This window comes from Corylus avellana, chromosome 3, assembly GCF_965113065.1.
Source record: "Corylus avellana chromosome 3, dhCorAvel1.hap1.2, whole genome shotgun sequence".
Lineage (NCBI taxonomy): Eukaryota > Viridiplantae > Streptophyta > Magnoliopsida > Fagales > Betulaceae > Corylus > Corylus avellana.
In genome coordinates, this window is record NC_142492.1 from 2,639,262 (window position 1) to 2,914,724 (window position 275,463).

Consider the following 275,463-nt stretch of genomic DNA (forward strand, 5'->3'; position numbering starts at 1 on the left):
TAGAATTTTCATCCAGCTTGGAAATGTTTAGTTCTGACGATTTTTTATCTGACATTTATTTTTCCTAAAATTGCAGACATAGGGATTAATCATGTTAATAACAAAGAAAAAAATTTCAGGATTGAATTCTTGAATTCTCGTATCTGTTTTAGTCAAGCCACTAAAACAGCCTCATTTTCAATCCTGTCCTAGGACATTAGTGGAATTTAGAACCACAGGAAGGAAGTCTCCAAAGCTTCCATATTTTCTGATCTCCGTAAGGAGAATTAGAGTCCTCTTAGAATCATTCTAAATATGATATAGCATTTAAAATTCCTAACGAATCAGAATTTAATAGTAATAATTTCAAATTCAATAGTGATTTTAAATGCTACATCAAATTTGGAAAGATTCTAGAGTGCTCTTTATATCATTACTCAGAAGATCATGTAACAACACAAAAGCACCATCACAGAATGAAAATAAAATAAGAGCCATCTCCATTTAGACAAATAATAGGTCCATACAACAGCAAGTATCTGGCAAATCCATATTGTATATAAGACAATCATCAATAGATCAAAAAGGCCCACCAACATCACCAGAATAGCAGTGCCTTAAACATACTCGATGTCATAAAAAGAGAGAAGGGGAAGAAAAATCGAAGGAAAAAAGAAACAAAAAAAAAAAGAAAAGAAAAAAAAAAAGAAAAGAAAAAGATAAAAGCTAAAGCTAAAGCAAACTCATACGGATCTCCACACCGTCATTCTACAGCCAATGAGCAAAATCGCAACATAAATGCGCTGAGAACAAAGTGACATCAGTCTTCAGGATTGAACCAGCTAAAAGATCACTGCACATAGCAAAAACAGAAATGTGAATTAGACCAAATAAGAAATAAAATAGAATATCCTAGCTTCAAAAGGCACCAACATTTATTTAATTTTTATGACAGGAAATCCCTTCAAGGGAGGGCCTCCTTAGACCCATCCCTGTTGAGTAAACCCCAGACATATGACCTTGCCTTTAAGAACTGTGTATCAAGTATTACACCAAACAAGTAATCATTCGAGCTAAACCTCACAAGCCATGCACCAACAATTATGTAGCAACAAATTATGTCAAAGGAACGTCCAATGCCATCTTGGACCTAGATGTCCTATTTTGTAGGTCAATGTCCAGGCTCATAAGGACAACAACTAGCAGCCAACTAGCTAATAAGAAAGATAACCAGGACAACTTGTGAGCAACCTGATTTCACACAGATAACCAGGCTGCCGAATCCCCACTACCAAAAATTAGCCTTCCGATGTCTGCCCTTTTTTCTTTCACCATTGAGAGAACATAGGAAAAGAGACACTGAAGCTGACAAAATTAGTTACCTGCTGTGGCTGTTGGTAAGCACCAGGCTGCTGGTAATTTCCATATCCGGGATAGCCTCCATAGTACATGCTAGGGTCTTGCGTAGGAGGTGCATATGTATATGGATCATATCCTTGTGGATACCCATAATATGCCCCAGATCCATTCCACTGGCTCTGATCTGGCTGAGTCTGAACCATTCAGACAGAAGAATTCTATTAATTCTCCAGATAGAGGAAAGCATACACAATAAAAGTCATTCAAAAATGTGGTTGCAACTAAAAACCTGTTTGTTTGAAGGACTACGGCCCCATGAAAGTCTAACACTTTGTCCTCCTAACTGAGTTCCATTCATTAAGGATAGAGCTTGCTCTGCACTGGCTCTGAAGTACCACAAACACAGATGATATTACAAATAAGGCTAGCCGGGAGAGACACAGAGAGAGAGAATAAAAAAACCAAATGGGCCGTTGAAACTTATATGTAGACTACTAGTGACATTTTACCTGCTAGCAAATTGAACAAAACCACAACGCTTGCCTAATGGTATTTTCACATGGATCAGCTCACCGAACTGGCCAAACACTTGTCTCAACAAGTCATCTGTTACATTTGCATCCAAACCCCCAACAAATATCTGCAGACAAGAGTGTCAAGCATCAATATCATATGGCAGGAAATAGATTATATCAAAATTAAAACAAACTACCCACTGTTGTATTATTTGGATCATTCTCCCCTTGGTTTCCTTGAGTATTCTGGTAAGGAGCTGCCAATGACAAATAAATGTGAACTAACCAACAAATAATAACACTAAAATAAAGGAGTTCTCAGGGAAATGCCCTGCAATGTGCAATATAAGCACCGAGGCAGGAAACTCAAAGATCGTGCCAATAACATCCATTCTGAACTGCACAATTCCAAATCAATTTAATAAAAGAAAAAAAAAAATCTTAACAGCTTTCTCCAATCAAAATGCGATTATAAGTAGTTTTCCCAAATACAATCAAATTGACACTAGTAACTTCAATTTTCTTCTACTATAAGATGTTGAATTCATGGATTTGTTTGATTTAAGACAATCAAGAGATATTACATTGTGGTTAATAAACACAACAGCACATCAACTAAAAAAGAAAAAGAATTATCACCAAGCAAGCATTTCAACAGAATGTATCATTGTAGCATTATTATTGATGATTTTAGAACCCTATTCATCCATGTGCTGGTGCTTTTAGAACCCTATCAATCCACGCACACACTACTAGGCTTCCTCGTAAATGTTCCTAAAACAGTTTCGGCAGCAAATTCACAACACAATCACATTGAAATTTGAATGCAATTATTTACTAATAAGCATCTCATAACAAACATTCCCCAAATGCACAGAAACTTGAACACAATTAAAATATACACAGATTCTGCATTAGAAGTTAAATAAATAAGTCAACCAACTTGATAAAAGTAAAATATAAAAATATATTTAAGATTCTAAGGCCCAATCACAAACCATGGAAGTGGAAATGTCTTACGTACAAAGTCAAGTTTTCCACCTTGCCTTGGTGCCTTTTGTGGTGTCTGAAGATCGTGAAACGGCTTTTGGAGATTAAATCTTTATTTTTTCAACACTTTACATCTTTGGATAGTTGCTTTTAATTCTCATATGGTGATTAGTTATCATGATTTTTTTGTTCTTTTTGCCCCTACTAGGTAGGTAGCTTTTGTATACTACTTGTGTACCTGGAGCGCCTTACGCTTATAATGATATTTTGATTACAAATAGAAAAAAAAAAATGTTTCCCACCAAAATGGAGACACCCAAACAAGCAATAGAAAAAAATAACAAGCGCTAAATAAATGAAAATTAAACATGGGAAAATCAAAGAAGTGCAGAGCAATAAGACACGGAAAGAATTTACAACAGGTTGTTTTAGCATTTAATGTTCAAAATTATGAATCATTAAGCTATTCAAGGCAGGTTTAATAAAATAGTTCATGAAAATGAACAAGGCACCTAGTTCTTAGCTGCTACATGTAGTTTAGTATCCAATTGAATGACCCAAAAAAAAAGGAGCAATGCTTATAGAAAAACTCTTGAAAGTAACAGCAGAACTATGCATGGGCCAGAAAATCTTGAAATAAATGGGATACAACCTTATGCAAAAAGCACATGGGAAGTGATTCAAACGGGTAGAAAATAACCAAAGATTCTCCATGATTCGCGCGAGCTAAAGAATAACGGAAAAGGAAATACACAAAACTTGGAAAAGGGAATGAATAACTTGACTGGCAACTCTTAAAATAAAAGGAATAGGAATCGCTTAATATATAAGGAGCTGGAAAAGTAATTCTGAATGTAGCATGACAAATGCCACAAAGGAAAGTACAAACTGTATGACATAAACAAAAGAACTGACCTAAAATGAGGCCACGCATTAAAGTGGAATCATTTCAGCTGAAATCAGTGGCAGGCCCCCCAAAAATGAGAGCCTCTCGGTGTCCTGCTTTAAGACAACATGAGTTTTATATAAGATTTCACATGTTTTAAGAGAATTTAAATGTGCCCAAGTTTATAAAGGTAATACTGGAACGAAATGACTGTAAGTTCCGCCAACCTTCAAATGAATAACCAAAAAACGTCAAATTGAGGAACACTGGTTTAAGAATTCACCTCAGAAAAAGTCAACAAACATTTAACTTACCATTTCAAACAATTCTAATATATATGGTAAGGGATCCCACAAAAAATAGGGCCAGAAACAGAGAAAAACAAACAAGAAGTTCAAGCAATAGCATTAATAAGGCAGAAACATTAGAAGTTCAAACTTTTGTGCATCAATCACAACAAAGCACAACTAGCAATACCAACAGCACATACCTTTCTGATATGGCTGCTGCACACCTACAGGTTTTTTGGTAGCAGCTGGCCCAATTCGCATGGGCCTTGTAGAACAATACTGGCCGTTCATTTCGTTCATTGAACGCACCTGTTCACTTTCATCCCCAAACCTCACAAAACCGTATCCCTTAGAACGTCCAGTGGTCCTGTCTGTGACAACTTTTGCACCCTTCACTGAAGTATATACAGTTTTAAATGTCTCTTGAAGCAAGTAATCAGTAACATCAGCAGCCAAATCTCCCACAAAAATTGTATAATCAGGACCGTCATCTTGGCGTCTCTCGCCAGCACCAAGTGTGGCCCAGTTCAGCCGAAAATTCTGCTCAGTGCTTGGCATCACTGTGCCGTTGAACGTTTGCAAAACCCTGTCTGCTGCAGCACGGCTTACAAACTCGATGAAACCATAACCATCAGATATACCTGTCTGCTTGTTGCGGATAACCTTAGCTGATATAACCTGAGAGAACCCAATAACAATGAGACCGAAGATACAAGAGGGTCATAAAAGGGAATCTCGAAATAGACTGGCGGAATAATTACATTAAATTTTACAAACCCCAAAATTCTAACAACTGTTTATTTCAAGTTTAGACCTTCCACAGAGAAAATATGTTAGAATAGGAAAAAAAAAAAATCAATTGGAATCTTAATGTTTTATTTTCCTTTGAGCTTCACTCCCCGTAATCCAAACAGTTCCACGAGGTTCAGTCAAAACAAAAAGGAAAGAATCCATTTTTCACAACCAAACAAAGAATTACCTAAATCCAAAAGCACGTATAGAATTGGTCTTGCCGAACCAAAATTTAAATCAAAAGAAATCCTACGGAATCAGTGCAGTACTAGCAACAATCCAATTCATTGCAAGAAAATCAAACATCAATCTTTGCAAGAAAATCTCAAATCTTTGGAAAATCTCAAATCTTTTCCACCACATACAAACAATAACCTTAAATCAGAACCAAACACGTAGACAACCACATGTTACGGTTTACCTCTCCAGTGTGAGAGAAGCACGTGAGGAGATAGTTCTCATCCATCCAGGGTAGCAAGTCCCCGATCCAGAGGGACCGGATCTCGTCGGACCCGGGGTTCTGCTGGGTCGGGTACTGCTGGGCCTGGGCCTGGGACAGCTGGGGCGGAGGCACGGTCGGCGGGGCCCAGCCAGCGGGGGGTGGGACCGGCTGCTGCTGCGGCGGCATCATCATCCACTGTTGCTGCTGCTGCTGCTGGTACTGCTGAGCCTGCTGATCGGACGGCATCTGCGCTGGCTGTTGCATCATGGTGATGAAGAATATTATTCAAATTCAAGAAACTAGGGTTTGATAGAGCTGTGTAAGAACCCTAGGGTTGGATTGGGGGAGAGAGCCGAATCCCTAACAGGGTAATGTGATAAAGAGGGATATTTCGGGCGTGGGGTGAGGGTTTTATATAGGGATGTGGGAAAGGTCGTGCTACGTGGGTCGAAGCTATTGGGCGGATTATGATAGGGCAGCTCAGTGTGTTGTTTTCAATTTTTATATATTGTTTATTTATAAATTAAATTATAACTTTTATGTTATTTTTAAGAAAAAAAAAATATTAAAAGTATTAAGAGGGTAAATATTTAGCTAGTGGAAATGATAAATAGTAATATGAGAATATTCTAATAATTTAATTTAAAAATAATACGTAAAGTTTTAAGGAATTTGTATGGTAGAATATGCCGTAAAATTTATTAAAAAAAAAATTATTAAATTGGTAAATGCATTGCTTGAAACAATTCCCAAATAATCGTTTTAGGTCGACAAAATAGCCCCGTAACTTCGGAAGAAGGGATTTAAGGTTGTGACAAATAATGTTTTGAAATTTCAAAAGTTATAAATAACTTATTGTGATATGCATATAACAAATAGCTTACTCCATACAAATTCCAACAATTTCTTTTTTCCCGACAAAATTAGTATAAAATTAAAAATTTATCTTAAAAAATTATATATAAAAAAAAATGTTTGGCTTGACTAGAATAATTATTTCATTGTCTATATTGCTGCATTATTTAAAATTTTTAAATATTGTGATATTATGTACATCATTAATTATTGTAAAATTTAATCTACTATGAACCCTTAAACGATTCATTTTCATTTTAAGTAAAATAAAAAAAATCGTACTCAATAGCTATAGGGTGTCATTCAACCACTTCGTAATCGGCCATGAGATGGTTTGACCACCCTGCGTCAACGATCCTACTTGACATCAGCCTTGATTTTGGTCCTTAATCGACTCAGCTAGGTCCAAAGAGGCGGGATTTGGCGGCGGGTGGTTTCAGCAATTGCCCTAACTTGGTATGTAAAACTCATGGTTGATGGTTCTATATATTGGACTGGGTCTACTGTTATGGTTGGGCCTGGGTTCATTCCTGGCCCAGAGTGAAGATTTAGACCAAAACAAATTGAAAAAAGAGAATTATAAAAATAAAAATAAAAAAGAAAAAGAAAAAGAGAAAAAGAGGGTTCTTGCACAACACAGAGCCAAAACCCTTGGTTGCTCTGTGCCCTTAAACCCCACTTCCCCACACTAACAAACACACACTAAGCAAAGGAACGAAGCTCGGCCTCCGACCAAGGTACCTATTCAATGCATTCGCCTCATTGATTTTTTTTTTTTTTTGTGTTGTTGCCTGTTTGGATGCCGAGAAAATTTTAGTCAAAGAAAAGAGAAAGAAAAAGAAACTGTGTCATGTTTGTTTGTTTATAGTTTTCTAAGCAACCAAACAGAACGTAAGGCTTAATTTATCTGAAGCGGCGGATGATTGTATATTGGCTGAAAGGAAACTATGTTAAGAAACGATTTATTTAATTTTTAACTGGAGTTGCATGAAATGGTTAGTAATTTGCTTTTCTTGGTGTTTTGTCTTTCAATTGCAGTTATGGTAGACGGTGATGATAAGAGTGAGGTTGAAGGAGAAGAGGTTCCAACGTTTGAAGTTAAAGTTACCCATGAAGCTAAACTTAGAGAACTATTGCATAAGGTCAATTCCATTGAGATAAAGTTATGTTCGGATGGTGTGAAGGAGTTCATTAAGTTACTGAAAGGTAACACTGGAGGTGAATTGCTCTATCTATATGTTAGGAGTTCTTCCAAGTTCTCTGAGCTACTAGATGCTTGGAAGCTTCGACGAGGGAAGCCCGGATTGTCATATGTGTTGTCATTGGTTTCTACTATTCTGGGCCATCCTTATGGGATGTATGATCCGAAGAATGTGGAGAGAATATCTATTAGCAGGGTCCTCGACAAGTTTGCAAAATTGCTCATTGAAGAATACATGGCAGATGTTTATAAGGAACTCAATAGTAAAGAAGTGAAGTGCCAAAAGGCTGCTCTTTTGCTAATGGCCTCAATTGTTCGACGAGGGTCGGGATTGGCTTCTGAGTTTGCAAAGAAATTTGACTTCAAACTCAAGGTGTTTTCCAAGCTCGCTGAATATAAAAAGAACCGAAATGAGAAGAGAATGAAGCGCTCATTAAGGAAGGCATTTGTTGGCTTTGCAATGTCATTTTTGGAGGTGGGGAGGCCTGGATTGTTGAGGTGGGTCCTGCAGCAGAAGGAAATGTATTCTGGTGTCTTTCGTGGGCTTGGGAATGATGATGACGAGACTGTTATTTATGTTTTGTGCACATTACGTGATAGGATTCTCGTGGAAGAGTCCTTGGTGCCTCCAGGTCTTAGAAGTGTTCTTTTTGGGAGTGTTACTCTAGAACAATTGGTTAGCGTTTCTGGTAGAGAGAATGGTGGGCCTGCTGCAGAGTTGTCATACCGTATGCTAGTCCTCGTTTGCACTGATCCTTGTAATGGTTTGATGCCAGATTTGGAGAGGCGCCCAAGTCCATTGAAGGGTAATCCAAAGCGACTTGTTGGACTCATGAAGAAGCTAAAAGCGACTGAGATTGGCTATCACAGAGACTTGCTTTTGGCTATTGTTAGTGGGAGTCCCTCTTTTGGTTCAGCATACATGGAAGACTTCCCTTACAACCTGGAAGATTTTGCATCACCAACCTGGTCAGTTTCTTTATACCACTGCACGTGCAATATGAACTATCATCATGTTGTTTATTATTTTTTCTATACTTGTGCCTTTTCATGGTGACTGAAGCATTTGCAGGTTTGCTACGGTTTCTCTGGCAGCAAACTTGGTTTCCTCAGTAGGCGCTGGCTGTCATTTTGGTTTCCTTGATTCTCAATGTCATCCCACTTCGTTTGATAATGAGGAAGTGCAGAGTATCTTGAAATGCTTGTTTCCCCGTCCATTCAGCCGGTCAGTAATCAATAAGGGGTTGCTTCACTCGGATTTTCTTGTGAAGCATGGAACTCTAAGGCTTCTTTTGGAGGCACTGAAGTTGCTGGACTCCTTCATTGGTGTTTTGAATCATAGTTCTTATTTGAGTGATCAAATGATGCAAGGCTGGGCATCTCTTAAGCAAGAAATTCAGAATGAAGTCCGAACTTCACTCCCTGATCCCCAAGTTTTACTGACTCTTCTTTCTTCTCTGACACGCCACTCCACTCGTGAGTCATGTTTGAAGAGAACAGCAGATTTGGAAAATTTTACTGAACGTAGCAGTAGTAATGTTAAAAAGTTGAAAATGAATTTTGAGAATGAGGACACAGATATCATTGTAAGTGGAATAAGTTCTGCTCCAGACATTGCTTCGCCTGCAGAAAGCGAAAGACCTGTTGCTTCACTTGCAGCAGATGAGACTGACGATGGTAAAGATCTTATGGGAGTCATTGCAGAAATTTGGGGTTTAGAGCTACACTCGGTGCATCTTATCACACTAAAGGATACAGAGATGTTCTTTCAAACTAAGCTGCTTGATGCTCTCAAAATTTATATTGTAAGTTTCGTTTCTCTGAATCTTGTTGCCTGATCCTTTACTTTTTTTTTATTCAATTTAAAAGTTTGTTTTGAGTTCTTTAATTCGATATCATATTAGCTTTTATTTGTCTTTAGTGGAAGCTCTCACCACTGAAGCCCTCACCCTGCAGCACCAGATGAATACCCTGTATTAGTTCTTTATATCATTTGTGACCAGGCTAGCAGAAAAATAAATGGGTCTGTGGGAGAAATCATCATGGGTCAACTGCAACTGTTGCTTTACTTTGCTTTAATTCTAAAGTTAATTGTAAAACTTTCCCCACTAACCATATCTTACAATGGTTTTTTAATTGTTCTTCTTGTGCAGCGGACAATACCTAATGTGTTGGAGGGATCATTTGAGTTCTTTATAAATCTCCTCACCAATCCTTTAGCATTACCAACCAACATGCAGTGCTGTCTCTTGTCTCTGCTAGTAGAGTACGTTGGATTCTCGCCAAGCAGAGAGATTCCCATTAGAACCCCTCCACTGATGTACAAGCATCTACAGCCATTCATTAACTTGTTGATTTTTTCTCCAACCAGTGACATAAAGGATCTGTCATATGGTTTGGCACAGGCAGCTATGTTTAGTACTGGTGCATTTGACAGAAACCTAGACGAAATTGGGGCATGGTTCTTATTTTTACCGGGTTATAACAGAGTAAAGATGCCTGCTACGGTCCTAGGGGTGGAACTGTTGCACAGCTTGTCTCAAGTTGTTATCTCATTTTTATGCGATGCCATATCTACTATCGGGAATAATTTATTCAAATATTGGGATATTGTCAAGCATTACATGTGCCATTTGAAAGGTGTTAAAGGTAATTGGTGATCACATGCTTCCTATATGTTTAATCACATTTTATAGTTATAAAAATGAAAAAAAGAAAAGAAAAAAAAAAGGTTATATGTGCATGCCTTGAGCTGAGTGTAGGTATCATGTGTTAATGGTCTTCCCATCTCTTGCTGCAATCATATGTAACTTTATGAATTACGAGGTGCTCAATATGGCTGTGGCATGATAATTTCAAATGATCAATTTTCTAAGGGAGCTTTTACCGGTACTTCTACTTCTAAAATGGAATACATAGAAAACAGTGTGGCAGGGTCGGAGTGGCAACTAGTCAATGTGAGGTTGACAGCCAATACACAAACCATTTTTTCCCACATCAATAGCCTTTTCTTTATTTCGCTTTCCTTTTTCTGTTGCTTCTCTTTTATAAATCCTGACTTTAAAAATATATTTGCCGGTAAGAAACTGTAAATTAGTATTAGATCACCCTCTCTCTCTCTCTCTCTCTCTCTCTCTCCCCTACTTAAAATTTAAATAGTTTGAACCCTAAATATATATATTTTTTGCAAGTAGAACCCTAAATATTGAATTCTATGATCAGAGTGCCCAAATAATTATCTTCTTCAGTTCTAATTAATATTTAAGTAGCCTCACCTAGATCATGTAGAATTTTTAAATTCTTTTTCATAAGATAATTTCTACTTAGTATAGGTTTTGTCCTTGATATTGTATTTATCTGCTGATTGCAAAAGTATGCTACTCATAGATGGCTTGATGCTAATTTTCTCTGAAAACCATTGGTGGTGAGTGGTTTTGATAAGGCCCGTGAGAGATTGTTTGTGTTTTATGTTTCATGGCCCTCTGAAAGTACTGTTCATTTTCCTTGATTTGGGATTGTATGTGGAAATCAAATGTTATTTGATCTGGCTTTCTGGTTTTTTAACATAATATTTGTTAATTTTGCCAATTACCAGTCTGAGGAGTTTTTCCCCCTCTTCCTTGATTAGGATAGTGCTCCACTTCATTTGTATCTATACCAAAAAAAGAAAAAAAAAAAAGAAAAAGAAAAAAAGAGCCTCTTCCTTGGTTAAATGTAATATTAATATAGTCATATATCTTTCACTTAAACCATACAGGAAGTCATTATTAGGCTTAGGTATGTTGTTAACTTTAATCATACTGTGGCCCAAAACTCATAACAGTTAAATTGGAAATGTTCTGCTTTTGAGAAATATTGTCCTGTGAACTTGTTGATCCTTTTACTTTCGCTGGCTACTTCGCCAATCAAATTGCTAGGTTGTTCTATCCTTTCCTTATGCTCAAAAAAGAAAAGCAAAAAGAAAAGAAATAAAGAAGAAAAGGAAGAAAAAGAAAGAGATATAAATTTGGTCATTAATTCAAGTTCTTCCTATCTTTTGCGAAATGAATGATCAATTGTGGCTATTTTTCCCTTTTTGATTTTTTACCTCATTGGTCTGGCAGATGTATCTCCTAGTTTCAGCCCTCTTGTCGTGTGTGTCTTGCAGAAGTGTCTAAGGTTGCTAACTTCTGAATCTGGAAGCTTTACATTGCCTGAGAAGTCAATCATATCATTATATGTATGCAATACACTAAAATATCTCTTGCAAACCCAGGTACACATCATGTCTTTTACCTTTGTAACTGCGTGCTGTTTCTACACAATCTAATGCTTGGACTGAATTCTGATAGGTAGATGCAGGATTGTTATCTTCTTTAGTTGAACTAGTCATGTCTGAGAAACTTGGTGACTGTTGCCGTGTTGATGATTCTGGAGATTTATTCTGTGAGTGGAGACCATTGACGAACTTATTGATCTTCTCACAGAGCATTTCACATCAACAAACTTCTTGCATTTTTTCTACAGATAAAATGGCTATGCCTGTTGACAGTTCTTTTGCAAGTATACTTGATGAAGTTAAAAGATTTGTAAGCAGTGGGGGTGGTGGAAATATAGCTGGCATAACCAAATCATTTTCTTCCTCAATTATTTGTACTTCGCCTGATGGGATATTGAAAAATTTTCCATCAGTCATGACCATTTCACGCAACCTTCTTGGAGTTCCTATGCCAATCTTATCATTGGTATTCTTTCTTGAACAAGGCCTTCTTACCAGTGTTTCTAAGTTATGGCCTGACATATTCTTTCCTGGTTTGGAAATGGCTCTATCTATTAGTCATTGTGAAGGCAAAGAAGATGATGCCAGTGAAAATGATTTTGGTGCAGGTGAATCTGCTGCTGCATTTACTTTCTTTTTGAAGCAGGCACCTTTCCATGTGCTCTTTCCTGCAATTATGAACATTGATGGTCCTTACTCATTGGAGCCCTTGAAAATACAAGACCTGCTTCTGACTAAATTATCTGACTCAACAGCTGATTGCCACCGTATTTCATATCTGCGACTTGTGCTATTTTGGATCCACCAGATACAGTCATCTTATAAAATTAAACCATTAGTCAAACTACAACAACTTGCTGAGATTTGCTTTAATCTCGTAGAGAACTTGTTAGCTCAACTATTGGTTTTGAAAACTGATTCTGATTGTTCCAAAAATTGTGTGGTTCCTTTGTCAAGACAAGATATTAAAGAAGTGGCTGAAGCCATATTCTGTCATCCTGCAGTGATAGCGTCATTATCCTGTCCTTTGGATTGTAAAGAAGACTTGGAAAATATAAACATGGTCAACAGTTTGGACATGTTGATTAGTTTATCCAGGCAGAGAATTCATAAATTGGATCATCATGTCTTAAATATACTGACAGGAACTTCTGAGTACTTGTTGGCTCTATGCAATGGTCAAGATTCTATACCCAAAATTAACAAAAATGCTAATAAGCAACTTGTGAGGGCTTTTAAAGCCCCCGTGCAGAGGCTTATTCTGGAAGCCAGGGAGAAGTTTGATCTGTGCATTCATACTAAAGATCTGATGCCCCTCCTCCCAACATTTTATGCTTTGCATGCTCTGATTCATTTTATATCCCCTTTTGAGCTTCTTGAATTAGTTCAATGGATGTTTAGTAGGGTTGACATGGAAAACGTCACAGTTTGGAAAAATTCCAAGATATGTGCTCTCTCTGTTGGATTTTGTATTGCTGCTGGTGCTTTCAAAACTGTGTCTAGTTATTTGGAGCAGCCAATTACAAGGAGAGTACCATACAATTTATTATGGGAAATAGAAGAAGACAATATCAATGTCGACATAATTGAGGAGGTCTACATTAAAGTGGTAAATTTTGCCATGCGTTTTGAATCAGATTTTGCAGATATATGCTTGCTGGAAGCTGTTAATACTGGTTACAGACAGAAATACAATGAACAGACTATATTTCATCCATTAAGTTTGGTATTGTCGAGGGTTTTATCAATCACTCCTGTGGAATTGCTTTCCCATTGCATTTACAGGACAAACAAGACGAAAGCTAAATTATTGTTTCTTCTTACTGAGAGAAGCTCCCTACATTTGTCAATCTTTGGGAACTTATTTTTGGATATCCTGAAGAAAGATTTTCCTCACAAGGACAATGTGATGGTGGAAAGATGTGGCCTTGCCCTTTCCGATGAGGCTTTCATGATGCTTCTGCCTGCTGCTATGTCATACCTGAAATCAATGTTTATGAAATTTGGAAATCAGTACCATAGGCATTTTGAAGACATATCTTCTTTATATTCAAGGATTCTTTTGAATGGTTTCCTTCACTGGAAGAGCTTTGTCTCTGGAAATATATTTGAGGAGGAATATGGCGAGTTCTTGCCATCATCTACCCAAGAACTTTTGAGTATTGTGGATGGCACTCTTCTTGGAAAATCTATTCATATGTTGCAGTTTCACTTTGCCTTCAGAGGAGTGTCAATGAAAATGAAGAAGCGATTGAAACTATTTGATAAAATTTTCCCACGTTCTAATGCACATGATGAGCTGTTAGACTGTGATGTTGGCGAGATGGATTCTCATTCACTTAACCAGTCATTAAACCATATAAATAGAGTTGTTGCTAAGATATCTTTTTGCAGGATTTTATTATTTATGGAAAATAATCAGATTATGCCTTTGCCAAAAGAAACAAAGGGGGACTTGAAGGAAGTTTCTTTAGAAAGAGGATCAAATTCAGAGTCATCAAGGATGCGGTTTATGAACATCTTGGTGAGTAGTTGGCAATGGATTACTAAGAAATTACCATTAATTTCTGATAGTTCTGCAAAGGAAAAGAGAATAGACAGTTCTACGCTCTACAAACACTTGGGAGTCTTCATTTTGAAAAGTATTTTTGAGTTAACTGCAGAGATGCATGATGGCCTTGTCCAATTGCAATCTGTTCCCTTTCTTGAGGAATTGATGAAGTCGGCTCTTCTATATAGATTTGAGGATCCCACAACTCTGAAAGCACTCCGAGGTATCCTAACTTTGCTGTCTGATGGAAAATTTTCACGTGTCCCATATATTCAGCTGCTGGTTGCCCACTCTCAGTTTGCCCCTACAATTCATTCAGTCTCCAAATCATCTGGATGTCCTCCTATTGGTGCATTTTCAAGGCCTATGTCCAGCATTCTGAGATCACTTATCCCTTCTACTAAACATAATGCAGTTAGTGGCAAAAGTGATGTGGAAACAGCTAAGCTGTATGTGAGACAGTTGGAAGTTATTAAATTACTCTGCGTACTCTTTCCAGTAAAGGCTCATCAAGCTGGTTTTGATTCTGGAAAAGATTTTGGCATAAATTTTAAAGAGTTGCACTTACTTCTATTGTCTTCTTATGGTGCAACACTCAGTGAAGTTGACTTGGAGATATATAGTCTGATGAACAAAATTGAGTCTGTGGATGGATCAGACATTGTGAATATTGCTGAAATGGATTACCAATGGGGAAGAGCTGCTTTAAAAGTCAGAAAAGAATGGGCTGTTGAGCAAGATATATCTTCGGGTATCATGACTGATACTGCAACAATTGAAGAGCGTCGGAAAAGTCGATTTAGAGAAAACCTTTCAATTGACCCCAAAATATGTGCATCAACAGTGCTATATTTTCCCTATGATGCAATTGCACGTGATGAACCATTGTCCTTGAACAAGGTTCAATCCGATTATAGCAGGGATATCCTTCAGGTATGGTTTAATTTCACTAGCGAATCCCATTTTGGTGAGCTGCAGGATCTGGGTGATCTTTGTTTTTACTTTTTAGTTTATTGTTATTATTTTTTACTTCTTCTGCAGTTGTCATAATTCTTACCTAATAGTGTAATTGATTCTTTTGCAGGCACATTCTCCTGTTGTTGAAAATATAGATCGTTATGATCCTGTTTTCATATTGCGCTTCTCAATTCATAATCTGTCGTTGGGCTATATTGAACCTGTGGAGTTTGCTGGTTTAGGCTTGCTTGCAGTTGCATTTGTTAGCATGTCTTCGTCAGATGACAGGATAAGAAAAATGAGTTACGAGACTCTTGGATTATTTAAGCATGCATTGGAGGTGATGCTGTGTTTAATTGCTTTCTTTTTTTTGTTACATAGTTTATGTGCATGTGCATGCATGTCTGTGTTAAAATTTTCATTATCTGCATTTTTCTTATGGACTTCTGCATGACCTCAAAAAGTAATCCTTTATATAGAGCAGATATCAGCAAACCTGGTCTGCTTAATGTTGTCAGTTTGGAGCATTGTAAGAGCACCACACCTGCACCCCAAAGCCCTACCGAAATAGGAAAGAAAAAGTAGATACAAAATTGAGTAGCTAAACTTGGTTTTGGTGCATATCAATTTTGTGCTTTTGTGGTCATGTTTTTATAACTGGTATGCTACCTCAGCCGGATGCTGGATATTTTTTCTTGATTAGATTCTATGCAATAAATGAAACCCTAAAAGTTCTGATATTTCATGATTGCTTGGGAAGTCAGGTTCCAGTGCCTCGTTTACATAGATGTGCAACAGGTTTTCTGAGTTGTTTATTTGCTAGTCTTACATGAAACTGGCTAATTACATTACATCCTCCTGTTTGTGGTGCATAGTTTTACTCTCTTAAATGAGTTTTTTTTTGGAAGTTATATTTTAACAAAAGTTCAAACCAATGTATACAGAAGTGTCAAAAGAGGAAGGATGTAATGCAACTCCGGCTTCTAATGAATTATGTGCAAAATGGTGTAGAAGAGCCATGGCAGAAAATCCCCTCTGTTATTGCTCTTTTTGCTGCAGAAGCATCTTTTGTGTTGTTGGATCCTTCGCATGATCACTATACCACCATAAGTAAGCTTTTGATGCAGTCTTCTAGGGTAAATATGAAGGTATATGTTTTATTTCAGTAATGTCATTTGTTGATTTATATTTATATTTGTTTATTTCTTTGCTGCTTTTTTATACTTATTCCTTGATCACATCTGCAGGGTGTACCATTTTTTCACAATTTTTTCTGGAGTAGCACTGTTAATTTTAAAGCAGAAAGGTTGTGGATACTTCGCCTACTGTATGCAGGGTTGAACTTAAATGATGATGCCCAAATATATATCAGAAACTCTATTATTGAGACAATACTGAGTTTTTATGTCTCTCCTCTTTCAGATAATGAATCAAAGGAACTGATTCTTCAGGTAATTTCTGGGCCTGTTATGGTGATTCCTGCCTTTTCTGTTGTATCACTTTGACTCACCATACTGCATTAGCTCCTTGCTATTCATTTTGAATAATCTGTTGAAAATTCTGGAAACTGCTCTCTTTGATCTCAACTTTCTAGCTCCCTTCAATAAAATTATACGGCTCATAAAGCATCTTGGAGTTTAAAGTTTTTTTTCCCCATCCGCATGCTGGGTTCAGATCAGCATGTAGAGACACATGGAGTTCATATGTGAAATTGGTTATGTGAAGTAAGATTTTGAAATGATATTTTTGAGGAAAGGTTTTCTTCGAAATGGAGTTACTTGTATTATTTTGGGAACAGAAATGTGACCATTTTCGAGTTCTTTCTGGTTCTCTCTTAGTTGAGATATGTGTCAAGCCCTTAGAAGAACTCTTCTGGAATCCAACGCCCCCGCTAAGTTTATTTTGCTTCTTTGATATCTTTTTATATTTTCTATTTCCTTCTAAGAGGAAAGTTTCTCCTTTGTGCCAGTTTTCTTCCCATATGCTTGTTACCCATAAAATATATATAAATAAAAAAGACCTAGTGAGTTCTAGTTGGAATGGAACCTTCTTACCTTATAAGAACAGGAAGAGGTCGTATGCTGAAAACTCGCTAGTTTTGTGTGTAACTCACTAAAAAAAAAGGAAACAAATTTTTGACCAACGTATGAGATGAAATTTGAACTCTTCACCAATGCCACCCCACAAAAAGTCCCACTGCAACTTCTCTATGCAATTGCAACATCAGCTGGGAGGTAAAAAAGACATGGAGTAAGTAGGGAAATTTGAATTGGATTTTAGTGGGCAATAATGAGTGTATGAAGTTGGGAATGTGCAAAGTTGAATTGGATTAAGAAAATTTGGTTGATGGTTGGACATCTGCAACAAAAACTAGTAACTGGCGTGTACGAGTTAGTTGGAGTGACTTTTTTGGGTTGTAAATGTTAGAAGGATTGGAGAAAACCAAAGAGAACATGGGTAGAGGCATTCAGAAGAGACCTTTCATGTATTATTCGATAAAAAATGGTTCTCAGATTGAATGGAATTACAAAATAGCCAAGCAGAGTCTCATGCTCTCTGTTTGTTTCCGAATTTTTAGTTGGTAAAAGAATCGTCTCAGCCCAAATTCTTGATACATAACTGAGGCAGTTACATCAAAGTTAGGTGTGAGCTTGATCATGTGTATTTTATAAACTAATGATTGATTTTTACTTATCAAAAAAAAGAAGAAGAAGAAATACATTAGATGTTTTAAATTTGTTTTGTTGAGATGCATCTGTAAAACGCCTTGTGCTATTGTTTTGAAACCTGGCCTTATTTGTTTAGCGTAATATAAGTCTTGCTTTTGAGTTTGCTTCTAGTAACTGATTGTAACTGCAGATAGTGAAGAAGTCTGTCAAATTGCATAAGATGGCTCGTTATCTAGCTGAACACTGTGGCCTCTTTTCATGGTTATCGTCTATTCTCTCATTCTCCAGTAGAAGGCTCTTCAAAGATGAAAAAAGTTTTTTTTTAATGCAATTGCTTGTGGTATTAGAGGTAAGTTGCTCATTTCCACTAGGTCCTAACAGTTTTCACTTAATTTTTTCTTATCTCTTGTTCTGCATAAGTTTTCACTCTATATTTGTGAATGGTAGTATTACCCATTTTTGCTGACAAAGAAGTGGCGTGCAAGGGTTGCTTAAGTAAACATAAAAGTTATTTTGCATTCTTCAGCTTAATGGTGCATTTAGCATGTTAGTGAAAAGACTGCTACTAAGATACATTGTAAGAAAATTCAAGTTTAGTAAGGAGACATTTAAGACTTGTTGAAACAAAATGGCTTGATTTGGTAATGTTATATTCTATTAAAACGGAAGGATTGCATGATCTAAATACTGATATTCTATTGTTATGATTAACCTGACAATGTCAACAATGTAGGTGCTAGGCTGTCGTTTTGGTAATCCCTACATGATGAACCTGGTGGGGATGCTAATATATGCTTTGGAGATGATCGATATTCTTTTACTAGAAAAAAAAAGGCCTTATGAAAGCCAAGTCAGTCCTACAGTAACTCTGTTTCCTAGAACATAGTTTGTAATTAGGCCTGACATAAAATTGTCCGCTTCTTTTTACACCGAATATTATGTGCATAAGCTGATCCCTTAATATATTTATTGCCTGTCTTCTGACTTTCCATCTGCTCTTAACCATTTCCCTATTTAATATTGGAAAATAGTGGGTTAGCATAACTTAATCACAGTACTACCAAGGCACCTTTGCATTTGTTCCATCTCATGATTTAAGATGTCTTATAAGTTCCTGTTTCCTCTATCTTAGACTCCCAGTCTGTTTTCTCTTTCTTTGGTGTGCATTTAAGACTATTAGCATATGTAATGTAGTGACGCTCTCTTGTGATAACTTTACTGTCCTAGATTGTTTGGCTGTACCTTATAGTGAAGAAAAAAGATCTTATTTTAATGCAACTTTTTACTGGTCTTAAGAGGTTGCACACGTTCAAGTCTTTTAGGGAAGTATAAATTTTGTAATGTAAGTTCACACAGCTAAGATACTTTGATATTCCTCATGTAACATCTACCCTTAATATTTACCCTCCTAATCATTTAAGCATATTTGTATAAACATGTTGTCCCTTAGGTAATACTTGAATGTTTCGTTTCCCTTTTCATTTTGCCCCACTTGAGGGGCATATGCACTAATTATGATCATCCAAGTTGCTCTTGACCAACTTTTTTTGTGCTTGTCCTTAGTGTGAGAATCTTGCCAATTCTCTGTATTTGTTAACATAGTATGCCTGCAAATGCATATATTAGCAATAGGTTAAATGTTCTCCATAAGCTAGTTTTTGTTTTGGAACAGTGAAGATTGTTGATTAAACTATGGCTAATGATCTTTGGCTCAAATGGCTATGCCTTACGTTTTTAATGATATTTTCGATTACTTATATATATAAAAAAAATATTATTATTATTTGGCTCAAATGGAAATTCCTTTCCCTAAAAGAATGGTGTTGAGGGTGAGGTTGTAGGGTCAAGATCCATTGGGTGTATGTGTAACTTGGTAATCAGAAAAAAATAAAAAATAAAAGAAAAAGCGGCAGTTTAGTTCTAGTTGATGATGTTTTCCAGGATATGGGATGAGTATGACAGGTTGAGGTATCTAGAAAAGCTATTTCGGCCCATATATAACTAAATTGATTAAACTGGAACTCTGTTAATGACCTTAAATTATAGCTCGGATAAAGCTGAGTTGAGCTTGGTTGTTTATGAACGCAGTTTCTGTACACCATCATCACACACACACACACAAAAACACTAGTGTCGATAATATGTTATCATGGATACAATCGTGCCTTTGCAGTTTTACTTAGAAATCCTAACAAATAAGCTAATAGTTGACAGATGATGTATGTGGTATTGCATGTCATGTCAAATGGCCTATCTCTGCTGTAACCTGTAGATGCTGGTTTCTTGCTTTGCGAAATTCCAAGGGTGTCAACTTGAACTCTTTTGAAGTCTGTTGTCATTATTTTTATCATCATCATCATCGATAATCATGAACATCATCTTTTCTGTTATTATTGTGACATATGATCTACTTACAGAATAATTGCAATATTTCCATGATCACGCCAAAGAGCACGCTATCTTAATGGCTTAATCAAAATACAATTATTCCTGCTTATTTAAGCTCGAGTGTAATCTTTGCTCTGTGAAAGAATAAAATGTCGGTAGTAAATGTCAATAGCAGTTTTATATTTCCCCTCTTCATTAACTTTTCTTGCTTGAATTTAGGTTGTCAATGATGTTATTTCATCTAGAAACATTACTGAATGGTTGCAAAAAGACGCCCTGGAGCAGCTTATGGAACTTTCTTCGCATCTGTACAAAATCTTCTTTGGTGATGCGACACTCATAAAGGAAAATGTGGCATTGGTTAATCCATTTCTGCAAATAATAATAGCAACATTGAAGATATCGCAGAAAAGGAAAATATACCAGCCACATTTTACTCTATCAGTTGAGGGTTTATATCAAATATATGAGGCTGTTAATGTATATAATTATGCCGGCTCTTGCCCTTGTGCAGAGGTTGCACTCAAAGCTGTACTTATGGGTACACCTCCAGTAGCTCTTTTCCACATGGTATTCCTCTCTCTCTCTCTCTCTGTGTTGTTGTGTGCATGCGTGCGCATGGGTAATTTGGTAGTAATTGTGATTTTGAATCAATAAGACAGTCAGTTTTGATCTATGCTTTTTTCGAATTTATTTGCTATTGGATACCTCATAATGAGTCCTGGATGCAGGACAACGTTGGTATCCTTAAAGCATGTTTGAGATTGTGTTTGAGAAGTAGAGTTTTTAAGTCGAAAAGCACTTTTTGGCAAAAGTTTCATTTTTAAGCTTTTGCTAAAAGTGCGGTTTGGCCATTTTTGAGCTTTTTGGACCCTTAAAAAGACTTTCAATTTTTTATACCAAATGGATACTTTTTTCTTCAAACGGCCTTTTTAATTGTTAAACGCATTTTTAAGCCCTTCAAATGCACACCTAAACAGGCCCTTAATATTAAGGAGCTATCTTGCTAAGAGGTGGTAAGCATCTGGTGGGAGAGGGGTTGGACAAGGTAAATGTGAGGTTTTAGTTGATAGAATGAGGAAGGATCTAACTTGTGTAGATATAAGTGGAGAAATGTTGGGAAAATAGATTAGCAGGTTTTAGTAATTGGAATCAACAGCTGTACTGTCCCTATGTTCCCTACTCATTCTTTGCTGGCTTTGGTTTCCAAAGTAGAAATTTTTTGTTCAGCCATCCTAGGGGTCCATCTGTTCTCATACATGTTGGACACTTAAGCTAATGCAAAGTGTAGCTGTCTTCCATTGGGGTTGTCTAGTTATCCTTACATACGCATTGCAGGCATACTTGAGTAACTTTTTTGGCATTTAAGTTGTTGAAGTGATCAATGTTCTCTTTTCACCTTTTAGGTCGGTTTTTTGTATTACTATGCCAAATCACTTTTCCCTTATGGTTTGACTACATATTGAAATTTTGTTTTGTTTTGGTGCGTTTTCACAGAATCAGGACAAGCTTTCAAGTTTTGTTATGTGGGCAATTTCCACTGCTTTGAAATCGGAGTCTGCACAAATGCTTCAGTTCAAAGAATCTCATCCTCGTATCACTATTTCTTTGGAGGAAGAGGTCTATGAGGATTCCTTGATATCAAAACTTTTATGTTGGCTAAGTGCTGCTGTAATTCTTGGGAAGCTTTCTTGGAAATCTAATGATTTGGGCCCTGAATTTTCAAATCGTTTAAAACTAGGAACTCTGCAATCTTTATTAGATCTTATTGGAAATCCATGTGGTGAAAGCATCCAAAACAGATTTGGCTGTGAGGATTTGTTGGCTTCTACAATTTTCTACCTCCAACAGCTTCTTGGCATCAATTGCAGAGTGCTCCCGTCAGTTATATCTGCACTTTGTCTCCTTTTCTGTGCCTCCAGTTTTGCAGGTAAGTTATTTTGATTAATTGTTGGTTCAGTTACTGTGTTGAGTTCTGGAGTTGCGGTTTTTGGAAATTTAGACCCTAGAAGATTCAATTTCTGTGTTTGACTAGCAATCTGGACCATCTGGACCTGGAATAAGGTCTTGGGTAGTCTAATTAGCTACTATAGCAGGGAAGCTTAGTGATTGGTGGGGAATGTTAACCTGATCCTACTGCAATAGTTTCATTGGACATCAATTCGGGCATGAAGCCCGTTTGGTTTGAATAGGGTCACCCGTATTGGAATTTCTTATGAATGAACTCATGCAGTGTGGTGTATGTTCTCTTTCTGGTCCCTTGGAGCCCCGTTGACCAATGTGCTAGAGAAAGGGAAGTATGGTCTAAGTTGCATGATAAATATTATCTACTGAATTTGTTTTTGGTGGCGAGGGAAACAAAAAGGTGAGCTACTTGGAATCAAGAGATTTCAGCATATGGGGATTCTATGCCATATATAAATGTTGCATGATACTAGTGTAAGCGATAAATTGAGAAATTTTAAAGATTGATGACATGGAGATTTCATGACTATCCTGTTGTTGTGAAGGGAACTGCCATAGAGGGAAAACTGAATAGGATGCTGGGATTGATGAAGTGGAGAATACTACTGGAGGATTTCAGTAAGTGATGGAGTCCTTAGGGCCGACTAATGTATATGGTGCAAATTGCTTGTTAGTCGAGAAACAATGTGTTCATATAGCATGTGCTGATTAAAAGAGAATGTCAAGATTGATTCTTTGTGAAACAATAAAAGAGTAGCACTATATAATTCTGAGATGAGGATTCCTTGTTATTAGGCTGCTCAAATTTCTGTGAAATTTGGGCAGCTTAATAACAGGGATCCCAATCTTATAATTGTGACAAATCAGAGGTGGAAAAGAAGAGAGAGTGAGCATAGATGGTTCAGTTATGGCAAGTGAGACAAAAGACTACAGTAATTAGGATTTCAAAGACTGAGGGAGTCCCCTTAGGGCGAACTAATCTATATGGTGCAAATTGCATGTCTGTTGAGAAACTTGTTGATAGCATGTGCTGATTGAGAGAGAATGTCAATATTGATTCTTGATGAAACAAGAAAAGAGCAGTACTATATAATCGTGACAAGTTAGAGGTGATATCATTTGAAGACAGAAGAGAGAGTGAGCTTAGATGGTTCCATTATGGCAAGTGACAGTAAGTAATGTCTTTTTGTTTGGCACTTCAAGGAGGATAAAGGAGGCTGAATAGAATCTGGATCCAAGCAAGCTGTGAGTGAAAAACAAATGATATTGTTTTAATAAACTCCTGGATTACTTGGTAACTGGTTATGGCGGGTGGGGTCAGTTATCCGTAGGAGTTTGATTAACGGTGAGGATTGTTGTACAGTATGCGTTTGCGACGTGCAATTAATCTGAGTAAAGTTCTCCTACGTTATCAAAAAATAAAAAATAAAGAAAGAAAACCCTGCTAGAAACAGCATATGCTTTCAAGTTTAATAGGTCTAGCCAATCCCTTGTAGCTGGAATGAGGCTTTGTTGAGTTGCGATTAAATGTTTACAGTAACATATACATTATGCCCAGTATTACTTGTTAATATGTTAAGAGTGGGCGATGGAGTGTGACAATTTGTTTTTGAGACTTATTTATTGGAACTATGTTGTCACAAATTAAGTCTACATGCAATGTTTTGATTACTGAGGTTTGATATTCATGTCTACTGAAGTTAGGCTTTGACTTTCTCTCCCAAAAATAGATTTAAAAATTTTGAACTGGGTGAGTTTGTCCAAATTAAATGTTTATACATAGATATCTTTATCTATTTGTTTGTCACTTTTGGGAAAGTATACTGAGTCTTAACTTCATATTTCTGTAGAATCCGGATCAGCTTTCTTCCATGGTAATGAGACTCTTGTGGCATCACTGTGCTCAAAGATACGTTGTCCTGCTGAAGCAAATCCTGCATGGAGATGGTAATCTATTGTGTCCTCCAGCCTTTTTCTTTTTCCCTTCTCAATTTTCTGTTGTGTGAAAAAAGATGTGGAACAGAAAGGAATTTGATAATTACAGCATAGGCAAACATGGTATTATGACCAAAGAAAAAAACATGGCATTTTACTGGTACTTGCTCATTGACCTGTATGACCTAAGGTGATTTTTTTTGGTTTATTTATTTATTTATTGACCTTTTGGTTAATGATCTGGTTTTGGGTTTCATACATCTCTATTTTGCCAATAAAAGGGAGATTGTTTTTGCTTGGTCGAATCAGATTTGATAATAGTTTTTTTAAAAAAGTTAATACGGGGCTTGTTCTCTGTACAGGTCATTTTACCAGCCATGGAAGGATCGTTCATTGGAACTCAGTGAGTTACAGAAGATGGATGAACAACAGGCTTGTCAAACTCTTTTAGTCATTTTTGCAAATGTGCTTAGAAAGAAATCACTAGATTTGCCGGTATTATCACCTCTAGATGTGGAGAGATGTGGCGTATATGAGTGGGAAAAAGGTATTATAGGGACTTGTAGTGCAAATTCCAACATTGATAAATGAACAGAGATTATGGGTTCAAATTTTGTCCGGAAAGGTAGTGTAAAGTATTAACTGAGTTCACTTGAACCCCATGATTCTTAATGTATTTGTGGATTGAAAATGGATAATGATTATTGGTCACAGCCATCCAAGGAGAAATACCGAAATCTTAATGCAGCCAGCATTCAAGCTTGTTTTTTCAGACTTCAGCGTTGTAGCGATTCTTATTGGACAGTTTTTCTCCAATTTTTTGAACCCAGTGTATTAAATTGATATTTGTCTTTAAAGCATGTGATTCTCACACACATTTTTAATAGGATTTCAATGGGGAGAATGTGAGAATCATGTGCTTGTGTGCATTATTAAAAATGCATGTGAAAATATTTGTTCCAAGGACAAATGTCAATTTAGTACACTAAACTTGAGGAATTCTTCAAATCTTCTTCAACGATCGGTCTTGACTTTTGCAATTTATTTAAAGATGTTTCAGTCTTTATGTGCTAATCGCAAGTGCAAACTATTAATATAATAAATTTTCAGACGGCTGGACCAGTAATGGGCCATCGCCTACAAAATAAGGAAAGACTATCAAGGTGATACCGGCCGGAAGGGGATCGACAAAGTAGTTTGCTTTATGAAGAAAACCAAATAGAGAGGAAAATAGAAAACACGCGTACGTCATTACCTGGATATGGGGACAATGAGGCATTTTTTATGGGAGAGGCTCATTGATACCAATAAGGTGTGATTTTACTTGATCGCATTAATGACCATTTGGGGATTGAAAAGGGTATATAGTTTTCACGTCGAAAAGGTTCTAAGAACTATTTGAATAAATTTCCTTACGAGGGTGATTGTGTAATATGATGGCCTGATTATTTTCCTTGCTATCCACTCCACATACTACATAGAATGCATGGAGTTGGAGAAGCTAGTGTGAATATGAAGAGACAAGATGATAGAAGGTGTTGTACTAAATGGAAGTAATCGAAGCAGCAGGACAAGAAAGGAAAAAGCACAAACAAGAACCCATGTTCCTGCTTTACTTGGTACGCATGCAATCCAAATGAGACATTTGAGCATCATATAAAATCAAACATGTCCTCCTTGGTGGGTGTGTCTAAAAGCAACCACCATATTTCTTATCTTTCAACATTTTAACAAATCTGAAAATGACTACAACTGTGTTACACAGTTTTGTTCTTAGTAGGATTTATTTTAGAGCTCTGCTATTTTTTCATCTTTCGTATATTTTTTAAAAAATTTAGGGGGATTATCTTTTGCCCCTATAAATTATAGCGCCTTGACACTTTCTCCCTCATAAACTATCAACTGTGATACTTAACCTAATCAAACTATCATTCTATGACAAAAAGTCTTCTTCCATTAGTTAAATAGATTAAAATTGACGGTCAATAGTCATGTGCAAGTCATATGCCATTTTAAATCTTTTTTCTTTTACTTTTGTCCTCATTTTAAATTATTTTCATGTGTTGAATTAGAGTTTAAGATGATATAAGTGTAATTTATAAATTTTATGAATATCTTTGTCGTATCATAGATATTTAAAGGAGAAAGTAAAATACCTTTTGATTTAGAATCCTTTTCACACCATTACCACGAATCCAACCTATCCCCCCTCCCTTCTTTTTTGCTTGATTTGATTGAGGGGAAAATAAAAAGGCTACCACTTTTTCATCATAGGACACTGAGCCAATATTGGTCGAATAGGAATTTACTTAACTTTGAGTAGGTTTTAAGAAAACTTAGAAGAGTCTGGATTGTTAAAGAATATAAAGAGGGATTTTGAGTTGTTTTGAGGATATATATAGATTCCATCAATTTTATTGTCTGAATTGTTATTCTAGTGCCAAATATAGCTTATCCTTTTGCTCATGCAAGTGAGCTTATCCGGGACTCTTTCAAATTGTTAAGCATGTAAGCTTCATAAGAGTTTTTTCACATTTGTTGTTGTTTAGATCCAAACAATTGTTTTGAAACCAAACAAAGTTTTTGATATCTCTCAATCAAAAAAAAAAAACAATTTGTGGAACTTATCGCGTCTATTACTAATAAATCTATATTTAATTTTATAATCATGTAAACAAACAGTATTCCTATCATTTCAGGAACAATTTAAAATTAAATCTAAATGTTAAAAAACTTTTAGTTCACGTAAGAACTAATATCGTTTCAAGTCGTTAAGAAATAGTTCAATCAGTTGGAGATTACGCCTTATAAAATAAAAGTCACTAATTCGAATCTCACTTCCTCCCTTGTATGGGACATGTTAAATATATATATATATATATATATATATATATATATATATATATATATATTGTTTCAGGGTTAAAATTTTTTTTAAAAAAAGCAACTACTGCTCTTGGGGGTTAAAATTCCCCCTTGAAAGATCTCAGCGGTCCTTCTAAACTACCGCAGATTACGGTAGTTTAGAAGGACCGTACCTAAGCCTCTCCCTTATCGAGACAGGCTATTGAAAACTGTGTTAATAAGACAGATTTCGACTAAAGTAAGAAAACCTTCCAATCCAAATGAGTTGGCATCGTCTGTGTTTATTGTTTAATGCCGCGTGTAAATACAAAAAAAAAAAAAAAAAGGGTACTGAAGAAGGGCTATTTGGTCATTTGACATCTCACACATACTGACATTCTCTGCTGAAGAAGATATGCTACAAAATCCAAAAACCCACTCAAATGTTTCTTCGGAGTTTTTCTCGTTCATTGATGGAGCTCAAGCTGATCGCGGCGGTAGCTTTCTTGCTACTCTCGGCGACAGTCGCCGCCGACTACGTCCGACCTCAGCCTCGCAAAACTTTGCATTTCCCGCTCAGCCACAATCCCTCGTCTCACCCCCAGCAGGTAACAGAGTTGTTACAATATTATGGTTATCTCACTGTTGTAGTAGTTTTTGTTGTTTAGCAGTTGTGATCAACTGTAACTTGTTGATAGACGTTGTGTTAATTTTGAATTCTTGTCTCCTCTATAAATAGTTAATCGAAGTGTGGGTATTTATCACAAGATATTGTGATAATAACAGAGTAAAGATTCTGATTTCAGTCACTTTTCTCTCTATTTTCGGTTGAGTATTTCACGTGTTGATCCAGATTACATGTTAGGGGTGTTAGAGGATTAATTAAATGATTAAATTTACTAAATCCTATCGGCTTAAGCTTTTGGGATATTGATTTAACAGAAGTGGTGAGGAGTAAATTATGAGAATTTTTGTTGTGATTAGTTATATAAAAGAATTGGGCTTGGAGAATTTGTTGAGGGGATAAACATTCAGAGAGTCTCCAAGTGAGTGAGGTCATGATATAGCGCGAATATTGACAATATGACTCTGATACCCATTGTTGGTCGATAAATAAGTAAGCCTTGTGGACATTATTTTAACCCAAAAGGTTAGTCATATGCGTTTGGTCCCAGTTATGTTATATCAACAAACTCTTTCTTATGATTAGCTGATATGAGACAGAAGCACTCGCACTTCACACTTATATATATATATATATATATAAGGGTGAGAAGTTTGGTTGCGTTTTTTTTCGACTGCAAAAACTATCCGGTCTTTCATAATTAAAATTTGCATGAATTTGGTAATCTTGTGGTATAATTCCTAGGGTTTCTGCCTAGTATGAACCCGTATTGGGTTGGCTTACTAGTTGGTGTATTTGTGGTATTCTTATAAATTGGATTGAAAATCATGAGAATGTGAATATCATTAAGCGGATAAGTGATCATTGTCGTGTTGTTATGAAATTGTTTTGATTTGAGTAGATGTACTAATATTTTGCACTGACACATGGGTTTTGAAAATTCTTTCTAGATGAATGATTTTGTGATCCGATGATTGTTTCATGAGACATTTGATTTTGTATATATGCTCTTTTCTGGCTTTCTTCATCCATCGTGCGCTATTGAATTTTAGCTTTGTTGACATTTAGTTTGAAGTACTTTTTCTGTGCAAATGCCTATGGTAGGTGCACATCTCTTTGGCTGGAGACAAGCACATGCGAGTGACATGGGTCACTGGTGATAAATCTTCTCCTTCAAGTGTTGAGTATGGGACATCACCTGGGAGATACAGTTCTGTAGCTCAGGGAGAAAGCACATCTTATAGTTATATATTCTATAGCTCAGGGAAGATACACCACACTGTCATTGGGCCTCTGGAACATAGCACGGTTTACTTTTACAGATGTGGAGGACAAGGTCCCGAGTTCCAGCTGAAGACCCCTCCAGCACAATTTCCGGTTACTTTTGCTGTGGCGGGGGATCTGGGTCAAACTGGCTGGACCAAAACAACACTAGATCACATTGATCAGTGCAACTATGATGTGCATCTGCTTCCTGGGGACCTTTCGTATGCTGATTATATGCAACACCGGTGGGACACGTTTGGTGAGCTGGTGCAGCCACTTGCAAGTGCGAGGCCATGGATGGTTACAGAAGGGAACCATGAAAAGGAGGTTATACCATTTTTAAAGGACGGGTTTGAATCCTATAATGCTAGATGGAAAATGCCTTTTGAGGAGAGTGGATCAAGTTCGAATCTTTATTATTCTTTTGAAGTTGCCGGTATTCATGTTATCATGCTTGGTTCATATACAGATTATGACGAGCAGTCAAATCAATACAGGTGGCTCGAGGTTAGTCATTTTTGTCCTCCTTTTTCAAAAGGAGTATATTTTGGTATTACATAACAACATTAACTCCCAAACAGTTGATTGTCAATATTCAATAGATGGATAAGGGCAAATAAATTTCAATAGAGATAAATGTTTGGGTTGAATGATCGAATAAGGGAAGGACCTTTTTGCTGTGAGTTTTATGATGTATGATTGTGATTTCATTTATATATCTTTTCATAATACATTTGTTCAGACATGCTAATTTGTTGCAGAAGATGCTCAATAATTGGCAAGTGCTGATTGTAGAGAGCACGCAGTGACTATTAAGATCCATGGCAGACCATCAATGGCAATGCTAAGCATATTGCATAAATCCATTAATAAAGAGACTGAATTCAATATTTCAATTGTTCAGCAGCCTTCGGAGTTTTAACCAAGGCGTTGTAAGGGAAATGCATAAGGATCTCCAATGTCATTAATATAATTCAAGTTTCGCAATATGAAATTGAAATTATTGATAATGAGAAAAATCATTGAAAGGTTCATACTCCTAACAATTCAAAATGTGTAGATAGATATTTATTGGCTCCTATGCCTTGTCTATCTACAACCAGCCTTATGCATTAGACAACTGCTGTAACTAGGTCCTGCTTTCTAAGACCTTTGGCAAACCTAGGTAATAAAATGATCAGCACCTGGATATGTTTCCTGGCTGCTAGGGTCCTTAAGCTATACTTAGACCTGTTGCAATATAAACATAGAAGTTGTACTGTTCGGTAGGAGCCCAAGGTATAAGCTTTTAGTGTGAGTGGCTGAAGCTTAATTTCTTTGGTTAATTATGAACTTCCCACCCCTAGATTTTAGGATTGACATTTGACGGCTTGATTTTCAGGTCATTGGGTTATTTTTGCATACACATACAATTTTAGAGACCTTGTCTGTTCCTTCTTTATCACCTTTTTCACTTGAATCTTTTCTCTGCAAAGTCAATGGTTCTTATGAAATGAAGGGAAGTTAGTTATAATGTGATCTCATGCATCTCTTGTTCCATAGAATGATCTTTCAAAGGTGGACCGGAAAAAGACACCTTGGCTGGTGGTGCTATTCCATGTGCCTTGGTATAACAGTAACAAGGCTCATCAAGCTGAAGGTGATGATATGATGGCTGCCATGGAACCCTTGCTTTATGCTGCCAGTGTGGATTTAGTACTTGCTGGGCATGTGCATGCTTATGAACGCTCGGTATGCCTGGATTGCTTTATCATTTCTTTATTACTTTCATTTTGGTGGCACTCAGATTTTAATTTGTTGTGGTCTGTTTGACAGAAACGCATCAATAATGGAAGATTTGATCCTTGTGGTGCTGTCCACATAACCATTGGTGATGGGGGAAACAACGAAGGTTTAGCTCACTGGTATCTCCTCACCTTAATAAACTTTCTGAAACTGGAAATTTATTTGCACGCTCACACACACCACACACACAAATGATTGACTTCTGATTTGCATAAAGAAACAATGCTGTAACTCACGTTTACATATTTTGGATGGAGTCAGGAATATGCTCTTTTTTTCTTCTCCATTCTCTTTCTCTCAGAAACTATAATCGGCTGCTAACTGAGTCTCATCTGAATATAGTAAACTCAAAATCGAAATCACTCTTTATTCTGTTTCATAAAGCGTAGTTCAGTGAAGGCTGTTTTTACGATTTGAACTTGTGTCTAAGGAGGTGTCTCCTTTTCTAATTGGTTGGTTTAAAATGAGCTACCACAGTAGCATGTTTCAGTTAGAGATTGTCAGATTTATAAGCTAAGATTTTCACTGTTCTTCCTATTGTGTTTACAAGTATGTATTTCCAATCTATGCAGTATATACAATATTGTAGAGGACACGTTCACAGAGTAGTTATCATAAGCCTGGTTGTGTTAGTATATTAATTTGTTTGTTTATTTAGTTTATGATTCGTTGGTAAGGGGCCTGATTTTCAACATTAAATTCTTGTAAATCGACAGGTATATAGACCCACAGCCTGAGTGGTCAGTCTTCCGTGAAGCAAGTTTTGGTCATGGGGAGCTTAAGATTGTGAATTCAACTCATGCCTTCTGGAGCTGGCATAGGAATGACGATGATGAGCCTATAAGGTCTGATCAGGTCTGGATATCATCGCTGGTGAGTTCGGGATGTGTTGCTGAGAAGAGACATGAGCAGAGAAAGATGCTTTTGGCACCTTAGAACTTGTCGTGTCCGTAGCGCATGCTTCAGTTCATAGGAGTGAGGTTTCTCTTGCTATGGAGTCCTCGTAAAAATCAGTGAATCTATTATTAGTTATGCGAGTCCAGTGGATGTCCCATGATGCGTGGAGACTGATGGAATTGAGCTCTCTTATGCTATTGTCTTTGATTTTTCTCATGTTTGTTTAAAGAGCTGGGAATGCTATAGCCAATAGCCTTATCTGTATTACCAGTGACTCGTTATGTTGTTTGCAAGTTGACTGCAATTTACAGCCCCGTCTTGTCTATTTTATAGATGTAAATTTCAAGCTTACTGTTATTGTAACCCATTATGTTTATTCTTTCCTCATGATTGCTTCGTGGTGTCTGCCTTCTAAAGATTGCATGTTTTATTATGGTTCATGTCCGAAGAACTTTGCGAGGTTGGCAGTTTTAGACTAACATTTCTTTTCAAGTTTTCAAGATACTTTGTATGGAGGTGATACATTAATTTGATTAATCATTATATATCCGACAGCAATCCTAAAACATGTAAGAGGAACTGAGATGGGATCATGGGATCGATCCAACAGTGTCATTTATGCATGGTACTGTGTGAACCAACGTTTCTTTTAGCAGCCTGCAGTTTGTTTGGAGAAGACAAAAAACTGCCCACAAGAGCTGACAGAAAATTAGTCCAACAAATTTTTGGGCCTCACTCAAGCATCAGTGCACTTGTAACTTCCTTTGATACATTAGACTACTCTTCTTGATCTCCCTGCCCCCTCCAAAGTATTATCTGCTCATCCTTGAACAAAATGGGGGCACAAGGTACCAGATCCTGAATTTATAAGAGAATGAAAACCACAACCATATAAGCTTGTAGTAGAAACCCAAAACTTTCTCCAAAGAGAAACCTAATTCAAGGATAAGAAGTATTACCCTTAATTTCACACCTATTCTTTTGCAATCGCTGGTACCAACATGGGTGCAGTCTAGTCTCACCACTTCTTCTGTCTTGAAGGCTTCCCTCACTCTCTCCACAACATTTACATACACACCATTCCGAGCTGCAGCAAATATATCATCCAATAAGAATTGAGATTAATAGAATCATGCCTCCATGCATTTTACCACTCATTTTTCAATCATTATTGCGAAAAGAAAGAAGAGCAATAACTCATCTTTAGTCTTCAATCATGAAGTTCACTTACTAAGTTTCATTAGTGGGGGAGAAGTCAGTCCTCTGTTTCTCATTTCCTTCGTTTCCTCAAATGTTAACCCCTCAGCAACATTCTTCACAAGCTTTGGATATATAGGTGCATAAGGCTTCCACAGCATTAGAGGAATAACCGGCCGATTCTTTGGATCATAGTTTCGACCCCGATATAAAACAAGGATGTTAATGTGCCGGTAGATAACCTTCCCACCAGATTTGTCCTACAGAGAAACTACTATCTACATCAGCTAATGATTTCTGAAAACCAAAAAAGGGAAAATACTTCATTAGGTATATGTGTACTGAATATAGTTGAAACCTCAAGGTGGAAGCAAATGTTATCCATATCAAGGGTTGGCACACCCAAACACTTGATCCTCACAGCTTCAGCCCTTCTCCAATGGTTGTGGATGTCATCCAACATGTTGTGAGTAACTCCCCCCTTCCCTTAACACAAAATAGAACCATTAATGTGCATTCATGCATTACTATCAAATATCAAAATTAAGCAATGTGCAATGTGATTACACTTGTCCCTGCTCTACAAAAAGCATATAATGTTCTCACAAGCTTTGCCATCTTGCAATTGATGATTGATAGATAAACAAAAACCCATGTAAGTTAACTTAGGAAGATGCAATGAATTAAGGAAACATTAAAGAATCCTTTTGCAGGTAGTACATTTCCCAACTTGCAGAGATGATAAAATTTGAATAAATTCAATTTAATAACCACATTTGTTTTATTCATATTCAATCAAAATCAAAGTAGATGATCATGAACTAACTCACATTCCCAAAGAAGACCCTTGTAGCAAACGGAACCAAAAAAAAACAAAAAACTCGAACCCATTTTTGCTTAGGGAGAGAAAAGTAGTAAAGTACCCAGATTGATTTGCCGAGAACAATCACTGTGCCGGAACCGTTCCACGAGCTCCGCTATCTCCACCTCGGAAAGCGGGTCCCCGAGAACCCGGTTCCTGTCCTGCGCGATACTTTCCGGGTCCACTTCCTGATGGGCCGGGGCGGAGGTCCCCGTCCATGCCCGGTCTATCCGGCCCGGACCGAACGGAGAGAACCTCGGAGGTTCTCGGAACCCGATGGGCTCGACGGACGGGTCGGTCTCGGAGTAAGAGTATCTGAAGTCGAAGGGAATGTCCGCCTTGAGAGGCCCGGTCCGGGTCGGGTCTTTCATGGGGCTGTTCTTGGTCTTCTTGGGTTTTGGGGGTTTGGAAGTGGGAGAAAATGGAGGGTCGTAAGGGTCAGTGGGTAGAGAGTGGGTTAGGAAACGAGAAAGAGAGGGAAATGGTGTGTTTAGGCGTAGGTTTAGGGTTAAGGTTAGAGCTGTTTGAGGTTTGTGAGTTGAGGGACGCCATGAGAGGAGCTTTCTTAGCATCGAAGGTTTTTGCTTGTTGGCACAGATTGAGCTGAGGATGGTGAGATGGGTCGAGCAGGCAACTAAACTCTCTGTACATATACATCAGAAAAAAACAAAAACCAAATACGCCACAAATACCTTGCGAAATTAGGAAGTTCGTTTTCAGAATTTGGGTTAAATGGGGGATATTATTAATCAATTTCAGATCACTCGTCTCTAATTGGCTCATATAATTTGTAAACATTTTTTTATTAGAAAATTAAAACCTTAAAGAGGCTAAGGCCACGTTTTAACTTTGATGTATTTATTTGTTTATGTAGATGAATTTATTGGATTTTTTTTTTTTTTTTATTCAAAGCGGGAGAGGGAGAAAAAGGGAATGAATTTATTGGACTAATATTATGTTGATTGGATATTGCGCTAAGAAGTCGGGTTGTATTTATTAATAATAGTTATGAATAATTGGATATATTGATTGTCCTGAACTAGTTGTGAATGTGCAAAATTTATATAATTTATGCTTTTAAGATATGAAATTGTGTTAATCAAGCCTTACCAAGTATTTGGATAAATTTAAACCATTTATATTAAACAAGTCGAAACGGGTTAAAATGGATCATGTTCTGGTCAACTCAACATGATTTATTTATTAAATAGATTGTGCGAGTCATATTGTGTCAACTTTTTTATTTAAATGAGTCGTGTTCGTGTTGACCTATATAATTATAAGTCTATGGTTCAACACAACATGAACCCAACTCATGAATCCTAATTATTACCCCGAGTTTATATGGTCAAAATTTGAATAACGACAAATACCTAAGCTAATACAATATATTTCTTCTTCTTTTTTTGGATTATATATCTTTTTTGCCCATGTGTTTTGCATTTTTATCAAACTGCCCTTGGTTTTTCAAAAGTGATAGAAACGATCTTTGTTCTTGCAATATTTTCATTTTACTCCGTTCGTCCATATTTTGTTTAACAAGTTAACGGATTTATGTTCTACTTGTTTAGATCATAAGACCAATATAAATACTGTCATATGTCTATTCTTACCACATCATCATATCACTTTAAAAGAAAAAGAGTTACAAGAAAATAAAAAAACCAAGAGGGAGTCGGCTCTCCAACAAACCCAAATGAAAATATAATGCCAAAATTAAGAATATTAAATAAGAAATTGGCAAAAAATAGCCTGATCCTCTGTATCTTAGACAAACTACAGAAAAGTTGCACAATACGGTTTCTGAAGCAGACCAAGAAGCCAACTTGCTTGAAAGCAACAACCACCACCAAGAAGAAGCTGTTGAAAGAGAGACATCGTCGTTTTGCGATTAAAAGTTGTCGAAGAGGAGGAATGAACTTCGGTTACAAAAGTCTCCGCAATAAAATAAAACCATAGCGGGATAGAGAGACTATAACCTACAAAACAAAGTACCAACAACAGAAAAACAAACAACATAACAGAAACTAAAATTCAAAAACCAGTAACATTAGAGGCGAGGGGGCAGCGACAAGGCAGTACGTGAGGCTCATGCGTGGTGGCAGAAGGATGAGCGGAGACGATATCCAGTGCCTCTCCACCGTGCTGCTCGATGGCAAACTCATAAAAGTTAGTTGAGTGGAATTTGCAGTTTTCTTTTGTTATCTTGTAATTCTGTTAGGTACCAGAATAAATGATTGTGTGATCCTTCCATAAGTAGAGTTGAGTGAGAATAGGAGAGGTCATTGAGTATATTCATCAAACAATTGTCATGTAGTTTTTGTCTCCCGCACTCAGTGGAGCATATTTTATATCAATTTCACCATTGTCTTTGTGGGTTTCCATCAATAAACCAGAAACGAGTTCTACAAGAAATTCATCAAAAACAATATCCCAAATTTCAAGAATTATCAAAAGCTATGGTCAATCACAGGTAGGCTATGATATATACTTCAATTTTACTTTCACTGGTATACAAGATGCTGTTAAAACTGTATAAATGAACCGAATATAAGCATGACTTTGCTCAAACTGAAGAGGCTGCGCTCAAACTGAAGAGACTTTGCTCAACCTTTCATCTTTACAGCGCCTCTGGTCTTCAACCATGGACTCGAAAACATCCAAGAGATTATCTAGCCCCTCGGGTTCGTCCCCTAGAGCCTTCAGGGCATAGACAATGCTCTCTATAGTGGACAAACATCCAGGTTTTGGCTGCGATCTCACTTCACTAAACAAGCTCATCTTCTTCAAATCCAACTTCAAATGCGGCAAAAGCTTCAACCAGGGATTTTCATTATACATTCTCGTTGCCTTTGCCCACGTACCATCCAAGACAATCAAATTTGTCACCTTAAAACCAAGAGCATCAAGCCCATCAACACCAATCGCACAATCAGATGGAAATAGAAGTACTGATCCGGGAGGAATCCCAAGTTCGAACTCTTCATACTCTTCTTCCAACTCCATTCTCTCACTCATCTGCCGCCTTTGCAACTTTTTTACAGAAAACCCTTTTCCCAGAGCTTCACGAGCTGAAGGAGAAGCTAGAATCTTATCAAATTTTGGCTTCTGCAAATGGGATTCTGCTTCTGCCATCCAAATATGACAAAGAGAGCTAATGACACCATATTTTCCAATGGTTGCAGTAATAACCGGCGCTTCATGACTTCCTCGGACAGCTCCAACTGGATCAACATCTAACTGAGAAAGTTCACTCTCACTGGCATCATTCAATGTTGAAGCAGTAGCTGAAACCATGCGTGTATTAGGTTGTCTAACTAAGTCTCTATTTTCACGTGGGCTCTCTAAAGCAAACATACCCTTTTCAGGAATGCAATCTTCAACAGATAATCCATCTTCTGGCTCTACATCACTCACAGATAACCCTGATTTTGGTACAAAATGAACACTTTCCTCATGGTTCTGAGTACTTTGCTTGCCACTAGTGTTAACCAAGGTAGTATTTTTCTCACTTGGGCACTTCGCAAACAGCCCAAGTTCCAAAGTTCCCATATTTTCTCTCCCTGAACCGACCCCATCACTATGCTCAAAAACCAGCTTCTGGGTTTCCCCATTTTCCACAGCTTGATCAAAATCCAAACCATCTAAATCATTACCCATTTCAGTATTTGATTCCTGCAACCAAATAACAAACCGGGATTCAAAATGAACATCGGAAACCGTTGCTACAGTAAGATTCTTGAGGCCTAGCCTAGCAATCCTAGCAGAATTCAGTGGGTGCTTTGTCTCAAAACTATGCTGAAGGATGGTCACCCTCACCGAATTCTCAAGACCTGGAGTCCGGATCCGACTGCAGAGGCAGATCCGGGCGGGTTTGGAACATGACGGGCAAACGGGTCTCTTGAAATTGGCCTCAGTCGCCACCATTTTTAGGGTTTGAGAAAGCTTAGGTTTCAGGTTGTGTAAAGGGCTGTTAAGGACGGGATAAAACGGGTTCCACCCAGTGGGTAATCGGATCCGGGTATGAAAATAGACCATAAATTCAACACCTTGGTTTAGAAAAGTTTTGTTGGATTGACTAGTAGTATCATCAATCATGGATGAGAAACGCAACCCTCAGCCCTAGAATTTGGATTGGAGGTGAACCAAAACGACGACGTAGGAAGCAGTAGATACTACTAGATAATGTAGAACAAGTCAAGGAGGGGTAATTTCGGAAACAAACAAAGAATAAGCTTTTAATTGCTTGCTGACATGAACCTTAGACCACCTGGACTCCACGCGCCAGATAAAAAGTCCACATCAAAACAGAGACCCAGAGACACATTTTCTGGCTCTTGATCTGTTAAATTTTCTGGGAATCTGAGATTTTTCCCGAGAAACTCAGTTGCAGAAAATGCACGACTTCTGCTTCACGATCCCGTACGGGCTGGTTCTGGCTGGAGGAGGAGTTTTTGGGTATATAAAGAAGGGGAGCACGGCTTCGTTGGCTGGGGGTGTGGGCATCGGATTGGTGCTCCTTCTTGCGGGATATCTCAGCCTCGATGCTTTCAAGAAGAGGAAGAACTCTTATCTGGCTTTGATTCTTGAGACCGGTATGGTTTGTTCACTTTCTTTGGTTTTTGAAGTAGTTCTTGTAAGTGCTATGATTTTGTTTTGGGATTGGAACAAAGTTAGTTTATGAAGTTATATATATATATATATAAAAAAAAAAGAAGAGAAACTTTGATCTGGGTTTATTCTTTGATGTTTGAATTTTAGCAACTGTCGTTTTTGCAGTTGGTAACATTGAGTTTACTGATACGCAATTCTTGCTTATCTTCGTATCTGATCTTTATTGTAGCTCTTTGCTTCTGTATAGCTAGGAGATTTGGTTTAGAAATGAGAAAATAGTGAAATTTTGTGGCGAACGTGACAAAAATAAAAATTTAACTTCTTATTATGCCTAATGTGGCAATATTTAAGCAAATTAAGTCATATCCCCAAAAATATATTCTTTATAGAAGGAAATGAAAAGACATCCATAGTCTATGTATTGGTTAAATCGGTGACGGTGGGGGTATTTTCACCCACCGAACTAAATTTCGACTATTTCAATTAAGTGGGTTAAATGTTGGTTGGTTAAGTTGGTTAAGTCGGTTAGTCATGGGCTTTTTATAATGGGCCAACTGCCAAGCCTATTTTTATGGGCCAAAATGGATTTTTTTGGCCCAAATGAATGTTTTTTGGGCTAAGCAAGTGTTTATTGGCAATGTTTTTGGGCTAAACAAGTGATGCAAAAAATTATTGAGGGCCAAAGTCAGTTAAGTCGTTTCGAATAGTTGGTTCGGTTTGGTTAACCATTCTACCGCCTATTGAACCGAACCAATGTCGAAATACAATGTCGAAATAGTTTTTTTATTCAGACTAGCGGCCCCCGGAAGTCGGTAGATGGTCGGTTGCAGTCAGTAGGCGACAATTGGATATTTTGTCCACCCCTATCAATAGACTATAAATGAAGCACGAGTGTTTCTTTTTTATTAAGAAAAAAAGGTAATAAATAGGCATGTGTGATTATCGTTTTCTGATAATCTATTTACTTCAAGTGTTGCATAGGAGGAAGATCTGTATAATGGAGAAAAGCTGGATTTTATCAGCTGATCTTTTGTTTACAGTTGGGGCTTCTTCCGCTCTTTTCATTCATTTGTAGTGCATTGAGATGGAAGGCTCTCTCATTTGGACAGAATCTAGTTGGCCACTGGTAAATGATAGATTATATAGCAGTTGATTTAGGCTTTCTCCAGTTTCCATGCACACTCTTGGGTGGGCAGTTGGGCCAAATTTCTTTCTTTTCCTTTTCTTTGTTTCCCCTTGAATTTTATTTGAAAGGATATTATTACAAGACAAACCCGAAAGAAAAACACACTTCCAGTCTTTTTTTCTTTTTTTCCCTTTCTCATGTGCTTGCTGTTAATCAATAGAAGTTATGACCTGATACACGTGCCCTCTCAAAACAGTTTGTGCAGCTACACTCACATGGGTCATGGGACAGCGCTATATGCAAACCTCTAAGATTATGCCAGCTGCTGTTATCGCTGGTATCAGGTACATGTAGGATTATTCTGCTTTTAAATTCTTGTGTTCTCCTTATGTTGAACATATTGCTACTGCTACAAACCTCATATACAATCTATGTTAAAAGTGTAATGCTCTAGCTGGGTCATATCCAAATACATGCATTACTATTTCTAGCATTTGGTTTGCTTTTTTTGTTGAGTATGAATTGTACATATTTAGTGGCAGCTATACATTGTTTCTTTATTAATTAGTCCCATTTTGCATGTCCATAAATTAGTTTGGGGGGGGGGGGCGGAAGCTAAAGTAGTAAGCTTTAGCAGTAGATCTTAAAAATTTCTAGCCAACCAATCAGCACAATGTTCCTTCTCGATGAATGTGAGAAATTCTGCATGTCTAGTCCTTACCAAGTACTTCCCTGCAAGCTTGAGTAATTGCTCTGTTTGGATCTGATTGGGAAGGGGTTAGCCATTTTACTAACTGCGTATTTTGATCTGACTCTAATACAATTCTTCTATCCACCTTCCCAAGCAATCTTATATAGCCCTTGATAAATGCCCCACGATTCACAGCCACAAGAACTGTACAGATATCAATCCAAGAAGTGAAGCCCATAATTCAATGTCCTCCATTATTTGGTGAGACAACTGGCCCCTGCCACTCTAGGATTGTCTTTAGAACTTCCATCAGTATCAAATTTGACCCAACCATGCTCAGAGGTTGACTTAGGCTAAAGTTGTTGTCAAAGACACATTTGTTACGCCAACAACAGGTGTACCACAATGTTGTTGAAACATCAATGACCAGGGTGGGAGACCATGAGGGCTGTGGCGGTGGTTTTCCCCCAAAGTTTCACAGTGAGAGATTTCTTCCATGGTTTGCTAATACCAGCCTCTTATTCTCGACTTGGTTTAAATGTGAGGCCATGGACCCACATCTTAATCTTCACAATTGATGGAATCCCAGTCTTCAACCAATACATCATCCTCACTCATAAACTCCGGTTTTTCTGAGCCCAGCAATTTAGCTTTGTTTACGATTCTTATCAGTAACCATGAGTTTCACCATTACATAATCTTTTGTTGGTTGCTTAGACCCATTATGGTCACCCATGGCCTGCATTGCGAGGCTCTCCCTGATATGTGTTCCATATATGTTGGTGTAATGGAGGTCCTTGCAAGAGTGCAAGGAAACGGCGCAGGATATCAGAACTCTTTGAAACAGTTAATTTATGCCGAGGGAGAACTTTTAGCCCCAACAAATTAATTGTACGTGAATGCAGCCCTTCTAACTTGTGCTTCTTTTTAGGAACTTTTGCCTACATCTACATCCTATACCTTTTATTCTGATATGATAATAATGCATATCTTTTGATCATTACATTGTTGTGTGTTTTAAGTGTTGCGAAACCTAATTATGCAATCTTATAGATGGCTAAAATTTGGATTTTACTGGAGTTCCTGATAGCTTATCTGGATTTTTCCTTGTGAATACAACACATATTTGAATCCTCCGGAGCTAATTTCATTTGGGTTTTTTGCAGTGCCCTCATGACTGGGTTCTATGCATACAAAATTGTTACTGGTGGCAACCATATCCCAGCCAAGGCTGACTGAGAGGGCTGGAGATTTCTTTCTAATACCATCAGAACTGGACTGGGATCATACATACCCAAATGCTTCTATTGCATGTTCATAGATTTTTATCTATATTGTATTGCTAACTACTATACTAACTGGTTGTTTATAAAACAGAAGATGATTTCGTGTTTGACATGGAAGGAAGCTTTTTATTGTTCCTTTTTTCCTTCGTTCTCCTATATTTCGAATGCCCCTTTTTTTCTCTCTGAACCAAAAGTTTCCTGATTTTCCAAGGCGTTTCTTGGTTTGATTTACACACCAATAGTTCCCTATTTTTAATAGAATCAATCAGTAAATTAAGGTCTATAGATAAGTTCCAAGACAGGCAACAAATTTACAAGAAAGTATGCTATGAAAATAGATGTAATTGCCCTGTCTATTTTCTTGCTTGTTTGCAAACTAAACATGAGATATCGGTAAACGATATCCCAAAAGCTTACATGCTATATATTTTAAATATGCTGTGGGAATCTTTGATTAAGTTTAATTCTGTGGAGAATACGGACAATAGGGTTCCTTCTTTTTGTCTTCCCCCATCTTTCCTAGTTAATGCACAATTCTGAAAGGTATGGTTCATTTTCCATGGAAATGTCTGCATCAAATGAAGTCATTCTTCCATTTTACTAAATCATACCAAGAAGCTATTGCTGAATGGTTCCACTCGGCGAGCAGAGTGTTTTGACTTGTGGTTATAAAACCAATCATATTTAGGGACGGTTTGAGATTGTATTTGATGGACATAAAAGTATTTTTAACATTCAAAAAGTCTGTTTGAAGAAAAAAGTACTCGTTTGATAAAAAAATAAAAATCACTTTTAATAGTTTAAAAAGCCTAAAAATAATTAAAACGCACTTTTGGGCATTTTTAGGCTTAAAAAATGCTTCTTTTTTTTTTTTTTACCAAACGTATCATTTTTTTTTCTTCAAACGGACTTTTTAAGTTTTAAAAGTACTTTTAGACTCCACAAACGCAATCTCAAACATGCCCTTGCAAGAAGCTATAATCTCAAGCCTTTACAAAACTAACAAAAGAAAGAAAAAGACAACTATGTTGGGTTAGGTTTCAAAAACTCATTTAGCATTACTCTTTCTCAAAATAAGCATTATTTAGTATTTATTTCTTCGAGTACACACAACACTTTCCAAAAAGTCCACCAAACATTTTTTTTTTAACTGGATCCCATAAAAAAAACATTTTCTCAAATATAGATCCCCTCCAAAAACATTTCTAGACTTCATCACAAAAAAAAGAAAAAAAAAAGAAAATTCAAAACCATTAATAAACAGAGTTAAGGTCTTAATCAGTCGCACATTTGCCAATACAAGATCCATTCGCAGAGAGTATTCGTTTTAAATTTGGTTCATGATCGCCCTGAGAAAGGGAAATAAAAAACAAAACTTGTCGTCATGCTTTTGGCATCTAAGATCATCAGACCAACCAGCCGACAAATGTGTTGGACAAAACAATGAAGAAGACTTTTTCATCTCATCTGTTGATCCACCATTAGCTCCTCTCCTTGTATTTGTAACAAGGACACTTTTTCCTGTTGTTAATAAACATTAAGACGTCATCCTCCAAACAATCAGGTAAGCATCAAGCTGAAGTTGAAGAGAAGGATAACGATAAAGTTGAACAACAATCTGCAAAATCCAAGGAGCAAGATAACAATAACCAACCACCAGTTCAAAGAAGAGGTAAAGAAGTTGATGTGATAAGATGAATTGTAATCAACTTTGTAAGAGCATTATAATACAAACAATTTCCCACAACAAAGAGTGTGGAACATTTCAGACGTTATAGTTCTTAAATCTATTATTAAATGAGTGATCACTAAAATAAATAAAGAGTCTGTTCGCATGTCTTTCCAAAGAAGAGGTTAGGCGGGTTTGGGGTTTTTTTAAGAATTCTTCCTGACACAGAAATGGAACATTTGGCCTAGAGGGCAAAGACAACCTAAAAGCTGACAAAAGAACAAGAAACCAAAAACAAAAGAAATCCAGTTCCTTCTCTGAACTTATTTTAAAGGCCTTTCACTCTCTTAAACGCATGTCTTGCATCATCAACTCCCTTTATCTCTTAAACCAATCCATTAAACCTCCCCACACCCACTTTCACTTCAATACACCAAAGCCACAGAAGAAAAATGAATATTTTCCTGGCTATCTTTCTCTTCCTCATACCCATCTTCCTTCTCCTTACAAGGGGAAGAAGATCATCAAAAAGGGTGCCTCCTGGGTCACTTGGAATACCCTTTTTAGGCCAAAGCCTTGCCCTTCTTAGGGCCATGCGTGCCAACACAGCAGAAAAATGGCTTGAAGAAAGAATCAGAAAGTATGGTCCAATATCAAAGCTAAGCCTCTTTGGTAAACCAACAGTGTTCGTTTATGGACAGGCTGCAAACAAGTTTGTATTCTCCAGTGATAGCAGCACAATTGGCAATCAGCAAACTCAGTCAATTCGAATGATTTTGGGTGAGCGCAACATATTGGAGTTGAGTGGCGAAGATCACAAGCGTGTTAGAAGTGCACTTGTATCATTCTTAAAGCCTGAATCATTAAAGCAGTATGTGGGGAAAATGGATGGAGAAGTCAGGCAGCACCTTGAGATGCATTGGCAAGGCAAACAAGAAGTTGAGGTATGTTGATGTTACACAAAAAAGTACTCAAACTGTACCTTTTGAAACCGTTAAACCAAATGGACACTATATTTGTAAGACTTTAATAGAAAATTCTAACTTAAAAAGTTAGAGGTTTCACAAACCTTACGTTTAGGGGTTAGTTGTTTAAATTGAAAATTCACATTAAGATATAAGGGTGACATTTGTATTACTGATAGGTGTTGCCCCTCATGAAGACCCTCACATTCAACATAATTTGCTCTCTTCTATTCGGAGTTGAGCGAGGAGCTCGAAGAGATAAATTTGTGGCTTGCTTCAAAGAGATGATGCCAGGGATGTGGTCAGTACCAGTTAACTTGCCCTTCACACGCTACAACCGCAGCCTTAGAGCAAGTGCAACGGTTCAAAACATGATTAAGGACTTGATACGTGAGAAGAGAGTGGAAGTTGAGCAGAAGGGTGCTTCTCCTCACCAAGACCTCATCACTTGTTTGCTTAGCATCCGCAAGGAGGACAATGAAGAAGCAGTAACAGAGAATGAGATTGTGCACAATGTCATGCTTGTCATGGTTGCAGGACACGATACTTCATCTGTTCTGATGACTTTCATAGTGAGGCTTCTAGCAAATGAACCTACTGTATATACATCTGTTTTTCAAGGTATACATAAAACTCTCTCTTTATCTCTCAATGCAAGATCAAGTTACTTGGAAAAAAGTACATAGTAGACCATAGTTTTAAACCATGCTGTAAACACGTCCTGAGGGATTTGACTTGCCTCCAATTATTTAATCAGTGGAGATCTCCTGTTGTTCAAATAAAAAATGATGATTGCAAGATTTGGGGAAAACTTAGCAACAATATTAAAGGCTAAGATTCGTCTTGCACTGTGTATTTGAACAAAAAAAAATCTCAAGTGATTAAATAACTTGAGGCAGGCCAAATGTATCCCTGAGAGAACAATGAATTAGGCAAAGCAAATCAGAGAAAATAGATTGAGAGAACTCATAAATGATTAAGTTCTGTTAAACTTTGCTCAATTATGAATGATGAGTGGGATGCTCATGATTTTGCAGAACAGGAAGAGATAGCAAAGACCAAGCCCTCGGGAGAGTTTCTAACCTGGGAAGACCTAGCTAAGATGAAGTACACTTGGAAAGTAGCAATGGAAACACTCAGGATGTTTCCTCCTGTCTTTGGTGGCTTCAGGAGGGCCCTGAAAGATATTGAATATGGTGGATACCTAATTCCTAAAGGGTGGCAAGTAAGTAAAAGCTTTGTTTCCTCTTTGTTCTCCAACTATTCTTACTCTTTGAAACAATTATAAAACTGAAACCCCTTTATTTTTACATTTAGATATTCTGGGCTATACCAATGACCCATATGGACAGTGGCATATTCCCAGAACCATCAAAGTTTGACCCAAGTAGATTTGAGAACCAAGCATCGGTTCCACCATACTCGTTCGTCGCATTTGGAGGAGGTCCTCGAATATGTCCAGGATATGAGTTTGCAAGAATAGAAACCCTTGTTACAATTCATTATCATGTAACTCGGTTCACATGGAAGCTATGTGCAGACAATTCTTTCAGCAGGGATCCCATGCCAGTACCAACTCAAGGTCTACCAATCAAACTTGTGCCAAGAAAACTAAGTTAGCTCCGTAAGATGTTTTCTACTGTAACTGGTATCATGCTTATCTTACATAGCATTTCTGTCATGAGTCGTAATTACATAATCATATATTTATTATATATAATAGCAGAAGCCTTCAAGAGTATAGTTTAGAATTGCGACAAGTGGCAATTTCAAATATACTTACCATGAGCACCCCAAGGTCTTAACCCTACAACGAAAAAAGATGGGAAAAACACTTGCACATTAACTCCATATCATAGTTACATAGGAAAGTAGCTAGCCTTCATAGTCTCAGACCCAACTCAAATTCAAGATATGCAACTTAACTTCATTTATGGGGAACTGTAAATTCATCTGATTAGTAACAATGGGGGACTTCAGAGCTTGATGAAAAAAAGAGAGATAATCATTTGCTTTCTTTTAGAGCAATATTGTTTGATGAAACTTGAAAATAAGAAAATCAAGGGGGAAAATGTATAATCAATCAATGGGGATAGTGCTTCTGCAAATTGAACTAAGATGCAGAACAATAAACTTAAGTGGATCAAAGAAGCATGGCTAAAACATGATTTTTTTTTAAAGAGAGAAGTGGTGCCACTACTAAGGATTATATCTCCCAGAAAAGCACTCTAGAATTGAAGATTGAAATGACCTACAAGAGGGCAAATATCCAAAACATGAGATTGCATGTCATGGAAATGATGGTAAATATAAGGCCTTTTATTGAAAACTAAATTATAAATTTAAGGGATGCTTTGGCTCGTCCTCCTAAAATTTAATAAACTATATGCTTTGGCTCATCATTCTATTTATCATGACATATAAAGAATTATAAGATTTTTCATATGATCTGATTTTATTTTTTATTTTTTTTTAAAAAAAAGGCCTTAGAACCAGTTAAAATGGCCAACTTAATATGAAAGCAAGGTTGCAAATAATCCCTAGAAGAGGAACTACTTTGTTTGAATACAGCACTCCATAGCATAATCATTAAACAAACGAGCAGCATCAAAACCCATCCACTAAAATATGATCTTGATTCTCAATTTGGTCTACAACACATGGTGTAATAGTCCTGGATATTTGAAAAATATTTATAAATTGTTAATAATTTTAGCATTTCAAGAGGCCAGACCCTCCTTTTGGCACTTCATGCATTGACCCAAGTTCCAACGGCTACCCCACGATCATCCACACCAGAAGGTAAGATGGAAGACCAAAGGATGTTTAATTAAATTAAGGACACTTACACGTGATAGCGTTAACAAGGACAAGTAATTAATAAGACAACTAACTGACTAAGCACCTACTAAACAAATATTAATAAAATACAATAATTATTATTAGGCTCATAACAATCATTAATCAATGAATTTCACTTATTTCAATGAAGAAGACTATTTCATCCGATCAAAGTTAACATAGAGAACAAGAAACAAAAGAAAAAAGAAGTCCAGTTCCTACTCTGAACTTATTTCAATGGCCTATCACTCTCTTAAACCAACTCTCTATCTCTCTCTCACTCTGAAACCAATCTATTAAACCCCCCTTGATCTGCATTTGGGGAAAACTTAGTGACAATGATAAAAGCTAAGATTCGTTCTACAATCTTGACTGTTTATTTGAACAACAGGAAATCTCAAGTGATAAATAACTTGAGGCAAGCCAAATGTCTAGCTTCTTTAGAGAACAATGAATTAGGCAAAGAAAATAAAAAAGAATGGATTGAGAGAACTTATAAAATGGTTAAGTTCTGTTAAACCTTGCTCAAATAGGACTTATGAGAGGGATGTTCATGATTTTGTAGATCATGAAGAGATAGCAAAGACCAAGCCCTCAGGAGAGTTTAACCTGGGAAGACCTATCCAAAATGAAGTACACCTGGAGAGTAGCAATGGAAACACTGAGGATGTTTCCTCCTGTCTTTGGTGGCTTTAGGAAGGCCCTAAAAGATATTGAATATGGTGGATACCTAATTCCTAAAGGATGGCAAGTAAGTAAAAGCTCTGTTTCCTCTTTGTTGTCCCACTACATATTACTCTTTGAAACAATTATAAAACTGGAACCCCTCTATTTTGACATTCAGATATTCTGGGCTATGCCAATGACTCATATGGACAGTAACATATTCCCAGAACCATCAAAGTTTGACCCAAGTAGATTTGAGAACCAAGCATCGGTTCCACCGTTCGTTGCATTTGGAGGAGGTACTCGAATATGTCCAGGATATGAGTTTGCAAGAATTGAAACCCTTGTCACAATTCATTATCTTGTAACTCGGTTCACATGGAAGCTATGTGCAGACAATTCTTTCAGCAGGGATCCCCTGCCAGTACCAACTCAAGGTCTACCAATCAAACTTGTGCCAAGAAAACTATGTTAGCTCTGTAAGATCTTTTCTACTGTAACTGGTATCATGCTTATCTTACATAGCATTTCTGTCATGAGTCGTAATTACATAATCATATATTTATTATATATGATAGCAGAAGCCTTCAAGAGCATCCCCAAGGGAGATGGATGGATGGTTCCTGTCTATGGTGTCTATTCAACTGAATTCCATATTATGATAACCACACGGTTTGCCATCCATGCTCTTTGCATACTCCCCATGAAGCAGTCTCATTAAATTTCACTCTCATATGGGCGCTAATGAAGCAACTGACTGGAACGGCACCCTTAAAGCAATCAAATCAAAGAAATAAAAATTGAATATCTGCGGGATGGATAAATCCTTCAACCGATCACCACTGAATGTTCAACGGGCCTTCATTTATTTTTTAAATAACAGAAAGGAAAGATGGTAAATATGAAGAAGAAAACGATATTTTACTTCAATAGTTCTTCCTTCTTTTTTTTTTTGAATAAAATAGTTCTTCCTTTTTAATGCAAGACTTGAGAATAAAATACTACATGCATCTTCAAAGTTCAAACAAGAATCAAATTCCATGACCTGCTCTGATACCACAATAATAATAAAATTTTGGATGCCTTTTCATTAAGAATAAGTTACAAGAGAGTAAATCTAAAAGCTCAACTCTTATAGAATTTATGTACAACTGGGCCTATGTGGAGTGCCCATAAACCATTGAATTTATGAACTTTTTTTAATAAATGTTGATTAATGGTTTATAGGCACTCCACGTCAGCACAATTGTAGATAAATTGTCTAATAATTGAGTTTATAGCATTGCTCTACACATGATGCACTGATAACTGCAACTGAGTGTCCCATTTCACATGGAATGACCCAACTGCTACCCCACAACCATCCACACCAGAAGGTAAGATGGAAGACACTTACACGTGATAACATTAATAAGGACAAGTAAATAAGACAAACTAAACACCTGCTAAACAAATATTAATAAACTACAATAATTATTATTAGGGGCCCACAACAATTTTTAATCAATGAATTTCACTTTTTTCAAAGAAGAAGAGTTTTTCATCTGATCATTCGAGGATGCTGCATCATCAACTCTCTTAAAAGTTGACATAGAGAACAAGAAACCAAAGAAAAAAGAAATCAAGTTCCTACTCTGAACTTATTTTAATGGCCTACCACTCTCTTAAACGCATATCTTGAATCATCAACTCTCTATCTCTCTCTTTTTCTCTATGAAACCAATCTATTAAACCTCCCTCACAGCCTCTTTCCCTTCAATACATTATACACCATAGCCACAAAACAACAATGAATATTTTCCTGGCTACCTTTCTCTTCCTCATACCCATCTTCCTTCTCCTTACAAGGGGAAAAAGATCATCAAAAAGGGTGCCTCCAGGGTCACTTGGAATACCCTTTGTAGGCCAAAGCCTTGCCTTTCTTCAGGCCATGCGTGCCAACACTGCAGAAAAATGGCTAGAAGAAAGAATCAGAAAGTATGGTCCAATATCAAAGCTAAGCCTCTTTGGTAAACCAACAGTGTTCATTTATGGACAGGCTGCAAACAAGTTTGTATTCACTAGTGATAGCAGCACAATTGGTTACCAGCAAAATCACTCATTTCGAATGATTTTGGGCGATCGGAATCTATTCGACCTCAGTGGTGAAGATCACAAGCGTGTTAGAGGCGCACTTGTATCGTTCTTAAAGCCTGAATCATTAAAGCAGTATGTGGGGAAAATGGATGGAGAAGTCAAGCAGCACCTTGAGATGCATTGGCAAGGCAAGCAACAGGTTCAGGTATATATGTAGATTTTTTACCGTTTTAAAAAAGGCAAGTCAAACTGCACATTTTGAAACCACTAAACCAAATGAACATTCTATCTGTTGCTTTTGAATAGAAATTCTAACTTAAAAAATTAAGTTTTCACAAACCTCATGTTCAGGGGTTAGTTGTTTAAACTGAAAATTGAAGGAGGAAATTTACATCCACATTAAGGTACAAGGGTGACATTTGTACAAACCCGCCAAAAACAAGCCTAGTTCTTGCAGGGATGTGCCGGCAAACCTTATGTTTTGTATTACTAATAGGTGTTGCCCCTCATGAAGACCCTCACATTCAACATAATTTGCTCTCTTCTATTTGGAGTTGAGCGAGGAGCTAGAAGAGATAAATTTGTGGCTTGCTTCCAAGAGATGATAGAAGGGATGTGGTCAGTTCCAATTAACTTGCCCTTCACACGCTACAGGCGTGGCCTCAGAGCAAGTGCAACGGTTCAAAACATGGTTAAGGACTTGATATGTGAGAAGAGAGTAGAAGTTGAGCAGAAGGGTGCTTCTCCTCACCAAGACCTCATCACTTGTTTGCTTGGCATGTGCAAGGAGGACAATGAAGAAGCAGTAACAGAGAATGAGATTGTGCACAATGTCATGCTTGTCATGGTTGCAGGACACGATACTTCATCTGTTCTAATGACTTTCATGATAAGGTTTCTAGCAAATGAACCTACTGTGTATGCAGCTGTTCTTCAAGGTATGCATAATACTCTCTCTCTCTCTCTCTCTCTCTCTCTCTCTCTCTCAATGCAATGGTGAAAGCTTAAGATCAAGTTACCTAGAAAAGAATACACAATAGACCATGGTTCTAAATCCCGTTGTAAACTTGTCCTGAGGAATTTGACTAGCCTCCAGACTCCAGTTATTTAATCACTAGAGATATCTTATTGTTCAAATAAACAGTGAAGATTACAAGATTATGAGAAAACTCAGTGACATTGGTAAAGGCTAAGATTCGTCTTACAATCTTCACCATTCATTTGATTAACAGGAAATCTCGAATGACTAAATAACTGGAGGAAAGGCAAATCCCGTCTTGAGAGCGCAATGAATTAGGCAAAACAAATCAAAGAAAATGGATTGAGAGAACTCATAAAATGGTTCAGTTCATTTAAACTCTGCTCTAATAAGACTAATGAGTGAGATGGTCATGATTTTGCAGAACAGGAAGAAATAGCAAAGACCAAACCCTCGGGAGAGTTTCTAACATGGGAAGACATAGCCAAAATGAAGTACACTTGGAGAGTAGCAATGGAAACTCTGAGGATGGTTCCTCCTGCCTTTGGTAACTTCAGGAAGGCCCTGAAAGATATTGAGTATGGTGGATACTTAATTCCGAAAGGGTGGCAAGTAAGTAAAAGCTTTGTCCCCTCTTTGTTGTCCCACTATATATCACTCTTTGAAACAATTATACAATTGATACTACTCTATTTTGACATTCAGATACTCTGGACTTCACCAATGACCCACATGGACAATAGCATATTCCCAGAACCGTCAAAGTTTGACCCAAGTAGATTTGAGAGCCAATCATCGGTTCCACCCTACTCGTTCATTGCATTCGGAGGAGGTCCTCGAATATGTCCAGGATATGAGTTTGCAAGACTCGAAACCCTTGTCACAATTCATTATCTGGTAACCCAGTTCACATGGAAGCTATGCGCAGACAATTCTTTCAGCAGGGATCCCACGCCGATACCAACTCAAGGTCTACCAATCAAACTTGTGCCAAGAAAACTGTGTTAGCCCTGTAGGATCTTTACTACTGTAACTGGTATCAATGCTTGTCTTACATTGCATTTCTGTCATGAGTTGTAATTACGTAATGAGAATAATTGCAAAAGACTACATAAATATAGCCTAAATATACAATCGAGCTCGCCTATGGACTATGAAAAATCAAGGGTAGCATGCGTAAGAATATGCAGTAATTGAGCAACTCGAATTCCAAATACAACATGCCATAAAATCAAGGAGATTGTTGGGGTAAAAGTGGAAGTTGCTGTCCCCATGGCTGCTTGCATCTCTTGACTGACCAAGTTTCTCTTTCAAGATTGTGAAAGTGAGTTAAAAACGTATGAGATTTCCCTGAGCATATCAAAACTTCAAGAGCACTGAAATTAATGAAGCATTAATATGAAAATTTCTTGCTTTCATGTATATTGTACAACAATTTAATAGTTGATTGTCTTCCTTTTGTACTGTCTGATAGGCATATTAACAACTGAAATCAAAATACTTTCCATATGGTTCTTTCATGCCATCATTTCAAACAATAGCATACAGAGTAGACCTACTAGCTAAAAAGCCAGGGATTAGGTCATCCAAGTGTAAAAATTCCAGTGAAAAATAAATAAATAAATCAGAGACTTCTAGCAATTCTGTGTTCTTGAGTATTTCGGTTGCAAAGATGGACATCTTTCATTCATATGTAGATAGGGTTCCTTCAAATTTTACCACTTTGGCAGGCGGCTTGAATTGTTCTCGAAAAATTTGAGCTTATATGAGCATTCTTAGTGAGCTAGTCAAAGTTTAGCTAAATTTTGGTTAAGAACATTCACTTTTGTTATTTTAGCTAGCCACTTTCCAAAAGCATCAAACATCAAACTTTCTAAATATTTCTCTACTTTAAATAAATATCCGTAGTTTACAATTTAAATGGGAGAATTGCAACACAACACAAGAGGAGAATTACAATTGAAGTAAATATTCATTGCTTATATAAGTAATTAAATATAAGTAGAAATCATCCCCTTCCTAGTTTTCTGTATACTACTTGGACCTTTTTCCAAGTTTTCTAGCAACACAAGAGCTACATTGAACTTAAATCTAGAGTGGATCCCAAACCTAAAGACAATCATCATCTCCGAAGCGGGATTCCCAAGGCAATCAAGAAACCAGGTAGAAAAACAAAAAGGCAAACAGAAAAGGAACAGAGCATAACTGCGAGAGAAAGGTGCCAAATCCACAAACAAGCGATCAAAAGAAAGGGAAATAAATTTTTTTGTAAAAATAAAAAAAACTTAAGGTATGTCTTCATAGTTTTGGCATTTAGGATTTATCAGACCAACCAGCCAACAAATCTGTTGGACATTACAATGAAGACTTTTTCATCTGATCATTCAAGGACAGAGTGATGGAACATTTAAACCTTTCAATCTCTTAAAATTTGACAAGAAACCAAAGACAAAAAAAATCCAGTTCCTTCTCTGAACTTATTTTAAAGGCCTTTCACTCTCTTAAACGCATGTCCTCCATCATCAACTCTCTATCTCTCTGAAACCAATCTATTAAACCCCCCACACCCCCTTTCACTTCAATACACCAAAGCCACACTAAAATAATGAATATTTTCCTGTCTATCTTTCTCTTCCTCATACCCATCTTCCTTCTCCTTACAAAGGGAAGAAGATCATCAAAAAGGGTGCCTCCAGGGTCACTTGGAATACCCTTTTTAGGCCAAAGCCTTTCCTTTCTTCGGGCCATGCGTGCCAACACCGCAGAAAAATGGCTAGAAGACAGAATCAGAAAGTATGGTCCAATATCAAAGCTAAGCCTCTTTGGTAAACCAACAGTGTTCATTTCTGGACAGGCTGCAAACAAGTTTGTATTCACCAGTGATAGCAGCACAATTAGTTACCAGCAAAATCAGTCACTTAAAATGATTTTGGGAGATTGGAATATATTCGAGCTGAGTGGAGAAGATCACAAGCGCGTTAGAGGTGCACTTTTATCATTCTTAAAGCCTGAATCTTTAAAGCAGTATGTGAGGAAAATGGATGGAGAAGTCAAGGAGCACCTTGAGATGCATTGGCAAGGCAAGCAACAAGTTGAGGTATGTTGATGTTACCCAAAAAAGTACTCTCTTGGTAAATTAACATACAAGAAAATTGTATTGGAATAAGATCCTGGCCTACCTTGAGAATTATTTGGGTTGGGAAATAAACATATCAACTTCAAAAATTTTCACATATGGAGCTAAAGGCTTATTCTACTATGCTGACGTGCCAATGTCTGGTATTCCTTAGATATTTTATTTTTAAACAAAGGCTGATCCATGGGCTACTGCACCCTTTCTTGTCAGCATAGCATTTACCTTTGTACAAACCCCAAAATATGCAATGTTCTTGCAGGGATGTGCAGGCTAACATTTTGTTCACAAAATATTTTGTATTACTGATAGGTGTTGCCCCTCATGAAGACCCTCACATTCAACATAATTTGTTCTCTTCTATTCGGAGTTGAGCAAGGAGCTCGAAGAGATAAATTTGTGGCTTGCTTCCAAGAGATGCTGGTAGGGATGTGGGCGGTTCCAGTTAACTTGCCCTTCACACGCTACAACCGCGGCCTCAAAGCAAGTGCAATGGTTCAAAACATGGTTAAGGACCTCATAATTGAGAAGAGAGTGGAACTTGAGCAGAAGGGTGCCTCTCCTCACCAAGATCTCATCACTTGTTTGCTTAGCATCCGCAAGGAGGACAATGAAGAAGCACTAACAGAGAATGAGATTGTGCACAATGTCATGCTTGTCATGGTCGCAGGGCACGATACTTCATCTGTTCTGATGACTTTCATAATGAGGCTTCTAGCAAATGAACCTGCTGTGTATGCAGCTGTTCTTCAAGGTATAAATAAAACTCTCTCTCTCTCTCTCTCTCTCTCTCTCTCTCTCTCTCTCTCAATGCAATGATGATAGCTTATGATCAAGTTGCCTTGAATAGAAAATACAGGAGACCATAGTTTTAAACCCTGTTGTAAACTTGTAGTGGGGGATTTGGCTTGCCTCCAGTTGTTTATTCAGAGGAGATCTCTTGTTGTTCAAATAAACAGTGACAATTGCAAGATTTGGGAAAACTTGGTGACAATGAAAAAGGCTAAGCAAATAAGAGGAAATGGATTGAGAGAACTCATAAAGTGGTTTGGTTTTGTTATACTCTGCTCAAATAAGAATGATGAGTGGGATGCTCATGATTTGTAGAACATGAAGAGATAGCAAAGACCAAGCCCTTGGGAGAGTTTCTAACGTGGGAAGACCTAACTAAAATGAAGTACACCTGGAGAGTAGCAATGGAAACACTGAGGATGGTTCCTCCTGTCTTTGGTGGCTTCAAGAAGGCTCTGAAAGATACTGAATATGGTGGATACCTAATTCCTAAAGGGTGGCAAGTAAGTAAAAGCTTTGTCTCCTCTGTGCTGTCTCACTATATATCACTAAAACCCTTCTATTTTGACATGCAGATATTCTGGACTACACCAATGACCCATATGGACAATAGCATATTCCAAGAACCGTCAAAGTTTGACCCAAGTAGATTCGAGAACCAAGCATCGGTTCCACCCTACTCGTTTGTTGCATTCGGAGGAGGTCCTCGAATATGTCCAGGATATGAGTTTGCAAGAATCGAAACCCTTGTCACAATTCATTATCTGGTAACTCAGTTCACATGGAAGCTATGCTCAGACAATTCTTTCAGCAGAGATCCCATTCCAATACCAACTCAAGGTTTACCAATCAAACTTGTGCCAAGGAAACTATGTTAGCTCTGTAGAATCATTACTACTGTAACTTGTATCAATCTTTTCTTACATTGCATTTCTGTCATGGGTTGTAGTTACATAATGAGAATAATTGCAAAAGACTACATAAATATTGCCCAAATATACAATCGAGCTCAACTATGGACTCTGAAAAATCAAGGGTAGCATGTGTAAGAATATCACTAATTGAGCAACTCGAATTCCAAATACAATATGCCATAAAATCAAGGAGATTGTTGGGGTAAAAGTGGAGGTTGCTGTCCCCATGGCTGCTTGCATCTCCTCACTGACCAAATTTCTCTTTCAAGATTGTGAAAGTGAATTAAAAACGTATGAGATTTCCTAGACCATATCAAAACTTCAAGAGCACTGAAATTAATGAAGCGTTAACATGGAAATTTCTAGTTGATTGCCTTCCTTTTGTACTGTCTGATCAGCATATTTACAACTGAAATCAAATTACTTTCCATATAGATATTTCATGCCATCATAACAAAAAGCCAGGGATGAATTCATCCATGTATATAGAAATTCCAGTGAAAAAAAAAAAAAAACAAAACAAAACAAAGATAAAGAGACTTCTATCATTTCTGTGGTCTTGAGTATTTCAGTGGCAGCAATGAACATCTTACATTCATATGCTAATATGGTTCCATCAAATTGTATCCAGGTAATTCCATTCGATACTTCCCTCGAAAAATTTGAGCGTATAAGCGTCCTTGATCTGCATTTGCAGCAGCAGAAAAAATAAACACACTTCAAACATGAAAAAATAAATACCCACGTTTACCTGTAACAATCTAATTCACTTTCTAAATATTATGAAGTTTATTCAATGAACAATGCAGAGGAGGTAAAGGGGGTGGTAATCTTTCAAGGCTGTAAGATATTCTCATGCTATGATCATCACAACCGCAGAATTCTTATTAATTCCAATGATTTGGGAACTTATCTATGTTGAGTGAATATGTAGGTGCAACAAATGGGGATTGATGAGTTGGCAATGTAAATATGTAGGATGGGTTTGGACAAAAAAGGAGTTGGTGTGGTGAGAAAAAAAAAAAAAAAAATTGCAAAGTCAGTCCCTGGTATCAAAATGAACTACTAAGTCTCTATATGCCAAAAAAAGTATGCTACAGTGCAATAAAAATTACATTTTTTGCTCATAAAAGTATACATTGCAAGATACCACATTATTATTTTTCCTTTTTCTTTTCAAAAGAAAAAAAAAATGAATGATGTGGCATCCTACCACGTAGATTTTTATGAGCTAAAAATAAAATTTTTATTACATGGAAGCATTTCTTTGCCAAAAAAAAGTTCCTACAATCAAATTTGGTCCACAAATTTAACAGATATTGTTAGTCTGACACTTACTTAAATAGAACACGTGTCGTAATTTTTTTGACTCTAACTTTTCAGTGTCACAAAAGAACCTAAGAAAAATATATTGCCCATTCCATTTGGCTAACCAACACCAGATTTTTTTTATTGCCTATCGAACCATGGAAGTCGGTTGCCAATTGGTGAGGGTCGGTAGGCGGTAAACGAATAATTTGCCCACTCCTAACCGAGACTGATTTTGCATTTAAAAAAAAAAAAAAAAAAAAACTTAAAAAGCCGAAGCCGTTACCTTTATCTACTACCAAAAAAACTGCTGGTTCTCATACAACCAAAACTCGCACCAAAATTTAACAATGGCCACTCTTGCTTCCTCATCCCCTGTCCTCCTCTCCTCTCCGCCCTCCAAATTTTCTCAGCCTTCTCTTTCGTCTATTCCACGCCTCTCTCTCCCCTCTTTCTCTCACTCCACTGCTCTCTCTTCCTCTCTCTCCATTTCTCCTTCTTTTCTCACATACCCCACAAGTTCTAAACGCTTTGCTCTGTCTGCCTTGAGCGTCAAGGCTAGTGCTGCAGAGAAGAAGAAAGTCCTCATAGTTAATACCAACAGTGGTGGGCATGCTGTTATTGGGTTCTATTTCGCAAAAGAGCTTCTGGGTTCCGGCCATGAGGTCACTATATTGACTGTTGGTGAAGAGGGCTCCGACAAGATGAAGAAGCCTCCATTCAACAGATTTTCAGTTAAAAGTTCTCTCTTTACATTATCACTTATATTGGGCTTTCGGTGATTTTGTAATGAGATATGTTGATTTTATTTGATTTACAATTGGAACTTTTGTGTTATCTGAAAACTTTTCAGGAAATTGTAAGTGCTGGAGGCCGGACGGTGTGGGGGAACCCAGCGGACGTTGGGAAGGCTGTCGGAGGGGCAACATTTGATGTTGTGTTGGACAACAATGGGAAGGACCTGGATGCTGTGAGGTTTGTTGCTTTGATTGTCGAAAATTACTGTCTAATTGTCCCAACTTTTTGTGTATCTGTTTTTGTTTTCTGTAATTTTGGTATATTGTTTGGACACTAAGAAAATTGAGGAAATGAAGACGAAACAAAATTTTGAATTTGTTATGTATTCTTCTGCTTACCATTGTAGAGTTTTGAAGACAGGGGACTGGCTGTTTTTGAGTAAGCATAATATGAGTAACTCAAGCAGAATCTTCTTTTATTTACTTTTTGTGTAAAAGAAATAGCTGGATAAAAGGCATTTATCCACAAGAGATTTCCAAATCCTCTTGCTCAAGCCACACTCGAAAAAGAGATGATCACGGCATTCTATATAATTTCTGCAGAAAACACACTTGGTTTCACCTAAGAACCCCAAACTTAGCAATCTATCCCCTGTTGACAAACTGTTTCTAATAGCCAACCAGAGAAAAAATGCATGTTTAGGGGTAGAGAAGGGGAACCAAATGAGCCTCCACCACTCCACCTTAGGTCTATAAGTGCGGATTGTATTCCAAGTATCTCAGCAATTTTGTGTAGGGAAACTTCCGAGGGTGCGGTGCACGGGACCGGGGTTTACTCTGCAAGGGTGGGTCCGAAGGGCCCTACCTTGGAGAGGTTCCCTGACATAAAAAAAATAAAATAAAAAAAGAGTTATCTCATCAAGTGTAAACTTCCTTCTTACCTGCCACCCAAATAGCCTCATCTCTAACCCCAAATCGAACCAAATGAAGCTGGCTTTGGATTTGCACTGTCTGATCAGATCAAGCTGATGGCCATATGGCCCATATCCAAACTCCATCCTTCAAAACACTGAAAACTTTAGCCTCCAAGTTTACCTTACTGCAAGATAAGCACTAATGGGACAAAACAATGCCTCTTTTGACTCCCTTTGTGCTGAAGGAAAAGTTTGTTTATGGTAGTTCAGTAACATTTATTTCGTACTAATATGCAGGAGTGCACAAATCATTGGAACCTTACTATTGAAAATGGAACAAAACAAAATGACCTATATTTGTAGGCAGTTAGTGAGCTATTTATTCTAACATCAATCTTCACACTTAGGCCTGTGATAGATTGGGCCAAGAGTTCTGGTGTCAAGCAATTTCTATTCATCAGCAGCGCCGGGATCTATAAGGCAACAGATGAGCCTCCTCATGTTGAAGGGGTATGTTTTGTAGTTTTAATCTCCATGGTATACAAAATAAGTGGATTTTCTCTATTGAAGAAGAATGAAGAATCTTCACCTACAACAGGATGCCGTCAAAGCTGATGCTGGTCATGTTGGAGTAGAGAAATACATTGCAGAGGTTTTTGGTGTTTGGGCAGTATTCCGTCCACAATACATGATTGGATCTGGCAACAATAAAGATTGTGAGGAATGGTTCTTTGATCGTAAGTGTATCACCTCAAGCACTTTTTAAATTATTCATGTTTCACAATACTCTCTATAGCACCTTCACTTTTTAGTCCCTTCCCTCTTTCTGAGGTTTGTTTCTTTCATATCTGGAATGTTTGCAGTTTTCATCTAATTCTGCTCTTTCTCAGAATGGTTTTAACTGAATATTCGATTCCCATATGTCCTTGGCTTAGTGATCAAGATTTCTAACATTAATGCTTGGAAATTACATAAACTCCTATATGTTGACTTGCTTTATGCAGGAATTGTTCGAGACAGACCAGTTCCAATCCCAGGCTCTGGAATGCAACTCACAAACATCTCTCATGTTAAGGACTTGTCTTCTATGCTTACTCTAGCTGTTGAGAAACCAGAGGCTGCATCTCGTAACATTTTCAACTGTGTAAGTGACCGTGCAGTGACTCTGGATGGAATTGCCAAACTATGTGCTCAAGCTGCAGGCCGCCCCGTCAACATTGTTCATTACGATCCAAAAGCTGTTGGAATTGATGCAAAAAAGGCTTTTCCTTTCCGAAACATGGTAATAACTTGTCTTTTACATCCACTAATAGGGAAGAGTCCGATAGGACTGCATTAAGCTCTTATTCCTTGATAATATTTATATTACAAATAACTCCTATTTATAGGAGAATTGGAGTAGATGAAGATAATACAAGTATGGTAGGTGAAGATATATCCAATCAAATCTAATTATCTAAAAGGTAGGAGATGATTTGTAATCAGGGTGATTTTATGACAATAATATATTCTAACGGTTATGACTCCTCCTACTAATCAAAGTTGCTCGGGATATTTCGTAGAGCATATTTAGGGGCTTAGATAACCATAATGATGAACAATTTTTGAAAAAATCCGAGAAAGATCAAACATACAGAATGTTTAGCTTGAAGGTCTCCTGCATGGACCCATTGAATGTTGGGGCCTGGCTTTTACTCCTGAATCTGTTTCAACTGTGAGACAATTTACATAGCTCATGTACTGTGCAGCACTTCTATGCAGAGCCAAGGGCTGCCAAGGACATTTTGGGTTGGCGTGGGAAAACCAACCTTCCAGAAGACTTGAAGGAGCGGTTTGATGAGTATGTAAGGATTGGAAGAGACAAGAAGCCGATTCAATTTGAGATAGATGATAAGATATTAGAGTCGCTTAAAGTACCAGTGGCTGTTTGATCAATCAAATTGCAGCTATATCTATCCATTTTACAAGGCTATATGAGATGCCTATTTTTCTCTCTATGAGATGCCTATTCCTAAATAATGCGTCAAGAATCAATGTGTTCAATTTTGGGAAGTAAATAAAATGTAGCATGAATTTTTTGGATTGGATTATAGGCGGTTCTGTTGTTATGCAGGAACAGAAACAGAGTATTTGAATTATTCAGCTACTGTTGTTATCCTGCAGCAAACCATGAAATTTGAAAAACAATGCAGATGGCGCATCTCATTAGTTATCTTCCTCCTCATGTGTATCCTTGTCAATTACACTGTCTGAAGGTCTGGAATCTTCTTGGACTTCTCTATATAGGATATTGTTCTAAATTATTTTAGGCAATTCAATAAATGAACGTTGTACTAAATTATATAAGGAAAGTCAAGAAATGAGTGTTGCACAAAGGTTTAGTCATTAGTCAATTTTTTTTTTTTTTTTTACGTGTATATACAATGGAAGGGAGATTCGAACTAGTCTTTAAGTATCCTTCATACTCCAATTGAGGTGGACTTCGATGGAATAAAAATGAAGTGTAATTGATTTCTCTTCTCTCTTTCCTTCTATCACTCTTCCTTTAGCTCGTTTCTCCTGTCTTTGCCCTATCATTGTTTGTACATCATCAAGGCATCCAAGAAACCAGGTAGACTAAACAAAAAGGCAAACAGAAAAGCAATAGAGCAAAACCGCAAGAGAAAGGTGCCGAATCCACAAACAAACGATCAAAAGAAAAGGAAATAAAAATTAAAAACAAAAAAAAAAACATAAGGTGTGTCTTCATGGTTTTGGCATTTAGGATTCATCAGACCAACCAGCCGACAAATCTGTTGGACATTACAATGAAGAAAATATTTTCATCTGATCATTCAAGGACATTGTGACGGAACATTTAAACCTTTCACTCTCTTAAAAGCAGACAAGAAACCAAAGACAAAAGAAATCCAGTTCCTTCTCAGAACTTATTTTAAAGGTCTTTCACTCTCCTAAATGCATGTCTTGCATCATCAACTCTCCCTCTCTCTCTCTCAGAAACCAATCTATTAAACCCCCCACACCCCCTTTCACTTCAATACACCCAAGCCACAGAAGAATAATGAATATTTTCCTGGCTATCTTTCTCTTCTTCATACCCATCTTCCTTCTCCTTACAAGGGGAAGGAGATCATCAAAAAGGGTGCCTCCAGGGTCACTTGGAATACCCCTTTTAGGCCAAAGCCTAGGCTTTCTTCAAGTCATGCGTGCCAACACTGCAGAAAAATGGCTAGAAGAAAGAATCAGAAAGTATGGTCCAATATCAAAGCTAAGCCTCTTTGGTAAACCAACAGTGTTCGTTTATGGACAGGCTGCAAACAAGTTTGTATTCTCCAGTGATAGCAGCACAATTGGTTACCAGCAAAATCAGTCCCTTCGAAAGATTTTGGGCGATCGGAATATATTCGAGCTGAGTGTTGAAGATCACAAGCGTGTTAGAGGCGCACTTGTATCATTCTTAAAGCCTGAATCATTAAAGCAGTATGTGGGGAAAATGGATGGAGAAGTCAAGGAGCACCTTGAGATGCATTGGCACGGCAAGCAACAGGTTGAGGTATGTTGATGTTACCCAAAAAGGTACTCACTTGGTAAATTAACTTACAAGAAAATTGTGCTGGACCAAGGTCCTGGCCTGCCTTTAGTACTCATTAGAAATATTTTTCTTTAACAAAGGCAGATCCAAAGACAAAAGTAAGATAAAGGTGTTGTGCATAGCATTTCTCTCTGTACAAACCCCAAAAAAATAGCAATGTTCTCAAAGGGATGTGCAGGATAAAATTTTGTTCACAAAATATTTTGTATTACTGATAGGTGGTGCCCCTCATGAAGACCCTCACATTCAACATAATTTGCTCTCTAATATTCGGAGCGAGGAGCTCGAAGAGATAAATTTCTGGCTTGCTTCTGAGAGATGATGGTAGGGATATGGTCAGTTCCACTTAACTTGCCCTTCACACGCTACAATCGTGGCCTCAAAGCAAGTGCAACAGTTCAAAACATGGTTAAGGACCTCATACGTGAGAAGAGAGTGGAACTTGAGCAGAAGGGTGCCTCTCCTCACCAAGACCTCATCACTTGTTTGCTTAGCACCCGCAAGGACAATGAAGAAGTACTAACTGAGGATGAGATTGTGCACAAAGTCATGATTGTCATGGTTGCTGGGCACGATACTTCATCTGTCTTGATGACCTTCATAATGAGGCTTCTAGCAAATGAACCTACTGTGTATGCAGCTGTTCTTCAAGGTATCCATAAAACTCTCTCTCTCTCTCTCAATGCAATGATAACAGTTTAAGATCAAGTTACCTGAAAAAGAATACACAGTAGACCACAGTTATAAACCATGTTGTAAACTTGTCTTATAATGTTGCTCAAATAAACAGAGAAGATTACAAAATTATGGGAAAACTTAGTGATAATGGTAAAGGCTAAGATTAGTCTTGCAATTTTCACCGTTTATTTGACCAACTGGAAATCTCCAAATGATTAAATAATTGATGGCAAGCCAAATCCCATCCAAAGAGCACAGTGAAATAGACAAAGCAAATCAAAGAAAATAGATTGGGAGAACTTACAAAAGGGTTCAGTTCTGTTATACTCTGCTCAAACAAGACTATTGAGTGGAATGCTCATGACTTTGCAGAACAGGAAGAGATAGCAAAGACCAAGCCCTCAGGAGAGTCTCTAACGTGGGAAGACCTAACCAAAATGAAGTACACCTGGAGAGTAGCAATGGAAACACTGAGGATGGTACCTCCTGCCTTTGGTGGTTTCAGAAAGGCCTTGAAAGATATTGAATATGGTGGATACCTAATTCCTAAAGGGTGGCAAGTAAGTAAAAGCTATGTCTCCTCATGTTGTCCTACTATATATCACTCATTGAAACAATTTTATTTTATTTTTTGGATAAATTACTCTTTGAGATAATTATAAAACCGAAACCCTCTATTTTGGCTTTCAGATATTCTGGGCTATACCAATGACTCATATGGACAGTAGCATATTCCCAGAACCATCAAAGTTTGACCCAAGTAGATTTGAGAACCAAACATCTGTTCCACCCTACTCGTTCGTTGCATTCGGAGCAGGTCCTCGAATATGTCCAGGATATGAGTGTGCAAGAATCGAAACCCTCGTTACAAGTCATTATCTTGTAACTCAGTTCACATGGAAGCTATGCGCAGACAATTCTTTCAGCAGAGATCCCATGCCAATACCAACTCAAGGTCTACCAATCAAACTTGTGCCAAGGAAACTATGTTAGCTATGTAGAATCTTTACATGCTTATCTTACATTGCATCTGTTGTGGGTCGTAATTACATAATGAGAATAATTGTAAAAGACTACATAAATATTTGCCAAAATATACAATCAAGTTCGACTATGGACTCAAAAAATCGAAGGGTAGCATGCGTAAGAATCGCTGGATCAAATCAGAAGTTTACACACGATTAGATTCTACTAGGATATGCAGTAATTGAGCAACTCGAATTCCAAATACAACATGCCATAAAATCAAGGAAACTGTGGGACAAAAGTGGAAGCTCCTGTCCCCATGGCCGCTTGCATCTCCTGACTGACCAAATTTCTCTTCCAATGTTGTGAAAGTGAGTTTAAAACGTATGAGATCATTAAAAGGGACTAATGCAATGCAATTCACCGTTCATTTTCTTGCTTTCATGAATATTGTATAACAATTTAATAGTTGAATGCCTTCCTTTTGTACTGTCTGATCAGCATATTTACAACTGAAATCAAAACACTTTCCATATGGATCTTTCATGCCATCATATCAAACAATACCATACAGAGTAGACCTACCAGCTAAAAAGCCAGGGATTAGGTCATCCATGTGTAAAAATTCCAGTGAAAAAAAAAATATTCAGAGACTTCTAGCAATTCTGTGTTCTTGAGTATTTCGGTGGCAGAGATGGACATCTTTCATTCATATGCGGATATGGTTCCATCAAATTGTACCCAGGTAATTCCATTCGATACTTCCCTCGAATCTGACAAAAAGGGAGCTTCACATTGTCCCCATCGTTGCACCACTGTGGCAGGCGGCTTGAATTATTCTCGAAAAAGTTGAGCGTATAAGCATCCTTTATCTGCATTTGTGGCAATAGAAAAATTTAATACACATCAAACATGTAAACTACTTAGGAAGAGAGTTTAAATAATCACCTAAAAAGATCAAGTCTAGAATGCATCCACATTTACCTGTAACAATCTAATTCACTTTCTAAATATTATAAAGTTTATTCAATGCACAATGAGAGGAGGTAAAGGGGATGGTAATCTATCTTGGCTTGTAAGATATCCTCATGCTATGATCAACACAACTGCAGAATTCTTATTAATTCCAATTATTTATTATATACTGATCAATCCATACTATTAAGCTGATGAAAACAGTGACATGTTACTCCAGAATAAACAGGACTCATGTTATTATTGATGGACTCACTGTAAACTCAGTGACTTGAATAGAGCTAGCAATTGGATCAAATAATCCTGCCTCCTTGTACATTTCAAGAATGAAAGCAACACAGGATGTTGACTTCCCATCAGCGTATAGCCAGTCGTCCTGTTCGGGAATAGTCAGCAATTCATCAAAAGATGACCCACGATTTTCAATTTCTACAAGAACATCAGGAAGACTAAGACCCTGCATGAAACACCAGTTACATCAGATAATCAACAAATAACAAATGACATTGAATTTCAAAAATAACAGTTCTTTGAAGAACTGTCTTCTTATCATCTTCCCCTCATATCTGATACCTAGGAGGGTTTAGGCTAAGCCATAATATCCATGTTCGGTCCAAGAGATAGAAGGAAAGACCCCGGAATTTCCAGCTAACAAATTCCCCATATGGTCTATAATGATTAGTTCGTTTTTTTCAAACCACTTACATCCAACCCATTCGTCTGTGCAAGGGATCAAAAACTACATTCCTTTTCATCTTTTATACTCAAACAAATCCACAGTTTCGACCTATACCTCTATAAGTTAACCTGACAAGCATAGCATAAAAAGTAGAGGAAAATTTGTTATAATACCTGAGTCCCAAGGCGTTTGTTCAAGGCTTCATTCCACATGTTCGCAGCATATGCAGGCTGTATTTGATTCCAAACTGTCATTACAGAAGCAACCTGCAGAATCATAGTTTAACAGTCAGAACCCAATAACCTAAGCACACCTCTTAAAATTAACATAGTTCAGCTACAAGTGAGAGAGAGAGAGAGAGAGAGAAGGACTCACAACAAAAGGTGCATTTTAAAGAGCAGAACTGGATTTATATGCATCAAATGTGACCGATAAAAGTTATCATGACTAACAGAAAAGGTATTATTAATGAGCTTTCATCTTCTTCTAGTTTGGTTACTTCACTGCAGTATCCTATTGAAAGATACTAAATTTTTGACAGAATCCAAAAAATTCACAAAGTCTTTTCTTCCTAGCTTTCTAAGCACTTGTTAAGTCTTTGATGAACCCAAAATTATGACCAATAATGACTCTTTGTTGACACAATATCCTCATTATTGAGGGAACTACCAAAAATATATTCGCAGTTTTAGGGCCTCAATTTAACTTTGACAAGACCAAAGCAATAAATAGGATGTCAGCTGGACCAGAGTTGCTGCAATAACCCACCAACTTTTAAAAAATCAGTCTGTTAGAAAATCAGAAGTGGAAGAACAGAGTCAAGATTATAGCATCAACTATACTGCAAACTTAGATTGAAAATCAAACATTCAAACATACATACCAGATGAGCATCCAAGGGAGGTGGAAAGTTCCCGTCTCTAGTGTCTATCCAACTGAATATCATATTATGATAACCATACGGTCTTCCATCCATGCTCCTTGCATACTCCCATGCAGCAGTCTCATTAAACTTCGCTCTCGTATTAGGATGCAACGGAAGCAATGCAATATGGGGATTGGAATCATCTTTATTCAACTCAAAATCCCACCACTCATCCCACGGTAACACAGCAATTATATCTTCTCCCTACAATAAAAAAAAAGATAGGCATAACACTTGCACATTTAACTCCAAATCATAGTTACATAGGAAAGTAGCCCTATACCCAACTCAAATTCAATCAGTAGTAGTTTGAGTCGAGGGAGAGTGAGTTGCTAAACGCTCCAACATATGCAACTTAACTTCATTTATGGGAAACTATAAGTTCATCTGATTATTAACAATGAGGGACTTCAGAGCTTGATGAAAAAAAGAGGATAATCATTTGTTTTTTTTAGAGCAATATAGTTCAATGAAACTTGAAAATAATAAAATCAAGTGAGAAATGTATTATCCATCAATGGGGACAGTGCTTCTGCAAATTGAACTAAGATGCCTAGCAAGAGAATTAAGTGGATCTAAGAAGCATGGCTAAAGCATGATTTAAGATAGAAATTGTGCCACTACTAAGGATTATATGTCCCAGAAAAGCAGTCAAGCAATTTTTACAGCACTCCAGCAAGGAAATCAACTTCTAGGTAACTTTTAAATCTGACCAAGAGAGGACAAACTTAGAGCATGTAGCTGAGCACTTTGAAATGACCTACAAGAGGGAAAATATCCAAAGCTTTCACCTCCTGCCTCGTGACAATGTTAAAGTCGCCTTCCACCACAAAACCAGGAAGGCCATGACTTTTATCCATTAGGTGCCCAGATATTAGCCTTACAGATCTCACTGCCAACCAGCCAATAACAGAGAGAGCAAACAAAATAAAACTCCTACAAGTTCCACATATTCACAAAATACTGGGTTGGCTGGGATTTTCCAAAGAAGTGCCATCATGTTAAGCTTCACATAACCCCTCACAGGTTCAAATGAGGAGCAAAAGTAATTCTTAAGGTAGGGGCAAAGAAGCCACAGAATCGATGATCAGGCTGACATACCAGAATGGATTATGAGATCTCAGAAGAGAGAAAAAGGAAAACCGAAATAAAATGGAAAAGCAATATTCAAAACACACCAAAACCAGAAAGTCTATAAATTAGGCAGAAGATGTTCCAACACTGTTTTGTTTGTGGCTTCCAAGGCCATTAATTCAACTCATCAGAATTTTCAACTGGAACATCTGGCAGCAAAGCTCACCCACAGATGCTTTCCAATATACACTACTGAAAGAGATATATTAATAATCTACAAAAAAAATATTTAGAAGAAAATATCACGAAAAGAATGATATTTAGGGGACATTATTATTAAAAGTTGCATGCTATCAGAAACACTATATTACAACTACATTTCGCAGCTTTTCATTGTTTTACCTTTTCATTTTCATGCCCTGATTCACCAATCCATAACTTTCCTTCAGAATCTTTTAAGCAAACAGCAGTATGACCAGCATATGCTCCACTGACCCACTTCTCCAGACTCTCAAAACCACCCCATCGGCCACGGATTTTGGATATCGCAAGGAAATCTCCAGAGTGAATATCATCAACACTGATGTTTGTTACCCAGGGCTGAGGGCGTTGTACAAAGGTAGCTCCCATGTGCTTCTCAAGAAATCCTATATTAGAGTTCTCACCCCATCCCGTGTTTGTAAATAAGGGGAAGACATCCCATAATGCTTGAAGAGTTCCCAGCATGCCTGCTTGCATTAGGAAAATCGAAACTCCCCTGTTTTTCACCTGTTTTAATAGAAAGAAAAAACCACATCTAACACAAAAGTCAAGCTTCAAAACAAAATAGAACAAGTAGTGACTCTTCAATAACTCAAAGTGGTGACTTACATATTCATACTCAGCTTTCCCTTCCCACTGTTTAAACTCAAATGTATGTTCCCGAGATAGCAAATAGTAATCCCATGTCACACGGTATGGAGTTGCAAAGACATAAAGATCCATACATGTCCAACTGTGAGCATTGCTAACCTGGACAGGCACATAGATAATTCTTAACAGTTTATTAAAAGAGAAACTACTTTGTTTGAATACAGCACTCCACACCATAATCATTAAGCAATGAGCAGCATCAAAACCAATCCTGTAAAAAATGATCTAGATATTCAATTAGGTCAACAACACATGGCAAGAACTATGGCCACTACAAAGAGATGAAATTTCCAGGAAGTTCCAATCATTAATCAATGAATTCATTTTATTTAATTTTCAAGAGTCAGTGGTATTAAGTGTTGCCCTAGATTGTTTTGGTAATTCAATAAATAGGAGATTGTCCTAAATTATTTTAGGCAATTCAATAATGGATGTTGTCCTAAATTATATTAGGTAAGTCAATAAACGGGGTGGATGTAGCCATTGCTCTTTCTCTATTTTCGTTGGGTTTTGTTCCTTTTCACAGGTTTTGACGGGTTTGTCTCATGATCCCCCTCCTCCTTTTAGGTCAGGAGTTGCCCTATCTCTCTTGGAGGTGGGAGAATCATCGAAGTCCATATGTTCTTCTAAGTCAAGAGGAATGAGGGAATTGAAGTACAAAAGACAAAAAAGTCAATAAATGGGCGTTGTCCTAAATATATTAGGTAAGTCAATAAATGGTGTTGGTTTAGTCATTAGTCTATTTGTCTTTTGTACTCCAATGTTGATAGAATAAAAATTATGTGGAATTCATTTCCCTCTTCTTTTAGCTCCTTTCCCCTCTCTTTGCCCTACGTTTGCTGTGTGATTTTTGTGATCATTTTTTGTCCTACATCATTAAGGCATCCAAGAAACCAGGTATACTAAACAAAAAAGTAACAGAGCAAAACTTCGAGAGAAAGGTGCCAAATCCACAAACAAGCTATCAAAAGAAACCATGAATGATTCGAATTTGTACAGCAAAGTTCAATACTTGACACCAAGAAATCAATGCTCCAGTGTATAAACAACATCAACAAAAAAGAATAAAGGTAGAACAACAATCCATATTTGGGATTTATCCTGAAAATCTTCAACCAATTGAAGACAATTAACAAATACGTAAGAACTTAACCACTAGTCAAGGTAGGTAGGTATGTCTTGGACCACCAGCCTTCTAACAACCTACGAATATGAAAGAACTCAGGAATACTTATGATCAAATACTGCAATATTCTTTATTTTCAATTAAACCCGGAAACATAACCAAAATATAAACCAAGTACAACCGAATTGTAAAACAAATTATAACTCTAATCAAGTATCTTCCAGACCACAAACCCTCGGTCTTGCCCATCAAAGTAACAGCCAAAGAATCTCAGCTCCAGACCAGCAATAAAGTTCAACAACTACAAACCCAGATACCCAAAATTCCGAGTTTCACTAAAACCAGCTAAATTCAGAGAAACCATGCAAAAACAACCTAAATTAGTTCATCCCAGAACTTGAAGTGAATGGCTTCACCATCGAATTCAGCTATAGAAGTTCAATAAATCCAATACCCAGATAACCATACTCCAAATTACACATAACCAACTGAACTCGAACAAAACAAGCAAAACAAACACATAAAACTAAGTTCAAATCCAGACACCAATAAATGCAACTACAATACCCAGATTCACAATAATCCAAATTATAATAAAACCAACTAAACTCAAACAAATCAAGAAAAATAAACCCATAAACTATGTTCAATTCCAGACACCATTTCAATTCAACTACAACACCCAGATACCCAAAACTCCAAAATCCAACAAAAACAACGAAAACAAGCAGAACAATCCAATAAAAAGCAAATTCAGTTGAAGAGCTTGATCAAATACTCCAAATTACAACAAAACCAACTAAACTCAAACAAAACAAGCAAAATAAACCCAAAAATCCAAGTTCAATTCCAGTCACCAGCAAAATCCTACTACAATAACCAGATACCCAATACTCCAGAATCCAACAAAACCAGCTAAAAACCAAAGAAAACAAGCTCAAATTCCAGACCTTGATGTGAAGGGTACCACCGCCAAATTCAGTGCCACTCTTGTTGTGGAACTCCATCCAAGCCCTGTTCTTGTAAAAGCACGCGCCTTTCCACTCCAAAGTGTCGTTCGGGGACGAGGCAGCGCCCACGAAGCTGGGCAGAAGGTCCACCGGGCTGTTAAGCGAGTTGAGGATAGGCCACGCGGCCTGTCTGGGCAGCAGAGGGAGCACATCCCAAGGGTGAAATGGCAGTTTCACTGCATGTCGAAGTTTAGAGAAGGAAGCAACTGTGATCATGAAGAATAAGAAGAAAATGGAAAGCAAAGATGGTGAAGGAGCCATGGTGGTGTAGAAAAGAAAGAGAGTTAGAATAGGAAATATATTTTTCCAGAGAGTCAGAGGATTGGAGTAAATGAATTGAATTCTTTCCACTTTCCCTATCTCCTCTATCTCTCCTCCATGGAAATGTATTTGGGATTTGTGTTTTATCTTTACACCCAGGAATTCAATTACCAAAGGAAAACTTTTCTCTTTCTTAGCATGCGATTTGCAGTCAATGTTCCTTGGACGTTCTCTACAAAGCGACACCGTTTTGTTCTTTTTAAATCCTTTTTGATGCAAACTTGTTTGGATCTTCTATATATTAAGCTTAACATTGTACGGTATTCTATGATCCGTGTATTGCAAAGTGCTAGTTTATGTTGGTAGATTTTTGTCTTATACAAAGTTGGGTAAATATGGATGCATGCTTTTTTTTTTTTTTTTCTTTTCTTTTTAACATTTTGGCACTTAAATGGCTAAGCTTTAAAATGTGGCACTTATCCCCGTCTAATTACCATCGCGTTGTAAGTTACACCAATCGTTAACATTTGGTATTAAAATGGAAAGGTGACTGAACCTATTTACATATGATAGTATGAGATGTACTGTGTACGTAGTATTTACCCTTTGTGAATAGATGATTTATTTACTATTTATTGCATGGTAATTTAGCATTCCCTTCATTTTAATTATAAGAGAAATGCTAGATAGTACTATTTCTCTTTTTATAATAAAGAGTAATATTATTTATTAGACTGTCATATAATTGTGATGATATAATAATAAAAATTAGCTTTTAATTTTATTTTATTTTTTAACAAGTTCTAATTCAATGACAGTCGTATAACATTATAATAAAATTGTTATAATAAACCCTCTAAAGTCAATAACAAATTATTTTAAAAATAAAAAAACTCAAATATACAAGGGAACAGGGGCCATCCTCCCAAAAAAAAAAAAACTCAAGCGATTGGAAAGATGTTGAAGGGTGGTAGGGAAAAATAGTTGTTTTGCTCTTATTAAGAAGACAGCAACCTTTTGTTTTCAACTGCTTATACGTTGGAAATTTACTAAATTCGAGTGTATGATTGTACTATACACCGACATGGAAAGATGTACACTATGTTTTAGAATTACATAATTTACATTACACGTCAAAGACCCTAGCATTGTAACATTACTCTAATCAAAATCTACTTGTGTCAGAAAATTAGATTATGACAATTTGATTTGTATAATAATATTTCTAATGAGTAATATTACATACTACATTTCTTTATCTGACTATTATTTTATTAGACTGATATGATAGTACTCATTAGCCTTTAAATCAGCATTTGACAAAAAGAAAAAAAAAATCAAGGACAAATGATTTCTACTACCAAATCAACTTAGGGAAATGAAAGTGTAGTATTTAGTAGGGAAAAATATAAAAAAGTCTCCCAAACTATCAACTATTTGCAATAAAGCTCTCAATGTAAAAAAGATACTAAAGTAGCTCCAAAACTATCAAAATGTATAAAAAATGCCACTTTATATATATATATATATATATATATATATATATATATATATATATATAATATCCATATTCTTTTAACAAATAAAATAATAAAAAAATTGTAAAAAAAAAAAAACAAACAATTTTTTAAAAATACAAAAAAAAAAAAAAAAAGTTTTTTGGAATAAATAAATAATTTAGACCAACTACAGTGACTAATTTAGGTCAACTACTGTAATTATTCATGTCGTATTAAAGTAAAATCAAAGGTACGGTTCTTGAGATATTCCAAAAAAAAAAAACAATTTAGTCCATTGAGTCAAATTCTGTTAAAAATTTGTTTTTATTCGCCCATTGATTTTACTTTAATACGACATGAAGCAATTTAGTATTTAGGCTAACTACAACGACTAATTATTTATTTATTCCAAAAACTTTTTTTCTTTTTTGTATTTATTCGCCCATTGTTTTTTTTTTTATTGTATTTTTCACTAATTTTTTGGTTTTTGTTTTTTACAATTATTTTATTGTTTTATTTGTTAAAAGAATAAGGATATTCTAAGAATATAAAAAATTAAGTGGCCTTTTTGATACATTTTAGTAGTTTGGGAGCTACTTTAGTACATTTTAAACATTAAGAGACTATATTACAAACAACTGATAATTTATAAGACTTTTTTAAATTTTTCCCTATTTAGTATTATTCTTCTAGCATATAATGTTTGTTTGTTGTTCCTCGTTTTCTGTTCTCAAAGACAAATAATTTAAAACAAAAAATACTCATTAAAAAAACCAAAACAACAAAAAACAAAAAAGGTATTGAAAGTTATAGATGCTTTTAGGACCCGAATATACCTCAACTTGCTCATGAACTACCATCCAATCACTACTTGCTTTTAGTTTTCTAGCATTCCATCGTCATGAACAAAAACTAATCCAACGGCTCAAAACAACACCAAGGACGCAACACAATGCAAATGTTAAATGGACCACAAGGGTTGCCCATTGTCATTTTGCTGCCAAACTGATCAAAAGGAACCGTTCATGCGTCTTCTTTTCAAAGTCCTCAAAGATAACGTAAACAAATTCACCACCATGCACTTAAGAGACTTCCATAGTCCCACGCATCCCCTATTCCCACCACATCATAACCCTCTCTCCATTTCTCTCCACAAACCCACCATATAGTCACTCCCTCATTAGGCATCAGATCGAACTGGTTTCTCTTGAGCACTTCCAATGTCTATCTTGGCTCAACATAAATACCCTTTAAGCTCCCGGCACCATGTTCGCACATGCCACTCTCCGTTCCTCCCCACACGTGTGTATTGCGCAGCCACCACCACCACCACTGCTACTACCAATACCACTACCACGGAGCCTCGATCCGGCCCTGATCGTTTAGTCATCGAACGCCCCATTCTTAACGACTCAACATTGGCATCAACATGGTCTCATCGTGCATGGGTAGCAAGTGGGTGCACCACGGTGCTCATCTCTCTAGCAAAGGCAACAACAGGTGCAGCCGAATCACACATGTGGCTCGAGCCCATTTTAGCAGGCGTGGTTGGGTACATTTTAGCCGACCTTGGGTCCGGAGTCTACCATTGGGGCATTGACAACTATGGCAATGCCTCAACTCCACTCTTTGGCTCCCAAATAGAGGCTTTCCAAGGTCACCATAAGTGGCCATGGACAATCACCAGGCGCCAATTTGCAAACAACTTGCACGCCCTTGCTCGCGCCGTTACCTTCACAGTGCTCCCATTAGACCTTGTTTTCAATGACCCTGTTTTTCATGGGTTTGTTGCTGTGTGCTCCGGTTGCATTATGTTCAGCCAGCAATTTCATGCTTGGGCTCATACAACAAAAAGCCGGCTTCCACCGCTCGTGGCGGCTCTGCAAGATGCCGGACTTCTTGTGTCGCGTTCACAGCATGCTGCTCACCATCGTCCACCTTATGACAATAACTACTGCATTGTGAGTGGTGTGTGGAATGAGCATTTGGATAAGCAAAAGGCTTTTGAGGCATTGGAGATGGTGTTGTTCTTTAAGCTAGGAGTGCGACCCCGGTCTTGGAGTGACCCCAACTCCGACTGGATCGAAGAGACTCAGACCCCTTCTCAAATTACAGCCCACTGACTTTTCTTTTCTCTTCTTCTTTTACATGGTCTAGTTTTCTTACGAGAATTTATGATTCATGGTTTGTGAATTCATGTAATTGCAAATTTGCAATGCAAGATACGCGTTTATTGGATATATACATTTGCAAATTATTCAAGGTATATATATATAAGATTTCTGTTCAGCGATAATGTTGTTTGGATACACAAACAAACAAACAAAAAAGGAAGGGGGAGAAAGCTAACCAAATGAGATCAATATCACTTACAGTCGCCACAACGACGGGTGTAGGAAAGAAGTGAAAATGCTTCTACTAAAATCAGTATGTAGAGCCGGTCTATCTAACTAAGTTATGCACAGACCAATTGATGAAAGACCAAACTGGGATTAGATTCAGGAGAAGTCGAGCCGTTCAATAGGTAAATGGTGACTTGTTTTGGTTCAACTGTCATTTAAAGCTAAAAACGCAATGGGGAGAGAGATAGATGAATTTAGGAAAATTGGCGCAACAGAGATGTTAAGCACAATCACAACCTGAATTTTAACACAATGGGGAGAGAGATACATGAATTTTAAAACAAGCCTGTATACATCTATCTAGTTACCTCTCTTAGAAGAGGCTAAGAGAGGTATGTGTGCACATGGGGAGAGAGATAGAGAGATGGGGTAAAAGATCATTCTTTCAATTGGACCAACTAGTATTACAAAGAAAATAATAACGCATAGAAGAGTTTCCTCCTTTATCTTTGGGTCGTTGCCTGAGAAACATCGAACTGCCTTTAATTTGAAAACCTCTAGTTCATGTATCAGCTACTGAAGTTGAGATGGAAGATACACAGGGAAACCAATACCGGCGTCTACCATCTTTGTGGCCGTCGTCGATCATTGCAAGACCTTCCTGCATAAACCAACATAGTTTCTGAGCCTCAGTGATCCAAATATACATATGCAGGGAAGGAAATAGAGAGGAATAGATAGGTCATTGATAGCAAAACATACATCTAGTAAAGTATCAAGGGCATCAATAGCACGACCGGAGGTCCAAGATAGCCGCCTCTCTACTTCATCAACAGTCACAAAGCCTTGAGCCTAAGAGAACATGAAAGGAAACACCATTTTAAAGAATCATTTTCCTCAACTCAAAGAAATGACATAAACCAGACAAGATAAATTCACGGCTGATTGTTCAAACTGACATGAATGGGCAACACAGGAAAAAAAAAATGAAGGAAAAGAAACGAAAAAAAAAAAAAAAAAAAACCAAACTGTTATGATCTGTGTTTCCATTTGATTGTCAAATAGCTTAATTAGAAAGAAATTGAAATAAGAAGTAGATTTATGATAAATGCAGAGTGAAAATTTTGTGCAACCCACGTCTTTTGGGATTGATCATTAATTGCTACAACAAAAAAATGTTAATCTGTTATTATTGTATAATAGCTTCCCATCATAGTCTTCAACTTCCTCTTCATTTCTATCAATTACTTCGGCATTAGGAGTTACATCTTCCAACTTCCAAGCCACTTTCCAGAATTTAGCTTCTATTTTATTCTTGTATTGCTTTTTGTTTCTACGTTTTTTTCATGTCGGATCCTGTCACCAGGGAGCTCTTGGTGGGGAGACCTTAAGATAAGTTGCTAAAACATGTCAGAGAATAGGTTCATTTTGCAAGAAACTCATTTCAGGATCCTGACAGAAGACTTTAAAACCTCAACCAGCTAGGTGTCCACATTTTATTTTGCATACAAGCTTGTCCCACATCTCGGAACAGTAACACTTTGAAATTCTTCCTCTTCGCCAATTAGTTATTAAAAAAAGAAAATTCTTCCTCTTCTATCAATCCAGCACTGCACATCTAAAGTAAGGTAATAATAGACCTTTAGATCCCGGAAAAAATGCATCCAAATTTCTAATTAATTCCCAAGAGACCAGAATTGAGAAAAAGTAATCATATTAATCAAGCATGCTTCTAAGTTTGATGGAAAAAGAAAATAGAAAATGCTAGTAACCTGAGCCAGCTCTAAAATTTCATTATGGTCTTTGTTCAACTCAGTTGGAACAGACCGAACAAGCTTTTTCTTCCCAACTGAAATCACCTCGAAACCACTACCCATTACCTGGAATTCATGAACTGGATGTTAATATTAATACCATTACACAATGAATAAGCATGCCAATTCAGAGGGGGAAAAAATCCCAGTTACAATACAGAACTCTTGATTACCTTTAGAATGCAACAATAAGCTCAAAAGTCACTAATACTCAAAAACAAAATATAATTTGCCTCTGGAACCACCAGGGCTAAAAGGCATACTAGCAGCTCAAACCCTAGGACAAATGCTGGTACAATTGTAAGTATTTAAGCAAAGCCACCCAAAGTTCTAGCAGGCACAGCAAGAAAGTAAGTCTACCATTAAATTTGTCTAACTTCAAATGAAGTGTAGATTATCCACCAAAATAAATGTGATAGGTGAGACCATAATACCTTCAGCTTACTTATAGCACGCAGGCAATCATCCTCAGAAACAGCTTCACGGTCACTTTTCCGTCTCTGACGAAGCAGATTGCAGAGTTCCTGCAGGTTTATCAAGCCTCCATTGTGGGGTCTTGTTGCCAAGCAAATATCAACAATTTGTACTCCTGTCTAGCCAAGTAGCTAACTATTTAGTATTCTATTTTATAAAAATATAGACATGTAAACTTTTTAGTTATAAGGAACAACTAGGACATCAACAGTGAACCTAACAGGGAATCTTATCATATGGGAAAATATTCTCAAATGCATGAGTTATTGCATGTACAAGGGTCCACAAAACATTACAACTCCTAGTTTCAACAAGGAAGAATGAACTAAAGATTAAGGTAAACATAAACTGCAAAGGAGACTTAACTTTGGCAGACACCAAGAATATTGCAATTCAATTGATAAAATCCAAGTACTGATTATAGCCCAGAATTACAAATAGCACAAAATCATCATCTATTTTCCAGCCTAGGAAAAAATGGTTATATTTGCATCTGTCTCTCAATATGTTCATCATCAATTTCTCAGTATGCAATAAAAAGGGGCACATAGGCTTCCTCTCCCTCACTCACTCCTAGCCCATTGATTAAGCATTCATCTAAAACACTTTGGAAACACCTAATATGATAGCTCCATGAATGTAAATTAACAACATATGAGACATTTGAACATTTTTATCATAAGATAAAGAAACCGAAACCAACCAAGTTCATAGTAGAAGTCACCGATCCCCAAGAGCTCCGCCCAGAAGCCCTTGTTGGAGGCCAAGGGATCCACTCCTACTTTTGCACACATTTCATGGAACTGCGATCTGAATGCCGGGTTCTTCCTTATATCATTCTGCACCACATTAACAGTATTGTACAGACTCAAACTTTAAATCCTTAAAAGCAAACAAACAAACAAACACCAGCTTATATTACAAATTACAAACGTCGATTCAAACCCCTCAAACAACGCAACCAGTCGACCACAACCTCCCAAGCCACTCAAATCAACGAATTTCAAATTGCAGAAACTTACAAAAAAAAACTACAGAAATACTTCGACTTTCGATAAATTCAGTGAACAAGAAGCTAATTTTGGAGGAATATCAAAAGTTGGGACCTTGTGTTTGCGAGCGAATTCTTCGAGCTGGGATCGAAACGTGGCGAGCTGTTCCTTCATCATATCGGTTCTAATCTTGGCTACATTTTCACCCAGCATACGATACTGATCCTGCAGATTCAATTGCATTCTAATTTCATTCATGTACAAATAAAAAAAATTTTAAAAAAAATCCAACCCACCTCAAAACGGTGATTATAGTTACACAAAGAATGTTTTTTTTTTTTCAAACAAAAAAAAAAAAAACACAAACCCACCCTAGCCGCAGCGGCGTTTTGTAAGCCTCCAATTCCAGGTCTTCTTCTCATCCTTTCTTCTCCTTCTTAGGGATTTGAAGCAAAAGAGGAACAGTTTCAGTACGAGCACAGAAGTCAGAGGGGTGTGCGTGCGTGCGCGCGCAGAAATTGATTTTTGGCTGAAAAATTGGGGTCCGAGGTTGGCTCTGATGGTTAAAGGCAACTTCTCCTTACGTTATAGCGGCGAGTAATACTGCCACAACAGTTAGGAATACTTCCTATATCAACGAGCTTTAAATCTGTTGCGTCGAGACATTTGTTAAACAAATTATTTCTTTACCGCGGTTTTGTTGCTCCAGCACTTTGTTGCCGTACGTAAGTTTGAGATTTAGATTTCGATTTTACAAAAATAATTAAGATATCATAAAATGTTTGGTAATGTGATTTAAAAATACTTAATCTAAAATAGAAAAAAAAAATACAATTTTTATAAATAGGCTACAATTTTGCATAATAAATATTTGATAAAAAAAAAAATTACATGTTTTACCAAACGCCTTTACAATTTAAAAAAAATAGCGATTTCAGAAACGTAATTTTTAAAATCACACTTATTAAAATCGTAATTTTTACGTATCGCTTTTACACGTGCTGTACACCCAACAAAAAGCTGGTCGTTCAATAAAGAGTACTTATTTGGCATTTTTACTACTAAAAAAAAAAAACTTTTTAAATTTAAAAGCTCTATTTCTCGACACATTCCCAAACAACCTCTTTGAAATTTATGAGTAGAAAATTTGTCATCCCGAAGTCAAATATCAAATGACAAGTATACATGGTGACACACTGGCATCCAAGGTTATAAGTTATAACCTAGCAAAATGGGCCTCTCTCTCCAGAATTACAGAAAGTATTTTCACTTCCCTTTTTCATTTATTAGACTTCTCTCTTGATAATGGGAAAGACCCTCTTGTAATTTTCTCTCTTCTCATTTATAGAAAATAAATAAATAAATAAAAATTGACAAGAGTACATGACATTCTAGTAGGAGATATTGAACGGTTTACTGTAATGCCAATGAGACCTATCTCGATGATAAATGACAGAAGATAATGGCAACCTCAATGGCTTTTCTTTTGGCACTATGGTTGACCAATTTATCTCAGGGTTGATACCATAAAAGAAAGCCACATTTTAGCTCATAAATATGTCAGGAAACTAACATTCTGTATTTTATATTCCATTACTAAGCCAGAACTGTTCTACATAGTTATATATATATCAGAATCACCAGAGCCATGCTCTGAATGGAAAACTATAATTCAGAAGAAGCCAAAAACTTCAAAAACTTTTAGTGCAGGTCTGCAAGTCTCCACCACTATTCCATCACTGCAGTGAAGGAAAAGAAAAGAAGAATCCTGTGTCAATGTTGGTTGTGGGTTGTCCCCTTTTCCATTGAAGAATCAATCACTATCTAAGCTGATATTCCTGTCGCTTCCTTTGGTATCAAAAACAGAAAAGCAATCGGAATGAAAGTGCAGAGGACTTGAATGGCAATGCCTAAACCAAGGTTGTCAAAAGAACCCGAAGAGATGTTCAAAATTGAAGCCAACCCAGCACCCATGAATGATCCCAAAGTGGATCCTAAGTTGTTTATGGACATAAAAAGGGCAAATAAAGTCCCTTCAATTCCGGGAGGGCAAAGCTGTCCTGATAAGATCAGGAATGGCATAAACCTGCAGTTTATGAACAAAAGTCAACAATAGTAAGGATGATGAAAGATTCACAAACTTCTAATTTCCCAACACCATTGGTCAGAATTGTCAAATGCATGCAGGCAGGAATATAGATGGGCAGATGAATGGATGAATTCATAAGACAGGTTTTCGTGCAAAAACATTAATATGACATTCAGGGGTAAATTCTACATCTACATGTATTTACTGTCTAACAAACAAGAGACAACAGGAGAAGATTGCAATAAGTGAAAAGTGAACATACTTTAATTGATTGACTGCATCAGGGAGAGCTGATCCAAAAAGCACCATGATCTTATCCGATATTCCAAAGGCAATATTCATTCGAGACACTAACACAATATCTAGGAGACTCAAGAAAGACAAGCCGATATGAGCCGACCTACATAGATCATGATCAGAGCATCATTAGTCAAACTAAATTAAAGAAAATGAGAAGGAACCTATCAGCCATAGAAATTCCAATTGGACTTCATAATACTTACAGGAGGATTTTTCGTAACTTCATTGTCTTAAAGTACTTATTATAAATGAAGGTTCCAAGCATCAGGCCTAACCATGCAACAACACGTGCCGTCCCCAAGAAAGACGCTTCCAAATTCAAGAACTCTGCCTGGTAATAGAACATGACCGTTGACAGATTTGGAACAGTAATATGTGCAAGGAAAAACCAAGTCATTGGTCTGTCCTTCCCGAGAAGGAAGTTAAAATCAAAAGTAACCATGGTTAGAAAGAATAAAAAAGCCATGGAAGAAAAATGGTGAAGTATAACAAGTCCAAGGAATCAATTAGATTGACAAAAAGTACCAATGGGGGACAGGCTCAGTAATTGCATTTCCACCAGGTAGATTTATGGGGGCAAAAAATACTATAAGATGATTTAGCCTCCCATCCTGTAAACTAGAGTATGAATTTTCTCTTTTAATAGTTACCTCAAAATGATTGGTTGCCTAAAAGCATGGCACAAACTGTAAGCAGCTGCTTTCAAAGAGTGGAACCACTGTAATGCCAAGAAGTTGGTTTTTTCATGAATCCGGGAATTACTAGGGATTACTGCTTCCTTTTTGCTTTTCTTTTGGCTCTTCTTTCTCCTTGAAGTGCTGATATAGGACTTCTTTGCTAAGAAATTATCTTCATCCAGAACACTACTGTTCCCATTGACCATGTGGGAGCTTTTTGAATTAGAAAACTCAGGCAACATTTTACTGCCTGCAGATTTCTCCTCTACCAAACCACACGATAGTAACTGTATAGCTGGAAGTATAGAAAAAAGAAGAAAAATTGTATCTATCTGCAAGTTGGTAAATGCAACTCCTCCAAGCATGCTTCCACATATTCCTCCCAAAGCCATTGCCAACCAAGACATTGACTGGAGGTCTCCAGCAAATGCGGCCCTGATCAAGTGTAGTTGTGAGATCTAGTCTTATCCTATAAGACGATCAATACCATATACTGAATTGAAAAATCAATTTGAAATACTTGCAACATAAAAGCTAGTTTGTCTGACCAAAAAGATCCAGATACCAATACTAGATGCAAGCACAAGATATAGCCATCATCTTGGGTGGGTTCAGATGATATTCTGCCATACAAAATTAATAAAGGAAATCTCCTATTGGGCCTAACACTATCATGCTAGTCCCCAAGATAAGGCAGAAATTAAATAGTTAAGGTTGTATGCCAACTGAATCTTATGCCATTGACAGGTAATCTAGAGGGCAAGTCATTTTTGTGAAATTTTCAATTTGTTCTTAAATTTCACATACACTAAAATGGAAATGAAACTCAAATTTTGTTCCATACCGCTCAAATCTTACTGCCTCAGCAATCATTGCATCAACCACAACATCTGCCATGGCTGAGCCCAGGTTCTGCACTGTTAAGACAATCGTGAGGTGCCATCTGGAACTCCTCAGGTTTGCATTTAGGCCTAAAATAACCCATGGCACGAGAGAAAGCACAGTAGCAATCACCAAGTACGGAATCCTTCTTCTTCCTTTAATCGGGATACAATCAGACACAATTCTGCATATGAGATAAACCACCAGATCCCATATAAATGATAATCAATAAAATAATGAATAAATAAATAAAAGGCAGCTTCCGAGACACAGCTCCCCATGTTTCCTACCACCAATTTAGAAGTTCATTTGAATAGACTCTCCGAATACATTACTACTTATCATGTGCAGATGTACTATAGATATTTACTTCTTCTTCTTCCTACCTTGGCCAGATAGACATGGACATGCTTGATTACGATTGTGTGGGAATTTCTTAGGGCTGATTGAAAGTCCCATGAAATCTTTCTTACTAATATATGCATGGTATTTTGAAATGGTTCAATGTTGCCTCTCATAGGCATTGAATAGATCTTTGTTTGATAAGTAATCACTAATTCATTAAAAAGAGCAAAGGGACAACCCAAGTACGCAGATAGTATATAAGAGAGAAGCCTAGGCATGAAAATTCGAAAAACGACAATTTGAGGCAGCAACCCAAACAAAGAGAGTCTTAAAGAAAAAAAAATTTAATTCCACTAAGGTCCTCTTGTGGTCCTCAAAGCTACAATCGTTTCTCTCCCTCCATAGACACCACATTAGGCAAAGGCGGAATCATCCTCCAAACTGCATCAAGCTAAAACTGACCCCCTGCCATTCTCCAACAGGCAAAGAGATCTACCACCCTTCTAGGCATAACTAAAACCCGCCCTACATTGCTAAAGATAGTATTCCAAATAGCACTTGCGATCTCACAATGGAGTAAAAGATGGTCTACAAACTCCTCATTCTTCTTACACATGCAACACCACTCAACCACAATATGTCGTTTCCTTATGTTGTCCATGGTGAGGATTTTCCCTAAGGCAGCCAACCACGCAAAGAAAGCCACTTTCAAGGGAGACTTATTCCGTCAAATGCTCCTCCAAGGGAAATGAGTGTTATCATAGGGAACAAGAACCTTATAGTGAGATTTAACATCAAATGCCCTTTTCTTGGAAGGAATCCAAGAGAGTCAGTCTTTACCGCCCTGTCTCACTCTAACGGAATACAACAAAGTGAAGAGTAAGGTAAAATGATCCATCTACCAATTATGAGCCGCTCTAAAAAAGTTAATATTCCACTAATGGGAGACACTAGAAAGCTCCAAATGGTCCGCCATCACAATGTCCTTAAAATGGGAAATGCTAAATAAGTCCAGAAAAGATGTCTTGAGAGATTGAGCCCCACACCAAACACCATGCCAAAACTGAATTTTGGAGCCATCCCCGTGTCAAATTTAGTGTGACTAGACAAATCCCCCCAACCCCTCCTAATATTCTTTCAGGGCCCCATCCATGCGATCAATGAACCTCAATAGAACGCCACCCACCCCAGGAATCACCCTATTTAGAATCCACGATCACTCTCTCTAAGGCCTCTCTCTCATAAACAGCACCACAGTTGCTTCCCCAAGAGAGGCTGGTTGAAGAATAGTGAGTAGAACTTATACAAATAAAGGTATAACAATTTTAAAATACAACATCACACACATCTTATGCAGTCATATTGTGTGATTATTCAAATTTAACTAAATTGTTCCAAGTTTAATATTTGACTTGATGAAAAAGATTGCTTTATATCTTAAATTGCTCTAAAAGCCAAGGCAGACTTGTTTGTGACCACTGGATGCAAGAATCCCATAAGAACTACAATATAAACATGAACCTAAATATTTCCAGTATCATACACATACATAACTGTGTAAATAAGCCGCATATAAGCATTATCAAGATTGCTAAAGTTACTGCCCCGGGAATACTGTTTGATTCTTGCACTGATGAATGTGTAAGTGTGTATGTGCACATGCATGTACACGTGCTTCAAGTGGGTGTACTGAGTAAATGAAAGATACATACCCATATAATGGTTTGATGCTCCACGGAAAAAATGCTACTGAAGACACGAACTGGGAGGCCGAGGGTGATAACTTAAGCCCGTCTTTCAGCTGGTACGAAACCGCTGTCCAGACAAAGGATCTGAACCCCTATATTCACATATCCATAGTAAAAAAGTTAAATTGGTGAAATTTGAACATAAGGTGGAAAAGTAAAGGGAAGCATGAAGTGACATAAACACTCTATATGAAAATTACTCCTTAGGCTCAGGCACAATCATGCTTACCAAACTAACTACCTTAAGCTACCATATTAACCCAAAATCTCTCTCTCTCTCTCTCTCTCTATATATATATATATATAAATATATATATAAGTGCAAACAAAAATATTTTGATCATTCTAAAAGTTAGGCTGTTCGGGCATCATTTGGCGAACGTATTAGAAGTACTTATTTTGGTCCAGAAAGCAAAGAAAAAAAAAAGAGTGATTTTCAAATTTAAAAGCCGGAAGGTACATCCAAAATTCTAACCAAAAAGGCTTATCTCAATTAGCCGAACGTAGGAATTTTCTTTTTCTAGCAAAAATCAAGGGCAAATTCGCTTTCAAAAGCACTATGAAAAAGTACTTCCAAAAAAAACGCCAAACAATCAACAAAGACACTAAATTTAGTCCGTTGAAGATTATCTTATGCTCCAAGCATCCATCTTTACAGCTTATCAGTTATCACATTCTAAATATAACAATTCATATCTTTCCAACCCATATCAGCCAAAGTTCAGAACCTATCATCATATAATTTGAGAATTCAAAAACACAAAATCCCAAAAGATATCTTCCAAAGAATCACCCAACACACACACACACACACACACAAATAATAATAATAATAATAATAATATTTTTTTTAAAAAAAAAAATCCATAGAACCACCCAAAACAAAGGATATCTTCCAAAGAACCACCCAAAAACCAAAACCGTGAATTCACAGATCTCCAAGTCCCAGAGACCGCAAAAGAGAAAAGACAAAGCAGTACCCAATAAATTCGCTGTATAATAAAGCAACCCTTTTTAGCTAACCAAGATATAGAGATATAGAGATGAAGAATGGGAACCTGGGTGAAGTAAATCAAGCAAATCAGCCAAAGAAACGAAGCCCCAAACGCTGCGTTCAACTGTTTCACCCATCCTATCATTCTCAATCTGTGTGAGTGCGTTTTTGTGCTCTATACTTTTTTTCTTTGTTCGGGTGTTTTGGGTTATTTCATTATTTCCTTCTCTGCTTGTTGCTCCGTTTTTGGAGGGTATTCATATATTTCATGCTTCGTTTTCGTGACGCTCTCCCTCTTCAACGGCTTCATTTCCTATTTTTTATTTCTTGGTGGACATGATTGACCTTTTTGCTCCTGCTTGTTGTGTATTCAAGTTGTCGTGGCGGGCTGGGGCTCTTTCGTCGTTTCAGAACGCGTCACTGCGCCTACCAAGTCTCGCCACGTTTCTTCCCGCCTACCAAAGTACCGCGATGGTCATGAAATAGTCACGGCCGTTGATCACTGTACGTTGACTTTTATACCCTGTTCAGATTCTCCGCTTTTGTATTTTTAGAGTAAATGAGTAATACCGATTTTAGATTCTTTATGATTGCAACGCATTTCTCAAAAAACTATATGATTGCCACGCATTTATTAATTCTTTAGAGATTTTGTGAATAATGGTACTAACCATTTTTTTATCTGAATGAAAAGATTTTTCCTTTCCACTTACGGGGTCCCACGGACCTCTTTCGCTCATTGTGAAGGAAAAACATTTCCATCTAGATGAAATGTAGTCCCTAACATTACTCGTCATAAAATATTCTAAGAATTCTAAAAAATCTCGATCCGGTTGAAAACAAATTGATTTTGGGTTTAAGAAACATCTCCTTAATTGATGATCCATTCTGCAAAAACACCAAGACAAGATCATGAGAGGCACACCAAACCAAGACTCCAAGAGGTCTAATTCCGACAGATGCAGATACCCCTTTGAAATGTATAATGACACTACAAGCCTGACATTTTTAGGCTGGTTCAAGTATTATGCTTTGAGCAAAATACTGAGTTTCTATGACAGTAAATACAAATACAATCACATAATCTACGACATGGTGCAAACAAGCACATTGAATGGCCATTACATAAGCACATATTCATGGTCAATGTGCACCATCCGTCGCTTACTTTTCTTCTCACTTCAACTAAAACTATACACCAAGCCTAGAGATGCTTCAAATGCAATAGGTTGGCACACTGGCAGGCCTGTAGATGAAGGTTTTGACAGTGTGGGAATAACCCGAAAGATGATTGTAACTGAACTTGATTCCTGAGCTGCCATCGCCGAGATGTGTACAGTGTTCATGGAAGCTGCTGATAGGCCGGGCGAGGCAAGCATCCCAGCGATCACTCTCTGGCATCGTCTCCGCCACTGTGTATATCCCCTTGGCATTGGTGAATGCCTGATAATTCAAGACTTCCCCGGATTTTGTAATGCAAAGAACAGCTACCTCGGCACCTGCATCATGATAATAACCACCCCTTTTAACAGCCGACAGGGCCACCAAATATAACCACAAGCTACAAGGCTAAGTTTTGATCTGTGTGAATTCTGAAATTACATCCCAAATAACAGTTTAAGGTATTCAAACTTCAAAGTGGCTTCTTTCTCAGCTTGATAAGACTAATGTCCTCAGGAAATATAAGGATATCTTCCATTTTGTTTTCTTAGTGTTTAAACGAAACTGAGTACATCACGAAAAGTGATGAAAATTCCAGATGCTGCTTAAAATGGTACGGAACAACAAAATATGTGTTTCAAAGCTGTATAAAATAATTGGAATGATCTAATTTGTGAAGATTCATAATGCTCCCAAAACACATACTAAGAAATTTTGCAGCTACCAATATGGCAAAATAGCATTAGGAAGAGAGAGGGTGAAGCATCTCAGTACTTCTACCAAGTCATGAAAGCAAGTCCTTTATTTGCATTATTTTCTAAAATCATTGTAGATAAAAGTTTCTAAGATCCTAATCGGGTATTGGAAAGATGTTATACTAATCACTAAAATCTTCTTTTCCAATCAAATTGACCAGCCTTCCCGGGCTCATAAGGAGGACTAAATTTCAACCAAGATTGAGAATCTTGACACATTATTTTGTTAAAATTTACCGTATTTCATACTCGTTCCATTCCAGATATTCAAAACATTCTATATATCCTTCCATAAAATCTCAACTGTTCCAATGAAATTTCAAAAGTTGGTGACTATTTAATTTACAAAATAAAAATGCTACAATTTGATGGCCACAACCAGAAAAGTTATTAAAATGTTCAAATTTTAAACTTTAAATTATGAATGATGTGGGTATTGTCCCTCTGCACCTTGAAATAATCAATTCGGCATAAAAAGAACCAAGAACATCTATAGCTTGCATGATGACTATTACACACATTGAAACTCAATAACCAGAGATCAACAATTACATAAAGGAAGCTTGAAGCTTTTTACTGCCATATTTCAAAGTCATCTAAAGTAGGTAAGAATACTCAGTTTATGACTCATAGAATTAATAAAGCTTCATATACATGTAATCGTTCAAATGGAAGAAACTAGAATGAAACTGCAATCAGAACATATTATAGCAGCACTAGAACATATAGTGTGATCTGACATTCTATTAGATACTAGGTGACACAAAATGATACATGTCTCACAGTCACCAAGAGGATTAAGCATTATTTTCCGCACTAAATAATTCCAACAGAGCGATTTTGACATGAGAAGCAACCAAGATTTCAGCAGTCAAACAACATTAAATTGGCCAACATCTCCTCAATTCTATAGTTTACGAATACAAATTATGGTAGAGGTATTAGTAAAACAACATGAATTCAAGTATAATATTTAGAAATTGAAGGGATGTCTTGAATTTACATGTTGATCAGAAGAAGAAAAAAATGTTCTTAATGACAAAAATAGAAAACAAACACTCTAAATTTGCACCTCTATCTATGAAAGGAAAAGAATTGTCACTCATTTGATTATATTATTCAAATCACAACCATTACAAATAAGCATGTTATGCATGAAAAGAATAAATCAGAACATAGCAAAAAACAAAACCATAATCTTCAAAATCAGAGCAACTCTTTTAAAGTCCACGCACCATCTAGATCAATTTAATCTAATTTCAAGGTTAGACAAGCTAAGAATCTTATCAGCAAACACCAATTTCCCAGAAGGAACAAAGTTTTATCATAATTCATAACCCACATCATCATCACCAACCCATGAAAAAGTCACGACCCAAAAACAAAACCCAGCACAAAAATCGGACCAAGAAATATAAGATCATAGTTAACACACAGAGAGAGAGAGAGAGAGAGAGAGGGGGGGCGGGGGTTACCTTCGAGAACATGGTCCTCAGGTCCAATGGAGGAATCACCACAGACATCACAGACAACTCTTCCATGGATTTCACCAGTCCAAGCTCTCACACCAGACTCAGATACGAACACTACGAACAGAAAGAGACCCATCACCAGCTTCTTCTGAGCTTCCATGGATTTTTTTCTTGGGCTTCCGACACGTTCAAATGCTTCAGAAACACACTCTTCCTTCGACAAATTTATATGCAGGCCTTGCTGTTCGGTCTGTTTACTGGGTCCGGCTCCTCTACGGTTACTGTACGGTCCAGTTCGACTAGGCTTGTTTGGCTGTTTTGCTCGAACCTGTCGGTAGTGTGAAAAAGATACTTGAAGTATCGCCTTAAGAACTCCCCATCCAAACAAGTCCAAATTCCATTTTTTCTATATTATTATTTTGCAATATTCTATGACACATTTTCAGTGAAATAATTCTTTAGACATTATCTTATAAATTGTATATGAGAATATTGCTTTATTATATAAATTATATATATATATATATATATATATATATATATATAAAGAAAAAAAACATTACTAACTTCATAATGTTAAATAATCCTTACCTGTTAGCACATTTTATGATTAAACATGTGAATTTTTTATTAGAGGTTTAATTAGAAAAATATATTCTTTTTTAGGTTACTGATTTATTAGGAATAGGATCCTCTCCATCCATATTGAATTAAAGAGAAGAGATCTTCGAGATATAAATAGAATATCTGTTAAATTAACAAAAAAATAATAATATTTTTAAAAAATAATTTAAAAATAAAATTATAAAAAAACTAAGGGATAGCTAGCCACCCATTGGGAGTGACCGAAGCCACCCCATGCCCAATGGAGGTAGTCCGACAACGAAAAAAATAAAGAGATCCTATTTATATCCCCAAGAATAACCAAAATATATTTAAAGAGATTCTGATCATTAACTGAATATTTTTCAGTTCATGTTGGACTGGAGAGGATCCTATTCTTATCTATTGGCCGGTAATCCAAAAAATGCAATGAGTGGAGCTATTTATTTGACTTATTCTTAATAAATCTTAAATTTTTTATTATATTGTATTTGATTATTTCTAGGGATATTTTTTCTTTTCCTTTGGTGTATTTCTCCCCTCTCATCTATCTTTGTACTAGCGATAAAAAAATAAATAAATAAATATCATCATTAAAAAAATAAAATAAAATAAAAAAGCACACCGACTCACCGAGAGCGAGACTGGCAACGTTTTGGGAAATCAGGGGTTTAAATCCAATTAAATCAAATCTTAAGGACTAAAAATGAAAATCTCCCTCCTCGTCCCTCCTATATATAACAAAGCAAACCCTAGTCGCAATGCCCTGCGAGGCTCAGAGAGAACCAGCTCCTCATCAATCAGACGATTGAAGGCTAATTTTTTATTTTATTTTTTATTTTTCCACTAATTTCAATTGTTTTGAGTTGACATTTCTTTTGTGAGATTAACCCGTCAACCTTCAGAATCCTTTTGATTTTCTTTGCTTTTCTTTTCTTTTCTCAGTACCCAAACACAATGTTTGATATGCTCTGTATTTGCCAAGTGTCTAACATTTCATTGTTTAGGGTTTGTGGTTTTTCCATTTTTGTGGCTGGTTTGAATAAGCATAGCCTTCTAAGGTGTTGTTTTCTGAATGCAAATTGCAATGAATGTGTTGTGTGTGTGTGTGTGCACCTTTTATTTATATATTTGAGCTCTGATCAAGAATTTTGCTTTGAATCCCAGTGATGAATTATGTGAAAATCAAAAGTAGTGGACTGAATTTCTATTTGATGAGCAATGCATTCTGAGGGATGTCTTTTTGGCATTATAAGGTGCTATGTTAGTTCTCTCTTAGTGGTTCAAGTAATTTCACCAGGATGCTACATTCTTTTATTTCATCTGGAAGTTTATTACTTGTTTGCTTGTATGCTTGCATATGCACTCTTTGTTGTGAGCTTGTATGCTTTCATGCACATCTTTGTGGCCTATGTTTGGACTCTTATTAAAAAAATCTCTATCCATCCCAGTGAAGAATGATATATAAATTAAAAGTAGTGGACAGAATTCTCTTGATGAGTAATAGTTTCTGAGGGATGTGCTTGGTTTTGGGTTTGTATCATTTTGTTTTTGCATGCTTTATAAGAAAGGAGTAAACCTGCTTATGAACTCATTTCATCAATGATTTGTGAAGTTCATTTGGTTATTTGTTTATTTTATATATATGGATATCTCTAAGGGTGACTTAGCATCCCAGTGAAAATTGGTGTGCAATCAAAAAGAAATGGACTGGTCTCCTTTGACTAACAATCCAATTCATTTTGATTCGTAACCTATATAGCCTCACCCTCCATCCTCTTCTTATAAGGGGAGGAGGTTCTATCTGATGGATGTGTTTTGTATTTCTATTGGTTTTTTTCTGCATATTATAGGGTGTTGCATGAATTGTTTGTATATCAAATTATAGGCTGAAGGCTGCATAGCAATTTATGGTGGTACTCTCTCACAGTAGGCATGATCAGAAGATGGGCTGGCTGGAGAGTGGAGAGTTGCATGCTGAACAACAACGTCTTTTGTAAGGGATAGTCGTGTGGGCTAATTGCATCTGAAATACTTGTTCTTGGATAGATTCTGTTTTTGGATTGTATTTTGGTAGATTGATCAACAGCCATTGTAATTTGTTTGGAGACTTCACTGATGTACACTGCCAAATAAATTAAAAGGCCATTTGTATTTGTGATAAACTTTTGATTTGTCTGAAATGTAATTAAGACATGTTGCTAAAATACCCTCTTTTGATGAGTTTTACTTTTACCCTTGATGTAGATTTGGGATAATGCTCTTGGATAGATGCTGTTTTTGGATCGAATTCCAACTCTAATTCTAGAATCCTCTCTTTTATGGATTTGGATCCACTGGATTTCTTTGGGAAATTTCAGTTTCTGAAATTTTAGATTTAGGCCGTTTATTTTTCATCCAAGGGTCATTGTTTTGCTACGTGTTCAACTACTAATAAAATAATAAATATGCAAAATAATGACCTTTGAATAAAAATAAACGGCCTGAATTTGAAATTCAAAAAATTGAAATTCTCTAAAAATTTCAGTAGAGCATGATCTCTCTTTTATGTTTCTTGTGTTACTCTATTAATGAGGTAGCTTTTAAAATTATTATTTGATCAAAATTTAATAATAATCAATGGCATTTAAAATTATTATTTGATCAAAATTTAATAATAATTAATTACAAGTGTAATTGTAATTTTAGAAGTCTATCATTTTAAGAGTGACAAAACACGAGCTGTTACGGAATTAGGAGGACCGAGCTAGGCCATAGTCCCCTCCTCACAATTCCTTAGAAAATATATTTTAGGTAGTAAAAAATTTAAAAAAAAAAAATTATTTAAAGCCCATTGCCCTGTCCAAAAAAAAATTTGAACCCCCAATTCCTCAGAAAAAATATATATATTATTATTTTAGGCCCATTGGTCCCTCCCATCCTATACCCAAAAATTTTTTTGCCCACTCCTCTTTTATTTTCACAAGGTAGGGTTAAGTCTAGTCATGGACCATGTTGCGCTTTTGTTTTCCAACCCATAGCTGTGGCCACTGTCTCCATCTAGCTTTAGGTGAGATGTTATTTCATTTGAAATTTCAATCACACTCGATCAAAAACCCCTTACCTGTCCACATATGTTTTTCATTTTAATGCTCAACTGTCTAAGTTGCTTTCGTAGCTATAATCGCCCAATAAATTTGCATTCACAATGGCAACTAATTGAGCTAGACCCTAATTTTTCAAGACTTGCCTTGTCTAACATGACATCTTCTATTATTAAGTACATCTCTGAGCATTAAGTTGATTTGTACTGAAATAATGAGTTTTAATCTTAACCATCAATATTCAACAACAAAAGATGTCTTGTTGTTATTACCAGTGGTGGTAGTTCAATGATCTCAATAAAATTTTCATGAGGTTAAGTACTTATTAGGACATAAGTTTAATTTATTGATTTTGAAGAAGCATCTGCGGCTCTGCTGTCTAGACTCCTCTTGAATAGTTCCTAGCGGACAGGTGCTATACTACTACCATGGTTATACCCAATTAAAATAACTACAGCTAATCACTCCCTCATATCCTTTCTACTTAATATATATATATATATATATATATATATATATATATATATATATATATATATTATCGTAATTCTAAATTGAACATACACAAATATATACTGGAAAAAAAAAATGATACAAAATAAAGTAAATAAATTAATAATACAAAATAAAGTAAAGAAACTACATAAATAAAATTAAGAGTTTTAATTTTTTTTAATTGTCTTTAAAAACAACAGTAGTTTATTGGCTGTTAAAAAAGGTTGATATATTGTATGTTAACAATAAAACTTAAGATATATCAATGGGAGACAAAACATCTAATTTGTTTATGTTTTTTAAATAAACAATAAAATTGAACGATTGATTTATTTTTAAATAAATTTCTAAATCGTATCATTTAATTAAATATTTCAACTAAAAAGTATAATTATATAACACTTCATTTATAAAGTTCACAAAAACAAAATATAGTTAATACCCAATTACATTTTTTTATTTTTTTTAGGAGGGTTGAAGTATTTTTATCAAAGTAACACAAAAAAACACACATTTCATATCTATATATTGATATCTGAACACAAAAAAGACTAAATTTTTTGGTAAAATTGTTAATCCAGTTTAACAAAATAAAACACAAAACTCGAATAAAAACACATTATAATATTTCATCAGCACAATAATATATTTTTAAAAATATATTATCTTAATTATGAAAATGCAATTTTAATTTAAAAAAGTTGAACCTGCAAATCCTTTAATAAAGTAATGATACAAAATAATGTAAAGAAACCATATAAATAAAATTCATGATTTTTAAAAAAATTTATTGCTGTATTTAAAAACAACAACGGCTCTTAAGAAAGATTGATTCTTAAATACAAATAATACTCAATAACAAACTAATTTAACTAAAATTATAATATTATTTTAACTAAAGAGTATAATCAACATAATGCAATATAATACACACAAAATGTATTGAGAAAATTGTATACTCACAACATAAAGAAATTAATGCTACAAAACAAAGTAAACAAACTAATGAAAAACTTAAGAAAAATAATGAAAATACCTCAACACCTATTGCAAATTATTTCCAAAGAATGCAAAAGCAATCACCTGTAAATCGTTAATTCAGTTAAATCATTAATCCATATTAACAATACATTAACAATATAAAAACACTATATAAAGGTTGATTATTAAATACAAATAATACTCAATAACAAACTAAAAGTTAAACGAAAACGCACTAACCTGAAGAATGGTAATAAAACTGAGAGAGCGATATTGTTCACTTAGTAAAATGCGTTTCGGATGTGGCAATTAAGGCACTTAAAGACAAAACTGACAAAAAGAAAACGCAGTTAAATCGTTAATCCAGATTAACAATACAAAAACACAATATAACCTTCAATTAGCACAATAAAATATATTAAAAAATTATTTTTAAGTCTAAAATTACAAATTTTATTAAAGAAAAAACATACACACTGAAAAAAAAAAACAAAAAACAAAAAAACAAATACAGTAAATAAACAACCACAATTTTTTTTTGCAGAGGGTTGTGTTATTATTGAATACTTGTAATACTCAATTACAAAATAGAAGTCAAAACAAAATCACACTAACCTAAAGCGGAGAGATTTAGATATTGAAAGGCACTAAAAGACAAACACTAGGAGAGAATGATATGGGATTTTGGATGTTGTAACTTGTTAAAAAAAGGTAGGAGGCATGGAAAAAAAAACATGCGTTAAGTTATGAAAAAAATAAAAAATAAACAAACAAATAAACCAATTCAGATATAAAATTATAAGGGAGAGATTTAAGACGTTTAAGTGGGAATAGAGAGAGACATGGGAGATGGAGTTAAGACAAAAAACGGTTGAAATATAAATTATGGGAGAGTGAGAGTTAGCACAATTAATTAAATATCTTAAACCATAGAATTAGTTTAAAACATTTACTTAGAGATAGAGGAAGAAAAACGCGAAAAATGAAATTAAAAGGACACATATCACAATTCTAAGAATTCCTTACATCAAAATTCGGCTTTTATCTATATATATATATATATATATATATATATATATACCCACTCCTCCTCGTCAATACTTTTTTCATTCTCATCATGACGTAAAATACATGGAAAATAAAATAATTCAAATTAATTTTTACAAGTCCATTCAGGTTTATTAGAATATAGGTTATAGGTATACAGGTAGTTGTCATTTCCATCACAGCTAGCTGTCCACTCCATGCCTCTCACGTTACTGTCTCATCACTCATGGGATATTAACTCCTCTCTTTACTTTTGATTTATATATATACAGACAACTTTAAATACAACAAATTTAAAACAAAGTTACTTTCAACATTTTTTTAACGCAAACAAAAATCCTTTCTAAAAATTGATATAAAACATAAAAGAGTTTTAAGGAGAAACTATTTTGAAAAGTACAAACAAAGATTAACCATAAACTTAAAATTATTGAGAATGAATTAAATAAATGATTTGGTCCATTAAAAGAACTAAGGCCGCCAATGAATGCGGTAATCATAAATAGAGTTCCGTAAACAAAATAGTCTACTTGTGCATGCTAGCGTAGTATATGTCTAAACTTTGTGGTTCAAGTAGCTAGCTATTGTTGGGTCTAGATTCAACAATAATGTAAGTGGTATTCCTTACCATTTATGAAGCATGCATGCTTCCTATCGAAAGCAATGAAATCATAAATCATAAACAAACTCAACTCAATAAAAATTAATCAAGTTTGAGCTTGAATCGAGTTCAACTCGTTTAATTAACCAAATTTCAATCATATTAGATCAGATTTTGACGTTTATTTTCTTTATTGTAAACTATATATGAATAGTCAAGACAAACTACCAAGTACTAACCCCTCTAGCATTTCTCATATCAATATATAATAAAATTTTCTTTCAAATTAACATGAACAATCTTTTTTAATCCTTAAACTAACATTTGTTAGAAAACATGACATTTAACATGAAGATCATGTGATTTTCGCGTACCTTTTAAAAAAATATATATAAATTATATATTCTAAATAAATTTTCTCCTACCCTTTGTCCATCAATATATAAAAAACTTTGTCTTCTTTAGAAGTTTTTTTCTTTTGGGCTCTTGATACTGTGCCATTAATTCACCAGAGTTGAGGGCATATTTGTCCAATTGCTTTAAGCACTGCAGTCTGCAGATTTGTCTCTCTCTCCTGCAGTCACTGAGTGGCATGCCGTGATCCACATGCATACACACCGCGTGACGAGGGGCAGGCTGCAGCCATGCATGGCCAAATATAGACACTGGAAAAAGAAACCTTTGTTTTCACTCAAACCCCATTTTCTTCACCTTTTCCATGTGTTTTCCCTCATTTTCCTGAGAACCAAACAGATGATAGACTTTGAAGGATAAATAATGCATGTGTGAGTCTTATAACAATTCCACAAGCCTTTTACCCCTTCATTTTCTCGGTAACCAAACAGAGAAGGAAGCTTTGACTGGAGAAAATTCTGATACTACATCAAATGTTACCCATACCCACCAAGTCCAACCACTGTCTTCTTCCTCGGATCCCTTCTTTGAGGTCAAGAAAGATGATCTCAGAAGCCTTTGAGAATGATATAGAAGTAAGCACCAACTAACCATTTTCTCTCTCTTAAAGTCATTTTGCTTTTTCGTCATTTTCCTGAGAACCAACCAGAGTGTGAAGTACAAGGAGAAAAAGAAAACGTTTTTGTTATCTTCTGTAGTGACCCTTTTCAAGCTGTTTGATATTCCAACAATGGCCGAAATATCAGATACCATCATCGAGGAAAGAGAGGAGTTGATGATTTCACCCACAGGTGATAGCGACCCAATTAAAAGAAAAGCCCACTTTCTTAACCCCTCTGTAAACCCTGCTCAAGGACCAGAATTTGGGCTTCCTTTTCTTCCTATTCCACCCAAATCCACCATTCCTGAGATCGAGAAATTGCCTTTGATTGTAAAGTACAGAGGTCGGCGATTCCCGCAAAACAACTGGAAAGAATGGGTGGATAGCTTGCATTCCAAGCATCAATCCACATGGAAGAAAGCTGGTATATATGAGGCAATATTGAGTTCCACATGCCAAATCCTAAGGCACAATGAGTTGATTGTTAATGTTGCTGAGAGATGGCGTCCTGAGACCAATACCTTTCTCTTTCCTTGGGCTGAAGCAACAATCACGCTGGAGGATATGATGATTTTGGGGGGTTACTCTGTTTTAGGGGACTCTATTTCAAAGCCCCTTGAAACCAATGATTTGTGGGAAATGAAATCTAGCTTGACAGAAGCTCATAAACAACTTCCAGTAGCAAGTCATGCTGCATGGATGAACTATTTCATGGGGACTGGCCAAGATCTCGAGCATGAAGCGTTTCTGGTGCTATGGCTATCAAGGTATGTCTTCCCTGCATCTCTGTATTGTAACATTGGAAAAAATATTTTCCCGATTGCACTTCATCTAGCGAGGGGGACTAGAATTGCGCTAGCGCCACCGGTCCTCGCTAGCATATACTGGGATTTGCGTTTATTGAAAGAAAATATTGATTCGGCCAGATGTGTGACAAATGAGGATAAAGGAGACAGATTGGTGCTTGACCTTTGGGCCCCATTTGAGCTTGTGCAGCTTTGGATTTGGGAGAGATTCCCAGCATTAAGGCCAACACCAAATTTGATCAAAGATGGTGAGCCAAGAGTGGCTCGGTGGCATAAAGTGAAGAAGTTGAATATTGGGAAGGTGAGATTTGTCATAGACTCTGAAGAAGGAGATGGCTTTCAGTGGCGGCCTTATGCTGCAGGCTTGGAGAACTGGTTGCCTCCAAAGCTCTATAGAGATGAAGAAGAAGAGTGGGTGTCTATTGGTCCTGATTTGGATGAAGAAGTTGCTTCATTTGCACGATGCTTGAGGGTAAGCGAGCTGGTTGGACAAAAGTGCATAGAGCAATACCTTCCACACAGAGTGGCCATGCAATTTGGCATGGATCAAGATATTCCGGGATTTGTTCCTCGATTCAATATGAATGTTGAAGCTGCTTGGAGCTACTACTGTAGGCCAATTACAGATAAACAGTTATATTTACCAGCCAGACTCTTTGAGTCAGATGTTACCGAACGATACTTGAAGTGGTGGAAGCAATCAATGGTTGTTCAGGAAGATGCAATCAAGCACTTTGCTAGGCGGCCTAGAAATAGAAGAAGATTTGGCCGAATCTATGGTGGAAATGTGGAAGATTCCCATGTCTCTGTTCCTCATGGTTTTCCTCCTGAAAAGAAAACCATCAAGGAAGCTGAGCATGCAACACTCTTTGGGGCTTTGAGTGCAACTAACAATCTTGAGAACAAACTGGCTACTGATGTTATGGCTTTCTCAGGCTCCAATTCACAAAGTACATCACATTCAATGGCAGATGATGGAGGAAGATTGCCCCGAATCTATGCTGGAAAGGTGGATTACCATGTCTCTGTTCCTCCTGGTTTTCCCCCGAAATGCCATAAAGTAGACGAAAAGAAAATCATCAAGGAAGAAGCTGAGCCTACACCCTTTGGAGCTTTGAGTGCACCTAACAATCTTGAGAACAAACTGGCTGCTGATAAGCCTTTCTCAGGATCTAATTCACAAAGTATGTCCCATTCAATGGCAGATGATGGAGGAAGATTGCCCGGAATCTATGCTGGAAAGGTGGAAGATTACCATGTCTCTGTTCCTCCTGGTTTTCCCCCGACATACCGTAAAGTCGACAAAAAGAAAACCATCGAGGAAGAAGCTGAGCATGCACCCTTTGGAGCTTTGAGTGCACCTAACAATCTTGAGAACAAATTGGCTACTGATGTTATGCCTTTCTCAGGCTCTAGTTCACAAATTAGATCACATTCAATGTCAGGTGATGGAGAAAGATTGCCCCGAATCTATGGTGGAAACGTGGACGATTCCCATGTATCTGTTCCTCCTGGTTTTCCTCCGAAATGCCAGAAAGTCGACGAAATGAAAACCATCAAGGAAGAAGCTGAACATGCACCCTTTGGAGCTTTGAGTGCACCTAACAATCTTGAGAACAAATTGGCTACTGATGTTAAGCATTTTTCAAGCTCTAATTCACAAATTAGATCACATTCAATGTCAGGTGATGGAGAAAGATTGCCCCGAATCTACGGTGGAAAGGTGGACGATTCCCATGTATCTGTTCCTCCTGGTTTTCCTCCGAAATGCCAGAAAGTCAACGAAATGAAAACCATCAAGGAAGAAGCTGAACATGCACCCTTTGGAGCTTTGAGTGCACCTAACAATCTTGAGAACAAACTGGCTGCTGATGTTAAGCCTTTCTCAGGCTCTAACTCACAAAATATATCACATTCAATGGCAGATGATGGAGCTGCTAAAAAGGACTTGCTGATGAGACCAATGCCAGAGATTTTGCAGACTCGAGTTTCAATGCCTGATCTGGCTGATGCAACTGTGATTGAAATGGGATGTCCATCCAACGCTGAGGTGAATGTCAAAGACAATGATGGAGAAAGCAGTAGCTATTGCAAACCTGAGATACCAGGATTGGAACTTGAGGTTCGGGTAAGTAGGCTTGAGAGAGTATTTGCTGAGCTAAAAGCGGCAAGATATGGTCGCAAGGTTGTGAACAAGCCCACCAAGGAGGATCCATATCAGCACTAAGCAAAGCTTGAACCGAAGTACATAAATTGCTAATGCTTCGAAGTAGAACTATTTTGTTAGGTGTCTTTACAGTTTTCTTTCACATGGAACTGATCAGGCAATGTAACAATTGTAATCCTTCTCTGACAATTACTTCTAGAACAACTCATGTCTGAATGCTTTTGTTTCACCGAATTTTGTTTATGGTTTAGAGGGTGCTGATTATAGCTGAAAGTTGTTGCTTGTGAAGTAAATTGTGACTCAGTCTTGCCTGATATCAATAAGTATTGTTAAAAGCTATTGAAAATCTAAATATTTGTATAAGTAGTGTCAATTCTCCTTCTGAATGATTGATAAAAGTGAGAGAACTTATGGTAGGACAGTCTGCAGGTTTAGAGCTCCTAAGCTCTGTTATCTGATTGTAGGTTTAATGAGCACTTCAACTTTTATATGCATGTGTTGACATGCACTACATGCTGCTGGTGAATGTGCCATGTTTTTTCTAGTTATATGGCAATAGTTTCTTAATAATATCAATTGTCAAGGTACCCTTTTTCCATTTCTTTTGATATTGACACACCCCAACACTTTTTTTTCCCTCTTTCCTACCACAATGTTGTCGGATCTATGCAAATGGCCCCCCAGTGGAAGAGACTTCCTCACCAGAATACTTGGTACCGCCGGACCGGGATGAGGATTTGTTATTAACAGAAAAAAAAAAATAATAATACTATTTTTTTTCCATACCCATCCCAAAATGTCTTTTAGCACTGTGCCATGACATTGACAACGTTGGCTTCTTTCCAAGATAAAGCTAGGCATCCTGTATTCACGCACTGAAACTTCCCTAAATTTGCCCAAACCAACGTACATTGACTGATTGACACTGGCTAGTGGCTCCAAAGGTGCAAAAGAAACCGCCCATTTCATTTTCTGATCCCTCTCCCACCATCCTCAACTCCACAAAGTTGACGGTTCATCACTCTTTTCATATTTTTTTGTAGGTGAATGTCTATCACCTAACACTACTCAGAAGATGATAATTACCAATAATCCTTTCAGCATTGAAAAAAGATGACTATGACGATATGATGTATTCTCTCATAAAAAGATCTTTTTCAGTCCATTTTGGACCGAATATATTTAGTTAATGACCAAAATTTTTTAAAAAAATCGTAAGACCACAAATGTGTCATGCATCTTTCTAATAAAAAATAATATAATATTACTTAAAGTTTTAAAAATAATAAAATAATAAAAAAAAATAGTCATCCCCATTCTTGTCATAGGAATGGCCGTACCACCCCATTTTTGCCCTAAGGGGTGGCCGGACCACCCCATTTTTACCCGGGTAGTCTGGCTACCCCTATGGCAAGAATGGGAATGACTATTTTTTTTTTATTATTTTGTTTTTTAATTATTTTTTAAAAACTTTAAATAATATATATATTTTTTTTTATTAGAAAGACACGTGGCACATTTGTGCTAGTAGGATGGGCCATGTGGCCTCTTGCCACCTAATACATTTATGGACCAAAAATGTTTTTTTTACTGCACTATAACATATCTTTTATTTTATAACAGTTAAATTTAAAGGCGCGAAAATAAATTAATCTTTCGTGTAAAGGCTTGGCGATTTATTTTGTAATTAATAGTTGAAATAACCATAATATGAAGGGTCATAGAATTCGTTTTTTTTCTTTCAGATTTTTGTTGGGGGCAAAGTTTTCTTTTGGAGGAATAATTTTTCGAACCCAATTTATTAAACTTTTATCCTTAAAGTTACGTGCATTTAGTGATAATTAAAAATGCATGTAAGAATCATATGCTTTAATAGCATAAGAACTTTCTTTCTCATAAAAATAAAAAAATAAAAAAGGTTTTTGGATAATGAAAACTGTAATGCTTTGAAAAGTTTTTTTGTTTTGAAAAACACAATAACATTTTAAGCTACTTACCAACGTTTGTGATAGTTACTGCTGAAATCTGTTCACTGAGCCTTCTGCAGAACAGATTTCAGCACTACATCAAGTAAACTATATGGACAGAGGAAACCACTAACTATGCAACAAATTGCACAAAATATGCATCCTATATGACTACTCAAAATATCAGTGTCCAATGCAACAAACTGCACAAAATATGCATCATCTTAAACATCACCAGAGCCAGAGGCTTCAACTTAATGTAAGAGGTTGAGCTAGAAGTATAAGCACCCAAAAACCAAGTTCTTAGACTTCATCCTATCATATGCCTTGAAATGAAGCAAAGCAATTTTATTCTGCTGCTATGTGACAGACCAGCCTTCTTTGGGAGGCTATTCCTCAAACCTGCGGCTAAATCTTGCTGCTTTTAGCTCAGCAACCACTCTCTCCAGCTTACTAATCCGAGTTTCAAGTTCCAGTCCTGGTATTTCAACCATGTTGTAAACAAGGTTTCCTACTTCAGCTTCACCTCTATTTTTTGTCATTGACTCCATCTTTCTGACAGCTCCATCTTTCCCAACTGAAGCTGAAAAACTTTGGCCATAATATCTCATTCCTTCTCCTGCTGATTTATCTTCATTGACAGAGTTCTCTACATTGTTACATTTGGGAGGAAACCCCGGTGGAACATCAGCATCATTACCTCCCTTCTTTCCCATTGAAGCCTGAAACACCAGTTTTGGTATTGTTTCATCTTCCACATCCGTTGGTTTATCAACATTGTTACATTTCAGAGGAAAACCAGGTGGAACATCGCCATCATTACCTTTTGCAGCCTGCAGTGCTTGATCAACTGCCTTCATGCTTCTTTCCCTTATCGATTGCTTCCACCACTCCAAGTAACGAGTGGTAACATCACCCTTGGAAATCCTGGACGGAACATATAATTTCTCCTCACTTATCGGCTTACTGTAATTGCTCCAGGCAGTTTCAGGACTCTTATTGCATCGAGCAACATAGCCCGGAAGATCTTGATCCATTCCAAATTGCAATGCAACACGATGTGGGAAGTACTGTTCTATACACTCAAGTCCAACAAGCTCGGAGACCCTCAAGAACAGAGCAAATGCCTCAATTTCTTCATCCAAATTAGAATCAACCGGCACCCATATTCCCTCTTCTCCATATAATTTTGGAAAGTCCCACTTATATGTATATGAAGCATAAGGGCGCCAAAGAAAACCATTTCCAGCCGAGTCCAGAGCCAACCTCACATTATCAATTTTCACACTTTTAACTTTATGCCATCGAGAAAATGCTGGTTCAACGCATATGACCAAATTCCGCTTTGGCTGCAATGATGGAAACCTCTCCCACCCCCAAAGCTGAACTAACTGAAGCGGTGACCGTACAACTACTTCAAAGACTCTGTTTTTATCCTCAACAGGGCAAGACTTGTTCAGAGCAACGATGGTCTTTTTCAACGAGCTCAAATCCCTGTAAATGCTAGCAAGAACTGCAGGGGCAAGCGCGATTCGGGTCCCTTTAGCGAGATGAATGGCAACAGGGAAAACTTGCTGCCTGATAGTTCTAGAATTAGGGAGGACAAACATTGACAACCAAAAAACAAGAAATGCTTCGTGCTCGATCTCGCTTCCACTGTTCATAAACTCCTTTATCCAAAAATGTGGGCAGGCCTTACGAGCTTTACTCCTAATAGCTTCAGCTCGCGCTTGATTCAGTTTCCTTTCTATTTCCTTCAACTCTTGCGTTTCGACAGGGCTATAAACAGGCTCTCCCAAAACAGAGAGACCTCCCAAAACCATTGTATCCTCCAATGTGAGCGTTGCTTCACCCCAAGGAAAAATGCATGTGTTGGTCTCAGAGCACCACCTCTCAGCAATGCCAATAACCATGTCATGGTTTCTTTGGATTACGTACTTAGAATTGCTGATAGCTTCAAAGATACCGACTTTCTTCCACAAAGATTGATAATTGGGTTGCAAGCAACCGACCCAATTTTTCCAATCTCTAGGTGGGGTTTGCCAGCCGCTGTAGGTGACCTTCAAAGGCCATTCGGAGGGCTCAAAAGTGGGTGGCAGGGAAGTGGGCGAGAGTGAAGGAAGCTCAAAGAATGGTTCTTTTATGGAGGTTACAGAGGGTTGGAGAAAATGGGCTGCTCTGAGAGTTGGTTTATTGTCACCTGTGGGTGAAAGTGAAACCATGAATTCCTCTCTCAAGTCTACGATGTTGTAATTGTCTGATGGTCCGGTCATTGTCAGAGGTCAAAAAGTTTGGAACTTGGGACTCGGTTGTGGATTACAGGAAAAGGGTTGTTGTGATTCGTCTTCCTCTTTGCCTTACTCTCTGTTTGTTTCCCGGGAAAATGAAGGGCTATGCTGAAAAATAAGCGGAAGATTATTGGGGGTGGGGAGTTTGCAGTTTTCAGGAATGGCAAACGCTTCGACTCTCAGAAAACCCACTTTCATCTCTCGAGCTCTGAGCTTATTAAATCCGGTGCCATTTTAGAGAAGGAAAAGGCCAGTTAATGTCCAGGAGTTTGTCCGCTTAATGGCAGCGTAATAAAAGATCATTTTTAACTGATAGTGTAATTCTATAGGGAATAACTTCAATTCGGTCAAGGCAAAAAGGGAGGGTTTTCTGCCCACCACTCACAAGCTGACACCTCAGCTTAGCACATAAACTCAAAATGAGAACAAAACACCATATTATTCCTACCACATTGACCTGCCGCCCACCTCCGCCTGAAGCCGCTGTCCCGAAAACGCCGCTTCCGCCCCTTAGGGGTGGCCCGTAGCCACCCCAGCCACCACGGCGCGGCCACCCCATGGCCTGGGGGTGGCCGCGCGGGCCACCCCGTGGCCTGGGGGTGGCCACGCCGGCCACCCAGATGGGGCTGGTGGTTCCTCATTTTTGTCCTCATTTTTTTTTGTTTTGGTGTTTTGTTCTCATTTTAAGTTTTTGCATTTTTCTTAAAATGTTGATGTGTCATGTTGTGATTGGTGGGCAGAAAACCCATGTTTTCTGCCACAACCGTATGGCAGCAGCTCTCAATTCTATAAGGTCTTTTTGTGTCCTATTAAAAATGATGTAGTTATTAAAATCTTTCTTTAATCAAAATTTAATAATAATTAATCACAAGTTCAGTGGTGATTTTCATAGACACATCATTCTTAATAGGACACAAGTAAGCTATCTAGAATTACTCAAAAGTTTTAGGTGGTAAGAGGCTACGGATCTGGATCCCTTGGAATTCTTAGGAGAATTATAGTTTTTGAAATTTCAAATTCATGCCATTCATTTTTATCAAAGAGTCATTATCTTGTCTTTAAGGGATAGATCAATCGGCTGTAAACCACGCTTTATGAAGCGGAGGTCACTAGTTCGAATCCCCCTCTCTCTTCTCTTGTGTGGACATGTCAAACAAAAAAAAAAACATTATCTTACCACGTGTCCTACTACTAATAAAATAATATTTAAAATTTTAATGATATTAATAATCATCATTATTTTATTAACAGTATGACACGTGGTAGGATAATAGCTCTTGGATGAAAATAAATGGCCTCAATCTGAAATTTCATAAACTGGAATTCCCTTAGGAATTCCAGGAGATTTGGATCTAGAGGGTACAGGCCCCATCACTAGGTGGAGCGCCTCTTGCTGCTTAAGACTTTTATGGGCAAAAAATGATCTTTTTATTACATTATACCATCTTTCATAAAATAGTTTTGAGTGTTTTAGTTTGTTTGTTAATATTTTTATTTTGAACAAAAAATAATAAAAAATTAAAATTAAAAAAAAAAAAAAGAAACAAAAAAAAAGAAACAAGTATCATCAGACAAAGCCATTTTCGAATACTTCAAAGAGAGTAATGTGCACCACCAAGCAAGTCTTAGGCTTCGTTTGGTTCGTGGATTGTCTAGTTTATTGAAAAATGATTAGCTACTACTGGAAATAGAAAAGTGTGGAATAGATTAGTTATTCATATTCCTTTGTTTGGTTGTAACTCTGGAATATACTAGCTAATTCTAGTCCTTTATTTGGTACAATGCAATATGTTAGTGAATGGAATCGTATTGTGATCTTATTTTCTAAAATACCCTTATAATACAAATACAATTTATATTATTAATGATTTTTTTTTTAAAAAAAACATAAATAACTCCAGAAACAAACTCAATCTTGACTTCTAATGTCAATCAAACTCAATCAAGAAAAATAAATGGTACAATTTTTTTATTTTTTTTTTAAAAAAGGGAGAAACGGAGAAACTGAGTCAAAGAGAAACGTTACAGAGAATCAAAAGAAAAAAAAAAACTGAAAAAAACAGTACAGAAAAAGAGAGATGGAGAAACAGAATCAGGAAAAATAAACGGTGCAGAAATAAAAAAATTAAAAAAAAAAAAACAACACAGAGAGACGGAGAAACAGAATCAAAGAAACGTTGCAGATAATAAAAAAAAACTGAGAGAAAACGAAAAAAAATAAAAAAATAGAGAGAGACGGAGAAACAAAATCAAGAAAAATAAACGGTACATAAATTTTTTTTTTAAAAAAAGAGAGACAGAGAAACAGAATCAAAGAAACGTTGCAAAGAATCAAAGAAAAAAAAAATTGTGAGAGAAGAAAAAAAAAAAAATCCAACAAGCAGAAAGAAAACGAAATAACCAAGAGAGATCAAAGAGGAGAGGGGGAGAGAGATGGAGATCGTGAGTGTAAGAAGGGTAGGTTTTTTTTGGCAATTTTACACGTTAAGTCTAATCCCACAGTAATAGATTAGATAAGCCACTCATTTTTTAGTGGTTTAGCTAATCCTGTGTGTAAGAGATTAGTAGTCCAATGGGAATAGACTATTTCCAGGAATAGAGTGTTACCAAACAAATGACTAACTATACCTACTGTTAGCTAGTCAAATCTAAAGGTCTAATCCGCGAACCAAACGGAGCCTTAGTTGTCATAGTTGACATAGTGAGACCTCTATTCTGGTGGGTCGTGTTCATTCTTTAAGGGAAACCATAAATTACTATAAATGGGAGGGAAGCACAGAATGAAGACCCTTTTGGCCTCAACTGATTTTTGACAATGACAGAGGCGGTTAAACAAAGACACGATGCCTGTCTGTTTTTTCTGAATATAGCAAATTTGACTTAGTCATTTGCCCGTTGGGACTCGATGGATTTGGAGGAAGATGAACCAAAACAAACAATGTGGAAAAAATGTTCTTTTTCTTTTTGAGAGACCAGAACAAATATCTGGTTTTTCCATGGCCTGCCTAGACAATTGATGGATTGAATATTTCTCCATTTCAAACCATTTCTTCTGGTGATCGAAGTTTATCGAGCGTATATCGGCATGACGAATAAAGTTTTCCGGAGATACAATGCGAGATTTTGATGATCTTTTGAATGTGGGTGTGGTGGGATTGAAGTTGTAGAGGGAGAGGAAGATGAGCTGCTTCGGATGTTGCATGTCAAAAGAGAAAATCAACCGAAGGTCTTTGAAAAAAAGTATCAAGGAATACCAGGACACAAAAAAGTTAGCCTCATTTGCTAAGCTCTCCTTCAAATCAGGTAAATTTGTTTAGCCTCAATGTTAATCTTCCTCAATTGATTAAGGATGCAATCATTGTCTTTGTTTTCCCGTTCTTCCAAATATTATTTGCCTCTCAATCATGTTGTGAGACATAATTAAGGCTATCATTTTGTATTGTAAATTAGTAGCAAGTGATATGAACAACATTCATGTTCAAAGATCTGTATTTCGCTGTCCCTGTCCTAGATTCGACCGTTTTCTCAATCCATCTCTCATTAATTTCACGTGTTAGTTGTCATTACAATTATTAAATCATCACTTATTCCAAAAGTTTAAGAAATTATGAATTTAATCAATTAATTGATAACCATCTGCTTCCTTTAAATCTCCACAAGTTTACTCATTTGAATCAGGATAAGTACTAAACCTTAAAGATGCAGAATATATGTTAAACATTATCACCTAATATTTTCCAATCTAAATCTACATTTAATTTTGAAAATTTGAGGGTCTTTTATCTTTCAAATTTTGTTCTGTTGATTTCTTCTTTATGAGTTTTTAAGGCATGGTTACTAAGAACATTGCCTTCTACTGTATTCCATTAGTTTAATAATGTTGATCACCTTGTTCCTTTTTCATATCATGGTCTCCTAGGTTGTCATGAAGGTGTAGTAGCTTTTTTCCTTTTCTTTTGTCAGGTTCAGCATGTTGTATATATCTTGCAGATAGCAGCAGGCGACACTACATATCAGAAGAGATTAAAAAGATTGGAAAGGGAAATATCACGGCTAAGATTTTTACTTTCAGGGAGCTGTGCGTTGCAACTCAAAACTTCCGTTCTGAAAATCTACTAGGTGAAGGAGGCTTTGGGAGGGTGTACAAAGGGCACATTGCAAGCACAAATCAAGTACAATTATGGCCTAAATTTAGTTCATTCATGTACAAAGAAAAAGATGGGGGAAGTTTATTAACTTTTGTGTTTTCCATCTCACCCAGGTTGTTGCAGTGAAGCAACTTGACAGGAATGGATTCCAAGGAAACAGAGAATTTCTTGTAGAGGTTTTGATGTTGAGTCTTCTTCACCACCCTAATCTTGTCAATCTGGTTGGATATTGTGCTGATGGGGATCAGAGGATTTTAGTTTATGAGTACATGGCCCATGGTTCCTTGGAGGATCACCTTCTTGGTACTCCCCTTAAATGGTTTATTTTGCATCATTTATAGGCAGCATTGCATCAGGTTAATTAAGGGCTCGTAAAAAGAATCTGGGTGAATTATATATCCAAAAACTTAAGCTGATATGATGATCACTTTAGATGTCTTTAAGTCAACCAAACTAAATCCAAGAGAGAAAATTTATTTTTATTTCAACATTTTCAATTTGGCATCCGTCTTGTGAGGTTTGTGTCTTACATTGAAAAAATGTAAAGAATAAGAGTGGGTAATATACCTAAGTGGACCCAAGCCCATTAACTTAGGCTTTTGGGTTAAAAGTGGTGTTCTAATATGTATATTAACTTACTTTTGTTTGACTCCCCTTGGTGTTTCTCTTCCCAACAATTGGTATCAGAGCTCATGGTTAGCACGCTGCTGCTGATATAAGTGTCTTGGTTTGACGCGTTTGGTTTGACTCCAGTAAAAAAGAGTGGTTTCTCTTGGAGTACGCGTGACACTCTTGTGTGTGGAGGAGTTGGGTCAATGTGGAAAAGACTCACAAGTAAGAGGAGATTTGTAGTGCATGCATTTGTGAGGTTTGTATCTCACATTGAGAAAGTGTAAATAATAAGAGTGAGACACAAGTAAGGGGAGATTTGTAGTATATGCATTTGTTAGGTTTGTGTCCCACAATGAAAAAGTGTAAAGAATAAGAGTGGGACACAAACCTTATTCTTTATGCTTTCTCGATGTGGGACATAAACCTCACTAATATACTTAAGTGGATCCGAGCTTATTAGCTTAGGATTTTGGGCTAGAAATGGTGTCCTGCATGCTGTCAAAACTTTATTGAGTGCCTTTGTTTTTTCTTGCAAGTGAGACAAACCATGTGTACATTAGCTAGACCAGAGGTTTCTAATGAGTTTTCCCTGTCATCATTGTTGCTTAACAACTGTCTGTTAGTTAACGGGCATTAAACTGTTAAATTGACATTGTATATAGTCCACTGCATACCAGTTTAAGACACATAAATTTTCTCTTCTTCTATCTCAATCAAAATCCTTCTAAAGCTTTAAAATTCATCTCTTTTTTCTTGCTAGAATAAAAACTTTGAGGATGTTCTGGTTTGGTTTCGTTTTATGCAAAGCACAACCAAACTTCAGAAGATTTACGAGCTCTATTGTATCTTGGAGAAATGTTTGTTGTAACTCCGGTGCATGCCAATTGATCAGAATGAACGCACCTTAGGAGCATTTACTTTTCTTTTTTTTTTCTGCACTAACACTATTTTCTGACACAAAGAAATCTTCTTTTTCAGAGTTACCTCCAAACAGAAAGCCCTTGGATTGGGGTTCCAGAATGAAAATTGCTGAAGGTGCAGCAAGAGGGCTTGAATATTTGCATGAGACAGCCGATCCACCAGTGATATATCGTGATTTCAAAGCATCAAACATACTGTTAGACGACAACTTCAATCCAAAGCTCTCTGATTTCGGCCTTGCAAAGCTTGGTCCAACTGGGGATAAATCCCATGTCTCCACCAGGGTGATGGGAACCTATGGCTACTGTGCACCTGAGTATGCACTCACTGGCCAGTTGACAACAAAGTCCGATGTGTACAGCTTTGGAGTAGTCTTTTTGGAGTTAATCACAGGGAGGAGAGTCATTGACAACACAAGACCAACAGAAGAGCAGAATCTAGTTTCTTGGGTATGTCAAGTTTAGCTTCTACTTTCCAAGAAATCAGTTTTCTCCCACAAATTTCCTTTCATTCTTTTGACATAAAAGATATATAACATTTTTTACTACAAATATTCTTCCTGAATGCTAATACCCAAGATTGTTATTTTTTACTACAAATATTCTTCCTGAATACTAACACCCAAGAGAACAGCTTTTTTTTTTTTTCTTCTTGATAACCGGGTATCCAGAGCTTCGCCCCGACTATATCCTTATGACACTACAATTCGGGTAAAGCTCAAGCTTTTGCCAATAGGCGTAGTCCCAAAAAACTGTTTGGGGTAATTACATTTTCCCTCCAACAACTACAACGCATTGTCAATTTGCCTCCATGAACTGATAATCCTATTGTCCGACCCTATCAAACTACAATTTTATGCCCAAAACCCCATTCCGTCAATCAAAGGCATTAACTTAGATGGTCAACCCGTCACTTTGCCTCCATAAACTACAACGCATTGTCACTTTGCCCCTTTGAACTACAACGCATCGTCACTTTGACCGTCTGAGTTAACGTTTTTGATTAACGAAATGAGAGTTTTGGGCACAAAATAGTAGTTTTATGGGGCCGAGCAGTAGAATTATCAGTTCATTGAAGCAAATTGACAATTCGTTGTATTTGATAGGGGGAAAAGGTAATTACCCCAAACTGTTTACACTCGAAGCGAGTTTCCACTCGAGCCAACCCGTTTGAGTGTGGTGGAACCAAAACTTGAAGGCTTAAAAGTTGATGAAGATCTTCTTTTGCAGGCACAGCCACTATTTAGAGACAGAAGGAAGTTTACCTTAATGGCCGACCCGTTTCTTGAAGAGCAGTATCCTGTAAAGGGTCTATACCAAGCTCTGGCAGTTGCAGCCATGTGTCTCCAAGAGGAAGCTGATACAAGGCCTTTGATTAGTGATGTTGTAACAGCTCTTGAATTTTTGTCTGTAAACAACAAGAACTCAGAGTCTGCTCATCAGCTAGACAATGCCAGTGCCAGTCCCAGTGCAGCTTCTCCAGATACCTATAGTGATAGCAGTGGAGAGATCAAGTCGATCTGATAGCTAGACATGATGGCATTGAGGGGTAGAGAAAGAAAGAAAGAAAAAATAGTGCCAATGGAATTATGGAACCTTAATTTTTGAACTGTAATTTTTGAAAGGACAAAGTTTTTTTCTAATTTAGTTGGATAAATTTTCTCCGATTCACTATGTTAAACTGACATATATAAAGCACATGATTTTTTTACATGTCAATTTAATAGATCGTGCATGAAGGAATAAACTTTTTTCGACCGAGTTGAGGGGAAAACAAAAGTTTTTTGTAAATTTTTTTTCACATATTGTGGCTAATTGACTGCATTGTAAAAACTTATAAAACTAACCCCATCACCTTTTACTCAAATATCACCTTTTTTTTTTTTTTTTTTTGGCCCTTCTTGGTAGTTTTCAGAATTGATAGTCTTTGCAATATAATAGATATATAAAAAAATGTATTCAAGTGATAATAATTTATATAATACATTTTCATGTTGTTCTAGTGCAGTGTATTTACAACAAGAAGTCTACATTTCAATGATTAAGACAAAGCATTGAATCACTTGGTAGTTAGAGCATGATAGTGATTGTATTTGAAAAATATAATTTTTAAGTCAAAAAGTGTTTTTTGGCAAAAGCTTAATTTTTAAACTTTTGCCAAAAGTGCGTTTTGACCATTTTTTAGCTTTTTAGACTATTGAAAGCGCTTTCAATATTTTTTACTAAACGAGTATTTTTTTATTTGAACCAATATTTTTTAGTATTAAACGTACTTTTAGGCTCCTCAAATGCACACACAAACGTGCCATTAATGTGTTATAGCCTTATTAGATAAAATGTATAATTTCATTGCCCCGACTATAAAATCAATTTTAAAAGACATAAAAAATTGTGATTTATATATTATATGAGTTTGTTTCAATACACTTAAATCGCATACAACATAACTTGGGAACTTTAATTTATCCTGTGAATTATATATATATAATTTTCCAAATAAAGCAATTTTATTTAAATAATATCAACTCCTATATTTACTTTTAGAATACTAACTCTAACAAGTTGCACCATAAAATTTTTAAAACTAATTACTCCAATACCATTTAATCAAATGTCAATTTTTTTTTTTTTTTTTTTTTTGCCTTTTTTCTTTTGCTAGGACTTTTTAGCTGTGTTGTTTTAATAATGGTATCACCTATCGATTGTAAAATGGACACCATAAATTCAAATTATATTATTTTTAACAACCATAAAGCCAAAAAAACTTTATAATAATAAACTCATAGATTTCAATCAAGTTTACTCATAGAAACTTGAATTAAATCCCACAACCATCACCATCCTTACAAATTTTTGATATTGACTCAAATTTCCTTCAAACCAATTTATAATACTTCCTATAATTTGCTTCAAATATCAAAAAGCGATTATTATTTACACAAAAAAGTAAATAAAATATCAGGATTTGGCTTAGCGGTTGTAAATAAAAATTGCAATATATGCGATGTAATTTTTCAACGGTTCAAATTTAAATTTTTTATGTAAAAATTTTAAAAAACTAAACTTTATTTAAGACTTCAATTTTTATTTTCTCCTTGTAAAGTGAAAAAGAACAAAAAAGAAGAAGAAGGTTTTATCCGAGTAGACAAAAGATATGAACCACTAGTTGCACGTGCAAACTATCTTCGCACGTTAGCACACGTGTAACGTGTTGCAGGGTTTCTATCATCTATAGCTTGCTTTGCCGCTTCCTGTGACATTGTTTCCCGCCAACAGACAGTTGGGTTTCGATTCAATCACCTGCTGTTAGAACAGCACCATTGTCGCCCAATAGTTAGACGACATATATGCACTATGCAGTAGCAGTAAAGCCCTAATCTAAAAGTTTTTAAACAAGCATTAAAAACTACTTTCAAAAAATTATTCTAGAAAAATGTGATAATGGTTTTGAAAAGTATTTTTTATTTTGATTTAAAAAGGTGGGTATTAACATTATAAAGGTGAGAATATATATACATATATTTTGTGGGTCTGCATTTAAAAAGTATTTTTAATTTTAATAATATTTTTAAAATCTATTGATTTTGAAAAGAGAAAAGTATTTTTAAGACTGAAATTTTGAATTAGGATTATCTCCATTTCATTTGAACCTAAAAATATCCTATTAGTTGTAATGAAAAAATATTTTTGTCTTTTCACTTTTTGATGGGACAAAAATACTCATCAACTATAATTATTTAGATATTATTTAGTTTATTTGAACCGGAGAGAATTCCGTTCTCAAAATTTTATGAATGAATAATATATTGTTAATAATTTTTTATTTATTTTATTTTTTTATGAATACCTAATTATAAAACAATTAATAGTGGAAGCTTGGTACAGAGCATGGTGGAGCCACCAACTTTTGACCGGCATGGAATAAATAAAAAGTAATAGAAAAGCTTCCAAAGATGGTACTCTTTTATTTAAAAAGGGTTTGGCTAGTAAAGTATTAATCTTTGTGACTTAGGAAATTAGTACAAGTTCTAAAAGAAAGTGGCCTCCAATGATCAATTAGCAACAAATTTATAGAAAATGATTGGTAAACAACGGCTAACAAGAACGCCAACTAATCTTATTTGAGAGTGTAGCAATTACAAGCTTGATGTAAATCATATTGCATTCGAATTGGAGACACTTTCATTCTAACAAACTTGTAGGACAAACTTTAGAAGGATTTTTTGGGAGGCTCGGCTGAAGGTTAATCGATTCCCTTAGATCAAAGTGACTTCCCTAGAAACTCGGTCGAATGATCGGTTGGAGGCTTGGTTGAAGGTTAATCGATTCCCTTAGATCAAAGTGACTTCCCTAGAAACTTGGTTGAATGATCGGTTGATTCTTGTTCAACCGAGGTTAATTGCAAAGTCTTGTTCAACTCATTCAAACACGATTTGTTTATTTCGCTCTTCTAACAATAGTTAGAATTAACAATTTTACAAACATTTTAAAATTGAATGTCTTAGTTGTGCATGCTAGGATTCTAACGAATTAGGATCTTCTCCATTCAAATTAATTGGATAATATGAATATTTTTGACTCCTCAAAATATAAAAAGACAAAAATACTCTTACATTATAACTAACTAGATATTAAAAATGGAGATGATCTTGTGATTCTTGTTATGATTCCAACCTTTGCTAGATAAATGTGAAAAAAAAAAACAAAAAATTGATGAGTGACTTAAAATTGAATGAAGATAAAGCGGTGATTGTTCTCACAAGTGCCACAGAGTGTGAACAAAAAAAAAAAAAAATTGATAGATAAATTTAATTATTTAATAGTTAGCATGATAAATATCATGTAAACCGTCACGATATAGTTTATAGTAAAAGTTACAATGCACTCTAATAATATATGAAAAAAAGTATATATTTTATTTTTATTTTTGATCCAACTATAAAATAACACCCCTTCATTTCACATTCTCTTATGTGCCACCTTCCTTGGCCCTAATAGAACAAATTAAAGAATATATAATAATTATTTAACAATAAATTATAAAGTATTTAGTATTTAGCAGGGACAAAACCATTTGACAGCCATAAAAATTTGTCCGTTATTATTTTGGGGTTTTTTCTCTACTCCAGGGTTTAGCCTCTTCGTCTCTCAAACTCTCTGCGTCTCTCTGTGTCGCATGGCGTCACTCTGCTCTGCTTCACTCACGGACCCACCAGCCCCATACGCAAAGTAGAGAGCCCCTCAAGCCCTCAGCGTATTCACAGGTTTACCGCCAAGCGCACCAAGACGGCACCTTGTTGTATAAGCAGCTGCGGAAGCAAGCTGGGCAGAGTTGGGAGAGTGATGGCTATGGGTTTGTCTACCCAAACCGGTCCCCTGGGACCGTCTTGCCCCTACTATTCCTTCTTTTCCCGGTCTTGTTCCCGCCCTTCTTGTTTTTCCTTTTCTTGGTCCCTCTTGGCTTCCTCTAAAGCCCTGCACAGGTACAGTTTCAATCTCGCTCAAAGTGTGCTTTTCCTATCACGTTATCTGATGTTTGTTGTTTTTGCTATGTGGGTTTTTAGTTTCTGTCACCCATTTCCTTGTTTTGATTGTTTTTGTTGTTTCTTAGTTGTATGTTTGTGCGAAGTTCTTGGGTTTTGGTTAAAACTTAAAACCCCAGAGTTATTTTTTTGGATAGGCAGAATGTTGGATTCTTCGGTTGTATGAGGTTCAATTTTTTTTTTTTTTTTAAAAAAAATTTATTTATTTATTTTTTAATTTATTTTTATTTCTTTTGTTCCATTGTGATGTTTCCTGAGGTATGTACTTCTTGATGCCTCCGGGAATTTTTAGTTTATTTGGTCATAAGAACCCCGGGATACTGGTTTTGAATGTGTAAATGCAATAGGCATTTTGCAATATATGCAAGAGAGACGGAAAGAGGGAGTAAAAGCTAGGACTAGGAATGAGGCCTTGGCTTTATGTCGGTGAGAGAGAGTCTCTCATTTATATTTCTGTTTTATTTTATTTTACTAATATTTGTGATAGATAAATTTGTGCGAGTCTGGGTATAGCTTAGGTTCTTCATGATGGTCATCCATGTGGGTCACTAATAAATGGTTAATTAGAAAATAATATATATCTAGGAATGAGGCCTTGGCTTTATGTCGGTGAGAGAGAGTCTCTCATTTATATTTCTATTTTATTTTATTTTACTAATATTTGTGATAGATAAATTTGTGCGAGTCTGGGTATAGCTTAGGTTCTTCATGATGGTCATCCATGTGGGTCACTAATAAATGGTTAATTAGAAAATAATATATATATAAGATTTAGAGTGTTTCTTAAAATGTAAATGACATAAGATAAGCTGTTAAATACTTGGTTTTGTCGTTTTGGAAATTAAAGTTCTGATGAGTTCTCTAATTGCAGCTCGTGGTTGGATTTAGTGCTAATAGGGTATCAGATTAGAATTGTTATTGCAATATAAGCACAGGCCCTGGAGTGTCTTTATTAATATTTCATTTGCTCCAAAACAGGCATATAATTTGAAATTATACTTAAGAATAACCTCAAAAGTTTTCCACAAATTAAAAAGAGCCCTCTATGGGTCCTTTAGGCGTTGTGCTTTGTGATTATTTTTGAAGTTCAGATATTTGCAAGCCTCCTTATTGTTGTTGTATCAAAAAAATGCTTTATCTAATTAATAGAACCTTTGAGCTGACACATCACTAGAAATAAAGAACTTGGCAGATCAGGGGGGATTCCAATTGCATTTTATGACATTCAAGCAGATTTATTTTACTTAATGTACTGTTAGCCAGTTGGTTGTTTTGGCTATGCATGATATACTATGATCTTGTCACTGCTCTGTGTTTGTATCAATTCTGCTCCTTTTCACACTTAACATGCCGGAATGGTTAGAGTATTCCAGTTTATTATTGTTCCAATATCCTTGATATTATAGCATTCGTAATAATTGCAGACAAGGAGGATGGACAATCCAGAATAACAAGAATTTCCAGACGATGTCTCATTGTTGGAGGCTTCAGTGTCTTTCAAATTCAGCTAAGATGGTATTTTACTCCAGAGATCAGGATAATTATAATGGAAGTATCTTAGAAAAACCAATTATTGACCCTCGAAGTGTAGATAAAGAAGGGGCAAAGGTTTCAAGAAATTCTAGTGGACTACAAATTCCGGAGTTTGGGCGTAGTATTCCTCAAAGACCTAGTGGTGCCACCGCTGTTGAAATTACTGAGTCTGGTGGCTTTGGGGATTGTTGTACTCGTTCCGATAAAAAAAGTTGGGAATATGAGAAAGAAATGCTGAAATTTTGCAGGGAAGCTTCGAAAAATGGTAGTAATCGACCACATGGAACAAGTTGTCAAGCAAGCATGTTTTCTACAAATTTTGGACAGAATGTTATGACTCATGTTGATCATGCTGCACCTGTTTCAGCTTCAAAGCCAGCATCTGCCATACCTTCTGGCCCAGCTTCCGCTGAACTAAAATGTGGAGGAGACAGAAATATAGCTGTGAAAGATGTGAATGGTAGGCGAGGTCTATGTTCAACAGAACATTTAGAAAAGGTTGCCCAGCCCAGTGTGTCCACATCAAGGAACTTGGAGGAGAAAAAAGAAACAAGTTCTGGACCTATCGATGGTTCAGTCAACACCTCCACTAGTAATGCGGCATATTGCCAGCCAAATCTTCATGAGAGGCTTAATAGCCTCTATGACAGTGTTCTTGTTGTTGATAATGTCACCATAGCAAAGGAGGTTGTCGGGATGCTTACAAATAAGTACAGACATCTTGTCCATGCATGCGACACTGAGGTATTATTCTAGGAAGGTTGTCTTTATCATATTATATACTAGTTACCATGTGGTTGTTTATGCAATTGAGAATTACATATTCTGTTGTAGTTTCATATCTATGGCTATGTATTTTAATGATGTGGATTGGTAAGCTTTTGAAAATCTTACATCTGCATGCTACATTGTACTTTGTGATAATTATATATTTACAGGTTGCAAAGATAGATGTGAAGCAAGAAACACCTGTTGATCATGGGGAAATTATATGCTTCAGTATATATTCTGGACCAGAAGCAGATCTCGGAAATGGGAAGTCCTGTGTGTGGGTTGATGTTCTTGATGGTGGTGGTAGGGATCTTTTGGATGAATTTGCTCCATTCTTTGAAGACCCATCCATCAAAAAGGTAAATTTTTTTTTTTTTTTTTTTATTCTTCATTTTTCTCTTTTAAATATCTTTGTGCTCTTAATTTGGGACAGACTAGTACCAATTTTCTACAAATTGGTACTAGTCTTTAAAAGCAACATGTGTCCTTTAAGCTATTAAAAAAACATGTGAGAAGCACATGCTATTAAAAAAAACATATGCTTCTCACATGCTAATGTTACGTCACTTTTAGAGATTGGTTTGTAGGAAATTTCCTTCAAACGGAATTTGTAGGAAATTTGTGTCCATTGATTTGTAGCACCTTTTGGCAAGTATAATTGCCAATTAAGTAATAGTTTTTTTGATAAATAATCAAAATATCATTAAAAGCTTAAGGTGTCCTAGGTATACGTGAACTATACATGAGAAACCACCTAACTAGGAGCAAAAAGAACAAGAAAATCATGATAACTAATGACCAAAGGAGAAATAAAAGAAGCTGTCCAAAGTTAATGTGTTGAAAAATAGAGATTTAATCCCCTCCAAACTCTTTCTCATGGTCCCTAAAACTTCTATCATCAATTTCAATGACATGCCACTTTCAGAGATTATCATAGTAAGAATCTTTCTTAGAGCCGCTGACCAAACAAAAAAGGCCACCCTTAATTGAACCTTAGTTTGACAAACACTTTTCCTTGGGAAACAGACACAGTCATGATAAACCATGACAATGTAGAAAGATTTAACACCAAACACACCCTTTACCACTAAATGCAACACTCGAAAAACGAGGCAAAAACTTTTACCTCCCAATTATGTGCTGCTCTAGTAAAGCTCACGTTCCATTGAATGACACCTCTCAAAAATTCCACAAGAGTCGCAACAAAAGCATCCTTTATGCGAGCAATACCAAATAAAACAGGAAAGACTTCCTTAAGGGCCGTATCCCCACCTCAAAGATCATACCATAATCTAACCTTGGTTCCATCTCCCACTTCAAATCTAGCATGACTACAAAACTTCTCCCAACCCCTCTTAATATTCTTCCATAAACCTACCCATACGCCTCGATGGGCTCTCTAGAATACCAGCCTCCCTAAGTACTTCCATATTTAGAATTCACCACCACTGTACGGGGGGAACTCCCACTGTAGGGGGGTGGCCAAAGTGTCTATCCCCCACTATTGGGGCCACCATTCTGAGGTGGGGGGTGGCCGCGCAGGCCCCCCGAGATGAGCCACCCCCCCCCCTCCCCCCCCCACCCCACCAATCACCCTTTTTTTTTTCATTTTAATTTTTTTCTTAATTTTCAAAATAAAAAAAATGATTTAATATGATGTGGCATTGATGGGCTTTACTAAATTGGACGAAAACACACATGGAAGGACCCAATTTGGAATTGTGAAAAACTGAAGGTTTTAAAAAGAGGAAAAAAAAACCCTAGGGAGTTATCTATAAAGACGTGTTTACTGAATGATTTATTTTATATTTACCCTTTAATTTTAAAGAGTTTCTTGTTCTGTGTTTGTTGTGATACTTCGACGGTTCTCTTATCATTTGGCCATTATCCCCCCCCTCCCTCTTCTGCCAAGTTTGAGGGAATCCACAATTTTTTCTTCCAAATCCTTAAAATTTTTATTTATTTTTTTATTATTATTTTTTTCCATAAAAGAGTTTGATTGAGATGGTGAGTCCATTGTTGGGAGACTCAATGAGAAGACTCATCCCTCTCTTCCCTGGAGCTCATTTTCTATTATTTCTTTCTGCCTTATCTTTAATAGCTGGCTGGTTACACCTACAACCAAAATGGAAACCTAGCGTTTCAAGGTTTAAAAATGCATTGTAAACTTTTGGGTGGATCAATTGTATAGAATGTGTCATGACTAAAACAATGCTAGTTATATCTGCTCAATATCCCAAAAGGATTTGTCATTACATAGCTTAGATGGACCTAGTACATGCCCGCTGTGGGATTGAACACAATCGCGCACTTTAAATTTATAATCCGGGATCCAACAATCTGTGTACTTGAGGTTTTTCTCTTTCTAATAAAATCTTTATTACTTAGCAAATACACACATACATGCATGTACACATTGCCCATACACCTTTTATCTTTTTCTTTTCCTTTTCCTTTTTTTTTTTTTTTTTTTTTTTTTTTTTTTCTCTCTCTCTTAAGGATGTATCAAAGTGTAAGATTGCTGAGATACGAAGATTACTGTAGCCTTCTGCACCAATGGGCTGAAGAGACATTTCCCTTCGTAGTCTTCAAAAGAATTCAAATATTGACTCTTCTTCTCCCTGATAAGATCTCCTGTTTTTCTAACTGAACCAAGCTCATAGTAATTATTCCCTTAGATGTTCCTATTGACTGTATTAAACAATTTTGACCATCCCACTCTTTTAACATTTTATTTTTACTATGAGAAGCTAGTGCATGCCCATAATTTTGAAGCAGAAGTGAAAATGACATTTTGCCTGTCCTTTCTGTAGGTTTGGCACAACTATAGCTTTGATAACCATGTTATTGAGAACTATGGGCTTAGGCTTTCCGGTTTTCATGCTGACACAATGCATATGGCACGGTTGTGGGATTCGTCAAGGCGAACTGTGGGTGGGTATTCTCTTGAAGCACTTACTGGCAACAAAAGTGTAATGTGTGGGGCTCAACTTTGCCATGAAGATGAGTTGTTTGGGAAAGTCTCAATGAAAACCATCTTTGGTAGGAAAAAAATTAAAAAAGATGGATCTGAAGGCAAAATGATCACCATTTCTCCGGTCGAAGAGCTACAAAGAGAAGAGCGGAAACCATGGATTTGTTATTCTGTCTTAGATGCAAAAAGCACACTAAAGCTTTATGAGAGCTTGAAATGCCTACTATCGAATATGGCATGGATACTTGATGGAAAACCAATTTCTGGAAAATCCATGTTTGACTTCTACGAGGAGTATTGGCGTCCATTTGGTGAGCTTTTGGTTAAAATGGAAACTGAGGGAATGCTAGTTGATCGGGCATATCTCTCTGAGGTGGAGAAGGTAGCCAAAGCAGAGCAAGTGGTTGCTGCTAATAGATTTCGCAACTGGGCGTCCCAGTATTGCCCTGATGCCAAGGACATGAATGTGGGAAGTGATACACAACTACGTCAGCTCTTTTTTGGTGGCATTGCAAACAGGTACACTTCATTTATAATTTATATAGGTGAATTCGTTTTCATTTTTCTTTGTTTTTGGTGGTGGGAAAGTGCAGCTATCGATGAACTCTTACGGCTTTATGTTAGAGATGCTCAGCATCTTTAAGACCTCCAAGTGATGGGGTGGGTAGGGTTCTGCATACAAATGGGTTCCCAAGAAAGCTCTGTGCCCTTTAACCATGTGATTTTCTATTACAGAAAGGAACCCAACGAGTTTCTTCCCTGTGAGCGGATTTTCAAAGTTCCTAATGTTAATAAAGTGATTGAAGATGGCAAGAAGACTCCCACCAAATTTCGCAATATTAGGCTGCATAGGATCCTTGATACTCCGCTGCCAACTGACATATTCACAGCATCTGGTTGGCCCTCAGTTAGTGGTGATGCTTTGAAGACCCTGGCTGGAAAGGTTTCTGCAGAATATGATTTTATGGATGATGCTTCCGATCAGCAATTGAATGACAATGTTGAAAATGCTTCTGAAAATGAAGTTTCAGTAGAACAAAAATCAACTGGTGACGTTGACAATTCAGCTTATGGAATGGCTTTTTGTGCTTTTGAAGAAGAAGAGAAGGGGAGGGAGGCTTGTCATGCAATTGCTGCTTTATGTGAAGTTTGTTCCATTGACTCCTTGATATCCAACTTCATTCTCCCCTTGCAGGTGATTGCTTCTAAGATGTCCTTCTGGTATGGGCAATCATTGATGAATTTCGTAGCCAGCATAGTAATTGCCTACTGCATTATGATAGTAGTCAAGGATTTAATGGTCCAAATTTCTAACGAATTATGATTATTGTGTGGATTCTGTCTTGTTATGATCCTTATAATGTGAAATAATGTTAAAAGGGATTGAGATGAGAATTGGCTCCCTGTTTAATTATTAAATTCAACGAATGCACACACATGGATGTTTCTTAAATTCATTTTCTTGGAACCTGATGGTGCTACAACTAGTATGATTGGCGAAGGCCAAAGTTATGCTCTATTTTAATCTTTTGACAGCTCCAGTTTGATACAGGAGTTATTCTCCCATGGCGTCTGCATTGTGAGTGTGTGTGTGTATTTTAACAGATGTGGCTACACCCTCTATTTAACTATATTCAGTTGATCGCAGGGTGTCTTTCACTTTACACTTTGCAAGGGGGTGGTGAGCACCTGGATGGTTTCCTTATATAGATATTTTTTGTTCTAAAAGAATCACCCTAATTGAATTATGGGATAAACCCTGATGTGGGGTTTATAGATATTGTTTTAGAGTCAAGACAATACCGAAGAGTGCCCGATTTTAGATAAAACCTGTGCGGTGGCGGTTTCCAAACACCCTGTAAGAGGTTACAAAAAAAGTGGCTTAGATACCATTCAGAAATTTATATAAAATAAAGTAAGATAGCGGAAGCAAGAGAGAGAGACAAGATTTAAAGGTGGTTCAGTCTCAGAGGTTTGCGTTCACCACTAGGAAGTATCTGATAAGGCTACATCTTTATTGAATGACTTGTTTATTATAATTGTGTTGAGGGGTCTATTTAGGGTCTATTTATAGGGAAACTGATAGGTAAGGTATGATAGGTAAGGTGAGCTAGGAAAGGTAGTCAAATCCCAAGGATTTGAGGATTGGATTACAGACCAGCAACTATGGTAAATACCTAATAAGGAAAAATACTAACATAGAAAATGTCCTATATATTCTAATAGAAGCTATTTAATTCTCCATCTTCCCCTTTTGTTTATGTGCAGTTTGCACTCTAGGTTTTTTTTTTATTGTTTTTTTTTGTTTTTTTTTTGTAGATATTTATCACAAATTACAGAGCTTCCATATATGCACATTTTTGTTTGACTGAAAGCAATACCCTACTCATATAAGAGTTTTAGATGTAGTATTTAGTAACGATAAATCCCCAGAATTTACCACTCGGCACAAACAACTGTTTTAAAGCTAACCTTTCTTCTTTCTTGCTTCAGTTTTTAAGCTTACAATGTGTGAACTAGCTGAAGATGTTGGTTTCTTCCTACTACAGGGAAGTAATATATCGGGCAGTAATGGGCGTATTCATTGTTCATTAAATATCAACACAGAAACTGGGCGCTTATCAGCTAGGAGACCAAATTTACAGGTTGAGTTATATTTTGTCAATATTCTTATGGTTGATTTATGAATAAAAGAGCTCATGTTTCGACCATAGATGTGTTATAGTAACCCATGTTTCTTGGAATGTGACAACTAAAATAAAAAATACCAATTGGCAAGAGATGGAATTTGTGTAGTAATGTCATTGAATAAATTATAACTTTAGTGGTTATGTAGTAATACCAACCAAAAACCACATATGCTTGCAACTGAGCTCTCTTAATTCTTGAATATCCGAGTGCCAAATCTCATGAGTGTGAACCATCCAAGTTTCAAACCACATTATGTTTTCTTTTCGGATTTTATTCTTTGATGTACCATATTTGTAATATGCCACAAACCTTAGCATGGGATTAGATAATACAATATAAAAGAAAGATATCTTGTGACTTCAATTTTCAAAATGTTTAGAGATATTTTTATTTCCCTTGAACAAATGTAATAGACTTGTACAATGTTGTTACTTTCTGTAAATCAGAATCAACCTGCCTTAGAGAAGGATCGGTATAAGATCCGTCAGGCATTCATAGCTGCACCTGGGAATTCCCTTATTGTTGCAGATTATGGGCAAGTAAGTGGTTGTGTTACCTACCTACCTAAAGTGGTTGAACTGAATTGCTTGTGTTGATTGAGTTTTGTATTCATATTACAGCTGGAACTTCGGATTCTTGCGCATCTTGCGAGTTGTAAGAGCATGCTGGATGCCTTTAGAGCTGGAGGAGATTTCCATTCTAGGACTGCAATGAACATGTACCCATACATTCGTGAAGCAATTGACAAAAAGCAAGTGCTTCTTGAGTGGTATCCTCAACCCGGTGAAGAGAAACCCCCAGTTCCGCTATTAAAGGTAAGCTGTAAAGTTCCATGGTAACAGATGAATCATTTCTCCTATCCCCAATTCTGAAATGAAACATTTACTACCAAAGAGGAATCCATAAATGCTTGATGCTTCCCTCTCTTTGTTTAAAGCATGTAATGGCAGATACAAAAGTAAAATCGTAACAGCAAACCAATTTAGTGTGAGAAGGGACTAGGGAGAGAGTTCTTTGCATGTCTTCTCTCACTTAAAGTGGAGAGGGGGTGTAACACCCCGGTCCTATATTGACAAGATGAGTAGCTCACATAAAGTGAGTGGCTTATAAAGAAACTAATGGGTGCTAAATCCCACATTGCTTACTTAATTGGTGAAAATGGGCTTTATAAGTGATTTTAAGGAAGCTCCTAATTGACTTGTCATTTTGAGGTGATAGCCGCAAATATGGGTAGCCTTTTTTTCTCGGTCTTTACAAATGGTATTAGAGCCGCCCAATAATGCCATTTGGTACTGTCAACACTGCATGACATGGCCATAATGAGGACGTCAGGGATTTAGGGGGGGGGGGTTTAACACTCCGATCCCACATATTGGGAAGATGAATAGCCCACATAGAGTGGGTGAGTTATAGACTCATGGGTGCTAAATTCCACATTGCTAGCGTTTTTTCCTGGGTCGTTATAGGTCGGGCTCTTTAACTTCCTTAGATTCCATTATGAAAAATAATAAAGCAGGTTCAAGTGCACTTGAACTGCAACATATGGTTGAGTGGTGTGCCTGGCACATAAATTGAAGGACAAGTGAGTTGCTGGTGTTTGTTTTATTGAGTCTCAAAGATTTTGGACTTCTTATAGGTGGGTTACCTACAACATATGATGCAAGCAAGGGTCAAGGGGATTTGGAGGTTGTCACAAGCAATTTAGGGTTGAAGGGGTTTTACTTTAAGTTGTTGGTTAAATTTATCAAAAAAGGAAAAATTGAAGTCATTGGTTTAAAAGTTATAGGTTCTTTACTGGACAATGTTAGAATTGGAAATTATCAGAACTAATGTGGACTATATATTTGGTGTATTTGCATAAATAGGTTTGGTCTTGATTTTAGTAGTTTCTAATATTGCTAGGAGTCTGTTCTTAGGCTGACCTATCTAATGTTTATTAAAAAATTAAGTCCTATATCTAGCTACCATGTGCTTAAGTCTTGTTTTCGGAAAGATTTTTAACCATGTTGCATAAAGTGAGAGCAAGAGTGTGAATGTTCTGATCATCTGCAGAGTTTGAATATCTATGTTTTTATACACGCATGCACACTGCATAGTTTTTGGTAAAAGGATATAAATTGCAGTTGTTGCATAAGTGTGCTCTCCATTGGTTTGAATAATGTTCAGTAATTCCAAGAAAAATGAATGAGGGAAGGGATGCATGTTTTATGGCACGTGATTGAGATTCTGTCCAATTTAACGAGGTGGCCTAACATAAGGGTTTTTTTTGGGAAAAATGAAAAATTAGTCAATGTGGTTTACTTGATTTGTAATTAGCTCCTTATGGTATCAAAATGAATTCAGAGGTCCCTGAAGCATGCCAAAAAACAATTTACTTCCTACCATTAAATTTCGTCCATTAACTTAACCGATTTCGATAGTGTGACACGTCAAAAGTCAATAAAATTGTGACACGTGTCCTATTTAAGCTAGTGTTACACTAATGAAATCTATTAAATCAGTGGACGAAGTTTGATTGTGAGTAAATTGTTTTTTGGGTATACCTCAAGGACATTTGAGTTCATTTTGATATCAGAGAGAGCTAATTGTAAATCAAGTAGAACACATGGACTGATTTTACATTTTTGTTTCTTTTTTGTTTTTTTGCTAAAAAGTGGTAGTTTAATCTGGCTGAGTATGGCATGCGGTAGTTGAGGGGGGTTAAGTGTAATTAATCACCCCCCCAAAAAAAAAAATCCTACCTTGGTAATCATATATGTGTAAACCTGCTAAAGAACATGAAATTTGTGAAATTTGGGGAAGACGGGTTGGGCATGCTCGAGTTATGGAAGTTGGCTTCATTGTGTTTAATGTGGTGTCTTTGGCGAGAAAGGAATGCTCAAAGCTTTGAAGATGACAAAGTTGCAGAAGATTATGTTCTACACTTTGTATACTTGGATATCGGCACATCATAGTTTGTTTGTTTTTAGTTTTGCAGATTTTTTGAATTTGTGTTCTTTTTCTTCAATTTAGGGTTTTATTTATTTATTTATTTTACTCCCTATTTATTAGGGTTTTGTCCCTTCGTGCTTATTTATTGATATTGCAATTACTTATCAAATTCAGGATGCCTTTGCTTCTGAAAGAAGGAAAGCTAAAATGCTCAACTTTTCCATTGCATATGGAAAAACTCCAATGGGGCTTGCACGGGATTGGAAGGTACATTGAGTAGAAACCTACAATTATGAGGTACTTGTATTCGTAATGATTTTATTGCCTAGGCATGATGATTTTCATCTTCTTTCTAAGGTTTCTGTTGAGGAAGCAAAGGAAACAGTTGATCTGTGGTACAGTGATAGAAAAGAGGTGCTGACCTGGCAAAAAAAACGTAAACAAGAGGCCCGTGATAAACAGTTTGTGTGCACATTGCTAGGACGTGCCCGCCGGTTCCCTTCGATGGCCAATGTTTCCACCTATCAGAAAGGTCACATTGAGCGAGCTGCTATCAACACCCCAGTGCAGGTTCTTTCCTTCTTTCTCGCACAAAGTTTCATGCTCTTTCTCTTCATTAGCAGTTTAATAAGCTCCTCTCCCCCTCCTGTAGTCCATCCAAAAGAAAAAGAAACAAGGAAAAAGATTTTGGCTAATCCTTTGTAGTACCTATATACCATATCTTCCTTTAGAACTCGGACAATACCAACACCAACTCCTGATCTAAAAAAAAAAAAAGCGGATGTTTGAGACCCATGCTTTTAGCAGATGCTTGTCAATATATTGCACTCTCAACTTTTCATTGTTTAACAATTCAGAAATAACATGAAATCTTGTCCTCGACAGTTGAAAATGCAAACCGCCCTCTAACTATGTACCACATTACTTAAAAGCAGCAGTTTGGGGTTTGGTGATGTATATTTATGACATATTATTGCTAATAGATAGTCAGAGATCTCTTCCCCCCCCCCAACACACACACAGACACCATGAAATCTTGATTGGCCGCTCCTTAGTGATTTCTAATTTAGGTGATTGCAACAGGGTAGTGCCGCTGATGTTGCCATGTGTGCCATGTTAGAAATATCAAAAAATGTACGGTTGAAGGAGCTTGGGTGGAAGCTACTTTTACAGGTAAATATCATGCCTTGGATCTTTACCTCCAGTGTTTTCTCCCTGCTTTGCTTCCTAGAAGAATTCATTACAATTTATTGTGCTCTCCATCTGAGCTTCATGTCCATATTGAGGCTATCCAAAGTTAGCTTATGACTTATATTGCATATGCCCCCATCTCTTAATTTTCCATATTTGATTTTCCATGCAACCTTACTACAATTATGTTTTGCTGAAACTTGATGGATACCACATTGGAAAACAGGTTCATGATGAAGTAATCTTGGAAGGACCAACAGAGACAGCTGAAGTTGCAAAGGCTATAGTTGTTGAATGTATGTCTAAACCTTTCAATGGCAAGAACTTCCTTCAAGTTGACCTATCAGTTGATGCCAAGTGTGCTCTAAACTGGTATTCTGGCAAGTAGCCTATCGCAAGGATGACGGTGGATTTTGGTTCAAAGCTCTGTAGTGAGGTACTTTTGCCATATCGAGGATGGAGTTCTGTGCTAGCAACGTGAGCATTCATTATCTTTGCCGATGATACAATTGCAACCAACCTGGAAATCAGGCCTCATCATATTTGGGCAGATGTAAGATGTTTTTTCCATCTTTGATGTTGCAGTGTTCCTGGTACGACCGGGGGGTTGAGGATGTAAGGAGGCTGCACTAGTGAGAAGTGTGCTCAGTCCCTGTATATAGGAATTCTTAACAATTTTTAATCAGTCGTTTCCTTGTAACTGTTTGGGTGTTAGCGGGTTCAATGTTTCTGCATAGAAATCAAAGCCTAACTCCATTTTCCAAGCATTTTTTGTTTTTATTTTGTTTTTGTTTGAATAGCTCTATATGGCCCTTTGTTCTCCTCCCTCCTCTTTCATTTCGGTTGCGAGTTTAAATGGCTCACTACATCATTCTGCTTACAATAACCTGTAAAATTACTATTGAATTTTGGATAGATGATCATGTAATTTTTGTCGACTACATTAGGAAATGCGCATTCATTTGGAAGCTGGTCACAGGTTATTCTCTCTATATGGCCCTTTGTTCTCCTCTCCCTTCCTCTTTCAATTCGGTTGCGAGTTTAAATGGCTCGCTGCGTCATTTTATTTCCAGTAACCTGTAAAATAACTATTGAATTTTGGATAGATGACTAGGTAATTTTTGTTGACTGCATTAGAGAATATGCATTCATTTGAAAGATGGTCACAAGTTATCCTCCTCAATTGAATTCATCAACCCAACATGTAGGATCTATAAAATGATAGGAGAGCCAAAGAAACAATAAAGCACTCAGCGAGTGTGATCTTTCACGAGGCCATGCTACAAATTACCATAATAATTCCAGCTTCATTTGCTTAGTTCATTCACAATTTCATTCAACTTGTATAAGTTACATGATGTCAACTGGATCACCCAATGAAAAACTGTTTTCATATGAAGTACAGAATCCCATTAACAAAGATCAATTCCCCATGCTGATGCCAACTGAAACAAGAGTTTGTCAGGCATCACACCTTCCCAGTCCTCAGGAGAATCCATTGTTAAATAAGCATAATGTAAATTCAACAAAAGCTCCTTCACTTCCATGGGAATAAGGGTGTTCAAATGACGGTTATTAACTATAATCCCCACCGCCTTGGACAGTTACTGTTTTTTAATAACCACAACCGCAACCGCCTAGGTGGTTAACAGTTGTAGTTATAACCGGTAATTATCGGTTATTCAATCTAATAACTGGCGGTCATAACCGCTTTTTTTTAAATGAGCGTTTGGACTTTTTAAGTGTTTTGGGCATTTAATTTACCTATTTGTTAGTCTTATTTTAAGGGTTTAAGGCTAAAATGTTATAAAACAAGATGGGAAAAAAAAAAATGCTGTTTTTTGGGTTTCATCTTATTCTCCCTCCAAAACGACGGTGTTTTGGATGTTTTATTTAATATTTTATTAATATAAATATTTAATATATATTTATATTATTATATATAAATAAAGGAGGTTAGTGGTTATAATTGCCTTGTCCTATCCCCTAAAATAGCTAACTACAACCGCCCTAGGTAGTTAGCGGTTTTTAATAACCGACTACCAAAGCGGTTAGCGGTTGGCGGGGCGGTTTTAACCGCTTGAACACCCTTACATGGGAATGCTCAAATCATTTTCCAACACTATTTCCACCAACTGAACATAATGAAATGAAATCGAATGATAAGATACCAAACAATTTAAGTAAGCAATTTTTAGCCACACAAGGAAAGAAATGCATATAAATGCTTAGAAAAAAAATAGTTAACAACAGTTGCACCATACAACTAGATAACGTAGCACAATTGACAATCCATTGTAAGGGTAGTGCCCGAGAGACCCGTCTTGAAAAATTGGCGTTTTTGAACACTATAACTATATATTATACTATTAAAGCAACTTCTTGTATGTTACGTAGGTACAAAACTTATAATAGGGCTCAAAGTCAACATATATTCTCCTTTCTCTCAAAGGATTCATTATTACAACACTATAATTTGCATTTCAAACTATGTCTTAAAAGCTAGATAACCATGGGGGAAGTTTTTGATTGGTCGGATGTTAACATTTGCCGGAGTAAGGTGGTGGGAGAGGTCGTGTGTTCCAAGTCACACTCGGTGTAGGTGTAACTTACTAATAAATAGAAAAACATTTGTTCAAATTCATCTTTTCAATTTTTTTTTCTTAATATCTTTATTTTATTTCATCCATCAAAATTGATATGATTTTTTTTTAGTTGGAAGACCCCGGCACTTAAATTTTGGTGGATGAAACATATATTTGTCCATATATATAACATTTCCCTTAGCAATAAATACTTAAAGAACTCAGCATTTGTCTCTTATTTATTTATTTATTTATTTATTTTATTTTCAATAACTTTAAAGATTTTTTACCTTCACTATTTATTTAAAAAGTAAATTTCCAAATATTTTTAGTTTATATTTTTTATATCACATCAATCAATTTTTATTATTATTTTTTTAAAAGATTATTACAAAACAAAACATTTTCACATTTTTCTTAAAATAATTAAGAACTTATTTCTAATTTATATCATCTCTATCAATTCTTATTACTATTTGTTTTTTTTTTTTTTTAAAAAAAAACAACTCACCTCAAAAGGCTTCTCTTTCTCTCTGAAACTCTCTACGTGTCTCTGTGTCGCATGGCGTCACTCTGCTCTGCTTCACTCACGGACCCACCAGTCCCATTCCCAAAATAGAGAGCCCCTCAAGCCCATCGGCGTATTCACAGGTTTACCACCAGGCGCCCCAAGATGGCACATTGTTGTATAAGCAGCTGCGGAAGCAAGCTGGGCAGAGTTGGAAGAGTGATGACTATGGGTTTGTCCACCCAAACCGGTCCCCTGAGACCGTCTTGCCCCTCCTATTCCTTTTTTTCCCAGTCTTGTTCCCGTCTTTCTTCTCTTTCCTTTTCTTGGTCCCTCTTGGCTTCCTCCAAAGCCCTGCACAGGTACAGTTTCAATCTCGCTCCAAGTGTACTTTTCCTATCATGTTATCTGATGTTTGTTGTTTTTGCTATGTGGGTTTTTAGTTTCTGTCACCCATTTCCTTGTTTTGATTGTTTTCGTTGTTTCTTAGTTGTACGTTTGTGACAGGTTCTTGGGTTTTGGTTAAAACCCCCGAGTTATTTTAGTAGATAGGCAGAATGTTGGATTCTTGGGTTGTATGGGGTGTTCATTTTTTTTTTTTTTAATATATTTTTTCTGGTTGTTTATTTCATTTTGTTCCATTGTGATGTTTCCTGGGTTATGTGCTTTTTGATGCCTCGAGAAATTTTCGGTTGCTTTGGTTGTAAGCATCCCCGGGCGGGGGTACACATAAAGCCATGGTTTTATGTTGGCTCTGAATATGTAAGTTCAATATAGACATTTTGCAATATTTGCAAGGGAGACGGAAAGAGGGAGTAAAAGCTAGGGTTAGGAGTGAGGCCTTGTGTGAGAGAGAGAGTCTCGCATTTCTATTTCTTTTATTTTTATTTTTTATTTTTATTAACACTTGTGATAGATAAATTTGTGTGAGTCTGGGTATAGCTTAGGTTCTTCATGATGGTCACCCATGTGGGTCACTAATAAATGGTTAAAAAGAAAAGAAAAAAAGGAAAAGGAATAGTGTGTTTCTTTCTTTTTTTTTGGTAATTGACACATATAATTAAAAGCGTGTGTTTCTTAAAATGTAAATGGCATAAGATAAGCTGTTGATACTTGGTTTTGTCATTTTGGAAATTAAAGTTCCGATGAGTTCTCTAATTGCAGCTTGTGGTTGGATTTAGTGCTAATAGGGTATCAGATTAGAATTCTTATAGCAAAATAAGTACGGGCCCTGGAGTGCCTTTATTAATATTTCATTTGCTCCAAACAAGCATATAATTTGAGATTATATTCAAGAATAACCTCAAAAGTTTTTCACAAATTAAAAAGAAGCCCTCTCTGGGTTCTTTAGGCTTTGTCCTTTGTGATTATTATTGAAGTTCAGATATTTGCAAGCCCCCTTATTAGCTGCTGCTGTACTTCTACTTGTCAAAAAGTGCTCTATCTAATTGATAGAACCTTTGAGCTAACACATCACTAGAAATAAAGAACTTGGCAAATCAGGGGGTTCCATTGCAGTTTATGACATTCAAGCTGATTTATTTTATTTCACATACTGTTAGCCAGTTGGTTGTTTTGGCTGTGGATGATATGCTTTGATCTTGTCACTGCTCTAGGTGTTTGTATCAATTCTGCTCCTTTTCATACTTAACACGCCGGAATGTTTAGAGTATTCCAGTCCAATATCCTTGATATTGTAGCATTCACAATAATTGCAGACGAGGAGGGTGCACAATCCATAATAACAAGAACTACCAGACGATGTCTCATGGTTGGAGGCTTGTGTGTCTTTCAAATTCAGCTAAGATGGTATTTTACTCCAGAGATCAGGATAATTCTAATGGAAGTATCTTAAAAAATCCAATTATTGACCCTCGAAATGTAGATAAAGAAGGGGAAAAGGTTTCACGAAATTCTAGTGCACCTCCAGTTCAGGAGTTTCGGGGTAGTAATCCTGAAAGACCTAGTGCTGTTGTGACTGTTGATGAAAGTACTGAGCCTTGTGTCTTTAGGGAACGGAAAGAACAGAGTGAAAGGCAGACAAGTATCAGGGAAGCTGTGAAAAATGGTAGTAATCCACCACATAGAACGAGTAGTTGTGCAAGCATGTTTTCTACAAATGTTGGACGGCATGTTATGGCTCCTATTCATCATGCTGCATCTGTTTCAGCTTCAAAGCTGGCTTCTGCTATTCCTTCTGTCCCAGCTTCCGCTGAACTAAAATGTGGAGGAGACAAAAATATAGCTGTGAAAGATGTGAATGGTGGGCGGGGTCTATGTTCAACAGACGATGTAAGAATAGTTTCCCAGCCCATTGTGGTTATTAAAAAAAAAAAAAGTTCCCCTTCTTCAAAAAAAAAAAAAAAGGTTTCCCAGCCCATTGTGTCCACATCAAGGAACTTGGAGGAAATAAAAGAAACAACTGGACTTAAAGATGTGAATGGTCTCAACCTTGATCAGTCAAGGCATGGTCTATGTTCAACAGACTATTTACGAAAGGTTGCCCAGCCCAGTGTATCCACATCATGGAACTTGGAGGAAATAAAAGAAACAAGTTCTGGACTTGCCTATGGTTTAGTCAAAACCTCCACTAGTAATGAGGCATATTTCCAGCCAGATCTTCACGAGAGGCTTAATAGCATCTATGACAGTGTTCTTATTGTTGATAATCTCACCATAGCAAAAGAGGTTGTCGGGATGCTAACAAATAAGTACAGACATCTTGTCCATTCATGCAGCACTGAGGTATTATTCTAGTAAGGTTGTCTTTATCATACTATTTTTCTAGTTACTTTTTTTGATAAGTGATGTAAAACTTTATTGAAAAAGCGTAAGGCGCCCCTAAGTACACATGTCTTATACACGGGGAGCTCTCACAAGCCCAAAACCCAAAAGAAACAGCAAAACACACAACCCAACCAACCCAAAAGGCCCACAACCCCAAAACCCACAAGACAACAAAGTTCAAAAGCCTCAAACGCTAACAAGCGTGAGCCTTGCCTTCCCATGCCTAGATGATGCTCCATTCACATCATAGGTAATGGAGCATTCCAAATTCAGAAGCTTCCTTCTACTCTTAACCTTCCGAGGGGTATCCTGTATTAAGTCTTCGATCTCCTCATCCCCAGACAAAGCCCAATCTAAAAGGGTGGCAGGGGGGAAATCACCCAAAGGGTGCGGAAACTCTCCATCCTCCTCATCCCAAAAATCTCTAACCTCCCCATCACTAACCACCATTTCTGTTGTGGGGCTCTTGGTGTTTCTTCTGTCTTTTGGGATTTTTTTATTTGGTGTCTTATGCATACTTCATATATGCTTTGGGGCTCGTTGTGCCTTTTTAATGAAATTTCTTTGATTATCTATAAAAAAAACTAACCACCATCTTCAAAGATGGACCAAATCCATACTTCTGGGTATGAGAATGTGACAAACTAATAACATTGAGAGCTACTGGAGGAGGATAGCCCCAAACCGCAGAAGAACTTGGCTTGAGAAACCCCACCAGAGAAAACCCACATGAGCACTCGATGCCGGGACTTGGGCAACCTTCGGCGCAGTCTGGGTATCAATATTAACAGAGAGAGACTTTGGACCACTCTGGCATCATCAGGGCTCGCCAGAGAAGACCCAACAAGCTAGACTTCAACGAACGAGGTCGTCGAGGCAGGGACCAAGACCTCCACCAGATTGACCACTGACACACCCTTAGTTTCAAACGCCGAAAAAGCCAAGAAGACCCACCTGGAACCATGCTTTGGCTGCCTACCAACGACATCACCCTAAGGGTGATACTGCCTGCCTCTCCTATAAGAATGCCCACATCGAAATTCTAAGCCCACATAGACTTGTAAGTATGGTTATAGCACTTCATGGGCTTAGGCGTGTTCTGGGTAGTTTTTGCCACCAAGTTCATAGTGCCAATTGGCGGACTCGACATTAAATGGACATGACCCTTAGAGTAATCTATCATATTTAACCTAATCAAATTAGACCCCTCATAGCGGAATACACCAACCTTGACTGCTGACGACGATGCCTTCGTGGAGACGAGAGGAATTGTGCAACCTTGATCCAACTCAAGACCTGCTAAGGACCTAGGGCCCTCCTTTGTGCCCAGCAAAACAACCCTCTTTGTGATGGGCTTCCGCTTCAGAACCCTGAAATGGCCAGCCCGCACAAAGAATCCTTCCATGCATTTATGACCAGCAGTGGGCCTAATACCGCCCAGTTCTATGTCCCAACCCAAAAACCTTCAACCCTTCATAAGCTCGCACTAGGGCCTCATCAATTTCTCCTTTGATACAAACTAGTTGAGCTATCCACGACTGAAGCATAAGTAGGTCTTTCTTCTTCCTATTCGGGAGAGTCACGTCACCCTCAACGGCGCAAATCAAGGAAGTAGCCGAACCTCGAGGCCTGGGACCTCGATTTCTGGGTGCTTCAACTTGAATCTTGTCCAGCGTAACATCAAGATGCTTCTTCGAGATTGAGCACGTCACTGCCATGGTCCCAGGATGAGTTGCGACCTCCGCGTACGAGCTTACCCTCTGCCAAGATTCCCCAATGCAAAGGGAATATCAACCCGCAAACGAACACTCACGGTAGAGGACCCAACCGAGGAATCAAAGAATAGCTTAACATTGCTAAGCTTGACCTGCAAATAATCTCCAACCCCACCCTTTTCTTACCTCTGGAATCAAAATGAGACCTCTCTAGCCACCCATTGAGTACACCGTCACCTCCATAAACCGGCTGAATCTGTTTGGTCCTCTCTGAACAATGGTCACTGTCAAGCCCTCACTGAAAACTAGCGGGACGCGCCTTCATGTGGCACCCCTAGTGGAGGGAGGGAGATAGAGAGTGAGAAAGAGGAGAGAGAAGCTCTTGGGAAGAGCCACTTGAAAATATATGGTTGTTATGCAATTGAGAAGTACATACTATTGTAGTTCATATCTATGTCTATATACTTTAACGATGTGGGTTGGTAAGCTATTTGAAAAGCTTACCTCTGCACGCTACGTTGTACTTTGTGATAATTGTATATTTACAGGTTGCAAAGATAGATGTGAAACAAGAAACACCAGTTGATCATGGGGAAATTATATGCTTAAGTGTATACTCTGGACCAGAAGCAGATCTCGGAAATGGGAAGTCCATTGTGTGGGTTGATGTTCTTGATGGTGGTGGTAGGGATCTTTTGGATGAATTTGCTCCATTCTTTGAAGACCCATCCATCAAAAAGGTAAGTTTTTTCTTCTTCAATTTCTCTTTTAAATGTCTCTGTGGTCCTCTTGATTTGCAGTACCTTTTTGTAACTATGATTGCTAATTATAAGTATTGAGAAATAGCTTGTGGCAACCACCTTATTACTATTATAATATATCTAGTATGACCGTTTTGGTGCAAATTTTAGAGGTTGGTGCTTGCATGAAATTGCTCCAGTAGGGAAATTTCTGGAAAAGTGGGTCTCGTTGACTTCTGCCAATTGGATAAGGCTTTTTAAATATATTCAAGTCACCAATTGTATGGCTACTATCCTTGACAACAAACCCCTTGAACCAAGCTCATAGTAATAATTCCCTTAGATGTTGCAATATACTTGTTATAGCATTGACATTGATTGTATTGAACAATTTTGACTATCCCACTCTTTAACATATTATTTTTACTATGAGAAGCTTGTGGATGGCCCATAAGTTTGAAGCAAACGTGAAAATGACATTTCGCTTGTCCTTTTTGTAGGTTTGGCACAACTATAGCTTTGATAACCATGTTATTGAGAACTATGGGCTTAGGCTTTCCGGTTTTCATGCTGACATAATACATATGGCACAGTTGTGGCATTCATCGAGACAAACTGAGGGGGGGTATTGTCTTGAAGCACTTACCGGCAATGAAAAGGTTATGTGTGGGGCTCAACTTTTTCATGAAGAAAAGTTGTTTGGTAAAGTCTCAATGAAAACCATCTTTGGTAGGAGAAAAATTAAAAAAGATGGATTTGAAGGCAAAATGATGACCATCTCTCCAGTTGAACAGCTACAAAGAGAAGAGCGGAAACCATGGATTTGTTATTCTGTCTTAGATGTGAAAAGCACACTAGAGCTTTATGAGAGCTTGAAATGCCAACTATCGAAGGTGCCATGGATACTTGATGGAGTGGCAGTTTATGGAAAATCCATGTTTGAGTTCTACAAGGAGTACTGGCAACCGTTTGGTGAGCTTTTGATTAAAATGGAAACCGAGGGAATGCTAGTTGATCGGGCGTATCTCGCTGAGGTGGAGAAGGTAGCCAAAGCAAAGCAAGTGGTTGCTGCTAATAGATTTCGCAACTGGGCGTCTAGGTATTGCCCTGATGCCAAGTACATGAATGTGGGACGTGATGCACAACTACGTCAGCTCTTTTTTGGTGGCATTGCAAACAGGTATACTTTATTTATAATTTATGTAGTTGTATTTGTTTTCATTTTTCTTTATTTTTGGTGGTGGGGAAGTGCAGCTGCCATCGATGAACTCTTACGGCTTTATGTTAGAGATGCTCAGCATCTTTAAGAACTCCAAGTGATGGGGTGGGTGGGGTTCTGCATGCAAATGGGTTCCCAAGAAAGCTCTGTGCCCTTTAACCATGTGATTTTCTATTACAGAAAGGAACCCAATGAGTTTCTTCCCGAGGAGCGGATTTTCAAAGTTCCTAATGTTGATAAAGTGATTGAAGAGGGCAAGAAGACTCCTAGCAAATTTCGCAATATTAGGCTGCATAGAATCCTTGATGCTCCACTGCCAACTGACATATTCACAGCATCTGGTTGGCCCTCAGTTAGTGGTGATGCTTTGAAGGCCCTGGCTGGAAAGGTTTCTGCTGAATATGATTTTATGGATGAGGCTTCCGACCAGCAATTAGATGACAATGTTGAAAATGCTTCTGAAAATGAAGTTTCAGAAAAACAAAAATCAACCAGTGACGTTGACAATTCGGCTTATGGAATGGGGAGGGAGGCTTGTCATGCCATTGCTGAAATCAGTGAAGTTTGCTCCATTAACCACTTGATATCCAACTTCATTCTCCCCTTGCAGGTGATTGCTTCTAACATGTCTTTCTGCTATGGCCAATCATTGATAAATTTTGTAGCCAGTGTAGTGATTGCCTACTGCATTATGGAAGTAGTCAAGGCTTTAATGATCCAAATTCCTACTGAACTATGGGAATTGTGTGGATGCTATCTTGTTATGATCCTTATAATGTTAAATAATGTTAAAGGGGATTGAGTTGAGAATTGGTTCCATGTTTTAATTATTAGATTCAACGAATGCACATGCACAAATATGAGTTTGTTTATGTCTTTTAAATTCATTTATTGGAACCTGATGTTTCTATACTCTTTATCTTTAAACTGCTGCATTTGTTTCCCTTTGGAGCTTAGTTATTATGATTTTCTTATTCTTCTTTCCCCTTGTAGCTAGCTAAGTGTTTTCTCTTGTATACTTCATGTGTATCTAGGGCACCTTACGTTTTAATGATAATTCGATTACTTATCAAAAAAATTTTGTTGGAACCTGATGGTGCTACAACTAGTATGATTGGCGAAGGCCAAAGTTATGCTCCTTTTGAATCCTTTGACAGCCCCAGTTTGAGACATGAGTTATTCTCCCACGGCGTCTGCATTGTGAGGGTGTCTGGGTGTATTTTAACAGATGTGGCTATATCTTTTATTTAACCATATGCAGTTGATCGCAAGGGTGTCTTTCACAATACATGCTGTGAGGGGGTGGTGAGCACCTTGATGTTTTCTTGATATTGATATTTTTTTTGTTCTAAAAGAATCATCCTAATTGAATTATGGGATAAACCCTGATGTGGAGGTTGTAGGTATTGTTTTTGAGTCAAGACAATACTTAAGAGTACCCAATTTCAGATAAACACCCTGCAGTGGCGGTTTCCAAACACCCTATAAGAGGTTACAAAAGAGTGGTTCTGATACTATTTAGAAATTTATAATAAAATAAATTTAGACAGCCGAAGCAAAAGAGAGACAAGATTTAGTGGTTCGGTCTCAGAGGCCTATGTTCATTAGTAAGAAGTGTCCGATAAGGCTACTATCTTAATTGAATGGCTTGTTTATTATAATTATGTTCAGGGCTCTATTTATTGGGAAAATATGATAGGTAAGTTGAACTAGGAAAGGTATTCAAATCCTGAATACAGACCGACAACTATGGTAAATACCTAATAAGAAAAAATATTAATATCTTATATATTCTAATATATGCTATTTAGTTCTCCATCTTGTCCTTTTGTTTATGTGCAGTTTGTGCTTTAGTTTCTTTTATTTACATTTATCATGAATTGCAGAGGTTCCATATGTGCACATTTTGGTTTGACTGAAAGCAATACTGTACTAGTATATGAGGTTTACTTCTGGTATTGGGTAAAGATAAATCCCCAGAATTTACCAGTCAGCACAGACAACTGTTTTAAAGCTAACAATTCTTCCTTCTTTCTTCAGTTTTTTTCGCTTACAATGTGTGAACTAGCTGAATATGTTGGTTTCTTTCTACCACAGGGAAGTAATAGATCGGGCAGTAATGGGCGTATTCATTGTTCGTTAAATATCAACACAGAAAGTGGGCGCTTATCAACTAGGAGACCAAATTTACAGGTTCTTTTATATTTTGTCAATATTCTTATAATTGATTTACTAATAAAAGGGCTCGTATTTTGACCATAGATGTGTTATACTATCCTATGTTTCTTGGAATGTGACAACTAAAATAAAAATACAAATTGGCAAGAGATGAAATTTGTGTAGTCATGGCATTGAATAAATTATAACTATAATGGCAAACCACATATGCTTGCAACTGAGCTCTGATAATTGCTTGAATACTAGAGTGCTAATATCTCATGAGTGTGAACCATCCAAGTTTAAAATCTCCTTTGCATTTAGACAAAACAATAAGACAGAAAGATATCTTGTAACTTCATATTTTGAAAATGTTTAGAGACTTGTTTTTCCTGAGCAAATTTAATAGACTTACAAGTACAATGTTGTTACTTTATGTGAATCAGAATCTACCTGCCTTAGAGAAGGACCGGTTTAAGATCCGTCAGGCATTCATAGCCGCACCTGGGAATTCACTTATTGTTGCAGATTATGGGCAAGTAAGTGGTTGTGTACTTGTGTTACCTACCTACCTAAAGTGGTTGAACTGAATTGCTTGTGTTGATTGAGTTGTGTATTCATATTACAGCTGGAACTTCGGATTCTTGCGCATCTTGCGAGTTGTAAGAGCATGCTGGATGCCTTTAGAGCTGGTGGAGATTTCCATTCTAGGACTGCAATGAACATGTACCCATACATTCGTGAAGCAATTGACAAAAAACAAGTGCTTCTTGAGTGGCATCCTCAACCCGGTGAAGAGAAACCCCCAGTTCCACTATTAAAGGTAAGCTGTAAAGTTCCATGGTAACAGATGAATCATTTCTCCTATTCACAGTTCTGAAATGAAACATTTACCACCAGAGAGGAAGTGATATATGCTTGATGCCTCCCTCTCTTTGTTTAAAGCATGTAATAGCAGATATAGACATAACATCGAAACAGCAAATCAGTTTAGTGTGAGAAGGAAGTAGGGAGAGAGAGTTCTTTTTCATTTCTCTCCCTCCTTTTTTCATTTCTCTCCCTCCTAGGCGCTCTCTGTTTATACTTCCCGTGTATATGGGTTGCGCCCCTTTGCGCTCTTTTATATCATCATTACTTATCAAAAAAAAAAAGTGGACAGGGACGTTGAAGTGTACTTGAACTGCAACACATGGTTGAGTGGTGTGGCTGAAGGCTGACATATAAATTGAAGGACAAGTGAGTTGCTGGTGTTTGTTTTGTTAAGCCTCAAAGAATTTGGAGGTGGGGCCTACCTACAGCATATGATGAAGGCAAGGCTCATGATGATAAGGCTGACATATAAATTGAAGGACAAGTGAGTTGCTGGTGTTTGTTTTGTTACGTCTCAAAGAATTTGGAGGTGGGCCCTACCTACAGCATATGATGAAGGCAAGGCTCATGATGATTGGAGGTTGTCACAAGGAATTTAGGGTTGAAGGGGTTTTAATTTAAGGCTTAAGGCGTTGGTTTATCATCAAAAAAGGAAAAAAAAAAATTAAATCATCAGTTTAAGAGTTGTAGGTTCATTAGTGCACAATGGTAGAACTGGAAATTCTTAAACTCATTCCGACTTTTTTTTTCTTTTTTATAACTCATGAGTTCTTAAACTCATGCGGACTATATATCTGGGGTATTTGCATAAATTGGTTTGGTCTTGAGTTTAGTAGTTTCTAAGATTGCTAGGAGTGTGTTCTTAGGCTAGCGTAGCTGGTTGTTATTGAGCAATTTTAATAATGTTAAAAATTAGGGCTGTAAATGAGCCAAGCTCGGGCAAGTAGTGCTTGTGCAAGCTCGGCTCGTTTACACTCATTACGAGCTTGTCTGATGGGGTGGGATATGTGAAGAGTTCAAATTTTTCACCTTGTTAGTTGGTCCAATGTTTGTTGTCCAATCTCTGAGGGAGGGTTGGGGTTTGAAACTTGAGGATGTTCAATCATGCACTTCTAGGGAAATGGTTGTGGTGTTATGTGTATGAGAAAGAGGTATGGTAGAGAGTTGTTGTGGATTCCAAATTTGGTATTTCTTGGAGTGGGTGGTGTTTTATTGATCCCTTGGGCCATATGGGGTTGGGCTATGGAAGAATATTATGAGGGGTTAGAGGGTGTTTTCTAGTTGTATCAGATTTGAGCTGGAAGATGGCTCCAATATTAAATTCTGGCATGATGTGTGATGTGGGGAGAAGGCCCTTTTGGAAGCTGTCCTGGATTTATATAGCATTGCTTGTGTGGACTGCTTTGGAGCTTTCTAGTGGCTCCTTTCAGTGGAACGTAAACTTTATTAGAGCGGCTCACGATTGAGAGATAGATGTCTTGGCTTCGTTTTTCATTTGTTCTACTCCTTTAGAGTGAGAAGGGAAGGTGAAGACTGTCAATTGTATTGAATACCTCTCAATGTGAGGGTTCCTCGTATTATATAGAAATTGTCTAGGTATTTACAGGCTGTATCTCAGCGATTACAGCAATCTAGGGAAATAAATAAGGTAACTAAAATCTACCTATTAATTACAATATACTATAGCTATAATACAAGAACATGCCATAACTAGAAAGACTAATTATGGCTAAATATATAATGATATATATAGACCGTATCTGACTGACATCCCCCCTCAAATTGATGCTGGTCGATCAAGAAGCATCAATTTGCCCACAAGGAACTGATGACGCTGTCGTGTCATAGCCTTCGTGAAGACATTAGCTATCTGGAGATCAGTGGAAACATGAGGAAGAGAGATAACACGAGTGTCCAAGGCTTCCCGAATAGAATGACAGTCTACCTCAATATGCTTCGTACGTTCATGGTAAACAGGATTAGCAGCTATTTGAATGGCTAGTATTATCAGCATAAAGAGGAGTAGAATCAGTTTGAGAAAAACCAAGCTCAGCCAGAAGCCCACGAAGCCAGACAATCTCAGAACAAGCAGCAGACAATGCCCGGTATTCGGATTCAGTAGATGATTTAGAAACGCGAGCTTGCTTCTTACTCTTCCAAGAAATCAAAGAATCACCAAGAAACATGCACCAACCCGTGACAGACTGCCGAGTGTCAGGACATCCTGCCCAATCCGCATCACTATAAGCAACAAGGCGAAGAGGAGAGCCGGTTGGAAAGAACAACCCACGGCCAGGGGACCCTCGAAGATATCGAATGATACGTCGAACAGCAGCTAAATGAAGATGGCGTGGAGTTTGCATAAACTGGCTAACCTGCTGGACAGCGAAGGAAATATCAGGCCGAGTAATAGTCAAATAGTTCAAGCTGCCTACCAACTGTCGGAACACAGTAGGATCAGAGAGAAGATCACCCTCCTCACGTCGATATTTCACATTAACCTCCATAGGAGTATCCACCGAAGAAGAATCCTGAAGACCAGCCAGGCTAATCAAGTCCTGGGTATATTTGTGTTGATTCAAGAATATACCGGAAGAATCAGTGTGCACCTCCAACCCCAGAAAATACGTAAGAGGACCAAGGTCTTTCATATGAAAAGAGTCTTGAAGATTCCGCTTGAGATGTTCAATCAAACTGGAGTCGGTGCCCGTAATGACAATATCATCCACATACACAAGTAAAAGAACGAGACCAGTCGGAGTCTTGCAAAGGAACAAAGAAGAATCATATTGGCTTTGGACAAAGGACAAGCGAAGCAGAGTAGACCTGAATTTTTCAAACCATGCCCGGGGAGCCTGTTTTAAGCCATAGAGAGACCGCTTTAACTTACACACAGCGGCAGATGGAGAAGAAAACAAACCCGGAGGAGGAGTCATGTAAATATCCTCTTTGAGATCACCATGAAGAAAAGCATTTTTGACATCCATCTGGTGAAGTGGCCAGCCTTGGGAGGCGGCAATAGAAATAATTGTACGCACTGTGGTCATCTTCGCGACCGGAGCAAATGTCTCCTTGTAGTCCACCCCATATTCTTGCCTATTCCCAAGAGCAACTAATCGGGCCTTATACCGATCCAGAGTCCCGTCAGAGCGAAGCTTAATCGAGTAAACCCATTTACAACCAATGGCTTTAACATGAGAGGGGCAAGGAACCACATCCCATGTATGATTGTCTTGGAGAGCCCGAAGTTCCTCATCCATCGCTTTCCGCCAACATTCATATTTTACAGCCTCGGAAAAACATGTAGGGATGGAAATAGAAGATAAAGTAGCATTATAAGAAGTGTGGGAAAAACCATACCTATCAGGAGGACGTGATACCCTAGTAGAGTGTCGAGGACCAGACTCATGAACTGTCTCAGATGGCGGGTCAATCGGAGGAGTTGTTGGAACAGTTTCAGATGAAGGGTCAGTCTCGGTAAGGGGCAAAGTTGGTAGACGTCGAGTATACACAATTCCAGGTTTGAACCGCTCAGGCAAAAGAGGCAAGTCATCAAAACAAGGTAGAATACTAATCTCAGGCAATGATTCAACATGTGTAGAAAAGAAACATTGATTCTCAAAGAAAACAACATTACGAGATATACGAATTTTGTTAGAACAAGGATCATAGCAAACATAACCTTTGTGAGAAATACTATAACCCAAAGTATTTCTCACAAGGATCCACGTTCACCGCACCAAAATAGAATCCGCCACACCTGAACCTGCCGACAGCACCAAATCTCCGACAACCCAGATCGCCGACAGCCACCAAGGATTCTCCACAACCTCCAAAGGCTCTCCCGACAGCCACTAATCAATGTAGACTGCCTCGACCCTCAACAAAAAACTGCCAAATAGCAGTTTAGAACCCACCAGAATGATCGAAGTTATCGACCGCCACAAAAAAAAACAACAGGTAACTGAAAACCTAGAACAACCCTAATTTAGATGATGGCTTTGATACCATGTCAATTGTATTGAATACCTCTCAATGTGAGGGTTCCTCGTATTATATAGAAATTGTCTAGGTATTTACAGGCTGTATCTCAGCGATTACAGCAATCTAGGGAAATAAATAAGGTAACTAAAATCTACCTATTAATTACAATATACTATAGCTATAATACAAGAACATGCCATAACTAGAAAGACTAATTATGGCTAAATATATAATGATATATATATATATTTTTTTATAAGTAAATTGTATATATCAAAAAAAGCGCAAAGCGCCTCTAAGTACACAAGAGAGTATACATAGGTAGCCCAAAAAAAACCCAAAACATAAACCCCAAATAAACCCAACCCAACTAGAACCACAACCAAACGAAAAACCAAAGCAAAGCACCCAAGAAACCCAAAGACTGAAGCCCACAAACCCACCACCAGCCCTAAAAAATTACCAAACCCCTAATGCACCTCTGGAGGAAAGGAGAATGCATTTTTAGTCCCAACACAACCCCGACGACGATAGTACCGCTTAGGAGAAAGTCTCTCTCTAGCCTCATAATTGATGGAGCATTCTAAATTCTTGATTTCCCGCTTTCCTTTTGCCTTAGGGGTAAAGGGCTCCCACTCCGCTTCAATATTCGAAAAGAGATGCAAAAGACTTTTCTCATCACCTTCTTCACCATTAGATAGTCCCACACTAGAGGCGAAATTCATCGCATCTATAGCCACCTCCGAATCATTCCCCACCCCCTTCTCGGAGGGTTCTGCTACAACCTCGACAAACAGCTCCTTGTTCTTCTGCAACTGCTTAGCAAGCTTCTCCTTCACCCTCCGGGCATACCCTATTTGAGATTTGGAAACAGAGGAATAAATCGGGGCACCACTCTCCGACATTCGAGGAAAAGGTTCGCTTAATCTCAAACCCAACTCAGCCGCATGCTTTTCCAAAAAAGAACAGGTCTGAGAATCTTCGACTACAAACTTAGAGCCCTTTACCGACGATGAAGCCTCCTTCATCCCAGGCAGAGAGGAAGAAGAGACATTTCTAGACCCTAAAAACCCCCGACGTAGCAACCCTTTCGCCGGAGCAGTCTTAACGGGTTCAACCTCCTTCACCGGAACAGCACCAGCTCCCACCGGAGGAGTAGAAACCACCACCGGAGGCAAAGGAGAGACATGGGTACTCACCGGAGTCAACAACCATTTTTGGGTATTCTCCGGCAGCAGAGCAGCCTCCGTCGGAAAAACAGGGACCGTCGCCGATTCAAGAGACACAGACCCCGACGCACAAACCTGTAGAGTTGACTCCTGATGCACCTCCGCCATCGACAACCCCACCAACGCAAGCTCGGAATCATCGCTGGACACCCCGGCGAGACCACCGGCGTACGGCGCAAAAACCTCAGATACGCACGCCTCACTACGATCAGCTGGAAAATCGAACTCTCCTGGCGAGGCAGATCCACGCTGTTGAGGCTTGGGCAAACATTTAACACGACGCTTCATACCCCTGCGCAAAACTGTCTTGAAGTACCCAGTATGTTTGGGCTTAAGGAAAGACCCAAACTCGCGAACACCCAGCCCAAATAAAAGCCCTTTAACTAACCCAGCTAGGACCCGGCCCAAAACAGAACGTAAAAGACCTAGCAACGTCTTATTCTTCTTCTTCTTCTTCTTCGAATGATCCGCCGCCGGGATAGAAACTGTAACAGGATAAGCAGGATCCGGCGACTCCGACTCCAAACAATCCACCATAACCCGCGACTCATACTCACCGTACCCGGACTCGAAAGAGTCCTTCACCGGGAAAAGATCAATGAGTTGCGAAGATCTTACCCTCCTCCCGACGGAAGGCTCCTCAGAACCAGCCGCCAGACGAAGAACCTCCGCAAAGGAGCGCCCAGGGTGACATCCAGAGATGGATTCTCCCAAACCAAGCTTGAGCTGCGTTCCCGGAACAGGGTGCGTAGGGGCTGGTGGACCCAACAACCTCCGCAACTCATTTGCAAACCGACGCCATCCCCTCCCTCCACGGCCCGCAGGTAGCCAAATGATTCCTTTACGACCTCCCTCAGCAAAAACGGCCACCTCCAGGAAACTACCTGCCTTATTGACACCCCCATGCACCATCAAAGCCTTATCGCCCTCGCGGTATGACTTAGCAATATCAACCTTCAGCAGAGATTGACTCGCCTCCTCGACCATATCCACCAACCATGAAGCACAAGAATGGCTCACGAAAATTACCCCTACGAACCCTTTTCTCTTCTCCTCCAACCGAAGATCAGGACACCCTTCCCTCGCTGACAGGCAGAAGGATTTCGCTTCTATGGAGAAGCGCCGTTCCATAGCGGCTCACCAGAGCCTAGCGTACAGCGCCTAGCGCCGCCGCTAGGGCAGAAAACTATCTTGCTAACCTAAACAAAGTAGAGAGAGAGGGAGAGTACCTGTTAAGAGCAATATTGTAGCACACTCTATATAATGATATATATAGACCGTATCTGACTGACAAAGACAAGCTTTGATGGGCCCCTTTAAACAAAGGGGTGTTCGATGTTAGCTCATATTAAAGCATCCTTGTCTGTAATGATGGCATTCATTTTTCTTGGAAGAGTATTTGGCGGACAAAGGTTCCTTTGAGAGTGACTTTTTTTTGCTTGATTGGCAGTTCTAGGGAAGATTCTTACTATGGACAATCTTAGGAAGCGGCATATCATTATAGACTCAACAAATGTGACATCAGCGCTAGTGAAGTAGCGTCGAAGAACAAGACTATAGCAACAGTATTCCTTTTGTGTTGTGGAATAACCAAGAAAGACACATTTAGTAGCACGATGATCAAGCTTATTAAACCTAGGACCTAAATTATGAACAAAACAGACAACCAAAAACCTTCAGAAGCAATGAGCATACTCATGGATAAGAACTGCACATACTCATCTCTCAATATGGAAATCAAATCAGAATCCAAAGCTGGACCCCAACCTATAGGTCGTCCAGATGTGGCTGGCGAATCCTCCTAAGAAAAAACTTGATTGACAGAGCCAGATTGTTTGCCATGTAAATCCCAACAATAATCCATAGAATGATTACTATGGCCACAATGAGTGCATTTGTGAGGTTCACGACTCCCAGTCTAACGACCACCTCAAGAACCACGGCCTCCTCTACCTCCATGTCCCCCTCGGGAACTACCAGTACGATCTCCATCATGTTTAGAACTCAACTGAGAACCGGTATCATAAAAAATTGCGCCCTAAATCCGAGAAAAGACTTTCGGAAGAGATGGGAGATCTGAACCACCCAAAATCTGCACACAAACAGACTCATACTTGGATTTTAATCTGAGAAGAAATCGAACCACATCCACATCTTGATGTTGCTTTCCATAGTCTTCAAGTCAGGTTAGGTCAGTGGAGAGCGGCCAATACTTGTTCTTCTCCTTACAAATGACCACAACTTGATTGTAGTATCCGTTTGCAGTTTGTGCACCTTGCTCAAGCTCAAAGTATTGTTTACAGATCTCATAAATTCGGATGATATTCTTGGTACCAGAGTACATATGATTGTGATGATCCCAAATATCCTTGGCAGTAGGAAGATAAATACACGAGGATCCAATGTGAGGCTCAATACTATTCAACATAAGAGAGATTTTGATTATCTTCTTATTCCCAAAGGCTAGTGACATTTTCGTCCTTAGGCTTATCTGAGGTTAAGTGATTAAACAATACATTTCCTTTGAGAAATACTTCAACCGACTGTGCCTAATGAACATAATTCTTTCCATTTAGCTTCACAGTAGTCATAAGAGCATTAACGAGAGAAGTCGAAGGAACAATATCTGATTTAGTGGCCATAATGTTGATCAAACTCGCCTATCAATGCAACAACAATAAAGAAGCCAACAATGCAACAAACAATCACCCTCAACATAAGAGAGATTTTGATTATCTTCTTATTCCCAAAGGCTAGTGACATTTTCGTCCTTAGGCTTATCTGAGGTTAAGTGATTAAACAATCCATTTCCATTGAGAAATACTTCAACCAACCATGCCTAATAAACATAATTCTTTCCATTCAACTTCACAGTAGTCATAAGAGCATTAACGAGAGAAGTCGAAGGAACAATATCTGATTTAGTCGTCATAATGTTGATCAAACTCACCTACCAATGCAACAACAACAACAATAAAGGAGCCAACAATGCAACAAACAATCACCCTCAACATCCAAACAAAAATAATGAGAAACCCCCCATAAGAATGTTGGAAGAGGCCAAAAACAGCTCAAACGGAAGCAAATCAGCCCAAAAATTGTAGAGAGAGAGGAACCTGTTGAAATATTATTGAACTACCCAAAAAGCAATGCAAACAGGCCTGAACCAGCAAATAAACCAGGAAACCTAACTGAACTGGCCAATAAACAGGGAGAACTGGTCTGAACCAGATTGGACCGATCGAAAACACTAAGTATTAATATGAACTGGCTGCAGAACACTAAAAACCAGACGGAACCGGATCTAAACAGGAAAGGGTCTGAAAACTTTTTAACCGCGATAATGATACCCTTATCCCTGATAAGGAATAGACACTACCAGAACCCAAACAGGGACCCTCCTCTCCATCAACACGCCAGAAACTTGCCTGAGAGAGGCAGACCTCGCTGGCGATAACAACTATGGTAGCCACAGACTCAACCTTCGGCCACAAAGCAACGACGTCAAGTCAACCAGCCACCAAAGCAAACTCTCCGACCGATGACCATTACAACTCTTCAGCCACCGTATAATTCACCATCCACCTCAGAATACGCTGACACATCCATCACCCTGATTAATTGCTTCTATTTAGGGTAGAACTCATACCACAACAGCCACGAGACCGGTTCTGTTGTTTACAACATAGCCACCAATGACAACAATGCTAACGGCCGGGATGACAATGACATCACACCACTGAAGACGGATGTCGGTGCCATCTACCCCCAACCATGGGCATGAAGCCCAACGTTCATTCCTCAGTCAGTAAAGAGAGCATAAAGAAATAAATAAAGAAAGCAAAGGAAGAAGGACAGAGAGGAGCGGAAGCAGGTAGGGGGGTGTGGTATGTCAAACCCTAGGTTTTGATACCATGTTGTTAGGGTGTGCATAGGAAGAAAATAGGGAAAGAGGAGGCTATATGTTTGACGTAACCTCCCCCCTCATAATATATATATATATATTGTAACATTCACAAAGCCCAAAATACCTCTGTAAAATATTAACCCTAAGAAGCTCTTCTATCACTGCTAAAGAACATGAAATTTGTGAAACCAGATCTTAGCAAAAACATTATCATCTGTTCTAGTAATGGTCAGAAAAATATTTATTCTTCCAACCTCAATTTCTTTTTCTTTTTTACTTTTAAATGGTTTCAGGATGTCTTTGCTTCTGAAAGAAGGAAAGCTACAATGCTCAACTTTTCCATCGCATATGGGAAAAATCCAATGGGGCTTGCCCGGGATTGGAAGGTACGTTGAGTAGGAAGCTACAATTATGAGGTACTTGCATTCGTAATGATTTTATTGCCTAGGCATGATGCTTTTCATCTTCTTTCTAAGGTTTCTGTTGAGGAAGCAAAGGAAACAGTTGATCTGTGGTACAGTGATAGAAAAGAGGTGCTGACCTGGCAAAAAAAGTGTAAACAAGAGGCCCTTGATAAACGGTTTGTGTGCACATTGCTAGGACGTGCCTGCCAGTTCCCTTCGAAGGCCAATTTTGCCGCCTATCAAAAAGGCCACATTGTGGGAGCTGCTATTAACACCTCAGTGCAGGTTCTTCCCTTCTTTCTTACTCAAAGTTTCATGCTCACGCTCTCTCCATTAGCAGTTTAATAAGCTCCCCTCCCCATCCTGTAGTCCACAAAAGAAAAGTGACGAGGAAAAAGATTTTGGCTAATCCTTTATAGTACCTATATACCGTATCTTCATTTAGAACTCAGACAATACCAACACAAACTCCTGATCTGGAAATTATATATATATTTGAGACCTATTCTTTTAGCAGATGCTTGTCAATATATTTCACGCTCAACTTTTCATTGTTTAACTATTGACCACGTTGCTTAATCAGTATATATATATATATATTTGAGGCCTATGCTTTTAGCAGATGCTTGTCAATATATTTCATTGTTTAACAATTCAGAAATAACATAACATGAACTCTTGTCCTCAACAGGTGAAAATGCAAACCGCCTTCTAACTATGTACTGCATTGCTTAAAAACAGCAGTTTAGAACTCTTTCCTCCCCCCCCTCCCCGGACACACACACACCTCAAAATCTTGATTGGCCACTCCATAGTGATTTCTAATTTAGGTGATTGCAACAGGGTAGCACCGCTGATGTTGCCATGTGTGCCATGTTAGAAATATCAAAAAATGTATGGTTGAAGGAGCTTGGGTGGAAGCTACTTTTACAGGTTAATATCATGCCTTGGATCTTTACCTCCAGTGTTTTCTCCCTGTTTTGCTTCCTAGAAGAATTCATTACAATTTATTGTGCTCTCCATCTGAGCTTAATGTCCATATTGAGGATGTCCAAAGTTAGCTTCTGACTTATATTGCATATGCCCCCACCTCTTAATTTTACCATATTTGATATTCCATGAAACCTTACTACAACTATGTGTTGCTGAAAACTTGATGGATATCACACTGGAAAACAGGTTCGTGATGAAGCAATCTTGGAAGGACCAACAGAGACAGCTGAAGTTGCAAAGGCCATAGTTGTTGAATGTATGTCTAAACCTTTCAATGGCAAGAACATCCTTCAAGTTGACCTATCAGTTGATGCCAAGTGTGCTCTAAACTGGTATTCTGGCAAGTAGCCTATCGCAACGATGATGGTGGATTTTGGTTCAAAGCTCTGTAGTGAGGTACTTTTGCCCATCGAGGATGGAGTTCTGTGCTAGCAACATGAGCATTATCTTTGCCGATGATACATTTGCAACCAACCTGGAAATCAGGCCTCATCATATTGGGCAGATGTAAGATTTTTTGCCATCTTTGATGTTGCAGTGTTCCTGGTACGACCGGGGGTGAGGGTGTAAGGAGGCTGCACAAGTGAAAAGTGTTCTCATTCCCTGTACATAGGAATTCTTAACAATTTTTAGTCAGTCAGTTTCCTTGCAACTGTCTGGGTGTTGGCGGATTCAATGTTTCTGCACAGAAATCAAAGCCTCCATTTTCCAAGCAGTTTTTGTTTGAATTGCTCTATATGGCCCTATGTTCTCCTCCCCCTTTCTTTTTCATTTCTGTTGTGAGTTTAAATGATTGGCTGCATCATTCTGCGTAAAATTACCAATGAATTTTGAATAGATGAACAGGTAATTTTTGTCACCTACACAAGGGAATGTGCATTCATTTGGGAGATGGGTCACAGGTTACCCTGTGAAATGATAGGAGAGCCGAAGAGACGGTAAACCACTCAGCCAGTGTGATCTTTCATGAGGCCATGCTACAAAGAAGAACCATAATAATTCCAGCTTCATTTGCTTAATTGTTTGTTCATTCACAATTTCATTCAACTTGTATAAGTTACATGATATCAACTGAATCACCCAATGAAAAAATGTTTTCATATTTAGTACAAAATCCCATTAACAATAGGCAATAAGCTGGGAGGTGGGAACTACTTCTCATGCTGTCGCAGATCAATTCCCCACGCTGATGCCAACTGAAACAAGAGTTGGTCAGGCATCACACCTTCCCAGTCCTCAGGAGGATCCATTGTTGAAGAAGCATCATGTAAATTCAACAAAAGCTCCTTCTTCACTTCCATGGGAATGCTCAAAACATTAGGTCCGTTTTCCAACACTATTTCCACCAACTGAACATAATGAAATGAAATTGAATGATAAGATACCAAGCAACTTAAGTAGGCAATTTTAAGCCACAAGAAAATAAATGCATTAGATTGTAAGGCATTTCAATGCTTAAAAAAAGAAGTTAACATCAAGTAATAAGAAGCTGCACCATACAACTAAATAACGTAGCACAGTTGAACATCCATGGTGAGGGTAGTGCTCGAGACCAAGCTTGAAAAATTGGCATTTTTTAACACAATTATATTATACTAATAGAGAAACTATTAAAATGAACACTACAATTATATTATACTAATAGAGAAACTATTTGTATTTTATGTTGGAACAAAACCTTATATTATAACTCAAAATCAGGACATATTCACTTTTCTCTGAAAGGGTTCATTAATTACAACACTACAATTTGCACTTCAAACTACGTCTTAAAAACTAGTTAATCATGGGGAAAATTTTGCTTGGTCGGATGTTAACAATTCCTGGAGCAAGGTGGAGGGTGAGCTTGTGGATTCGAGTCCCACCGGGTGAATGTGTAACTTATCAATAAAAATAAAATAAAAAACATTTGTTGAAATTCTTCTTTTTAGATTTTTTTTTTCTTAAGCCTACAGTAGCCAAATGTTAACATCTATATGGTGCATGACTAAAATTATATAACTGCAACCGAGCAGATCAAGATATACAAATAAGAAAAGATAAATTGCTTGCATTAGCAGCTTGTAGAAAATGTGAAAATCACAAAAAAAAACAAAAAAAAAAAACATACCTGTTGAATCCAAGACAAACACAAGTCAAAAAGGTTCCGCTCTAGTAGAAATTGTCCAACAGCATTCAAGAGCTCACTTGCTACTTCATTTGAGAGTTGGTCAACCACAGGGCCTGATCTGTCCATTAGCTTTACAAGCAAGTGATCATCCCCTGTAGACAAAACCTCAGCATAGGCGGAATCCATATCACCTGCTTGAAGGGCATCCATAGCATTACTCCAAGAAGTCCACACCGGGTCCCGGTCATGACCAACATAATCATCTCCCAAGGCTTCCGCGGTCAATTCAGGAATAGCTGCTGTTGCTGTGTGAGAAGTTCCACTGTCCTCCCCAGCCACCCGAATTGCTTCCAAAGTGGCTTCATCCTTTGAAGCTTGCCAGACACTTCTTGCAGAAGGCCCCTCACCAAGCCTAACAGGTCCAGCTCCTTTATTCCAAGCTCTCCTGCTGCCACCTTGATCACTCTCATTTTCTGATCTCGGTGACCTAGCATCTATACTACCACCACCTAGAGCTCTCCTCGAGCCAATTTGTCCATTTCTGGAAGCACCAGATATTGGAAAATCCCAATTTTCAGACATGTCAGATCTCCAAGAAGGGCCCCTTCCTCTCATGCCCATAGCAATTCCATCAGACTGGGCAATTCTTTCTCCGAAAGGAATCCGCCCATCACCACCCCTTCCAAATTTGCCATTCGAGTAATCAGGGAAACCATTATACTTGCCTAAAGGCCTATTAGAAGATCCCTCAAACCCCATCGCAAAACTACCACCTCTCCTGCCTGAGGATATTGACAAGTCTCGTGCCATGTCTTCAACAACTCTCTCAAGACCCCTTACTCTATTCTCTAAAGTCACCATGCTATCATGAGAGCCACCCATGAAATCCTACAACATAAGAAGTCACCACTCAGAAAAGCATATATAATAACTGTTTAATTGATGCCTAAATTGAGTGTACCTGCAGCATGTTCATCAGATGAGCTTGTTGTCTCTCCAGCTGCAATAACTGCCTCTGAATTGCCAACCAATTTCCTTTGTTATTGATGAACGACCCTTCAGATTGACCATCAGTTTTGGAGAAACCAACACGATTACTGGATGACTCCCTCTGATTCATATCAATCCTATCATCACCATCAAATGCTCTCATTCTTGGGTCTTTTCCATTTATCCTCTCTTCAGGCCATTTATCCCGTGCAAGGTCATCATGATCTCGCTGTTTAGAATATACAGCAGCAGTTCCTCTCTCCACATTATGATATTTACTGTTGAAAGATCCATGGAAATCATCAGACTGGATATTTCCAATGCGATTTGACCTTCCCCTTGATTCTGTGTCATTTGGCTCCGATTCTTCCTCGTTGTTTGAGTTTGAAGAACCGAGACATCTACGAGGAACAACTACTTCCACTGGCAAATCATCAGAACCCCTTGTTTCAAGATTATGGAAGAATTCTGGGTTTAGCTCTTTGTCAGTAAGGGCAGGTGCTTTCTTCTTCAATATTACAACTGCTTTTTCTAAAATGCCGCCAGTTTTGGCTTTAGAAGCAGGATCTGAAGTAGGGGAAGAACCATTAGATGAAGTCTTAGCTGGTTGCTCTGATGTGCTATCACTAGGATTTGTATTCTTCTGACCATTTTTTTCAGACAAACCAGCTAGCACAGGAGATTCCCCATCTGAAAACATTGAATACAGTGAAAACAATCTAGTGAGAGAAACAAATATATAACCCAAGGATATTTTGAAGAACAAAACATTAGTGACATGCTTACCACGAGAGGGTTTCTTATCATCTGGAGACCCATCGCCTCCTTTGCCTGCAATATTTTTCCATAATTGCAACGCCTCTGCCATGCTATCTCTAACGGGTTTTATCTGTAAAACCAATTAATCATGATTACCTTTACTAACTAATCATGATTATGTTTATTTTCAAACCAATGTAAGTTTTGGTTTCACAACTTCAGCATTCCTTCCATATGGACAAACATTGACTGCAAATTTCCAAGAAGATAGTTACTTCTAACAAACAAAGAATTAAGGAGAGGAATGACAATATGAAAACAAGTCCTTAACTTTATAATATTTGAAACATGTGTTGAATGTCCGGACAAGCACAAATCATAGCAATTTACTCCAACTTGATACTTGGTAAAAGAGTATACTCTCCTTCTATCCCCCATCCCTGATTTTCCCATAAAATTCAAAATTGACCAAAAGTATCTCAATAAGAATACATTAAGAGTTGCAGGTATATTGTCCATCGGATATACAATGAAAGAAGCCCACTGAAGAAAGATTATCTAACAATGCCACAGGCGAAAACATGTCGATCTTCATTTAAAAAGGAGATGTTAGACCTAGTAACCTCCAAAAGAAAAGACCGAAATAAGACAACTACAGATTACAGAAACTAACAACAGGTGAAAGTCTAAATAAGAATGAAATGCTACCTTGTCAAAACGGCATGACTCGAGCACTGTCAGTGTGGAAGCAGCTTTATCTGAAATCAAATCACTTGAATGCAATGCCAAGGCACTCAATGCATCAGCAGCTGCTTTACGTGTTGCCCAATCTGTACTCCCAAGGCATTCATGGATACTTTGCAGCAAATGCTCCAAGCTTTGAGGTGCAATTGCCCCCACCTGTAACAAATTCACAACACTTGAGAATTCCTAAGCTTGCTCCTCTTTTAACACACAAAAACCTTCTCGCTAATTAATATTCTCTTTGGTATGTAAGCACTTAAATTGCACAGATATTACGCAGGCTAGTACAAACTGAAGTAGTGGATAACTGCCCTGTAAAACTCACACATTGGCACAAGTAATGCAAGAAAAATGGAATAACTGCGAAAAGGGAACGTAAAATTAGCATAACACCCTCTGCGTAGTTGGTAAAAAGAGGAGGCAAATTCAGAAGAATCGAACAAAATTTGAATATTTTTCTTGGCATTGCTTAAGTTTTGAATAGAGGTCTTATTCAATCCAATATTTATATTTTGACTTGGTAGTCAAATGTTGTCACCTAGGGTTAAAAATAGTGGAAAATCTAAAAGCAGATATAGCATAGATATAAAACAGTTGTTTATATTATCTAAGCTAATTACTCGAATACACACAAATAACCAGCCATGCAGTCCTCTCCAGGTAAAGCAGATTATGTGTGGTGTTGTTAGTTTCTCAACAAATTATCCAAATTTGGGTCAACTAGCTATAGTCGGTCTCTCAAAACTAAGAAGCCACATCAAGTACATGCAATCAGTCTCTTCTTACTTTAGTCAATCCCATACTACCTTTAAAAAAAAATTCAAAAAAAAAAGGGAAAAATAAAATCTAAAGATATGGTAGTAGTACCTATACTACATTGTTCAATATATTTATAAAACCGTAGAATACTAAACCAAATAAAAAAAATAAAGTCCCAAAATCATCTTCTCATTTCCTACATGTCCTAGCAATTGAAACATGCAGATGTTCAATTTCAACCACATTCACCCAATCATCATTTATTTCAACTAAAATCCCCAAATGTGCCCCAATTCAATTCAAGAAAGCAAATTCTCTCTACTTTCCCTATAGATTACCATAATGCATATAGTAATAAAAACATATCCAGCAACAAAAATTAAATTCCATGTATACACTAAATTCCAACTAGAATCACCAAATGTTCCACAATTCAATCCAATATTCCCAAATTCCCTCCATATTTCCTACGCATTAGCACAATGTGCATAGCAATTAACACGAATCCAACGATGATAGAACGAGAAAACGAGGTGTGCAAGCGAAGCAAAAGCAAAAACCTGAGACAAGCTGGAGACGACGGCCAAGAGCGAGGCCTTGGCCAAGAAGTTGTGGTTGTTAAGCAACCGGCAGATCCTCGGGCACAGCTTCTGAAACGCCGAGGCAGGTGGCGGGTCGGCGGCGCACTCCACCATCTTCGCCATGCACATCGCCGCACCGGATTGTACTCCCTTGTTCTGCTCCCCCATCGCCTCGAACAAGGGCCTCACGAACAGCCCCACCACGCTCTCATTGCCATTACCATGACCAGAGTTCTTGAGGTACAGCCCCGAGAGCGAGCCAATGGCGTCGCGACAAGCGTCCCGGACGCCGGAGTCGTTGTCCTTGAGGCGCTTGGTGATGTGGGAGATGATCTTGGTGAGGTGGGCGGATGCGGGGTCGGGGTGGGCGGCGCAGGTGAGGGCGAGGAGGCGGAGAGAGTCCTTGCGAGCAGAGGGTTTGGGGTCAGAGGAGACGGCGTCGTAGAGGGAGTTGAGGAGCATTGGGAGGGCGTCCGAGGAGAGGGAGTTGACGGTGGCCTGGAGGTCGTCCATGGCGATCTGGTGGGTGTCGCGGTCCGAGAGCTTGGCGAGGGAGGTCAGGATCTTCTGCTTGAGCTCCACCATTGCCAGGTGGGAAGACACAGAGGAGGATCTCGAGGACTGGGCCGAGAGCTTTGCAGGCTTTGAGGACGATTTCGGCTCCTGGGAACTCATTGTGCTTCGTGGGTGTGAATGCGCTGAATCTGTTTGTGAATTTGCCTGATAGAGTGAAATGGGAGCTACATGAGAGAGATCTGGCAGTCGAGCCGAGCGAGTGAGTGAGTGAGTGAGTGAGAGAGGGAAGGGAAAGAGAAGCAAACTGGGCGTTTTTGAAAAGTACACGAGATCTGGGTTTTGTGTGAATAGGTGGACCAATGAAATGAGAATTATGAAGGTGGTGGTGTGGGGTCATGGTGGGGATCAGAGTGATCCTGACCCTTCATTTCAGGTGTGGTGGAGGGTGTGATGTGGGGCTGTGGATGTGTGGACGTGATAATTATAAAGAGTGAGACAGTGCATCCGATCGGATGGTTGGGAATTGAGAAGTTTGCAAAATCAGCCAGGTGTTGGGTACCGGGTTTCAATATATGCGTTTGTTACAATTGGGTTTTTAAGGTGGGTCATGGTTGTAGTTGGGGCGGGGGACCCGGATGTCCAAATTAGGCTCACCCAATTTCAAATTCTTTGAATTTAAGAGAGGGGATTTTGACCTATACGGCTATACCTGCTCCGAAAGAATTTGGCTCACATGCAATGCTTTATATTTAATTCTAACGTTTTCATTAACAAGAACTAGAATATAATTAAATTTACACCATTAAAAAAATTACAATTTTTTTTTAAAATTTCTTTTTATAGTACCTAAATCAAATATTTTCAAAACAAGTGAGCTTTATGTTTTGTTTGCTCAAATTTTAATAAAATTTAAATGACTTATTTTTAAGGAATCTCACCCGCGTTATGATTGTGAGGAAAAGTTATTGGATAAAATTTTAAAATTACGTGAATTCAGGTCATTTCTTGCATTTAACCGCTTGAAAAATGTAGCATATTATCGAAAAGAATTGAATATATTTTTATTATATTCTTGCACTTTATGTTGTAGAAATTTTTTGAACTAAAAACCATGTGAATAAGGAATGAGATCAACAGGGTTAGAGAAGGGGGGAATGAAATCTTCTTCTTAAAAGCTAAAGGAAGTGTAGATTGTTTGAATGGCCGGTACTTAGCAACAGAAGTAGGAGGAGATCGAGCTATTCAGTCTATGTTGCTCCCGCTCAGTAAAGAAGACGGGGACAAGTCGATTGAAGTCAGGTTTTTAATCGATTCAGGATTAAGCTGTCTTTTTAGTTGTATGAAGAATAAGTCTCTTCAAAAGTAAAAAAAAAAATCTTTTGAAAGAAAAATTATTTTTGGTTGTCACGAAAACATGTCAAATTTTTAACCAATAGCATTTTTCAATACATCGAACGACCTGAATTCAAATAATCTTAAAATTTACAATTTTTTTTTTTTAAAAAAAAAAAATTATAAAAAATCCTGATCCTAAGTCATTGGGCTTGAAGTTAGGCCCAGCAAACAAACCGACAGTGGTATTACTTGAGCCAGTGGATCTACATTGAAAGGCCGTCTTTTGAAGCATAAACCAAAACCCACTAGTGATTAATGTAAAGATGAAATTTCACGTTCTATCATATCATCAACCAACATTAGCTAATTTTGCATCAATGAAACGCTCGAGATATTATAACTTTTGAGTAGTAGCAGTATCTTTAAAAATTTTAAATGGAGTGACAATATATTTTTTGATGTAATAATATATACACCGGCTTACTCGAGAATTGCTCTTAGGAAATGGGCCTCCCAGCCCAAAGTTAGCCATAGCAAGCCCATTGTGAATGAGTCTTGTGGACTGAATGAACTCGGCCAAGTTCAAATGGACAGGCACACAAGCACACAAGAAAGACATCGTGTGTAGGGTATCCCAACTTATGTCACCTGGACTCATAAACGCCCATTTATTCTCAGAGGCTAGGGACATTCGCATAATAGAGTGGGAGCCATTGAGTCAAATTAGTTATCCTCTGAACCCCACTAATCAACCAAGCATATGAAAACATTCCATAAGAAGAAGGGAATGAGGTCGCTTACAAGATACACACGGTTGTTGTCAAATACTCTTGCTCTACAAATTCCTTAAGCTATTGATGTTCTCTGAATCCAATTAGTACTAACTTAAGCATCGAAATGCATGGCTCACGTTATAATCCAGCGAGACAATTCATGCTTGACCTTCCTCCTTCTTTGTAGGTTATCTTGATTTAGGATTTAGAGTGTGACCAACTGATTCTTCATACATCATTAGATCTGTAAAAATTTAATATTTACCATAAAATGACTCTTCTCTATTTCACTTCAAATGAAAATGGAGAAAATCTTGTTTCCTTCTTGCGGACAAAACCTAGCTCAGTTACTAACACCACAAATAAAGTATAACTTGGGTCAAGGGTGCATGTTGGAATTTGGATTTTGAAGTTTTAACCAAAGATTTCCAATCAAGAGGCGTAAAGTTCAATTTTATATAAGTTGGTTTTACCTTGTAGAAACTTCAATTGCCTCTCTAATCTTACTTCACTCTTTAATCATACCCTTAAACTTTAAAAAATGTTAATGGTTTGTCGTCATCCTTCAAAAGTTTGCAGTGTCATTTTTATCGTTAGGTTCTAGAGTTAAACCAAACTGTTAATAGGTGAAATGCGCCTTATATATACATCTATAAAATTTATATAATTATAAAATTGTCCTAATTAAATAATTATAAATAAATAAATAAAAACAATCATGGGTTGTGACCTGTCATAGGTCACCAACGTTGTGACCCATGACAATGACCATTGATCCACAATGGGTCACTAGACCCGCTGTGGGTTACCTTGTGATCCGATGCAGGTCACTAGGTGATCTAGTGCTCTACTCTTAACCAACATTTCAAATTTTTCTTTTTTTTTTTTTTTTTTTTAAAAAAAAGAAGAAGATATTTTGAGAATTTTATCATCCTCAAAATTTTAACATTGCAAATTTTAGAAAGATAACAACATGATATTGACAGATAAGTGAAGTTATCCCTTTTATCTTTCATAGTTTAATGAGTGAATCTAACATTGTCGAAGTATCATTTTATATCTATTGTTTTCCAAAATGGGAAGATTTGAACTCGTTTACGGGATTTAGGGTTTGGACTATAAAGAATTGTCATACTGTTTTTGTTTTCCATTCAATCGCCATCTAAAATCTAAGCCATTACTAGAAGTACACAAATATAAGTTAGTTTGGGTACAAACAGTTGATAACAATACTAGCAATTTCTAGCATTTGGTTAAGGTATTCCTGTACAATTCGGTTTTCACAAAGAAGCTAGAGATCATATCAACTACAAATTTGACAATGATGTGGACTGAAATTGTTGTTAATCATTCGTATGCAACTATGCTGTTTATTTGCTTTAGGAAACTAAGCCTAACCCTCTCAGTTTACCCATAAATTTGTAATATTATTCCAAACTATCAATTTTGTTAATGTATTCTATCAATTTATGGTTGCAGTTGTAATGTTTCTCTTATGATAAGATTTTATGTGAAATCATAAGAGGCAAAAAAAATCTGTCACCTTCTGATTAGGTATGGCGTGGCAAAGGAAAATAATAATAATAATAATTTTTTTTTTTTTTACATGTCGCACTAAGGGAGGAAATTGGAAAGATGATTCAAACTAGTGATGTCCACGTCATTGAAGCGTGGTCTCTAAGAGACAAAGGAAAATAATATTTTTAGTTTAGCTATTTCCTCGCTTTTTTTTTGTAAGCAAGACAGAGAAAAGTTGAAGCATTCTCAGCGGCTTCCTTATAGCCCCTTCGCTTCCCTACATATAACAAAAAAAATTACAAATAGCAGATAAAGTACAAATAGCGGATATTCTATCGGTTCTCTAAGCATTGGGAATATTATAGTTCTACCCAATATATAGAGAACCAAAAGAACTTCCCTATAATTTTTCTATCCATTATTAAAATTTTATAAAAAAGTGGGGGTAAATAAGAACTTGAAAAAATACTTAATTGATATAGAGATTAATGTAAAGCGTATTTACATATTAAAAAAGAAAAAAAGCTGAGAGTGCTTGTGCTAACTTTTCACCGTCCAACCAAGGCAAAAAACTTGCAAGATGGAAAACTATGATTGATTTACAAACTATTTTAATAAATTAATAATAATAAAAAAAGCCACACCCACCAGTCATACAAACATGCAATGATGAGTGTCAGATCGACTGGGTTGGGGCGTGCGTTGACTGGTTTGCAACGTTCCAAATAACACATAAACAACAGTTTGTGGAAAAGTGAGATTTAGATACCTTATTGAAGGTGACATTGTCATACATGTGCAAATCTAGCACCAACACTTGCAAGATCTCCAACTTCCAAGCACTGGGAACGCAAACTTTATAACCTTTTGCTTTGGGGGTAAGCCTTAAATCTCATGCTTTATGATCTGCAGAGTGTTTCATAGTTAGCTGTGGATACTGGTAGTTGGTGGGTTCTTTTCAGTGATTCAACGCAATTTATGAGATATGTTGATGAAAATCTTGAAATTTATATGTTGTTTGATCAAGATTTAAATCAAACTTGTAAAGTTATGGTCTTTCAAGATCTGTAGTGGATTTTTTTAAGAAAAAAATAAAGTTTTATAAATGTTTTCTTGGTTTAATATCAATAACTCCGCTGCGCTCACTGCCATTTCTGAATCCTTAGGCTCGAAACCTTTTCCTTAATTGGGTTTGATTAGGAAGATTCAGTATGGATTTACCCTTTCAGATCAGTCAAATTCATGCCTTACCCATTTTTAGCTATCACAATTGAGGAATACTGTATTGGGACTCTTCTTCTGGGGCTCAAGCCACCATTGATTTCCATCACTTGGAACATATGTGTCTTTGTTGCTAAACTCTTATGAATTCTAGTATGGACTTGCAGTTGGTTGCTGAATCTATCAGCAGTAGTATTTGGGCATGTTTGTTATGTGTTCTTTGTTTGTGCGTTTATGATTGCCTAATGTTTGGAGCTTTGTTGGCTTAACTGATCTGCTATGCTTCTATCTACTTGCTGCCTAACTGTAAATTATATTGGGAAAATAACTACAACACAAAGAAATTAAGCTTTATTTCATACCATTGACATCTAGATGCGGTGGATAACAGGCTGTTATCTGCTTTGGAGGTTTAGAACTTCCCTGCTGGAAGATATCTCTATTTAGACTTGGAGACTATAATAAACATGGTTCAGACACTAGAAGCTATCAAGGGTGGAGGAGGATCCATCAGAGTTGGGGCTACAGGGACAATAAGCTCTCTGATGACAAGGGAATTGGATTCAATTAAATCTTCACCTCAGATGCCTGTATCTTTGAGAAGTAAACCTCGAGCAGTACCTGTTTCAGATCCCTGTGGTGCTACAGCTCCAAAAAGAGTACAACCAAGAAAGTCATCTGACAAGGCAAGCAGCAGCTGCATTGATCATAGAAGCCCTGAGATTACCAGGAAAACAAAAGTTTACACTAGAAATACCCATCTGATACCAATGCTCAGCTCTGATGGTATTGCTCTAGATAGAACTCCTATTAGGGAGAAAACTGACAAGAAAGGATCTAACATAGTTGAAATTGTGGACATAAAGTGTGGGAACCAGGATAGGGCATGGGCTAGCCCTATAACAAATCGTCTCAAGAAGCTGGGCTTCTCCAAGCTCTCAGAGAGCATTATCTAGGCCTGCAACTTCTTCAGATCAGATTTAAGGTTCCTGTAACTGAAACCAGAAGTCCCGGTTGGCCGATTGTTGTCTGCAACTTCCACCATAGAACAGATATTTGGTAGGAGCCTGCTGCCTCTCTTTTTCTTCTTTTGGCTTGCTATCACAGATTCAAAGGTGGGTCTGGAACGAGCACTAGAGGAAGCCATGTCTGTATTATGGAATTGAGGCTTCTGTGAGCTACCTTGGCAGCTTAATTCAAGCTGGCTGAAGTACTCGATTTCTTTCATTACAAGGGATCCAACTGTGCCTTTGGTACCTATTTCTAGAGGACTATGTGCAGCGATTTCTTCAGGGGTTTTTGTGGCTATGGTGCTGGATTTATCCATGTTTTGTTTGGTTGGTGTCAAAAAAGAGGCTTGTGGTTGTGGATGAAGAGAGGTGGATTTTCCTCTTGTCTTGGTAGGGGAGTTGCTCTGAGTCTGGGTGGTCATTTGGCTTTGCATTTTACCTGGTGTTTCTCATGAATTCTTTACCTTTGGTCCTTTATCTAAACTGAAGAGCGTTGGCCTGCTTGAAGGATTGGGTGGTGATGCTGTCATTGTATTCATGTGCTTGCAATTAAAGCACTAAATTTGCAACTACTGCACCTTTTTTTTTTCTAACTACTTGACTTCATTTCAATGTTTACTATACACTCTGGTCTTGAACTTGGAATATCTGATCAGCACTTGACAGGGATTCGAAAGTGATTTATGTTGAGTTATTACATTACAGGTCTATTATTTCTCTTGAAATTAATACCCCATCTCACTGCCCTATCAGTATCCTATGATGTTGTGACACTCAAAAGGAAGATAAATCCTTTCATGTCCATTTTAAGTCGCCTGCTATTTCTTTTCATGTCTTCAATGCCAATGGGAGCAACTTTGAGTGCTTTTCTGGTAGAAAGAAAGCGGGTGGGTGGGTGGATTAAACTGACCTATATTCTTAAGAGTTTGTGATATATAGCTATTAAACTGATATATGTTAATAATATTAAGAAAGTGTGTGTAAGAATCTTGTCCTCAAAGGACAAATGTCAATTTAATAGATTAGAAAATCTTTGTGTCTCATTTTCTTGCAGTTTCAAAATTGTCATAGGAAATATGTGATTGGGGTTCATTCAAGGTAGATAAATGATAAACGCACAACTTTTTGGCACAACTTTGGCCCAACTTTTATCTTATGTGGTCATTAAAAAAAAAAAAAAAAAATCTTAAGCAATAACGTCCTATGTGGTCCTTTTTTTATTTGATATTTTTTTTAAAAAAAAAAAAGTATTTTTCTTCATAATAATGACTATTTTTTTATTAAAAAAAATCAATTTTTATGAAGAAAAATACTATTTTTTTTTTTAAAAAAAAAAAACCAAATAGGATGTTATTCTTTCAGATTTTATTTATTTATTTTTTAAAAAAATAAAAAATAAGAGAAAAATTGAGTCAAAATTGTTCCTTTATAATGCCTCTTCAAGGAATGATCTTGGAATAGTTCTAGAAGGCTTACTTGTGTTCTATTAAAAATGATGTGGCTATTAAAATTTCATTTTATCAAAATTCAATAATAATGAATCACAAGTTCAATGGTGATTTTAATAGTCACGTTATTCTTAATAGGATACAAATAAGCTTCCTAAAATTACTCCGGATGATCTTGTGAGATTTTTGATTTTTGAGAGCATTAAAGTTCTTGGTTCTCATTAAACTTGCTTGGCGAAAATAGTCAATGAAAATAACTAGCTCAGTAATTGGTAACCAACTGCCACCATTTATTTAAGGCGGCTGGTGGTGGTGGATGAGTTCACATATCATAACTACAAAACAGATGAAAGAGGTGAGGTTGGAAGCAAGTGAGTTAATTCCTTCGGTTCCTGTTTTTTTTTTTTTTTTTGGGAAGTTAATCTTTAGACTTTCAATGAAAAAATCATGATGAAACAACTTGTAAATACAATTTTCAGAGATAAATATAAGATAATCTTCCATTCAAACTTGATCTAAGAATTGATGAATCGATGTTTTCGCTAAACAGTGAGTTGCCTCATTTACTTTCCTTTCGATATGCCCCATGTACCATGAATGGAAACTAAATCAACATTGTTTTTATATCCTCAATCAACTGTCTGTATCGACTCAACAACGTCATTCCTTTCACAAAGTATGTACTATTTTCAGTGCATCTCCTTTAGCTATGACATGTTGAATTCTAAGTCCCTACTAAATTCTACAATCTTTCATGTTGCCAAAGCTTTTACTGCAATTGGATCTAAGATATATGGTTTTGTGGAATTCATTCCCCTCTTGGTCCCTAGCAATCTTGCCTACACCCATGTTAGACTGTGTGATGCTTTTGAAAAGTCACCACTGACTCTTTTGCTCTTCTTACTATTTGGTACGGGTGGGTAAGATCACCTCCAAATACTATTGTATTTCTTGCCATTGAAAAAAATACCAATCCAAAATCTCCTCTCATCTACTCTCTCCATTAGTCCTTCTAATATGCTTATGAAATCATCTTCGATGCTATAATATTTATGAATTTTTCTATTACTTTCAGCTCAAACATCTTTTGAGGATGAGCACCTCTACAAAACATGGCTAGTGGTCTCCACATCCAACTCACAAATAGGACAAAGTGGATTTGCACTAATCTTCCAAATCCTCTTCCATAATCTACTGTGAATTGAAGCTTTTGAGTTTCCTCCTTTCCACTTTCAAGGTGGTAATGGTAAGCACTTTTCACCAAAAAAATCCACTCTCAAAGTTCCAATTCACACTAATTGATCTTTTTTAGATAGGGGCCTATGGCCAAATATTTCCTCCTTCTCCCACCCTGCACAATAATCTTGCTTTTAGAAGGTCATGTGCATTCCATATATATACACTACTTCAAGCATAAGATGGCTTATAAGTTTGTGGGTTAAGATGGATAAAAATTAGAGAGAAAATTACTTTATTTATATTGAAAGAATATGACTATCGAAGAATATAGCTGTTGGAAAAATATGACCATTATAAAAGCGATCAATTGAAAAATATGACAGACTAAAAATGCAACCGTTTGTTTCAACAAACAAAAATTAACCGTTTACAAAATATGACCTTGGAAAAAGAAATTATAAAGAAAGAATATTGGGTAAATTACACTTTACTTCCTAAAGTTTGTGGCAATTTTTAATTCGATCTCTAATATTTTAACTTTTGTAATGCATCCATAAACTTCTAAATTTTTGCAATTCGACAATTTTTGTAATGTATCCCTTAATTTTTTTTATTTAAAAAAAAAAAACATCAGAATGGTTGAATTGCAAAAATTTGAAAGTTTGAGAGCTCCATTGCAAAAATTAAAACATTAGAGGTCGAATTGAAAATGACCCAAACTAAACAAAACCAAGAAAAGTCAATAAAATTTGAACAGCCAGAAAATTGATCAAATTGTCTACTAATTGGACGACAAATATCATATCTGCATGACAACTGAGAGTAATACAACACACCGTATCATTTCTTCCTCCGCCAGCATGAGTGGATAGAACTGGGAGTGTGAAAAAGCAGAACTGTGTGAGTTCAGTTTTCAGTTTCTCTGAAACTCAGCTATGGCTTCAATCCCATGCATTACCCACTTACCCTTTTCCTTCAAACCCTCCTCTTCTCCTTCTTCTTTGTCCAAATTCAACACCCAGTTTCTGGGTTTGCAAAATAGGCTGGGGTCGGTCAGACCCTCTAGACTTGGACCCTCCAATGGCTCTAGAGCCAAATGCTGGTTCAAGTTTGGTAAAAATGGTGTTGATGCTGAAGGTGCTGGCATTTATGGCAGCCAATCCCGTGACGACTTCGATAGAGATGATGTTGAACAGGTTCTTCTTTCTCTCTCAACTTTCTCTGTTTACAGATATGTTTTTGTAGGTCTGTTTGAGTATGTGGGTGTATCTAGCTATCAGTGATTATTAATTTTATTTTTCAAGAGCTCTGTGAAAGAATTATGGTTGTTAATTAAATGGAATCTCTGGAAATTGAACAATAAAAAATGAGGATATGGGTTAATGAGATAATGGGTTACAATTTTCTGATTTTGTAATGAAAATTCTAGATTTTTCTCCAGGGAAATAAAATGGTAGATTTGGCAATGAGAATGAGCACAAAAAATGTTCTAGCATCTGCAATATGAACCTTAATGCATTCCCTAATTACAGAGCAAAATTGACAAAATTAGACATCAAGGGACATGTTATGATATTGATATTGAATCCAATTAGCACTTGCTGCTATAAAAAGTTCCAGTAGGCAGCAGATCATTTCTTCCATATCTCTTTGACAGAGTGAATGCTTGAATAACATATTTCAACTCAACAGTCAACACACCCCCAACCCAAAAGAGAAGAGAAGGCTTAGTACCTTAGTAAGGTGGCAAGATTAGGGAGCAGGATTAAGTGGTACAGTTTATAGTGTGGGTATGTGGAAGTGAGCATGCTAGCTTGTGTTATATTGTGAAAGTTGAAAAGAAGTTTCAAAGTAATCAAATCATGTTTGTGGTTGCTTGTGTCTAAGTATTAGTTTATATTATATAACCATTTGTGGGAACAAATGTGGTACAGGCTTTATAATACGGGTGTGAATTGTGATTTTCCACTGAAAAATACAAAAGGGTCCTGAGAAGTATATATTATTGAGATTATGGTTTTCTTACTGCATAAATATATAAGAAAATACAAAATGTAAGAGAAAACTGTGGAAGCGGAGAGATAAAAGAACACAGGAAGTTTGGAGTGGTTCGGCCTTAGAGGCCTACGTCCACTACTAAGAAGTGCCCTTTAGAGCTACATCTTGATCTTATTGACTTGATTTTTTTTTGTGTGTGTTTAAAGTAGGGTAGGTGAAGGGAGCTGAGAAAGGTAATTACAGAAAACATCTATGGTAAATAAACAAGGAAAATGGCATCAACACAATATGGAAAATATCCTATATTCTAACACTTCCATTGACCTCTAATGGAATAAAAAAGTTTTGCCACTGTTGCATAAACAGTTTTGGGTTAGGGTTGCTAGGTAGCCTGAGATTCTAAGTTTCTGTAACAAAATTATGTAAAACTCACATTTGAAAACCGACTTGTATGGAAATGGTGTGCAAGAGCTTATATACACGTGTGTGGGATACTTGGGATTGTAACAGTTTCTTTATGTTCTCACGGTTTCGCAAAATCAAACTGACCATAACTGTACTCGTAGATGTATTCTGATTGCTGTTGGCAATATTATCCTTTCATTTACACCACAAAACTAGTTACATAAAAGTTATCTAGATATGTTTAAATTAAGTAAGCTTTATGTTGATTAACCATGATTTTGTTATACTTAACAAGAATTGTCTCAAACACAACCATAAGGGGAAACTTATTGCTGACATTGTTCTGCTTTACAGTATTTTAACTACATGGGAATGCTTGCTGTGGAGGGTTCATATGATAAGCTGAATGCTCTTTTAAGCCAAAACATCCACCCTGTGGACATCTTATTGATGATGGCTGCCTCTGAAGGTGACAAACCCAAAATTGAAGAGTTGTTGAGAGCTGGAGCTAATTACACTGTCAAGGATGTGGATGGACGGACTGCCCTTGATAGGGCTGCTAGTGATGAAATCAAGGACTTTGTTCTTAGTTTTTCAGTTCAGAAGGCATGAATTAGATCAAATTTCTATTAATTCTATATCTTCTTTTCCTCTGATTTTTTTTTTTTTAATTTTTTATTTTGGAATATTCCTACTATCTTGTGAGAAGTTTGATTATTCAAGTTATTATGACTTGAAGTGAAAATTTCAATGACTTCCATCTGACATACAATTTAATTTAAAGCATAATTGATTTAGACGATACAAAAGAAATGCAATTGATTACTTTTCTTTTTTTTTTTCTTTTTTGGTTTTTTTTTTCCAATGAGACATGGCATGTTAGATTGAAAATTGACTGCTTACAATAATTATTATTCTTCTTATCATTTTTTAAGATAATGTTTTCCGCTAATGGAAAACATTTCACATCGAAACAAACGGAATCTAAATAGATTTACACATTACTTTGGTAAAACATTTGAGAAATGTGTTTGGCTTGCTAAGGTTAGGAGCGTCGAGATAAATTAACAGATATTTGCAACATACATAGGATGACAAGATAGATATATGTATGCACCAAAATAGCATCCTCTTTATTTCAAATGAAATGAAAATGATTTATTTTCCTGTCACAAGTTTATTTTGTTGCATTTAATGGCTTATATGATACTATATCATTTAAAATTTTAAATGACGTAATATGATATATACCGTTAAGTTTGTAAAATATAATATAAAATATGAAATGGATCCTCTTGATGCCACTTAAAATGGAGATGATACTATCCATGTACACCTTTACAGCTTGCTTAGAGTAGAAATGCCTTGATTACTTTTTAGAGTGAGCTTATTAAATTCTTTTGTAAATTAATTTCTAGATAGTCAAAAGGAGCTAAGTTAGAATGATAATGTTCAGTGCATCATTGCTTGCCCATTCCATAACATTTTTTTTTTTTTGTTTGTCGGGAAAACAACATTAAAGATTGTTGTCCATAATTTTGAGCTTATACATCAAATTACTTCTTAACTATCATTATAACTTTAAGGGGAAAATACATTCCCCCAAAAAAGTTTCACCAAATTTTTATTTTTATTTTTAATATTTAAAAATTGACAATATGTCTCAACAAAATTTTCGAAATTCTCAATGTCGTCCATCAATTAGCCATTTTCATCTTTTATGGAAAATGGCTCACGTGCGGTGCACGTGTGTTGTTCGTGGCAAACTTTTCAAAATTGCTGGACAGTTTTGGTCCGAGGAAGTTCATGCATTAATAATATGACCTTAATCTTGCTGGTGGTGACCTCCACAGGTGAAGCCAAGAACATGACATGATCATAAACCCATTCTTTCATCACAGTAGACGTCTCTATAACGCAATGAACAATTACCATTGATAAGCAAAATAATCTGGTATATTCTGTTGCTCTATATAAGTTACAAAACCAGACACAAAAACTACTTAAAATAAAGCTCTAAGAGCTTCTTCAAAGTATCAAATACACTTGAAAATGGATTAAATTCGACAGCGGCCTTCAATCCTAGATCAGGAAATCGGTTCATTAGAGCCTGTTGCATTCCAGGCATGGACATCATTGCAGCTAACTGACTAGTTGACATTACTTCACAATCTTGTGGAGTATCTTTGATTTTGCTTGAATCATACCCAAAGTTTGCCAGATAAGCTTTGTACTTCTCTATGAATGCAGGTCCCGGGTCAGGTGACCTTGAGTAGATCTGAAAAGTATTAGTGCCAAAGAATATACCTTCAATCAAGAGATCTTAAACATTCAATGCCAATAACAATCATTAACAGATAGGACTTAAATATTATGAAATCACATTCCCTAGTCAATTGAGTATAGTTTATTAATATTTGGATCATAAAAAATAAAAGAGACAAATTATCTATGGACAGTTAAGAGATAAATGGATAAACCATATCCATCAAAATAACTTCAGGGGAAACGACATATATCAAGTGGTATACATAACAAATCTACTTTACCTGCTTATGTTTGATAGTCAACAGTACTCTTAAATCACAGTCCTATGATAGCAGCAGCAATAGTTGAAGTAGCTAGACATTTTTATTTGAATTCTTGCCTCCACAACTTTACATTAACTACTGAAAAGGCTTATAACCTTCATAACAAGCAAGAAAGCTCCTATTGAGTATGAGAGAAGGGACAACAGTATGATGCATGACCAAAGGACATGATAACCAGTTTTTGGAGTTGTCTTCTCCAATTGTATAATTACCTGAATAAAACTTCTGTCTTTTGCTCCCGAAACAAGAGCAAAATTTTCATAATCTGTAGCAATCACGTCATAAGGCTCCTTGGGGATAAACGGTAGAGTTGGAAATCGGAGATAACATTTCTCTTTTATCATCTCCTGCCTTTCTAGCTGAGTCTCATCTTTCTCCAAATCTTCCTCTGAAAGGCATTGAACGTTTCCCTTAATGCCAGTAATATATCCATTGGGGCCCCCATGAACACAAAAGGTATCAACCTGGATAGAGGGTATCTCCATATCAAACCTATATAAACCCTGCAATTTGATAAATAAGAATGTTTAGCAGCCAGAAATTTGTGGGCATAAAGCATTGACTGAAAAACCCAATGTATAATTTTTGTTTCCAATAGAATTATTGTCTTGTATTATCCACAACATGTGACATGAGAATAATCTCTGAATTGCACAGGACGAACAAGTGGTTGCCACTTGAACTAGCTGCAGTTCAAGACCTCTGATGAACAACAAGGTAGCTTTGGATTGTTTCCCGTGTCTTCTAGGCTTTCAAATGACGGTAAATTTGGATATGATGGGCATTGGTGTTGGGGCTGTGTACTTATTATCCAATCCATCAACCCATCAAACTGAGAACACCCTAATGATACCGCACATGCATGAGAAGGGTTGTGGGAAGCGGAATGTTCACTGCAGGGAAAGGCTCCAATGAAGATATGGCACATGGCAAATGGTTATGGAGAAATTCATTATAAAAAGCTGCCAACATTAGGTCATAGAAACCTTCATCTCCTTCCTCTAGCCTTAACCATTTCTTTGCCATGTTTTATCTCATTAAGCCATTTTGCTGACTTAAGTATCAGAGCTATCCTCCGCGGGCAAGCTCTTTTTCTAATTTCTTTCTCTTTTGTAGGCACTGATCGATTGGTATTTTGGCACGAGGAAAACTGTTCTAACACAATGTAGAATGCGGTATGAAGTGGGAAAGAAAATAGGTTCCTTTCGTTACACAAACCACTTCCCAATAGATAGATGTCTTCATTGCACGTCAAAATCCCCACCCTTAGCATACCTGAGTACAGTGACAGTCTTCCTGACCTGATCCGGCAAATCCACCTTTAAGTGAAGCAACTTCAAACCATCTTCCAGAATATCTAACAGGGTCAAAATCCTTGGCTGTCATAGCTCTCATCATCATTCGCTTCCCACTTCTTTCATCAGAACCCTCAGCAAGTGGAAGAGTTGGTGTACCATCTGGGGCACTAGCAAGCTGGCATATATTGGGTTGATGAGATGGATTTGCAGCAATAGCCTGCCCAAGAAATGAAAGGCTGATTTAGAAACAACTTATGTTCATCATACAGAGTTATCTGCCTAGTTTATTGCAATAATCTTCTATCCTCCAGCTCCTACAACTTCACTAAAACATGTAATTTTGGATGAGATTCCCTATCATTGTGGAATCAACCCAAGCTAGAGTGTGTTCAAATTGTAAGGTTTCTATGCAAACAGTACAGAAAAATAACAATACAAGCAGGGTTCTGTGAAGGAATGTAACTACCCATTGTTGAGCTAGATCTTAAACCAAACATAAAACCGTAGTAAATCTTTTAACAAGCTTCTAAATATTTGGCATGGGAAAGAATAAAAATAATTTTATCAGGACTTTTAGCCTATAATCCTGTAATAAGAATCCCATTATAATGATTGTTCTTACCTCTATGCCTATGTTCTGTGCATAACGCAACTTACCACATACCGACTAGTGACAAAAATCTTAGGTTTCATTTAAAGTTGAGTGCTCTACATTAGAACTTAAACCATTGAATGCTCGCACCTGCAGTAGCTAGAATACTGACCTGGTTTGTCTGAGAGAGAAATATTAAGGAAGCAGCAATCCCAGATATTACATGTTTGGTCACAAGCTTACTTAATATAGTGTGCTCAGAAGAGCACTTGAACATCATTTTTCCTCCCATTCCCCTGTATGGCAGCAAACAACTTGTCATTCTATAAATTCCGTGGGAATAGACAAAGAAACAAACCAACTTGCTAAACGAAAAAATCCTAGGAATAAGTGCTAAGCATATATCATGATTGTTCATCAGTCAGGAAGTGGAAATACAATACATGTACTTGCATACTTAGAATTACATTATGATGGCAAAGCATCATGGTTGGAGTTCTTCAGTGTCACATGAGAATTGCAATTATTAGCATGGAGTAGAATAATGTTTTGAGTAGACAAGTTTTGGAGTTCTTCAGTGACACATTGAACATATAAAATATTCACTGATCATCATTTTCCAAGCGCTTTAGTACTCAAGAATACTGCCATTAACGGTTTCCAACAGAGAAACGCCTTACAATGAATCAATACCCAGAAAGGCGTTTCCCAGGTTTACTAAACCCGCTTTTCTAAAAGATGTTTACCCATCGCACATATCACCATCCTCAACCAATAAGTGTGTAGAATTTACAAAATTCGACTTCATGTGTCTGCATTAACTCTTTTGCTTATTTTTTAAAAATAAATTCTCCCATTTCTTAATTTCCTCATATCAAATGTTACAACATCTCCAACATTACAATACAAAATGAACAGGCAATCCAATTCAAGTTTTCAATGCTTCCTTAGCAACCAAAGGAGTATTAGAGTAACTAAACAAAACCCACAAAATAAAGAGAAAGCATTTAGCAAAAGTCATAGATCAACCTGGGATTGGGAGGAGAAGAGGAACAACATAGAAGGAGCACTGGTGATGTTTGAAGAATCTGTACCATTTCTTTGCCGCCTTTCCAAAGCTTCAGTCTTTCTTTTCTTTCTGTTTTGTTTTTGGGTTGGTTCAGAGCTTCAGTGTCATCCACTCTGTCTCTTCTACGAGATTCTAGAAGAAAAAAAAAAAATTCTCACGAGAGTCGAAAAGTCATCATCTGAGGTCTCGTGTCGTGTGTAAGTTTAGATTAACACTGTCGCACAATGCCTTCAATTTTGGCTTCAAAGTCTCTTGCTTGGTATTTCGACCATTTTCTATGGCCGTGCGAAAAAGAGTTGGTTTTTGTGTTGTTTTGTTTAATTAAGTATATCAGGATCTACAGACAACAACAACCACAAAAAAAACCAAAAAACCAAAAAACAAAATTCGAATTAAACACAAGCAGATCAACATCTAAACCAAAATTAAACAGATAACTAGCATAGAGAACCTCACTCAACCAAGGAAAATCGAGAAGGTAGAAGTCGAGCGCGAATGGCCAATGATGGTTGTGGCCCAATATGATATGGATAAAACTACTAGGAGTAAAAGAACCCCATATAACTGAGTTCTTATCAGCTTCCAAAAAAATTGGAGACTAAGGCTCATTTATTTTGGCGTAAAATATTTTTAACGAAGTCATTTTACAAGAAAATGTTTTACGGTGAAAACATTCTCTGGCATATGTAATTTTTATTCACAACATAAAAATACTAATATACAATAATTTAAAAAATAAAACTAAAAATTATGTTTAACCCCATATACTAATATACCATAACGAGATCTCCTTCTATGCCTGCTAATCCAAAGCCCAACTAGACCAGATTTTGTTGAAGCTTAAATCTGGATCTGAAAAAACTAAAATACCAAAAACAGCTCTTCAAACAAAACACCCAAAAAAATTGCTGGCCATGGTGGAGCGTCGGGCCACGCGAATGTGCATGAGAGCGACTTGCAGCCGAGTGAGGGTCATACGAAGGCGTGAAATTTGTTGATTATGAGAGAAAACAGTATATGTACCAAACGAGTAATTTTAGAAATTCATTTTGTGTCACTAAAAAAATTATGCCACTTTTAAAATTACCATTTGATCAAAATTTAATAGTAATCGATCACAAGCCCAATGATAATTTTAAGAACCACATCACAAGAGAGACTTATAACATTACTCAATGAACATAATAACCAGTTTTTGGCATTGTGTTGTCCAATACTGTTTTCAGCTAAGAATTTGTTCTTTGTCCCTTCTAGGACAAGGATGAAGTTAAAATCTACAACGTTCAACAGGCACATGTGAATTTATCCATTAATTTAATTGGTCGCTGAAAGCTTCAAGGTGTTAATTAATTGGTTGGCCAAATGACCTGATTTCCTGGATTTAACATGACCCATCCCCAGATAATACAACTGTGATTCTTGTTACCCCAAATATTTTCCATTTTCACAATGGAGATCTTTTTTATTCATTTGACCAAAAAAATATAAAAACTAGAAGAGACTGTTTTTTACATTTCCACTAGTAAGTAAACTGAAAAATGGATCTTCCTTGTCACCACCATTGGTTTCATTTTCCTTGAAGCTGGCCATGACGTTTGTGGTTGATAGTGGAGGATTTTTCACGGAGACAAAAGCTACTTTTCTTGATCCAGACTTGGGTTTAAAAGAATTTGAACTTGGAGACAACTTTATGTCTTCAAGCAAACCACCTTCCTGCAGGAGTTTCTTGCTATGAATTGTTGCAACGACTGAACCATCTCCTACTTCTGCACAACCATTGCCACTCTCCATGGAAGGGTCTGCCAGCAAATCAGTCCTGTCCTCCTGGATGTGAGATGGACCTTTTTCAGCCATTTGGTCTGCATCCACCCTCTCGGGAACAAGTTCATCATCTACAAAAGAGTCATCACTCGTAAAAAGTAAAATCGCCAAGGCCCCATAGAACAGCAGACAGCAGAAAACCAGTGGTTAAGGCAGTGATAGATTATATTATGGTGCATCTTTACTATGCAGTACTATACTTATGATAGACTATATTATGGTGCACGTTTACTTATGAAGATAGGGTTTTCAATCTGATATCGGTCCAATTGAACCCAATCTAGGACCTCAACCAAATAAACCCCTGTGGGTGGGGGGGATATAGGGAATTGTAATCCCCAGGCATAAGGAATTCCCTTGATTCTTGGACACAATTTATCAAAGCCATGACTTCGCTCTTCAGCAATGAAATTGGGCAGAGTTCAACATATGCATGGGGATTTGGATCAATCATGATGCATGAGAAGAAAGAAGATTAGTGTGGATTTATTATTTATACATTAGTTTAGTTTTTCAGAATTATTTTTCTGTTTGTTTATTTGTGATAATTAGGGTCTTTATCTTCCCTATTTGTTATTTTTTCTTTTCTTAAATTTCGTTTTCAATCTTCAATTCTTAGTTTATGTTGCTATCATACGCTGACAGAACAATCTTAGTTATGCTCAGTGTCAGGTCAGGATGAGAAGAAGATCATGAAAATGCTTACCTCCAAGAAAAGACTCAATACTTTGATACTTTACGGCCAATGCTCCTAAAGAAGAATCTTCTTTAAGATCCTCATCTTGACTTCCAGTCTTGCTGTTATGCATCCTCTCAAGTAACACAAACTTATCTGATTTCCACACACAATCTAGGGTTACAAAGTCCTCATTGGTTGGATAAAACTCCCTGAAGACCTGCATGGATCATAGCAAGACAAGAGGGGACAAATGAAAAAAACATGAAAAAACCAACTTATAAGCAAAAAGGCATCTAAAAGAGTAAAATATTGACCAGAAGAATTACTAGAACCTACAGAGGTGCAGACCAACCTCAATTCCTTCTTGGTTTATCTTTATATATTGCTTCTTCTGGGAGAGAGAAGAAACCATGTTGAATACTGAAACAACATCAAGTAATATCTGTACAAGAAACACAGATAAAGTTTTACTGGAAGACACAGAGTTCCATGCTTACAGCAGGCAGCTCATATACAAATCTAAGAACTTAAGACTCCACAATAACAACCTATATTCATTTAAAAGATTATAGACGCAAATGTCTAAAATCACATATTCCTAAAGGATCACAAGGATATTGCCATCATTTTCATAAAAGAGGCCATCTACATATGGGTAACATTTATGTCTAAAGTAATAATGTTCTTTCTTAGTTGGGTAGCTAAGATCCTTGCCTGACACTCCAATCTAGTTTCATTTGATTTCATTTTCTAACTGCTGCTGGAAGATGCTCTGTGTACCCATCTCAGGCATCTGTCTTTGTTCTTCACATATAGCATCGAAATTTCAGCCTTTAGGAATATGGGTATTTAAGATGGGACTATTACATAGGCCAACTTGATTAACGAAGTTATATGCCTCAAACCAACACAACTTGGCCCAAAATCTACAGTAGAAATGTCAACTCTTTAACAGTATTACAAGAAGGAAAGGAACTTACCTGTTGAACCAAAACTCGAAGGCGTGCAAGCAGACCTAAAATTGTCAGAGAAAATCCCATGAAAAAGGATCGAGCAAGCAAGATAGATATCTCACTGTGGAATGGTCAAGGGTGAAAACATTGCATGACACTTTTTCTTTTTAATAAATATCACATGATGCAAGTTTGAAAATCTATTCTTGCATCATCCAAATATAAGAGAGGGCTAGTATTTCTCTTTCTTATTGGTAAAAAAGCCAGGTGCAACTAAAGGTGGTTAAATATAAGAAAGGGAGAATATTTCTCTTTTGTGCCAAGTATAAGAAAGGGAAGTTCTGTGTTTGTTGCTTGAAATAACAGCCAAAAAGGCCCAACCGGTTTTTTTCTTCTTCTTTTGATTGGCAAGTTACACGCACCCGTTGGGCATTGAAGCCACGACCTCATTTGCCCCCCCCCCCCCCCCCCCCCCGCCCCCCACCTTCTTTTGCTACAAAGGGAGGAAGTACCATTTGAGCTAAAGCTCATTAGCAGCCCAACCGCATATAAAAGTGTCCAACTTCCAAAAAATTATTTTCTATCATATAAATAATATGGACAACTGAGTATTTAACAAATAAATAAAGGATACGTAGCTGCCATCAACATGGGCCCAACCATCTGCAAGAAAACACACCATATATTACTATATCAAACTCAAGTAAGAAATCCACACTGAAATGCTCTGGTGATGCCCTCAACAAAATCATATGCCTCATTGTAACATGAAGTCCTATAGAAGCAGTATTCAATTTGGCTGCTCCAGATTAGTTAGAAAGCCATGGAGCTGGCCTCAATTGAGTTTGGATTTCAGTTAAGTTGAGTTTGTTTCAGATTTGGCACCTTAAAACCGTTACTTGCATATCAAAACTTCTATTAAACACCATAATTACTTTGACAAGGGCTAAATCATAAGTTTTTTTTTTTTTTTACCACTCTAAATTTAATGAAAAATGCCCAGCTCGGAGTACTATTGATTTTAATTTTTAATAGAGTTGCTTATCAGTTAAACTGCATGGAGTAATAAAGACCACACATCTTTGTCAGTTAAAATGAAGGAAAATAATTTAAGATCTTTCCAAACAAAAAACTAGTATCAGATTGGGTATTTAATTAAAAATGAAGAACAAACATCTGGCATGAAATCTCTTTTCAGTAGCTCAAAGAGAGGAGAGATTTCTAACCATGTTGAGTCAAAATGACCCTGCCGGCATGAACAATAACAGCAAAGAAAAATTGTCAGTGAAAAGCAAGATCGAACCTGTGATAGTAGGCGCGCAGATCCCAAAAGTCGCTCCATAAAATTATGTTTTCCACCATCACATTTTCTCCTCTTTAAACTGTGAAAAAATAGTCAATAACTAGAAACTAAGCATACTACCTATATGAGCAAGCATATGAACATTCCTCATTGCAAAGTACATATTCAAAATTTAAAAATGAAGGTATCACATCAATACTTGGGGAAATGGCGTCACGCATAACATATCCAGATAGAAAGAGAGTCAAAGCTCGTCTCTTTATTTCCCTTCTCTGACTTCAAAAGATACTACCCATAACAAATTGAAAATGCAATTATAGTTCAGATGGCAGAGAAAGGTGTTTCTTTTTAGGGAAACTTCACTTACTCCACTAATGTTTCGGCACTTTTTCAATCATATCTTCAAAGTTTAAAAATTTGCAATGTCAAGTTTTCTATGTTTAAAAATTTTGCAATGTCACCCCTCTATTAAAATTTTCTGTTAAATGGCAAGTTTAACATTGAAAAAATGAGTCAACAGCATGTTCAAGAATTATAAAAACAAAATGACTTCATCCATCCACAAATGTTATGTTCTATAAAGAAAGTTGTTCAAAATGTTCATACTCAATAGCTCACCTTAGGCAGAAAGTAATAATAACAATGTTCACCTTGTATCTGAGATCAACTTGAGGGTTACGTTGTGGTTGTGAGCTAATCATATATAATTTGTAGTGCTTTTGTCGCTCTATGACAAAATTTTCTTTTACAGAAAAAAAAAAAAAAAAAAAAAAAAAAAAAAGCTGGCCAAATATTGGACAAAAGGTAGTTGTTAGTGTTCTTTTGAATTTGCTAGGCATCAATATTAACCAAACTACATTAAAATTTTATTTTTGCACATCAACTTTTTGTACACTTTGTATAACTTGTTAATGCAATAAGTTACTATCGAGTGTGTGATCAGTTGGTTTAGGTTGTCTTGAATGCAATCAGCAGGGAAGTCAGTTTCATTTATGTATTTTTGGACCAAGTCTAATTAATATTGTGTGAACTCAGAATAAGGCAAAGAAAACCATATATTGTCATGTGCACATGCATTGCGTTTCACAGGAAATAAATACTTGTTAAAGCATATGCACAAGCAAGCTCATGATGCTCAAGTCAAACAGCAAAAAAAAACCATTGCCAAACTTGCTTCTTAGCATGTGTCGGGAGTTAGCATTCAAATAAAAGAAATAATCTTATAGCAGATTCTGCAACCAAGTGTTGGAATTTCACTGAAGTATCAATAACATAAGATTTAATCATGCCGTTTTATAATGTAAAACCTGCGTGTCAGCCATTCTTGATTTTCTATGGTAAGCTCACTTCGCATTTACATACAAGTATTTAAACATTCACATAGCACAATCCATCAATTTAATGATTAGGCACAATTCGAGCCATGAGAACTTGTACCTTTCTAAAAGATGCACCTTTTGTTTAGGTCTCTTCCCAGTGATAATTAAAAAGCAAGAATCTACTAACTCCTCCAACTTAGCTGATTGCAGCAGCCTTAAATCCCTCCTCACCTGACATCCCAAACAGATAAGGTGAAGTGCAGAAGCCCAAAAAAAATCTGGAATATACACATAGAAGTAACAATCTAGGAAACAAAAACAAAAAAAAATAAAAATAAAAATAAAAAAATTCCGAAACAGCTCATTATATGCTATCCAATAAAAACCACCAGTAAACTTAGCTAATTTACAGCTATTGGGCAAACTAGAATCAAAGATTTTTGCATATTTAGCACATCGTAATGACAAATTTCTTCTCTTTTCTTGTCTTTTCATCAGTTTTTCCACAAACCGAACAAAGAGTAAGCTTCTTCTTCAATGGAAAGTAAGAAATAAGAAATAAGAAATATGAACCTTCATAAGATACTGGAAATACGAGCAACGTCGATGCTGGTTCTTGTTCTTGTACACCATTCTTTCAAGAATGCCGCACTCTGTTTGAAGCTGACCAAGCATAGACGTTAACCTCTCCTCGAGTGTTTCAACTTCTGAACCCATACAAACTCTCTCTTCGTGATTCTGACCATACACATGCACGGTTCAGTATTGCAACAAAAACCCAAAATCTCAATAGTATATGAAACTTGAGCAAGGGTGAGAACGATTACATATTAAAAAGCAACAGTTCTCTCGGGCATTCAATCAGGGGCGGAGGGAGGGGGTTGAGAGGGGTCAAATGCCCCCCTCACCTCCCAAAAAAATCCACCTAATTACCTCGGTGTAAATTTTCTGGATACCCTCGTTGCCCACTCTCAGCTTTCATCAAGGGGCATCGATCAAGAGAGGATAGGTAGGGATTTATGCTCAACCGCCAACGTTTTTTTTTTTCTTCTGTAACTCTTAGTGTTTAGGGTTAGAAGATAGGTCACGAAGGTTGAAGAAAGAAGAGGCTTTTAGTTTTTGGCAAAACGCAACGTTTAGGTAAAGAGACACGCACCGTTTGAATCAGGTTGAGAAACACTTGTTTTGTTTGGACTTTTTTGTTTTTTTTTTAAAGTTTGTTCAGACCTTGACTCTTAAGCGACCATGATAACTTATAACATTAAAATTATTATTATTATTATTATTATTTTAAGAAAAAAAAATCGAGGCCTAACTTGTCTAAGTACAATTTGTGATTAGTGTATTTTTTTAGCTTAGCCAAATTTAGTAAATTGTTATACGACATGCAACTTATATGATTTGGCCGTGAAAATTAACCTTTGAATCAATAAGTGCTTATAAAAATAAAAATAAAAATAATTAATTAATTTTCACGGCACATTATCTCATTCTACTAAATAATATTTATCTTTTACTATATATTTAAATTATATAAAATATATAATTATAGTTACATGAGATTATAAAGAACATCAATCATTTCCTTAAACTTATCGAGCTAGATTTAGCAAATATGCTAGTAAATTATTGCTTAAGAAAAAAAAATATGATTACCATCATAATATAGAGGACAAATTCAAAAAGCATATCTACAAAAATGACCTTGTCAACCTATTAACCACGATTTTCCACAACACAATTTGGAAAAAAGATACTGTCATTTTAATCCAGACGTGACAAAATAAATTGTAAATTATATTTATATATTTTAAACAATAATTAAATATTGTCGAATTGTTTATTTATTTTATTAGTTATATTTTTAATTGATTTTTGTTCAATTTTGTTTTTTCCTAATAAATTTTTTTTTTTTACCCCTCTTAACTAAAATTTTGGCTCCACCATTGCATTCAATCAAGCGGATTTTGGGGTTAAGTCTTTAAAAGTTTAACATATTTTTAATTTTTTTTATCATCTTAAAAAAAAAAAAAACATGGTTTTTTTGTAACCTTAAAGCTAGAATTATTTGTCACAATTTCAAATCCGAATGGCCAATTTAATAGTTTTTTTTCTTCCTATAATTTATATATACTGTCAAAAGCAAAATCGAAATTGTTTACATCCAAGTAAAGTTCCAACAACCTACTTCAAATGGTTGCAACCCATATATGGACAACAAACGATGACATTAATTAGAAAATTAAGTTCAGATAAACGCAACAAAAGAGCAAGTACAGTCCAAAACGAACACAAGAAGGAAAAGTTAAATAATTCTCTCAAATTACAGCCATAATTTTATTTTTTTTTTCTTTGTGGGTGCTATTTCGGGTTATGTCAATGCATGAATATATGACTCTATAGATCAATTATAACCCACCTATTTAATTAAATGAGTCAAACCGACACCTCAACCTTAACATTCTAATTTTATATTGGGTTCGTATCGGTTTCGCGAGTCATGTCAAAAATTGTCAATCATTATGTCACGTGTCAACTTTAAGTTGTGTCGAATCATGGGTATAAGATTATATAGATCAACTCTAACCTAACTCATTAAACATGTCAAACTCCTCAACCCTAACCATTTAATTTTGTATTGGGTTCATGTAATTTCGTATTGGATTCATGTCGAGTTCGTAGATTATGTCAAAAATTGTTAGCCTTAATATTTTATACTGAGATAACCCACAAAAAATTTAACGATGTATATAATATCTCACATAATTTTTTTTAAAAAAAATAAAAAATAAAAAAATAATTAAATGACCAGGCAATTTAGACAACATATACACCATTAATTTAGACCATAAAATGAATGGTTAATTCATCTCCATTTCAACAAGTTCATGTTGTTTCAAGTCAATAACACAACAAAATAAGGGTAGAATGGTTTTAAAAAGATCCGATCTTTCTTTATACAAGGGTCAAATGGAGAGGATCCATGTCTATCGGGTCGAACAAATTTGTGTCTATTCAATGAAGGTCACAGAAAATCTGTGTCTTTGCAAATTAAATTGCACGTGTAAGTAAGTTGGATTGCATCATTAACCAACAAACTTTGATGGGATTAATGATATTATTGTCTTTGGGAACATTTGGTCCACTTGCTAACTATGATACATACATGCAATATTGGACGAAAGAGAAATGAGAATTCTTTTGCAACACTTCTTCCCCATCCCACCTAACCCCAAAAAAGAAACAAGTTATGGGGCATTCAAATTTGACGTTTGATAGTTTTCAAACCAAGGAGGACCCATCAGACCCACTTGCATGCCACGTGCATGCCACCATCATCAGTCTCTTTCGATGTGGCAACACGTAGGCTAACAAAACCAATATCAAGACCTAGGGCTACTCATAATACTTGTTTAATTGAACTCTTAGATTGTAGGCATAATCATAATTATGCATGACTTTGATATATTATATGATTAAGCTGCATTCTTAATTTAATGGCTGCTGCTTGGTACAACCTTTTCATACCAACCGCCATTACCCACCTTTGCAAACAAAACGGCATACCAAAATCAGTTGGGTTAGGTGGTTTTAGTCTAGGTGTCCCTTTGTACCTCCCTAGGCTCCTCCTCCACCAAATATAAGGACCAAAATTTCTTACAATTAAAAATTCTTTGTTAAGGAAAAGGAAAGTAAAGAAGTTAGGCCATGATACTAAGAACGCAGGCATGCATGACCGTTCATGCACGTCAGGTTATTTTTTTTTTTAATAATTATAATAATAAAATATTTTATTTTATTATTTTAAAATATCAATTTACCCCGGCGTGCATCATGCCGGGCGTGATGTTTAACATCACCCGAAAAAGTTAAGCATAGCTAATTGTTTCATTTGCTCTTGCTTCTCTGAACCATTGTTTGACCTGATTGCTCGCAGAACATATGTTACAGTATGTCGAGTCTTTCCGTATTAATTGCACACGGGTCTACGAGACATAGGACTTAAGGCAACTCTTACTCTTACTCCGGCTTCAGGTGGCGGCCCAGACGTGATGGAAGCATCTCAACAAATCATTATAGGGAAAAAGAATGTATACACATAGTAATTTAAGATACGTGACTTTTAATATGTCATGTATGAGAGAGAGAGAGAGAGCACTAATGAGGGTAATATTGGAGACTAGGTTATATTAAGGACGTAATTTTCCTTTAAATTGATATGTATTTAAAATACATGTGAAAATTACATGTGACAATCTCATACACTTTGAACACACATCAATGTAATAAACGAATCCGAAAACAATTTTCTAACCAAATTTGGACTAAAACTTGTAGTATGCCGACTAAAGCAAAAGTAAACACCCTTTATATATGGCTAACAAAAAAAAAAAAAAAACTTTCCATAAAGAAAGGCCCTAAAACTTACTCATGGGTGCAAGTAATAATAACATGTGAGAAAGAAAGAGTGAGGTGGGATATTCATATTCTATAGAGGTTGAAGTAAGTGGAAGGGGATAAGAGCAAAAGAAGAATTATATACGTTGAGTGAAGAAGAAGATTTCATCCTAATCAATCAATTTTAACGAATTCTTTTTCTCTCATCTACTTTTTTTTTAAGTGGAGAAATGTTTAATACTGTTATTAGACGTGTTTTGCTGCTTTTGCCTTTTTTATTCCAAAAGAGTTAAAATTCCCTTGATCTAGATCCACCAATCAAACCTCACCTTTTTATCAAAGTTATCTCCTTAATCATGCCCCTAATTAACTTTTTTCCTTTTCTTTTTTATTTTTTTATTTTTTTTTATACCCCCTTCAAACTATATCATAATCGACAATATTCTCCTTAAATTTTAGATTCTTACAATGTTTCTTTCAAATTACTTAAAAATTGTCAACTTGTCCACGTTGACAGTAAAACAAAAAAACAAAAATGATCTTAAAAAACTTTCAATAAGACAAAATAGTCCCATAAATTTGAAATAAAAACTTTCAACTCACTCACAAGCGTCATCTCTCACATGTTTTTTTTAATATTTTAAGCAACATTTATTTAGGAACTCAAATATTAATTTTTTAGACACTCAATAATGTTGAAAGACATTTGTTACTTATTAGAGTAGGTTGAAAGAAATTTCCTCCAAACCAGCTTAGAAGAAATTTGTGTCCCTGGCCAAGGGCCCTATATTTGTTTTTTTTTTTTTTAATAGTCATTTTTTAGATTTTTTTTTATTAAAGGTATTTTTTGGGATCTTGACAAATTTTGAGTAGTTTGTTGATACGTTGTCATCGTTTGAAAAGATTATCAATTGAGTGGTACTTTAAAAAGAGTACACAGATTTTTATTTTTTTCTCGGGGCGATCAATTAGCTTTTCAATATGAAATAAATCAGGACTAAATGGTCAGGAATATATGTTTCAATCCCAACTAATTCAGTTCCAATTGGAATTGAATCCAATCCAAACCCAAATTCATCAACAATTTTTTGACCCTTATGTCCCATTGTCTATATTTGTCTTACAAACAAAATAATTTCCAATTGGAAATTTAAATACAAACTTAGCAAACAAGTTTTCATATCCAAAAGGGAGGCAAGATTTTCCAATTATCATTGCAATATTGGACCAACTTTCAGTGCTGTAGATTTACACCTAAAGATTCCTTCTTTATATTCTAACCATTGGATTACAATCTTAAAATCCTCCTTATTCTTATCCTATCTAAAACACCTCACAAGATGCTTTCTTCTCGACAAACTCCCAAAACTACCCCTTATACACAACATGACCGAACTGCCCTCCACGCTGACTAAACTGTCCAATTCTACCTAGAGCCCAAGAAGCCGGCAATCTGGACTGTTTCGGTAAATCCTAATTAAATAAAATACCGGTCAACCGTCTCTCCAGTCGCCTCCCTGTTAGTTAAGACCACCAAACATATATACCAAAAAAGTTGCTCACATTTCACAAAGAAAGACGATGAGAAAACCATTAGAAGCTTCCAGCTTCCATGATCATGGCCAAGTTTCTTCACCAAGCTGCTAGAAATATGAACAAGCTTTGCAGAAAAGTTGTTCGCATCAACGTCCGGTGGAGCATACTCCAAAGGGTGTCGATTATTCGAAAGTTTTTTCGATTCATTTGGGACAGGATTCTTGTCTGTTCCGTAGGAGACTCAACCCGGTACCGGAGGTTGTCCCGCCGCCGGTCGTTTCTGCCGCCGGAGGCGATAGAGGCAGCCATGGGATCTTTGGATGATGAGTCATCATCGGCTTGTAGTGGGTATGACTCGGATTCCGATTTGGTCACCTTGAAGATCAGCTTGTTGGGTGATTGCCAGATTGGAAAAACAAGCTTTGTGGTACATGAAATTTTATTATTTTATTCTGATTTTTTCTGCAATTAATAATTCATTTATTTATTTATTTTATTTAATTTTTTTTGAAGATAAAATATGTAGGAGATGAGCAGGAGAAGAGAAGCTTGCAGATGGCAGGATTAAACTTGATGGATAAGACTTTATCTGTTCAAGGTGCCAGGATTTCATTTAACATATGGGATGTGGGAGGTGGGTTTATATTAATTTTGGTAATTAATTATAATTAATTTAATTTTTCCTCCGATTATATAAGAAATTTATGGGTAATTTCTTCCATAGGCGACCATGGATCACTCGACCATGTTCCTGTTGCTTGTAAAGATGCAGTAGCAATTTTGTTTATGTTTGATCTTACAAGTCGGAGTACACTAAACAGGTGTGGTTTTTAATTTCTGTATATTATTTGAATAATGAATCATGTTTATATTTATTGAAACTTAATTGGGTTTTTAATTTCTGTGCATTTTATTTTGCAGTGTTATTGGGTGGTATAGTCAAGCAAGAAAGTGGAATCAGGTACTAATTAATTAATTAATTGCAATTAATTCTAAATAAGCTGTTACTATCAGTTATTAAAATTTGATGCAAATGCTTTTAATTAGCACAGTTACTCCATTGATGTTGATGAGGCATTCATTGATTTATGTTTTATGCTAATAATTGAAATTTTATTATGAATAAAGTGACTGTTTAAGTAAAAGACATATATAATAATTATCATTCATTTTATGTCATGTCAAATTCATATTCTCCCATAAAGAACATTAATTGATTTCAAACTTGATTCTTGGCCTGCAAAATATGTGGGTATGATTTATCCAGCTTCCTTTTTCTTGAGTGAGTGGAGCCCCAATGATACTATATTCATCTAATGAGAGACCCTACTATGATAATACTCTTTTTGTAGCCTCTAATTACTATATGACACATCATCAATTTAAAAAAAATATAAAAAATAAAAGTGAGAACAATCACACCAAATCAGAGAAAAAAAAATCCGTAGCAATAAGACCCAGGTTAGACCCATGGCGTGGGTCTCGCCGAACTCACGGGTCTAGTTGGCAGTGAACACCTCATAGCCCGCATGCCGGGACCCGCCTCAAAATCAGCTTATAATGTCTCAAAACTTATTTATAATGCTCAAAAACCCACTTCTAATGCTTCAAAACCTATTTCTAATGTCTCGAAATTCGTTTTTTGATTCAAAACTAAAACTAAGAAGTAGAACGTTAATCTTTTAAGAATTTTATCACCTTAAAATCTAGTATATTTTGGTCCAAATTATTTTTGTGCACTTTATATGTTTTTGCTTATATGTCGGTTATTGATTGATGGCTGTAAAATAGGTGTTATTAACTTATTAGGATGGTCTTGATAAAAGGTTTTCTCTTATCTAATTTATTAATTTATTTTTGTTATATGTAGACGGCAATTCCCATAATAATAGGAACAAAATTTGATGATTTTGTTAGACTTCCCCCGGATTTGCAATGGACGATCGTGACTCAGGTAATTATAAGTGACTCCACCCATCATGTTTCTCTTACTTGAATTGAATTTGATAAAAAATGGAAGAAAAAAAAAAGAAGAAAGAGATTGTTTTGTTAGAATATTAATTAAATGCTTACGGCTTAGTTTGATTTTGTGATTTTTTTTTTTAAATGGACGACTTAAAAAATATAAATTTTAAAAAAATATTGTTTGGACTTTGATAAAATCACGATTTGACCTTTATAATAACATTTTAGCCTTTAAATTATACGATTTTGAAAAATACACACTCCCAAATAAGACACTTTTGTAATTATTAGTTTAAAAACACACTTTTGCCCTAAAAACTACACGACCAAATGGACTTTAAGTTCACTTATTTAATTATTTTTCCCACTTAAACTCTTTCAAATAAAGAATAATTTAACATGGTACTTAGAGCAGGTGTTTTGAGTTTGACTTCTGTCTTCACAATTTACTTATTATTTTAATTAAATATTTCATGGATTAAAGGAAGAATTCCATATAATAGTGTTAACCAAACAATAGAACAGCTTTAATATTATGGCAGATAATATGTTCACCTCATAATCTATATCGTTGCTGGGCCTTGCTGGCATATGCAGCAAGTTGAAGAATGTCGAGGATAATTTATGGGGACTTTAAAGTCTTCCTCTGTCAATCTTTGAAAATGGACATGTGCCAAAATCCTAGATAATTCTCTCTCCGCGTTACAGAGAGAGCACAGGGGGCCACATGTTTGTCAAAGCCTGGAATAGAATTTAAGGATAACATTTTGAGAAAAAAAAAAAAAAAAAAAAGAAGATTTTTATTTGTTGGACCTAGACTTGGGTTGTATATATTGACTGGTAAATTTTAATATATTTATATAAATCTCCGTCTTTTACGGAGATGATAGATTATAAATTATGAGTATTAATTTGTGTTTATGTATCGAGTTTAGGTCGTGTTAAAGTATGAGTATAAGACTATATAGGTCAATTATAACTTGATCAATTTAATTGAACGAAACTTTAACTTTTTAATTTTATATTAAGTTTGTGTTGAATTTATATTATATTATGTGTCAAATTCAAATTATATGAAAAAATATATATAAAATTATATATGTTAATTATAACTCAATTCATTTATGGAGTCTACTTCTGCACGCATGCAGGCTAGGGCATATGCAAGGGCAATGAAAGCGACCCTGTTCTTCTCGAGCGCCACCCACAACATAAATGTGAACAAGATTTTCAAATTCATCATGGCCAAGCTGTTTAACTTGCCGTGGACGGTAGAGAGAAATCTGACTGCTGGAGAGCCCATCATTGACTTCTGAGGTGTTTTTTTTCTCCACTGATTTCTTATTCACGTGTACAAAGCTGAAGAAAATAAAAATATTTAAAAAATGCGTTTGATCCCAGCAGATTGACTCCATTTTCTGGTTTTCTTTTATGTTTTTTAAAAAATTCTAGTTTCTAGTTCTACAGTGTAAGAAAGGAATGGAATGAGATATTTGTTCCCTCTAACAGTACTGATTCTATCAATGGTTGTAGCAGTACATATGCTTTTAAATGCAGAGAAATACAAAGATCAGAGAATGCTTTTACATCTTCTTTTCCTAGTGGAGGGGGCACCCAATGCCATAAGAACATAAAAACAAGAACAAATATCTTGTTGATAAATCTAAAGGAAATTAAAGAGAAAAAAACAAAGAATAATCCGGTCTATATGTACTTGAAAGGCATGCAACAATTTATAAACAAACATACTAATGCTCACACAAAAGATTAAGACAGGAAGTAGGATAAAAGGTTCCCTCTGTTTATAGAAAGTTGACCAGTTAAAGCAGCTGGCTAAATGTTTGAAAGCCAGCAAATTCAAAAGTTTTACGAGAAATTAACAGAGATTATTGTGTTCTTATTTCAAATTTCTCTTATACAAATAGCTAATAGGGGCAACTCCATTTATTAAAATCTAGTAGCCAATAGGAGCAGCAGAAGAAACAGAGGGTCCTCTGTTTTAATAGATAGATATCTGCAGATTTGGTGAGGCTTTTTGGAACGTCTGCAGCACTCGAGCTCTCTCATGGTATGCTTGGACATTTCCACCGTTTTCTTCACCTTCCTTTGAAACAGTAATGTGTAGGTGTTCCAGGACATGGCCAGAGCAGATCAAATAGCGCAGGAAGGGAAGTTCATGCCTTGTTCCCCTGAAGCCTTCAACCTTCACAACAGTAAGAGTGTTGAAGCACTCGAAGGGTAAGGAGTTGAAGGGGGGGAACTTCTGCTCCCAGAAGTTATCAGGCCCCAGCGGAAATGGGGGCGCGTAATCCTATGAAACAAACAAAATAAGGAAAAATCATATCTGGGGTTTTTACTTTCAAGGCAAAAGTGTATGTGTTTTTTGAAAAACCCTTGCTAATAATAATACTCACAGGAAACACTCTTCCGGGGCCTATTTGGATTGTGAGAGTCTCCAAACAAGGACTACTGCGCAGGAAGAAGCATATTCCAAAAAATTCATGTTCATGCAGAGCAGCCTTCAATGTTAAGTGCGTTAAGTTCAGGGGAAAATCCATCTTGAATGGTTCATCTCCACAGGGAATAACCTACAAATTGTGAAGACAAGGAGAATAGTTGTTAGTTTCCACTTTCAAGTTTCTGTTTATCTTTTTCTTTGGCTTCTTTTAATATGGGGGGTGGAAATTTAGGCCTCGTAATTTTTCAACAAAAACTCAACATGAAATTAAAGAATTAGGATTAAGGAGTTTGACCCGTTTAATTAAATAAGTCATGTTAAGGTTGACTTACATCATTCGCCTATGTTAAGAGGTAGTATGAAGACCAGCCGATTGAAGTACCTCTTGAAAATGTATATCAAAATATTTTTATAACTTTTGCCCCCGCATCAAAATTCCTGATTCCTTCGGGAGAAGATGTTTATGCATTTGAATTCAATCTTCACATAAAATCAAAATTTGGAGGAAATTCACTCGAATTCATGGTGCCTAGAAATGTTGTGCATATATACAAGTCAAGTACTCCAAATGCTGATTAATAAAAAAAAAAAATCTGATATATATATATATATATATATATATATATAAAGAAGTTGAATTGGTAAAAGTTAAAGGAATTAATGATATATACCTGAAGCATGTAACTGAAAGTTCAGGAGGTAAAATTGAAAATTTTTTAAATTTGAGGTCTTCTTAAAATTCGTAGTAATTCAAGAGTTTAAAATAAAGTTTTTTTTTTATTTTTAAATACGAATTTAAGTATGTTATCTATTTCACTTTCTATTTTCTTTAAATATTATTTTTAATCATTTTTTGCATACCTCCACCTTATGTTGTGATTCTTCTTTTGGTGGGATATGGCCTTGATCATGAGCTTTCAACGCGATCAAGTGGTACTACATGGAGGTGACGCACGATGCCATGAGCTTAGATCTTCAATCTACTACTTCTTCTTTTTTTTCTTCTTTTTATTTTTTTATTTTTTATATTTTTATATTTTTATATATTTTTTATTTATCTCAGGTTTATTTATCGAATGGACCTAGGGCTGACAATTTTAATATAACTCACGAACTCGACACAAACACGACATAAAGTTACCGAGTTTGAGTTTACCCTAAAAGGGTTTGGGTCATAAACGGGTCAACCCGTTTATTTTGTGTGTGGTAGATCAATCCGTAAGTGACCCACCAGACACGTTTATAATTAAAAAAAAAAAAAAAAAAACTAAAGGACGGAGGACCTCCTAAACCTAAAACATTTTTCCCTCTCCAGCTCTCCTCACACTCTCAAGCTGTGCCCACCCCTCTTCTTTCTCCATCACTCTTTGATTTTCCCCTCTTTCTCCCTCTCGATGACTCACTATCTTCGCTTGCCCCTCGCCACTCTCTCTCTCTCTCCGCACATCGCTCTCTGTCTCCACCCGTTGCAGACGTCGCACTCTACCGCTCTCCCCCTCTCTTTCTCACGCCGCCGACATCGCACTTTGCCGAGGTTCAGCTCAAGTTATGTTTCGAGAGTCGAGAAGACTACCAAATTCTTTTGCTAAAGGCTAATTCTAACATGAGTCACACTTGGCTTTAGATATGTTTTTACTACAAGTGGAAGTGGAGTCAGCACATTGTGATTGCTTATGGGAGTTTGTACTTATAATAAGTGTAGTCATGGATTGATGATCTCCATTTGAACTATTTTCTACTATTGTTTGTTTTTGTTTTTTTTTCAGATAAAGAATAATTTAACATGGTATTTAGAACAAATATTTTGAATTTAACCTTTATCTCTCCAATTTACTAATTATTTTAATTAAATATTTCACGTGAATTCTTTATAATAGTGTCAACCAAACAATAGAACACCTTTAATATTATGGCAGATAATATGTTCACCTCGTAATCAATATCGTTGCTGGGCCTTGCTGGCATACACAGCAAGTTGAAGAATGTCAAGGATAATTTATGAGGACTTTAAAGTCTTCCTCTGTCAATCTTTGAAAATGGACATGTGCCAAAATCCTAGATAATTCTCTCTCCGCGTTAGAGAGAGAGCACAGGGGCCACATGTTTGTCAAAGCCTGGAATAGAATTTAAGGATAACATTTTGAGAAAAAAAAAAAGAAAAAAAAAAGATTTTTATTTGTTGGACCTAGACTTGGGTTGTATATATTGACTGGTAAATTTTAATATATTTATATAAATCTCCGTCTTTTACGGAGATGATAGATTATAAATCAGGGATGTTAATTTATGTTCGTGTATTGAGTTTAAGTCGTGTTAAGGTATGAATATAAAACTATTTAAATATAATCTCACTAACTTAATTAAACAAAATTCTAATATTTTAATTTTATATTTAACTTATGTCAAATTCGAATTATGTCGAAAAATATATATAAAATTATATATATCAATTATAATTCAATTCATTTATCGATTCTACTTCTGCACGCATGCAGGCTAGGGCATATGCAAGGGCAATGAAAGCGACCCTGTTCTTCTCGAGCGCCACCCACAACATAAATGTGAACAAGATTTTCAAATTCATCATGGCCAAGCTGTTTAACTTGCCGTGGACGGTAGAGAGAAATCTGACTGCTGGAGAGCCCATCATTGACTTCTGAGGTGTTTTTTTTTTCCACTGATTTCTTATTCACGTGTACAAAGCTGAAGAAAATAAAAATATTTTAAAAATGCGTTTGATCCCAGCAGATTGACTCCATTTTATGGTTTTCTTTTATGTTTTTTAAAAAATTCTAGTTTCTAGTTCTACAGTGTAAGAAAGGAATGGAATGAGATATTTGTCCCCTCTAACAGTACTGATTCTATCAATGGTTGTAGCAGTACATTTGCTTTTACATGCAGAGAAATACAAAGATCAGAGAATGCTTTTACATCTTCTTTTCCTAGTGGAGGGGGCACCCAATGCCATAAGAACATAAAAACAAGAACAAATATCTTGTTGATAAATCTAAAGGGAATTAAAGAGAAAAAAACAAAGAATAATTCGGTCTATATGTACTTGTAAGGCATGCAACAATTTATAAACAAACATACTAATGCTCACACAAAAGATTAAGACAGGAAGTAGGATAAAAGGTTCCCTCTGTTTATAGAAAGTTGACCAGTTAAAGCAACTGGCTAAATGTTTGAAAGCCAGCAAATTCAAAAGTTTTACGAGAAATTAACAGAGATTATTGTGTTCTTATTTCAAATTTCTCTTATGCAAATAGCTAATAGGGGCTGCTCCATTTATTAAAATCTAGTAGCCAATAGGAGCAGCAGGGTCCTCTGTTTTAATAGATGGATATCTGCAGATTTGGTGAGGCTTTTTGGAACGTCTGCAGCACTTGAGCTCTCTCATGGTATGCTTGGACATTTCCACCGTTTTCTTCACCTTCCTTTGAAACAGTAATGTGTAGGTGTTCCAGGACATGGCCAGAGCGGATCAAATAGCGCAGGAAGGGAAGTTCATGCCTTGTTCCCCTGAAGCCTTCAACCTCCACAACAGTAAGAGTGTTGAAGCACTCGAAGGGCAAGGAGTTGAAGGGGGGGAACTTCTGCTCCCAGAAGTTATCAGGCGCCAGCAGAAATGGGGGCGCGTAATCCTATAAAACAAACAAAATAAGGAAAAATCATATCTGGGGTTTTTACTTTCAAGGCAAAAGTGTACGTGTTTTTTGAAAAACCCTTGCTAATAATAATACTCACAGGAAACACTCTTCCGGGGCCTATTTGGATTGTGAGAGTCTCCAAACAAGGACTACTGCGCAGGAAGAAGCATATTCCAAAAAATTCATGTTCATGCAGAGCAGCCTTCAATGTTAAGTGCGTTAAGTTCAGGGGAAAATCCATCTTGAATGGTTCATCTCCACAGGGAATAACCTACAAATTGTGAAGACAAGGAGAATAGTTGTTAGTTCCCACTTTCAAGTTTCTACTTTTCTTTTTCTTTGGCTTCTTTCAAATATGGGGGGTGGAAATTTAGGCAGGCAAAAACTTAACATGAAACTGAAAAATTAAAGTTAAAGAGTTTGACCCGTTTAATTAAAAAAGTTTAAGTGAAGATTGACTTATATCGGCTATGTTTGGCAACAGACTGGCCGGCACTGTAGCTGGAACGGTGCCAGCAGCAAAAATTGACTTTTTACTTCAATTTTTTTTTTTTTTTTTTTTTAAAAAAAAAGCAAAGAAGAAAAAAAAAATGAGGAGAAAGATAGGGTGGTTCCAGCCACCCCCTGGCCGATCTGGGGGTGGTCGAAGACCACCATGGCCAAGGGGGTGGTCCGGCCACCCCCTTGACAAAAAAAAAAAAAAAAAAGAGGGATCGGGTGCATTTGAGGGGTAGCCGGACCACCCCCAAGGGGCTGGGGGTGGTTTCGGCCACCCCATACCCCAGATCGGACAGGGGGTGGCTGGAACCACCCCATCTTTCTCCTCATTTTTTTTTTTTTTTTTTCCTTTGCTTTAAAAAAAAAATGAAATAAAAAGTCAATTTTTGCTGCTGGAACAGTACCGTTCCAGCTACAGTGCCGGCCCGGTCTGTTGCCAAACATAGCCATTACTCACGTATGTCTTAACACGATCTCTGACAAGTGAACACAAATTGTCACTCATAAGTATAACTCTTTAAGGTGGACACTAATGCAAAAGAAGCCCACCTCATGAAACAAGTGAAACCAGCTTTTTTCATAAATGCTATCAAATTTTTTTTTAAAAAAAATAATTAACATGAAAAATCAATTAAAATACGTGTGAACAATATTATTCTTTCTCAAATATATAATGTTGAATATTTGTCCACAACAAAATATAAAACACTCAAAATAGCTTATAGCTTTTATTTTTATATATCACATTACAACAAAAAAAAAAAAAAAAAAAAAAAAAACAAAACAGAAAGCTCAATCTAAAAAGCATTACCAAACGAGTACATTGTTTTCCCCACAGCAAAATATTTTTATAATTTTTCCCCCACATCAAAATTACTGATTCCTTCAAGAGAAGATCTTTATGCATTTGAAATCAATCTTCACATAAAATCATAATTTGGAGGAAATTCACTCGAATTCATGGTGCCTAGAAATGTAGTACATATATATACAAGTAAAGTACTCCAAATGCTAAACCAGGCACCATATGCTTACCAAAAACCAAAAAAAAAATCTGATATATATAAAAAGAAGTTGACTTGGTAAAAAGTTAAAGGAATTAATGATATATACCTGAAGCATGTAACTGCAAACGGTCAAAATCCTGATGGGGTAAATTTGTTCAAGGAGTTGATAGAGAATATGACCTGCTACTGCATCAAACTCAAACTCAAGCCCAAAATCAAGATCAGCCTCTTCCATAACCTCCCTGTTTATCTCAACCTCAAAAAACCCCACAGCCCCAGAATACTTGAACAACCTTAAATTTGGTGCTTCAATCCCATACCAATCTTGAAGAAATTTGCACTTGTCGATGGACAAATTTCTCAGCTGCAAATTTGGCACCTTGATATCAAGGTGCTCAATGTTCCAACACTTCTTCAAACTCAAACTCTGTAGCAGGGGACAGTTCACTAAGATTGCTTCAATGGCAGACATCCTTAATTCAACCCAACCCAATGAGACATCCTTAAGCAATCCAAAGTTGACGAACTCAGACATCCGAAAACTGCAAGAGAACAACTTTAGAGACTCGAGAACTGCGTGTCCGTACACGGTCAACGGCAAGTCAAACAACGCTGCATGGTCGTCGAGATCGTCTTCCCCCCATGTCGGGTCAGAGAAATCAACGGCTAAAAATCTCACGCTACGGTTGACGGCAAATGCAATGCAGCGGTCCATATCGTCACGGAAGCTTCCGGGCTTCGTGAAGGTGAGTTGAAAGTTTTCTACAAGCGGTTCTTGGTAGTTTTCCATCCATTGCCGGACAAAATGGACGAAAAAAAGTCTCTGGGACTCTTGGATTTCGTCCGGTTCGCCGGCTCTCACAAAGAATCTCTCATTGAAGTCAATGTTCTTCGTTGCGCGCCAGACATGGCGCCAACGCTTGGAGAGAACGCTGGTTCTTGCCGCCTCTTTGAAGGGCAACAGAGAGACGATGATGAAGAGAAGGTAGTCTGTCAACTTGTTGAACATGTCCAAATTCCTGGCCATCTCTGTATATATATATATATATATATGTGTATGTCTGTGTCGTCTGTGAGTTTTGTTCGAAAAAAGCCTGAGATTTGAAGCAAGCAGATGGTGGGGTTTTATAGTGGTGATGATGATGATGCCTGAAGCGTTGCGAGCAGGAAACCGTTGCGGTGTTTGGGTTTCGGCAAAGCATTGCGTCGGTTGATCTCTTTGAAAATTTGGGCGGGCGGGAGGTTTCTGAAGACAAACGAAAGTTGTACAAGTCACTTCCGTTTTAATGCCTTGATGCTCATATATCTGTTGATGTGATTTACTGCACCGCCATTAATAGCATTAAGGTGAGTTTCCTTTTAGATTTTTTGTATTATATATATATATATATATATATAGTTCATTGTTTTGCGTGAAAAAGTGATTGATGGAAGAACTTTATCTACACAGTGCAATGATGGCTAGCTACTCAAAACCTACTATTTTTATTTTGCTTATTTATTTTTAATATAAAACTTTACTTTAAATTTTTGAACTCTTACATATTTTAAAATTATTTTTAAAAATTTTTAATTTAACTTCGTAAACTTTTAAACTTTTAATTTGATTCAAATGACTCTCCTCATCAGATTCAACCATTAACCTTTAACTGAAATGAATAAAATAACTAAATTACATTTTAATTTTTTTTTAATTTAAAATTAATGATAAATTTAAAATTTTATAAAAAAAATTAAGAGAATAAAGGTCATTTAATCACTTTTAACGTTTAAAATTTGAATAATATAGGTATATTGTGTCAAATTGAAAATTCATTATATAAAATTGAATTTTTTAAAAATTTAATAAGATCTTCTCAAAATATGTAGTAATTCAAGGGTCTTAAATAATTTTTTTTTTTTAAATAAAGAATTTAAGTATTTCACTATTTACTTTCTTTATATATATATATATATATATATATATATATATATATTCACTTCTCTCTCACTCTCTATCACTGCCTTTATGCATACCTCCTTGTATGTTGTGATAATGGCCCTGATCATGAGCCTTCGACGCAATCAAGTGGTACTAGATGGAGGCGATGCACGAGGCAAAAAAATGTTTGCAATTTGTGGATGAGCAATAACAAATTTGTAATTCCAAAGATGACGGATAAATTATCAGGCATATAAAATAATTGTCATTGAGAGTTAAGGCAGTGAAAGAGATTGCGCGATGGAAAGTGCTTGTAGTGAATATGGAAAAAGTAATGAAATTATTATCTAGTTGAAAAGGTTCAAATGTACCAAGTAGTTGCTAAGGAAGTGATTCGCTGGAATATACTTCAGATGTGAAAATTGATTGAGACGGTGACATTCAAAGAGTTAAATAAAGTATATACAATAGTTGAATTGAATAAATTTTTCATTGTACCTACAAAAGTTGTTGAAGTCACTTCCGTTTTAATGCCTTGGTGCTCATATATCTATTGATGTGATTTACTGTACCACCATTAATTGCGTTAAGGTGAATTTCCTCTTTGATTTTTTGTGTTATATATATATAAAGTATGGTTCATTGTTTTGTGTGAAAAAGTGATCGAAGAAAGTTGATGGAGGAATCTTATTTGCACATAGCAATGATAGCTAGCTACTCAAAGAGCTACAATTTTTATTTTGCATACTTATTTTTGAGATAAAACTTTACTTTAAACTCTTGAACTACTACGCATTTGAAAAGACTTTTCAAAATTTTAAAAACTCTCAATTTAACCTTATAGACTTTCAATTTGATTCAAATGACTCCCTTCGTTAGATTCAGTCGTTAACCCCTAACGGAAATAACTAAAAAGACCAAATTACTCTTCAATTTTTTATTTATTTATTTTTAAAAATTAATGATAAATTTAGAATTTTATAAAAAATTAGGACTATAAAGATCATTTGATCACTTTTAACGTTTAAAATTTGACGGATATGGGTATATTGCATCAAATTGAAAGTTTATGAAGTAAAATTGAAAATTTTTTAAATTTGAGAAGGTCTTCTCAAAATTCGTAGTAATTTAAGAGTTTAAAATAAAGTTTTTTCTATTTTTAAATACGAATTTAAGTATGTTATCTATTTCACTGTCTATTTTCTTTAAATATTATTTTTAATCATTTTTTGCATACCTCCACCTTATGTTGTGATTCTTCTTTTGGTGGGAAATGGCCTTGATCATGAGCTTTCAATGCGATCAAGTGGTACTAGATGGAGGTGACGCACGAGGCCACGAGCTTAGATCTTCAATCTACTACTTCTTCTTTTTTTTAATTTATTTATCTCAAGTTTATTTATCGATGGGACCTAAGGCTGGCAATTTTGATATGACCCATGAACTTGACACGAACACGACATAAAGTTACCGGGTTTGAATTTACCCTAAACGGGTTTGGGTCATAAACGGGTCAACCCGTTTATTTTGTGTCTGGCAGATCAATCCGTAGGTGACCCACCAGACACGTTTATAATTATTAAAAAAATAAATAAATAAATAAAGGACGAAGGACCTCCTAAACCTAAAACATTTTTCCCTCTCCAGCTCTCCTCACACTCTCAAGCCGTGCCCACCCCTCTTCTTTCTCCATCACTCTTTGATTTTCCCCTCTTTTTCCCTCTCACTGGCTCACTATCTTCGCTTGCCCCTCGCCACTCTCTCTCTCTCTGCTCATCGCTCTCTGTCTCCACCCGTTGCCGGCGTTGTACTCTGCCGCTCTCCCCCTCTCTTTCTCACGTTGACGACATCGCACTTTGCCGAGGTTCAGCTCAAGTTATGTTTCAAGAGTGGAGAAGACTACCAAATTCTTTTGCTAAAGGCTAACTCTAACACGAGTCACACTTGGCTTTAGATATGTTTTTATTACAAGTGGAAGTGTAGTTGGTGCATTGTGATTGCTTATGGGAGTTTGTATGTATAATAAGTGTAGTCATGGATTGATGATCTCCATTTGAACTATTTTCTACCATTGTTTGTTTTTTGTTCTTTTGTCCTTTCCCATATGTAATTTTGGGAATGTTAAATATGATTTTATAGTGTTTGGTTTTATGCAATTTCAACATAATTTCTTCTTCCCTGTCTTAAACCATTCATGTAGGAAAGATCGCATTTTGTCTAGCCTATTTTGTCTTTCATCTTGAAATTTTAAACAAGTCGTGTTGGGTTATGTCAACCCAACACGATCCATTATTTTAAATGGGTTAAACTGTGTCGGGTAATCTGTGAAATAGTCATGTTGTGTCCGAGTTTGGGGGTTACCCATTTAGCTAAATGGGTTGTTTGGGTTTACCATAAATGGGCGTCGTGTTATTACGGGTCGACCTGTTGTGACGTCCTACATTACCTGGGTATGGAAAAGATGATGTGTTTATAGGAGTGTCAAAAATTACCGGGAAACCGGAACCGGAACCGGAAAACTGGGAAACCGGGGTCCCGATTCCGGTTCCGGTACCGATTTTTACCGGGAATACCGGAATCGGGTTTCCATTTATTTTATATATATATATATATTTTACACTTAGGTTTAGGTTTAGGGTATTTTAAAAAATTAAGTTTTTATTTCTAAGGCCCAAATAGGCAAAAACATTGATTTTTTAGGATTTTTAAACTTTTTAAGGTTTATTTTTTTAATTATTTGGAACAATCACAACAAAACCCATTTAATTTAGACAAATAAACTAAAAGATTTTTTAAAAAATGGGCCAACTTATGAAAAAAAAAAAAAAAGGCTTATTTTAGGCCCAATACCTAAAATAAGCCCAAAAACCATTTTTTTTAAAAAAACCGGTTACCGGACCGGGTAAAACCGGAACTGGCCGGTAACCGGGGTCCCGGTTCTGGTTCCGGTTTCTCAAAATTGAGAACCGGGGTACCTCGGTTTCGGTTCTGGTTTTGGCAAAAAACTGGGAAACCGAACCGGGTTGACACCCCTATGTGTTTATATGGGATTTACTCTCTCTAAATAGTATGATGCATTTTGGGGATAAACCCAATAATAAAACCGTGCGGGCTTGGCCCCAAGCGAACAATATCATACCACTTGGAGCAGGGTGTTACATATGGTATCAGAGTCATAACCCAACCTGAGATGGAGGGAGCGTGCATAAGCCCATGAGGGTCGCCAACGAGGACGTTAGGTTATAAGAGGGGGCGATTGTGATGTCCCACATTGCCTGGATATGAAAAAAATGATGTATTTATATGAAATTTACTCTATCTAAATGGTATGAGGCCTTTTGGGGGTAAACCCAATAATAAAACTGTGCGAGCTTGGTCAAAAGCGGACAATATTATGCCACTTGAAGCAGGGGTGTTACACCTGTCAACCCGTTTCGTCAGCCCTTCGGAGCAAATCACTGATAGATAACAAATGAAATATTAGACATATAGAATAATTGTCATTGATGGTTAATGTAGCAAAAGAGATTGCGTTGTGACATTCAAATAATTAAACAAAGCATATATATCATATTTGGATACAAAAATATTTTCATTGTATTTATGATATTGTTTTGCTATAACAATATTTTATACAGTTACGAAATGAATAAAAAAAACCATTGTTATAAAAACAAAACAAACACAAAAAAAAAAAAAGTTTCAAAATAGTTAAAATGTTTTTTTTATTTTTTTCTACAATTAATGAATAATATACGAACATCTTGCCATTCGCTAAAAATAAAGAGGATCGTGGCCTGGCCAGAAATGTTGAGCCATGATTACGTAGGGAGAGGATAGAGAAATTAGAGGGTGTTAATTAAAATAAATTTTTTTATGTTTTAAAATAAAGAAAAATATTAATAGAGTTTTAGATTGAAAAATAATGTTCGGTTTCGAAATACTAATGTAAGAAATAATATTTTTATTTTATTCGCCGTTGAAAACTTTAAAAGTACTTTTGAAAAGCATTACCCCCTCAGCATTTCGCCGTTGAAAACTGCAAACATTGCCACATAGCTAGGTAACTCGTTTTTAAAGTTTCGTTACAAAAGCTCTTGTCAACAAGATTCGATTCGACGCAACAGGCTATAGTCGCCTTTGGAACTTTTTAAACGGAAAGCTGCACCCTATCAACCCTTGTGAGCGCGATTCGTTCCAAGCCGTTCGTTCATTCGGAACTCTTTGCAATAGACGGTCAGGATCTATAGGGCCAATCCCAATCAGACTCTCATTCTAACATGGCAAGCTCCCATTGGACACTGAAATCAACTAGACCAACCACACTAGAACTCGCTCTCACACCACCCCGATGCCCCCAAAACCCCTCACTGTGACCATCGAAACCCAAACCCTATCAGCACCGAGCTCAGTCTCACTCGCTCACCGACTCGGTAAGTTCCGTTGACTCGTTCTGTTCTGTTTCTCACTTCTCTGTCTGGTTTGATCGGCATTTTGAGTGTTTTCCGTCGAAGCAAACGGAGCCTTAGGGTTTCATTCATATTTTTACGCATTTACGTGATTTGTATACATTTATTTGTATGTTTCTGGAGAGATTTAGGTTTGGAGTGTTTTTGGAGAGATTTAGGTTTGATGTGCATTGACTGTTTTCAGTAGGAAAAGGTCTGTCAGTGTATTGAGAATCAATGATGGGGCGTAATATAACCAATCATTCAGAATCTCCGGTTAGGGGTCGGGGGTCTCCTCATAGAAGGAGTCCGTCTAGGAGGAGCCCATCTCGAAGAGAGAGATCATCACCCACCCGTCAAAGGAGCTCGCACAAGGTTAGATCTCCGGAAAGAGAGAAACATTCTGTTCACGCTAAATCTCCAAGGCATGTGAGGTCAAGTTCTCCTGCTGCTCGCTCACCTTCTCCCAGGACAAAACGGTTGAGGAGAGCTCAAGCTGAAGCTGAAAAAGAGAGAGAAACTGACAGAGCTAGGTCGGCTTCTCCCAGGACAAAACGGTTGAGGAGAGCTCAAGCTGAGGCTCAAAAAGAGAGAGAAACTGAGAGAGCTCGCTCGCCTTCTCCCCGGACAAAGCAGTTGAGGAGATCACAAACTGAAAGAGAGGTTGAGAGAGAAACTGAGAGAGAGCATGAAAAGAATCACAGCAGGGGGAGACATAGGGAAAGGGGTTCAGAGAGGGAAACTGTGGGTGAGAGAAAAGAGAGAAAGCTGGGGAGACATGATAATGAGGTTGACAGAGAAACTGAGAGAGAGCATGAAAAAAATCATGGAAAGGGGAGTGATAGGGGGGCACATAGGGAAAGGGATTTTGAGAGGGAAACTGGGAGCGAGAGAAAAGAGAGAAGGTCTGGGAAAGATGATACTAAGGTTGAGAGAGAAACTGAGAGAGAGCATGAAAATAAAAATGGCCGGGGGAGTGATAGGGGGACACATAGGGAAAGGGGTTCTGATCGGGAAACTGGGGCTGAGAGAAAAGAGAGAAGGTCGGGTAGGGATGATGACGATGGGAAATCTTCTAGATCAAGACATGAGCGGTCTACTTCTCCTTCAGATCATCAGCGCAGGAGCAAACATAGATCTCTATCTCCTCAACAAGAAGCTGATACCAGAGCTCGTGACGAGGTGTCTGGTGATATCCACTCCTTCAAATGCTTTTTTTTTTTTGTCATAAATGTGATTCAAATGAAAATGAGTTGAAACTGGAAAGATCAGATTAGAGTTTCCATATCTAGGACTAGCCTCAGTAGTCATCAAACTGAGGATAATGACTTACACTTCATGGATAAGCAGCAGTAGACATATGTGAAGAAAACTGATGAAGCTTTTAGTTGAAAAGTGAGTGAATGTGGTTAGAATGCCCGACTGCTGGAGAAGAAAGCCGAGAATGACATTTTTAATGTGAGAAAATGTATTTTACAAGAAACAAGAAATGAAAAGAAAAAAGTGAAAAATATAATAACCTGAGAGTGGATGTTGGAGCCCATTACCTCTCCTAATTAGACGCCTTTGGGGTCGTTATCTCTAGTGCTACTACTATCATTCTATTGATGTTAACATTTTATTCCAGTTACTCAATTTGTGATTTTGCTTATCTAAATCAATGTTGGACATGCATTTCTACAATAGCAACAAATTTTTAAGAATTTTAAGTCTTAAGAAAATAGCATACTTTCATCTCTATTTTATCCAACTTTTTAGAGTGATGACTAAGGAGGAGACTTGATCGTAGGTTTGGCACCATTTTTTAGGAAAATCAAGGAGAAATTATTAGAACTGATTTAATTTTGCGAAAACCAGTTAATATGCTGGTACGAAGGGTTGCTTGCATTTAAAGCAAGGAAATCACAAAAATCAGAGGAACGAGAATCTTGTTCAAGGTGGTGAAAAGAAGGAACTTTTTTCTCCAATTCACTGCTAAATATCAGTTGATAGAGCTGCATTTTGAACTTTGAACCTTTTTACCCACAAGTTTGAAATGGCGCTGGATTTTTTAAGGCTTTGTTTAGTTGAGTTAAGAAGTGCTTTTGTTGTCCATTTGTATGGCAGCTATTGGCACAGGATTAACTAGCTAGTGCTGTACTCTTGCACCAACTGCTACAAGATATAAGAAATTAGTGTTCTAAGGTTGATATATGATGTGATTGTTTCCCCCTAATAAGATAACTTATGAAGAGAAAATAATTGGAGTAGAGTCATGCAGAGGGTGAGAAATCCATCAGTTCTTGAAGGATTTAATTTTAGCTGACTTCTCAGTTGTGAATTTATTTTTTTTTGTTTAGCATGCATTTCCCGCTATGTTGATAACTCAAAACAAAATTTTATTATCAAATTACTTTGGAAATTGGGATTCTTGTTTTCTGGACATATGTTCACTGATGCATTTTGGTTGTTATTGTTTCTCCTTGCATTGATGCTTATTAAAAGTGCCTGACTGTGTTCAATTTTCAAATCTTTTCAGGTGACAAATTTAAGAGGAGCTGAAGGGCGGTAAGCTGCTGATGACTTCAAAACTTAAGATTAAATGACGAATTTATTAGCATATCTCTAGTTATGTGTGAAGCATGGGTCCCGGGTTTCTTGACAATGGTGGGTACACGAACTGGCCCTGCCTTGAAGGGGTTCCCGGTCATTAAAACAAAAAAAACATTTCTTTAGTTATATAGAATTTACTTTTCTCAGGTGAGCATAGAAAAATAAAAAACAGAGTCAGTCATGTTACATAAACTAGCTATGCATTTTTGTATTTTAGCCATATTGTAATATATAAGGTGGATGTTGAGTAGTGAAAGTTAAGTGGAAGCAATATGTTATTACCAAGGACCCCTCTGTTTGGGTGCGGCTTTTTTGGGAGTGCTTCTGATTTTAAATCGCAGAAGCTACCATGCAGCCGTTTGGTGGTAGACTTTTTGTTGCGGTTTTGTAAAAATTTGGGTGGCTTTTAAGAAGCAGCCGAATGATAGCTTTCAAAGCTAGCTTCTCATATTCTGAAAAGCTGCAGCCCTACCAATCTGGCCCCATTTTGTCGAGTAAGCTTTAATCAGTTTATGTTGTGATGGAAGTGGTGAAATTTGCAGTGGAATACTGGCTTCTTCTCCCTCTCCTTAGATTGGTTAATTGACACTTATTAAATGCACAAGAAACGAAGAAGAATTATGCACAATGTTCCTCCTTTCTATGTGAACTTTTCAGTTTTGTGTGATGCAAAACTGTTATATCCTTGGTTCTGGATTTCAGACGCTTCTTTTCCCCTGCCAACAGGGGACAAGCCTCATGTACATGCAAATTTAGTTGATAAACAATAAAATTTAAATAAAAACCATTACCAACAAGGGGAATTAAATTTCACAAGAATTTTGAAGAATTTGGCTTGAAAGGAAAATATATTGTGAAGAATATCTTAATAGCAACTTAACTGGTGTAACAGATGATAAAAAAAATTAAAAAAAAAAGGAGAAGGAAAAGGAAAAGAAAATAGAAGGTGTAACCTTCAGCTCTAAAGTCCAAGGATCTGAGTTTGCTCCAGTTTCAAGAAAAATGCATTTTGAATTTGGAGCTGCTGTGGTAATTAAATTGAATGTATGCTAGTTAATATACTATACTTTGTTAACCTTTTCTTTTTCTCTTTCATTATTTTCTCTCTCAAGATTGAGAATGCAGTCCTATTATTGAGATCAGTCTTGATGTAGATTTTGATTGGGGTTTGCTGCTGCTTGGGCAGGAATAATGAGGATGATTCAATAGCTAAGATGAAGGCTGCTGAGGAGGCTCTGGAAGCAAAGGAAACGGTAATGCTTAGCTTGGTATTTGCCTTTTTTGATTATTCAAAGATCATGGTTTTTTTATTGGTTATCTGCACCAACATATCGAAGTTGTGTGGCAAAAAAGGCCTTGTTTATTCCCTTAAAGCTTGAGCTTTATTATCATGGTGCACGTTTTGTTGTTTTGAATGGGTAAAGAATATTCATTCTATTTAAGCACTGTTACCTTCATTGCAGCAAAAACCATCGTTTGAGCTCTCTGGAAAGCTTGCTGCAGAAACCAATAGAGTCAGAGGTGATATTTCTATTTCCTTGATTTCAATATGTTATTCCCATTCCTTTGTTTGTTTGGTAGTGTAGGACTGTCTGATTCATTGTTCAGGTGGATGTAAATTTGGTTTTAACGTCAAATTTTGAATTCCTTTGCTAAGTGGGTGTTACTTTGTCAGGTATAACACTGCTGTTCACTGAACCCTCAGATGCTCGACAACCTGAGATAAGATGGCGGCTTTATGTCTTCAAGGGTGGTGAAGTGCTAAATGGCAAGTTTTAATGTCTTATAGAGCTTACATGTGGAAGTCATCTCTCCTCTTTCTTGCTTCCCTTTCTTGGACCATAGATGTCTCATATTTGTTTGTCGCAAATAAAAATGCATGTCATCTTGTTGGTCGGCTGGTTTCTCAACTTTTTCTCTCAAAACTGTGTTTTGCTGCTTGAGGGGTAGGGGAAGGGAAAGGATGATATTCTTCTTTTGATATGTTTTGATGAAGGGAAGAAAGGAATGGAGAAAAAAGATTGATTCGTATTTCTATTTCTCTTTTCTTACTTTAGTGAACATCTACTTTCAACTCTCCTTTTGTCATTTTTTACATATGGAAAGCACTCGTGTATTTTATACCACTAACGTCAGCTTAAAAATGGGTTTAAACTTTCATTGAGTCTGTCTTAGTTATTTCCTGGCTTGATGGCATTTTCTTATCCTCAAGAAGTTAGTTCAATTGTCTAATTGACTGGTACTTCTAGTTATGCTCTCATAAAACCTTTTTCTATTTTCTATTCAATGACAACTTTGTGCTTGGTGATGTTCCACACCATGCAAGCTTGTGTTTCCATCTGGATTTTTTCTTATTGTGCGTGTACTAGGCCCCATATTAGCTAATGCTAGCTGCCCCTTTTCATTCCTCTTGCATTATTAATTTGTGTTTGTGAGAAAATAGTAGTGATGATCAATAGTTCCGATCCTTCCACTGTAAATGTGTTTTGAAAAGTACATATTATCAACAGAGCCCCTTTATATACACCGCCAAAGTTGTTATCTTTTTGGAAGGGAAAGAAGGGTGGCAGACATTCCAACGGACCACCCATCCTGCAGCAAGCAACATGCTGTCATTCAATTCCGGTATATTTTTGTTTAGCAGTTTCATTTTGTCATTGATGTTCCTGAACATTGTTTAATTTTTTTTCCATACCATGTCAGACAAGTAGAGAAGGAGGAAGGCGATGGTACATTAACAAAGAAAGTAAGGTAAGACAATGAATTTGTGATTACTTTTACGAAGTGGGGGGACAATATTGATATCTAAGATCTTTTGCCTTGGTAGGCCTTACATAATGGACCTTGGAAGCACAAATAAAACTTATATTAATGTAAGTTTCTCATATTGATATCTTGTTTTCATTTTTTGTTTATTAATTTGTTCATTTGTATAAATAGTGTTAACAAATTAAAATTTGCATTTTTTTTTTTTAGCAATTTTGTCTAACTCGTTCTTTGGTGTTTGCAGGATAATGCCATTGAGCCTGAACGTTATTATGAACTTTTTGAAAAAGACACTATTAGGTTTGGTAATAGTAGGTAGGCCACTAATTAGTATGCAACTATGCTTTCAAATGTTAGATCAGATTAGTGCTTTATTCAATTTTATGACTAAAATTGCAATTGAATGTGAAAGTTTGTTTTACTATGTTAGTAGTAGTTAGTGATTCAAATTTTTCTAAATGAGATATTTTGTTAGAGACATGCAATATGTTTTTGCCCCCTTTCTAAGATGCGCCAAATAAAGCATTATTAAATTGTTTCATGGTATCTATGACACCTGACATGTCAAATTTATGATCTATAAAGATTTCTTTTGCTCTGGTTGAAGGAAAACAATGTTGATATTCTTTCCAATTTAGTACTGGGAACCTATTATTGTCTTCTGAGAATAGATAAGGTTTAAGAGGTAACACATGCTTCTAGATGTCATGCTGGTTTTTGAAATATTTTGTTGACACCTAAACTAAATATGGGTTATTGAGAATCTTATACTCAACTATCCAAAGGCTTTTAAACAATATCAAGTTATCTATTGAAGCTTTAACCCACAGGAGGATAGCAAATGCCTCCAAATTTTGGCAGTGGATTTGCATTTTCTATGTTTTACTTTAGATTATCAAGTTACTATAAGCTAGCAAACCTTGTCTAGGTTTGCATTTGGGTTTTCGTGACAGTAGGTGGGTGGGTGTAATTATTTAGAATTTCAAACTATATTAATAAAAGGGGAAAAAATGGGGAAGGGATATTGAAATTGAGTTGAAACCAAAAGCGTGTAGTAATGCTCAAGTGGTGAAATAATGTCCGCCATTGACATGCAATGCACTCTCTCTTATGCTCGCACATTAAAGTTGTGTTTCTCGTAAGTAAAGAAATGGAGACTTCAACTTATATTATCATTTGTCAACTCCTAGATGTATGATATAATGTGATGCATGAGTGTATCTGAGTCACATTATTTCATCGCTTGAGTTAATACATATGTAGCAAACTTGTCAAAAATGGTTAAAACTCATAGTACGCAAAGCGTTGTTTGTGATTAGTATCTGAATGTGCAAAGACAGGATAAAAGTTTTGAGCTTTGTGGTGAATAATTTACAGCATTTCTGCCTAATATTCCTCCGTGTTGCATGATCTTACTGTGTACCATACTTATTCAAATAAGAATTCTTCCTTAAACATGGGGTTTCCTACCTATTTGTGGCTATGAAAATTGATTTACTCATTGCTTGTCATGCATTGCACTATTTCAGATCTTCTTTAGACAGTTCTGATGCATCATTTTAATTCGTTTCTATATATTGCTTTTTGTAGCCGAGAGTATGTACTACTGCACGAGAACTCCGCCACTTGATGGGCAGAAGTTGGCTCGTCCAATGTGCCGCCTCCTCCTTTCAGCATGTGAAACATGTTGATTCTTTGACGGATGGGAACTATTTGCAGCTCATTTGTGCTGTATTTTCTGTAGATGCAGTTGAGTTTGATTGTCTTTTTACCGGTGTTGCTGAAAGGAACAGTTTGAATGCCTTAACTCATACTTCTTTTATATAAACAATGACCTCATAATTTCTTTGGCATCCTCTCGCTTGATTCTGGAGTCAAATATCTCTAGCTTTTATTCCTGATTGTGTCATGAGAAGACATTATCACTACCACCGGTAAGAAGATTCTTGGGCTGAAATGCCTAGCAGCTAGAGAGACTTTCAAGTGAAATGGTCTATATTATCATTTAAAATTTGGAAAGAAATTGCTTCCAAATTGTGTTAGATGAATTTTTTCGAACTCGGTCAATTAAACTTGGCATGTGTCCGTGTGCGATAGCGTGAGAGAAAAACATGATTTTTTTTAAAAAAATAGAATTATTAGAAAAATGTGTATTTTTTACGTGCTTAAGTGTCATAGGCTGGTTTTGAAGATTTTTTTTTTTTTTTTTAAAACTAAATTTAGAAGAAACTTTTGTCCCTAAAATTTAGAAGGGTAATTAACTTAAAATATCATATATACAGTTAAATTGTAATTTTATTAATTTATTTATTTTTTACATGTCTATACTAGAGGAAGAAAATGAATTCAAACTAGTGATTTTCGTTTTATAAAGCGTGGTCTATAGCCAATTGTAATTTAATTAGTCCTTATATTCGGCCATTCATCATTAAAGAAAAGATTAGGTAATCTATATCAGGACAAGACAAGTATATATATATATATATATATATACATATATTTTGTTCATTTGAAGACAAGATATATCTATATATTTTTATGAGAAACTGTTCTCAATCTCATTAAAACCAACCGAGATTACAACAACAGCGGGGAAACAACAACAAAAAAATTACAGACAGGAAAACAAGAAGATAATAGTAAAATTCGATCTAGACAGACATCCACCTTAAAGATCTGGAAGTAAAACGTAACTTGCGAATGTAATTTTAAACCGCAACGTAAAGTAATAGATAAAACCATAGATAGTATAAAAACCCCCATTAAAACTCTACAAGCTTCCAAAAAAAACTGTGAAGAGTAAGACACATAACAAGGGAAGAGGTGAAGCGGAATGATTCATAAATCCAAGTCAGCAGGATGGAGACATAAAACACCCTTCCTTCCCACTTGTCAAGTTTTAAAACAAAATGGTCTATATATCTTTTTTGTTCATTTGAAGACAAGATGTTAAGCACGTGGAATGATGCATAAATCCAAGTCAGCAGGATGGAGACGTAAAACACCCTTCCTTCCCACTTGTCAAGTTTTAAAACAAAACGGTCTTATATCTGTCTGACAGACGAGAGATCTTTCAGATTCCAAAACAAGAAAAAAAAGTAAAAAAAAAAAAAGAAAAGGAAATTGGCAAAAAGCGAACCGCAAACACAAAATCACATTTGATTAAAAACCCAAAGCTCATCAACAATCAACACCCGCACACACTCGGCAGTTGTTCCCAAAAATGGCCCTGTCCACCACAACCCCCACTACAACTAGCGCCACCACCCGTCGCACCTGCGCTCTTCCCAAACCCTATCTTCCCTCCAATTTGCCCTTCAGCTTCCGTAAATTTACTTCCTCCTGCCCCTCCCCCTCCCCCTCCCCCGCCAAATCTTCTTCTTTCGCTGTCTCTTGCACGCTTGGAACCCGAGACCTGGCCGTCCAGATGGAGCACCGCCCCAATGAGGAGAACTGGTCGGTTTCTTCTACTACGCTCCTTCCGAGACCCGATTCTTTTGGCCGCTTCGGGAAGTTCGGCGGGAAGTACGTCCCCGAAACCCTAATGCACGCGCTCACCGAGCTCGAGGCCGCGTTCTACACTCTCGCCGGCGATGAGGAGTTTCAGGTTCTTTTGATTTCACTTTTCTTTTTCTTTTTTGGTTTATCTGTTGTGCTTGGTTCGGTGCAAAATTTTGGGAGGATTTTCTTGGCTGGGGTGGAAAAGAATGGAGTTTCAGAACCAAATGTGGAATTGATGGTCTGTGTGCTAAAGTCTTATCGCTTTACTTGAATTTTCCTTCATTTTCAAGGTTACCATTTACGGAGAGTTCAGGAATGCAGGAATTAAGAAAATGGTTATATTGGCTGAGGCTATCCTTTCCATGAGATTTTCATGTTGCTGTAATGTGTTATGGAAGTAATAGCTTGGTATGAGAGTAACGAGGCGCTGATACTGAACTATAATTTCTCAAATATAAGTAATTTTGTTGACTATCATAGTTTGTTACCAAAAGAACTAAGTTTGTGTATTGAAATCAAAATGATCCATTTCGTTCTTTAGAGAATATACGACATATATCAGTTGGACGAAGCGGAATGAGGCAATGAAGTTTTAAACATTGAAAATGTGCCTTTTTGAGTGCTTAAGTATCTTGGTGGAAAAGAAATTCAAGCGTGTGTGGGTTTGTGTATATGTATTGAAGTTATTGATTACGAGCTGAATTTTTTTGATATTGCAGAAAGAACTGAATGGGATCTTGAAAGACTATGTTGGAAGGGAGAGTCCTCTGTATTTTGCGGAGCGGCTAACTGAGCATTATAAGCGTCCTAACGGTGAAGGGCCACACATTTATCTTAAGAGGGAAGATCTGAACCACACTGGGGCTCACAAAATCAATAATGCTGTTGGCCAAGCTTTGCTCGCCAAGCGATTGGGGAAAAAACGGATTATTGCTGAAACCGGAGCTGGTCAGCATGGAGTTGCGACAGCCACAGTTTGTGCTCGGTTTGGTTTGCAGTGTGTCATCTACATGGGTGCACAAGATATGGAGAGGCAATCACTTAATGTATTCAGAATGCGACTTCTTGGTGCTGAGGTTTGTTTGTCATAGTTTTCATCCTTCAGCTCTGCGTGATGTTGCCTAATTTATGCATAGACCACTGCAATGTGTCATTTAAGCTCTTTAGGGAAAACATCATCTGCAAATAACCCTTAATTAGTTGTTGATATGACCATTCATCTTAGAATGGCCTCTTATTGGTTTTATAGGCGTTTGTTGGGTCTCTATTTGGCATGCTTTTTATCTGGGCAGCCTTATCCATAGTGGTTTGTTTAATTTGCTCTTGATTTGTGAATGGATGATAATCTGTTTCCATCTCTGAATCAAACTTTTTATTATGTACCAAGCAGGGCCAAACAGTTAAATATACATACAAATTTCTGCTGCATGGAAGTACCAGTCTACGCTAGTTTTAATTTCTTTATTTCTTTCTTTGGATTTAGGTATTTAAGCTTTTAGTTCACCCCATATTTCACTTAAGAAAACTAAGGCTTGCCATATGCTAACCTCTTAATTTTGTATGTACACGTCTTTTTTGTAGCTTATGTTTCCCAATTGGACTATACAGTTTATTATTTGGGACAAAATTACCTTGCTTAATTTTAAAATGCTCCCATTAAATCCTTTTTAGTTTCTTGGGATGGAAAGACTGCCTGATGTGTTAGTACTTGTATATTATTTACCATAAAAGGATTAAATGGATTTTTGTGGTGCATTTATCCTTCTTTGTTATATACAAAACTGCTCTTACCAATATTTAAATTATGAACCAGGTTAGACCAGTCCATTCTGGAACAGCCACCTTGAAAGATGCTACTTCAGAAGCTATTAGGGACTGGGTAACTAACGTGGAGACAACCCACTATATTTTGGGCTCTGTTGCTGGGCCACACCCATACCCCATGATGGTTCGAGAGTTCCATGCTGTGATTGGTAAAGAAACCAGAAAACAAGCACTAGAAAAGTGGGGAGGGATGCCAGAGATTCTGGTAGCATGTGTTGGTGGAGGTTCGAATGCCATGGGACTCTTCCATGAGTTCGTTGATGACAAGGATGTTAGGTTGATTGGTGTGGAAGCTGCAGGGTTTGGATTGGACAGTGGTAAGCATGCTGCCACTTTGACAAAAGGGGAAGTTGGGGTTTTGCATGGAGCTATGAGCTATTTATTACAGGATGAAGATGGGCAAATAATAGAACCTCATTCCATAAGTGCAGGGTAAGACAATTAATTGATTTTGTCAATATAACTTTTGGTGTGGCTTCATATTGTGTTCTTTCTAATTCTACGCCTTTACTTTCTGGCTTAGCTTGGATTATCCTGGGGTTGGACCGGAGCATAGTTATTTGAAAGATACAGGACGTGCTGAATATTATAACGTCACGGATGAGGAAGCATTGGAAGGTATGGCATCTACTTTACACTTTCTGTGTTTTTTTGGAGGGGGTAGTTATGTCATCTTTGCTGATAAACAAAAAAAAAAAAATAATAATAATAATAATAATAATTCTTGTTTCAATTGTTTACTGAATATGTTTTTATACATGGCATTCTCCGTTGGTGTGGGGATGCGTCATGTCTCTTTTTTGCCACTGTTAGCGTTTGAAGCTTGATATCAATATAGAATCCACCAATACACCACCATTTATTTCATTCAACCATCAATTTCTTGTGTCCTTGCATAATTCATTTGCTCTTCAGTCATTTCTGTTCTTGCAAAAGAAAGTCCTCTATCTAGCTCATGATTGATCCTCTTCCTTCTAATGTATTTGAAGTTGAGATAAACTTGAAAACCATTAAAGATATTGCATTTCTGGATGTCCTTTTCCCGCCCTATTTTATTGCACAGATTATTTGTTGAACAAACATGGTTATGATGGAAACCTTGTCGGCTGTTGAAAATGTTGATCTTAATTTTGCATTTTTGCAACAAAAAAAAAAATCTTATTCTGTTCATCTTGTTGAGTTTGCAGCAATCTTGTCATGCTTGCCTTACCATGATGATCTGACAAATACATCTTGCTAAAAATTTGTTTGCCTCTGGCTCTACATAAATGGGTTATTTTCAGAAGACCTGTTAAAATGGTTTAGATGTTGGATTTGTTAAAAACAGTTTAGACCGTGGATTACATACATTTCCAAAGGCATGGATTGTTGTACAAAATTTCTCCCCTGCTGTTGGAAAACAATCCTAATTTTCTTGTTGGAATTGTATGAACTTGAAGAGGTGTTGGGCCACACCAGTAGTTTCCCTATTGTCCCAGGTTGAAGTTACTCTTAGGATTCAATTTTTTTTTTTTTTTTAAGTTGATTTATTTTTACATGCAGCGTTTAAGAGATTATCGCGACTAGAGGGCATCATCCCTGCTCTGGAGACATCCCATGCATTGGCTTATTTGGAGCAGCTGTGCCCTACTCTTCCAAATGGAATTAAGGTTGTGGTTAATTGCAGTGGCAGAGGGGATAAGGACGTTCAAACAGCTATCAAGCATTTGCAGATTTGATGGTGATGTCCATGTTTGCCATTTCGAATAAATTAAGGAACCCCCCTTCTCTCTCTTTTTTCCCCATTCTTTTTGCTGGTTGAGCTGTTTGAAAAGCTTTGTTTGTCACCTGTGAGACTGTTACGACAATAGAGATTTGATTACAAGAGGAGACAAAACTTATTAGAGAGAACTTGCGAGGATTGCTGCCAACTTAGTCTTCATAGACATTTTTATTAGTAGACTATATGTTTATCTATTTAGTGGTTTTATACAAATAAAGGTTATTATCAGATATAACTTCATGTTTTGTACAAGTAGAGTTTGCTTTGAATGTTTTTTTTTTTTTTTTCAACATGTACTCAATAAATTGAGGGGATTCTAATATAAGTTCGTCGTGGAATCTATATTTGACAACAATGTTGTTAGGAGGTTTAGATTCCTGTGTATAAGAAATTAGTCACTTGGCAAAAATCAAGCTCAATCCAATGACACTGAAGTTTAGAACAAATTTGGATGTAAAAACTAGACAGCTATGACGTTGCAAATCATTTCTCTATGTAGTTTTCACAATAAAATTGATAAATGGCTGCGGATTGCTCGATGATATGTTTTTGGGCCTCAGCAACTACCCAAGTAGAGTCAAAACAACGTTCTAAAAAGCACCGATGGTGGCCCAAATAACTGGCCTGCCCTAATGGCTTCTTAGCATGCAGGCCAAGAAAAGGGCAGGCTAAGGATAGGCTGCTCAGAGAAACTCTTTTCTTTATTTCCTTGATGAGGAATGATAGGGACCCAACTTTTTTGCCTAACAAAAGTTTAATTTTGTCTTATTTATTTTTTAAAAATAAAATAAGATAAAAAATAGAAAAAATGTTTGAAGTAACCCTATCTATTTTTTGTCTTTCTTTTATTTGGTATTTAAAAAAAAAAAGAAAAATGGTCTTTTTTTTCATAATAATGTCATTTTTTTTTTAAGAAAATGTCATTATTATGAAGAAAAATACCATTTTTTATTTTTAAAAAAATACTAAATAAAAGAAAGGCCAAAAATAGATAGGGTTGCTTTAGACATTTTTTCCATTTTCCATTTTGTTTTTTTTTTTAGAAAAAAAAAAAAAAAGGTAAAAGTTAAACTTTTGTTGGGTAAAAAAGTTGGGCCTTTAGCATTTCTCTTCCTTTATAGGGCAGGAAAGATTGCACTGATATTGAGAATGACAAAGCAAGCTCCTTTATTTCCTTTATAGAGCAGGAAAGATTGCACTGATATTGAGAATGACAAAGCTTGTTTGAGATTGTGTTCGAGAGTTTAAAAATATTTTTTACTATTTAAAAAGACGTGTCAAACAAAAATTGGCTTATTTGGTAAAAAATTTTATAAGTAATTTTTTTTTTTCTTTTTTTACTCAAAAAATGATCAAGCACGCTTTTGTCAAAAAAGCTTAAAAATGAAATTTTTGTTAAAAATAAATTTTTTTACTTAAAAGTTATATTTCTCAAACGTAATCTCAAACAAATTGTTAGCGAAAGTGCGTGAAAGGGCAGACTAGAGGAATCATAGTGTAGAATAGGGGGACACTGGCTATAGCCAATCCCTATATGGAGACAAAAACCAAAATGAAAGAGAGCAACAACTAACAAGAGTGGTGAGGAGCCCACCAAAGGTGATGGAAATGGGATGTCATGACACGTAGGTGAAGGTGGAGGTATATTGGCAATTTGGCAACTACATTTGGTTACAAAGACACAAACAAAAAGACAAAATTCAGAAAAAAAAAAAAAGAAAAAAGAAAAAGAGGAGAAATAGAAGAGTAAAAAGCAAGGGCCTTCTCATTGGGCACTCTGCAAGAGGGGAGACTTTCTTGTTTTTTTTTAAGTACAAGAGGGGGCTTTCACTTGAAGGAGAAAAAACTCTCAATAGTAGGGTAGGGAAGAAGTTAAAAAGTTTAAAAAAAAAAGAGGGAGAAGCCGTAACTTTAGTCGATTCAAGGGATGATTTTAAAATAAAATAAAAAATTGATTACTCTCAATAATTTACTCCTATTTTCTTGTAAATTCAATAAATTAAATATTAAATTTATATAATTTACCATTAATTTACCTAAAATCCATATAAATCTACAAATCTAATAATTAATAAAACTGATCACTTGTCTTTAAAATAACTCATGCTTGTCGGTAGGAGGCCAACTCGTGAGTATGCCCCACCACAAGGAAAGGACAAAGGTTGCCACTTGCGTCGCCGCCATGTAAAAGGAAAGGAAGATGCTTTTTTTATATCCGGATCCTTCCGGTCCCAAAAATACTTTAATTACTCAAAACATCTACCAGTCCATCAACCCCCTTTGTCCCACCCTCAATGATATTTATACTATTTGACTCATTTTCAATGATTAAATAATTGCAGATATTTAATCAAAATGCAATAATTAGAGATATTTTACATAAGAATAATGTAATTCACCAATTTGCTACTATTGTTTGCCAATCATTTTTTGTTCAACAAGAACTCAATAAAATTATGAATTCTAACATTCTATTTTATTTTATTTTACAACTATTTCAAAAAAATTAAGAAAAATGCTAAGTGTTCTTCTAGTGTCCTCCCAACTATAATGTGACTTTTAAAATTATCGTTGAATTTGAGATTATCATTATTGACTTTTAATCTATTAGTGATTTTAAAAACTACATCACAGTTGAGAAGACACCAAAAAAACACTTGACATTTTTCAAAAACTAATATGTTAGTCTTAGAGCCTATTTGAGATTACGTTTGAAAAATATAACTTTTAAGTCAAAAAGAACTTTCGGACAAAAACTTCATTTTTAAACTTTTACCAAATTTTTTTTTTAATTTTTTTTTTTAGACTTTTTGAACCCTTAAAAACCCTTTTAAATTTGTTTACTAAACGAATACATTTTTTTTTAAAATGAGTTTTTTGAGTGTTAAAAATACTTTTAACGCAATTTCAAACAAGCCCTTAATTATTATTATTATTTTTTGAAAGTGGTATTGGAATCAATCTAAACCGTCTATTTGAACACAGGATATTTTTCAGATATTTAATTATGCAAACCAAATGGTAACAAAAATAAAGAAAGAGAAATGGCAATAAATGGACTTGGAAATTATAATAGCTGTTTCTCAAAACAGACAAGGTCCGAGGCATTACCCTTGTTTATTAGTAGAAAAAACTCAGCAACCAACCTTGTGGTAATATCCGTATAACAGGAATAATGCTCTCTAGAAAAACTATTATTTATTATCTACACCAAGACAAGCTGGTTGGTTCATCTGAATAAAAATCCAGCAGTCATCAACTCTGAAAGCAATTCCTATTTTATCATCACTCTGGGGGACCAGATCTTGATCTCCTACATAACAAATCTAAAACTTTGAACCCTGGCCTTCTTACTGCTTTGCCTGAAAAATGGAAAACATGTTCTTGTTATAATCAATCTCTCAAGCAAAATGTAGACACACAGTTGGAATGTTAAGGAAGATATTAAAAGCATATTCCTCTAAGTAATAATAAATGAAGGGATAGATATCCTAATTAAACAGGCATGTGGCATATAGATTCACCTAACACCAAATCAACCAAAAGATTGGTAGCTAAGATCCACCCCGGCCACCTACCTGCAACACTCAAACCAGCGTGCGAATTAATCAACCCCACCTATGTTTTTATCAAATAAGCCAACCACATAAGTAGGGCTCAAGAAGTGTTTTTTTGATGTCTGAATCATGGTTGTTCTGCCTAACCTTCATGCCAAACACTTTCTATGCATTCAGGAGTAGGTAACAACCACAACAATTGAGGACAGATTTTCTACTACACTTCCCCTATACCATCTTTCATCTTTGCCTCATAACTGATATTCAATTATTAATATTATTATTTTTAAAAAAGTGAGCATAAAATAAGTCTTGTTAATGTTGCCCAAGTATACTTAAAGAAAGAGAAAGGTTTTTAGTCTTTCTCTTGGCAACTTTCACATACATTCAAGTAAAATGAGAATGCAAACATATGAGTTTTGTCCGGATAACAATTAACCAGTTTGGACCAAAGTAGTGTCTAACATGGTATTGTTGGCTTTTGAAATAATAAGCAATTACTAAACCATGAAGAGTCATACTACACTCGGAGAGAGAACAGGGAAATACCTGGGAATAGATGAAGGTTCCAGCAACAGCAATGGCAGCACCAAGAGCGTTGATGGGCTGGACTGGCGTGTGGAAGATGATGATCGAGGAGACTATGACAGATATCCTTTTCATGGTGTTTCCGATGCTAAATGTCAAGGGAGAGATCTCATCCAGGGACATGTATGACACCTGGTTGTAGAGATGATAGAACACACTCTGGGCTGCCACCCACCTGCATGGACAATTAACAGCCACATAGTTAATACTTAATAGTCGGCAAGGGATAAGGAAAACAGTATCATACTTTTCAACAAATAATGGAAATCAAACAAGAGACACAAGAGAAATGCCATATACCATATTTTTATCACACTTTATTAACGTGACACTGTCAATCATCCCTTGGATAAAGTGGGATAAAAATGTGGTGTATGACATTATTTACTCAAGATACAATGCACGCATTCTGCGATAAAACAAAGCCTGAGGGCTTTGCTTGAGTTTTCGTTTCTAATCTACTTAATTAGTATAATAATACTCAAAATCAGGTATTTAAATAAACTGCTTCAATGTATAATCTATAAGGCCCCCAGACTCTGTCGGAGATGGTATATTCATTCGGACGAGAAATTGAGGACACCTTCCAGTACAGTTCACAGATTTGAGCATGAATAACATAAAGAAAATAGAATACGGAAAAATAAAAGCCAATAGGTTGAATATCAAATTTTGGTTTGCAATTTTTTAATTAATCTGGAAGGGAGGGAAAAAAAAAAAAAGGATTGCCAATGGTATGCATATAATCATCTACGTTGATCAACTTCCAGAGCAAGTAATCCTTCCTACGCAAAACTTATGTGGCATGTGCATCCTACCAAGAAGATCCAACTTATCTCTAGAAGAGATTTGACTTAGTAGAAAAATAGACGAGCAAAAATATCAAACTTGATTGTTAAAGTGATACTTCATACAACATTGAAAACCCAAAAAACAAAATATTCACATCCTCAAAAAATGAAATAATAAAAATGTCATATATTGTTTTCATCCCAACCAGGAATAGATACTGCTTTCAGCAATTGATTTACCATTCAATTATATAATCTACCATAGTATAACATGCACAAACAGACGGAGTAGAATGCAATTGTCGACCAAACAGAACAAGGACATTAGAATTGGTAGTAGTCACATAATTACCATACGAACTGGGGTCCAATTTGTGAGATGGCTGTTTGCCAACCAGCAGCCCACATCTTCGGTCCCTCCACGGCAATAGCAAATGGTGTGAGAATTAGAAGGGACAACATAGACAGACAAGCATAATAGTTCATTCCGCTAACGGACTTCCCCTTCATGCCCTTCTTTGAGAATATGTTCCGGAAGACAAATGCCAAGTTTGATATCATTGCCCCCATAAAACCTGAAGCAGTGAGTCAAAAAAACCAAATTCATGGCTCTGGAAATAACCCTTAAAGCAAATCAAGAAGATTTGAACTCCAACCAGTAGAACTTCCTCTAATGACACAATTATCCCACAACACAAAAAATAATCTCAACAACTGACTAGAGATTCCTGGGTTGAAAAATAAATAAACACGCAAGTTGAAACACTATAGATTTAAGTCACCAGAAAAAACAAGCGAAAAGATGAAAATGAAAAACAGAAACTAAAAACTTATCCTTCAAATTGGTTGCTGACAACATTAGTATAGAGAGAAAATGTATATGATTTACATGTAAATGGTAAGAGTGTTGCTTGTAAGCTGAGTAGCATCAGGTGTTCCAGAAGTTAAGCTGGAGAGTTTTGCAATTGTTTTGTTTCTTTTTTAAAAAAAGTATCCCATTCATCCAAAAAAAAAAAAGAAAAAAAAAAGGAACAGATACTAATGAAATACGAACAAGAGCAGATGACAAAGTGATAAATCAAGCAATTCACTGATTGCAGGTGTCACAAATAAAGTTTCATTTTTTTACCAGTCATGTTGAAGTTGAGCTCAGTGACAGCAGCAAGAGCGCAACCACCGATAATTGGAAGGAGGGACAGGTAAACTGGCACCGGGAAGCTCTCACCCAACAGGAACCTTGAAACCAATACACTGAAAGCAGGCTCACCACTCTTGATGATGTGGGTGAATGAAACTGCAACCTTTGACATACTCACAGTAGCTGCAACATGTCCAATTGTATGTGCCACGGCAACCTATTCAAAACATTAGCAAACACTAAGATTGCAATCCATTCCAGAAAGCCAAAGAGTTCAAGCAGCTCAAAAAAATCTAAGCCACATAATAAACACTAGAAACACAAAAGACCCTGATTGTTTTGTTTGGTTGTCAATAAAACGCAGGTAAAGACATGGAATCATAATTTAAAATTTTCATCATTAAAATCCTCAACAACAAAAAAAAAAAAGAAAAAGAAAAAAGACCACCAAATTGCAATAAAATCAACCGCTTGACCAACCTGGGTTAATAAATTTATTTATTTTCTAGCATATTTGAAATCAAACAACAGAAACAAACCATTCAAAACATCACTTTCTTTCTCTTTCCTTAACTTTCTCAGTAACCAAACAAATAGGTTACTTTCTTAATTTTCAGAATTCAAATATCTTGGCAAATACTATAACAACTACCAGATCGAACCCAAAACAACACAAAAAGAAATTTAACACACGACCCAAAAACTTCATTTTTCTTTCCAGTTTCTACAGTTTCTCACCAACCAAACAAAATCCAAGTTTTTGCTCACCGGAAACAAAGCCTTCCAGAAGTCAAGGTCGGTCTTGGGAGCCTCGGCGATCCTCGTGGTCCAAGACACCAGCATCATGAGAGACCCACATGCAAGCGAGAGCGTCGAGGTCAGCCACGGGTACGGGAACGCATTCAGAACCTTCTTGTTGTATATGTTGAACACAACGTTCAGAGCCCACCACGTTGCGAAATACACACCGATCTTCACCTTCTGCGCTGCCGCCGCTTTCCCCTCCGGCTCCACCGGCTTCGATTGGTCCGCCGCCTCGTAAGCCTCGCACTTGATCGAATCTCTCCGAGCTCTTAAACTCAGATTCTCAACCGATGACACATGCAAAGGCTTCAAAACCGATAAGGTCAGTCGCTCCGGTTTATGCAGAGCCGGTAAAAGCAGCGAGGATCGCCTAATCGACGCCGCCGGCGACCTTTTTCGGAGAAACAAATCGGACCCATTAATCGTCGTCGTGACAGATTGTTTCACAGAGCAAATCATGGCGTAAAAGATAGAATTTTCAAAGGAAAATCCAACTGGGTTTTCTGGGTATCTTGCAGAAACGCGAAAAAACGATCAGAGAATATATATAGTTTCAAAGAGACCACTCAGCCTAGAGTCGAGAAGGGAAAGCCAACACCTTAACAACCTTTGAATTTATTTTCAAAAGCTTTGGTTTTGACCCTGCCACGATCAAGACCATAAAATACTGATATCTGGGTGGTGATCGGTGATCTATAAATAGCTATGACAAACTGGGAGACCGATATTTTGGGTGTGATCTACGAATAAGTACGAGAGTAGAACAAAGGATTGACAAAGTTTTCTTTCTCTCGGTTTTTTTTTTTCCTTTTTTTTTTTAATTTTTTGGTTGGTTGAGGGTTTAATACTTTATTGGGTTTGGTGAATTTTGATGGCCTTTGAAATCTCCAATGGGTTTCTTCTCTGAAATCTCAGTCCACGCAATGTTACCAAATATTCATGTGCCTTGGTTCCCTTTGCATTGAAAGTTGAAACGTAAGATCAACTTTCTCTGTTGGAAAGGTGAAGGAAAGTTGGTTTTCTAAGGTTTTGCTATGCTGTGGTCACCTGCAAATTCTGATGGCTGCAGAAACCAATACCGTCTTGCCATTTGTACAAGAGCTATAAAGATCACAGAAGGCATCTATGGGTGTGGTCAAAAGGTTTTTCTGATATTACTAATTTATAGGGTCAACTTTGCCAAGAAGCCTTGATTTGTTAAGATTCATAGGCGAGAAGCTATGATGCTCGGTTTTACAGTTTTCAATAGAAATTTGATATATTAAGTAAAAATATTAAATACAATAGAGAAAAAAATTGTATTTTTAATTCAAATGAATTTCATGAATATTTTTATTTGTTCTAAGCCAATGCTCAGCACTCAGCACCAACCATCGAATCCCCTACCCACATCCGAACCTTCAACACTGGGGTCTCCAAAACCAACCAAGATAGCTCTGAGAGATTTATCAAAGGGTATTTTGTCAAGAAAATGAAATTACTTGGTGTAAAGGTTTATATTATTTTTTGGTGTTTCATCTTGATATGTCTACTTCTTATAAGGTACAAAACACCAAATTTACATCACGACTTGATTAAAGTTATTCTCTTGATAAGATATTATTTATTTATTATTTAAGGGTATGGTTTATATAATGGAGCGATGCTATAAGTACGACTTTTTTTTTTTTTTTTTTTCCAAAGGTAATATGGTTCTTAAAATCATCATTAAATCAAAATTTAATAGTAATTTATCTAAAATTTAATGGCAATTTTAAAAGTCATTTCCTTTTTTAGATAAACATATTTGTAGCAGTACTTATGATGCCTCGTCAAAACTGATAAGATATACTATTGGATGAGAAGTAAGAATTTAAAACTTGTTTCTTTATTATTTAGCCATTACTGGTGCAAATGTTGGATAAAAACAAGTTTATTTTAAGATTCTTTGGAATAATGTAGGTTGTAAAGAAAGGACAATGAATATAAGAACATATTCAATGTTCAACTTAGATAAAATGTCGCAATACAATGACTAAGAAAGAATGTAGGATGTAGGTAGAGGCAAATGTTTATTGAATGAGTCTGATCATTAGATAATTTGTTTGGAAGCCAATAATTTATAATATATAACAAAGGTTAAAGGCATACTCTTGAGAAATAACTAAAATAAAAATAATATCTTAAAAATTGATTTAATTATAAAGTTAATCATTGAAAGATGACCCTTCATGTACTCGAGGGAATATCAATTAGAAAAAAAGATTTATCCCTTTTAATTAGTATTAAGAAAAATAGAGATAAAGGAATATTCTTGTGAGAGATTTAATTGTAAATCCATGTTTTTCTATATCCTTTAATTATTGACGAGATGGATATATTATGACTAACCCGATTGATTTATCTTTTGAGTTAAGGGACTTTATAAATGAGAGGAACAAACCTCTTCAATGAATTAATTCAAGCTACATCAGTTGTTATTCTGAACATGGTCACGCAGTGTTGGTTATTGTCCCACATCGGTAAAATGCAAGAAAATACTTTTATTTATAAGTGAGTGCAATTAGTTTGATTAGCGTCGAGCTTGGCAACGCAAGCTTGTAACCAAGTGGGACATTATTGTGGTTGAAGGTATTGGTTGCATACAGGTAGGGTGAGACTGCGTCAGATTTGGTGTGTTCACCATTGTGTGAAATCCAGTTCTCACGCCCCCTGCCCTTGGGATAAAGGGATCCCCACCCACAATGGGTCGGTAGCCATCCATTGCAATTAATGAGTCATTTCCGTGTGAGAAATCACACTTCTCACGCCTCCTGCCCTTGGGTTCGCCCCCTGCCCATGGGTTAAAGGGCTCCCCACCCACCATGGGTCGGTAGCCATCCATTGAAATTAAGGGAGGATTAAAAAGGCACGATCCGCTGATAGATGGCCCCGGCCATCCCCCACACATCAACTGATGCCCACCCGGGCGTGTTGCCTGTGTTCTCCTATATCAACAACCACTTTTTTTTTTTAAATTTTTTTTTATGTATTCACAACGCGGGATGGGCTCTTTGAGCGGCTTGTCATGCCATTTGGGCTTACCAACACTCGAGTACTTTCATGGGCGTCATGAACCAAGTTGTCAAGCCGTTTATCGACAAGTTTATCGTTGTCTATTTTGACAAAATCATTATTTTTAGTCCAAGCTTGGTAGATCATGTTGCTTGCTCAACGTACGTATATGAATTAAGAATTTTTCTTAATGTTCTCATTTGGGCTTACCAATACTTGAGTACTTTCATGGGTGTCATTAACCAAGTTGTCAAGCTGTTCATTGACTAGTTTGTCGTTGTCTATTTTGATGACATCCTTATTTTTAGTTTAAGCTTGGTAGATCATGTTGCTTGCTCAACATAAGTATAGGGATTATGAATTTTCTTGGTGTTCTCTCTCACCCAGTTTTTCTAAAGCAAAATCTATATAAAGATAGGAAATATACATAGACCCAAGTGCCCTAATCCCGTATTATGACAACATTAACTAATTGACTCCTCAGATAGTTAAGTTAAAATGTGTTTCCTTTATTGATGCTTACACAGGCTACACTGTTCACCATGAGTCGCTACAATCAGCTTTATTGACAGTATTCTTAATTGTCTTCTTTACCTTTAAATATGCTTTTTGGGACCGTGGTTGGAATGTCGTAAATATTGCGTTTTCATTTTTGGTCGGTGTATTTTGGATTATGTGTAATTTTTATTTTTATTTTTATTTTCTACTTGTTCTTATTCATCTATTGAAAAAAATTGGAAAAAAAAAAAAATTAGAAGTCACTAATTTAACTTTTTCTGTTGCTGCAATATTATATACATCAATTATGAAGCATGGACCAAGATTAACTATTAATCTAATATGAAAGTGCGATTATAAAAAAATAATAATAATAATAAAAAAACTACTATGAAGTGAAACTATATATTCAGTGTTCGTACGTTGTTGTCCCACATGGGAAAAAAAAAAAGAGGGGTTTAACCCAAATAATTTCGTCAGTTTTAAATTTTTTTTTGGAAAATTCCAATATTGAAGTTCAGCCCTCTTCCGTCTTTTTTATTGTGGACGAACATGCATCAATATGTGTTGCACGTTTTTACTCCGGCCATATTATCCTTAATTAATTGACGAGATCGATCTATTATGACTAAGCTCATTGATTCATCGTCTGTTTGCTGCATATTACGTATACAGGATGAATTCTTAAATTAATTCAAGCTATGTTTGGTGGGTGTGTCAGAATAATTTAATTGACGATCGATGTTTTTGTTTCTTAGTTTTTGACGTGTACGATATTGTCCCACAAAGGAAAAATACGATAATATATTCTTATTTATAAGTGATTACACTTAGCATGAGTAGTGTCGAGCTTGGTAACGCAAGCTTATAACCAAGTGGGACATTAACGTGGCTGAAGGTATTTGGTGGGGTCTCACAGGTGGGGTGTGTCTGTGTTTGCGCTTGTGTGAAGTCAATTGGCACGCACCCTACCCTTGGGTTAAAGGGCTCCCCATCCACCATGGGTCGCGGTAGCCATCCATTGAAATTTGGATATTCAATTGATGTTTCACATCCACAAATCAATTGGCGTTCACATACACATCCCAGCGCGTGTAGCCTGTGTTCCCTCCTTATCAACAACCACTTTTTTTTTTCTTTTTTTTTTTTTTTTTTTTTTCAACTTAAATAAAGTTATTTTATTTTTATCTACAATTAACAATTATCATTGCTTAATTAATTTTGTCATTTTGTAATTCATTGCTTACATTTAATTATCTACCTGGCCTCTCCTAAGAAAGACTAAAAGGATGTGCAATATAATGCAGAATTTGATACAGCTGCAAAATTAAAGCAATTGCTGTCTGGATTAGACAATATTTATGAGATGATTGCTTTAGATTCCCTTCAGTTTTATAGAAAAAATTGATTGCTAATGCCTTGTATGCCAAAAGTCTTACTCCAACCATGCATACCAAGGGATTATAAGACTAAAAAATCACATGGTCCATTTTTATTCATTTTTTTTTTTTATATAGAATTATTAGGATGCTTAAAAGTCTCAACTCATATTTTAGAAGGATTTTAATTAAGCTATTTAAGTATGTTATTATGGCCATTAAAGTTTCTTGAAAAAAAGAAAAGAAATATAAGTAATGGAGGTGGCTCAACCCCACCTCACAAAATGGCCAAATTTCAAAGCTCTCTCTTTCTCTGCCTCATGGCAGTCTCTTTAGCCTGCTTCACTCCTTCAGAATCCGCAGGATTTAGCCTAAAACTCATCCCCAGATTCTCCCCAGAATCTCCTCTGTACCCTGGAAACCTTAGCCAATCCGAAAGAATCCAAAAAATGGTTGAGATCTCCCATGCAAGGGCTAACTATCTGGTTTCCCGAAATCCCACTACTGTGGATCCCGAAAACATCCATTTCCCGGTGCATGAAGCCAGCGCCTTCTACTCTGCAGAACTTTCTGTTGGAACCCCACAAATCTCTCAGTATTTACTCATTGATGGTGGCAGTGGCCTCATCTGGACACAGTGCCTTCCTTGCATAAATTGCTTTAACCAAATACTTCCCTTGTACAACTCTACTGATTCTGCGACGTACCAGAAGATCCCATGCACTGACCCTCGTTGTCGTAAGCCGCTCTGTAAATGTGTCGATGGAAATTGTGTCTATAGGCAACTGTATGGCGGTGGAGCCGTAACCAAAGGTATTATTAAATCACTATTTTTTTTTTAATTTTAATTTTTAATTTTTAATTTTTTTTAAGATGGTTAAATCACTATTTATTTCAAAGGAATAAATGTAATTTTAGTAATATGGTTTGAGATTTTGACAAATAGCTTATTGAATTTAAAAAAGTGATCATAAACTAATTTGTTTAATTTTGCTTACCCCGGGTAGAGTGATTAATAACTTTTTAAAACACCAAATCATAAGGTTCTATAAGGGATGCAGATGCGGTTATCATGCGGATAAGGTTTTTTTAATATAACCAACCATGAGGAAGAAAAATGGATATTCGAACTAATAACCTCCGCTTCATGAAGCATGATTTTCAGCTAATTAAGCTATTTCTTAATGTCAACTTTAATATCATCTTAAATCACTATTTATTGCATAAACCTAAACTCATAATTTAATCATTTAATTAATATTTTAATAGGTATATTGTCTACCGAAACCTTCACGTTTGCAAATAATAAGAATGGTGTCCTGCCTGTCCCAAACATGATGTTTGGCTGCTCCAACGACAATCTAGATTTCACTTTTCGTGGGCGAAAAATTTCTGGGATTTTAGGCTTGAACACAGCCCCCGAGTCTCTAATAACCCAACTGAAAAGCACAATCCAAGGCCGTTTTTCGTACTGCTTGGTCTATGGCTACCGTGAAATGGAGGCTACAAGTATCCTAAGGTTTGGTGAGGACACCGTTTCAATCAGAAATGACTATAAAACGACACCATTGATGTACAGAGACTTGACAACCTATTACTACCTGAATTTGCTAGACATTAGTGTTGGTGACAGCCGCATCGGCTTCCCAGCTGGGACCTTTGATCTTAAACCGAGCACCGGAGACGGCGGTTGCATCATCGACACCGGAGCCATGGCGACGCTCATTGACCGCGGCCCGTACGAGAAAGTGATGGCGGCATTTGATGAGCATTTCACATCTTTTGGCCTTGAGAGAGTGCACAAAGAGGTAGGGTTGGAGTATTGTTACAAGTATAATCCAAAGTTCCGGCCATATTTGCCAATGACATTCCATTTTGAAGGAGCCGACTTCAAGGTGGAGCCAACTTATATGTATTTTCATTATGAGGCAAAGGGGTATTTCTGCGTGGCGTTGATGCCATATGCAGGCAAAACTTTGCTGGGGGCATGGCAGCAACAGGACATGCGTTTTGTTTATGACCTCAATTTGGGTGTTGTCCGGTTTGCTCCAGAGAATTGTGCTAATGACAAGTTTTGATATCTTTTTGTTTTTGCCCTTGGTCGTGTTTATGTTGAATTTCTTCTAGTAAAGAAATTGGAACTTGGCATAATGGATAATTAATCTCTTTTAATTTGTTTGACTAGAAATGAGATATTATCACATTTCCATATATATATATACCCTATAATTGTCATTCATTTGTGGGTTTCAAGGAATTATTAACTATGATAGTTGAAACTTGAAAGGACAATGAAAGGTTAAAAATGTAAATTAAGACACATCCCGTTGTCATATTCTTTGTCAAGAGACAGAATCACGATTTCTTATTAGGAGGGGCCGAAAGATTAATAAAGGGCTAAGTCTAATCTTAATAGGAGCCAAACTTAATTTTTAGAAGAGAGAATTGCATTTTTTAATTTAAAAACTCTTGCCACATCAGTTTGGTAAATTTTTTAGGTTCATTTGTTTGGTTCCTTAGCACTAGTCAAAGAAAAAATTTGAAGTATATATAAATATTTATGATTAGTTTCTTGTGTAGATTTATGGATATTTTGTGTTTAATTTTCCTTTACAACTTTTGTCTTTGATCTCTGTGTTAATCGGAATTTCCTTATCCTTCTCCAATATTCACCTAATTTATAATATATCTCAAAACTTTAAAAAGTTGCAATTGACTTCTTTTAATTGTTTAATCCTTTCACTTAATTCTTCCTTTAATATTTTGTATTAAATTCGAAGAAAAATGAGTCACTCATGATGAACATGACTCAAAATGTCTATTATATCAGGGCATCAAATAAAAAAAATAAAAAAATAAAAGAAAGTGGGGAAAGAGGAAGATAAACTCCACAAGAGAAAATCTATGAAAGCAGTTAGTTTCTACTTTAATTAGAAGTCCCACACTGAAAAGAATTGAAGTGATAGAGTTTCTAAAGAGAATTGTCAATAAAAAGGGAAAAGCTGAAGAAATTTAACACGTGCAAATTACAATGTTGAATAATCTGGTTCAAATGAAAGTGCAGCCAATAAAGGCGGCGGCCCAATATGTTGGAAAAAATTGCTTAGAAAAATCAAAGGAGCTTGATCAGCTTGTTTAATATTCTATCGAGCTCTAAACTAGGAGAAGAATTTCGAGCCGAGCTCGAATTGGGAGTTTCTTGAGCTCGATCGAACTCCTATAGTTCTTTGCCAAGCCTATGCTTACTTAAATGAAGTCGATCTCTCAAACAGCCAAAGATATACCCAAATAATCACAATTTAATCAACCTTTTTTTTTTTTTTTTGAATGAGTGAACATTTTAATCAACTTAAAACCTCTAATAATACTCCAAAGAAACCAATTAATTAGAAAGTTCTTAATGAGCTTAGCCTCAATAATACACCAAATTTAAGTGACCATGAAATAGGCTTGTCCCAGGCCAGAAATTTTCTTAATTTGATAATGATTTTGATTTTATTACCATAAGAGATAGAACTTGTAATTAAGGACACATATTATCCAAAGTCCAGAAAAGGAAAAGCCAATCCAACCTAGACTGCACATCAATAAGAAAATTTAAGTGTTATTCTTACCAAAGGCCACTACAAATAAGACCTAACAAGAAGGCACTTAGCAGGCCAATTCCTGAGAAGCAAATATGGCTGCAACTGTAAAATTTTCAGCCATTACTCTCTTTTGTTACCTCTTGGCTCTCTCTCATCTCAAAGTTACTATTTCCAAACCAGGAGGCTTCACCTTAGAGCTCATCCATAGAGATTCTCCACGATCTCCTTTGTATCCTGGAAATCTGACCCTCCTAGAAAGATTCAAGAGACTTGTCCAAGTCTCTGACTCTCACATTTCCCACTTGCACTCCCTGAGGGAATTTCACTCACAAAATTCAACAACATTCAATCCTAACATAGTGCGTCCTAAGGTCATTCATGAGGCCAAGCTTTATATCATAAAGCTGAACATTGGTTCCAAACCAGTCACCAACTACTTGGCTTTGGACACGGGCAGTGACTTCATTTGGGCACAATGCAAAGGAGACAGAAATTTCTTCCAACAAACGAGCGAACTCTACGACCCGAAAACGTCGGCGTCTTACCGGAAACTTCCCTGTAATCGGTGCATTTCTCCAGGCATGCAATGCATTAATGGTGAATGTGCCTTTGCTGTGTCATACATAAATGGTGCAGCAGCAAAAGGCATAGCCTCCTTGGAGAATTTTGGTTTCGAATCCCAGAATAATGCCATTGAATATGTAAACACCTTGGTTTTTGGCTGTGCATATGATGGCAAAGGGATGCCATTCAATGGCAAAACTTCTGGTATTTTGGGCCTTGACATGCGTGGCCTTTCTTTTGTCAATCAACTGGCCAGCCGGGGTGTCCCAAAACAATTTTCCCACTGCTTTGTCAAGGTGGCTGATGAGACCACAGCACGCACCTTCCTAAGATTTGGCAATGACATTCCCCATAGGGGACCTCTCCAAACAACTTCTTTGGTACCACATCCAATAGCTGGAAGATATGCAGTAAATTTGCTTGGTATTAGTGTTGGAGCTTTTCCTTTAGATATCCCCCCTGCAGCCTTTGCTATAAATCAAGGTCAAGGCGGCTGCCTTATGGATTCTGGATCCCCCCTTACTTACATTGTGACAAGTGCTTATAAAACAGTGTCAAATTACATGGTGCAATATTTCAGGCAATTTGGCATCAGTAAGATTGAAGATCGAGCTTTGCCATTGCCTGATTGCTTTACTCTCAAGGAAGGGTTTGACAGATTCCCTGCCATGACATTCCATTTTCAAGGTGCTGACCTCAAAGTTAATCAGAATAATGTGTTTTTTGTTGTTCCACAACAGAAACTCTTTTGCTTGACAATGAAACCGGATGACAAGCTTACAACCATTGGAGCATATCAGCTGCAGAATATGAGGGTCATATATGACGTTGCTCAAATGAAAATCTCATTTGGTCTAGAGAATTGTGCAAGAGATGCACTATAATTAGCAACCCCCATGTACTTTTTGTGCTTGAGATTGGTGAAGCAAATGTGGGTTCTATTTACAAACAAGTGGACAATATTATTACTGTCACTCTAGTTAGATTTCTCCTAATGTTGTAATTTCGGTGCGTTAAATCACTTTTTATCAACAAAGCTTAAGTTAATAGGAAATTATAAATTTAATTATTTAACTAATATTCTAACACTCATTTTCACTTGTGGATTCGAACTCCCCCTTAATAAGTGATGTCTAACATATGAAATATTTAACTGAAATGAGGGTGAATTAATGGAAACAAGGTTCAAACTTATGATTTTAGCTCTAATACCATGTTAAACCACTACTTGTGTCAAAAGTTTAATGTTAGAATATTAATTAAATAATTAAACATTAAAATATAATAATATGCCATTTATATCCATTTCACATCATATGATTTCACGTGTTTTAAGTGACTTTCTATGTGAGTCACTTAAAAAATCAAGAAAGAAAAGTTACTTAAAACATGTCAAGTTGGCTAATATAAAATTAGTATGATAAATGATTGTGAAATTTACTCCTTCAAATAAACTTGAATTGTTAGCTTAACAAAATGAGTAACACTATTTAGTAGAGCGTTATATAACTGGAATGATATGACAACGAAAATCACCTTTTGATCAGCACTTGTAAAAAAAAAAAAAAATTCATAACTGATTTTTACTACTATGTCATCACAACTATATAACAATTATATGGTAGTCTACTTCGTAGCATTACTCTTAAAAAAAAGTTTTTTTTTTTTTTTTTTAATTATTATTTTCAATAATGCGAAAATGCTGCGTACTGACTACTGAGGAAGCCGAACGGCGTCGTTTGATGGACAAACGCGCTCGCACCCGTTAATTTACGGTTAGACCTCCCTTGTCACCACTCTTTTCTGAGTGTTTGATTTCAATCGACAAAAACACGAAAAACACTTCCAAATTCGTGTCCGGAAAATGGAAAACCGAGACAGAGACTGGGATTTCCATCTCCGAACACTATCCAGTAGCACGCGAGACTCCACTGTAGCCAACGATCCCGCCTCTGACCCCGCTCTTCTCCATTCCGTATCTCTCTCTCTTGAATCTTTTCAATTTTCTATTTGGTTCCTAAGAAAAAAAGGAAAGAAAATGAACATTTCAGAAATCTCTCTATCTTTTTCTGTACAGTAATGCGTTGTCTTTTGTTTGGTTAGGTGAGGAAGCTTTATGAATTGTGTAAAGCTGAGAACTCAGAGGATTTGGTGGCGAGGTTTTATCCGCAGATCAACAAGCTCTTCCATCGGGCGGTGGCTTCGCTTTCTCAGTCTCGAACCTCCAATGGCCTTCTCTTGCTTGTTCGTCTTCATTTCTCGAAATTTTCCTTAATGTTTTCGTTGTTTTGAGATCGTAATTTGTTCAAAGTAGCTGTAGATTTGTGGTGTTGGCCTTAACTGTCAATGCTTAGCTTGATTGCCAAATTAGCTGTGGTTAAAATGATATCATAATTTCCTTAGGGCCTAAAATATGGAAAGCGATATTGATGCTTGGAGCTGGCATTTGAAGTTGGATTGTGGCTAATTTATAAATTTGTAAAAAATTTGTTTTCGGATAGATCATTACATGCTTGATGACGCACTGTTCTGTTAAAGGAGGAGTATGGCTGGGAAGGGTTGAGTCTCACAACAGTCTCACCACGAAGAAAACCAAATTTTGTAAGAGCACTCCTTGCAACCTCACCAAAACCATTTTTTGGTTATTTGGTGAGACAATTTAATAAAAGTAGCTTAAATCTCAACTTTTTCAGATTCACTACTTTAACAAAAAAAAAAAAGTGAAGTGAACAGTACTCACCAAATATAAAAAATACTGTTTACTCACCTATTGATTAAACAATTAATTTATCTCTCTTCTTTTTTGCTTTTAGATAAACAAATCTTTCAAAAATAATATTTAAATGGAATAATTAAAGTGGATTGTTAAAATAGTGAGGTTGCTGTGGGTGCTCTAAAAATGTAAGTTGTTAAACTAAAAGTGTACTTTTGGTTATTTTGGTAAGTAAAATTTGGTGATGCTGCTAGGAATGCATTACATGGGAGACTTAACAGACTAACCAAACCCTAGTGTTCATGCATTACATGGGAGTTATAAACCGTAATTACCGAAATTCTAGTGTTCATGTATTACACTTGAGTTATTAACCCTGACATAATACTAATTTATTAAAAAAAAAAAAAAACTGCCTTGCTTCCCACGTTGGCTAGCTGCTTCAATGCTTGTTTGAGAATAATTTTTCTTCTTTTTCGTGTATGTATGTGCGTGTGAATGAAAATTTGGCTTATTTAAAAGTTCAAGCTCGAGTTGAACCGGAGTTTTTGATAAGTAATCAAGATGTATATAAAAAGCGTAAGGTGCCCTTGGTAATGAGTTGAAATGCAGTTACCGGTCAGATACTATACATTATTCTTTCTTCATAATATTATCGACCGGATTTGTCTCCTTGAGTTTGAAATATCTATTTTATTATTTTGATGATATTACCAACATGATCACATGCATGCCTGTGTTTTTTAGTATTATATTGCTTATATTTTGTAGTCATTTGTCTAACAGGCTATTCTTCAATTTTACCTTGATTTTGGAGAGATAGTTCTGCATGATGCTGATCCAAGTCTGAGGATATTTTTCCGTTCATGCTTGAGCCGGTAATGAGATATTTATCTCATGTTGATTAATTATATGGTTAGATTTTAAGTATCAAAAGTAAAATGTGTTTTAAACTCACTTTCCTTTTACAGTGTTATTATATTAGGTTCGTCTTGGCCTAGTGATCTTTATTTTAACTACTTAGACATGAACAAAGAAAATATTTCTAAAACTTATCCAAGTCATTAACCACCATGAGGAGCTGGTTAAAGAATAACATGAAGGAAATGGGACATTGGCCCTCCCTTTGTTACATTGATCCTACATATCTTTGATAAAAACATCATTCTATTCTGTTTTTCTTCAGGAATTTGTTTTTCTCTTTTTCTTTTTTTCTTTTATTTTCTTTTATTTTTTTTAATGCTTATACTAATATGAAATTTTCTTCAGATAACATATAATTAACATTCTATGATTAGCACACACCGATTTGTTCTAATCTGGTTGCAGTGAGTTTTCAGATCCTGTTGTTGCAGAAGCAACCCTTGAATTTCTGAACATGAACAAGAAAAAACTTCTAACTTCTTTCCCTACCTTACTGCCTCAGGTAGGCTCTTAAGTATTTGCATATATTGACATGCAGTATGTGTCTTTGTAATCTAGTCTCTCTTTGCACTATTCTATCTATGACTCACCCTTTCTGTTTTCTTAATAAGTCCTTCCTATGATGAATGGTGATTACTAATTTAAAATATAGAAGAGGGTAACTGGATGGTTTGATGTTTTTGTTTTTTATATTGCCATCTAATCTTGGTAATCTTTTTGCAGTTCTTTCCATTGTTGCTAAAGCTGATTGCATGGAATGGAGAAAGGTAAGTCCATTTGAGCTCCATTTTAATTAATGTTACTGGTGACATGTCAGTCGCAAAAACATTTCTTTGTTAGGGAGTTGATTTTTATTGGTTAAACTGCCTTTATGTGTAAAGTCAGCTATGCTCATTTCTTCATAGCTTAGTATCAATAGACTGCTTTTCATCGTTCAACTGTGGCCTTCTATCTGGAAGTATGTCTTGATTCGTACTTAATATACACATCACCAGTATATTTAATTTAGCACAGGAAGCCCTTTGAATTATAAATAAGTTGCTTTTGTACTATTCGCATATCTTTGTAGCTGTAATTATTGGTATCACTTTCAGATACTTTACATGAGGTCTTTGTGTGTTAGTTTTACTATGATGCCAGAATTAGGATTTTTGATGGGATTGATGCTGGGACCTAATTACATAGAGAATCAAAAAAAATTCTTTGAAGTAGAAAAGAATGACATGAAGTTATCTGTTCTGCACTTGCAGATTAGAAAAGTCCTTTTTGAAGGTTTTCCCTGGACTGATGTCACCTGGATCATTTCTTCCGCTCTTTCCTTCCTTAGTGGACTTTCCAAGTGAGTTTGTGCATTTGGCTTCTAAATAACATGGTTACTTTGTTTTATTCTTTCCATGTCAACATTTTTTTTTTTTAATAAGTAGGAACACACAAACGACATAAATACAAGTTGTTGTTGACCTGTGTGAAGGCATACGATGTTTCTTTGAACATGGATTGTTGTGCACATCAGAGAGAAATAAGCACGAGTCCTGCCACTTTCTTTAGGCTTTTTCATCTCGTGTAGTTGGAGCATATCAAGCTTGAGTAGAATGTAGAGCCGGGGTCCTTTATGATTGATCTAAAAGAATTAGAAAGCTGCTTTTAACTTTAAAAAAAAAAAAAAAAAATTGTATGAGATTTTAATCTATCACTAATTTTTTCCTTACTTAGTCTGCAATTAATAAAGCACTTAGGAGAAGTTGTTAGAGATGCTTAAATTTGGCATTAGTTAGTTTGGAGTGAATACATATATAGATATATATTGTTTTAAATTCCTTTTTCACAAATTATGTCCTTTTTGACTTTTTTGTATTCACCTGTATTAGTTTTGGTAGTCGCATTGGAAAAGGTAGGAAGGAGCTCGGGATCACTAATTGGAAGCAGCATAGCTTCAATCCAGAAGAGTGCAGCTCCTGAGGTCTTTTTTTTTTTTTTTGAGAGTTTAAGAAACTACACGAGTCTAGTCAAGACTTTGTATGGAGTGGCAATTAACGATATTGAATTTATGTGGAAGCAGATGCTACTTGCACTCATGGATGAAGCTTATACTGGTTCAACAATAGGAGATGGAGGAGGTGACTCTGAGTCTGAGGATAGCAACACAATGGATGTCGCTGATCCTTTGTTCCTTGAGCTTTTAAAGGATGAAAATGATGGCCTTGCTGTATGTTCCCTTCTTATGCCTCAAGTTTCATTTTGCATATTCTAAGCTCTTACAAGATAAATACATATCATGAAGTACATAATGAAATTATTGTTTATTAGTGCAAAAGTATTCTGTCTAATGGCTAAAGGAGTATTTCCCTACCTTTTCTTGTTTTTCTTTCCCTCTACCCCCTTGAAAAAATATATACACTACGTGCTTTTGTAAGCAGTTTTTTGTGCAAATATATATTTTTTCTTCTTGTAGCTATTTTCACAATTAATTTTGCACAATGAATTTGTCGGTGCTTTTTTCAGTTGAAGTTGGTTATGTCTTTGGTTTGTCTGGTTGTATGCTAGTTATCTCCAATTTAATAATTCCTATTGAATTTATATTTAATCATAATACTTATCAGACTAAAAAAAAAAAAAAAAAAATCTCTTTACATTATAACAAAGAAGAAGTAAATTTAATTGTGAATGGGTTTATTGAACACTTATGGCTATCTTTCAAGTAAGCTATCCTTTGAAACAATATATTTTATACATTTCTGACTCAAAGCATATGATTGTTATTTGACAATAGGTTCTTGTTAGGGAAGATTGATATTTTGGGAAGTCTTCTAACGTGTTGAGACATCATTCAACCCAAAAGTTTAAGCGTATGAGTTTGAAGCTAACTATGCTATATTAACCATTTACTCATGTTCCAACTTTTCAATGTGGCACTTAACTTTTGACACTCACACATGTATACTCAACAATCTTCTATTCACATACGAGTCTATCACCACATTGCTACACTCCCCCCTCAAATGAAAACTTTATCAATATATAGACCATGTCTAGAAATACTTGTGTGGGTTAGGCCTGTAAATAAACCAGTCCGTTCGACAACCCGCTCGATTTAACTCGACTCGAACTCGAACTCGATACTGTAGAAACCCGCTCGATTAGTAAATGATACATACCCGACTCGCTCGTGAGGCCCACCACGTAGAATATGTAATTTAAATGGGCGGTGATTTGACGGAGTCAAGGTTTGATCCTATGACTTTTGGCTTTGATACCATGTTAAATTACCAGTTGTCCCAAAAGCTTAAGCTTATAGGAAGAGATAAATTTAATTACTTACTCATTGTTTTAACAGTTAGGGAGATTAATACCGTTATAAACTTTTTATAATATAACATATTAAGACACCACTCAGCTAAAAAGGTTAAGCATATGAATTTGGGCCCAACCATGCTATATTAAACACTCACATGTGTAACATCTTTTCAATGTGGGACTTAACTTTCTACACTCACATGTGTATACTAGATGCTTGAAATTAATTCTTGACTTTGATTAATATTGTATTTCAGGAACGCCACTGGACTTCTCTTGGGATGGCCACAGTGTTACAGGCTGCAATTAATACCCCTCAGTCTGATAGGCTAAAACAAATTCTTAAAATGGCACCTCGGATTCTCGATGTGTACTTTTCCATAGCACTGCGTGGTGTCAATAATTGTATGTTGATACAGTTTTAAATTTTATTTTAACATTGGTATCCTTTTTTATTGGGGTATAGAAACATCATAATTTGCAAAAGTCATTTATTTAAGTTTCATGACATTTTCCTTGCAAGTTGCTGACAGTTATGAGATTTGTGTGTGTTTACTTTTCAGCTTTAATCTGTGCACTGATACCGCTGCTAATGTCAAAAATTGCTACAATATTTCCAGACAAAAGTTTCTCTTATGAGGTGTGTATGTAGTTCAATATAGTTAAGTTGCTTTCCTTTGATGTTCATTTTTTGTCATTGCCATGTAGGTTTGGTTGCTGAAGGTACAATAAGATATAGAATAACTAGATGTCAGGGGAACAGGGGACTTGTGTGGGATCCATAAGCTTGTAATATATGTAGGATGGCCTGCCTCACCAACCCAATGAAGAAAATGCCATTCAGTTGGCTTACTTCTTAAATAAATAAAGTTTATTTTGGTAATTTATAGAGAAATGGCATTTGAGGCCATTGTGAGTTTACTAGCAATTCACAGTCTGATGGGTAATGACTAGCAATGTTGTGGAGCTACTTCATTGTTGGAAGACGCAAGGGAGAGGACAGTCCAAAGAGGCCATATGGAAAGTCTTCCCTACTTTACTGATGTGGAGCTTTTAGAGAAAAAAAATCGTCTTCTTTTCGAAGACCACAAGTCTAATGTGCTTCAACTAAAATCTTCTTTCTTGAGTGCCCTTGTAGATTGGGTTGTAACTTCTGTTCCTAATTTCAACCCCAGTAGGGTGGTTGCTCCTCTTATATACTTTTCGTGTACATGAGATTTTCTCCTTCTAATAAATTATCATTCATCAAAAATAGTTTATAGATGAAGTTGGCTGGTAAAGTTAATTTAGGTATGCTTGTATACGAAGTAGAGACTGAATAGGCTTTCTTGCTTTGAATTTATGTACATCTTCTTTTCAATTTGCAATATTAAGGGCAATGATCTTTGTACCAAATGACATCTTCTCCTTCAATTCCATAAAATTATGGGTGGAGTGTGAGGTCACAGCAGCAGTCCTATATGGATGCATGAGTTGTGTTGGCCTGTTAAAACAATGCAATAGTGAGGTAAAGACAAATAAAAATTTACTAAGACCATCAAAGAGATTAAATATTGCTTATTGTAATTATGGGGCTTAGATCATATTGAACATGACTCTTGCTGCCTACTCATTAGTATCCTTCTCCTTCATGGATTTGTATATGTATTCTGATGCCCAGACTTTTTTTTTCCCGTTATTTTTTTATTTTTATTTTTTGTAAAAGTTCTCTTGAGAAGCGTCAATACTTTGTTTCTTCTCATGTTGTTTTTTATTTTATTCCTTGTTTCTGTGTGTCCCAAATACAGGAAAAAGATTATGTCATACTAGAAAAGTATTGTCATTAGCCTTAGGACCGAGAAAATGCATTTGCAGTTAGACCTTAAGTAACAAAACTACTAATGCATGTTTAATATCATGAAGAAGTATTGTTTTTCTAGTGATTTTGCATATGTTTTTTAGTCAATTGTGCATGAAATATGATTGTGCTGCTATAATCTTGGTTATCCTTTGTTGCTTAGATATTTCCATGACAAATTACAACTGATACTAGATTTTGAAAAAGTGGGAGTATATATGTCAGAGGAGTTGTTTATGTTTGTAGATTCGCAAGAGGCTGTTAGAGTTCATGCTTGCTGCATTTCTGCGCTCTCCAGATTTTATCGCACTTTTGAAGGTATTTTCATGAAAACACATTACTTATATGGTTGATATTGTACCAATTGTCTTTCAACTGCCTGTTGATGATCCACTTACTAATAAGTATTACAAGGTAGTGTCATGAGGAATTTTCAATCAAAAATTGAAACGCTTGGTGCAAAAGTGTGTTACCAGCACCAATGTGAAAAAGTGTCCTCTATATATTTTTTTATTGCAAGTATTTGAAATTCATTAAAAATCAAAGGGCGCACTCAAGTACACATGAAGTATACAAGAGAACTACCTAATTAGAAAAAGATAAAAGATAAAAAAAAGGTCATCAAAAAATATTGAGTGTCCTCAATATTGAGATTATACAGTTCAAAATTCAAGGAAAGGGTTTTAACATAAATATTTTAGTTGTAAAAAACATTCTTTATGCACTTCTCTCCCATGCATGGAATTATCTCTTTAATTGTTTTTTCGTGTCTAACCTAACAGATATTTTGCACAGAAGTATATTTATGGAATTTTTTGTTGTTGTTATTTACCTTTGTAAAGGCTTTTGGTGGTCATATTTCTCTGTATAAGCCCAACCTCAATTTCTGGAAGAGTTTTTGACTCTTGGGTGGGTGAGCTGGGATTTCATCTCCAACTTGAACTTGCAAAGGACCACCCTGATTTTATGATATAACTTCATCATACTTTGTTGTTATCTTGATAAATTTAGTTTTTTAAGGTCTTGAATTGTTCAAAGCAAGGGAAAAAAACGTTGAAACAATTTGAAGGCAGTTTTAAGTGGCGGGTCTTCTTTTTGATTTTAATGTTGCAAATAATGCTTGGTCAGCTGGTCACAAATTATTGATACTGGCAACATGGTGTAGTTGTGATGTTAACTGTCTCATGCTAATGTGGCATAGAAACCTAAGCCTTAATGATATTTGATCTTTTTACTTCTTTTCAATAAATAGTCGGTTAAATTCTTTGCAGAAGCCTATAATGGACAGGCTTTCTGAAGCTTATGACAGCCCTGCGAAGGTCAGTTGATGACCTCCCATTGATCAAGGCAGAAAGGGGCCATTAGTTTGTTCTGACAGATTATTTCTCTGTTTGTTTCCTTCTGTAGACAGAGTTGGCATTACAATTGTGCTGGGCCATTGGGGAGCATGGTGGCGGTGGCGGATCACACAAAGATGCAGCTCGTGAGCTTTTTGAGAGTTTAGAGCTACTATTGTATGAAAACCTTTCATCTAGGTATAAATTAGACTAGCCTTTGCTCTTTGCTTTTGTAGTGATTTGCTTTTCTATGTTGGCTACATGTTACTGACTCTATCTCCTTTGTGCCCTTCCAAAGTCGTCTAGGTCTAAGGCAGGATTCAGCCGTGAGTGCTGATAGTGAAAGCTTCAGAAAGTCATCACAGTCTAGGCTTCTATGTTTTGTTGTAACAGCTATTGCAAAGCTTGCTACACATCACCGCGAATTACTGCCAAGGGCACGTGTGTCGTTGGGCAAGGTCTGTTTATCAGTGTTGACCATAATCTGTAACAATATCCGCCAAACTCGTGTGTATGCAAAAGTTCTTCATTGCATATTTGATGCTGCTATAGTTCTTTATCAACTAACACATTTTAACTTGGATATTCATGTCAAGGTAGCACGATCTCGATTCTCAGATGCGAGAGTTTGGAGGCGGGCTCGTGATTATTTGGGTCTAATGAATGAACCTGCAATTTGTTTGTCTGTTTTGGGCCCTTCACGACCTTCTTGTGGACAAGCGCAGAATCCTGGCACAGTAAACTGGAGCGAAGGCCGCACCAAGATGATTGCACATGTTCCATTTTACGTTCTTGGTGAACATGAAGGTCAGGATATTGCATACAAGACTTACAAGAAAAATGTTATATTATGTACTATGCATAATCTGTTAATGCATAGTGCCATTCCTATGTAATTGGAATGAATTTGTTAATTCTTGTAAAATTGCTACTTATTCCTACATGTTTTCTTTGTTGCAGGTCCGCCCTACCATGATTTTTCATTTTCAGATATCCTTCCAAGAACATCATGAATCTTTTCTTGCAGGAAGTTCTCTGGAAAATGCAAATTTCATTAGAGTTTTAGTTTATTAAGTGATTTTTTGTTTTGTTTGTGTAATATCACCAGTGATTCCTTGTTTGTACCATATCATATATCATATAGTAAGATCGGTGAATAAACATGTTCTCTTTCAGGTCTACAGCTCTAGGGCATGTAATAGTTTGCGCTTAAGAATTACAAGTGTGTTAATTGTATTAATATAAATCCGACTAATGTATTCTTTTGAACATTGTTACCTTTCAAGTTTCAACCTGAGTGTTTACAAATGATCAAGTAATTGCGAGGAAATTTTTTTGAAAAATAAGTTCCCTTCCCATTATAATCTTTCAAATATTTCCATGCCTCGCACTTTATAATAGAACTGATTTTCAAACATGTGAATAACAAAAATTCTAGGATAAAAAACATTTACTCCCCTTTATAGTATTCCCATGCCTCGCACTTTATAATGGTTCTAAGTTAACTGTTTTTATTTACTTCTCATTAAAGTTAGTAAAAAAGTAGAGTCATAGAAAATAATTGAATAGCACAAGGAATATGATTTGATTGAGAGAGATGCGTGAGTGAGTGGAGGGAATCGAACGTATCTCATGCGACTCTTTCATATATTTTTCTTGCCCTTTTTGGTCAAATCTACAAAAAGATTCTTTGATCGGTTGTAAAATGAAAAGAGGAATTCTAAACTTGGATTATATCTTTCTCACTTCCTATTTTGTGATTGACTATCCTTGACTTCCTTTTTTACTTTTTGGAAGAATACCAATTTTGATTTTTGATTTTTTTATTTCTAAATTTGCATAAACCCATTTCTCCGAATTAATTCCACCACTTGCATCTAGGGCTGTTAAGTGAACGAAGCGTCTCACGAGCAAGCTCGGGCTCGGCTCGCATAAGCTCGGCTCGTGCTCGACTCGAATATTAAATGAAGCACTTCATGAACACAAATCCTAACTCGAATATTAAACGAAGCAAGCTCGGCTCGACTCGGCTAAGCTCGTGAACAGCTCGTATAAGCTCGTGTGTGTATATATATATAAACTAAGTAATACATAATTAATTATAAATTTCATAATTATTAAAACCTTAAAATTGCATTTATATTTAAGTGTTAGAGAATGAAAAATTTTAGATCCTTCGAGATCAAAAAGAGAGAACAATCATTAAAAAGACTTCGATTCAATTAGAGCAGACCCAAACGAAAGGAAGAAGAATCAAGCAGAAACTATTGAGGGAGATTGCGAAAGGCATAAACTATTGAAGAATCAAACAGACTCAAACACTATCACTACCTGTCTGGTGAGCGAGAGTGAGAGAGTGGGAAATGAGAGTTCAGGTGGAAGATCCGTTGTGACTGGTGAGGGGGATTGAGAGAGAGACGTTAAAAAAAATATTTTTTTGTAGGGGGCGTTATCTCAATGCAGTCTGAATGCAACCTGTTAACTTGTCCCACATTTTTAAGAAAACATCAATCTCCAAGTTTGCTTATCTATAAAAGGATATATATCATCTCTCTTTGAAACCAAATGCCTTGCTGTATTGACTCAGGCTCCATACTCGACTAGCTAGGTTAAGCAAATACTCATATGCAAACTAACTTCTTAAGCCGTTTAAGAGTACTTAAAGTTAAAAAAAAATTTTAAACCAAAAACATTAAATATAAGAGCCAGTTCGCGAGCTGGCTCGGCTCGACTTATTATTAGCTCGAGCTCGATTATTTTGGCTCGCCCTTAAGCTCGACTCGAGCTCGAGCTCGGGTAAAATTTAAACGAGCCAAGCTTGAACAAGGGAAGCTCGCTCAAGCTCGGCTCGTTTACACCCCTAGTTGCATCTAATCAAATTCTGGTAAATAGTCCCCATTCAATGGTTGCATTCATTCTTCCACAACGCTGGGCCTAGAATGCTAGGTGTTCATTAATCTTTTAGTTTTACATTAAAAAAAAAAAAAAAAAAAAATGTAAGTAGGGTTAAAAGAAAGAACATGAGAATCTTGTGGAGAATATTTTTAAAAAAATGAAAATTAAAACTCATATATAAGATGCTAACTGCATATAAGTGACACGTGCAAGAATAACACACAAATGACTTCTAACATTACTCGGCTTTCATGCATATATAACTTTTGGTGTCGGTTTTACAAGAGACTGGGTCACACTCACCCAAAATACTAAATGGTATGTCATTGCCTATGGTTCAATTCTTAGTTATTTTTAAAAAGAAATAAAAGAAAAAACATTTTCCAATAGACTCCTTGAGCTTGTAGTATGATTTTATCAAGAATAATGCTATAGTTTATACCCATTTACCACACCTATGTCAAAACATGTTTAATGAGTGGCTTACACTTTTATTCTTTTAAGTGGTCAGCATTATAAACCACTTAAAACACACCATATCAGCCGGTGTGACATAAGTGTGAAAAATATTATTATTTTTTCATCAATACTATGAAAAGCTGTCATAATAACAATAATAATAGTAATTGTTGACACTAATATTAATATTATTTCTGGTTTATATAACCAAGTTCATGCAAGATTCAGTAATTACTCCAAAAGTCTAAGAGAAAAGATATTACATATGTAGATCTAGTTGCTTTTAGTTCCACTACCATGTCTACTACAGTACAGCACACAGCATGATACAAAGATACAACAACAAAGTTCAGGTACTATAAAATAAAAATATCCTTTTTATTTAATTATACTTCTTCTACTTCCAGAGAGTTTCTTTTCAACTGCAGGAACAACAACAGGCCTTGTTAGGATCACACTGCAATACTGGTGTAAGATTCATAATCAAAATGTACTACTGTTTTAGTGCATGCAGAAACTCTATATATGTACAGGTTATGAAGAAAATTCTTTCTTTTTCTCTTCTTGATTTTCAAGTATTATATATATATAAGTGTCCAAGAATTGAACAAAATAAGAGCATGTTTGGGTGAGCGTTTGAGGGGTCTAAAAGTGTGTTTAACACTCAAAATGTCTGCTCGAAGAAAAAGTATAAGGTTCCAAAAAGCTAAAGAATTGTCAAAACACACTTTTGACAAAAAACTTGAAAATGAAGCTTTCGCCAAAGAGCATTTTTTGACTTAAAAAATATATTTTTCAAACACAATCCCAAACATATTCTAAAGTAACACCATCAAATCTAAATCATGTAAAAAAAAAAAAGAAGATAGAAAAGTAGTGGAAACTTGGAGTACTCTACAAAACCCTAGCAATGCAAGATAAAGCTAGGAAACATAAACCCTAGCTAGATCTCAATAAAAGAAGCATTGAAATATATATATATATATAGGTTGAGTTGACTCAGTGAGTGATAGAGGAGTACTTACCATATTTGTATCGAACAACAGCAGCTAATTAACCAACTAGTTTTTAATTTGGTGTGACAGCAGTCCTAATGGAGATGGCAGTTTCCATGAGGATGTGGTGCATGGTGTCGAGTGATTCAGGAGGAATAGAATCCTCAGACGAAGCCCCATCAACTATGTGGAAAGCAACAGTGACAAGACTTCCACTGCTTTCCTTTCCTGATGATCCGGATCCCCACGTGGGCCTATCAGGGAGGATAGCAAACCCTGAGGGCAAGATGGCAATATTGTCTGGGTTTCCGCCATTTAAGACCAAGGATATGGCATATGAGTCCATTGGTGCATATATCACGTAAGACCCTGTTGAGTCGGTGTAACTCTCTTGCAGATACATCACTGGCGAAGCCTGCATGCATATATATATAATATTAATATTTGCTAATAATTAAATTAATTTAACACATGATTTGGTCGAAACATTAATGGATTATTGAATTACTTACAACCACTTCCATTATAGAAATGCGGTTTCTTGGATCCTCGCCATTAACAACGAATGCATTTTCTCGGATGGCGTGTCCATATGAAAGGATATCCCACTTTGATTATTTGCATCACATATAAATTGGAAGGAAAGATCAATATTAATGTGTGAAAAAAAACCTGGTATTTACCAAAGTTATTAACAGTAAATTAATGTTTGATACATCATTAATTAGGCAATGTGAGCTTCCGTAATGCATCGTAACGGATATATATAGGCAACTAAAAAATAAAAGCTATGTAAGATCCGCTCGGAAAGCTATTAAAGGGAGAATGATCATGCAGAGACACCCTTAAAAGAGTTGACTTTGAATTTAACGCATGCAAAACATAATCTCAAAAAATAATGCACCCAAAATCCCTATTTTTCTTACGAAACAATCTAGCATTTCTCTCGTGCTATAATGCATGTGATTGTACTGTGAAATTAACGTACTGTTACAAGTATATATATAACACATTAAAGCCACTACTAATTATGCATTTAACAGCTGCCATTTATTCATCTGAAGAATTATGTGATTTTTTTTTTTTTTTTTTTTGCTTATTTAATAATTATGTACTAATTTTGTTTAACTTTTACTGCTTGTATATGGATTTGGACCTACGTAAATATACATGCAGATCTGTAATATTCACATTTAGTTCTTTAGTTTATGCCCTAGCTAGTTAGCATTCGAGGCTAGAGGATATATATATATATATATATATATGCATTAAAGTGAAGATACCTTGTTTCGAAAATTCTCATGACGAAGGAAGTTGAATACATGCTTTGGCGAGGCAGCTGGAAGCCAGACTGTGGTAGCAAAAGCTACAGAGGGACCAGGTGGCTTCCCAATATAATCAGTGGTGCAATATTTAGTCATGATCCTCATATCATCAGCCCCACGTATAGGAAATTTCATCCATTTGTTTTCTGTAGAAGCACTAATTTCAACACAAAAGGTTCTCACCATTCTCTCTGACAGCTTCAGCAGACTTGTTCTCCCATCTTGTGATATTAGTACTGTTTAATAATATATAAGAAAAACAAATGATCACTTAATTAGTTATTTAGCCTACACATTAGACATATATATTATCTTAGAATATTAATCAAATAATTAAATCAAGAATTTCTTATAAAATTAAGCTTTTGAGAGCAAATGTCTTAAGTTAACATGAAGAGTACTGTTATACTAAATCAAATAATTAAATCAGCCATTTATTTTAAGCTTTATTAAGCTTATGAGAAAAGTGATGATTTAAGGTATTAGATATTATATGGTTAATTATTAATTAAGTGCATGGAACAAAAGTGATCTATTTTTTTACCGCCAGCATAAGTCGATGTGCTTCTAGCCATTAGAGTAGCATAGCGTACACATTGTCGAACTATAGTGTTAATCCAACGCTTTGCACTATATGCAAAACCAGATATGACTATCGGCTGAAAGATATTGTGCACCCATCTGTTGTCCACTTCCACATGCTCAACCCATATAACCTAATTGTTGTGCAAAACATCACAATTACCGTAAATAAAACAAAATAATTAATATAGAACACCAAAATTTCTGTGGAGACAATCATGAAAAAATTCACCTGATCAAAATATTATAAATAAATTGAGTGTTAATTAATTAATACAGAAGTGGGCTCACCTTGGACCATCCATTAGGCATTGTTTGGATTAGACAGCCTGATGGTCTTCTTCGAAATTTAATTGATGGATAAGGGAACAAATTTTCCAAAGATACATCAACAACTCCCCAGGTCCCGGGGCATAGCTGTTTACAGTATCTTGCAAAATAGCTCTCTCGAACTGGAACAAGTGGAGAAGGGACATGAAATTCCGCCGTCATCTGGGTGAAAAAAATCATACACAGATCAATTTTCTTAAAAACCAAGTACCAAAATGCAAGCTTAGTGTGCAAAATGACCCATCAGCAGTAATATGTGAACAAAAAATCTTAATATATATTGCCTCAATAAATCTAGCAGAAAGAGACAAGATGTTCTTCAGCATCAAATTAGTCAAAAGTTTATTTCCATGCACCAAATGAATGTTGGAGGATCACAAAATGTGGGATATATCCCACATGGGGTTTGAACCTCAAGAATGCTCAACTCTGATAGGTGTTAATTAAATCACAATTTTCCCAAAAGCTTAAGCTAATAGGAAAAGGTAAATTTAATCACTTAATTATTACTTTAACAATAAGAAAATCAGAATGGAATTGTTAAGTTTTTCTTTTTTTCTTTTCTATGGTCTGAACTTGTGAATTATCAGATATATATAATGATTGCATATTGAACTAAACTAATACTGCTGTGTTAGCTGCTTTTCAGAGACTTCCTATTGCTGTCACAAACCCATTGATCATCTCTATTTAGTTGTATAATCAAACTCTCTTGAAGTAGTAACTTAACATAAGCATGCATATGCATCACATATTCATAAAATTCAAACACTTAGAATGGCAAGAATATTTATGTTACCACTTGCAGAGTTCCATCGAAGTTCCCTTCCACTTCTGATGATGATAAAACTCCAAGCATTATCGCTTTTGAAACGATATTGGAAAACAGCGATGACCAGTGCTTCTGGTTAATTATCAAACAAAAGGGAAAGAATTAATAATATATATCCAACCTTCATCAAACTGATCAAGTCCAATTGAGTTGAAAACAAAATTTATAAAAACCCAGATAAGCGTTTAGTAAAATCGTGGTTTTAAAAATGCAGCCACTTATCAGCGATTTGTTTCAAAATCGCAATTTTTTAAAAACATATTACCAAACAATACGTTTTCTGTGATTTGAGTTAAAAATCACACTTACAAAATCCATGAGCAATTCAACAATGCTGACTGGGTTGATTCTAACATAACCAGTTTCACGAGAAGCTTCAGTATGCAGAGGTTCTGGTCCAATTTCATGAGGCAAGGGCTTGTATTCACTTTCAAGCTCGAATTCAGAATTGCTGTCCAAGCTTGGAAGGCACTGAGAGTGTCTCACCTCGACCATTTTCATTATCTCCATCAAAGTGGCATCGACATGTCTGAATTCCCTTATGTATTCAACATCATTTAGAATCTCACTTTTCCCATCTTCTTGGAGCCGCCATAAAGGTTCTCCCTTGAGGGCCATTTTTGTCAACTCTTCCATGGCTGCAACAGCAAGCTCAGTGATTTTCATCTTGTTTACCTCAGCGGATACTGAAACTGCCATAAAGAGATCACTTGCTCGTCGAATGTTGCTCCCCACATATGAGTTTGACCCACAGTCTGAGTGGTTGGTGCCCGGCGAATGCGGTGGCGACCGAGGGGTTATTGGAGGGGAGCCAGCATCTCTATTGCTTTGTGAAGCACTGCTATTGATCTGGAATTGGGGCAAGTTTTTTTTTTTGTTTTGTTTTGTTTGTTTGTTAAAGTATGAAGATAGTTAATTACTAGCTAGTTAGAGAAATACACCAACAATTTCACAATCTGCAACAAAATGCATACCTCTCTTGATCATAGGAAAAGGAGATTAAAGAAAATGAAAATGGGGTTAATTAAGATACATGCTAAGAGTATGTTTGGGAGTGCGATTTTGCAGGCTAAGAGTGTGATTCTAAACCAAATCGCAGAAAATATGTCGTCTAGAAGGCATTTTAAAAAACTGTAGTTTTGAAAATGTAGAAAAAACTACTTATTTAAATCATAGGCAAGAGGCGTTTTTAAAAGTGTACTATTTTAAAAGCTAAACTACGATTTTAAAGGTTAAAACATGATTTTATCAAACACTTAATTGCATTTTTAAAAATTATATTTTCAAATCACACTTTTTTAGATCACACTTTTTTAATTGCAATTTTTGAAATTGCAAACCCAAACAAAACGAAATCATAGAAGGCCAAGATGAAGATACACGAGACAATCATGAAAAGTCAAATGGAACCAGAAGCAGAAACCCTAGCAAGACCTAAAATTGATTCTACAAAAGGTGCCATGATTTTGACTAGCTAGTCTTGTTAGAGAAACACACCAACAATTCTACAATCTGCAACAAAATCCATACCTCTCTTGATCACAGGAAAAGGACATTAAAGAAAATGAAAACGGGGTTAATTAAGATGCTAAGAGTGTGTTTGAGAGTATGATTCTAAACTAGATTGCAGAAAATATGTCGTTTAGAAGGCATTTTAAAAAAATCTAATTTTGAAAACGTAGAAAAAACTACATTTTCAAATTGCAGGCAAGAGACGTTTTTAAAAGTGCACTATTTTAAAAGCTAAATTGCGATTTTAAAGGTTAAAACGCTATTTACCCAAACACTTAATTGTATTTAAAAAAATGATTTTTCAAATCGCACGTTTTTAAAACGCTATTTTTTCATTGCATTTTTTGAAATTGTAAACCCAAAAGGCCGAAATCAGAGAAGTCCAAGATGAAAGATACATGAGACAATCATGAAAACTCAAATGGAACCAGAAGCAGAAACCTTTCTTCAAAAAAAAGAAGAAGCAAAAACCCTAACAAGACCTAAAATTGATTCTACAAAAGGTGCCACGATTTTGATTACTAGCTAGTCTGATTAAAAATCTTGACTTAGCTACTTCCAGGTTTTAGGGTTGCATTATTTTACCACAGTTTCATGGGAATTGCACTGTAGATTATTTTTCAATTTTTATTTTTTTTGAATAAGTAAAAAATTTATTAGAACAAGGGATGACCAGATGAGTGCTTAATTATGACACTGAGAAATGTAGATCGATTATTTCATGAGACTGAATTTTGGTTTTAGGGTTCTCTTAACGAGTACTGCTTATATATATATGGTAGTTAATTATATATATATATAAGCCCCATTTACCTTAGAATTCACATCTGGAGGCACAAACCCTAATTGTCTTCCAACCTGCATCCTCTCACTTGCAACACTGTACAAACCAAAACCCTAAAACCTTTAGAATCAAAATGATCATATACATACATTAAGATATATAATATTCACAATATTAAAAATAAAAAATAAAAAAAAAAAGAAATAAAACAAATGCATGTTCTCCTTAATTGTCCATAAACTTGAAAAAGACCTACTTCATAGCATAGAGTTCACGATCAATCCCGGCGATACTATCGTCACTGTCACTGTCACTACTCGTCATTTCATCAAGGCTGGAGGTCATACTCTCCGTTTCGCTCATGGACTCATCATCATCATCATTGTCCTCCATAGTCTGAGTATGATCATCATCATCATCCGACGGTCCAAACCCATCCATCTTCAGCTGTAAACATACACATGCATCTACATTTATCATTTCTTATTAATCTACCTCTTGATCAACTGAAGAAGATGATGATATATAACATGATCATCAACAACAAATTAACTCTAAACAAAATTGAAATTAAATTAAAAAAGAAAAACAGAAAAAAGAAATCATATTAGGTTTTCTACATACAGATATTGCTAGCTATATATCAATGTAACGGACGATCTCTCTCTCTCTCTCTCTCTCTCTTTCTCTCTGTGTGTCTGTGTGTCTGTGTGTGTGTCTCGTGCATTTCTAGGAGGGTTTGGCGAATGATGGAACAAAGAGTCATGTTTTGGAGTCTGCACTTGTCGGGCGGAGTGCACTGCCAGGTGAAAGGCACCTGAGGCTTACGTGGCTATTTGCTTCTCTCTCATTGGTAGTTTTTTAGGGTCGTGGTCGCTTTTGCTTGTTTCATGAGAGAGTGCGGTCTTCAACTTCAACATGACTGCGGGATATACACTCATATGCTCACCACCCCAAGCATAGAATATCTGTGATACCTAATTTAAATGACACCAAATTATCTTTGGGGATACTCTCAAGTTCAATTTAGTGGATAAAGTCATCCTAAATTTACTTTAATTTTGAGTATATGTCTAAGAAATAATTGGCTTCATGTCTATCACGCATGAGATTTTGTGCCAATTGGGGTAGGAAACATTAATTAAAAGTCACACAAAATCAATTGTTTCTGTAGTTAACCAATTGATTATTACTTCTTCTTCTTCTTTTTTTCTTTTTTTTTTTTTTTCTTTGGATCAGATTATTACTTTAATCCTTAATTAATAGAGAGTATACATCTAAAAAATATAGGCTTAGATTGGATGAATATATAGTGGATCCAGATAGGACCTTTGCGTGCACTTGGAATGCAACAACATTCAAAGGAAATAATGTTGGCCATTGTATAAATTGTTCAAATTTGACAAGAATCTAGCTGTCTCTTTTATTAAAGAATGCTTTGTCTTGGATGATGATTTGTTTTTCTGAGCAAATTAACCTTCAAAAAAAAAAAAAAAAAGTTTTATGTTGGTTAACTCAGTATTCAAAACATACAATTTGGTACATGTAATGTAAGTCAAAATTTGATAGGCTAAGTTAAGAACTTAATTAGTCTAGTTTCCAACTGTTGTTTTTTTATTGAAGAACTGAGATGCTTGTTCCCATATGGTCCGAACAAGGTACATCAAGAACATCACATGAAAGGGTATCGAGACACTCGCTTGGAGTTCTTGTTCGTAGTTGTAATGCTCCACTCCCCGATGACACACAATATTATTTGCTTTTAACTCCTCCGAATTATACTTTTCAGGAGGTCACCCATCCTAGTACAACTCTCGCATAAGCTAGCTTGCTTAACTACGAAGTTCTGATGTGATCACGACTATTACTGCTTTAAAATGCATTATTGTCATTAAGAGTGTAAGTATATATATAAGCACATCTCCATCTCCATAACCAGGCGATGTGGAGGGTCCTAACGAGTTACTTAAGAAGAACTCCCGAGACACTCGTTAGCAAAGCTTAGTTTGCACCTAGCTATATAGTCTAAACGAGCTGAAATTGAAGAACTCTCTTGAGAAGCTCAAACGATATATATCTATTTGAACGAGAATGTTTCATTCAAGAAAATTAAAGTGAAGCTCAAATGTACTCGCGCGGTTGCAATTAAGGCTTAATGTTGGAGAGCGTCCGAACAAGATCAGTGAACCTGTTAGGATTAACAGCGTTCAAATGAGTCGAATTACTCGTCCAAATGCTGCCTTCCAAAAATTTAAAAATTAAAAAAAAAAAACCAGTGTTTGTTTTATATGGAAATTTAGAGCTCTGGTGAATTTGTAATAATGTAATGCAAAAAAGTTATAATTTTTCTTGCTACTCAGATTTTATGAAAGTCTTTAATTATTACGATATCTATATATCGGCATGCGACGTGTCTTTGCAAATTGAAATTGTAACGCCTACAAAATTTATTCATAAGCATGCAGGTTAATAATTAACTCACCTCGGTTCACTCAGGTAACCAGACGTGCTCTTTATGACGTCATACACCATCATCACCTTTTCTTTGCTTCCTTTCTCTGCCACCATCTGGAGCCTCCTTTTCGATCCACTGCTATAACCTTCAATTCTGTGACGCCATATATATATATATATATATATATATATATATATATATATATATATATATGAGGTGGAATAGCATTTTACGTGCACCGAACGGTGACTGATTTTACGAGGAAGTTTAGTTGTTAAGCTATAAATGTTTGCTGCTGTAACTTACTTTATATGGTGATTTATATTTATGTTTAGAATTTGTTAATTAATTTGTTACTTTAATTTGGAGACTTTTTATTCGCTTATATTAGTTTATAAATATTGATATTATGGTGTTTTATTTAATAGGGTATTAATAGATATTGTTGTTCATACTGCATAGTGTTGTAATCAGAGGCTCTAATTGTGTTGTTTTGAATATATTGTGTTATAGATATGGTTGTTAATTAGCACGCCAGTTTGAGATTTGGAGCATAATAGTTGTAGGATTTTTCGGGACAAGTCATGTACGTATATATTGTGATTAGAATTGATCTCTCAGAAATCATCTTTAAGGTTAAAACTATGATTAATTAATTACTTAATTATCTAAGAATAATATGTCTTTCATTTTGCCTCCTAATGGTCTCCTCATCCATCCACCTTGCATGCCTTCGTGAGTTTATTCATGTAATCATAAATTTTGAGAGTTATTAAACCTCATCAGGATTGTAGTACTTGAAATCATACGTAGTAGAATAAAAGGACTTTCCAAGTGAGAGTCCTAGTAGCAATAGTATTTAAATGAACTAGTACGTACTCTCATGTTGAGAGTTATAATTAGGAGTCTAATATATAGTTGTTATTTGTCTATGATTGTTATTTACTTGTATTATATTTAAATGATTGTTATTGAATTTTAAATAAACTGATGAGTTCAATTGATGAAATAAACTAAATTGAGTTTTATTTGCTACAATAATGCTCATTGTGTTTTGAAGGTTAGGACTCTCTCAAAGTAACTCATTTCTTTTTTCCATGTGTGTGTTTAATTATGCTAGTAGATTCACATCATTTATAGCCTGAAGGTGACCTTCCCTATATATATATATATATATAGCACTAGCTAGTCGCATATATAACTCATCAAAACTATGTGATGTCCAGAATGTCATATAGGATCTTTGATAAAATTAAACCCAAAGAGTTTTTGTTAAGCTATACCTCAAAAGATGTTAGGTTACAGTGTCATTTTTCAGAGTAATGCTAGGTACAAATTCTTCTTGTGTCACTTTTGTATTCTTCTAATAATGATGTGACTCTTAAAATCACCATTGACCTTGTGATTGATCATTATTAATTTGATCAAATGGTAATTTCAAAAGCCACGTTATTTTTTGAAAGATATAAGAATTACACAAAAAAGACTTCTAAAATTACTTCATCTTCAACACAAAGGATCGGTTAGCCATTTGGTCACTCTTTCCTGAATCAGCTCCATATATATATATGGTATATATATAACCTCTCTATTGTTGGAACTTAAAGAAGAAGAAAAAACTACTGTATCTTCTTAAACTTTTGAGATATAGTAGTTTAAGATGTCTTGTTTGGGTGAAACAAGACGTCTTGGTTTTTTTGGGTGAAACAAGACGTCTTGTTTTTTTTTTTGTTTTTTTCTTTGAGATAAGACGTCTTGTTTTCTAGTCTCACATACATGTGAAGGGGATCCAGAGCATTAAATTCTTAAGCTTTATGATAAGTAGCTTCATCAATGTACGTATTTCTCGCAATTTATACTCCAAGGATTGTTACTAATTAATGTCGTGGAAATACAGGCCTTGTGACACACAGTGGACCTTTTATTTTATTTTTTTGATCTTTTGAAAAATAAAATAAAAAAGGTCATATATCTCATGATATAATTCTTGTATACACATGTAACTTTCTCTGGGCAAAACTCCAATAAACGCCGCGGACTTTGGGCATGGCCGGAGGATGAATATTTTGTTTTCTTCAGAAAATGAATATCGTACTACTGCCGACTGCCGATCATTATATATATATATATATAGAGAGAGAGAGAAGAAAATAAATATATGTCGTATTGGGTATCACCATCTGAAAAGGAAAAGCTAACATTCTAAAGCATCCACATAAACAAGTCACTGGCCCATGCGCATTGGGGCATGCATGTGCACTGTGTTTATATGTTTACAGCGTCACATCTTTAATTTCCTCTTTAACTGGAAAACCACTTTATGCTAAATGTTACTTTCTAGGACTCATCAATCATATCGACATGTCTGTTTCACCATGGGTACTCTATAGACGTTAATACATATATATGTGTGCGTACATGCATGGGACCATGCATGCATGGCCCTGTTGTACAAATATCTGGACAGCTTGTAAAAATATATACCTAGATTTTATGTTTTGTCACAGTACCACAAAGCGCATAATGTTGGTGTCGTGGTCTTTCCTTATATATGATTACTTTTTAGTGGATCAGTTTGTGGACCAAGTTTTTCTTGGAGAAATGCGAAATGCTTACTTGTTTATATTTTTTGGTTCACATTCTAATTAAGAGAAGAAAAGCACATGCTTAATTTCATATATATGCAGGAAAACTTTTTCATATTTCTTGACCAAATCCCTTAGGATCTTTCATCGTCAAGCAAATGGAACCTGAACTTATGTAATTTAATTGACATATTACTCAAAAAAAAAAAAAAAAAAAAAACTAATTATTATGAGAATATAACTTCGAATTCCCATTTTCCCTTTGATTATAAGTATGATATTCTTTAGTTTTTGATTGTTAATTAATTCTTCCTAAACGGCAATAAATCCACTAGTTTGATTTTTTTTTTTTTTTTTTTGGTTAATTAAGAAAGAATTAAATTAAAAACTCAAAGAAATACAGATACTATATATGGAGGCACAATGAAAAGTAATCATATATAAACCATGAAGGAAGAACCGAATAAACTTGAACTAAAACAAATTAAGAAGCATTCAAAAGAATAGTTTAGAATTAATTGCAACAATTGGCCGTAATAAAATGTTAATAGGTGTCCTTTAAATTTTGACAAGTGGTATTTTAGTGGCACTAACTTGTGACAAATGGCATGTCCAAATAAAACAGCACTTTGCCAATTGTAGGTGCTTTTACTTTTTGGTCTTCTCATTTATTTATTAGTTAATTAATTACTATGTTTTCAACTTTTATAATTGGCGAGTGTCGTTTTATTTGAACATGCCATTTTGTCATAATTCTAGAGCCTCTAAAACACAACTTGTCAAAACTTAAAGGGATATTTGTCAGCATTTTATATGCCACTTATCATAATGATAAGTTATTCTCTTGAAAAAATCTACTTTTATATATAATATAAAATAGTACTGCTACTCTTCTCACAATTTATTAGTTTATATATATATAAAGAACGTGAAAAATAACATTATTGATTTCTACTCTATATATAGTATGGTTTCTCCTCGTGAACAAGTAAAAAAAATTAACAAGTAGATTAATTTGGTGGTGTATGACTTGGCATGTGTTGGCATGTTCTGGTAGGGCGGACGAGTATATGATCGCCCCATGTGGCATGTGCCATTTCTTTCCTACTGATTTTATGCTTCATGATGATGATTGAACTTTGAAAGAGTCATGCCTCTAGCCATCACCGAAATCTACGATTGGATAACATATTCAAATTAAAAAGAAAAATACATTAGAATTTGACCATCATTTAGAAACAATCTTGATGAATCATGTTATAGCTAGCTATGTTGGACCCAACTAAAATAGTGGTCATTACTCACTTCTCCATGTCATTAGAAATGAGACCCATCACCTCCTCTACTTTCCTTGATTAATCTCACAATTATTAAACTAACATGAAATATATATTATTGTGTGGCCCCTATATAGGCCAGGCCAGGGACCCATATAGGTCGCCCACTTTTAGGTCAGGATCCATATTAGAAATATTATGGGTGGCTAGATGTGTGACCTTCACTAGGTTCCTTGTGGATGACTTGATCTATACGCAAGAGTACTTATATAGTTATATATATAAAATATGAAATGGGGGTAGGTTTAAGCCCTTATAATTGGAGGCCTATTAATGTGTGTGTGTGTGTGTTTTTAATCAGAACAAAATCTTCCTAAATATTCTAGCTAAGATTTTTATAACGTTGATGCAAAGTCAATGATGATAAATTAGTTTACAAAAGATGGTACTACTTTCATAATTGTAATATAAAAATGTGACTTTATGGAATGAGTGTTTGGGGTCTAAGGAATTAAATGTAAATGGGTGCATGAGACATAAGGATAATTAATTAGGAGATTACAATGAGGGTCAAGAACAAGGAACGGAACCAAGGGAAAGGGGGGGTGGGGAGATTACAATGAGGATGTCAAGAACAAAGACAGAACCAAGGGAAGGGGGGTGTTCAAGATCACAGAGAGAAAGGAGACCATCATCAAATTGAGATACCAATGAATGTATATATATATATATATATATTCATTGGTCCATTGTGTTTTCAACAAATTCCAGAATATGTCACGTACAATTTCATCAAATTCCATGCATGCAATGGTAGATTTCTTTCTTAAAATTCCCTTTTGCCATGAAACCTTCGGGCTACGTACGGTATATAAACCAAAATAAGTTACTAGTGTCATGATAATTCTTAGTGAATCCTTTGATTAGAGTACTGGTGAAATAGTTTCATTATATATATATAGTCAATGCCCCCTCTTTGAGTGAACCCTTTCGCAACCAGCCTAACCTTGTGCCGTTCAACTTTTCCTTTTGAATCCGTTAAAGTTTTAAACACCCATTACAATCAATCGGTTTTGGATGTGGATAAATGTCAACAAGTTCTCAAACACCATTTTGACCACATTAAAATATTAATGTTCCTATAAATAAACATAATAGTTATTAGTGCAAGATCATCATTAATGCTGGAGAATTCATTCTTCTTGTGTTGTATGTTGATTACATTCTTCTTGCTAGCAGTGATTTAATTGGGACTACTTCATGAGTGAAACACATATATTAATCAACGTGATAGCTAGGGCACAGAGCCATGGGACTCTCGAAAGGGCATCTAGTTCAATGTGTTCTTGAGAAATTTTATGTGAAATATTGTTCACAGGGAGATCATGTGCCTATTATAAAAGGGGAAAAGTTCAACAAGAATCAGTGTCTTAAAACAAGATTAAAAAGCAATATAATGAGAATATATATATATATATATATATATATATATATATATATATATATATATATGGGAGCGTCGACATTGGGTGCTAGCTTGATGTATTGTTTTTGTTGGAAAACATAAAGATGAGTAATATGAATTAACACAATTATTGATCACTCATTTGTGTGCTAGTTTCACACTACATATATACCATCACATTGTTCTACGATTCAAGCCGATAAGATCTAGTGTTAACATTTGTGATTATGGAATGGTCTTATATATATCAAATAAATGGTGTAAGTAACGACTCTCAGGTTCAATATTAATGTTCTTGTTGAATCAAATTGACTAAGGTGTTTTCATTTATTGTTATCTCGCATGTTTTCTCTTTTTTTTATCCAAATCTTTTTCCACTTTTCAAGTGGTGATTAGTTGTTTTTGGTGTTTTTTTTTTTTAATGAAAATAGTTTTTTGAATTAAAATTAATAAAAAATTAAAAATAAAATATTATTTTAATAGAATAAATAGAAATATAGCTAATCGAATGTAGAGGCATTTAAAAATTTATTAGCTAAACTAGATAAAAGTGAGTTTTGATGAGTTATTTTGCATAAAAATTTAATTTCTCCATTGTGAATGCTTTAAATTGTTCAACCCAATAGTCATTTTCAAAACAAAAAAAAAAAACAAAATGTTTTAAAATAATGCTAGCAATCAATGTCGCCAAAGTACTCAGAGAATGTTGGAACATTTTATTTATTAGACTTACAATATTGATTGTGGGTTTTAGTTTGTTAAAACGTATTGGACACAAAACCTAAAATAACAGGCTCAAATGTTGTTGAATAATTACTGAGTTATACACCTTAACTCGGAATTGGATTCCTAGCCTAGCTGCTACTATATATATATATATATGGTAGACAATATATATGTAGGCTTGTAATTATATCAAAGCTAGAAGTCTATCTATGATGAGTAGGTTATATCTAGTACTCTTCTATATATAGGCTAAGTCTAGTCTCCTGATCTCCTCTCGATCCATACACACAAAATCATATTCTTTTTAGTGGGTGAATTTTGACTTGCTCCATTGACTTGATCGGAGTAAGGAGGGACACTTATTTCAGCAAAATAAAGGAGATGACTTTTGCAGGCTAAACTCTCCAAATTATTGCTTGTTTTTATTCATGTTTATCATAGTCAAGGTTTTTTCTTCGGTACACCATTCTCAGCTAGCACTTTATCTGCAGCGCAATCAAAGCTGCCTAGTGAAATAGAAATATAACTGACACGTCCTAACTAAATTGATTTATTTTTCAAAAATGTTTGGAAGTTTGAACTTTTTATTTATTTATTTATTTGTCTTTCCTTTAATTTCTGCCTCGTACAAACATATATAACCGTAAAACAATTAGTTTATCATTAAAACAAGGAATATGTTGTTTATATGTTCCTAATTATGTGGGCATATCCTTCTGTTTAGAGGTGTAACAAGGCATGTTTGAGATTGTATTTAAAAAATAGAATTTTTAAGTCAAAAATATTTTTTTGATAAAAGTACGTTTTGACTATTTTTAGACTTTTTAAATTGGTCCTCAAAAGCTCTTCTAGTTTTTTTTACCAAATGAGTTTTTTTAAAAAAAAAAAGACTTTTGGAGTATTAAGTGTACTTTTAGGCTTCAAACACACACCCAAACAATTCATAAGTAAATTAAGTTGATTAAAAAAGAAAAACAAATCGTATTGCAATCTATGATGAGGTATATAATTGGGACCGCCAAAGCTATAAACAAAATTTAAGAAACAACGTCAGCAAAATACCAAACAGGTGATCATTAAACAAGTAGGCAACAAGAGGCTTACAAGTTATAATAATTTAATAAAGCTATTTTAGTTTTCCAATTAAAAACCTTTTTCTAGTAATATTTTATGTTTCTTTCTAGCCCAAGTCAATAGCCTCAATATATTCATTATTCATCCATGATGGGGGGCCATCTTGATTTTCAATGGATGACCTAGAAACCAACGTGATGACCAAATTAAAGCAAGCATTTCTATTTCTCACGAGATAGTGCAGAGAATGTGAAAGTTGTCCATGCATCATGGGAGATCAATTTATAGCAAGTTGATTTATATGGTGTTTGGATGGCCGGAAAGGAAATTTTGACCAAATGTTTGAATTCCAATCCTATTTGATGGCCCCAAGCTAATTATATAGTGCCCTGAAAAAGATGGTTATATGATATATATTTTTTTTTCTTAAATGGTTATATAGTATATACTAAATGGTTAAATTTATTCATTCTTATAAGCGTATTATAAAATATGTCTTGAATTCAAAGCTTTAAGCTTACACGTGACGAAAATTATCATAATAAAAATTAAATGATTAAATTCAATCATTTTTGTAAACTTAACTTTTAAAGTAAGTGGTAATTTAACAATTAGGTTGCAGAAACAAAACCAACATCCTTAATTTTACAGCACAGGTTTGTGGTTCAATTCAATGGCAAAAGTGGGTAGTGGTCATGGTCTGAGAAGGTCTTAGAATGGAATATTGTTTGAAAAAATAATATATATATTGCAATCTACATCAATATTAATTGTGAAAAAGTAATGGATTTACGTGTAATATATATATTTGTAAAGGAGAGAAATAACAAGCATATAGTAGTACTACTTCTCCTGAGATAAACAAAAAAAAAAAAAGAGCATAAATCTGGTACAAGGTCGCTTTATGTGACTGAGTGGCTCCTTCAACGCATTTGGTGGAAATCAGGTAAAGTCCACCCTAGAAATATTTTGGCAAATCTCTGTTGCTGCTGCATATCTATATCCTTTTCATTTATAACAATGTCAAACCCTCTCTCTCTTTCTCTTTCTCTCTCAGTTTTAACTAATTTTCCTATGCCCCACACCAATATTACCAACTCATGTGCTTCACGATTCTCTATTTATTCTATTCTATGTTTTTCTCTGCACTATATGTGCTTCCTTTAAGAGGGTTTCTCTCAAACCGGCCACCAAACCTCATTTCTATATTTTTTTTTTTCTTCTTGAAATATTCATCTTTTCTCTTTGCTTTTTGGGATGGAGAACTCGATCAATTCTATGAGCAAAGCCCTCTCATCCAATGAAAGAACTTCTGGGTCTCCCGAGGAGAGTGGCTGGACTGTCTACTTTGAAGATTTCTTAGTCAACAACAACAACAACGAAGAACACATGATGAGTCGTTATTGCTCTTCCCGTTTTGAAACCTCTAATTCTCTGGTTTCTGATGCTGCTTCTTTGATCGGGAAAAAGTCTATGGTTAAGAGTAGTAAAAGATTGAGCTTCAAGAAGAGGAAAACAATCGGAGCTTTGGTTGATGATTCTCTGGAAGATACTGCTAGCTCTCCTGTCAGCAGCCCCAAGGTCAGAATTTTATTTTTCATATTCACATTCTTTGAGCATATATATGTGGAAAATAATCTTCTTCTCTTTTTTTTTTCTTTTTTTTTTTCTGTTTTGGTAGGTTTGTAATGAACTGAATGAGATGAATATGAAGATTGCAAAACGAAGCGATAATACAGAAATATCTCAGGTAATTAAACGTACATCTATTAATTATTTATTTCATGGCTAGCTTTAATTTGTGAGTGGTGAATGTATGAGTCATATATGAGCTAATTACAAGGAGCCTTTGTGTGCTGTTTTTTATAGGAGAAAGGGAGTGCTTCAGGACAGATAGAGGAGAGAAGTGAAGTGGGTTTTATTGGGAGAGATAGTGATTGCACAGAACTAAAAAAGAGTGGCCTTTGCTTAGTTCCTTTCTCTATGTTAATTAATTATTTTGGGTAATTAATTCCAATTTAATCTTCCCTAAATCACTGTTATTTCTGTATATAATGCAATTAAGAGTCATTGTTTTAGTATCAGCTCCAACTATATATTGAGAGCCACTCCTTTTTTTTCTTTCTTTTTTTTTTTTTTCTTCCTAATATTGAGAACCACAATTTATGCAGAAAAAGGGGGGGAAAATTAAGTGGCCTTGCTTGCATTTGAGATATATATATATATATATATATATGGAGAAATAATATAGGGAAATTAAGATGAAAAAGAAAGCACTTTTTATTAATTAAGTTGATTGATTATAGTACCGACAGAAGTACTTTAGAAGAAGTCCAAACTTTTTACTAGTGAACATTTTTTTTTTCTTTTGTTTTTTTTTTGGGTCATTAATTCTTGCAATCATCCATTCGAATATATAGAGAGATTATATTCCACGTTAGGTCCACAAAAACCTAGTCATAAGATGTTGGCAAGAGCAACACATATCAGCAAATACAGGGTTTCGTAGTTATTATAACACCGTTATCTGATGATTAAGAGTCTGTTTGATTTCGCAAGTAAAAAGTGCATTTTAAAAAAATTAATTAGTGGTTTGAAAATGTGAAAAAATCCAAGCTTTCAAATAGCAGGTGTAAAAAAGCACGCAAAACTTTAGAAAACAAACTACAATTTACTGAACACCTAACTTTTAACTGTATTTTTATTAACCATTTTTTAAAATTACTATTTTTTAGAAGTAACGGTGCGGGAAATTAATACACGCACAACCAAAAACAAATGCTTGGTTGTATATTAATGTACATATATAGTACATCACTTGATTATTTATGCCAATAATTGAAAAACAAAATCTTTTTTTTAGTTAAAAAAGAAAAAAGAAAAAAGAAAAATCTCTAGTGTTCCTTCTTGTTCATTCTTTACAAATCAAAAAGAACATAGGTTGTGTTTGGCAAAGGGCCAGGCCGAACCGGATCCAAAAACTTAAAAAATTCTTCTTAAAATCAATTCCAACATTTTTATTTTTTATATTACATTAATCACTTTTTATTACTATTCAAATAAAAAAATCACTACAAAACAAATTTTTTTACTTTTTTATATAAAATATTTTTACTTTTTCTCCTGTATATATATCAATCAAATTTACTGTAGTACGATTACGATACTATTCTCTTTTTTCGTTTCATTGTCGAACACAATTATAATAATTAACCGGCATGAACTCTAGAAAAAAGGCTGATATTCCGTACGACAACCATAAATCAAGTGTCGTTCCTGATGATCCAGATCACCGACAAAAACATAATGTAGTTTTGACAACTACTATTCATAATTTGCAATATTGATCCACGGACTAGATGTAGGAGCCTAATACTTTCATTTCAAGGGAAATTGAGAGATTTATTTTATGGTGAAGACTTTGTTGTAATTTTAAATAACGCGATAATATATATACCATTAAATTTATAAAATTTGATAGGAGTTTGCTTTAGAAGATGGAATACAAATACTGTAGACATTTATAAAAATTATTTGTTACTTTAATTTTATTATTATTATTATTATTATTTTTTGAAGTCTTATAGTTGATTGACTTTATATATAGTTGCATGGTTATAAGTGCAATAGTTATAAATGTGCTACTTGCCTCCATATATATCTAATTAATTTCAAAGAGAGATGAAAGAAAGAAAAGGTGGACAGTCTATATATATATATATAAAAAAAAAAAAAAATGGGGACTTTTGAACATATTCGGATGTTAAGGTACAGGTCTGTAATAAAATAAAAATTTAGGAGAGATTGCTTGGACAGGGAAACCATTAATTAAAAAGTTTCATAAGTGAGAAAGATTCTCACTTCAAACAAAAGCAAGTTGAGCAGTGAAGTTTCATGGATGCCCTCATGATTAGAATGTGAGTAAATTAATTAATTACTAATTAACATAGAATTTGTCCCCTTACCAAACCATTTCCTTTCATAAAGTCAAGCTCAACTCGGATTTTCTTTTTTCTTTTGAGGAACAATTATACACTCTTCGACGTGGCACTAAAAACGTCATGGAATACGTATAATATGAGAGTGAGAATGTGTTTAACGTTTCTCTTATATGATTGACTCGGTAGTCGGTGCTAAGAAAAAAAAAATTGATATGCAATAAAACCTTAGAATAGAGTTGGATTGTGAGGATTTTTTTACTTTTTTTGGATGAATGATAGGATTGATAGGGTTGGCATTTGGAAGTTCCTAAAAGAGGAAGCTTGTCACTTCAGAAAAGAAAATTAAGAAGCAACCTCACGCCTACATTCGTTGAACTAGCTAGCTAGCTAGCTGCATATGAAGTTCATGGGATGCCCATAACTAAAATGTGTATGCATGCATGCCACCTAATTATAATTAGAAAGAGTTCGAGCTTTGTCACTTACCTAATAAAATGGGAGATTCCATGGCCCCATGAGTTGATGTGCTAACACTATTATCATCCCATAAAGTCAAGCTCCCATACATGTTCTTCAAACTAGGATGACAAATCTGAGTACTAATAATTAATTAAGCCTTTATTTGATTGAGGGTTGAAACATTTACACATTTACACTTGCTTTTTGGAAAAATTTCCAAAATGACTTGACCAAAACAGGTAGCTAATGTTTGTTTACTTATTGGAATTGTCATGCTTTGTGTACCCATTACTCACTCAGTAAGAGCCTAATCAAACTGTTAAGTCAGTTTAATTAAACGCTCCATCGACAAGTCATGAGGCTCAACATGTAAAATCTTTAAGTGAGACGGGGTAAAAAACCTATAACCGAATGACAATAACTAGAGAACTAACTGTATAATTAAAGTGGCCATGTGTTTGAGATGAAGTTAGCAATGATCCCCCACATGTTTGGGTAGCTTTTAAAAACATTTTGTATGGTTTCATGGGACAAGCTGCACATGGTAAGATGTGGATGACACACAGAGACATGGTGTTGGACAAATAACAATCCCACATATACACATTTGATAGATATAGAACGGACTTTCTGACCCATTTGAACTTTTGTGCCACTCTCTAGTGGCTATCACCACAAAGCCATCCAATCAAAATGATTTCAGTGTCCTTGATTCCTCACAATACACAAGGTGTCCCTCACAACACGTTAAACACAATTTCACTTGACTCTTCAAACCTTTGGGAGACCTAGTGATCCTAAATTTGGTGGGATATGAACAGGACTTAAAAAAAAAAAAAAAAAAAAAAAAAAAGAGAGAGAAAAAAATATTATGCGCATCCGGGGAATCGAACCCCGGTCAGTACCGTGGGAGGGTACTATGATACCACTACACTAGATGCGCTCGTTGACTATTCTTCTGAATAAACAAACTATTTTATCGATCCTTTGTTAAGTCAGAAGATTTATGGAATTATATTCCATAGCAAGATAAACCTAATAAATGTACTTATACAATTTTAAAATCCGAAAAATATAATTTAGGAGATACGTGGGCAGCCATAAAAATCACTTTGCCAAAGACTACTTGGTTACATCTCATATGGTATCCATACTATTATCCCTAAACATACTTTTTTAATGGTTTGGTTATTCATATTGGATAGAATTTTCAGCAAATAAAAGCAGCTTTGATGGGAAGGCAACTATACAGAGCAGAAATCACATACTATAATCGTTTCCTAATAAGTAAAATCAGGAAAAGAGTTTTGCATATATCTTTTTATGTTTCAACAGCAACCTTGGTCCTTCTGAAGGAAAGGAGTTCACTGTCTTCTTGAGACTGTCCAGGCAATCTACTTATAATAGAGAAGTAGCTCTGATGTTAGAGAAGCTTCACCCACTCTTTCTTTATATATGCAATGCCATTTTCTTGTTGGTTGATAATTCCTCTAAATGAGAATTTGATTTATTGGCTATACTACTTATCTACAAGCTGAGACCAATTCAAATCTGCTTATATGTTAAAGGAAGTCCAAAGAAAATGAGGTAACATCACAAACAGTACTGATAGACGGACATATTCAAAATTAATTTTCAATTATTATGATTATTAATATTCATACTACTTGAAACTTCTTATAAACAAGATATTCAGCAACAAGAAGTCTGGAAATGCACTAGTTAGGAGGTTTATTTTCTCTCTGGAAGCTTCTCTAGCAATTCTGGTATCACCTCAAAAAGATCACCTACGAGTCCATAATCAGCAACCTGCAATTCAAGGAGAGCTTTTAGAAGGGCAAAAACCAGATGCAAGAAAAATCTCTTTCCACAAAAGCTTGCATCCGAAAAGAAATCAAAGCAAAGCAGGATTTTCAGTGAGTAAAAGCATTGAGCAAAGGCATTACTAATGCATCATTCTATCGCAATTGAAAAGAGGTTATCTAGCTCTAAAAGCTGAAAGTTGTTTAGATTTTTTGGCAGTCAAAGCAGGGAAAGGTAAGATAAAGAAAACTTTAATTATTCTGAAAAATATAAGTATTCTCCATTAGCGGTTTGCTCAATGACTATAATTCGCTTGTATGGTACACACAAATTTCAGTTTATAAGTTTAACTGTTTAATCAAACTGAAAAGAAAAAAGACAACTTCCTGATGATCTCATATCCCAAATGTAACCAGCAATTGCATACCGTAGGAGGAGAAAACTAGCAAAGTACATTATTTACCACAAGACATGGAATTGCTAGTCTCATTTGAACACACAGTTACCATTTCCCAGCACGGAAGTGTTTCATCAAACACAAGAAGATGAAAAATGGCTCTTTTTTTTTTTTTTAATAATAAGATGAAAAATAGCTTTGAAATGCACAAATTCAACTAATTGAGCAAAAGAGCACAAAAATGCTAAAAGCCATCACCTGAAATATGGCTGCATCTGCATCTTTGTTAACAGCAACAATGACCTTGGAATCTCTAATGCCTGCCAAGTGCTGGATGGCTCCTGATACACCAAAAGCCATATATAACTCTGGGGCGACAATCTTTCCAGTTTGGCCAACCTGACACAAAAAAGCACTCAACTAAGACCATGGAAGAAAACATATATAAGAACCCCCCTCCCCCCTCTCCAAAAGTGAATCGTAAACATATTTATAATGTATCAGAGGCACCACAGAACCCAAAAAGACAGTAAGTAGGTAAGTTCTCACGCCATCATGAGAATACCAAACTTATCAAGCATCAGGCAGAGGTACCACCAAAATATATTGTGTTTCTGTATGTATTTCAAATTATAAACAGTGTTATTGCGTGTATGAGTATTGTAATAAGTACTCAAGATGAAGCATCTACATTGCATACATTTTTTCTTCTTTTCTTTTTCTTTCTATTTTTCTAGGTTCCAAATTCAGAATTATCACAGCTTTCAAGTCAGAACGAACAGCTGAAACAATTCTACTCTTCTGAGTTGCATAACAGCAATTAGAGCAAATGAGTTCAAACAAATTTAAGATTGTAAAGAACAAGGAACTAATGGAATGAAAGGGCTATCTGATGATATTAAGTGATATATACAAAGTTGGGGATACCCATAATAGGTGTTACCTGGAGGTCATTAGGAACAAATCCAGCATCAACAGCAGCACGGGTAGCACCAACTAAGCAAAAAGGAAGAAAGAATCACCAAATTATACTTATATTGTTGAGAGAGAGAGAGAGAGAGAGAGAGAGAGGTCATATTTACAACAACAGCATATGCTTATATGTCCAAGAAGCAAGAACAAAAATTCTTCTTAAATGTAAAATGTACCAGCTGCACCAAGTTTCTCTGCAAGCTTCTCTATCATCTTGAAGTTCTCAGCATTTTTCAACCCACGGCCCCCTGTGACTACAATTCGTGCATTCCCAAGATCTGGGCGTTCTGTATTCTGAGAGGTCTGATTTACATATCTAGATTTACCTATAGAATCTGTTAATAAATACACAATACCCTGTCAGGAAATACAAGTAATTACCAGATAAATCTGATTACCCAGAATCACCCAATAGATTATTAACTTCAGCATTTTAAATATTGAACAAGAACTACAAATCAATAGATAAACAGAGGACTAGATACATTCTCTTCTTTCGATATATACAAGGCAGAGAGTAGCCGACAAAAAGAATTCCTATCCATTGGAAAAAGAAAAACAGACCTTCACCGAAGGTCGAGAGATCAACCTGGGAGATAGGAGCTTCATTATCTTTTGAATCAGCTGAGGTTGGGGGCACTGGGAAAGATGTGGATCTAATGGTCAACATACAAGGGCTGTCACCATTATATCGAACTGTACAAAGTGCATTTCCAGCATATATGGGCCTGCCAAATGATTTTAGATCTTAACTTCAGTCAGATAAGGAAATCTCATTTACCTTGACACATAGTTAAGGATTAAGAGTGAACTTGAATAATGCTAAAGCCCGAGGAGCAGAAAACGGCCCACCTGAGCACCTTTCCAGGACACAAGAAGACACCATTAAAAGTGAAATTGTATGCCATTTAGTGTTTGCTTTCAGTTTATGCGATTGTGATGCCTCATTGAGGATTTCAAATATTTCAACTTTCAAGCATTGCTTGATATCGATTATCTATATGACATAATGAGCTTGTAAAATCATCAGGGAATTAGCATTAGCATAAGAACGGTTACTCTGTTAAAAAATGAGGTGAATAATACCTAAGGTTTTATAGCTAGGTAAAGTAAGTTGATTTCTAGAAATCGCTAATCCTTTTCTTTGCTAATGTCATGTGATGTGCAAAAAACCATTCTACCAGTGTAGATTAACTGAAGAAACATGATAATGACAACAGTCAACAGTGAAGCAGAAATGAATGCCTAGAATTTTAATGATGCTTCTTTTTGCAATATTGCTCACTATGTTTTGGACTTTTAGGTAAGGGGTGGATTATGAAACCAGTAGATTGTAGATAAGACCATTTTTATTTGATTACATGCAAGTAGACTAAGGAATCATGCTTCCTACTTGCTGAATAATTTCTCTTGTTTTAGAAGAAAAAAAATTCTGCATACTGGGAATGTATGAATGTCAGAAGATTTTCAAGCATATTATTGTTTGAATATATGTATATACAGTTTTGTTAACTTCTCAAAACAAGAGCAGCAAGTTGTCATAAATAATTAAAGGAATATGAATATCAGGATCAGTAACTTTACTTGGCACCAGCCAGACCCATAGGAAAAACAGATACAGGGACATTAAATAATAAAAGCAGTAATTACATATTCTTTTGTCTGTTTAAAGGAATATGAACCATTAAATGAAAAAAGATTAAAAAAAAAATAAAAAAAATAACCTCATGTTTTTCTCGTCATGGTTCCTTCCTCATAGACATAAAGGACATAGATATCTAACAATGCGTTGTTGGATAACTTTAAACAACGATCAACAACCTTCAGGGTAAGCTATTAACTTTAGCATCCCTGTAGGCTGAATGGTTTCATGTAGGAATAGACAACATATAAGGAGAAGGCATCAAAATCATGTAATAGGGCTAAGCAACAGCATGTACCTGACAAATAAATTAGGTTCAGATATTTCAATAACATCTGTAACTGGAGAAACATCTAACAGAGCCGCTGCGCGTGGTAGAATGTTTTTCCCAAATGAACCTGAAGGTGCAATTATGTGTGAGTAGCCACCTCTCTGCTGAACCAAATGGACTAGTTTAGCCCAAGGTTCTGCTAAAGGATATGTAAATTTATCCGAATCAGCTACAAGCACCTGTGCAAGAAATAGTGTCTGCCAACTTTCAGAATCCCATAATATTATGTCCTTGAACTGTGTCTCAAAGACATATCACTCTGAGATGACAGGATTGTTAAAAGTATTGATACATTGTTTTCTTCCTTGAACATTAACCATGAGAAAATCAAAGACAACAACATCTCAGAGGCCATCAATCTTCCGGGCTTTGGCAAGGTGAAAAATCTCGTTGGTCATATGTAACTCTTGAAAAGTATAGCAATGCTGTGGATTACTAAACCAGATATTTTGACTCAGTGGGCTGCTCTATGAAAGAAGACCAAATCAACACTTATTTAACATTCATTATACCCAATTTTGCCTCTATCTTAAAGAATAAATGCTAATCCCATTTCAGTAGATTTCCCAAAAAGCACCTCAAAATTGATAGACAACTACAGGTTCATTTTTGAGTGAAAAATGAAATGACTATAGGAACAAATAGCAGCAGAAAGCCAGGAAGTCCATGCAGAGTAAGAGGATCACAGGTTGAGTTTAAGCTACCTGAGAAACTGCAGGATGACATGAGGCGGCATGTGCAGCAGCTTGTTGAAGTGAAGGACCCAAGCCGGCCAATAGCACAGAGATGGAGTTGTCCTTGCTTAAAGAGCTTGCAGCTGCAACTGCACTCACAGATGAGGCATTGATAGAACCACCTCCATGCTCAGCAAGAACCAACGTGCTAGCCTACATAGAAAAAAACTGTATACAGTCATCCCCAACTCCAACTTGTAGGCTAGTGAACCTAATAGATAGAAGCATGCTCTGCATGTGTTTTCTTCTTTGCATGCATTTCAATAGGTGAAAGAGTGATGATATCAATTTGCTTCTGTCTTTGATTGTATGAGTTGTTTCTTGAATTTCTTAAGAGTTGTGCTTTGATTGAAAGAATAAGCCACATGACTGGCATTTTCGTTTAAAAGGAAGTTTTTTGGATAACAAGGAGAAACTTGTACGCTAGCTAGCCTCAGGATTATATTGTTCTAATGCACGAGTAAACCTTGAGCACTTGAGCTATCCCTTACCCAAGCATTAGGTCAATGAAGGGATTCGAACCTCAACCAACAAGGTAGGGAGTATACCCACTTGCCAGTTTAGGTAACCCTATGTATTGAAGTATTAATTAAACGATTAAATTCATAATTTCTTATTAATTAAAACTTTTAGGATAAGTGATTATTTAACATATTATCAAAGCATGGGTCATGAGTTCGAACCTTAACTCTATAGTTCATCCCACAATTTTGTTGGGTCACACTTATTAAGAGTGAGTTTGAACTCAAACATGAGGAGTGTTGAAGTATTAATCAAATAATTAAATTTACTCTTTCTTTCTTATCGGTTTAAGCTTTTGGAATAAGTGGTGATCTAGCACAACGAGCCAGCTTAAAAAAAGTTGGTCGAGGTGATGCATATGCCTTTACAGATTAGTGTGCATAGAAGAGTTTTTAGTTCATTTTTCTTTCAAGCTTCGTATATAGAAGGGTCAGCTCCCCCACTGAGAAGCGTGCCTATAGTGTTCAAGTACCAATACAAAATTTCTCTTTAACTGAGAACTCACTGGGTTCCTCTGCTTGAGTGAGGTGAAACCAATCAAATCATATTTGAATCGGATATTCTCTTCTTGTGCCTAAGCCTTATAATTCTGACAAAGCCACCCCCATCGAAAATCTCAACAAAGAAAGCGCTAGAAAACATGTATCGGAATTAAATCCATATCATATATTCAAAGACGCATTCATAAATATACATATCCAAGCTTAGATAGCAATCATATGTAAATGGTCGAGAACTTACGGATCGAGAAATTAAAGAGTGGAACGGAAGGGTGCGTTTCGCGAACGCTCTGAGCATCGCGCGGGCTGCCATTGCTTGTGCAAGCTTCTCTCCTCGATGGGAGATGAAAACGACGAGGCTGATGGGAGCTCGATTTGTTTAATGAAGAGTTTCAAACGTCGTCGTATTTTTAGTAGTTCAGCTAATAGCAACAATAACTATAATTCAGGGCAGAAGCGAAAATTAAAAGATAAAAACATGTTTTAGATTGAATTTGAGAAAAATAATTATAATAGCAAAAATAGTTATTGGGCAAAAGCTTTAGTAAAAGTGCGTTTTGGTCATTTTTAGGCTTTTTAACCTTTAAAAGCGCTTTTAATTTTTTTATCAAATGAGTATTTTTTTTTTTTTTCAAACGAACTTTTTGAGTGTTAAAAGCATTTTTAGGTCTTTTAAACGTAATCTCAAACATGCTCTAAGAAATAGAGCTTTTAAGTCAAAAAAAAAAAACTTTTTGATCAAAACTTCATTTTTTAATCTTTTGTTAAAAGTGTGTTTTAACCATTTTTTGACATTTAAAAACGCTTTTCAATTTTTTTACCAAACAAGTACTTTTTTTTTTCAAACGAACTTTTTAGTATTAAAAGAACTTTTAAATCCCTCCAAACCAGCCTAAAATCTTGTTTGGAATTGCGTTTGAAAAATAGAGTTTTTAAGTCAAAAAGAGCTTTTGGGCAAAAGCTTCATTTTTAAGTTTTTGTCAAAAGTACGTTTTGTCGATTTTTAGGCTTTTTTGAACCCTTAAAAGCACTTTTAAGATAGTTTTTGGGCATGTTTGAGATTGAATAGGAGAAAAATAATTATAATAGCAAAAATAGTTAGTGGGCAAAAGCTTTAGCAAAAGTGCGTTTTTGTCATTTTTAGATTTTTTGACCCTTAAAAGCGCTTTTAATTTTTTTACCAAATGAGTATTTTTTTTTTCAAACGAACTTTTTGAGTGTTAAAAGCATTTTTAGGTATTTTAAACGTAATCTCAAACAAGCTCTAAGAAATAGAGCTTTTAAGTAAAAAAAAAAAAACTTTTTGACAAAAGCTTCATTTTTTAATCTTTTGTCAAAAAAGTGTTTTAGCCATTTTTTGGCATTTAAAAATGTTTTTTAATTTTTTTACCAAACAAGTACTTTTTTCTTCAAACGAACTTTTTAGTATTAAAATAACTTTTAAATCCCTCCAAACCAGCCTAAAATCTTGTTTGGAAATGCGTTTGAAAAATAAAGCTTTTAAGTTAAAAAGAGTTTTTGGGCAAAAGCTTTATTTTTAAGCTTTTGTTAAAAATGCGTTTTGACCATTTTTAAGTTTTTTTTACCCTTAAAAGCACTTTTAATTTTTTTATCAAACGAGTTTTTTTTTTTTTAAACGGACTTTTTAAGTGTTAAAAGCACTTTTAAACCACTCAAACGCAATCTCAAGCAAGCTCTGAATGACAATATGTTACCTTAATTGGATTATGCATTAAAAGGAAAATTACGTACGAATCCCTCCCATAGTAAAACGACAAGATCTAAATAAAGTAAAATAATAGAAGAGAAATTTCTACTTCTATCAACTTTTGTGATTTTTCAGCTGTTCAGAAATTTCTACTTCTATGCAACTGAAGATCACGCGCGCAATTTGAAGCAATTGTTAGTCTTTTTAACTGACAATCATGGCGGAAATCCTCTGTGCCGGCGGCAACCCGTCATTATCCTCGCTTTGACACTTGAATTATGTCTCATCTCCTCTGACCTTAATACAAGGAACATTTTTACTGTTTTCAAAAGGGACCGATTAGGGATTAAAAATCTTATAATTGAGGGAGGCTCTCCGTCGTTTGTCCCCGCCCTCTAGCGCGCACCGGAGAATCCTGGTAAAGCATCATTTTTGTTGTGTTAGAATATATTTAGGATTTTTTATTATTTTATTTTTTTTATATATGTATATACCATGTATAATTGTCAATACTAGAGGATACATGGGTCAATTTAAACACTAGTCGGGTCAAATTATTTAATTATGAACCAATGTATTTAAATGAGCTAGGGACACGATAGGATTCACATAACTTGTTTAATAAACAAGTAATGTTGGGTTGGCTCGATACAACCCGATTTATATAACTTATTTAAAATACAAATCGTGTTAGATTGAGTCAAACATGATTCGTTTAACTCATTTCAACATATATATGACTTTATGAATTTTTTAATTCACTCATTTAGTGTTGGATTCGTATCGGATTGGTGGGTTGTATACAAAATTGTTATAGTCTTAATGTAATTACATCAATAAAGAAATAGGTTGTTGGATTTCTTTCATTAGTAGTAAGCTTTTAAGGCCAAGCCACCTCAAATTAAAAGGAAAAAGGAAGCCACCTCAAATTTCTATGTTATTTATATTTTCTGTTATTTTCTTACCTATTTTTAAAATTTATCATTGAATTTGTAAAATGTGACGTGAATTTTAAAATTATCATTGAATTTGAGATAATTATTATTGGATTTTAATCTATCGGTAATTTTAAATATTATGTCACATTTAAGAGGATTTTAATTCTCCTTATATCATTACTTGTGGTCTCACGTATTCAATATGAATTTGCCCATTTTTTATATGGAAATGGACAAGAGATTAGTAAAAAATAGAGAAATAAAACATTTATCTTCTATAACCTATTTGAAGATTATTCCTCCCATCAAACAAGTAACTATGTTTTTATAAATCACATTTTGAAACCACAACCTATACCTATCTAATTAATCGTATAAATTCAAAAAGTCTAAAGATAAACGTGCGGACAGTTTTGATAAATATGAAAAATAAAGGGACCATTTTTTTGTATTAAACTATATATTAAAATACTATTGATAAAGTGCGGACAGCGATGGTTATAACCCACCCTATTCCAGAAATCCAACGACCCCTCAGATGATGATTTGTGGCACTTTCCATCAAGGAATTAAAACACCACACTCGGGATAAAAAAGAAGAAAAAATATCCGCATAAGATGCGAAAGTCAGAGTGCGGAGCTTAATACTTGTACACAGAGACACAGAGAGAGAGAGAAAGATACGCAAAAGAACAATAGAAAATCGAGTGCACATTAAGCTCATTCGCTCCCCAAACCCCCCGCAGATCTACTATGCCCTTGCATTCTTTGATTTGATCTCTCCCTCTCTCCCTCGCTTTCGTGTTCTCTCGCCCGTCTGAGAATCAGAATTCGCAGCCATGTTTTCCACCAGCAAGATCAAATCCGTTGATTTTTACAGGTCAGATCTCTCTTCTCCTTCTCGCCAATTCCGCATTTCATTTGCTTTTTTTCTTCTTTAATCTCTGCTACTGATGCTAACTGTGTTGTCTATATATGATGCTCTTGGAACGTTGTGGTTGGATCGGGAACTGTTTATTTTTTTTATTTTTATGTGTTTTCTAATATGTTGAAATTGTGTTTATGTATGTATGTATGTATGTATGCATGCATATGAGAATAATTTATAAAGGAATTATCCGAACTTTTTTCTAGCCTCGTACAGAAATCGGACTGTGATATAAGGTTTTGTTGGCGTTGGACTATGAATTTGAGTGAGCTTGAATACGTAATTGATAATACACTGTCATTCTAAGTAGGGAAGTGGCTTTTTTCTAAGTTCTGGAATTATCAAATTGATCGCTAGAGTTTGTGAAGAACAATTTGATAGTGGATGATTTTGCATGGGAGACTCATGGTAGTTGTTTGAATTTTATCAATCATGCATGATAATTTTGGAAGGTTTGGTCTTTTGATGTAAAATCCATCTCTATCCTAACTATAAAGCTTGAGAGAAAAAGTTCCACTCTTAGTGAATACTCTTTAAACAGCACTTAATGTGCGCAGGGATATTCTTTGCTTCCAATGCAATGAACCTGATCTCCATGCTTTCATTACACTGTAGTGTGGTGAATCTAGTGATTGACTACAAAGCAATTAAATCTATACAAAGATAACTAATAGAGAATAGAGATGGAGATTAATTAATTTCTCTCTTTAAAGTTTTCCTACGGGTAGAAGAAAGGAGACCTAGGTGACAAGATGAGAAACCCAACTTTTGGTCTTTTTTCTTTTTTCCTTTCCCTTCTGTTTAATAAATTGCAGCAAAGTAAATGTTCAAATACAATATTTTTATGTGAATTGTAATGATATTTTATGAATTTGTTTAAGCCACTTATTCTTTTCTGTCTGCAGGAAAATTCCAAGAGATTTGACAGAGGCGTCATTATCAGGTGCAGGATTATCCCTAGTAGCAGCACTGTCCATGATGTTTTTATTTGGAATGGTAGGTAGCTTTTGCCTCCTTAGCTGGATTTGTATGGGCTTGATATCAGATAATTTATTCTTCATTGCATTCTGACTTCTGAGGTTGATGATTAATCTAATCTTTTATAGGTAAGACTTTTATCTATTCTTGTGATTCATTTTAACTTCCTAGATGACAGTACACCTTTTTTGATGAATAATAATTTATGGATGAAGAAGAAAAACTCACATACACAAAGAGTATACAATAGAAGTAACTACCTTAATAGGGTTGAAAATTTTAAAAGTTAACAAGATCTACAAGACTAGAGGAAAGGAAATTAGGAACAAAATATATAACCCAATCTAAAATGTAGCTCAAGAAGGAGGATTTTAGTTGTAGCACATTAGACTCACGGTCTTCAGAAAGACAAAGATTTCTTTCTCTCCAAATACTCCACATTAGTAAAGTAGGGATGACTTGCCATATGGCCTCTTCGGATTGTCTCCGTCCTCGTGTTTTCCAACAATGAAGTAGCTCTAGAATATTGCTTGGCATGACCCACGAGACTTGAGAACCTATGTTTGTCATTCCCTAATCCCCCCCCCCCCCCCCCCCCCACCCTTTTTTTGTGGACTGTTATGTGTATTTTTTTTTTGCTTTACTAATAGCTTTTGTTTCTTTATGTAAATAATGATGTTCATTTTACAGGAATTGAGTAATTATTTGACTGTCAGCACATCTACGACTGTTATAGTTGATAAGAGTTCTGATGGAGACTTCTTACGCATTGATTTTAATATCAGGTAGAGTTCTTAATGGCATTAGTTGACCTTTTAGTTGGTTATGAAATTCTTGTGAACCATCTTTGAGATAGATAAATGCATGTGTCTTGTGTGCACGTGCACACACACAAAAAAATGCACATATAATGGTATCAAGGCATTGACCAGTGAAGCTAAGGTCTCTTGGTCTTGATGTTTCTGGGTTTGGGCGAACTTGTAATAATAGAAGGTCCCTTTTTTCCTGAGGCTAAATAGAAGGTTCCTGTTATAAGGCTTTTCCTACTATGTTGCCAGAAATGTTATCTTATATCTGTCTTCTCATTCTTCCAAATAATATTGACTAATATGGCTAACCTCTCTCTCTCTCTCTCTCTCTCTCTCTCTCTCTAATTTGGTGTACTTATTTCTTCTATATTGTGTTGTAGTTTTCCTGCCCTCTCATGTGAATTTGCATCGGTAGACGTGAGTGATATCTTGGGAACAGTAAGTTTCTATTATTCCATTTGTTTCATTGATTACTTCTACAAAATGAAGTCTGCTTATGCTCTAATGATTGTTTTAATTATTTGATCAATGTGATTATCTCTCTACTTGTTTAACTTTGTTCTTTTAATACACACTTTTATATCTTGGACGTTCTGTATGTGGAATATTTTCAGAAAAGAAAACAAACAGTTGCTTCTTACACCAAGCAAAAATAACTTAGAAATTTGAATAAATAATAAGTGCTATAAGAATATTATGATTTAGGGCATTATATGTTGGTAGTCACCAATATTGTAT

General features: G+C 36.2%; 38 protein-coding genes, 3 non-coding genes and 1 pseudogene across 56 annotated transcripts in view; 25 read left to right on the forward strand and 17 right to left on the reverse strand.

Annotated features, from left to right (window-relative positions):
• Positions 1 to 456: 456 nt before the first annotated feature.
• On the reverse strand, positions 457 to 5,625 carry RBP45A (RNA-binding protein 45A). Its single transcript, XM_059585243.2, has 7 exons — positions 5,233 to 5,625; positions 4,220 to 4,697; positions 2,055 to 2,110; positions 1,848 to 1,978; positions 1,628 to 1,724; positions 1,362 to 1,532; positions 457 to 832 (listed from the first exon to the last, which is right to left on the reverse strand). Exons 1-7 carry the CDS (start codon positions 5,518 to 5,520, stop codon positions 830 to 832), a joined length of 1,224 nt encoding a protein of 407 aa, XP_059441226.1. The 5' UTR covers positions 5,521 to 5,625; the 3' UTR covers positions 457 to 829.
• A 1,094-nt stretch (positions 5,626 to 6,719) lies between these two features.
• On the forward strand, positions 6,720 to 24,749 carry EMB2788 (ribosome 60S biogenesis amino-terminal protein). Of its 2 annotated transcripts, XM_059585165.2 has the most exons (14): positions 6,720 to 6,845; positions 7,147 to 8,278; positions 8,382 to 9,114; positions 9,463 to 9,958; positions 11,413 to 11,564; positions 11,641 to 15,051; positions 15,203 to 15,415; positions 16,020 to 16,223; positions 16,323 to 16,526; positions 17,935 to 18,093; positions 20,352 to 20,702; positions 21,630 to 22,062; positions 23,948 to 24,044; positions 24,395 to 24,749. In XM_059585165.2, exons 2-14 carry the CDS (start codon positions 7,149 to 7,151, stop codon positions 24,621 to 24,623), a joined length of 7,812 nt encoding a protein of 2,603 aa, XP_059441148.2. In that variant the 5' UTR covers positions 6,720 to 6,845; positions 7,147 to 7,148; the 3' UTR covers positions 24,624 to 24,749. The 2 variants fall into 2 exon arrangements, with proteins under 2 accessions (XP_059441148.2, XP_059441149.2); XM_059585166.2 differs by lacking the exons at positions 20,352 to 20,702; positions 21,630 to 22,062; positions 23,948 to 24,044; positions 24,395 to 24,749 and having other exon boundaries at positions 16,323 to 16,402; positions 16,498 to 16,526; positions 17,935 to 17,969.
• Positions 24,750 to 27,289: 2,540 nt separating this feature from the next.
• PAP18 (purple acid phosphatase 18) lies at positions 27,290 to 31,825 on the forward strand. Its single transcript, XM_059585271.2, has 5 exons — positions 27,290 to 27,484; positions 28,606 to 29,274; positions 30,310 to 30,498; positions 30,583 to 30,671; positions 31,269 to 31,825. Exons 1-5 carry the CDS (start codon positions 27,320 to 27,322, stop codon positions 31,486 to 31,488), a joined length of 1,332 nt encoding a protein of 443 aa, XP_059441254.1. The 5' UTR covers positions 27,290 to 27,319; the 3' UTR covers positions 31,489 to 31,825.
• Positions 31,826 to 32,019: 194 nt separating this feature from the next.
• Positions 32,020 to 34,159, reverse strand: LOC132173699 (RNA-binding CRS1 / YhbY (CRM) domain-containing protein). The gene is made up of 5 exons (XM_059585272.2): positions 33,570 to 34,159; positions 33,005 to 33,132; positions 32,681 to 32,906; positions 32,409 to 32,536; positions 32,020 to 32,307 (listed from the first exon to the last, which is right to left on the reverse strand). The coding sequence occupies exons 1-5, from the start codon at positions 34,078 to 34,080 to the stop codon at positions 32,227 to 32,229; spliced, it is 1,074 nt and encodes a 357-aa protein (XP_059441255.2). The 5' UTR covers positions 34,081 to 34,159; the 3' UTR covers positions 32,020 to 32,226.
• A 1,111-nt stretch (positions 34,160 to 35,270) lies between these two features.
• Positions 35,271 to 37,704, reverse strand: LOC132175797 (DTW domain-containing protein). Its single transcript, XM_059587850.2, has one exon. It carries the CDS (start codon positions 37,604 to 37,606, stop codon positions 36,095 to 36,097), a length of 1,512 nt encoding a protein of 503 aa, XP_059443833.2. The 5' UTR covers positions 37,607 to 37,704; the 3' UTR covers positions 35,271 to 36,094.
• An 88-nt stretch (positions 37,705 to 37,792) lies between these two features.
• LOC132175798 (protein FATTY ACID EXPORT 5) lies at positions 37,793 to 41,363 on the forward strand. The gene is made up of 3 exons (XM_059587851.2): positions 37,793 to 38,103; positions 39,505 to 39,592; positions 41,106 to 41,363. The coding sequence occupies exons 1-3, from the start codon at positions 37,905 to 37,907 to the stop codon at positions 41,176 to 41,178; spliced, it is 360 nt and encodes a 119-aa protein (XP_059443834.1). The 5' UTR covers positions 37,793 to 37,904; the 3' UTR covers positions 41,179 to 41,363.
• Positions 41,364 to 43,244: 1,881 nt separating this feature from the next.
• LOC132176070 (cytochrome P450 716B1) lies at positions 43,245 to 45,540 on the forward strand. Its single transcript, XM_059588189.2, has 4 exons — positions 43,245 to 43,838; positions 44,039 to 44,480; positions 44,897 to 45,084; positions 45,177 to 45,540. Exons 1-4 carry the CDS (start codon positions 43,347 to 43,349, stop codon positions 45,477 to 45,479), a joined length of 1,425 nt encoding a protein of 474 aa, XP_059444172.2. The 5' UTR covers positions 43,245 to 43,346; the 3' UTR covers positions 45,480 to 45,540.
• Positions 45,541 to 48,927: 3,387 nt separating this feature from the next.
• Positions 48,928 to 51,554, forward strand: LOC132176125 (cytochrome P450 716B1-like). The gene is made up of 4 exons (XM_059588253.2): positions 48,928 to 49,647; positions 49,939 to 50,380; positions 50,846 to 51,033; positions 51,127 to 51,554. Exons 1-4 carry the CDS (start codon positions 49,156 to 49,158, stop codon positions 51,427 to 51,429), a joined length of 1,425 nt encoding a protein of 474 aa, XP_059444236.2. The 5' UTR covers positions 48,928 to 49,155; the 3' UTR covers positions 51,430 to 51,554.
• Positions 51,555 to 53,026: 1,472 nt separating this feature from the next.
• On the forward strand, positions 53,027 to 55,224 carry LOC132173335 (cytochrome P450 716B1-like). Its single transcript, XM_088515042.1, has 4 exons — positions 53,027 to 53,518; positions 53,867 to 54,308; positions 54,662 to 54,849; positions 54,922 to 55,224. Exons 1-4 carry the CDS (start codon positions 53,027 to 53,029, stop codon positions 55,222 to 55,224), a joined length of 1,425 nt encoding a protein of 474 aa, XP_088371168.1.
• A 1,661-nt stretch (positions 55,225 to 56,885) lies between these two features.
• CSP41A (chloroplast stem-loop binding protein of 41 kDa) lies at positions 56,886 to 60,309 on the forward strand. The gene is made up of 6 exons (XM_059586456.2): positions 56,886 to 57,302; positions 57,422 to 57,543; positions 58,627 to 58,729; positions 58,818 to 58,956; positions 59,224 to 59,501; positions 59,968 to 60,309. Exons 1-6 carry the CDS (start codon positions 56,919 to 56,921, stop codon positions 60,148 to 60,150), a joined length of 1,209 nt encoding a protein of 402 aa, XP_059442439.2. The 5' UTR covers positions 56,886 to 56,918; the 3' UTR covers positions 60,151 to 60,309.
• Positions 60,310 to 61,208: 899 nt separating this feature from the next.
• On the forward strand, positions 61,209 to 63,482 carry LOC132176478 (beta-amyrin 28-monooxygenase-like; annotated as a pseudogene). The gene is made up of 4 exons (XR_015911786.1): positions 61,209 to 61,772; positions 62,030 to 62,463; positions 62,862 to 63,049; positions 63,180 to 63,482. The product of XR_015911786.1 is annotated as a beta-amyrin 28-monooxygenase-like (transcript).
• Positions 63,483 to 63,868: 386 nt separating this feature from the next.
• Positions 63,869 to 70,572, reverse strand: LOC132175380 (uncharacterized). The gene is made up of 7 exons (XM_059587320.2): positions 70,097 to 70,572; positions 67,979 to 68,119; positions 67,511 to 67,876; positions 65,993 to 66,238; positions 65,283 to 65,375; positions 64,687 to 64,887; positions 63,869 to 64,327 (listed from the first exon to the last, which is right to left on the reverse strand). Exons 1-7 carry the CDS (start codon positions 70,415 to 70,417, stop codon positions 64,112 to 64,114), a joined length of 1,584 nt encoding a protein of 527 aa, XP_059443303.2. The 5' UTR covers positions 70,418 to 70,572; the 3' UTR covers positions 63,869 to 64,111.
• A 2,502-nt stretch (positions 70,573 to 73,074) lies between these two features.
• FADA (fatty acid desaturase A) lies at positions 73,075 to 74,146 on the forward strand. The gene has a single exon (XM_059588661.2). The coding sequence runs from the start codon at positions 73,137 to 73,139 to the stop codon at positions 74,037 to 74,039; it is 903 nt and encodes a 300-aa protein (XP_059444644.1). The 5' UTR covers positions 73,075 to 73,136; the 3' UTR covers positions 74,040 to 74,146.
• A 392-nt stretch (positions 74,147 to 74,538) lies between these two features.
• VPS22 (EAP30/Vps36 family protein) lies at positions 74,539 to 78,147 on the reverse strand. Of its 2 annotated transcripts, XM_059588662.2 has the most exons (7): positions 77,910 to 78,145; positions 77,653 to 77,763; positions 77,250 to 77,385; positions 76,507 to 76,661; positions 76,031 to 76,138; positions 75,021 to 75,110; positions 74,539 to 74,919 (listed from the first exon to the last, which is right to left on the reverse strand). In XM_059588662.2, the coding sequence occupies exons 1-7, from the start codon at positions 77,958 to 77,960 to the stop codon at positions 74,821 to 74,823; spliced, it is 750 nt and encodes a 249-aa protein (XP_059444645.1). In that variant the 5' UTR covers positions 77,961 to 78,145; the 3' UTR covers positions 74,539 to 74,820. The 2 variants fall into 2 exon arrangements, with proteins under 2 accessions (XP_059444645.1, XP_059444646.1); XM_059588663.2 differs by lacking the exon at positions 76,031 to 76,138 and having other exon boundaries at positions 77,910 to 78,147.
• A 953-nt stretch (positions 78,148 to 79,100) lies between these two features.
• LOC132175062 (Major facilitator superfamily protein) lies at positions 79,101 to 84,948 on the reverse strand. The gene is made up of 7 exons (XM_059586872.2): positions 84,638 to 84,948; positions 83,544 to 83,671; positions 81,449 to 81,670; positions 80,578 to 81,039; positions 80,131 to 80,328; positions 79,890 to 80,027; positions 79,101 to 79,624 (listed from the first exon to the last, which is right to left on the reverse strand). Exons 1-7 carry the CDS (start codon positions 84,716 to 84,718, stop codon positions 79,363 to 79,365), a joined length of 1,491 nt encoding a protein of 496 aa, XP_059442855.2. The 5' UTR covers positions 84,719 to 84,948; the 3' UTR covers positions 79,101 to 79,362.
• A 557-nt stretch (positions 84,949 to 85,505) lies between these two features.
• Positions 85,506 to 88,187, reverse strand: LOC132175139 (Pollen Ole e 1 allergen and extensin family protein). Its single transcript, XM_059586979.2, has 2 exons — positions 87,965 to 88,187; positions 85,506 to 86,072 (listed from the first exon to the last, which is right to left on the reverse strand). The coding sequence occupies exons 1-2, from the start codon at positions 88,119 to 88,121 to the stop codon at positions 85,789 to 85,791; spliced, it is 441 nt and encodes a 146-aa protein (XP_059442962.1). The 5' UTR covers positions 88,122 to 88,187; the 3' UTR covers positions 85,506 to 85,788.
• Positions 88,188 to 89,723: 1,536 nt separating this feature from the next.
• LOC132176792 (small nucleolar RNA R21) lies at positions 89,724 to 89,802 on the forward strand. Its single transcript, XR_009439652.1, has one exon. It is a non-coding gene; the product is annotated as a small nucleolar RNA R21 (small nucleolar RNA).
• A 205-nt stretch (positions 89,803 to 90,007) lies between these two features.
• On the forward strand, positions 90,008 to 90,084 carry LOC132176791 (small nucleolar RNA R21). Its single transcript, XR_009439651.1, has one exon. It is a non-coding gene; the product is annotated as a small nucleolar RNA R21 (small nucleolar RNA).
• A 5,391-nt stretch (positions 90,085 to 95,475) lies between these two features.
• On the forward strand, positions 95,476 to 99,051 carry LOC132175936 (uncharacterized). Its single transcript, XM_059588033.2, has 2 exons — positions 95,476 to 96,553; positions 96,713 to 99,051. The coding sequence occupies exons 1-2, from the start codon at positions 95,916 to 95,918 to the stop codon at positions 98,817 to 98,819; spliced, it is 2,745 nt and encodes a 914-aa protein (XP_059444016.2). The 5' UTR covers positions 95,476 to 95,915; the 3' UTR covers positions 98,820 to 99,051.
• Positions 99,052 to 101,115: 2,064 nt separating this feature from the next.
• Positions 101,116 to 102,999, reverse strand: LOC132174554 (protein MAINTENANCE OF MERISTEMS-like). The gene has a single exon (XM_059586192.2). The coding sequence runs from the start codon at positions 102,997 to 102,999 to the stop codon at positions 101,116 to 101,118; it is 1,884 nt and encodes a 627-aa protein (XP_059442175.1).
• Positions 103,000 to 106,193: 3,194 nt separating this feature from the next.
• On the forward strand, positions 106,194 to 110,218 carry LOC132174552 (Protein kinase superfamily protein). Its single transcript, XM_059586189.2, has 5 exons — positions 106,194 to 106,317; positions 107,005 to 107,186; positions 107,276 to 107,465; positions 108,753 to 109,144; positions 109,925 to 110,218. The coding sequence occupies exons 1-5, from the start codon at positions 106,194 to 106,196 to the stop codon at positions 110,216 to 110,218; spliced, it is 1,182 nt and encodes a 393-aa protein (XP_059442172.2).
• Positions 110,219 to 113,785: 3,567 nt separating this feature from the next.
• On the forward strand, positions 113,786 to 127,316 carry LOC132173512 (DNA polymerase I A, chloroplastic/mitochondrial). Its single transcript, XM_059585027.2, has 12 exons — positions 113,786 to 114,177; positions 115,662 to 116,514; positions 116,709 to 116,900; positions 119,355 to 120,034; positions 120,251 to 120,710; positions 122,065 to 122,160; positions 122,653 to 122,745; positions 122,827 to 123,021; positions 125,312 to 125,404; positions 125,495 to 125,707; positions 126,221 to 126,310; positions 126,555 to 127,316. The coding sequence occupies exons 1-12, from the start codon at positions 114,038 to 114,040 to the stop codon at positions 126,714 to 126,716; spliced, it is 3,267 nt and encodes a 1,088-aa protein (XP_059441010.2). The 5' UTR covers positions 113,786 to 114,037; the 3' UTR covers positions 126,717 to 127,316.
• Positions 127,317 to 129,433: 2,117 nt separating this feature from the next.
• Positions 129,434 to 150,141, forward strand: LOC132174551 (DNA polymerase I B, chloroplastic/mitochondrial). Of its 4 annotated transcripts, none has more exons than XM_059586188.2 (12): positions 129,434 to 129,783; positions 131,140 to 132,166; positions 134,472 to 134,663; positions 135,164 to 135,843; positions 136,063 to 136,492; positions 137,980 to 138,075; positions 138,486 to 138,578; positions 138,668 to 138,862; positions 148,323 to 148,415; positions 148,506 to 148,718; positions 149,277 to 149,366; positions 149,613 to 150,141. In XM_059586188.2, the coding sequence occupies exons 1-12, from the start codon at positions 129,587 to 129,589 to the stop codon at positions 149,772 to 149,774; spliced, it is 3,468 nt and encodes a 1,155-aa protein (XP_059442171.2). In that variant the 5' UTR covers positions 129,434 to 129,586; the 3' UTR covers positions 149,775 to 150,141. The 4 variants fall into 4 exon arrangements, with proteins under 4 accessions (XP_059442171.2, XP_088370754.1, XP_088370753.1 ...); XM_088514628.1 differs by having other exon boundaries at positions 135,257 to 135,843; XM_088514627.1 differs by lacking the exon at positions 149,277 to 149,366.
• Positions 150,142 to 150,413: 272 nt separating this feature from the next.
• On the reverse strand, positions 150,414 to 156,215 carry LOC132173514 (microtubule-associated protein TORTIFOLIA1). The gene is made up of 6 exons (XM_059585028.2): positions 155,349 to 156,215; positions 153,994 to 154,185; positions 153,313 to 153,415; positions 152,498 to 153,216; positions 151,537 to 152,424; positions 150,414 to 150,775 (listed from the first exon to the last, which is right to left on the reverse strand). The coding sequence occupies exons 1-6, from the start codon at positions 156,042 to 156,044 to the stop codon at positions 150,578 to 150,580; spliced, it is 2,796 nt and encodes a 931-aa protein (XP_059441011.2). The 5' UTR covers positions 156,045 to 156,215; the 3' UTR covers positions 150,414 to 150,577.
• Positions 156,216 to 160,231: 4,016 nt separating this feature from the next.
• Positions 160,232 to 161,772, forward strand: LOC132174895 (hexon). 2 transcript variants are annotated; one of them, XM_059586633.2, is made up of 2 exons: positions 160,232 to 160,389; positions 161,108 to 161,772. In XM_059586633.2, exon 2 carries the CDS (start codon positions 161,200 to 161,202, stop codon positions 161,686 to 161,688), a length of 489 nt encoding a protein of 162 aa, XP_059442616.1. In that variant the 5' UTR covers positions 160,232 to 160,389; positions 161,108 to 161,199; the 3' UTR covers positions 161,689 to 161,772. The 2 variants fall into 2 exon arrangements, with proteins under 2 accessions (XP_059442616.1, XP_059442615.1); XM_059586632.2 differs by having other exon boundaries at positions 161,124 to 161,772.
• A 3,431-nt stretch (positions 161,773 to 165,203) lies between these two features.
• On the forward strand, positions 165,204 to 167,421 carry GDC1 (Ankyrin repeat family protein). Its single transcript, XM_059587685.2, has 2 exons — positions 165,204 to 165,565; positions 167,127 to 167,421. The coding sequence occupies exons 1-2, from the start codon at positions 165,305 to 165,307 to the stop codon at positions 167,382 to 167,384; spliced, it is 519 nt and encodes a 172-aa protein (XP_059443668.2). The 5' UTR covers positions 165,204 to 165,304; the 3' UTR covers positions 167,385 to 167,421.
• A 1,258-nt stretch (positions 167,422 to 168,679) lies between these two features.
• CHL (chloroplastic lipocalin) lies at positions 168,680 to 172,861 on the reverse strand. 4 transcript variants are annotated; one of them, XM_059588798.2, is made up of 6 exons: positions 172,774 to 172,861; positions 172,283 to 172,659; positions 171,426 to 171,549; positions 170,639 to 170,878; positions 169,576 to 169,866; positions 168,680 to 169,050 (listed from the first exon to the last, which is right to left on the reverse strand). In XM_059588798.2, the coding sequence occupies exons 2-6, from the start codon at positions 172,348 to 172,350 to the stop codon at positions 168,772 to 168,774; spliced, it is 1,002 nt and encodes a 333-aa protein (XP_059444781.1). In that variant the 5' UTR covers positions 172,351 to 172,659; positions 172,774 to 172,861; the 3' UTR covers positions 168,680 to 168,771. The 4 variants fall into 4 exon arrangements, with proteins under 4 accessions (XP_059444781.1, XP_059444782.1, XP_059444783.1 ...); XM_059588799.2 differs by having other exon boundaries at positions 172,779 to 172,856; XM_059588800.2 differs by having other exon boundaries at positions 172,283 to 172,454; positions 172,774 to 172,851.
• An 860-nt stretch (positions 172,862 to 173,721) lies between these two features.
• On the reverse strand, positions 173,722 to 179,490 carry LOC132176069 (uncharacterized). 3 transcript variants are annotated; one of them, XM_059588187.2, is made up of 9 exons: positions 179,331 to 179,490; positions 178,971 to 179,135; positions 178,516 to 178,628; positions 177,079 to 177,157; positions 176,410 to 176,438; positions 175,803 to 175,896; positions 175,175 to 175,264; positions 174,850 to 175,039; positions 173,722 to 174,214 (listed from the first exon to the last, which is right to left on the reverse strand). In XM_059588187.2, exons 2-9 carry the CDS (start codon positions 179,112 to 179,114, stop codon positions 173,814 to 173,816), a joined length of 1,140 nt encoding a protein of 379 aa, XP_059444170.1. In that variant the 5' UTR covers positions 179,115 to 179,135; positions 179,331 to 179,490; the 3' UTR covers positions 173,722 to 173,813. The 3 variants fall into 3 exon arrangements, with proteins under 3 accessions (XP_059444170.1, XP_059444169.1, XP_059444171.1); XM_059588186.2 differs by having other exon boundaries at positions 179,225 to 179,490; XM_059588188.2 differs by having other exon boundaries at positions 178,971 to 179,490.
• A 4,819-nt stretch (positions 179,491 to 184,309) lies between these two features.
• Positions 184,310 to 187,884, forward strand: SGP1 (Ras-related small GTP-binding family protein). Its single transcript, XM_059587561.2, has 6 exons — positions 184,310 to 184,758; positions 184,845 to 184,965; positions 185,056 to 185,152; positions 185,253 to 185,292; positions 186,202 to 186,285; positions 187,448 to 187,884. The coding sequence occupies exons 1-6, from the start codon at positions 184,408 to 184,410 to the stop codon at positions 187,610 to 187,612; spliced, it is 858 nt and encodes a 285-aa protein (XP_059443544.1). The 5' UTR covers positions 184,310 to 184,407; the 3' UTR covers positions 187,613 to 187,884.
• A 411-nt stretch (positions 187,885 to 188,295) lies between these two features.
• Positions 188,296 to 189,434, reverse strand: LOC132173340 (F-box/LRR protein). Its single transcript, XM_059584814.2, has 3 exons — positions 189,426 to 189,434; positions 188,711 to 188,884; positions 188,296 to 188,607 (listed from the first exon to the last, which is right to left on the reverse strand). Exons 1-3 carry the CDS (start codon positions 189,432 to 189,434, stop codon positions 188,296 to 188,298), a joined length of 495 nt encoding a protein of 164 aa, XP_059440797.2.
• A 2,470-nt stretch (positions 189,435 to 191,904) lies between these two features.
• Positions 191,905 to 194,936, reverse strand: LOC132174549 (F-box protein At3g62230). Its single transcript, XM_059586187.2, has 3 exons — positions 194,016 to 194,936; positions 192,502 to 192,675; positions 191,905 to 192,398 (listed from the first exon to the last, which is right to left on the reverse strand). Exons 1-3 carry the CDS (start codon positions 194,934 to 194,936, stop codon positions 192,087 to 192,089), a joined length of 1,407 nt encoding a protein of 468 aa, XP_059442170.2. The 3' UTR covers positions 191,905 to 192,086.
• Positions 194,937 to 200,154: 5,218 nt separating this feature from the next.
• On the forward strand, positions 200,155 to 207,489 carry LOC132173777 (uncharacterized). Of its 3 annotated transcripts, XM_059585382.2 has the most exons (10): positions 200,156 to 201,460; positions 202,797 to 202,825; positions 204,057 to 204,123; positions 204,334 to 204,391; positions 204,546 to 204,638; positions 205,381 to 205,495; positions 205,574 to 205,621; positions 205,698 to 205,743; positions 205,881 to 205,951; positions 207,227 to 207,368. In XM_059585382.2, exons 1-10 carry the CDS (start codon positions 200,516 to 200,518, stop codon positions 207,264 to 207,266), a joined length of 1,512 nt encoding a protein of 503 aa, XP_059441365.1. In that variant the 5' UTR covers positions 200,156 to 200,515; the 3' UTR covers positions 207,267 to 207,368. The 3 variants fall into 3 exon arrangements, with proteins under 3 accessions (XP_059441366.1, XP_059441365.1, XP_059441363.1); XM_059585383.2 differs by lacking the exon at positions 207,227 to 207,368 and having other exon boundaries at positions 200,155 to 201,460; positions 205,574 to 205,616; positions 205,881 to 205,914; XM_059585380.2 differs by lacking the exons at positions 205,698 to 205,743; positions 205,881 to 205,951 and having other exon boundaries at positions 205,574 to 205,616; positions 207,227 to 207,489.
• Positions 207,490 to 208,728: 1,239 nt separating this feature from the next.
• LOC132175523 (tryptophan synthase beta chain 1) lies at positions 208,729 to 212,958 on the forward strand. Its single transcript, XM_059587493.2, has 5 exons — positions 208,729 to 209,243; positions 209,857 to 210,213; positions 210,951 to 211,393; positions 211,485 to 211,579; positions 212,504 to 212,958. Exons 1-5 carry the CDS (start codon positions 208,860 to 208,862, stop codon positions 212,677 to 212,679), a joined length of 1,455 nt encoding a protein of 484 aa, XP_059443476.2. The 5' UTR covers positions 208,729 to 208,859; the 3' UTR covers positions 212,680 to 212,958.
• A 2,810-nt stretch (positions 212,959 to 215,768) lies between these two features.
• Positions 215,769 to 220,558, reverse strand: GPT1 (glucose 6-phosphate/phosphate translocator 1). The gene is made up of 5 exons (XM_059586489.2): positions 219,566 to 220,558; positions 218,789 to 219,014; positions 218,012 to 218,234; positions 216,830 to 217,043; positions 215,769 to 216,085 (listed from the first exon to the last, which is right to left on the reverse strand). Exons 1-5 carry the CDS (start codon positions 220,058 to 220,060, stop codon positions 216,074 to 216,076), a joined length of 1,170 nt encoding a protein of 389 aa, XP_059442472.2. The 5' UTR covers positions 220,061 to 220,558; the 3' UTR covers positions 215,769 to 216,073.
• Positions 220,559 to 224,795: 4,237 nt separating this feature from the next.
• LOC132174548 (aspartic proteinase CDR1-like) lies at positions 224,796 to 226,589 on the forward strand. The gene is made up of 2 exons (XM_059586186.2): positions 224,796 to 225,324; positions 225,781 to 226,589. Exons 1-2 carry the CDS (start codon positions 224,796 to 224,798, stop codon positions 226,587 to 226,589), a joined length of 1,338 nt encoding a protein of 445 aa, XP_059442169.2.
• Positions 226,590 to 228,190: 1,601 nt separating this feature from the next.
• On the forward strand, positions 228,191 to 229,546 carry LOC132174547 (aspartic proteinase nepenthesin-1-like). The gene has a single exon (XM_059586185.2). The coding sequence runs from the start codon at positions 228,191 to 228,193 to the stop codon at positions 229,544 to 229,546; it is 1,356 nt and encodes a 451-aa protein (XP_059442168.2).
• A 937-nt stretch (positions 229,547 to 230,483) lies between these two features.
• Positions 230,484 to 240,038, forward strand: LOC132176292 (AP-5 complex subunit zeta-1). 2 transcript variants are annotated; one of them, XM_059588458.2, is made up of 16 exons: positions 230,484 to 230,637; positions 230,766 to 230,906; positions 232,162 to 232,253; positions 232,705 to 232,801; positions 233,023 to 233,066; positions 233,550 to 233,638; positions 234,168 to 234,259; positions 234,359 to 234,505; positions 235,851 to 235,998; positions 236,157 to 236,233; positions 237,677 to 237,748; positions 238,702 to 238,749; positions 238,838 to 238,965; positions 239,066 to 239,225; positions 239,364 to 239,574; positions 239,728 to 240,038. In XM_059588458.2, the coding sequence occupies exons 1-16, from the start codon at positions 230,527 to 230,529 to the stop codon at positions 239,778 to 239,780; spliced, it is 1,710 nt and encodes a 569-aa protein (XP_059444441.2). In that variant the 5' UTR covers positions 230,484 to 230,526; the 3' UTR covers positions 239,781 to 240,038. The 2 variants fall into 2 exon arrangements, with proteins under 2 accessions (XP_059444441.2, XP_059444442.2); XM_059588459.2 differs by lacking the exon at positions 238,702 to 238,749.
• Positions 240,039 to 243,189: 3,151 nt separating this feature from the next.
• LOC132174546 (homeobox-leucine zipper protein PROTODERMAL FACTOR 2-like) lies at positions 243,190 to 249,172 on the reverse strand. The gene is made up of 10 exons (XM_059586184.2): positions 249,106 to 249,172; positions 248,738 to 248,928; positions 248,511 to 248,577; positions 246,495 to 247,034; positions 246,153 to 246,257; positions 245,315 to 245,515; positions 244,986 to 245,157; positions 244,400 to 244,677; positions 243,629 to 243,724; positions 243,190 to 243,531 (listed from the first exon to the last, which is right to left on the reverse strand). Exons 2-10 carry the CDS (start codon positions 248,920 to 248,922, stop codon positions 243,190 to 243,192), a joined length of 1,986 nt encoding a protein of 661 aa, XP_059442167.2. The 5' UTR covers positions 248,923 to 248,928; positions 249,106 to 249,172.
• A 9,842-nt stretch (positions 249,173 to 259,014) lies between these two features.
• LOC132176441 (vascular-related unknown protein 1) lies at positions 259,015 to 260,142 on the forward strand. Its single transcript, XM_059588646.2, has 3 exons — positions 259,015 to 259,644; positions 259,745 to 259,813; positions 259,933 to 260,142. The coding sequence occupies exons 1-3, from the start codon at positions 259,321 to 259,323 to the stop codon at positions 260,068 to 260,070; spliced, it is 531 nt and encodes a 176-aa protein (XP_059444629.2). The 5' UTR covers positions 259,015 to 259,320; the 3' UTR covers positions 260,071 to 260,142.
• Positions 260,143 to 263,335: 3,193 nt separating this feature from the next.
• On the reverse strand, positions 263,336 to 263,406 carry TRNAG-CCC (transfer RNA glycine (anticodon CCC)). The gene has a single exon. It is a non-coding gene; the product is annotated as a tRNA-Gly (tRNA).
• Positions 263,407 to 264,082: 676 nt separating this feature from the next.
• Positions 264,083 to 269,743, reverse strand: ETFALPHA (electron transfer flavoprotein alpha). The gene is made up of 8 exons (XM_059584886.2): positions 269,606 to 269,743; positions 268,313 to 268,495; positions 267,576 to 267,787; positions 266,200 to 266,363; positions 265,812 to 265,970; positions 265,607 to 265,659; positions 264,922 to 265,062; positions 264,083 to 264,272 (listed from the first exon to the last, which is right to left on the reverse strand). Exons 1-8 carry the CDS (start codon positions 269,675 to 269,677, stop codon positions 264,195 to 264,197), a joined length of 1,062 nt encoding a protein of 353 aa, XP_059440869.2. The 5' UTR covers positions 269,678 to 269,743; the 3' UTR covers positions 264,083 to 264,194.
• Positions 269,744 to 272,553: 2,810 nt separating this feature from the next.
• The window catches only part of LOC132173389 (protein disulfide-isomerase 5-3), a 9,745-nt gene continuing 6,835 nt past the window's right edge, over positions 272,554 to 275,463 (forward strand). Inside the window, exons 1-4 of the mRNA XM_059584885.2 lie at positions 272,554 to 272,890; positions 273,844 to 273,934; positions 274,607 to 274,701; positions 275,106 to 275,163. Coding sequence (XP_059440868.2) covers positions 272,850 to 272,890; positions 273,844 to 273,934; positions 274,607 to 274,701; positions 275,106 to 275,163 — 285 coding nt within the window. The 5' untranslated portion in view covers positions 272,554 to 272,849. The remainder of the gene's footprint in view (positions 272,891 to 273,843; positions 273,935 to 274,606; positions 274,702 to 275,105; positions 275,164 to 275,463) is intronic.

What these genes read in the sequence shown, in the direction of transcription:
- GDC1 (XM_059587685.2), top strand. Translation starts at nt 165,305, where the DNA reads ATGGCTTCAATCCCATGCATTACCCACTTACCCTTTTCCTTCAAACCC. An exon ending in ATAGAGATGATGTTGAACAG is followed by an intron (nt 165,566 to 167,126) that starts GTTCTTCTTTCT and finishes TCTGCTTTACAG; the next exon opens with TATTTTAACTACATGGGAAT.
- PAP18 (XM_059585271.2), top strand. Translation starts at nt 27,320, where the DNA reads ATGTTTCTTCGGAGTTTTTCTCGTTCATTGATGGAGCTCAAGCTGATC. An exon ending in TGCATGCTTATGAACGCTCG is followed by an intron (nt 30,499 to 30,582) that starts GTATGCCTGGAT and finishes TCTGTTTGACAG; the next exon opens with AAACGCATCAATAATGGAAG. An exon ending in AACGAAGGTTTAGCTCACTG is followed by an intron (nt 30,672 to 31,268) that starts GTATCTCCTCAC and finishes GTAAATCGACAG; the next exon opens with GTATATAGACCCACAGCCTG.
- FADA (XM_059588661.2), top strand. Translation starts at nt 73,137, where the DNA reads ATGTCTATCTTGGCTCAACATAAATACCCTTTAAGCTCCCGGCACCAT.
- RBP45A (XM_059585243.2), bottom strand. Translation starts at nt 5,520, where the DNA reads ATGATGCAACAGCCAGCGCAGATGCCGTCCGATCAGCAGGCTCAGCAG. An exon ending in GCAGCAGCCATATCAGAAAG is followed by an intron (nt 2,111 to 4,219) that starts GTATGTGCTGTT and finishes TGTCATTGGCAG; the next exon opens with CTCCTTACCAGAATACTCAA. An exon ending in GTAGTCCTTCAAACAAACAG is followed by an intron (nt 1,533 to 1,627) that starts GTTTTTAGTTGC and finishes TGAATGGTTCAG; the next exon opens with ACTCAGCCAGATCAGAGCCA.
- LOC132175797 (XM_059587850.2), bottom strand. Translation starts at nt 37,606, where the DNA reads ATGATTGATGATACTACTAGTCAATCCAACAAAACTTTTCTAAACCAA.
- LOC132175139 (XM_059586979.2), bottom strand. Translation starts at nt 88,121, where the DNA reads ATGGAAGCTCAGAAGAAGCTGGTGATGGGTCTCTTTCTGTTCGTAGTG. An exon ending in TGAGGACCATGTTCTCGAAG is followed by an intron (nt 86,073 to 87,964) that starts GTAACCCCCGCC and finishes ATCATGATGCAG; the next exon opens with GTGCCGAGGTAGCTGTTCTT.
- CHL (XM_059588798.2), bottom strand. Translation starts at nt 172,350, where the DNA reads ATGGTACAGATTCTTCAAACATCACCAGTGCTCCTTCTATGTTGTTCC. An exon ending in TCTTCTCCTCCCAATCCCAG is followed by an intron (nt 171,550 to 172,282) that starts GTTGATCTATGA and finishes GCTGCCATACAG; the next exon opens with GGGAATGGGAGGAAAAATGA. An exon ending in AAGACAGAAGTTTTATTCAG is followed by an intron (nt 169,051 to 169,575) that starts GTAATTATACAA and finishes AATACTTTTCAG; the next exon opens with ATCTACTCAAGGTCACCTGA.
- CSP41A (XM_059586456.2), top strand. Translation starts at nt 56,919, where the DNA reads ATGGCCACTCTTGCTTCCTCATCCCCTGTCCTCCTCTCCTCTCCGCCC. An exon ending in AGCCTCCTCATGTTGAAGGG is followed by an intron (nt 58,730 to 58,817) that starts GTATGTTTTGTA and finishes CACCTACAACAG; the next exon opens with GATGCCGTCAAAGCTGATGC. An exon ending in TGAGGAATGGTTCTTTGATC is followed by an intron (nt 58,957 to 59,223) that starts GTAAGTGTATCA and finishes TGCTTTATGCAG; the next exon opens with GAATTGTTCGAGACAGACCA.
- LOC132175523 (XM_059587493.2), top strand. Translation starts at nt 208,860, where the DNA reads ATGGCCCTGTCCACCACAACCCCCACTACAACTAGCGCCACCACCCGT. An exon ending in CCGGCGATGAGGAGTTTCAG is followed by an intron (nt 209,244 to 209,856) that starts GTTCTTTTGATT and finishes TTGATATTGCAG; the next exon opens with AAAGAACTGAATGGGATCTT. An exon ending in TGCGACTTCTTGGTGCTGAG is followed by an intron (nt 210,214 to 210,950) that starts GTTTGTTTGTCA and finishes ATTATGAACCAG; the next exon opens with GTTAGACCAGTCCATTCTGG.
- LOC132174547 (XM_059586185.2), top strand. Translation starts at nt 228,191, where the DNA reads ATGGCTGCAACTGTAAAATTTTCAGCCATTACTCTCTTTTGTTACCTC.
- LOC132174549 (XM_059586187.2), bottom strand. Translation starts at nt 194,936, where the DNA reads ATGGCCAGGAATTTGGACATGTTCAACAAGTTGACAGACTACCTTCTC. An exon ending in TTTGCAGTTACATGCTTCAG is followed by an intron (nt 192,676 to 194,015) that starts GTATATATCATT and finishes CACAATTTGTAG; the next exon opens with GTTATTCCCTGTGGAGATGA. An exon ending in GCCCCGGAAGAGTGTTTCCT is followed by an intron (nt 192,399 to 192,501) that starts GTGAGTATTATT and finishes TTTGTTTTATAG; the next exon opens with GATTACGCGCCCCCATTTCT.
- LOC132174548 (XM_059586186.2), top strand. Translation starts at nt 224,796, where the DNA reads ATGGCCAAATTTCAAAGCTCTCTCTTTCTCTGCCTCATGGCAGTCTCT. An exon ending in CGGTGGAGCCGTAACCAAAG is followed by an intron (nt 225,325 to 225,780) that starts GTATTATTAAAT and finishes ATATTTTAATAG; the next exon opens with GTATATTGTCTACCGAAACC.
- LOC132173777 (XM_059585380.2), top strand. Translation starts at nt 200,516, where the DNA reads ATGATGGGGCGTAATATAACCAATCATTCAGAATCTCCGGTTAGGGGT. An exon ending in AGAAACCAATAGAGTCAGAG is followed by an intron (nt 204,392 to 204,545) that starts GTGATATTTCTA and finishes TTACTTTGTCAG; the next exon opens with GTATAACACTGCTGTTCACT. An exon ending in ATGGTACATTAACAAAGAAA is followed by an intron (nt 205,617 to 207,226) that starts GTAAGGTAAGAC and finishes TGCTTTTTGTAG; the next exon opens with CCGAGAGTATGTACTACTGC.
- LOC132173512 (XM_059585027.2), top strand. Translation starts at nt 114,038, where the DNA reads ATGGCTATGGGTTTGTCTACCCAAACCGGTCCCCTGGGACCGTCTTGC. An exon ending in CTATCAACACCCCAGTGCAG is followed by an intron (nt 125,708 to 126,220) that starts GTTCTTTCCTTC and finishes TGATTGCAACAG; the next exon opens with GGTAGTGCCGCTGATGTTGC. An exon ending in GGTGGAAGCTACTTTTACAG is followed by an intron (nt 126,311 to 126,554) that starts GTAAATATCATG and finishes ATTGGAAAACAG; the next exon opens with GTTCATGATGAAGTAATCTT.
- LOC132175062 (XM_059586872.2), bottom strand. Translation starts at nt 84,718, where the DNA reads ATGATAGGATGGGTGAAACAGTTGAACGCAGCGTTTGGGGCTTCGTTT. An exon ending in GCTTGATTTACTTCACCCAG is followed by an intron (nt 83,672 to 84,637) that starts GTTCCCATTCTT and finishes ATGTGAATATAG; the next exon opens with GGGTTCAGATCCTTTGTCTG. An exon ending in AAGTTACGAAAAATCCTCCT is followed by an intron (nt 80,028 to 80,130) that starts GTAAGTATTATG and finishes TGATCTATGTAG; the next exon opens with GTCGGCTCATATCGGCTTGT.
- LOC132173335 (XM_088515042.1), top strand. Translation starts at nt 53,027, where the DNA reads ATGAATATTTTCCTGTCTATCTTTCTCTTCCTCATACCCATCTTCCTT. An exon ending in AAGGCAAGCAACAAGTTGAG is followed by an intron (nt 53,519 to 53,866) that starts GTATGTTGATGT and finishes TATTACTGATAG; the next exon opens with GTGTTGCCCCTCATGAAGAC. An exon ending in GTATGCAGCTGTTCTTCAAG is followed by an intron (nt 54,309 to 54,661) that starts GTATAAATAAAA and finishes CATGATTTGTAG; the next exon opens with AACATGAAGAGATAGCAAAG.
- GPT1 (XM_059586489.2), bottom strand. Translation starts at nt 220,060, where the DNA reads ATGATTTGCTCTGTGAAACAATCTGTCACGACGACGATTAATGGGTCC. An exon ending in TCTGGAAGGCTTTGTTTCCG is followed by an intron (nt 219,015 to 219,565) that starts GTGAGCAAAAAC and finishes TGTTTTGAATAG; the next exon opens with GTTGCCGTGGCACATACAAT. An exon ending in GCTCAACTTCAACATGACTG is followed by an intron (nt 218,235 to 218,788) that starts GTAAAAAAATGA and finishes TCACTGCTTCAG; the next exon opens with GTTTTATGGGGGCAATGATA.
- LOC132174552 (XM_059586189.2), top strand. Translation starts at nt 106,194, where the DNA reads ATGAGCTGCTTCGGATGTTGCATGTCAAAAGAGAAAATCAACCGAAGG. An exon ending in TAAGCTCTCCTTCAAATCAG is followed by an intron (nt 106,318 to 107,004) that starts GTAAATTTGTTT and finishes TATATCTTGCAG; the next exon opens with ATAGCAGCAGGCGACACTAC. An exon ending in CTTGGAGGATCACCTTCTTG is followed by an intron (nt 107,466 to 108,752) that starts GTACTCCCCTTA and finishes CTTCTTTTTCAG; the next exon opens with AGTTACCTCCAAACAGAAAG.
- LOC132175380 (XM_059587320.2), bottom strand. Translation starts at nt 70,417, where the DNA reads ATGGCTCCTTCACCATCTTTGCTTTCCATTTTCTTCTTATTCTTCATG. An exon ending in ACAAACGCCTTGGGACTCAG is followed by an intron (nt 64,888 to 65,282) that starts GTATTATAACAA and finishes TGTTTCATGCAG; the next exon opens with GGTCTTAGTCTTCCTGATGT. An exon ending in TTCAAGTCACTGAGTTTACA is followed by an intron (nt 64,328 to 64,686) that starts GTGAGTCCATCA and finishes CCACAAATGCAG; the next exon opens with ATAAAGGATGCTTATACGCT.
- LOC132173699 (XM_059585272.2), bottom strand. Translation starts at nt 34,080, where the DNA reads ATGCTAAGAAAGCTCCTCTCATGGCGTCCCTCAACTCACAAACCTCAA. An exon ending in TTCTCGGCAAATCAATCTGG is followed by an intron (nt 33,133 to 33,569) that starts GTACTTTACTAC and finishes TTTTGTGTTAAG; the next exon opens with GGAAGGGGGGAGTTACTCAC. An exon ending in TCCCCCACTAATGAAACTTA is followed by an intron (nt 32,537 to 32,680) that starts GTAAGTGAACTT and finishes TATTTGCTGCAG; the next exon opens with CTCGGAATGGTGTGTATGTA.
- LOC132176069 (XM_059588187.2), bottom strand. Translation starts at nt 179,114, where the DNA reads ATGGGTTCAGAAGTTGAAACACTCGAGGAGAGGTTAACGTCTATGCTT. An exon ending in AAGGTGCATCTTTTAGAAAG is followed by an intron (nt 177,158 to 178,515) that starts GTACAAGTTCTC and finishes ATTTTTTCACAG; the next exon opens with TTTAAAGAGGAGAAAATGTG. An exon ending in TTCGAGTTTTGGTTCAACAG is followed by an intron (nt 175,265 to 175,802) that starts GTAAGTTCCTTT and finishes TTTCTTGTACAG; the next exon opens with ATATTACTTGATGTTGTTTC.
- LOC132176125 (XM_059588253.2), top strand. Translation starts at nt 49,156, where the DNA reads ATGAATATTTTCCTGGCTACCTTTCTCTTCCTCATACCCATCTTCCTT. An exon ending in AAGGCAAGCAACAGGTTCAG is followed by an intron (nt 49,648 to 49,938) that starts GTATATATGTAG and finishes TATTACTAATAG; the next exon opens with GTGTTGCCCCTCATGAAGAC. An exon ending in TAATTCCGAAAGGGTGGCAA is followed by an intron (nt 51,034 to 51,126) that starts GTAAGTAAAAGC and finishes TTTGACATTCAG; the next exon opens with ATACTCTGGACTTCACCAAT.
- LOC132173340 (XM_059584814.2), bottom strand. An exon ending in GCCCCGGAAGAGTGTTTCCT is followed by an intron (nt 188,608 to 188,710) that starts GTGAGTATTATT and finishes TTTGTTTCATAG; the next exon opens with GATTACGCGCCCCCATTTCC.
- LOC132175936 (XM_059588033.2), top strand. Translation starts at nt 95,916, where the DNA reads ATGGCCGAAATATCAGATACCATCATCGAGGAAAGAGAGGAGTTGATG. An exon ending in CTGGTGCTATGGCTATCAAG is followed by an intron (nt 96,554 to 96,712) that starts GTATGTCTTCCC and finishes TGATTCGGCCAG; the next exon opens with ATGTGTGACAAATGAGGATA.
- LOC132173514 (XM_059585028.2), bottom strand. Translation starts at nt 156,044, where the DNA reads ATGAGTTCCCAGGAGCCGAAATCGTCCTCAAAGCCTGCAAAGCTCTCG. An exon ending in ATCTGATGAACATGCTGCAG is followed by an intron (nt 152,425 to 152,497) that starts GTACACTCAATT and finishes CTTATGTTGTAG; the next exon opens with GATTTCATGGGTGGCTCTCA. An exon ending in GTTTGTCTTGGATTCAACAG is followed by an intron (nt 150,776 to 151,536) that starts GTATGTTTTTTT and finishes CATTATGTTCAG; the next exon opens with TTGGTGGAAATAGTGTTGGA.
- LOC132174895 (XM_059586633.2), top strand. Translation starts at nt 161,200, where the DNA reads ATGGTTCAGACACTAGAAGCTATCAAGGGTGGAGGAGGATCCATCAGA.
- SGP1 (XM_059587561.2), top strand. Translation starts at nt 184,408, where the DNA reads ATGATCATGGCCAAGTTTCTTCACCAAGCTGCTAGAAATATGAACAAG. An exon ending in TAACATATGGGATGTGGGAG is followed by an intron (nt 184,966 to 185,055) that starts GTGGGTTTATAT and finishes TTTCTTCCATAG; the next exon opens with GCGACCATGGATCACTCGAC. An exon ending in AATGGACGATCGTGACTCAG is followed by an intron (nt 186,286 to 187,447) that starts GTAATTATAAGT and finishes GCACGCATGCAG; the next exon opens with GCTAGGGCATATGCAAGGGC.
- LOC132176070 (XM_059588189.2), top strand. Translation starts at nt 43,347, where the DNA reads ATGAATATTTTCCTGGCTATCTTTCTCTTCCTCATACCCATCTTCCTT. An exon ending in AAGGCAAACAAGAAGTTGAG is followed by an intron (nt 43,839 to 44,038) that starts GTATGTTGATGT and finishes TATTACTGATAG; the next exon opens with GTGTTGCCCCTCATGAAGAC. An exon ending in TAATTCCTAAAGGGTGGCAA is followed by an intron (nt 45,085 to 45,176) that starts GTAAGTAAAAGC and finishes TTTTACATTTAG; the next exon opens with ATATTCTGGGCTATACCAAT.
- LOC132174546 (XM_059586184.2), bottom strand. Translation starts at nt 248,922, where the DNA reads ATGGATGGGTTTGGACCGTCGGATGATGATGATGATCATACTCAGACT. An exon ending in TTGAATTGCTCATGGATTTT is followed by an intron (nt 246,258 to 246,494) that starts GTAAGTGTGATT and finishes ATAATTAACCAG; the next exon opens with AAGCACTGGTCATCGCTGTT. An exon ending in TGCCTAATGGATGGTCCAAG is followed by an intron (nt 245,158 to 245,314) that starts GTGAGCCCACTT and finishes CACAACAATTAG; the next exon opens with GTTATATGGGTTGAGCATGT.
- LOC132176292 (XM_059588458.2), top strand. Translation starts at nt 230,527, where the DNA reads ATGGAAAACCGAGACAGAGACTGGGATTTCCATCTCCGAACACTATCC. An exon ending in CCAATGGCCTTCTCTTGCTT is followed by an intron (nt 230,907 to 232,161) that starts GTTCGTCTTCAT and finishes TTTGTCTAACAG; the next exon opens with GCTATTCTTCAATTTTACCT. An exon ending in CGTTCTTGGTGAACATGAAG is followed by an intron (nt 239,575 to 239,727) that starts GTCAGGATATTG and finishes TCTTTGTTGCAG; the next exon opens with GTCCGCCCTACCATGATTTT.
- LOC132175798 (XM_059587851.2), top strand. Translation starts at nt 37,905, where the DNA reads ATGCACGACTTCTGCTTCACGATCCCGTACGGGCTGGTTCTGGCTGGA. An exon ending in GGCTTTGATTCTTGAGACCG is followed by an intron (nt 38,104 to 39,504) that starts GTATGGTTTGTT and finishes CTCTCAAAACAG; the next exon opens with TTTGTGCAGCTACACTCACA. An exon ending in GCTGTTATCGCTGGTATCAG is followed by an intron (nt 39,593 to 41,105) that starts GTACATGTAGGA and finishes GGTTTTTTGCAG; the next exon opens with TGCCCTCATGACTGGGTTCT.
- LOC132174554 (XM_059586192.2), bottom strand. Translation starts at nt 102,999, where the DNA reads ATGACCGGACCATCAGACAATTACAACATCGTAGACTTGAGAGAGGAA.
- EMB2788 (XM_059585165.2), top strand. Translation starts at nt 7,149, where the DNA reads ATGGTAGACGGTGATGATAAGAGTGAGGTTGAAGGAGAAGAGGTTCCA. An exon ending in AATATCTCTTGCAAACCCAG is followed by an intron (nt 11,565 to 11,640) that starts GTACACATCATG and finishes GAATTCTGATAG; the next exon opens with GTAGATGCAGGATTGTTATC. An exon ending in CTGTGCCTCCAGTTTTGCAG is followed by an intron (nt 22,063 to 23,947) that starts GTAAGTTATTTT and finishes ATATTTCTGTAG; the next exon opens with AATCCGGATCAGCTTTCTTC.
- VPS22 (XM_059588662.2), bottom strand. Translation starts at nt 77,960, where the DNA reads ATGAGAAGAAGACCTGGAATTGGAGGCTTACAAAACGCCGCTGCGGCT. An exon ending in TGACTTCTACTATGAACTTG is followed by an intron (nt 76,662 to 77,249) that starts GTTGGTTTCGGT and finishes TTGGCTAGACAG; the next exon opens with GAGTACAAATTGTTGATATT. An exon ending in CCCTTGATACTTTACTAGAT is followed by an intron (nt 74,920 to 75,020) that starts GTATGTTTTGCT and finishes TGGTTTATGCAG; the next exon opens with GAAGGTCTTGCAATGATCGA.
- LOC132176441 (XM_059588646.2), top strand. Translation starts at nt 259,321, where the DNA reads ATGGAGAACTCGATCAATTCTATGAGCAAAGCCCTCTCATCCAATGAA. An exon ending in CTCCTGTCAGCAGCCCCAAG is followed by an intron (nt 259,645 to 259,744) that starts GTCAGAATTTTA and finishes CTGTTTTGGTAG; the next exon opens with GTTTGTAATGAACTGAATGA. An exon ending in ATAATACAGAAATATCTCAG is followed by an intron (nt 259,814 to 259,932) that starts GTAATTAAACGT and finishes TGTTTTTTATAG; the next exon opens with GAGAAAGGGAGTGCTTCAGG.
- LOC132174551 (XM_059586188.2), top strand. Translation starts at nt 129,587, where the DNA reads ATGGCACATTGTTGTATAAGCAGCTGCGGAAGCAAGCTGGGCAGAGTT. An exon ending in TTTGGTGGCATTGCAAACAG is followed by an intron (nt 135,844 to 136,062) that starts GTATACTTTATT and finishes TTTCTATTACAG; the next exon opens with AAAGGAACCCAATGAGTTTC. An exon ending in CTATTAACACCTCAGTGCAG is followed by an intron (nt 148,719 to 149,276) that starts GTTCTTCCCTTC and finishes TGATTGCAACAG; the next exon opens with GGTAGCACCGCTGATGTTGC.
- ETFALPHA (XM_059584886.2), bottom strand. Translation starts at nt 269,677, where the DNA reads ATGGCAGCCCGCGCGATGCTCAGAGCGTTCGCGAAACGCACCCTTCCG. An exon ending in TTGTTCCTAATGACCTCCAG is followed by an intron (nt 265,063 to 265,606) that starts GTAACACCTATT and finishes TTTTTGTGTCAG; the next exon opens with GTTGGCCAAACTGGAAAGAT. An exon ending in CAGATGCAGCCATATTTCAG is followed by an intron (nt 264,273 to 264,921) that starts GTGATGGCTTTT and finishes CTTGAATTGCAG; the next exon opens with GTTGCTGATTATGGACTCGT.